This window comes from Phyllostomus hastatus, unplaced genomic scaffold (assembly GCF_019186645.2).
Source record: "Phyllostomus hastatus isolate PE091 unplaced genomic scaffold, TTU_PhHast_1.1 phas_contig_16, whole genome shotgun sequence".
In the NCBI taxonomy this organism is placed as follows: Eukaryota; Metazoa; Chordata; class Mammalia; order Chiroptera; family Phyllostomidae; genus Phyllostomus; species Phyllostomus hastatus.
This window is the reverse complement of record NW_025333643.1, coordinates 21,230,476-21,518,833: the sequence shown is the minus strand read 5'-3', so window position 1 is coordinate 21,518,833 and position 288,358 is coordinate 21,230,476. Positions and strand designations below refer to the sequence as shown.

At 39.3% G+C, this 288,358-nt stretch overlaps 1 protein-coding gene and 2 pseudogenes across 1 annotated transcript; 2 read left to right on the top strand and 1 right to left on the bottom strand.

The window, feature by feature from the left end:
• The first annotated feature begins 122,259 nt into the window (after window positions 1–122,259).
• ADAMTS9 (ADAM metallopeptidase with thrombospondin type 1 motif 9) lies at window positions 122,260–288,123 on the top strand. Its single transcript, XM_045832055.1, has 40 exons — window positions 122,260–122,391; window positions 122,909–123,312; window positions 128,297–128,459; window positions 152,274–152,542; window positions 155,213–155,296; window positions 155,391–155,506; window positions 156,425–156,465; window positions 156,560–156,665; window positions 161,885–162,031; window positions 163,314–163,455; window positions 165,403–165,516; window positions 171,348–171,493; window positions 179,497–179,678; window positions 179,767–179,903; window positions 181,436–181,553; window positions 181,802–181,897; window positions 189,984–190,150; window positions 190,243–190,372; window positions 191,433–191,559; window positions 197,475–197,685; window positions 198,157–198,321; window positions 200,080–200,244; window positions 203,304–203,423; window positions 205,133–205,237; window positions 205,366–205,533; window positions 207,365–207,634; window positions 212,185–212,346; window positions 214,477–214,653; window positions 241,167–241,334; window positions 248,551–248,724; window positions 262,408–262,581; window positions 266,174–266,368; window positions 267,376–267,508; window positions 267,947–268,041; window positions 268,156–268,250; window positions 268,342–268,475; window positions 270,410–270,501; window positions 274,964–275,068; window positions 284,219–284,313; window positions 286,659–288,123. The coding sequence occupies exons 1-39, from the start codon at window positions 122,277–122,279 to the stop codon at window positions 284,306–284,308; spliced, it is 5,802 nt and encodes a 1,933-aa protein (XP_045688011.1). The 5' UTR covers window positions 122,260–122,276; the 3' UTR covers window positions 284,309–284,313; window positions 286,659–288,123.
• On the bottom strand, window positions 148,176–149,735 carry LOC123814310 (annotated as a pseudogene).
• On the top strand, window positions 225,743–226,806 carry LOC123814309 (annotated as a pseudogene).
• Window positions 288,124–288,358: the final 235 nt, after the last annotated feature.

Sequence of the window (288,358 nt, the reverse complement as noted above, 5' to 3'; positions counted from 1 at the left end):
ATAAAGAAGCTGTAGAATCTATAGAATTAATCTCTAGAGTGGGTCTGCTGCTATCGTTATGGTATCCCCTCCCCTAATTTTTCATTTGGGTTCACCGAGGGTCACAGGCATGGGCTTGTGTAGAGAAGGGGGTGACTGGAGTTAGGGTACAAGATAGAGATCCAAGCTGAAATAACAGCATGCCTGATGGGCTAGTCTAACCAGAAGAGCCAGGGAGCCCAAATAGGGCCATTTTCCCCATCTGTAGACACAACTGCTGAGCATAACAGCTGAGTTCTGGAAATAGTGGGTACAGGAATTCTCTCTTCAATGTAAAGTCTACCATAGGTTTGCTTACTGTTTGATTTTTTCCCATTAGCTATTTTAGCATTATTTACCTTTTAAAATTCATCAGCACCTCTTCTACACATTTACTATTGAAATAAATGCTATCTACCATCCACATACTTCAATCCTGGTCCTAACCAGAGCTTGGGAAGATGATTAATGTGGCTCTCAGTCAAAACTTGGAGGCTTGCTCTGGTGACACTGGGATCCTGTCCCAAGAAGCCAGCCCCTTGTCATCATATTTGGGCACTTTATCAGAAAAGCAATGTTGAGGAGAGGCAAATATTTGGAGATTGATGGGGAGTCAGGAAAAGGAATCTTAATCCACAGAGCTCTTAGCACTAGGCACAAGACAATCTCTAAATTGTACTGGAGAGAATAGCTGTTGCGCGTGGGTCACCAGCCAGCAGTGACCACGGAACACTGTGGATGGCTCGACGATAAACACGCGAGAAAAAACATGCACAGAGACAAACTAGTTTCTGTGGGGAAGTAGGGACAGAATGGCCACCCCCCTAGTGGGGAGCGCGCTGATTTACCGTCCATACCTGCTTTTATTAGGCTCATTTTGCATAATAATTCAGGTAAAGTACAGTACTCATTAGGGGAAGTAAGGAACTATAGAAAACAAAGAACTCTGCCGGTCTATTGAGTTGGGGTCAAAGAGCTGTAAGACTGAGGAACTAACTAACTTCCTCCTAAGACCCTTCTCATTCAACTGAGAGCATTCTAAACAAAGAAGGTTTCACAGTAATTTACATATTCTTTCTTTGGCCTGATCACCCCGGGAAATCCGCACTTCTCAGTACCGAGCTGTACCACCCTGTCATTGTTTCAGGCTTAGGTGGAGCAAGGGAACTAGGTAACCAAGAGATAAGGAGATTTTCTCCCAGACACTGAGAACTCAGACTTTGTCAAAGCCGAGGAGTGAGGGTCCATCACCCCCTTTTGCTGCAGCCCCCCCCAAGTCCTTCTTTTGGGGGGGGCCTCCCAAAGTGATCGTGCCAGGCTTAGGTCGTTCCCCCTGTGGGGAATCTTACCCGTCTTTGGCTAACCGACCAAGCTTTTTGGGGTTCAGCAGCAGAAGCAGCATTCCTGCCAGGAAGATAAGCTTTTATCTCCTTGCTGGCCTACGGTTCCAAGGGCATTCCCTTAGCCTTAGCTAGGCAGGGGTTTCAGCTTCTGATACCAGTCAGGGCGGTTTCCAACAAATAGCAGTCTCAAAATGTCTGTTGGGAGTTTCAGCAGCTGAGTATAGGCTGACATGAAGGCAATCCTTCTACAGTCCATTGGGGCATTCTAGATGGATGAAGTTGGTTTGCCCAAACTGAGGGCACAAGTGGAGAGCTGTGTAGACCAAGAGACTAAATTGAAAATTAAGGGCAGTTCAACTGCTATAAACATCATCTTAATTTAGGCATCATTCTTTTCCAGAAGTTCCTACCCACATTGAATGTTATATTACTGAGCATATTTCTCTAGCCCCTTCATTTGTTTTACTACGCTCACACCACCGCCGGTAGTTTCAGCATACTTTAATTTTATGAAAAAATGGCAAGACCTTTATACTTACTTAACTATTCAGCATGAGCCACAGTAGATAGAAATTATGGCTCTACATTGGAATCACCTGGGAGTCCCAAAGCCCAGTTCATGCATCATATCAATCAATTTAGGAGTTAGACACAGGCATCAGAGTTTTTAAAAGCTTCCCAGGTGATTTTAATGAGAAATCAAGCTTCTAAACCAACCACAGTATAAAGCGGAGAGTAGATGGGGGTTGAATTGACTTTGTTATAACTGAACACAACTTTGTTATAACTCCATCAGGAGTCTCAGTATTGATCAGTCCCTGCACTGGACAACTCAAGGAAGCAGTACAAAATTTCTCTGCTCCTTTTTGCATATCTTATGAAACATTTTCTGTAAAGTCATATTTGCTCATGTGAGTGTCAAGTACCCCAGGAGGTATAGTAAATAAGCCTAGAACATTGATCTTTTAAAATTCTTAGCAAGCATGTATGGTCAAATTCTCTGTACCAGGCACAGTGTAAGTTGTTAGTGATAGGATAATGATGATACTAATATTATTTTAATTAGCAATAACAACTAGTATTCACTGAGTGCCTATTCTGAGCAGGTGGTATGCTAAGTGCTATAAACATATTTCTAATTTAATCATCTCATAAACACTGAGGTGCATACTATTAGCATTTCCTTACTATGAATGAGATTCAAAGAAGTTAAAATAACTTACCCAAAGTTACACAGCTAGCACATGTCATAGATGAGACTTGAAGCCAGAGATTTAAAATCTCATTTGACATGAAAAGATGAGGTAGGTAAATGAGGCAGTATCCCACTTTTTAACTACAATTTATATTATTTTATTTAGGTATTACCAGAGCTAACATAATGATAGGCTAATTGTATTTTGTACAAAATATTTGTTGAATTAGACATTTTCCTGCCCTTTTAGCCTGGTGTGGAAAATGCATATGTGATGAGTGTAATATAATACATTAGTGGCTGCTGGAAGTGGTGTCAGAACACACATAAAGGGCAATTAATTCTACCTAAGTGGAGAAGATGGTGTCAGGGAGGCTTACAAATAAGAGAGGGTATTTTTTGAGGACTTTCAAGCCTACCAGGCAGAAAAGAAAGAAGTGTGCCAAATGAAGGGACCAGAAGGACCAAACACACAGGCATAAAAATGTGACTAACTCTGGAGAAATGGTTAGAACCACTATCAGTGGTTCTCAAAATTAAGTGTTCATTGGAATCACCTGGAGGCTCATTAAAACACATTGCTGGGCCCAAGTCCCAGAGCTTCTGATTCAGTAAGACTGTGAAAGACCAAGAATTTATAGTTATAATAAGTTCTCAGGTGATTCTGATCCTTCTTATCCAGGGACCACACTTGGTTGAGAGCCCTAGTCTACATAGAGGGACCATCTGGAAACCCCCACAGCTTGCGTGTGCATGAGAAGCATGCCAAACTCAGCAAGACTTGAGGATTTCCCCAAGAGATGATGATTTCTTCTTTTCCTGTAAGGAATAGTGGTTAAATTTTACTGTTGGTTTTGGGAGCAATTCATACTGAAGCTGCCCAATGGGAGGAAGTAGAGAAACCACAACTCAGGACTGAAAGAGGGAGCCTGAGGTTTTATTGCATTTCTGCCCCATCAGTGCCCCTATTCACATATTTGTGAGGGCCTGCGGCTAGAGAGTTGAAGTACACTAGCTCTTTTGTTGTTCCAGCCAATGTTTGTGCCCAATTTACAGGGAGGATAGCATTTTTCACGGCTCTTCCTGCAGCTTTGGCCCTGTGTCCACTGACCACAGGTAAATTCTTGTTTTACCACGAAGATGATCCATTGACTACCAATGGCCACAAAAGGTGAGAGATGTTTGGGAAATGCACTCACATCCAAGGGATAGAGAGGGTGCTGGAATGCCAGGCTAAGTTGGGTGAGGGGAACAGATGACATCCCTTTCCTCAACTTCCAATTAAATTACCATGCTTTGCTTCTCTCATTTTCCAATATGAAAAAGTCTAGGTTGTTCTCGAACCCTTCACAGAAAGTTCTGCCTTCAACACTGGAATCAATCTCTCTCTTTCTCTCTCAACACCTGACTTACCAAGGACAGATATAAGCTAGATCTGGAGACCATATTTGTCTCGTAATTCGGGAATATGAGGCATTAAGCTCCAATTCCTTCTTTATTCACTAGGTAGCTTGGCCAGCCGATGGCCAATTCCTGGTGGGGGCCCTTCCAAATCCCACCTTTACTGCCAGGATTAACAAAGCATGTGAATTACCTACCAGAGAAAGAGAAAGGAAACCAACTCATATTATGTGGATTCTGTGTTCCATCTTGGTTTTCATTTCCAATGTTACTCCCCATTACACTCTTGCAATCTTTTGGAAAACATCTAGAAGCCTCCCTTAGTAGTCCACTTGGTTGCTGGTCAATATGGTATTGGAAACACTTGGTTTTCATTTTGGGAATTTTTTTCTTTTTATCCACTTGAGAGAGAAAGAGAAGCATCCATTTGTTGTTTCACTAATTTATGCATTCATTGATTAACTCTTGTATGTGCCCTGACTGGGAATGAAACTTGCAACTTTGGTGTATTGGGACAACACTCTAACCAACTGAGGTACTTAGGCAAGGCCAGGATTTTCATTTTCTTGGTGTTGGCCAGGAAGGAGAAGAAAGAGAATGGTGGAGTAAAAGACAAACATTACCTGCAATGTGAGAGCCTGGTGCCTGAGTTGCCCTAGAGGTCCCTGCTTCATTTCTTTGGGGGATAAGAACTTTATTATCACTATTTCTGATGGGACTCTGGCTTCCTTTACAAGGATGAAGTATTTTTGCCATCCTGACTATCATTCCTCACAAGAACCCAATTAGGGGAGACTACCTCAATAGAGGAGGTTTCACTGCTGAGCTTCCTTGTTTAAAAAAAAAAAGAGAGAGAAGAAGAAAGCAAGCAAGTCAAGCTGCAAGTCTGTACCTTGCATTATCCATTTCTAACTGATCATAAAACATCCATTCCCCGCATGCAGTTTATTCTTCTCCAGAAAAGCCCAACATGCTTCTTCCAGGTTCCTAGTGCCTCTCCAAGGGATAGGCCATGGCTTCTGTGTTCATGGGACACAAGAAAAATTCTGATCCATATGCTGACAGGGTAAAATGAGGTCTTCTGTCAGGATACAGGTAAAAAGAGAAGGCTTTCCTTTATACATCCTGCAACAAATTTGGGCAGGCAGTCCTTGTTTTCGCTGGGGTCCCAGCAAAACTGTTATGTGAGTAGGTGTGATGTAAATTAAACTTGATTTTTTTCCCCCAGAGAAATGAGAATGGCACTGGGGACTCCTTCCTGACCCAAAACTCAATGCCCAAAATGTTATAGCAATAACCACAAGCATTACTTTAAAACTAACTTTCTAATGAGGATGTTCAAGATAGACATTCTGCACTCTAGAGTCTTAGATTTTATTTATTTAAGGTAGCATGTCTCAACTTGTTTTTGCAGAACATTAACCTTACAGGTTACCCTGGAATAAAGAATTTTATGTGGCAAAATTGGGGCAGCACTGCTTGCTGTGTGCTTTTGATCCACAGTCCTTGTTAACATAAGAAAAGTAGCAGCTCTAGAATGTCTAACTGAGCCAAGCATTATAAGCACTTATATTTTTTATCTCATCAAGCTTTCAAAAAATAGTCCTCTGAGGCAAATACTAATTTATCCCATGTTACACACAAGGAAAGTGAGCTTTGGAGTAGTTAAATGAGTTGTCTTCCATGTAGAGCTAAAAAGGGGGAGCCAGGTTTCAGTCCCACTCTTATTCCCACTCCCAACTCAATGTTCCTAACCACCAAGGTTTAGCTTTCCCTGACTTTATAGACTTTCTCACATGGTCATTTCTCTATTTTTTTTTCACTGTGCTTTTTTGTACAGTTGAGTCCATTCCTTACTGTGACAGTTGGTCATCTGTTGGTATCTTTAATTTTTATATATGTCATCACAACATAGAGCCATCTTGGTATCATTTTAGGCACTATCTCCTTTGGCCTTTGTATAACTGCTTGAGCATGGTTTGGTGGATTTTCATCTGTAGTTCATGGATAAACAAAGATGTAAGGGACACAGGATATGTCTGAGTTTATTTACCTTGATTTGGCAAGGGAGTTTTCCTTTGCAAAATAATGAAAGTAAGTAAACAGTAAAAGTAAGATTTTAAAAAATGGTGCCTGCAATATAGTTAGCTCTTGTATTGTGTGAGATTGAAATTTCTTGTTCCTTTGGATCTCAGTAACTATTAGTAGATAATTTGTTTTACTTGAGAGATATAGGAGGGGAGGAGAGAGGGAGAGACATAATGGTAATGTCCCCTTCAGTTTCACCCTAAAATTGTTTATTAACCTTGAAACCAGGTTGTCCACTAATCATCTTACCAAAACTAGTGTTACAGAACAGAAAGAGTTCATCCACCTGGTGCTGGCAGAACCAAACAGTAGACACCAAGAATTGCAATGGAGGGAGGCTGGTTATTTTATCATGAATGGCACCACCCAGAAGAACAGGAAGCTAATGCTTGAAAGCTGGAACTCCCTGATGGCATGTAGGATACAGGTTAGGGAAAAATCACAGGACACCATGGGTTAGGGGGTTCGGGGTTGTGTTGGAAGCTGATTGGTTGGAGGTGAAGTAAAGGTAATGAAGCAGTTCTTCAGGTCTTGAGGACAGCTCTGGAGTCTATTCTGGTGCTCTTCTGTCTGGTTTCATGGGAAAGTAGTCAGGGTGTTGTTCCACCTTGGGCTCAGGAGCTGAAACATAACCTAGGTCAAGATGTTATCTTTATTGGGCCAGAGGTCCAGACCTTGTGACCATTGGTCAGGGCTGGGCTCCTGTCTTCGGCTGCCTCAGTGGTTGCTGATTATGGGAGTGGAGAGGGAAGCTGAATCTCTGCAGTGTACAGACACAAAGAGAGATGATTTCTAGAGCTAGGATTTAAAACTAAATTTAATCAAAGTCTTAAGACCCTTCAGTTTTGATTGTACTTTCTCAGGAAATTAACTTTCTGAGGGTGGAAAAGAGGAGAACCTGAGTTATTATCAGGGGCCCTATCTCAGCAGAGGCAGAGACAAAAGCTACTGGAAGTGGTGTCCTTGCTTCCATAAGATTGCACAGCGCACCTAATCTTCTTCTATCATGCTTGACCCCAATTAAGTCGGCTTCCTGGACTGTGTTCTCTCAAAGCACCTACATGATAGGATTTGCCCTTCCTTGGCATCCTTTATCAGTCAGGACTAATTTAATGAGCATCTACACTGTATTCATCATTTCCTTTGTACACAGGCCAGTTGCCTGGTGTGGCTGGGATGATGTTTGAGGAAGTTTTTGTTTTCAAAACTGTGCTTAATACTCTTTATGGATTATCTCCTCCCATGCCCCTGGCAGTCTTACAAGGGAGAGTTTACCGACTGCTTTACTGAAGAGAAAACTGAGGCCAAGAGAAGAGAAATTACTTGTTAAAAGACACACAAGTAGTAAGGGGCAGAGTTAGGACACTAACCTCACTCCCTGGGATTCTAAAGCTTGTAGCCTGTGTGACTACCAAATACCAGAGAAGTTACTGGGAACTCCTCTTCTGTCATTCTCATTGTGGACTAAGTGGACTCTGTTTAGAAAATGTAAATAAAGAAAATAATGTTTGATCATGTATTAAAAACAAATGTTGTTACTAATCAAGTAAGACCTCAAATACTTCTAGAAGAAAAAAAAATTAGGAAATCACTTATTTTAGGGAAAACACTAATTATATAGATATAAATTATTCTGGGCAAAAATGCTAAATATGAGTACCAATGTTGCCGGAAACCTGAAAAGACCTTCTCTAGTTTGTCTGTGATTGAAATGTTAGAGTTTGCTCTTTATTTCTCCAGTCTTACAGACAGTACTTGAAATTGTTCTGTATTTGATTATTTCAAATAACATACAGTAAGCCCACTTTCTAAAATTTAGGCAATGACTAGTAATCTCTCATGATTATGAAAATGACAGTGAAGGGGAAAGTGAGAGGCTTGGGTAACCGTACTGCTTTCATGCAATGAAAGCTTTAATTATTAACCAGAAGCTATTCAGCACTAAAAAGAAATGAACTATCAAGCCATGAAAAGACAAGAAAGAACCTCAAATGTACATTGTTAAGTGAAAGACACCAATCTGAAAAGACAACATACTGTATAAATCCCACTATTTGACATTCTGGAAAAGGTAAAACTAAGGAGATAGTAAAACCATCAGGGATTGGCAGGAGGGGAGGGATGAATAAGTAGAACAGGAGAATGTTAGGGTAGTGAAACTACGCTGTATGATACTACAATGGTGAATTCATGTCATTATACATTTGTCAAAATCCAAAGACATGTAAAATGTAAAAAGTAAACCCTAATGTAGACAATGAATTTTGCTTAATATAATGTATTAATATTGGCTCAACAGTTATAACAAATGTCCCACATTAACACACCAATGTAAGATGTGAATAATAGGGGAACCTGGGGCCAGGGAGCAGGGTGAGGGAGGAAATGGGAATTTTACTTTCTGCTCAATTTCTCTATAAACTTAAAACTCCTAAAAATAGCTATTTTAAGCAGGAGAGACTCACACTGGTTTTCAGCATCATAGCATCTCTTTAGATGAGTGTCCTTGTGGGGGAAAAAATGATAATCCTCTCAGTGCATAATACCAACTCAGTGCTCAGATTGTGATGACCAAGAGATACATGAAAGGTCAATTAAAACATCTCACTAAGTTGGAAAGACAAAGCAGACTTTGTGTCACAATAGAACTCATCCCATGGAACCATGGAGATGGCAAGAGATAAAACAATACTCTTTATCATCAGCAGATTAACCAGAAAGGACATGTTTTTTCTATTTATCCTATGGGCTCCTAAGGACAATGGGCCTTTTGTTCTTACACCTGTTGAAGGGAAAGGCACCCTTGACAGAGACCTGGTGGGGTTTATATGAGGCCATGCAGTTCAGATTTCATACCCGTGTTTCTGACAGTACATCCCGTTTCATAATATGCCTTCCAGCAAAGGCACTTGGAGGCTGAGCCATCCGCTTTCAAAGGGAAAGAAGCAGATCCATGGTTTATTTGATGAGAATGATACAATAGAGAAATCCCTGGTGGAGAGCAATATAATAAAGTTGTGGCATGTTTCGGCTCTCAGTCAGACAAGACACTGGCCAGGAGTTTCAGGAGTGTCCTGCTCTTTCCTTGTGCTTAGCTTCTAGCTCAACACCAGGCTTAGAGTAAAATTCAATAGAGGTAAGTCTTATTGGATGAATGAATCTTCAGGACTTTGTTAAAGAAAAGGGCACATTAAAAAGATTCATCAAGATTAATGCCTCATTTTTCCCAGCTGCTTCACATTCCACATAAACCTTTGTAGGCACATGTGTGTTGATGGTTTTCTTCATTCTAAATCCTTGTTTGGAGTGGGATCTGCTGGATTTTACTGCCTTCTCTTGGGAACCACATTCCAGTTTTCTTTGGGTCAACCAACCTTCCCCCTATTGTTAATGTGTGAAGTTTGAATTTAATACTTCCTTTTGTCTCAAGGGGATGGTCTGTGTCCCTTGGCCTCAGTGTAATTCAGAGAAAGACTCATAACTCAAGCTGGACACATGACACCTGGGATTTGTCTGGCATGATTTGAAGTGTTTATCTGTAGGGGTTGAGAAATTGATAAAAGGCAAGCCCAGTTACTAGTGGACTTCTTAACCACAACTTAGGAAAAATCTCCTTGAAAATAAAGCCAGAATAGAACATAAGAGCTGAAAGATGGAGAGAGAACAAGTCCTCATGAAAATATTTAAGCAACTTAAACTAGCCAAGCCTGAAGTCAACACATTTCCTGGACCTTTCAATGAAATGCGCCACAAAATTCCCAGGATTTCAACCACCTTATAATCAAATGTAATTTCCCAATGTATCCATTTTTCCCCTTATGTTGAAATTTTGTATGTTAAGAACAAAAATATTGCCTGGATTATAGCTTTAGAACTATGAAAATGAATGTTATGACTGAAAGGAAGCTTCAACATCATTTAACCTAATGGGGAAACTGATATTGAGGTAAATAACAGATTTCTCCAAGTCACACAGTGAGTTAAAGGACCAGCACTGAAAGCCAGCTCTGAAGCACTAACTCCTTTCAGCACATGGTCATTGTGCACATTTCCATCCACACACCACATCACACACCAAGTCATTCAATGGGTACCACCTTCACAGATACACTGCTGTTAAAAATCTAAAGTATGTCCAGATAAGTTAGCAAATTGTACCATGCTGAGACTATCTCCCTCTTCCCTCAGAGCTCTTAGACCTCTCCACAATTTAATTCAGAAATTAAAGGGCTACTGTGTCTGCAACCAGCTTCAATTCTGATTGGACAACCCCTACCCTCAGTTAAGTAGCCCTATTTCAGTGGTAGCCACAGTTTTCTTGTATAATGTTTGAAGCAAGAGATAAACAGTGGTTGAAAGCAAATATAGAAAAGGTCAGAAAACTCCCCACCTACCTCCCCTTTATCTAGCGATCTCCTTCTCATTCTCTGGATGTTAGCTTACATGTCATTCTTCTCTGTTCCACCTTCCCAGACTAAGTTAGCAAATCCACAGAACCTTATGATTTCTTTTTTGTAGCATTTATTACATTCATAATAATTTTCTTAATGCCTGCCTTCCCCACTAGACCCAAAATAGACCTGAGGACTGAGACTGCATTACTCTCACTCACATACTCCCAATACATAAAAGAGTGTTTTGTTTAACAGTGAATAGTATTTCCTGAGTAATGAAGGAACACTGCAAGATGCGGATATCAAGTCCAAGTCCTAGCTATTTACAGAGTGGGCCTCTTAACCATCATTACAATATGTGGGAAAGGCATAAAGTCATAAAGACATAAAGTCATCAGGCATACAAGTTCTTCAGCTTCACCATTTAACAAAATGTTCTTGGACAAAACACTAAAGGACAAAACACTCAGTTTGTCCTTTCTCCTCATCTTATTTCTTTAAGTCTATTATCTCTTACACCATGACTTAAGGAAAATTCCATTCCAAGTCATTGAATTGGTGTATAACTGAGTTTTCCCCAAATTGGGGTCCACAAGCCAGTGGGGGTTGGCTTACCTTTCATTAGGGTTCTGTGAATTCCCTGTGAGATTTATAAAGAGATAAAAGCATATATTGAATCATGCAGATGAAGCTTTTAAAATTGAATACAGCCACATGATTTCAATACCTGGAGGTTTTTTAATATATTGCAAATTCTCTCACACTCTTCCCTTCAAAAAGTGAAGTCTAATTTCCCTTCCTTTGAATGCAGGCCAGACATAGTAACTTGCTTCTAATGAATGAATGAGTCAAGTGACCTTGCATGATCTCCAAGATGAGGTTAGAAAAGGAGATATGACTTCCACCCAGCTCTCTCTCATGAAGCATGCCCCGGGGAATCCACGATGTAAGAATCTGGCTTAAGCCATCATGCTGTAGAGAACAAATGGAAAGACTGCATAGAAATTGCTAGAGGAACCCCAACTACTTAGGCCTTTCTAGACCAGCTATCAGTCATGGAAGTGATAAAGACTTTGAGATGAACTCAGTCTCAGCCACCATCTGACTACAATTACGTGAAAGACCCCAAGCCAGAACTACCCGGCTAAGCCTCTTCTGACCCATAGAAACCATGATTATTAGTGTCTTATGCCCCTGAGTTTTGTGGGTTTTGTTACTAAGCAACAGATAACTATTATGGTATGCTTACCTGCAGTTGGATTTCTGAAGGCATTGAAATCATATATTTATTAGAGGTGACAGAGAAGAGAAGACAGACTTAATAAATCATGAAATTGAGAGGTAAAATTTTACTGTAGTTCAAATAGAGAAAAGTGACAGGAAATGACTCATCACACCCCACTTGGTATTTCAGGCAGGCTGAATGCAAAGGAATCTGTTTAGTCAGTACCATACTCACATTGAAAGCTGTCACTGGGTCACAGCTAAACAACCTTAGCAATTACATTTAACAAATTCAGTCCAGTTTCATTATACTGGTTTTACTTTCCTTTTATTTTTTCTCTGATTCTGTTTAGTTTTAAAATTGCTTATATGTTTTATATGTGTACATTTAAGTAACATTATAATAAAATAATTTAAGTCAACACCAGAGAACCAAAATTATTTTTTTATTTAAAAAGATTCCTAAATTTGAGAATCAATGAGGGATATCTTCAGAAGAGCATATGTATTGTTAATATACTATCATTTCATTAAATGTTGTTAAATGAAGTAATGCCTGCTAGTAGTATTCACCCTGGAGCATTCTGCAGAATTGTTCATAGATGTAAACAGTTCAGTTATACGTAGTGTATCTGTCTTTGAATCTCCCAGTTTAAGCCTTATGTTTGAAGTCCCTGTTGATGACAATGATGTTTTTGGTCCATATAGTCTTAGTATGCATCGCCTGCTATTTTTTTTATCAAGAATCACTTATTCCTCCTGTTTATCAGTTTCAGCCAGGAGATAGCCACCTGTCTTTGCATACCCTTTATGTGACTTAAATTTTGAGTAGAGCACTTAAATTACACTTTAAACCACACTATTATAAATATACCTGCCAAATCTGGTGAATATCCATATATTAATTTTTATATTATACTTAAACAAAAATACTTCACTTATAACTTAATATTTTTAAATGTATAATTTTATGTGAATAAGTGATACAGCACATAACTTTCCATTATGTGATGTGACAAATATATGGAAATAGTTTAATTTTTAAATTAAACAATGGATTATCATAACAATAATATCAATAATTTATTGCAGTCTTGAAGCACTAGCATAGTATGATATTAAATATTTCACCTATATTATTTCATTTATCAAATGATTTAGGTAAAATTGTCATTTTACAGAGGCTTGGAGGAATGCATATTTGACCAAAGATAACATAGCTGGAAATGGAAGAGCTAAGATTTGAACCCTGGTAGATCTGACTTTATCAATTCAGTTTTCCAAACTCTAAATTATCTTGACCACCCATACATTTATATTTATTATATTTCTATAAAGCTAAGTTGTCATCAGTTATGAGATATGTGCCATTATGTATGTGCCAATATGAAAAAGACTGGCAAACTATGACACAACTCTTTATCACTAAAATTTTTATTTTATATTCATCTGAAAGTGTTCTATTTAATACATGTATCTAGTTAGACATATTTTATCTAATATTATTGTTGTACAAATATAAAATGGAAAGCATAAACAACATAAATGGAAAGAAGCATTTTCTAGAACTTCCCAATTAGAATCTAGTTCCTCTGCATCATTTTGCAGATAAGGATCATCATTGTCTGTCTTTTCACAATGTCTTCCTCCACGTCAATGAGAATGTTGTTGATGTAGCATTTCTTAAAAGAATGCTCCATTATTGGATCTGGATTTTTCTTTTAGGTTGCTGTTATCTGTTTCACAAGTTTTGACAAGTTATGCTGACGGTGTCACTGCCTCTCATCTAAATATTAAAAATGCACATCTTAATTTGCATCTCTCTGATGGCTAGTGATGTTGAGCATCCTTTCATATGTCTCTGGTCCCTCTGTATGTCCTCCTTGGAGAAGTGTCTATTCAGGCCCTTTGTCCATTTTTTTAAATAGATTGTTTGTCTTCCTGGTGTTGAGGTATATGAGTTCTTTATATATTCTGGAGATCAAACCCTTGTCCAAGGTATCATTTGCAAATATGTTTTCCCATACAGTTTCCCTTTTCATTTTGCTGATGTTTTCTTTAGCCACGAAGAAGCTTTTTAACTTGATGTAGTCCCATTTGTTTATTTTTTCCTTTACTTTCCTTGCCCTAGGAGATATATCAGCAAAAATATTGCTGTATGGGATATCTGAAATTTTACTTCCTATATTTTCCTCTAGGACTTTTATGGTGTCATAACACATATTTAAGTCTTTTGTCCAACTTGAGTTTATTCTGATTTAAGTTGGTGGTCTAGTTTCATTTTTTTGCATGTACCCATCCAGATCTCCCAACACCATCTGTTGAAGAAGCTGTTTTTTACTCCATTTTATGCAAATTTAAAAGCATAGTAAAATACCACCTCACATCAGTCAGAATGGCCATCATTAATAAATCAACAAACAATGGTGCTGGTGAGATTGTAGAGAAAAGGGAACCCTAGTGCACTGTTGGTGGGAATGCAGACTGGAGCAGCCACTGTGGAAAACAGTATGGGGTTTCCTCAAAAAACTAAAAATAGAGCTGCCTTTTAACCCAGCCATTCTACTGTTGAGATTATACCCTAAGAATCCTGAAACACCAGTTCAAGAGAACCTATCACCCCTATGTTTCTAGCAGCATTATTTACAATACCCAAGTCCTAGAAACAGCTGAAGTGCCAACAGTAAATGAGTGGATCAAAAAACTGTGCTACATTTACACAATTGAATACTACATAGTAGAAAGAAAGAAGGAACTCCTACCCTTCAGGACAGCATGAGTGGAACTGGAGAATATTATGCTAAGTGAAATAAGGCAGGAGGTGAAAGACAAGTACCATATGATTTCACCTATAAGAGGACCCTAATGAACAAAATAAACAAATGAGCAAAACAGAAGCATAGGCATGGAAAAGGAACAGACTGACAGTGACCAGAAGGGAGTGGGGAGGGAGTCAGGGTGGGAAGAAGGGGAAGGAACTAGTCAAGGAACATGTATCAATGACCCATAAATGTGGACAACAGTGTGGGGATTGTCTGTGGGAGTGGGGCTGGGCTGGGCAGAGGAGAGTGGAAGGAAGGAAGAATTGGGACAACTGTAATAGAACAACAATAAAATAGTTAATAAGGAAATGAACATCTAGAGTCAGTTGAATATATTATGTTTTCTGTAGACAATGATAAGAAACAAACCATCTACAAATTTAAGGAGTATCTTAACAATGTTTTAGTTCTACTAGGTATTCAAGTCTAATATCATACTATAGATAGCCTGCTACAAGTCATTAGTATACATTCAGGTTACTTTATTTATATTATCTCCATTTGTTGAATACTTATGATACATCAGGTACTGGTCTACATTCTTTGTATCTGTTAACTCATTGAGCCCATTGAAATCAAGGAAGAGACACATTGTCCCACTGATCAATGAAGACACTAAAATTTAGAGAGTTTTAATAATTTGGTCAGTCACATTGCTTCTTAAGTGGCAAAGTCAGGATTTGATTTCACTCTTCCTGACACAAAATTCCATTCTACTACCTATTACAATCTTTGTAATATTACCATCCACATTAAACACACACGTTGGCTACATGACAATTGGTAACTAATATTTGTTTTTACATTTAATTCAATGAGTTTGGGCTTTTTAAAATTTATTTTTCAGCCTGGCTGGTATAGCTCAGTGGATTGAGTGTAGGCTGTGAACCAAAGGATCGCTGGTTTGATTCCCAGTTAGGGCACATGCCTGGGTTGCAGGCCAGGTCCCCAGTGGGGGACATGTGAGAGGCAACCACACATTGATGTTTCTCTACCTCTCTTTCTCCTTCCCTTTTCCTCTCTCTAAAAATATAAATAAATAAAATCTTAAAAGAAAAAAGAAAATTTATTTTTCAATTACAGTTGACATATAATGTTGTATTAGTTTCAGGTGTACAATATACTGATTAGACATTTACATGCCTTATAAAGTCATCACCCCAATAAGTCTAATACCATTTGATACCATAATTAGTGACTAATATTAATGTGCTGTTGTAAATGATGTAAACTATTTCTATTTCTCTTAGTGTTCCTTCTGCCTGCATGCGAGTACCATAATCATGGATCTTTATTAACTCCTCTCCCCAAGGCCAAATATTAATAGTAACCTTTCAGAGACTGCTCTGGATGTAATGAGCCAACATTTCTTACAGCCCGGAAATGCGTCACTCCCATGGCCATCTTGTTTTAAAAGTTTCTGGGAGAATTAGCTATAAAAATGACCACAGTGCTGGCTATGTCACAAAACTCTTACAAGATATAGTCCCATGCATTCCTATTTTACCACTGATCAAAAATTTCATCTAGGCAATAATTCTGTAGGAAATTAATGTTGCTTCCTTCCTGTGTTTATGGCCCACTCTCTGCAAAAAAGGAATGTGTACAATTGGTTTGTGTTGTACCTGACGCACAAAGATTTTATCATCTAGTTGTTGTCCAATAGACCCATTTAGGTAATTATTTTCCTTTTAAAACAAAGGAAAATAATCTCAGAGGAACTGTGACCCCAGTTCATAATGTCAAGATCAGTGTCACAAATAGCATTACTCCTAAACTGTATGCTGTGCCAGTAACTAATCCAAGACTTACTTACAAGGTGACTCACTTACAAAGACTCACTTACAAAGTGAAACCGCTTTTATAATGTCATGGATTCTGAAAATTTCCACTTAAAGATTATTCCCATGGTACCCTGTGATAGTGTCTTTAACAACTCAGTCCAGGTGTTTGGAAATAGGATTTCTCTTGTTTCTAGAGCTTTTGAGCTATGCTTTTTTTTTTTTTTTGAGAAATGTCAGGTTCATCTGAAAAACTGTGAGACACTGAACTAATGCCAGGCCATATGGGATACATTGTATAAGATACTTATGTTCTTTCTTCTATTTTCTCAACTCTCAGCATCTGGCACCACCATTTCTCAGCTACCCAAGGTAGAAATGGTTCTTGACTTACCCCTTTTATTTTGGTCTCCATATCCAACCACTCTCTGAGTCCACTTCAATACCACCTCAATAACTTCCTAATCTGCCTACTTCTATCCATCCTAACTGCTGCCATTCCTTTCAGTCACCACTATGATCCATCTGTACAACAATATTAGCCTCTGCCTAATCTAACAGATACTTTCTGCCTCTAGCACGGCTCTTTGTCAAGCAAAAGTCTATAATCATGTCAGTCCCAGTTTAAACTATTGGATGGCTTCCTGTGGCTCTTGAGATAAGCCCCAAGTCCACTGCATGGCTTACAAACCCCTCATGATGAAGCCCCTCTCTAATTCCCAAGCCATATCCCTCTCTCTCCAGCCCTCCCCAACTTCTCTGCTTCAGCCAAATGGGACAACTTACAGCAATTCAATAGTCCCACCTTTATTTATACATGGAATTTTTCTGCCAAATATCCTTTCCTTTTAATCCCAGTTAGATTTTACTCCTTCTTACTTTCTCCATGACCAGGATAGTTCCATGCTACATGCCTTTGTACACAGTGGTGCTCTGACCATTCAAGCACATGTGTCATGTTGGACATGTGCAAGGATTTCACTTGGTCCTAGAATATGGACATATTGGAGATAACACCAAGCTGGAATACAACAAGATGGCACCAATTTATATTCCTAACAGTAATGTTTGTGAATTCCTCTGGATCCATATCCTCTTCTGTACTTGATAATACTTAGTATTATCAGCCTACTTCATCTGGCCATTTAATTATCAGTAAAATGGCATCTCATGTGGTCTTGATTTGTATTTCCCTGATCACTAATGGTAATTCATGCATCTATTGTACATTCATGTTTTCTCTTCTGTGAAATGTTTATTCTTGATTTCTGCCCATATTTGTCTTAGATTATTTGTGGTATTCTTATTGACTTGTAGGCATTTTAGTATATTTTGGTACCAATTCTTTGTAGATTGTATATTATTGCAGAGTATCTTACTGAAGTTGGCAACTTATCTTTGTAATTAATACCTTTAGGGTCTCTAATGAATAGAAGTTCTTAAGGTAACATATGTATGATATTCCACAATACTAAAGTAGACTTCTAGATAACATGGTAGGGAGTGAAAATAACCATTTCTTAACTCATGAAGTGGGTTGTAGTAGAGGTTTAGCTCTGTATTTGAGCTGTTTTTGAACTAGAACCTACTGCTATGCCCACTTCCATAAGGTGCTAGGAACATCATAGGCACTTAGCCAGAACTTGTTGGGATGAATTAAAATATGCTCTGTGGAAACATACACAAAAATAAAAGCATTCATCCTCCACGTTGTTTAAACAGATGACTTATGTCTGAAAGACAAAAATAATTGTAAAAGAAACTAAAGAATAGGATTGCTCTCTAGTTGATCCTCATAGTGCTAGAAAAACTGTTTTGGGCAGACTATCTCATGGGTTACATTGGGTAATTTTCTCCTTTTCGAAGACTATATTTTTGGGATGCCTTGGTATAGATATTTTTTACTAACACATCTAAAAGAGACTTTTGCACATATTATGAAAAGTCTCTTTGTAGCTACAGAAGGAAAAGAAATAATAATTAAATGCTACTCCTACATAAATGCCCCCCATGACCTCAAATTGCCTCCTATGGGCTTACCTATTTCTTTTTTTCCTTCATTCATTAATTTTCACACAGGCACAAAGTCAGACATATCAATATGCTATTTTCATTTGAAATAATTATGGAAAAATGCTGATTTTTAACCTGCTTTTCACCTCGTATGGGGTCAATAACCTCTCTGAGGTTGGTCCTATGACTCCCATGAGGGCCAAGGCAGAGGCAGAAATAAGGTAGGTCTGAGGGGTAGGGTGAAGATGTCTGTTTTATATCTTACGTGGTGATGTTTCTTGATGTAAAAGTTCCATAGTGTATTTTTAAACTTTAAAGAAAATTATGTCATAATACAAACAACTATATAGTCACCTATATGTAGCATAAGGACTAATGTTAGACATGCCCTGTGTCCCCACTGTCCTACTTAAGGAACAACTTTACTAGTCCTGCTGCAATCTTCCATGTCAATCCCTGTCTCCCCATTTATTGATCTTTTCAAAAATATTTATTTGCATGACTATGTGTCAAGTACTGTTCTAAGTACTGCAAAACAGCTAAAAAAAAAAACAAACCCAGACAAAAAACCTAACTCATGGAGCTTACAAGAAAGTACAGGAGTCCCCCCCTTTATCCACTGGTTTCTTTATGTGGTTTCAGTTACTTGTAGTCAACCATGGATGAAAAGTATTAACAAGAAAATTCCAGAAATAAGCAAGTCATACATTTTAAATCACACACTGTTCTAAATAGCATGATGAAATCTTCTTCTGTCCTGTCCTGTCCTGTTCCATTTTGCCAGAGACATGAACCATCCCTTTGTCCATTGTCTCCACACTGTATATGTTCCCTGCCTGTTAGTCACCTAATAGCAGTCTCGGTTCAGATCAACTGTCATAGTATCACAGTGTTTGTGTTCAAGTGACCCTTCTCTTACTTAATAATGTCCCCAAAGTGTAAAAGTGGTGGTGCTGGTAATTCAGATATGTTGAAGAGAAACCCTAAAGTGCTTCCTTTAAGTGAAAAGGTATGTATGTATAGAAAAAAAAACAGTATATATAGAATTTGATACTACCTATGATTTCAGGCATCCACTGAGGGTGTTGAAACATTCTCCTCTTCAATAAGGGGGGAGTATTTTTCATTTTGGGTTCATCATCCCCTCCCCCAGCCATAGTTTTAGTATATATGTCCAAAGAATATATTATTTACTATTATACAATCTAATGCTGTTTTTTCTGTTTTTCCGTTTTTTTTTTAAGATTTCATTTATTTATTTTTAGAGGGGACAGAGACAGAAAGAGAGGAAACAAAACATCAATGTGTGGTTGCCTCTTGCACACCCCCTACTGGGGACCTGTTCCACAACCCAGGCATGTGCCCTGACTGTGAATCAAACCAGAGACTCCTTGCTTCACAGGCTGGCACTCAATCCACTAAGCCACACCAGCCAGGGACATTAATGTTCTTCTAAGTCTTGCTTTTTTACTTGCTGTCTTTGTACATAAAATGCTAGTTCATTTATTTACAACATTTTTAGACTTTTTAATGTGAATACTGTACAGTGTATCCATTTTCCTGCTTACTAGGATTATCTTTAGATTTTATCTATTACAAACAATGCTAGTATGAAATGGTACCATATATTATTTCTGTTGTGTGTAGGAATAATTCATTACTGTTCATTGTTGTATACTTTTCCATTGTGTGTATGTATATATGCCAAATTTATTTAGTTTCAACATTGAGTTATTTCTAGTATTTGTTTAATGCCATGTTTATACAAATTTCTTTTGAGTTTGAAGTATATGTTTATGTTGTGCATTGCTGGGTCCTAAGATATATGTAAGCTCAATTGTAGTAGATACTGTCAAACAATCATTCTAAGTGGTAATACAATGTGTACTCCCACAGCAGTGTATGAGAGCAACCATTCTAGAGACTGTGTTATTATCCCACTGTCCTTTCAGTTTCCATTTGCTTGATGATTAATAAAGGTAAGCGCTTATATAGAAGTTTATTGGCTGTTTAATATTATATTTTGTGAAGTACCAGTTGAAAACTTTTACCTAGTTTTTTCTGTTGTCTATTTCTTATTGGTATATATACATATACACACACAAGTGTTTCCAAACACATAAAAGATAGAACCAGTTTTATGCCATTTAATAGAAGTGGTAGTAACAGGCACATTTTTCTCATTTCCAGTCTCAGAGATAAAAATGAAATATTTCACTTAAATAGGAAGTTATTACATGTTTCAAAAATTGATTTATCAGATTAAGGAAGTTTCCTCTCATTTCTACTTTACTAAATTTTATCATGAAAGCATGTTGAATTTATTAAATGCTTTTTCTGCAACTATTTAGATAATCATACACATTTTCTCCTTTTTTACTATTGCTATAGTTGAGTCACAATGATTTTTAACTGTAAACACAATCATGTATTCTTAAAATAAATTTACCTTTACTTTATGGTAGTATTTTTTAATATTACTGGATTCAATATGCTAATACATTACTTGAAATTTTAAATCTATTTTTGTGGGAAAAGTTCCCATTCTTGTAACATCCAGGTCAGTTTTTTGTATTAAGGTTATGTGGTCTCAAAATCACATTGAAAAATGAGACCTCTTAATTCTGGATATTTTCTTCTGACCTATCTCCCCCTTTACTAATTCTCTCTACACTTGTATCTAGTTTCTATTAAGCTCATTGATTGGGTTCTTAAATTCAGTTATTTTATTTTTTAATTCTTATGTTACCAGTTGATAACACGGTCTAATACCCATTTTTCTACCAAAATTTTCCATCTCATTATGAAATATTTAACATATTTATCTTGTTTATTTTAATATCTATGTCTAATAACAAAAATATCTGGGTGTCCCATGGTTTTTTTCTATTATTTATCTTTGGTTTATTTATCTTCTACTATTTTCCTTTGGTTATTAGTCAATTCTTGTCTTTATGTAGGTCTCATTATTTTTGTTTGAATAGTAAACATTGACTTAGAAAAACTATAGAAGTAGTTTGAGGCTCTCAATTGTTCCTTTCATTTTGGCAAATCCCTTGAGGAAAAAAGAAGTTGAAATTATAGGCCCACCACTTTGGAACTCCACTTTTCCTCCTATCCTAAAATAATAAGTTCTTACTTTATTGATATTATGTTGTCAATGCTTTTGAAGAGATTTTTAAAAATATATTTTGTGTAGCTTGTTTTGTTATTCTTTAAGGGACAGTTTGTGTGATCTAAGCTGGTATACTATTGTGAGAAGACTGAATTTCAATGGATTTTAATCTTCATTTTCTATATTTCAAATGAATTGTGAATTTTTATAAGCTGATTAGCCACTAGTGCTTTTACTTATGCAAATATTTCTATTCAATTACTAGTTTCTTCCTACTGATCTGTAGAAATTATTTATATCACATAGATTTTCATTCATGTTACATATATTTTAAATTCTAGTTTGTATTCTTTATTTTAATAAACTCATGCATTATTTTTATTTATTTTTAAAAGATTTTATTTATTCACTTTTAGAGAGAGGAAGGGAGGGAGAAAGAGAAAGAGAGAAACTTCAGTGGGCGGTTGCCTCTCTGGCCCCTACTGGGGACCTACCCCACAAACCAGGCATGTGCCCTGACTGGGAATCAAACCAGTGACCCTTTGGTTCACAGGCCGGCACTCAATCCAGTGAGCCACACCAGCCAGGGTTGTATTATTTTTAATATAGTTATACTCACTAGTCTTTTCCTTTTGTTTTGTGCATCTTACCTTATTTAAGAACTCCTTCCCTATCTTAATGTCATAAAAATATTTTCCTATATTTTTCTGTAATCATTTTGAACTTTTTTTTAACTTTTGTCTTTAATCCAAGTATGATTTATGTTTGTAAGTGAAGTGGAGATTCAAATTCATTTTTTTACATGTGGGTGAAAAATATCCCAGAACCATTTATTGAAATGTGGAAATGACTATAAAAAAAAAACATATTTTCAGAACACTGTTTGTTCCAAGAATGATCCTTCAAGTATTGGAGGTTCCCATTATCTTAGTATTTATTATTAATATCCCCCAAATAAGTTACCTCAAGTGACCTTCTGCTTTAATTTTAGCTTCTCTCCCCTCACTGCATCAACAGTACATGCCAGTCAATATCTTGTAGGTTGTTAGCTGATTTAAAATCCCCAAAATGCAGTGCGAAAGAAATACAAATGGATGGCAAAGTAAAATGACAAATCTTGCAAAAGATATGGGAACTTACCAAGAGAGAAGAATTTGTCTAATATTTCCCAAAGGCAATGACAGACAGAGATATGGCAAAATTAGTCTAGTTACTAACAAAAGAAAGGAGAATAAGCAAGTAAGATGGCCCTATAGATGCCTCAGAAGGGAATCACTTTAACATTCAACTTACAAAGAGTCCTTGAGAGAAAATGTATAAAGGCCTTGTATATTTTTGCAAACTGATCTTTATGATCATGATTCAGAAGCAAAATTAAAGATGTCATAGTTCAATTTTTAAAGAAAAATTAGATACAACTAACATCACTTGATTCTTGCTTTGATTGTTCTAATAATATTTCACAATTGTAATTATGACTTAAATTTTCTTAAACATAAAATAAGACTTTTCACAAGTTATGTTGTGTTTTCAAGATAAATCTGCAATAAAATACTTTTCACTGCTATTTATTATAAAACTTTGATGATTCACTATTATGAACAATACCTTGGAAGGGGAGAATAAGGGAGCTACAAACCACATATTTAACATAAACCCACTTCTCAATGCACTTATTTCACAAGACAAGTTTAGATGATTATTAGGGCCAGGACTAGAATGAGGCAACTGAGGTGCTTAGGGTACAAAACTAGGAAAGTACTAACTCTCAGGATTGTAGAAATGAAAAGACTGATCTAATTTCTATTATTACACATTAGCTTTGCCTGTTCTGGGACTTGGAAGGAAATCACACAATATGTTTTCTTTTGTTTCTGGCTTCTTTCACTTGTCTGCTGTTGAGATTAATCCATGTTGGTATGTGTATTTATAGTTCATTTCCCTTTATTGCTCAGTATTCTATTTTATAAATTTTCATTCTATATCACATTTTATAGATATATCATTTTATATTTTATAATATACCTCTTTATATAGCATTTTATAAATAAACCACAGTGTGTTTATCCATTCATCTACTGATGGGCATTTGAATTGTTTCCAATTGTTGCCTATTATGAATAAAGCTGCTGTGACACTTGTGTTTAATTCACTTGTGGGCATATATTTCCATTTCTCTTGGGTAAATGCCTAGAAGAGAAATTGCTTGGTCATATAGTGTTTAACTTCATTAAAAATTGCCAAAAATGTTTTCCTAAAAAGCTGTAATATTTTACACAGCTTTCTGCAATAGAGTTCCCATTGTTCCATATCTTCACCAACACCTGCTATTATTTTTCATTTTAATTTTAGCCAGTCTGTTGCAATAACATGGTATCTCATTGTGTTTTAATGTGCATTGCCCCAAAGTCTAATTGATATTGAATATATTTTCATGTGTTTATTAGCTATATATTTTCTTTGATAAAGTACCTTTTCAAGTCTTTATCCTGTTTTTAAATCACTTTGGCATTTTATTATGGAGTTGAAGTGTCCTTTATGTACTCTGGATTACATATTCTGAACATAAGACCTTTGTCAGAATCATGTATTGATAACATTTTCCCCCAAGTGGCTTACTTACGACTTGCTTTTCCTAATGGTGTCTTTTGAAGCACAAAAATTTTGACAAAGTACAATTTTCATTTTTCCTTTGTGTTTAATATAAGAAATGTTTGCCAACCCCAAAGTTACAAATAATTTCTTCTATATTTTATTCTAGAAATATTATAGTTTTGGCTTTTGTATTTAGACCTAGGATCTATTTTGAATTAATTTTGGTTTATAGCATGAGGTAGACATCAAAATTCATTTTATAGTATGAATGCCCAGTTGTTCCCACAACAGATATTGAAAACAACTTTACTTTCCCATGTATTACTTTGGAACTTTTCCCTAAATCCAGTTGACTATAGACATGTTGGTTTATTTCTAGACTTTCTTCTCATCCACTGATCTATATGACAATACTTTTGTCAATACCACATTGTTATGATTACTGGGGTGTTATAATAAGCCTTGAAATGAGGTATTGTAACTCTTCCAACTTTGTTTCTTTTAAAAAATGTTTTGGCTATTCTTGGTCATTTGAATTTCCATATAAATTCTAAAATCAACTTATCAACTTCCACAAAAACACTGTTGGGATTTTGACTAGGATGCATTTGTAACTATAAACAAATTTGATAGAACAGACATTTTAACAACAGTGAGTCTACTAATTCATGAACATGATATATATCACCAAGACTTTTTAATTTCTCTCAGTAACATTTAATAGTTTTCAGTTTAGAGATCTTGCATATCTTGTATTAAGGTTTATTCCTAGATATTGCAATTGTTTTTGATATTATCAATGTACCTGTTTTTTAAATAACTTATTTTTATTTAAGAAGTTTTAGATTAAAAGCAAAATTATGAAGCTAGGACAGAGTTTCTATATACCCCACACCCAGTTTTCCCAATTATTAGCATCTTATTTTAGTATGGTACACTTGGCACAAGATTGAACCAAGTAATACAGTACTCATATCAATAATAATGATAATAAACTAAGATCAATACATTATTACTAACTATAATACATACTTTATGCAGATTTCCTTAGTTTTTACTTGGTGTCTGTTTCCTGTTCCAGGATCTCATCCAGAAGCCCACATTACATTTAGTTGTCATGTCTCCTTAGGTTCATCTTGGTTCTTATGGTATCAATTCACTTTTTTTTAACATTTTTTTATGTTGTTCAAGTACAGTTTTCTGCTTTTCCCCCTACCCCCTCCCTACCACTCCCACCCTCCCCACCTCCTTCCCCTGTTTCCACCATCCCCTGTTGTTGTCCATGTGTCCTTTATAATTTTTCCTGAAAACCATTCACCCTTTTCCCTCATTATCCCCTCCCCTTTTCCCCTCTGGTCACTGTTACCCTGTTCTTAATTTCAATGCTTGGTTATATTTTGCTTGCTTGTCTGTTTTGTTGATTAGGTTCCACTTAAAGGGGAGATCATATGGTATTTGTCCCTCACTGCCTGGCTTATTTCACTTAGCATAATGCTCTCCTGTTCCATCTATGCTGTCAAAAAGGGTAGGAGCTCCTTCTTTCTTTCTGCTGTTTAGTATTCCATTGTGTAAATGTACCATAGTTTTTGATACATTCATTTACTGATGGGCACTCAGTTTGTTTCTAGTACTTGGCTATTGTAAAAGGTAAAAGATTTACACAATCCGAAGAGAAACCAAGAGTATGCACTTGGCTACATTGGGGGGCATAGGTTCTTTTGGATTGGTGTTTCAGGGCTCTTAGAATATAATCCTAGCAGTGGAATTGCTCGGTCAAAAGACAGTTCCATTTTTATTTTTCTGAGGAAATTCCATACTGTTTTCCACAGTGGCTGCACCAGTCTGCATTTCCACCTGTAGTGTACTAGGGTTCCCTTTTCTCCACAGCCTCTCCAACACTTGCTGTTTGTTGCTTTTTTTTATGATGGCCATTCTCAACAGTGTGAAGTGGTATCTCATTGTGGTTTTAATTTGCATCTCTCTGATGGCTAATGATGCTGAACACCTTTTCATAAGTCTCTGGGCCCTTTGCATGTCTTCCTTGGAGAAGTGCCTGTTCAAGTCCTTTGCCCGTTTTTTAATTGCAAATAATGAAAAAGACTGTGATGGAATTCATCTCCATAGAATCCAATGTTTACCACTGTCTTCTCTTTCTGGATCCACCCCTGGTAATGTCAGATGGTGTCCTAGTCTGGCCTAGGCTGTACAAGACTACAAATGATCCACAGTCTGTGGCTGTTTCCTTTAGATTTGTTTGGTCACCATTGTCCTATCCTGCCAGCTTTCCATCAACCCAGGACCCAGGAGTGGTTCACTTAGTGACCGAAGAAGACTGCCTTTACCTTTTTCACTTGTCTCTGGAGGGGGCCTCTGGTACAATTGGGAGATGGGAATCCTGGGTCATCCCTATGGGGTGCTGTTCAGTTTTCAGGGAAGATGATGAGAGTGTTTCCCTGCCTCCTCACTACACGATTCTTGGTTTATCCCAGAGTCTTTCCAATATGTATGGTTTCTTGTGAATTAGTTGACTGTTTCCTGTGAGGGGCCAATCTGTGTAAAAGGGGCAGCTCTTTCCTGCTTGGATCAGACAGCAGCTCTGTCTAGGTGCTGAGTCTGAGTGGGGCCCTGAGCACCCCTTGTTGTACCTTTCTCTAATCTCTCTGCTCTGCTAGTTTCAGTGGATCAGGGCCTGAGGATCAATGTAGCTGGTTGTGTCTGGTAGAAAGGGTCCTTTCAGAGCTTTTAGCTTTCTCCTGTGGATATGTGCCCATCAGGGCACTTCTGAGCCTGACTTCTCTGATCTGCAGGGCCTGTAGTACTGCAGGTTGAAGTTGGGCATGACTACCTATGAGGGGACCTGTGGCTACAGTGAATTTCAGGCATTCAGCTCCTGGCTGTCCCATCCCCAGCCTACCAAGGAGACTTGGACCTAATCTCTCCACTCTGTACAGTCACCTGTTTGACAAACATACTGGGTCAGGTCCCACAGTCCCTTTAGCATGACTCTATCCCTCCGAGGTCCTTGTTGGCAGAGCTGCTGCATGTGCAAGCACACACAAGCACAGGGTCCCTACTGAGTCCCAAGTCTTGCATCAGCTCCTCTTTTACAGGAGTTTCTGTGTGGCCCACACACTGTAGCATCAAACCCTGGGGGACCTGTTTTCTGTGTGTACCCCCTCCCCAAAGAGCACAAAGTCTCTCTCATTCAGGGCTGGACACAGCCTGCCAGAGCCTCTGACAGTTTTAGATGAAGTTTTTCTCTGGATCTCTCCCTGATTGCACTGGGAAGAGTACTGCAGCAATACTATCACATGGGGTGGTAGTGGGTGCTGTCACCATTCCCTCCAGTGATTCTCAGCCTCAGACAAGCCTGCTCCCATCATGCTGTTTCTGCACTGAGCACTGCCCCAGCCGTCTATCTCTGCCCCCAGAGCTTGTGGCTCCTGAGCCAAACTGCAGCCTCCTCACTCAGATTCTGTCCCTCACAGTTCTTATGGTGCCCAAGGTCAGGGAGGTAATAGGCCCTTCCCCAGTAACTACTGCAGTCCCTGGATCCTGGCTCCTGTCAGCAGCTGGGTGCGTGTGTGGCCCTGCCAGGGCAGAAGACACAGAAACATGTCTGGTTGCCCTGGAGGCTTCTTCCTGAGGAAGATATTTTAAATTCCTCAAAATGGCTCCTACCCCAAACCTATGCAGCCAAAAGTACCAGGTTGGGCAGTAAGGGTAGCAGCTGCTCCACTAGGAGAGCTCAGACCACCTGCTCTTGAGTGCCCTGCAGGTGGGCAGGCTCTTGCCTACTCATGCACATGACCCACATACCATCTGTGTACATACTCCCTCACACATGCTTTCACTCTCAGCTGGACTTTTGAGTTGATTGCTCTGTGGTTTAGCTGCAAGACTGGTCCAGGTCTGGGAACAAGTGGACAGAGCTTCCAGCTACTCTGCAGCCATCTTAGGTCTGTCTTTAGTCATTTTCATCTTTATGGTTTAGGACATCTTTTTGGAGTACTAATCCATCTTCCATCAACCCTCACCAACTCCATTCTTGTCTATGCAAAGGCCTAGCCTGGGTTCCTGAGCATGGCCATCCTGGAAACTTGAGTACTTGTTTTTAATTTTGAGGGGTATATACTTAGGAGTGGAATTGCTGGATCGTATAGTAATTCTGTTTAACTTTTTTGAGGAACTGCCAAACTATTTCCCAAACTGGCTGAACCACTTTACATTCCCACCAACAATGTATGAGGGTTTCAGTTTCTCTACATCCTTGTCAACACTTGTTATTTTCTATATTTTGCATTATAATCATCACAGTGGGTATGAAGTGGTGCCTCACTTGGATTTGGTTTGCATTTCCCTTATGAATAATGATGTGGAATATTTTTGTATATGCTTGTTGACCATGTCTACTTTTTTGGTTATATCTTCTTTGGAGAAATGTCTATTCAAATTATGGCTCATTTTAACATTGGTTTGTGTTTTTGTTGTTGATTTGTAAGACTTCTTTATTTATTCTGGGTATAAATGAGATACATTATCTGTGAGTATTTTATCCCATTCTGTAATTTTTTGTCTCTCTTGGTAATGTCTTTTGATGCACAAAAGGTTTTAATTTTAAGAAAGCCCAGTTTATCCACTTTTTCTTTTGTTTCTATGTCATATCTAAGAATCCATGTCCACATTTTAGGTCATAAAGATTTATCCCTTTATTTTCTTCTATGAATTTTATCATTTTAGCTCTTATATTTAGGTAAATGATGTACTTTTGAGTTAATTTTTGTACATGGTATGAGGTAGGGGCCCAATATTACTCTTTTGCATGTGAATATATGATATGCCTACTATTTTAGAGAAAGGAAACATATGTCTGTGTGTTTTCATAAAAAGTGAACTGAGCCAGGAGAAGATGGTGGCAAGGTAGGTGGGAGGAGAGCCCAGTTCTCCTTGTGCCCAGCTGGAACACCTAGCCGATCATCTGAAGAACAGAGTGAACAGCCAATGGAATCCCAGCTTATATGAAGTTTGGAGGCTGAAAATTGCAGAGGACATTGAAAAACAGATGGTGAGGAGATTGCGCTGGGACAGTAAGGTCCCTGGGATCTGCTCGGGGACCAGGACTGATGTAGGCCCCAGACCAGCACCTCCCACAGGATATGGGGAGGAGAGTTAGAGTACCAGCTCCTTCCCCTACCAGAGAAGGGAGGGCAGCCTGGCACCAGGAGGGACCTGGATGCTGGAAGTCATGGGGGGAATAGAGAAAGCGGAAGACACACAGAGGTGGTAAACATCCACTGGGACTGTGGATGCCTGCACCAGGGAAACTGAGGTACCAGGCGACACCTAGAGAAGGGAGGAGTTGAGCCATGTTGGACCCTGACTCAAGATAGTCTCCAGACTGCTTGGAAAGTTGGGCTGTGCAAAAAACCTTGCACTTGTTAAGAAAGGTGGGCAGCTGCTTTATAACAAACTCTCCAGCAAGGGCTGGTTCATCCCAAGGGTGATTTCACCTGCATGCACCCAGAGACTGAGTGGCTGAGTGGAATTGTGCTGCTCACCTTATCTTGTGCTACATGCCCAGAGGCTGAGTGGCCCAATGGAACCACATGCCCAGCTTGTCTAACACTTCACAAGTGGCTGATTTGAGCCTGGCAGCTCATGAAAGACCGGGGCCAGAGGCCAGAAAACTGTGAATATTGCAGCCCAGACATAGTCCCCAACCTTCTCAAAATGATAGGAAGGGAGAAAATCAAAGCCCAGCCCCCCTCTTCCTGTGGCATCTAGGAAGACCAGCAAAATTCACTGAACAGGTTTAAAGTCAGCAGGAGGATTATTATTACTATTATTATTTTGGTTCCTCTGTCTTTTTTTTCCCTTTTTTTCTTCCCCCAACTAAGACAATAAGACATGGAGTTACAAAGTGTCCAGAGACAGATCAAAAGGGGGAACACAAGGCTCACCCCCAAAACTGAGAAATTGGGACACATGTCACTTTGCTCTCCCATAGAGCTGGAACTTTATTGTTTATGTGTATTATTATTTTTTTCATTGTTTTCACCACTTTTACTTATTAGTATTTTTTTATTTCTCTTTCTTATGTTTAGTTTTCCTCATTTTATTTCTCTGTTTAATTGCATTGGTTGACTGGTTTTCCTTATTTTCTATTTTTTTTTAATTTTCCTTCTTTCACTTCACCATCTTCCAATAACACACAACTCTTGATTGGGTACTTTCTAATCTGGTTATCCAAATCATATATTTCTTGTCATATTGTTGTTGCTCCAGTAATATTGTATAATTCTTGTTCCATACAATTGTACATACTACACAGCAACCCTCCATGATCTTAGCCCACTTCACTTTAATCCTGAGCATTATCATTGTTGTGGTTATCTCTATTCTCTCTCATACTACCCCTACTTTCTATCCTTTAATCTGACTATATCTCATCATCTAACTTTGCATAAGCACTCTGTTTTCTGGATTCAGCTCACAATCATCCTCCCTTCTAACAAGAGTCTTCTCTTTCTCACCTATTATAAAAAGTGGCTGGTTGGGTGAAATATCAGTTAATGCTATATTTATCCAAAAAATCTCCTATCTCTTCTCTACTTGCTGGTACATAAAATACTCTCCTGCTGTCTTAATCCAGTTTGCCTAACCCCTGTCACTGATCACATACAAGAATAGGTGGGAAGTGCAAACATCAGTATACCTGATGGAGGAGAGAAACCACCAACAAACGAACCACCAAAAGGTAAAAACCCAAGTACGACAAGAGAGCCCACACAATCAGAAGAAAGAGCAAACCTAGGGTGTCCACACAAGGAGATCAAATAGACCACACCACTGAACCCCACAGAATCTCTACCACAGAAGTTCACCCTACAAAGACAGATACCAAAGTGAAATATCAAGAAGCTCAGAAACAAACAAAAAGAGTCACCTAAAATGGGGAGACAAAAAAAGAACATGCAATCAAAAGGAATGGGAGACTCCCCACTAAAAGAGCTAAATGAAATGGAGGTGACCAATCTATCAGATATAGAATTCAAAATAATGGTTATGAAGATGCTCAAGGAACTCATAGACATCCACAAGGAACTGAGTAAGAACTATATCAGCATGAAAAAGGAAATAGAAACTATCAACAACAACAAAAAAAACAAACAGGAAAAAATGAACAATAAAATCTCAAAAATAAAAAAAAAACACATTAGAAGGAATTATAAGCAGGCTGGGTGAAGCAAAGGATCCAATCGGCAAGTTGGAGGACAAGGTAAAAAAAAACACCCAGATAGAGCAAGAAAAGGAAAAGAGACTCAGAAAGAATAAACAGGTGGTAAGGGAACTGCAAGAAAACATGAACTGTAAAAATATCCATATAATAGGGATACCAGAAGGAGAAGAAGAGCAAGGGGTAGAAAACCTGTTTGACGGTGGTTCAAAGATGGCGGCTTTGCCTGAGGGAGCATGATTCTCTGCTTCTGTGCAGGGGAGAGAAACTCGCAGATCGGCGGAGGAACAGAGCAAGTGGCCTAGGTTACTGAAACATTTTTGAAAACAGGACATCAAAAATTATAGCAGACATTGAAAAACCAGACGGTAAGGAGACTGCTTCAGGACAACAGGGACCCAGGGATTAGCACGGGGACCAGGGGGGTTGCAGCCCCCAGGCACGGTGCTCCTGGGTCTGCCTCAGGGCACCCAGGAGAGCGCAGTCTCTGCTCCCTCCCCAGACAACAGGGGTTGAGCAACACCAGGGGAGACCTTGTGGCTTGAAGGCACAGAGAGGCGAGTTGGACTGGGAGACAATCTGCAGGGGCTGCGAGCACCCACCCATTGCCCTGGGAGAAGTGAGGGCCTCCAACCGGCACCACCAGGGGCGGCATGGACATGCGCCCGCACCCCCAGCCCAGTGGGAGTGTGGATTGGTGGAAAACCCAGACCTTGCAGCCCTGAACAAGGAAAGGGCGCGGGTGTTCTTGGGTTTCTGGAGCCAGCGGTGGTGAACTTTGGAAGCATGCGGCCCTTCAGGAATCCTGACTCTCATGCTGTGAACCGGGAAGGGATGTGGCACTTAGAGGGTTCCTAGAGCCCGAAACTGAAAAATTGGTGGATGTGTGTGCCCCTTCACGATCCCCAGAGCTTGCACTGTGAATCCAGTAAAGATGTGGATGCCTCCCGAGAACATAGCACCCGCTGCGGTGAAATTTGGGGGAAGGGTGCATCTCCTTGCAATCCCCAGAGCTTGCATCATGAACCCGGAAAAGACGCAGGAGCTCTGTGGGGCCCTGGAGCCTGGGAGACCTTGGCAGTGAGCTCTGGAGAGCCTGCTCAGGAGCGTCCAGGGTCCTGTAGGGGAAAGTCAGATTGGCTCTGGGGAGAGTGCCCTGCTGGCCCTGGGGACAGTACCTGAGAGACTTACTGAGTTTTGACTGGGAAGAGTGATGAGCATTTCAAATGCCCCTCAGCCTGCTGAAGCCAGCAAGACCGGAAAAACTCGTCTGGCCAGTTAGAAACCAACAAGAGATTTGGGGTTTTTTTGTTGTTTTTTTGTTTTTGTTTTTGTTTTCTTTTGTTTTTGGCTGTTGTTGGTTGATTGATTTTATCCTGTATTTTAAGTGACTTTTCATTTTTCAATTCTTACTATTTTTATATTTCTCAATCCCTTATGTTTCTCTTCCATTCATCCTAGTATTATTTCTTCCACTCCAAATTTATTTCTCCTGGAATCCATCTTCTGCTCCGCCCCCCTTTTTTTGAGCTTGCAAGTTACTGCAAATTTGTATTATCTTTTTCTCACTTTTCTGACATTTTTTATTTTAACAGTATTTTGGTATTCTTTTTCTTTCTGTATAATCTTCTTTGCTTGGCTGGTTACACTGTCATTTGATAAGTTCTCCCTGTTATCTCAGTCACAGTGTGTTGATAATTTACTATCCTTCATTTGTGTTCCATTAGTACACCTCTCAAGGTTCTATACTCCTTATTCTTGTTATCTAGATCTCATAGATTCTGCCACATGATTATTGCTTTAATATTACTGTAAATAAGACCTAGTTCATACAATTGTAAATACTACTCAACACCCCTCCCAGATCTCAGCCCACTTTGCAATCACCTGAACTCTATTATTGTGGGGGTTGTCTCTATTCTTTTACACACTACTCCTATTTACTAATCTTTATTCCCACCCTACATCAAAATCTGACCTCCCACAGCCTCACAGCTTTCTAGATCCAACTAACAATCCTCTCCTCCCCAATAAGAGTCTTATCTTCTTTCCATCCTTTCTAAAATGTGGCTAGTGGAGTGGGAGATCACGGTTAACACTATATGTAGCCAAAGGATCTCCCATCTCTTCTCTACTGGCTGCTACTATGAGTATCATAGAATACTGTCTTGCTGTCTTAAACCATTTTGCCTTACTCCTCCAACTGATCACAGAAAAGAGTAGGGGGAAGCTGTGAACACCAGGATACATGAAGGAGACTGCACCACTGAATCTCACAGGTATTCTACCACAGAAGTTCACACCATAAACACAGGGAACCAGAACACATCAATTTAAGAAACAGAGGCTAACAAGAAGAGTCTCATGAACAATGAGAAGACAAAGAAACAATCCCCAAATAAAGGGAGAGGAGGAAGCCTCAGAAAAAAATGCTAAATGAAATACAGGCAATTCAACTATCAGATATTGAGTTCAAAACAATGATTATCAGGAAGCTCAATGAACTCACAATGAGCTACCAAAAACTAGAGGGAAACTACAACGATCTCACTGCAAACTATATAAACATGATAAAGGAAATAGAAACTATCAACAAGGGCCAAGAGGAAATGAAGAATGCCATTTCTGAACTGAGGAACACAGTAGAAGGAATGAAAAGCAGGATTGATGAAGCAGAAGATTAGATTAGCGAGCTAGAAGACAAAGTAGAAAAGAACACCCAGAAAGAGCAAGAAAAGGAAAAGAGGCTCAGAAAAAATGAAGAGGGATTAAGAGAAATGCAAGACAATATAAAACATAATAATATCCTTATAACAGGGATACCAGAAGGAGAAGTAGAAGAGCAAGGGATAGAAAACCTATTTGAAAAAGTAATGATGGAAAACTTCCCTAATTTGATGAGAGAAAAAGTCACACAAATCCAGGACACACAGAGTGTCATAATCAAGAGGAACCCAAAGAGGCCCACCTCAAGACACATAATAAAAATGGCAAAATTTCAAGACAAAGAGAGAATATTAAAGGCAGCAAGGGAAAAACAGGAAGTAACATACAAGGGAGCCCCAATAAGGCTAACAGCTGACTTCTCAATGGAAACACTCCAAGCCAGAAGAGAATGGCAAGAAATATCCCAAGTAATGAGAACCAGAGGTCTACAACCAAGGCTACTTTACCCAGCAAGGCTCTCAATCAAGATAGAAGGCCAAATAAGAAGCTTCCCAGACAAAAGAGGTCTAAAGAATACACCTCCACCAAACCAGCTCTGCAAGAGATTCTAAAGGGACTGCTTTAAGGAAAGGAAAGGAAAGAAAAGAGAGAGAGAAAGAGGAACACACGTACATAAAAGACAATGAGTAAGTACCTATCAATAATAACCTTAACTGTAAATGGATTAAATGCTCCAATCAAAAGACACAGAATAGCTGAATGGATAAGAAAGCATGATGCACACATATACTGCCTACAAGAGATCCACCTCAGAACAAAAGACTTACACAGATTGAAAGTGAAGGGCTTAACACAAATATTCCAAGCAAACAGACAGGGGAAAAAAAAGCTGTGGTAGCAATACTCTTATCAGACAAAATAGACTTCAAAAAAAGGGTTGTACAAAGAGACCCAGAAGGTCAATTCATAATACTCAAGGGAAGAATCCATCAAGAAGACATAAATATCGTAAATATATATGCACCCAACATAGGAGCTCTCAAATACATATAGAAAATCTTGGAGGATTTCAAGAAAGATATTGACAGCAACACAATTATAGTAAGGGATTTCAACACCCCACTGTCAAAAACAGATAGATCTTCCAAACAAAGTATCAACAAAGATATTGCACCGTTAAACAATGTCCTAGATCAAATGAACTTAACTGATATATAGAGAGAGCCTTTCATCCCAAAGAAGCAAAATACACATTCTTTTCAAATGCACATGGAACATTTTCAAAGACAGCCCACATGATAGGACACAAAACAAGCCTCAAGAAATTCAAGAAAATTGAAATCATATCAAGCATTTTCTCTGACCACAAGGGACTGAAACTAGAAACCAACCTCAAGGAAAAAACTCAAAAACATTCAAACTCACAGAGATTGAATAGCATGCTATTAAACAATGAATGGGTCAAGAATGAAATTAGGGTAGAAATCAAAAAGTTTCTGGAGACAAATGACAATGAACTCACAAAAACACAAAACTTATGGGATACAGTGAAGACAGTCCTGAGAGGGAAGTTCATAGCGATATAGGCCTACCAAAAAAAAAAAATAGAAACATTTCAAATAAACAACCTTACCCTACACCTACAAGAATTCAAAGAACAACAACAAAGACAGCACAGAGCAAGTAGAAGGAAGGAAATAACCAAGATCAGAACAAAATTTAAGGACATAGAGACTAAAAGCACAATTCTAAGGATCTATGAATCCAGGAGCTCGTTCTCTGAAAAGATAAACAAAATCAACAAGCCTTTAAGCAGACCCATCAAGACAAAAAGAAAGGACCCAAATAAATGCTATCAGAAATGAAAGAGGAGAAATTATAACTGGTACCACAGAAATACAAAGGATTGTAAGAAATTAATACAAAAAACTATATGCCACAAATTTAAAAACCTAGGTGAAATGGATAAATTTCTAGAAAAATATAATCTTCCAAAACTCAATGAAAAAGAAGTAGAAAGCCTGAACAAACCAATCACAGCTGACAAAATTGAAACAGTAATCGAAAAACTCCTGAGACACAAAAGCCCTGGACTGGACAGTTTCAAAGGAGAATTCTACAACGTTTTTAAGGAGGAGCTAATCCCTATCCTTCAGAGACTATTCCAAAAAATCCAAGAAAATGGAAGACTCCCAAACTCTCTTTATGAAGCCAACATCATCCTAATCCCCCAAAAAGATAAAGACACAACAAAGAAAGAAAACTTCAGGTCAATATCACTGATGAACATAGACTCTAAAATCCTCAACAATATATTGGCAAACTGCATCCAATAATATATTTAAAAAATCATACACCATGACCGAGTGGGATTCATTCCAGTGATCCAAGGATGGCACAATATTGACAAATCAATAGACTTAGTACATCACATAAACAAAAGCAAAGACAAAAATCACATGATCATATCAATAGATGCAGAAAAAGCATTTGATAAGGTACAGCATCCATTTATGATAAACACTGTCAGCAAAGTGGGAATAGAGGGAGCATTCCTCAACATAATAAAGGCCATATATGAGAAACCTACAGCCAAAATCATATTCAATGGGCAAAAACTAAAATCTTTCCCACTAAGATTAAGAACAAGACAAGCTTTTCCAGTTTCACCACTTCTATTTAACTTAGTATTGGAAGTCCTAGCCACAACAATCAGATAAGAAAAGAAAATAAAAGGCATCCAAAGTGGAAATGAGGAAACAAAACTGTCATTGTTTGCAGATGACATGATAGTGCACATAGAAAATCCTATGGTCTCCACCAAAACACTGGTTGACTTATTAAATGAATTTGGCAAAACGTGGGATACAAAGTCAATATTCAAAAATCAAAAGCATTTTTGTATATCAACAATGAAATATCAGAAACAGAAATAAGGAAAAAAAGTCCCATTTGATATAACAAAAAATAAAATAAAATACCTCAGAATCAACCTAACCAAGGAGGTAAAAGACCTGTATGCAGAAAACTACACAACACTGAAGAAACAAATTAAGGAAGACACAAACAAATGGAAACATGTACTGTGTTCTTGGATCGGAAGAATTAACGTCATCAAAATGTCCATACTACCCAAAGCAATTTACACATTCAATGCAATAGCTATTAAAGTACCAATGGTGTATTTCACAGACATAGAGCAAACATTTCAAAAATGTATATGGAACCATAAACGACTCCAAAGAGCTGCAGCAATTTTTTGAGAAAAAAGAGCAAATTGGGAGGGATCACAATACCTGACATCAAACTCTATTATAAGGCCACTGTAACCAGAACAGCCTGGTACTGGCAATAGGAACAGACACATGGACCAATGGAACAGACTAGAGAGCCCAGAATAAACCCAAGTCTCTATGGTCAATTAAAATTAGACAAAGGGGAAAGAAACATGAAGTGGAGTAAAAATAGCCTTTTCAACAAATGGTATTGGGAGAGCTGTACAGCTACATGCAAAAAAATGAAACTAGACCACCAACTTACACCATTCACCACAATAAACTCAAAATAGATAAAAGATTTAAATGTAAGTTGTGACACCATAAAAGTCCTACAGAAAAACACAGGCATTAAATTTTCAGATATCCTATGAAGTATTATTTTTGCCAATACATATCTCCTAAGGCAATGGAAGTAAAAGAAAAAATAAACAAATGTGATTACATCAAATTGAAATGCTTCTGCATGACTAATGAAACTGTCATCAAAATGAAAAGGGAACTGGCTATATTGGTAAACATATTTGCCAATGATACCTTGGACAAGTGTTTGATCTCCAAAATACATAAAGAAGTTATATGACTCAATACCAAGAAGACAAATAATCTAATTAAAAAATGGGCTAAAGACCCACATAGACACTTCTCCAAGGAGGACATACAGATGGCCCATATATGTATGGAATAATGCTCAACAGATGCAAATGAAAAACACAATGAGGTATCATCTCACTTCTGTCAGAATGACTATCATAACCAAATCAACAAACAACAAGTGTTGGCAAGGTTGTGGAGAAAGGAGAAACCTAGTGCACTGTTGGTGGGAATACAGAGTGGTGCAGCCACTGTGGAAAACAGTATGGAATTTACTCAAAAAACTAAAAATAGAGCTGCCTTTTAACCCAGCCATTCTACTGTTGAGATTATACCCTAAGAATCCTGAAACACCAATTCAAAAGAACCTAGGCACCCCTACATTCCTAGCAGCATTATTTACAATACCCAAGTCCTAGAAACAGCTGAAGTGCCCAACAGTAAATGAGTGGATCAAAAAACTGTGCTACATTTACACAATTGAATACTACATAGCAGAAAGAAATAAGGAACTCCTACCCTTTGGGACAGCATGAATGGAACTGGAGAATATTATGCTAAGTGAAATAAGGCAGGAGGTGAAAGACAAGTACCATATGATTTCACCTATAAGAGGAACCTAATGAACAAAATAAACAAATGAGCAAAATAGAAGCATAGGCATGGAAAAGGAACAGACTGACAGTGACCAGAAGGGAGTGGGGAGGGAGTCAGGGTGGGAAGAAGGGAAGAAACTAGTCAAGGAACACGTATGAATGACCCATAGATGTGGACAACAGTGTGGGGATTGTCTGTGGGAGTCGGGGTGGGCTGGGCAGCGGAGAACAAAAGGAGGGAAAAATTGGGATAGCTGTAATAGAACAACAATAACATATTTAATAAAAAAAGAAAAGTACTCAAATACATGTAATGCATCTTCACAGTAGCAATATTCACAATAGCCAAAAAGTAGAAACAGCCCAAATTTCTATTAACAGATGAATGGATTACCAAATATGGTGTATATATACAATAAAATATTATTCAGCCTTAGAAAACAATGAAGCACTCACACATACTATAATATAGATGAATCTTAAAAACATTATATTAAGTGAAAAAGTCTAGGCAGAAAAGATCACATACTGTATGAATCCACCGAAACAGAAAATAGGTTGTCAGTTATCAGAGACAGGGTTTGGAAAGGCGGGGAACAACTGCTTAACAGGTACAAGTTTTTCTTTCAGGTGATGAAAATGTTTTGGAACTAGCCAGAGGTGGTAGTTGCACAGCACTGTAAACGTGCTAAATAACTCTGAATTGTTCACTTTCAGACAATTAATTTTATGTCATGTGAATTTCATCTTAATAAAAAAGGGAGACTTAAAAATGGTAGAGATATTTATTTTGTCACTACTATATCTCCAGCTACTTTAAGCATACCTGGCATGCAGTAGGTAATCAATAAGTATCACCGAATAAATGAAAAACAGCACCTGCCTTTTAAGCCCAGGAATTGTCTTTCATAGCCATAATTAGAAAAATGTCTAAATTTGCCTCCAAAAAGAATTTCTGAACTCAGACATGATTAAAGTAGAAATTGACCAGCTACAATTTCCCTAAAAGACAGAAATGGGCCCAGATCTTAGAAATATCCTTCTGTATCCTCTGTCATCCTTACTTTTTCTATAAAGCTGAAACTGCTGACTAGGGCTAACCAAGACAGCTGACATCCCATCTTACTACCCAGTACACCCCAACAAGGGTAAACTTTATTCACTATGTTTACCTATTTACTATAAAGAACACTATGTGCAGCGAAACTGAGCTGTTATGTAAACCACTATGAGCATTGTGGATTAACTTTGTCAAGAGTTACATGAGTAAAATAAGGCAGAATGTAGCAAGAGAGTTATTCAAAATACGTAGAGATAAACAGCAGGAGCCTTGATTAGCTTCCATTCTTTTGTTTTGTTCAGCATTTATGATGTATCAGGCATTCTAATTGGTATTTTGAACATATTACGTAATTGAACATTCACCCTGGTATTCCTGTTTTTAGATGGGAAACCTAAGGCTCATAGAAGTGATGTTGTTACTCTAGGGTCACACAAGAAGAGGCAGAGCAGGCACTTGAATTAGACACTTGAAAAATGAGTGTTGACCTAATTCTGTTTTTGCCAGTGTCCTTCTTTACAAAGTGGACTTCACAGTAACCAGTAGCCCTGTTGTTCTTATATTATAGATTCCTTAATCAGAGTTGCTAAGACTTCAAGTTTAAACAAATCTCAGGGAAGGTCTCTGATCACATTAGCATGGGTCATGTGCCAACTTCCAGGCCAGGGGTCAGAGCACTGTGATTGGATACTTTCATTCCCAAAAGAAAGGGAAGGACTGTTTTGTCATTAAAACAAAAACATTCTGCCCTCTCACATATATTTTAGGCTATCATTTAAAAGACATCTCTGAAATAATATCATCTACTAAAACCATCACTCAAGAAAAAGAGAGAGACCGTCTGTGGTTCAGTACTAGTATAATGAGGGGTCACTAGTCCACTGGCAGGCAACATGCTGGAACAGACTAACAGTCAGAGTGCACTGGTTCCAAGTCCCAGCTTAGTCTCTTTCTGTATTCTCAGGTCAGCTCAATCAAGCCTTTGATTTTCTAACTATAAATGCAGCAATTGTCATAAATACTTCCCAAAGGCCCTTCCAAATCTAGGTAGCTATGGTTTTCTTGGTCTAATCTTGAATTTTGGAGGAAAAATCTGAGATAGCCATGTATGGGGAAAAAAGAAGCAATTTACTGTTTTTTTCAACCCACATACCTCTTTTCTAATCTTTGTTTGGCCTTGCAGTGCTGGTTTTGTTTCTGGAGTCATAAATCCTCAGTTTTAAGATCTGATGTTACAGTGTTCACAGGGAATGTGTGTGTTGGGTGTAATGCCCAGCTTAACCCAGACAGAACTTCAGAGTTGGAAAGTGAAAGACCAAGTCATTGTTCAGGGAAATCACTTTGTATAATGGAAATCAGGATAAAAATACAGCTTTTAGCTTTTTCTGGGTCAACATAATATTAAAGTAGTAGAAATTTGGTAATGATCAGTTTCATTGGATTGGTGTAGATGAGAGTTTCTTAACTTTTTACAACCTATGCTTTCCCTTTTGATAAAGCTAGTAAATATGCCATACTAGGCCCCAGAGCTTCTGAAACACACCCTTGTTTAGGGGTGGTGAGGTGGGCGGTTCACCTCTTCCTCCCTCTCACTACTAAGAGTCTCTGAATATAGACTCAGTCTTCTGTATCTGACTATATGGCAACCTTTGTCAAACATTCCCTCAATTATATTATAAAAGTTGTAAGTTTTTTTAAATTTCTGACAGTTAACCTACAATATTGACTCTGCTTTTACAATCTCCCTCCCCATTTACTTCATCATCCGACCCATGGAGGAGAGGGTCTGATTTGCCCTGCCACCCTGTCCCCCAGGAAGAACTGTCCTGTAGTTGAGGACCACAGGTATAGCACATTTGCTAATAATTCTCAATTACTGCAGATTTTTTTTGATATGTCATCATTGTGTAACTTCCTCAAGGTCATTTCTAAACCTCAGTTCCCTCATTTGTAAAAGACACACAGTGAAACTTCATGATGTTGTGAAAATTCCTGAGATCATTTATGGAAAGCACTTGGCACAATGCCTAGCATATAGTAAGTGTTCAATGAATGTTCGATAATGGCAGTCAGAGCTTCTGTAGGATGTCCTATAAAATGTACACTTCACAATGACATAGGTTACAAATCAAACTATGATGTAAACAACAGGCTCTGGAATTGTGATATATAGGAAATTTATATATAGGTCTCTATCTATTCCTAGTGAACACTGTAATTGCCCAAGCACAGGGTGTCTGATTTACCAAGACTCCTTCTCTGCTCCTGCTGTATAATATCATCGGCAGAGACAGGAAGTCCTGACCAGCCAAGTATGCAGAATCGGGCCAGCAGGATCAAATCCAAATGATCTCCCAAGCCAGCTCTTGCAAAGGAACAGCATTTATGACCCAAATGAAGAGAGTATGGAACTGAAACACTCAAGAAGGGGTATGCAAGGTCTTCTGCAAACTTTCCAGACACCTAGGAAACAGTTTATGTCATTTTAAATATTAGATGTTTAGATTAGAATTACCCTGAAAACAACATGCTGCTATTATTGTAAAGACCAATGCCCAGAGGAGAGAAGCCCTATCTCTGTTTGTTTGGACTTGAAGCAAATGCCTGCCCTGCAGCCTGTAGGCTGTTAAGTGTTTCATAACTGGAGGGATGCCTCAGTTCATGCAGGAGACATGGACCATAAAAACAATATGAAATGATGGAACAATTTGAGGAATCAGAATCTGGGAAACTTATACTCCGTCACAGGCTCCCTAACCATGTGTTTTATGACATGAAACACCCAAGGCAGAAAGTGACATTAAAGAAAATTAAAGGGATCTATGACCAAATACTAATAGTGTGGAGGATTCTAATTGGGCTACCTAGTCAGAGAAGATCAAATATCTCCAAATAGTGGGAAGTGCATTTCCCAGATGCATCCCTCTATGCCTAAATTAACACGTGATACCACAATGGTACCACTCAATTCTCTTTTGTACTTAACCAATTTATTGCTACCCAGTGATTGGCAAGGTTGGCCTTTCTCAGCAGGAAATACCTAAGCCACTCAATGCATTTCAAAGGACATTTATTGCTTACCTGGTATGTGCTAACCAAAGGGTAGGAATAGATCAAAAATAAAAAGTATATGTCCTCAAGGAACACACTGTTCAGTCAGAAAACTAGAATAAAAGGAAGTGAATGGAAAATGTACTCTCATAATGATGCTAACAGTGCTGCCTCAGTGATGGGCAATAAGAAAGAGAAAATAAAACACAAATGATCAATTTATAGTTATATTAAATTAAGACTGAAGAACTTTATGACATAAAGAAGTTTGGATTAAAGCAAAATTTTTTGTTTAGAGAAAAGATATTGCAGGCATTTTCAAAGGAGATATTCATCTGTTGTTTTACAAGAAATTGTATTTTTCATTTGCAAAGTAGCAATTTACATCTATGGAGTAAAATCACTTTGCTTCAGTCATTACATCCATGAGGAATTAGTTGATGACTTAGAAAATCATACTTTACTGGAAGCTAATTTATTTAGTGAACTCAATTTATTTGGGAGGAAACATATCCAGATAAAGCATAAAAAAAATCTTTCCCACCATGGCCAGTGTGACTCAGTTGTTTAGAGTGTTGTCTCATAATCAAAAGGTTGCATGTTAGATTCCCGGTCAGGGCACATGTCTAGGTTGCAGGTTCAGTCCTCAGTTCGGGAGCCTACAGGAAGCAACCAATCAATGCTTTTCTCCTACATCAATGTTTCTCTCTCTCCCTTTCTTTTTCTCTAAAAAGCAGTGCAAAAAATTTCCTCGGGTAAGAATAAAAATTTTTAAAAATATATCTTTCCCTCTCATCTCATTCCCTAACCACCCAATTTCATCCTCCAAAAATTATCACCAGTTTCAAATGCAAATAGCAAAAATGGTTGAATTCGTACCTGAGTAAAGAAAAGTTTATCCTCTTAGTATAATATGTTCAGCATATTTTAAATAATAATCTAGTTGAAAAGACAAGATTAGAAAATTAAAAATAAATGTATCAGTTCCAGGTTTGGATAAGGAACTGAAAACATTGCTTCTTTGTGCCCTTAGGATATTCATTGATTTGGCTTGTTTTACAGACTCTCTGTTGTTCTTAGCTGTGGACCCCAAATGATTTTAAGACTGTGTGCACAGTTTATCCACAGACTCACAGAGCCTGCCTCCTTGTGCTGTGATAGAGGAGCAGCACCTAGTTCTTGATCTGTAAACTAAATATTGTACTTTGTGATCTGAAGAGATCCAAGAGCAACAGTCAGGAAATCAAACCATCAGCTGACCACCTTAAATACAAATGATTACCATTAACCAAGTACCTACTTGGCCAGGTAGTTTCACTTATTTAGTCCTCAAAGTAAAGCTGTGTGGACATATCCATTTTACAGATAAAGGACACCAACTTGTACAAAGTCAATGGCCAATAAATGGCAGAGTAGGATTGGAAACTGTTTGCTAACTCCATGGAAACATATTTAAGTAGGTGGAAGCAAGGGGACTTACATCCAGGTTTATTTCACTCCAAAGTCTGGCCCTTGAAGGAAATAAACCTCAACTGCACTGAGTCCCTTCAAGATACTTAATATTTGTTTAGAGCAAGTCTTCTGTTACAGGACAGCAAAGATACCACTAACATCTATCGGGTACCCATTATGTTCAAGGTCTCATGCTGGGAAGTATGGGACACAGAGATAGGGGCTGTAAGGATTGTAATCTAGTCAAAGAATGAAATAATCATAGATCAATGACCAGCTAGCTACATACATGTACATCAGGGATGAAATGAATACATTTATTTATTCATTCAACAAATGTTCTTTGAATGCTGCATTTTGACCATGTGGGCTTGTATTTACTCATCTGAAAGATAAGAACAATAATTCCCTTGCCTGCTTCCCCACTCAATTGCAAGGACTCAAAGAATGTGTGAAATCACTTGGATGACTATAAACTGCCCTCCACCACAACATACTTATTACTGTGAGGCAATTCTCCACAGGGGTTCAGAACTTTCAGAGTTTGAATTCCACTGCTGGTGACCCAGGGCATGTGTGCCCTTGCTATAAACTCCCATCTCTTAAGGTAACCTGTGTGAATGCTTGGATACACACTCTTCACGGGGTGTATGGGCTCAGTCCTCTCTGCCACTCACTGTTGTGAGTGTATCATTGGAACTCTCTGAATTTTGGTTTCTTCATCTATAAAATGGCGGTATTAATATAAATGTCATAAAGTCATAATAATTAAATGAGAACATGCATATAGAGCCCTCATGTATTGCAATACCTTGACAAATTGTGTAAGTGGTATGTTGGGAATGCACAGATCCTGACATTAAGAATGCACAGCTCTATTTCTGTTCTCTACCATCTCTTTAAACTTGAGTTAACAAAGGTAATCTTGGGAAGCTGGAAAGAATGCATAGAGCATAGCTACCTTTCATCACCTCTCATCTTCCCAATCACCATCTCTCTGATAACTGCTGTCTCATAGCAAGATAGAAAGGCATGTATTTGGCTGGTTAGAAAGGCAAAATGTTGGTTATTCCAATTGGTCCCTGTGACCCCTTTCTCAGTCAAGTCCAAAGACTCCAGTGGAGCACATCTAACCACTTACTCCTGAGGTCCCCTTGAAGAAGAGTCCATGCCAACTCTCTCATATGTCCCATTACTGATCCTTGGGAAATGCTCATGCATCCCTTCCCCAGCATATTCTGGGAATACAGGCCCATGCCAGTGTAGGAGACCATTCTGCATGGCATGGGCCCAGCTCCAACTTGGAGATGCACAAGACCCACACCCACGGATAGGTTCTCCCATAGGGGATCAGGCCTGCAATGTACCTAGGCCGCTATGAGTCTTGCTTTTTGCTAAAACTCCCTCACTCTGAATTGAGGACATTTACTGCAAAGTAACTTCCTAAAATCCATGCTAAACTAACTGGTTTAACCACTTTTGCCTTTTAATTTGCAAATATCCCTCTTCTGTGATATGATTAGTAGCATTGGCTCCTTTGTTTTCTGTAAAAGGCAACTACCTAAAACGAACCTGTGTATAGTAAATGAGGACCATCATGTAATGTGCAGAGATAGAAATAAAGGTCTGTCATGACGGAGGCCTTGGCTTTTGCTCCCTTTGAGAGAAAAACCATACTGTCCCCTTTTCCTCCACAGGACTCTGTAGTTTGTGTGAATGTCTCATTTCATCCATAATGACGCGGACACTGTGGACTGGTGTCTGCATCATGCCAGTATAGAGTAGATGGTTGACTCTTCTCTGGCCTTTGGATTTCCTGGAAAGATGTCCCTGTGTCCCCTTAGGATTTTCTAGGCCTAAAAACACTAGTCACCTAAATCTCCCAGATACAGAGACACATTTCAAAGTTCTCTAAGTACCCCCTTGAAACCTCTTTTCACCAGGCTTGTCATCAGAGCAGGGATAGGCACACTTCTTCTGTAAAGACCAACATGATAAAATAGTTCAGACTTTGCAGGCCAGTCTCTTTTGGAACCACTCAGTTCTCCTTTGTAGTGCCCAAGCAGTGACAGACAGCATGTAAACAGAGGGGCATGGCTATATTCAGTAGTACTTTGTTTATAAACACTGAAATTGAAATTAAAGTTAACTTTTATATGATACAAGATATTTTTATCCTCCCAACACATTTTATATTTTATAAATGTAAAAACCATCCTGAGTTCATGACTGTACAAAAACAGCCAGTGGGCCAGATATGACCTGCAGACCATAGTTTCCTGACCCCTGGTTGGTACAATTCTACCTGACAAAGGAAAAAAAAAAAGAGCAAAGTGAGGAGTCACACAGGATGCATCAATTCTCACCCTAAAAAATCTCTTCAATCTATTCTCACAATCCATTTGCCACACTCTGGCCTCTTCTGAATCCTCAAAGACAGGGCACAAGACAGGGTGAAGGGCAGTCTGTCAACAGTGTTATATCAGTTTATTGGACATTTTCTTCAAAAAAATCTGTGTACGTGGATTTGTCTTACCTTGCTAGTTTGAACCTGTCATATTGATACCTCTGTTGAAACTGAGACAGAAATAGTTATGTTCTGAAGTCTCCTAGCAAGAGCCATTAATGTTATTGTCATCATTACCACCTAGAATCTCTGGTTACAAGGCAAAAAAGAAATATATTCAGAGTAAATGCTGGCAAATTCTGTTTTCTTCTATTTCCTTGCTAACACTGTTGATTGAAAGTGATCAGGAAGAAGCAAATTTACTCTACCTATCTTGCCTTATCTTCTCTGTCCTAGAAGGGGAACTTTCTTTCCCCCGTTGTTGACTCAGTCATTCTTTGGAACATTGGCTTTGTGATATCTTTCTGTGACATTTTGTCCACAGAAACAGCATCTGGCACTAGACTCAGTTGTCATAATTATTTATGGGACCAAGATATTTCAACTTAATGTGGACTCATTTTTGCACATTTCCAACAGCAAATTGGTTTTAAGTGTACAGGGTGGGCCAAAACTTGATTTACCATTATGCGCACATGAAACAGAGTTTATTGTTGTATTATTCATTATTATTTTCCATATGAACAACTGTTTCTTAACCACAAAAGTGTGGTATGAACCCTCATCACAGGGTGTATGGGCTTGGTCCTCTCTGCCACTCACCGTATACACATATATACACTCCTGTGGAGGCCATTTTTGCCAAGTGGACACAGCAAAATCAAGCCTCTTTCAGCTTTGGTCATGTTTTTAACTCTGGAGACTAGGATTTACACTAAGGGAATGGAAAGCTTAACTTCAAGTGAAAATTACTGGTAAAGACTGGGTTTCTTAAGCAACCTCTTTTTCCTTCTGGAAGCATTACTCTGTTGTAATAAATCTGTAGTATATAACATTGATATTAATGTGCATCATATCAAGGGAGCAATTTCTGGGCCATATTTTTATACAAATACTCATACTTTAGAGCCATACAAGATCTGCCTTCTGACAAGTTTAAAGCACTGAGGACCCATGACCTCAGTAATTTGCTTCACATTTCAGAGAGTCAGAAGAGAACAGAAATACTTTTTCTTCCATTGTGCAGGTGATGAAACTGATACCCAGAGAGCACTGAAAAAGGAGCACATAGCAGATAAAAGGAGGTCACAAACATTACTTCATTTACTGACCCACACACCCTTTCACTTAAGTGATTGTGACTGCTCCTCTAAATAGGGCCATCGAACGATTTCTCATGTGTGAATGGACTTAATGCAAAACATTTTCTAAAACTTTATTAACATTCCAAACCTTTGAAGCAGTAACAATAGTTTTCAAATTAGAAACAGTTTCTAAGGCTCAAAGAGACCCCAGGGATCATAAAATTCTGCTCATTTATTTTACATTGGGGAAATGGGAATAAAAGACATTCTCAGGTTATCTACCTAATTGGAGAAGAAAGACCAGGTCTCCTGACATTCTGTGACCTTTTCACTGGATTCAGGCTGACAAATACACTTCCATTTTGGTACCAGTAGCAGGCATCAATAACAGATCCCACAACACTCAGCTGTCGAGCGTAGTCACAGTCTCACAGTCACTCTACACACAGAACCCCAAGCAGCCATAACTAATTACTTAGAATTGACACTAGAAATAAAATTTTTACCATCTATAATATATTAAATATAATTTTAAAGAAGTGGATTATTTATAGGAATATAGTACATGCCAGGCATAGTACACATAATATCCAACAGCAAATCACACCAATTTTATGAGGTTGGCACTGAAGTTCAGAGAGATTACATAACTTATTCAAGGTCACACAACCAGTAGGTGGCAGATCAAAGATTTGAATCTAGGTCTTTAAAAAATGCGTATGTACAAATGTGCATATATATATATAAATAAATATATTTACACACACATACACACACACAAATATGTGTGTGTGTATGTGTGTATTTTAAAATCCTCACCCAAGGATATGCTTATTGATTTTAGAGAGAGTGGAAGGGAGAAAGAGAGAGAGGGAGAGAAATGTCAATTGGTTGTCTCTTGCACATGCCCTGACTGGGACCAAACATGCAACCCAGGCATGTGCCCTGACCAGGAATCAAACATGCAACCTTTCAGTTTGCGGGACAATGCCTAACCAACTGAATTACGCCAGCCAGAGCCCTTGTCCATTTTTAATCAGGTTATTTGTTTACTTGCTATTGAATTATTTGAGTTCCTTATATATTTTGGATATTAACCCCTTATGATACACATGGTTTACAGATATGTTCTCCCAATCCATAGTTTGTCTCTTCTTTTTGTTGTTTCCTTTGCTGTTCAGAAGCTTTTTAGTTTGATACAATTGGTTTGTTATTTCTTTTGTTGCCTGTGCTTTTGGGGTCACATCCAAAAAATAATTGCCAATTTTCAGGAGCTTTTTTCCTATGTTTTATTCTAATATTTCATGGTTTACAATCTTAAATTTAAGTCTTTAATTCATCTGCGTTGATTTTTGTATATGGAATGTAATAAGGGTTCGATTTCATGCTTTTGTATCATATTACTCCCTTTTGAATGCAGTCTTTACATCATTTTCATCCTATTTGTTCCTCTTCAATTAACTTTGGATGATAGGTGGGGTTCTTTTTCCTTGCTGAATTTAACAGTAAGATCAGATGTTCCAACTTCACTGAGTTAGAAATGCAAAGCATCTCTATCTTTGCAATCTTCCCTCAGTTGTAACTTGCTGCAGGTTAGAAATGGCCTTTCTCTGAAAGACATATTTGGTAAAACAATAAACTACCTTTTGTTAGGGATTTGTTGTGGCCCTGCCTGACCCTGTGTCCCATACCTCACCTTATCCATTTTCAAACCCCTTACACAAACTCCTCTGCTTCCCTGTCCTTACATGAACATGTACAAATTCAGCCCTGCTATGTCTGGCATTTTAAATGCAGCTGGGGCCAACCCAAAATAAAGCATTCCAGCATTTTCTAGCAATTCACCAGCAAAAAGATTGAGAATGATTTATAGCAATTTTCACTAATATATAAATGCCACCAGAATAGCTTAAGAAACTAAGCATAAATTCTAGAACCCTATAGCTTTATCTTCCTAAATCAAAAAATATGTAATAAAGGCCCAGTGAAGTAGAAGTTGCCTTGCTTATGTGTTTTTTTTTTTAGCTGTCTCTAAATTAATGGTCCACCCAAGTCCACAAGGGTAACATTCAAGGAATATCACAACAAAAAGCCCTTTCCTGGGCAGAGAAATAAATCCTTTGAGATGATCTTTCCTCATCAAACATGGCCAGCCTCTGGTGACCTAGCCTGGCCTCTAGATTAGAACTGGAGAATTCCCATTAATGCCTCACAACATCAGCACATAGCGTTAACCTACTCATTAACAAAAAGGACCCAGTTTTTAAATACTACCAGCCTATCTTGGTAGCTTCTATTTGAAGACAAGTCAAATAAATGGCCTCCAAAGATGCTCTTAAAAGAGTAAACTGAATTTACTTTCCTGGTAGAGAAGATGACAACAAACATCCTTGTTTTTGCATATTGAAAGCTAAGATTCTAGTCTTTCTAGCAAAAGCCAAACCATTAGCTTATTTCTAGACTGTATTTGAAGCTTCAGATGCCTGGTTATACCTGGTTTCTTAGCGAGAGAAATGGACTCCAGGCCCCCAGGGGTACTGACTATGACTCATTGCTTTGCCAATGTAAAATGGAAGCTCCTGAGAAGAGTTCATCCTATATGAAGGTGCAGATTCATCAGTAAACAGTTAACTCTGCACCTTGTTAATACAGAGAGGTGTTTAATGTAAAGTCTAAATTATTCAAACTCTGTGTGGTATTTAGAAACACAGCTGTACCTCCAGGTGTCATGTTGAAGTTTCCTTGTTTGGTCTCCATCAAAACCATGTAGCAGTAATGTGTTGGGAAGAAAAGGTAAATAGTTCTTGATTTCATAATTTTTATACAGCTGTGTTTGTAAGCACATGGTTATTTGGGTATGCAAATGTCATTTGAAATTCTTTGGTTCATTTGTGTGGCTGCCATCACTTAAGAAGCATGGTGTCCACGCAAACTGCAAGTGAAATCTGAACAGTATAGACAGCAGATCTAAATAGTCTAAGTTCATACCAAGAGCCATAAAAACTCTATGCAGACACTGTGTTGACACTTAGGAGAGAGACAGAGAGAGAAGAGGAGGATCTCCCTACTGTTTGCCTTCAATGATGCTGAAAGACTTCTCAGAACACATGGCAGTGCAGGAGGATCTCTACTGGTATTTCACCAGGCATAGGTGGCAGAGGGGACATTCTAGCAAGGACATTTTAAAAGCAAATGTTTGAAGTCTAACTGTATGGAACTGATAGGACTGCATCTTCTGCCATTTCCTAGCTTTTTTTTTTCTGGCTTTTCTTTCGATAACCTAATGTCCTTCCTACAACACCCTATCCATATTTTTCCTATCTACCCTAAATCCTGATTATGAGAGTTCTGACCTTGTGGGTAGGGATCATGTTTGTGTTCTTTATGACTTTTTACTCACTATCATTGTGCTAGAGAGTATGGCATGAGTTTAGAAAATATTTATTGAATTAAAATTTTGTCCTCAATCTACTTCTCTTCCCTTCTTTTCCTTTCCATCCCCAATGTATAAACTATTCATGTTTGCCTCTTATCCACTGTCATTCACCATAGTTCATACTTAAGAAGTGGTTCACAAACCTTCAATAGAGGGATGGAGGGAGCAACTTTGTTACACTGGGGGCAGGAACAATGCTCACAGTTCTGTAAATACACTCACTTTGTTATATCAAATATTGTTCTATGTAAGACATTTGATTTGGCGAACAGAATTACAATACCCATGCACAAAGCTGAACTTTGCCTGGGTATTATCTGATTTAATCATCCCAACAACACTATGAAGTCAGGACCACCACCCTCATCATGCTGCAGATGATATAAGTAAGGTTCAGACAGGGGAAATCATTTGCCCACAGTTCACCAAGATTGTATTCTGGGATTTGGGAAATGCATTTTGCACACCTCACTTCAGATCATGAGTCCTTAAATTTGTTCAACAGTGAAGCCATTATTTCGAGATTCTATTTCATTCCTTAAAAAAGAAGGTCCTAGATAGAACTCCCCTTAGAGCTACCTCCCACCTTCATGTAAAACAGAGAAAGAAGAGTAGAAGAAAGAAGGTGGAAGGAAAGGGAGAACAGAGGACAAACCTCAGTAAAGGGCTGAAACTGGTTCATGTATGCATCCATTTTCTTTGGACTGTTTTGTTCCTACTTGAATTGCTTCTCTATACATTTAGCTTCTTAGTGAACAAAATACCTTAGGAAATGCAAGTTCATTAAGTGAAGTGCAAATGAGAAGGCAAAAGTTGCTGGGGAATTATTATAGAGTCATCCCTGAAGGACTTCGGCTGATCCAGTGTGTGTGGTTATTCCCACCACTGCTTGCCAATTTCTGAGCAAATAATGAAGAACTGCCTACAAATACTTTCCCTCTCTCAGCTTCTGATAGGGCAGTGGTACTTCCAACAGTGCTGAGAAAACAGCCTTAGTGAATAGGAAGTTTTGGCCTCAAGTGTCAGCCAGGTATGCAGCCAACTATGATCCCATTCCCTCTGAATATCCATATTGGCTAATACCTTGGTTATCATTGAACACTTGACAGGGAATTTTAGGACCAGATAACTAGATGGGAGGTCTGGCTCGCAGCTAAGGGAGAGATGGAGAGACAGGAAGGTGTTCCACACTTGTCTGCACTAGGCATTTCTATAAAGGCTTGCCTGGACTTAGAAGCTCAGGTTTTGAGGTTTCTGTCTGGGGAGATGAGGATTTTAGGAGTCTCAAACAAGGAACTTCTGTGAATTTAAGTTTAGAAATATTTTAGTACATTATAAATTTAGTAACTTTGTAAATGAGGGAACCAAAAATATGTCTCTAGCAAGAATGTTTTGTTCTTTTAAAGAAGAGAAAATAAAGCCCAAAATATATTAAGAAATTTTTAAGTTCCAACTTGAAAGTAGGAGATAGCTGTTAATTATTTTGTAAAAAGCTTATCTCATTTTCAGAAATAAATAGAAAACAGATCTTTGTTCTCCTTCTGACTTCCCCCACCCCAGGTCTTATCTATCTCTATTCTTTTCCATGTCTTCCATGGCATGACTATTAAAATGCTTTCTTACAGTCTGACCTTCTTGCTAGGCAAATCAATGCCTTGTATTTCTCTGCATTCCCAATGGCCTTGCTGCAAAGAAAGGAAAGTCACTTTGAGAAAAGGGCAATGAGATTCCTTGCACTCGGCCCAGAATTCTATTACTATTAAGTTAAACTGTTTATCCAATTACTGTCACTCAGATTTCTGTCTGGAGGTTGCACGTGCAACATGGTGAAATGGCCTCTTAAGCCTCCCACATCCCCTGCTCCTGCCTACATTATTCCACAGAAGGCAGCCCTGAGTGGAAAAGGATGAAGTCATCACAGAATGGAGGGGCCATAAAGTTGAGTGGGTATCCCAAGGCCATCATGGGACAATCGAGATGGAGTTGGACATTTATACTGGTTTGCCTCTAAGAGTTTAAATATTTTGAGAGGTGGAGGAGGGGAAACTGGAAGGGAAAGTCCTATTTCAAACCACCCACCATGCTACTACAGAGTGAACTTCCACAAAAGCAAACCTGATCAGCCCCTCCACCACTTAAAACTCTCAAGGCTTCTCTTGACTTCTGAATAATCAATGTGGCTAAAGCCTGCATCTCTAGTATGGCCATTCCTACAGTGCTGCACACCCCAGCTGGGCCAAAACACACACTCTCTCTTAACTTCCTGTCTGGGCTCAAGGAGTCCTCCTGCCTTGGCTTCCCCCGACTTCCCAGCTTTATTTGGTTAACTCCTCCCTACACCTCATGTCTCAACTCTGGCATTGTCTCCCTGGTGCTAACTCCCCAAATCCCACCACCACCCTCTTATCTGGGATGCGTACTATGGTCTATGTCAGGAATTGGAAAGCTTTCTCTAAAGATCCAGGCAGTAAATATTGTAGGCTACTCAATTGTCCTTAAAGCATGAAAGACTACACAAATGAACAAGGCTGTGCTCCAGTAAAATTTCATTGATCAAAACAGATGGTAGGCTAGATTTGGCCCATGGACTGTAGTTTGCTAACCCCTAATCTACATTCCCATAGTTTAAGCTTTAGTCTACCAGGACCTTAATCAGAGACCATGAGCACCTTGGGACAAGGACTAAGTCTTCATTTCTGTGTGACCAGTGCCTGACCCAAGTCCCAAGGCAAGCACGGTACATGGTGGACAGCAGCTGAGCACATGAATTCATGTTCTATGACCATTTCACTCTTCCACGACCAGTCCTTTCTCTGTAAAACATAATTTTTTTCTAAAACAGTAAAGCTGTCTTTGGATTATGGCAGCAGGGGGTAGATTAGTCAGAAACTTGTCTTTGTGTCCTCTCAAGGGGAAACAAGGACACAGGAAATTTCTTCCTTTCAGATCTTCACACTCCGAATAGTTGGCTCTTCTGAAGATTCCAAATTACACTTGGTAAGCTGTCCAGCCCCCAGAGTACTGGCAATGTCTGTGGAGCATCATTCTTGGGCCTGCACACTAGGACCATCAGCAGTCTGACCCCTCCAGTTTCCTGCTGAGACACATTCTGTCCATTGCATCTTGCTATGTTTGCATCTTGCTATGCATCTTGCTATGCAACAAGCCATGGCAGTTCCTAGACAAGGGTTACTGGCTGTTTCCTGCTGAGACACATTCTGTCCATTGCATCTTGCTATGTTTGCATCTTGCTATTGCATCTTGCTATGCAACAAGCCATGGCAGTTCCTAGACAAGGGTTACTGGCTGTTTCCTGCTGAGACACATTCTGTCCATTGCATCTTGCTATGTTTGCATCTTGCTATTGCATCTTGCTATGCAACAAGCCATGGCAGTTCCTAGACAAGGGTTACTGGCTGTTTCTCTAAAGTAGTGACAGCTAGCCATGGGGTTTAGACATCCCTGGATATCTCCAGGGGCCTTACGAATAGCAAGAAAATTATCTTTCTTCCCCCAGTGGTTCACAACCAGATAAATTTTTAAATGCTCCAACTCTGCAACAACTGTTACCATCACCAGGAGGACTAAAGCCACATTCCGCAGCTGTTTGAAAAAGCAGAGGAAGGAGAAAGGGACTGGCAAAACAAAACACAATGAACTTTTGTTTTTTTTCCTGACCAGTCCACACTCACTTTCCTCTGGTTTAAATACCTTTGTCTTCATACAGAGAACCTCCCGTTTCTCTCAGTTCACGTGGTCTGGATGAGACAAGACCAAGTGCTATGATCCAAAGGTGGATGTATAATTCAGGCCTTGCCAATCTGTGTACTCCATCTTCTTGGCCATAGAGACTATCTCAGAGGGATAGGACTCTGACTCAGGTCAGGACAATCCAAACCACTGCTGGCACTTGTGATGGAAATCCTGGGAAGACTTAGGTGAGCTGATAGGAAAATACGTGTCAGAAACAACTGTCACCCACTTTGTTAACAGAGAGGGATGCAGAGCTGACAGACAGGTTCTTATGACTTTGCTTGAGCCCTTGATCCAGCCTTAACTAGAGCTTAACATCCCCCTGAAATATTCAAGATTGTGATCCAAAAAGCCTCCCATTTTTGTAAGTCAGTTAAAGTCTGGTTTACAGCTGTTGTGACTAACAGAATTTTAATAGAAGTGTTTACACACTCAAAGCACCTAGGACAGACTGTTATAATTTACAAAAGCCTAGGGTTCCTCATCCCAGGAATGGAATTTTCCGCCCTGAGTTTAGCTAGTACTTTATCCTGACACCTCTTGTGATGAGTCAACATGACGATGATGACTCACATTCTTGCATTGTGTCATTTTTTAGAGCCAAAGAGGAACTGGATACAATTTGGGTTCATGAATTTAAATGTGGTAGGTTGGCCTCCACTGATGGATGGCACCTGTTTATCAATGGTGGCTATCTCCCTTTAGAATCATTGAGCAGTAAACCTGGAAGTGACCTCAGCCCATCTGATCTGGCCTCCTCATTTGATAAAGAAAAAAACTAAGGCCCACAGAGAGAATGTTTACTGAAGCTGCAGACATGATTTAGTGGCCAATCCAGCATTAGAATCTAGGTCTCCAGATTCTTACCCCTTTACTTTACTCCACTGAGTCTGTGGCCCCACTTTTATCACCTGTACTATTACTCCACTGATGAGGGAATATGACAATTTCCTTGAAGAAAGATAGCACCTGCAACTGTATGCTTACAGAAATGCCTAGTGAGGTGGAAAGAAAGCTGAACTTAGAGACAGAAAAGGTATGCATGACCTTGGGCAACTCACTTGGTCCTCTGAAGACTCAGTTCCCTTATTTGGAAGATGAGGGACAAAACCAGCCCTTTTTATCTCACATAAATGTTGTGATAATCAAGTGATAATGTGTGTATAAATGTGCTTTATATACTGTGAAGCATGATTCATTCATTCAACAAATTACTGGAGGCCTATTCTGTGCTCAGTTCACATATAACCATTAATAAAACATTATGCCATGCTCATATGAAGCTTATGTTAGTATGGGGACACAGGATAAATAAAACAAAAATAATTGTTAAGTAAGAGGGGATATGGGCAATGAAGGAAAATAAAGCAAGAGCTTCAAGGGATACAGATATAACCTGGCTGGGTAGGGGAGCCTCACTAAGGAGGTGACAGCTGAGGAACATCCATGTCAGGGAGAAGAAAGGACCAGTCGTGCAAACTGGGGACATGAACTTCAAGTACAGGTAACAATTTTCTGAGCACAGAGGTAGAAGTCATACAACCCTGCTTTGTAAAACAAATCATCATTCTGGGAAATCAGTTTCTTCAAATGTATTCCAAACTCCCATATCTCTTTGATCAACTAGTAAGCTGTACTTAAATAAGTATCTAGTTGCACTTACCAAGGAGGCAAAAAATAATAGGTAGAAGTGAACAAAAAGAGTTGAAGGATCAGGGAGTATAAATTGGCATACTCTCTAGAGGGAAATTTAGCAGTATATTATTTATATCCTTCTACCCAGATTTTCTACTTCTACATACTTATACTAAGAAAATACTGTAACTAAGGATATGAACAATAGCTATACAAATGTTTGTTTATCTCAGCATTATTCAGAATAGTTTAAAATTTAAAACATCCAACTTTGTGGAATTGGCAATGAAGTATGGTATTTCCACCAAAAATTTCAGAAATGGCTTAATTTGGGCTGACTTGGCTCATTGACCAATCCCTGAACTAGTCTTTATGACCAGGAAGATAGAGGTTGCTGTTTAGTAAGAAGCAGTTCTATGCAACCATTAAAAATGATGTTGTACTTATTTGTCAAAACCTATGTACTTAAAATGGGTGGATTTTATTGTCATTGAATGTTTTTGTCAATGAAGTTTACTAAAACAGAATAAAAGATAAAGTGTTTTTGTTAACATGAGAAATTTTTATTTGGTCAAAAAAATGAATCATGTCATGGCTATACTGTGTTATCTAACAAAAGGAAGTACAGAAGAATCTACTCCAAAATATTAAAACATTTTCTAAGTAGTGGGCTTATTGATGATTTTTATTGTCTTTTTATTAACTAATTTTTACTGGGAAAATTAAAATGTACTGATGGTTTTTTAAAAAGTCACAGTACAAATAGAATACCAAATAAAACAAATCTATTTCCTCTAAATAACCACTTTTTTATAGTTTATTGGATATTCTTCCAAAATGTTTTTTTGCATATACAAGCACATATATGAGTATCTGAGGTTTTCTTGGTATAAATAAGCCTTTTGAGATTACAAATAGAAGCAAACTAAATACGTTCTTCTGCACCTTGCTTCTTCCCACTTTTAATTCACTTGAAATAGCTATCATTCAGTTCAACACTTATACATAAATCTATCATCTTGTCAAATGACTGAAAATTAGTAGAGATGCCATATAATTAATTTAATCAGTCCCCTACAAATGAACATTTATATGATCTTCACTCTTGAAAATCTCAAATGCTGGCATTCTCTTTCTTTAATGTGCCACTTTGGGCACATATGTGGATATTTTTCCATGATCAATGCCTTAAAATGGAATTTCTAGATCATAAGATATATACATAATTATTTTTTGCACATTCCTATATTTAATACTTTCTAAAATTACCTATTACATGAGTATTTTTTAAAGTAAATTATTTAAAAATGGCATTGGAGAGCTGTTGGCTCAAAAAGCCTCATTAAGTGCAACTATTGTTCATTTGACCCTGAGAGAGAAGGGGCACTGTTCTGGACTTGAGGTGCCATGGCCAAAGGGCACATTCTTATGAGTTGCTGAATTAGTGAGGACAATGGCTGGAATCTGAAACAACTGCCTTAATATACAGTCTATCTTATTGTGCAAAAAAATCTCAAGGCTCCTTCTCAGAGATGTGCACCCATTTAATAAAATATCCACCAATGACAAGCCATGGGCTGAAGGAAATTGGAATGTATCTCTGATATTTTTTGTCATGAAAATGACCTGAGAGAGGGCATTATGGTCAAGAACACCTAAAACTTTCCTAGCCTGTTAGGAATGGCATGGCAGTCTTGGTGGAGACTAAGAACAGAAGTCAATTTACCTAAACAAGAAAAAAAAAACATGGTTGGACTGAAATTCCATAGATTTTATTGTTCAGACAGAACAGCTTAAAGTCATTATAGAATCTGATTGCCAAGCAGTACAAATAAGCCAGGGTTGAAGCAACATATAAGTGATAGACAATTATCATTGTAGGTGGCATCTCAGTAGCAATCTGTTAATGATGTGTTCAAGAGTAATATCAGGAAATGGCATTAGAACAACTGTCTAAACAGCATGAAATGAAAGTATATTTGGCATGTTTACTTAATGGACAACAGGGCAAATGTTGGCAACTTTCTTCAAATGGGAGAAGATGAGTTTCCTTAGAACAATAAGACTTTCGAGGAATGGCCCCAGGAAGGAGGTGCAGTAGTGTGAGGTTCACGTGAATGCTGCAGGCCAAGAAAGTTCTGAGTTCTGGCCAAGATGGAGGCATAGGTAGAAATGCTTTGCTTCCTCACACAACCAAAAGCAGGATAACAACCAATCTAAAATCAATAAACGACCAAAAGTGCCAGAAAATCAAACTGCATAGAACTCTGACAACCAAGGAATTAAAGAAAAAATCGATTAGACAACCAGACCGCTCAGGCCAACTCAGAAAAATCTCCTTGACTCTGTGGACCATGAGGGCAGGGCTAGCTGCCCAGCTTGGTGGGCTGCACCAGAAGGGATGACTTGGGAGAAAACTGAGACTCAGAGCTGACTGTGGGCTATGGCTGGGGTTGCTGCAGTGGGAGAAAATTTCCCACTGCAGCAACCCCAGCCATCACACAAGAGTTCGTTGAAAAGTGTGCTAGAGACAAGCAGGTGAGCCATACTGTTTCCTTCCTGGCCCCTCCCCCACAGATAGCACTGAAGCACAGCAAGGAGGGTTGCCCTGCTCCAGTAAATACCTAAGGCCCCACCCCCTTACAGCATATCAGCTGCACGAAGACAAAAAAATATGGCCCAAATGAAAGAACAGACCAAAACTCCAGAAACAGAGCTAAGCAATGAGGAGCTAGCCAACCTATCTGATGGAGAATTTAAAGCCCTGGTAAGCAAAATGCTCATAGATCTGATTGACCTTGGTTGAAAAATGAAAAACAAATGGAGGATACCCAAAGTGAAATAAAGCAAAATATTCAGGGAACCAACAGTGACAGGAAGGAAACCAGAACTCAAAGCAATGATTTGGAACAAAAGGAAGAAATAAACATCCAAACAGAACAGAATGAAGAAACAAGAATTCAAAAAGAAAATGAAGAAAAGCTTAGAAACCCCTGGGACAACTTTAAACATTCCAATATTCGAATTATAGGGGTGCCAGAAGGAGAACAACAACAGCAAGATATTGAAAACTTATTTAAATATATAATGAAGGAAAACTCCCCCAATCTAGCAAAGAAAATAGACTTTTAGGAAGTCCAGGAAACCCAGAGTCCCAAAGAAGTTGGACTCAAAGAGGAACACACCAAGACACATCATCATGAAGTTACCCAAGATCAAAGACAAAGAGAATCTTGAAAGCAGCAAGAGGAAAGAAAAGAGTTACCTACAAAAGAGTGCCCATAAGGCTATCAGCTGATTTCTCAAAAGAAACCTTGCAGGCAAGAAGAGGCGGAAAGAAGTATTTGAAGTCATGAAAGGCAAGGACCTACATCCAAGATTACTCTATCCAGCAAAGCTATCATTGAGAATGGAAGGGCAGATAAATTGCTTCTCAGATAAGATCAAGTTAAAGGAGTTCATCATCACCCAGCCCTTATTATATGAAATGTTAAAGGGACTTATCTAAGAAATTGAAGAAGATAAAAAACTATGAACAGTAAAATGACAACTCACAACTATCAACAAATAAACCTAAAAGAAAAAAGAAAAACAATGAAAACAAAAACTAAGCAAACAACTAGAGTAGGAACAGAATCAGAGAAATGGATATCACATGGAGCGTTTTCAGTGGGGAGGGAGTGGGGAGGAATTTGAGGGAAAAGGTTCAGGGAATAAGAAGCATAATTGGTAGGCATAAAATAAATGGAGAGAGGTCAAAAATGATATAGGAAACAGAATTTAAAGAACTTATAAGTATGATCCATGAACGTGAACTAAAGAGGGGAATGCTGGAGTGTTGGGGCGTGTAGGGCAGAGGGGGGATAAAGGAGGAAAGTTAGGAAAAGTGTAATATCATAATCTATAAAATATACTTTAAAAAAAAAGAAGCTCTCAGATTTTTAAAAGAAAGTCAACCCATTAATTCTGTGAACTGGCTGTATATTCACTCTCCCTCCAACTCTAAACCCAGTGCATGAATTTGGGAGGATTCTAAACCTCTGAGATCAGAAGAATCAAGACATAGCTGAACAGTAAAAATGGGGGAGAAACTAAACTGTACTGATGACTGACTGTACATCAGGTACTTTACTTCCACTCACCTCTACTGCTCAAAATTATTCCAGGCAAAGTTTGTGTAAGAAAAACCAAGTCAAAAAGCAAAAGACAAGGGAGAAAACTTCAACCCCCTCAACAGTGGTATTATGAGGATTTTCTGTTAGGTATTTGTAACTTATATCTCAGCATGGTGGAACCACCTACATCAAAATGACACTGAAAAATGTTTTTTAAACATCCATACATGAGTATAAAAGCTATGAACCACCTGAATATATAATAATACCATTTATGGCTTTGCAGTTTGAGAAAATGTTTAAAGGCAAATCCTAAGCAGACACATAAATAAAAGCAGAATAACCATTGGAGATCAAGGTTCGATTTAGAGCTAGAGGGCTGAAATTTGCCTTGAACCTTTCTAACGACTGCTGATCAGAAAAGTGATCTGTGCTTTAGTTATAGACTTGAAGGTACTTTGGACCCCCTAAAGGATAATTTGGGAAACAATTGTGATGATGCTAATGCTAATGAAATAATAATAGCACCCCACTCTGACCTTGGCTGCGTTATGGTTCCACCCAGCTTCCTCTAAGCCCAACCATTTAGCTTGCACTATTTTTCAACTGCTGATCATTATAGCATCTGTATTCATTCCCACAGCTGTCAGACAACCTCCTACCTTTGAACCAAGTAAATAAACATGACAGGGAACTCTTCAATGAATGCCCACCCATGGTTATTATGAAGGCTTTGGGCCAGTTTTTTCTAAAAGTATAGGCAGATTTAAGGGGCCTTTGCCATTTACTGGAAACCCATGTTAAATGGGAAGACTTATTGGGGCCAGTGATTCTAAAATAATAAACACAAAAGACATGAGAATCAGTTCCAAACCCACAGAAAACTGCCTGGCAGGTTGCAGAGCAAATCTAAACACACAACCTTCCACAGGAGCGAACATAGCAAAAACCAACCAAGCTCTAGTCATCCCAGCCCAACTATTTATAAATATTCTTCTAGCCAACATTCAGTTTTAGCTTACTCTCATGCCAATGTCTACAGTTATCTGGAAGTAAAAACAAAAAATCCCCTTTTATCAATTCATACAGACAAACCTAGTCTGTATTCCTAGTCTGTATTCCTAGTTTCCGACAGTCATTTTTTTTACTGTCAGAAACAAACCTGAGGTCAGAAGTTAAGAAATAATTTGAATAGCAGTCATTTCATGAACAAGAAATATGACACAATATTGGCTACGTCTGAGTAGGAGAGAGATACAGCACTCACCCTTCCTTATCTTCTTTCTCTATTCCTGATTGTCTTCATTTTTCCCATTGTAAGACATTTCATTTTGGGTTGCATATTCAAACAGATAATTGCTTACTGTCATATGCTATTTATCCTCAGTGAAATTTGAAGAAAGTACAAAACACACCTACCACAGCTGTATTTGCCAATAATTTCTGGATCCACTTGGGGCTGATCTCATCCTTATCCTCCCTCCAGCATCCATCAAAATAATGGATGATGTAACTTCTCTCCAGCAATGCCAGCATGAATAGCAACGTGCTGCGTGAGGGATTTTTGCTTCTGTCTGATTAATAGGCATTTAGGAATCACAGCCCTTTCTTTCACTGTTTTCTTTAGATTGGGGTGGGGGATGGGGATCTTGGTACACTGGGTTGCAATCAGAAGGGGAAAGACAGAGTTTTTCAGATCATTGTGCGGAGTCACCATAGTTTACTTTTCTCTTGGGTTTTCACCTAACAGACGATACAACCGATACAACCGGGCTGCTGAGAGCTTGGGCTTGGGGCCAGGTTGGCCTGTACTGAATTCTTGCTCAGTGAAGAGGGAAAGCCATTTAGTCTCTTCTCAGGCTCCATCATTACCAGAGGATAGGAGTAATCACGCACAGGAATGGCGGGAGGTTTAAATGCCACAAGACTGGAAGAGCCATTCGCAAGTGTCAGCCACCTATAAACCGCTCTGCTCATCAGGTGCTCCAGACCATTATTATGCTCCCTGGGCGCTTGGCCAGTTCCCAAAGTGAGCCCTTCAGTCTGTGGACACTAAGAGAAGGGCAGAGAAGTTTCCAATGGCTCAAATAAGGAGGGACATTTTTAGCCTTTTCATACAGGCAAAATTAAGAAAAAAACTTGGGTACAGAGACACAGAAATAATCAGGGACTTGCTCTTATGGATTGAACTGATAATGCTGTTCATACAGTTAGGGTCAGACTGTCAAAAAAAAAAACATGGTAAGTTTTGAAAAAATCCTATTTCAACCCCAAATTATCAATCAGGATCATTTGAGTCCAGTGGTTCTCAAAGCCCAATTAGTCCTAGGAACTTGTCAGAAATGCAAATTCCTAAGTCTCAGTCCTGATCTAACAAAACAGAAATTGTAGAGATGGAGCCCAGGAATTTGTGTTTTAACAAGTCTTCCTTACAGGTAAATGTGATGCATGTTAGAGAATACTCACCTTCTCCTCCTCATATCTGGGTCTCCTTTCACTGATATTCTTAACTTAAACAAAACAAAGCAAACAAAATATTTCACTTTCCTAGTCCTATAGTTGGTGGGATGAGATTGAGACATCCCTGGAAGGAAATTTTTACAGGAGGTAAGGGAAAGTGTAGGTAAGCAGAGTCTCATATGTCTGTATGCTAGAAGTGATGGGTTGTTAAATAAGTTGATAGATCTAACTGATCAGTCATCTTATTGTGAAAGGCTTTCCAATACAGGTGCTAAATGGAGTTCACCAAGCTTAATGGTGTGGTTATTCACTCTGTAATATCCTCACTTTATTAGATAATTGTACTAGAAATTAGTAGAGTGTGAGCTTTTAGTCCCTGCAAACACTGTAGCTAAGAATTAAAAATCCTGAACTGAAAGGTGCTAATCTGCTGGCTCTCAAAGTCTGAGATAAGAACTGATGGCAAAGCCATTCAGTGTCATGAGCAAGCTTGATTAAAGGGACACCTAAATGAGTGCAATGAACATGGTTTCTATGTCCTTATCATCAATCCTACCCTTCTCCCATTAGGTAGCAGCAAAAGAGTCAAGTATGCTCCATTCCTAGCTCCAAGGATGGGCTCCAACTGAATGAAATGCAGGGTTATCCTCTCTCCTTTACCACAGTGATTGTCTAGGAAACCCAGACTGGCCAGTTAGAACAGGAATTTCTCTGGCCACAAGGATTGGGATAGTCCAAACATGGGTGTGTCTGGGATGGGGAGCCATTTGCTCCCCTGCAGGATAGTCACCTGCAGACAAGACTGACAAATAGAGCCATAAATGTCAGCTGCTATTATTATCATCCTATTCCTCACTTACCCAATTCTTGAAGACAAGAAGATATCTACAACAGCTGCTAAACGGGGTCTCCTAGAAGGAAGAAATAGCTTAAAACAGAAACCACAGATAAAAAATATTCAAGAATTTCCAAGAAAAATAGTAAAAATCAGTAGGAAAGTACTATGTATATGTCTCATAGTAAAAAACATGACAAAACCTTGAGATGTTAACTTGAAAGTAAGTTCCCCCAATTTCCCCTGGAAGGAGAGGATTAGGTAAGGCTTCAGAAGGACAGGAAACTCTTGAATTAAGATCCAAATAATCTAGATAAAAAGTAGAAAGAAAGAACCTTCTACTGTAAGTTCTACTGACATGTAGAAGATCCCACAGAGTGACTGCAACAGAGAGCGAGCAGGAAGAAACATGGTCTAAGACCCTCAGGTACATAGACACTAGACATGATCACGGATTTGGTCTCCTGGATCGAAGTAATGATGGCTCTGGAGGTAGCTGAGGACTAGATTATACAAGCCTTTTAGGCAATGCTAAAAGTTTTGGTACTTACCCCAAGAGCAATTGGAAGCTACAAGTTGAAGAGTATGTATATATCCTGGTAAGTTTTGCAGGAAGACACGTCAAATGCCTAGTTTTTAGACTATTAGAAAAGAAATGAAGACTTTACAACATGCCATCCTCTTAGCAGAGTCCAAGGGTTCCTGCCAAGGCTTTTGTGATTCTGAAGGCCAATTAAGGAAGATAAGAGACAGGCTAGCATATAAGCAGGGGAGCCTCACACTCCAAAATCAGATGCTAGCTCTCCTTGGCACCATACCCTGCCAGGGAATATAATGTTCCCAATATGATAGAAAAGACTTTCCCAACTGAAATTACCCCTTTGGGGCTATAATCCACAGGCCTGCAGCTGGCTCACCAACTCAGTGTTATGTCATCAATAAATACCTAAGTAATTTACTACGTCCCATGACTACTTTCCTCAACTGCCAGATAAGCTTTCACTTATCTTCACACATTCATGTTTCTGAAACAAAGATAGGTCTTAGAATCATTATCTAGCAGGTACTCAAATAGCACAGTTTAATTTTAATGTTGAGGAGAGAAAAATATTTTTGTTTTGTTATCTTTGTGGATTTTCTCCAGGGACTCCAGTTTCCTCCCACATCCAGAAGGTGTGCACATGAGGTGAATTAGTGTGTCTGAACTGTCCCAGTTTTTGTGAGTATGGGTGTGTGTGCCCAGCGATAGAAGGGTGTCCTATTCAGGGTGGGTCCTGCCTTGCCCCCTGACTGGCAGGAGAGGCTTCAACCACCTGAGATCCTGAACTGGAATCAGTGTGCTAGAAAATAATTCTCTCACTGGTTTTTATTAACATTTCTTAAATGTAAAAATAGCTCACATTTATTTCAATCTTTGATATGAGAAGTGTTTTGTGTCTTTATTTAGAAATTTGGTGACGTTTTTGCTAGCTTATCCCTTATCTTCCTCAATTGGCCTGCAGAATCATCACAGCCATGGCAGGAACCCTTGGACTCTGAGAAGTGGATGGAATGCTGTAAAATCTTCACACCTTTCCTAATTGTCTGAGAACTACACATTTGACTTGTCTCTCTACAAAACTTACCATGATTGTAACTTGCCTCATTTTAATGATGCTTTATACTTTATTTTTCTTTCTGGAGCATATTTACTTTGTTTAGTTCTTTTCTCTTCCACTAAGCAGTGAGCTCCTTTTAGCATAGGAACTGTTTTATTCTTCTTGGTACATTTCCTGCCCCTCCAGCAAATAGTACCTGCTAGGGCCTGGTACAAAGTAAGAAGTCAAATAAATTGTTGAAATACTGGGTGGACCAATAAGTGAATAAACAAGTATCATAAATATCATGCAAGAACATCTGTAAAAATTCCTGTGAAAAAATATACATTTCCTTGTTATGTGTAATCTGGGATGAATGTGTAATACCCAGTGTTTTTGAATATTTACAATGAAAGAAGCTCTGTGCTAAGAGTTTTATATGCAATATCTCATTTAATTTTCAAATGAACCCTTCATCTTCTCCAGTTAACTAGCATATATACTGAGGTCAGCAATTATTTGCCCAAAAGTAGCCAGCTTGCCATTTCTCAGCTTTGACCTAGCTGATTCCACAGCCTGTCCTCTCAGCCAAGGCATGGAAACATTTTAAGCATATCCTTCCCAGACATAAATTTTGAAACTAAGGAATAGGGTCCTCTGAAAGTCCCACGTTTGCACCATTTTACATGCCTTTGGTAGTAGCAATGGCACCTGGAGTTGCTGAGTGAGGAACACTCGAGGGTAAGGGATGGATGACCTCCAAATCCTCTGTGCATAAAGATCAAGCTCAGAAAAGACACATGTGGTAATAGAACTTTACCTATTTTCTTCTATTGGGGTATTTTCTTTTATCCTTTTTCAAGTGGGTCGGGTTTATATTCACATTTCAACTTTGAATGCATTCTTGCTAAATCAGACACCTCTTATTCTTTGGAGAGAAGAGTGGAAACAATTACAAAATACTGTAATGAGATGATGGGCAAAATATTCAGCCTAGATTAATGTTAGTGGGGAGGTACCACTATATATTTAGATATGTCAAATTACATTCCTGAAACATGCTGTGTTAGGAACTGCTAGTTATTCCCTAATACTTGCTTTCCCATTTCTCTGTAGTAACAGACTGCTGGGTATCTGGTCACCCAAAACAAACACTATACTTGTCAGAGTTGGGGCCATTTGTCTAAACTCTGGCCAATACTGTGTAAAGGGAATCTTCCTGAAAAACCTGCTGCCATGATTCCTTTGCACCATCTTTTTCATTCCTTCTTTCCTGATGGCTGGAATTTTAATGTGTTAGCTAAAGATAAAGCAGCCATGTTAGACCATGAGGTGACCTTGGCAATAGGAGCCAAACACAGTGGAATAATATGATAGAGCAAGCCTGTGTTCCTAAGGTCTTCATGAAAGAGAACTTTCAGAATAACCCCATACTGCCTACCTCTAAATTTTGACATGAGGGAGAATAAATTTCTATCTGTAAGTCATTGTTACAAGTTTACTCATTTAAGGCAAATCTAACCCTAACTTATATAAATGCCAGCAGCATTAGACCCCAAAAGAAATAATAGCTAGACTATAAATATGTCGACCTTATACCAACCTTGTAACAGGATCCAGTTATCTTTCTATTAAAATATGCATATTTTATGCAACTGACACTTGATTTTGATGAAAATGGTGGTCATTTCTTAAGGGATGAATCAATAGATAAGTGAAATAGTAAATAAGAAAAAAGTTCAATTTCTGAGTAAAAGGCAAGAAAGAGAGTTACCTAAGTACCAGAAAAATCAGTGGACAAATAAAAAGTTATGTTAAATGGTTCACTCAAAAGTGGAATATGAAATTTTGGTTGGCTTTTCAAGATCTAAGACTTACCTTCTATACCTGAGAAGACAGTGATTTTGGGGAGTTTGTAAAATGATCCTTTCTTGCTCTACTCCATCTATTCTCCACAAAAGCACTTCTCAAACTACAGATTTTGTTAAAAGTGCAGATGCTGCTTCAAAAAACTTGGGCGGGGCTCAGGACTCTTCTTTTCTTTTTGTTAAAAAAATTTATTGTATTTTTCCATTACCATTCAACCACCATATACTCCCTCCCTTCTGCAATCACCACAGTCTTGTCCATGAATCCTTTTTCCCTTTCCCAGATCATGCTGCTAGTCCACTAATGGGCCATGCTTTGAGTAGAAAGGCTCTACACAACTGTCAAAGGGAGCTCTTTAAAACTTAGATCATGTCAGTCCCTGCTTAAAACCATCCCAGAGCTTCCCACTGCAGCTAGAGTAAAATCCAATTTCTTATTGTGCCAGTAACACTCACCATGATCTGGCCCACATCTCTGCCCTCATCTCTGCCCACATCTCTGGCTGCATTTTAACCTACTCCTTGCTTTTCCCATTCTCCTCCAGCCACCCTAGACTTACCTCTGCCTCTCAAATATGCCATCCTTATCATAGCACCTTCATTTTTTAATGGCACTAATCAACATTGGGAACTCTATTCTAAATCTATAGTATGTACTACTGTATTCTCAACACCTAGCACAGTGCCTGCTACAACATAGATGCTCAATACAAATGAATGCCAAATGCAGTTGATCCTAGGGCACAACATTCTGGTAGACAAGAGGAGCTGGATGACTGAGTGATAATGCCATTCTCTGCAATACACACACATAGCCTAGTGTCCTAGAGGAATTGACTTCAATTTAAGTCAAATCCCTACAGCAAATACCACTAGAAATGAACTCCTAGAGTCCCAGCAAATGGTTGATCCCCAGCAATGTCTGACACAACAAAAGCCCATGACAACAAGTACACTTGGGCACTGCCTTGGTGCTTGTTGTAAGAGCCAGTGCCTTCAGGTTCCAGGGAACTGCATTTGTAACAGTGATGATTTCTGTAGCAAAGGAGATTGAGCCCAGGCTCATCCAAACTGAGACAAATCTCTGACTATGATACCATTTCCCAGCAATGGCTTCAGAAAAGTGAAGGCACCCATCTCTTTCTTCTAGTCTGTTTGCAATGCCATGAAATCCAAGCAAACGTGGAAGCTCAGGAAAGTTGAGCCAGCTTATGCCATGGAAAATGGCCATCATGTGTTTCCTTTCAACTCACCCCTGATTCCTCCCCAAGGGTGGAAATAAAACATTTTGAAAGTCTGAGAACATTCAAAATGAGCCATCATTTAGAAGTAACGGCTGATCGTGCTATGCACATAAATAAAAATCCATACTAAACTTAAACACATTAATAAGGTCTTTGTAAAGACTTTGCCTTTTCTCTATAAATATCCGAAAAGATTAATTAAGAACAGGATGACTCATCCATCTAGATTGATTAAACATATATTTAAGGGTCAGACTAGAAACAATGCCTAGATACATTAACATACAAATTGCTCACAGTGATTAGTCTATTTATTTTATTTGCAGGCAATATTTTTGGAATTAAGTCATTGTTAATCGACGATGAAGGAGAGACAGGACCACCCTATTCCCCACCCAAGAAAACATCTTTGCTCACTTCCCAGTACTAGCATTCTCCTCCCCACCCCAACCCCACCCCTGCCAAGTTTTTTGGCTCCTTTAAAGCTTAGGAAGGGACACAGGTACCATAATATACAGGGAGTGCTACAAAAAGCTGCATCCAAAACTCAGCCCACTGCTTCCCCCATTAGCCCTCTAAACAATGTCTTTGCCCTCTTGGAAATTATCTTTTTTCACACCTTTCTTTTGCATCAGAGGACATTGTCCAAGAACCTTTTTGGAAGTAATGTACTCCTTCCAAAAACAAAGCACTAAGTATGTTGCTGTCTAGGCCTGAAGAGTAATAGCTAACATTGGATGCTAACCAATTGTAGTGTATGGTATTATAGGTGTTGTGTTCTTTATTTCAATTAACATTAAGAAAAAGTCTGCAGAGAGTTGGGGATGTAAGTATTCATATTCCCATCTCACAGTAAGTGAAACTGGGATTCAGAGAAACGAAAACATTTGGCTCTGTTCACCTAGCTAGCAGTGACGAAAGCAGGCATCACAACCTGGTAAGTCAGAGCAGAGAGCCTCTGTGCACTTAGCTCTGTGGTCTTTTGTTTCACAGGGGTTGTGAGTGCTGTCATTTTTGCTTCTCAGAAGCAGGACTGCTGAGACCCAGTGTAAGCAGTTGAAGACTGAGGATAAACATTCTTCCTCAGTTCTATCACCATCTATGTCCCTGGTCGCCAGTCACACTCATTGTGTGCCCCAGACCCACTTGTTGATAGTTAGAACACAAATTATTTGGGTAATTTTCCTCTGACTGTTCTTTGGTTATGGTGGCCAATTTTCTGGCACTTATCTAAGCCATGTTTATTAATATAACTGCAAGGAGGTTTTTAAAGAGCTGATCATACTTCTACTCTGAACACACAGTTCTAAAAGTGGTCTACCAACACAGCAGTAAAGAAAACAAGGCACTTTGAATAGAAAGTACAAGGAACCAGGATCCAGTCTTCTTCATCAGAGTTGTGCAAGATTGGGTTTGGTGCACTGGCTACATGACCTCTCTTGTTGTGCAGGTTAATTACTCTCACTGAGCCTCAGCCCTTTTGTCTATAACAGGAGGTACTTGAGAATATTGAGATAATAAAGGCAAAGCACAATGACAACTGAAGAATAAACACTCAATGAGAACTATTATTATTATTGATCCCTGCCTTAAATTCTATATAATGTAAATAATAATGACAATCATTGCTAGCCATTTACTTAAGGTTACCTACATACCAGGCCCTGTCCTAAGCACCTTCTACACCTTAACTTATCTAATGTTCACAACAAGTCTATGAGAAAGTGTTGTATTTCTATTGTACAGATGGGCATACTGAGGTCCAGAGGGTCACACTTACTTGTCCAAGTTCACACTGCCAGTCATTTGCCATTGGAAGCAAGCACTTTAGCTTCAGAGCACATGCTCTTGACCATAATGCTATGTGGATGTCTTATGAACTACTGAAATAGGAGGGGCAGATTCATCTAGCCTCCAGGCCTCTGCTTGTCTCTCCTTCATTCTTCCTCCCTGCCCTACTCTACTCTTTGATTTTTTTCCTTTTTGTGTCTCTATATGGTGGTACACTCTTTGATTTTTAAGCCAACATTCAGCTAAGGAGAACACAGAGGAAAGGTTTGTTCTACCAGAGCCCTTTCTCAAGTAGAGCCTCTCAACAATTTTTAAGATAAAATGATGATGTCAGTTATTAAGACGATAGGGAAAAATAATAGAGAAGCAGTAAAAGTATTACAAGGAACTGCGGCTCAGGCCCTTCATTTCTCCATTTGAGCCCATCCGCCAGACTAACTCTCCCCAAAGAATCTGTTTTCCTCTGTCCTTAACCTCTCTCTCCCACCTCTAATCATCAGCTTCCTACAGGCATCCAGTTTCACCCAACTGATTCCTCCTCATCCATCAGATTTCAACCTAGATGCACTTCCTCCAGAAGGCCTTCCTGGACCGCCATGGCCAGCCCATTCCATCTGGATTAAGTGGCCTATCTTGACCTCTTGCATCACCCATCATAGTACTGTAAATGCAATACCTGTAGGTTCCATGAGGACAGAATCTAGTCCAGCAGGCATTCTTCTACATCCCCAGAGTCTAGCATTGTGCCTGATATGTATATATAATTAGATCTCTCAGTAAAAACATGTTGAATAGTACCTATGAGAACTATAAGGCATGCCACTCCTTTTAAGGTTCAGAATTTTGTAACAAAAATTTTAAAGTCCAAGTATTTCATGACCTGAAAGGGCATAAAATAATGGCAGAAAAGTAACTCCCAGTCTATTTTCTCAGGTCACTCAATAATTTGGAAACCTGGAGAAGGTTTAACAGTGCTTATTACTGGAACAATCTTCCCTAAAGTGACCTCAAATCCATGCTTCTGTTGTTTAAAATCATTCCACTTCATCTCATTCTCTCTAAAGGTAATGCTCAGGGACTGAATGATAATTATGACATTTTCCTTTAGCTTTCTCTTCTCTGAATTTAATAACTTCAGCTTCTTTTCCCCTATAAAAATCTATTAATAAAAGGCAGAAAACTGTACTTAAACAACAACTAAAATAAAAAATTATGGAATGCGGAAAAATAAACCTATTAATAATATTTATTGCTTTCCCACTTCTTCATATTACTCATATTTTAACACTTATTGTTAAATATCACAAAGGAAAAATAAGTTTCAGATTCACATTCTTACCTTTGTTTTCCAGGGCATTAAAAACAAAAAAAGAAAAATTCAATGATTATATGTACAAATTGAAGAGTAAAATATGGGGCTAGTATTGGTCATTTGGTCTCAGCTAGTCTACCTAATTGTATTTTATTTTGTTCTTTGAGATTAATAGTTTGAAACATGCTATACTTTCTAAACAAGCATTTTCTAGAAGATAGAGATGATGTGAAGCCCATTGTTTAAGCATATACATTAAATCATTAGAAATCATTTAATATTTTTCAGAATGGTCTCATTTTAAATATTTGAACCTATTTTTTCACGAGTGGAACTCATGGAAAATTCCTAATTTGGGGCTCAAAAAATATGATCAACCTACATGTAGCATATAATTTCTAGGTAATAATCTTAAAATCAATAGGAAACTTTGCAACTTCCCTCTGTAGTTGGTGCTATGCTAGCCATTCATAGATATTTTTCCTTCTAATCATTAGAACATCTTTATCAAATAGATGCTACCTTTATGGTCCTTTTACAGATGAGAAAATTGAGGCCCAGAAAAACTGAAATAGAATCACTAGCCTGTAGGTGGCAGAAAAGGGAATCCAACAGGCCTATCTGACAGTATACTCTAAGCTCCAGTCACAGTGCTTAAAGCTCTAGAAGTACTGACAATTGGCTTTTGTCTATTTATTTTTCTGTAAATGACTTGATCCAGCATTGTGTACACAGTAGCTTCACAACATGGGGAAGCAGGACCTTTCATACTTTTTTGATTTTTGATATGGGGAAGCAGGACCTTTCATACTTTTTTGGCAATACTATGAATTGGTTCAACCACTTTGCATATCACTTTGGCAACATTTAAGAGTATTGAAGATGTGCATATCCTAGGGCCCAGCCATGACTCCCTGGTTAGGATGGCAGATGCAACTTATCAACTGACCTAACCCCTTTCACATCCCTATGCCATCTAGAAATTTTCTTTTAATTGGCTGAGGGGTGAATGACATAATCCTATTTTGGCCAATGGGGTAAAAGTGAAAATCACTAAGTGGGGCTCCTAGGAAACCTGTTTACAGGGACAACATGACTAGACTGCTTTATTGGACTTTTGTTCCTTTCCCTTATTTCTAATTGTAACATGACATGATGCCTGGAATTGCTGTAACTATTCCATAGCCATGAAACAACAAACCTGAGGATAAAAGTACATCTTCTAAGGATGGTAGAGCAGAGATGGAATAAGCCCAGATCCACTTGGCATCACTTACCCACCATGGTGGTCCTGGAATGCCTGCCTCCAGGCTCTTATTACATTATGAAAAATAACCTCCTGTGCCACTAACTCACAGTTAGTTGGATTTCTTTTCAGAGCTCTCTAGAGAAACTCTCACATATATATAGAAGATGACATACACAAAAAGTTTGTAATGTGAAAAATTACAAAAATCTTTGTGCCCATCGAAAGAGAAATGGGTAAATTGTAGCATATTCATGCAATGAAATACCACATAGCAATGAAAAAGTAGTGAACTATATGTATCCATAGCAACACAGATAAATCTTAACACCAAAGTGTAAAATGAAAAAGAAATATTGCTGAATGGCATGGGTTCAGTACAATATTGCTAAATATGTTTTTAAAATGCATACAACAATTCCATATATTTTATGAATATGTACATATATACTGAAAGTATAAAGACATGAATATGAAGGAAACATACCAACTTCAAGGAGGGAGAAAGGGGTGGAGTGGGGAAGTAATAGAAGGCACTTAAACCGAACCTGTAATGTTTAGTTCATAAAATTAATCTGATTCAAATACAGCAAAAAATCTTAACATTTGTTAAACTAGAATGGTGAATCCACGGGTATTTGCTAAATAACTCTGTATTTTTCTATAAGTTTAAAATGCTTTATACTTTTTTCAAATGGATGAAAAAGGAAAAGAGACTGTTTCAAAACACAGTTGGATATTTACATAAAGTAGTCTGCCAAATGTAAGGTGACAGATAAAGCAGTGTATTTTATTATTACCATTACCATTACCCAGGAGTGGCTGTGTTGAGGAGTGAACTTCCCATAAGCCCTGACAAAGAGAAGGATGAGAAGACTGAGCTAGGCAGTGGAAGGGAAGGAGTGTTATAAACTGAATTGTGTCTCCCCCAGATTCCTACGTTGACTACTGTGGCACCTAACAACCTACAGTGGCATCTTGACAACCTAACCCCTACTGTGACTACATTTGGAAATAGGTCCTTTAAGGAAATAATCAAGGCTAAATGAGGTCACAAGAGTAGGAATCTAATCTAATAGATCTGATGTCCTTATAAGAAGAGGAAGAGACACCAGAAGCACAACCACACAAAGGAAAAGCCAATGAGACACATCAAGATGGTGGCTGCCTGCAAGCCAAGGAGAGAGGCCTCCGAAGAAATTACACCTGTTGATACTTGATCTTGGACTTACAGCCTCCAGACCAGAAAGGAAATAATTTTTTTCTGTTTAAGTCATCTAGTCTGCAATACTCTGTCATGGAAGCCTGAGCACTGCCAGCACTGTGGCTGTCAGTAGTGAATGGGACTACACAACAGGGCACATTGAAGAAATTGCTGGTAGGAGGATGGAGGTGTGAACCTCTGGTGGTTGTAGAGCCTGAGGACCATAGGAACCATTAGTAGGCAGTGACCAAGGAGACCAAACCTTTTTTCAGTGCCCAGTTCAATCCTCACAACAAAAAAGAATTCTGTCTTTAAAATATCCCACAAGACATTCATGTAGAAATGAAACCTGTGTATAATTACCTAAAGTTACCAAAAAAAGTGGGGGGTCAAGTATTATTATACACTGAGTTTCCTAAGAAAGTAACAACTATGTAGATTAAGGGAGAATTGTGCTTTGTGTTCTTTAGAATTTTGACAAACAGTACTCATCACCATTTTGAAAAAATCCTATCAGTGACAGTAATGCTCCTAAAGATGTTTGAATTGTCCACACAATGTATCCTTAGCAGTATTCATTCACAGCTGCTGTATATACTGAGTAAGCACACTATGGTGAGCTGCCCAAGTCCAGCCTGCTGCCTGTTTTTGTAAAGGTAGCAGTTTTGAAAGTTTTAGTGGAATACAGCCATGCTTGTTATTTATATTTTGTCCATGGCTGCTTTTGCAGAACAATAGCAGAGCTGGGAATGGCCCACAAAACCTAAAATATTTACTATCTGATTCTTTACAGAAATGTTGGTTTAGCAATCCATGGGATAAACCTGATTCTGTGTCTACTACTAATATCCAGTTACTTGAGTACTTACTTTAGTTCAATCCTTGAATATCTATCTATTAAAATATGCATGATTTTATTATGTTAATTCCATTTTAAGTTTTATTAATTACAATTAATGTATTATATTGATTATTTTGAAATTGTATCGATGTCTACATATCTGTGAAACTCATTTTAGGAAAGAAATAAAACTCATTTCAGTAAGGAGGGGAAAGTATTTCTACATATTCTCAGAGTTAAGAATAACTATTCTAGACATAAGAGAACAAAGACCATAAAGAACAAAGAAAGAGTTATGTGACCAAGAAGAAAATTGAAGACAGGTACCATGCTGAAGATGAATTGATCATAAGCTCCATTAGAGAAGCTACTAGGTTTATTGGTACATCACTTAACTTGTGACCTGGTACACAGGAGGCATTCAATAAACGCTTGGCTGAATGATTTGATGAATGGAGGAATGGATGAGACACACAAATGGCTGAAGCAAAAAAGGTTGAAGTAGTGAGCTTCCTGTCTCAAGGGGCCATCCAACAGAAATTCAATGGTTATTTGCTGGGAAGTTTGTAGAAGCAATTCCTTTATGCAAGGGGTAACTGAGTGGACTAGAAATCCCTCTAGGACTCCAAAACTCCATTTCTAAGGTGGAGATCTAGTATGCCAAAGACACAAAGCTCATACTCTGCGGCAGCAAAGACCTTGTTTCAGTTTTGGACTGAATATGCTACAAAGCTGTCAGGATCTGCCTAGCCTCCTGACCTTCTTCCCCAACCAGTCACATGAGGCAGTATAGAGAGGAAGGAGAATGTGGTCAAGTACAGAAGACTCTGGAATTAGAGGGTAAACTACTGGCAAAGATGGACACAAAAATTCCTCCCATCTTTGAATACACATCACTTTGTGGTATGATGCTGAAGAACCTTCCATCAAAAGGTGAAGTCTATTGCCCTACCTTTGATCTGGGCTGGACTGGTGACTTGCTTTGAGCAATAGAATGCAACAGAAGGGACACTGTGTGACTTTCAGAATTAGGTCTCAAGAGGCTTTACAGTTTCTGCTTTAACTCTTTCAAAACATGCAGCCCCATATGATGGAATTTGGTCAAGCTCAGGGAATGGCAGAGTATGGCTTATGAGCCAAATCCATCCCACCACCTGCTTTCGTAAATCAAGGTTTATTGGTAAACAGCCACGTCCATTTATTTGTTCATGCATTATCTGTATTGCCTTCATTTTATAACAGCAGAGTTAAATAGTTGTGTAAGGAACTGAATGCCCCACAAAGCCAAAAATACTTATTATCTGTTGCTTTACACAAAAGTTTGCTGAATCCTGGTCTTGCTGCTGGTGGGTAAGTTCTCCCTAGAACAAGCAGCTCCCAGTTAAACTACTAGACCAGTAAAACCACATGAGTGACCCCAGGTGAGATGAGTAGAACTGTCCAGCTAAACTCAGTCCAGATGGCAGAGACATAGACTGCTAACTTTTGGGGTAGTTTATTCTTCAGCAAGAGGTAATTAAAAGTGGCAGCCCTGGCTCTACCATTAAATGTATGTGGCAGACACTTTATTCCCAGCTCATATTATTTGGGGCTCACCACTTCAGTGAAGGCTGGCTGGCTTCCAACTGCTGGTATCTGGATCTCTCTGTCTGGAGCTTTCTCCAAAGCCTTGGCAAGGGCTCTGCACAAGCTAGGAAATTAACACACCATCTGCGCCCCACCCACCCTTAATCAATGATCAGCAAAAGTTGGTATATAAAAAAAAAGTCCAGTTCCCTCAACCTCTGGAAGAGATAACTCAGAGGCATACATTGTACACTGTTTTCAGGGGTTTCCCTGCAGAGTAATGCTCTGGTCTCCTGCTGGCTTGATATTACACACTTTAAGGGCAGCCATCCTTTCTGTGTCTATTTTTCCCATGACTTTACTGGTATTTCCTGAACATTCCAAATAAGCCACTTTCACTCAAATCCTTATCACACATTCTGCTTTAACTCAGAATACAAACTAAGAAGACACTGAGTAACCTTAGACAAATGTCTTTCTCTCTCTAAACCCTAGTTTCCTTACCTGTCAAATGGGAATAATAGGAGCTTTTATATCCTGGGAGGTGGTTGTGAGAAGTTACTTGAGATTAAAGTCTGGGGAGCACCAGGAACTGCTCTCAGTGATGACAATGCACCTTAGCTAACACCACTTCCTCTGTGCATGGGCTCTAGTGCTTGGCCAAGCCATGTACAGAGCTCTAGTGATTGGAAAAGCCATGCACAGAGCTCCAGTGTTGGCCAAGGTGCTTCTAATGATTCAGACTACGACTGTAGAAGGACTATCAAATAACAGTATAGAGAGGCAGAGAACACCCAAGTTCAGCCACAGTGTGTGGACGCTTGTTCTGGCTTTCCAGTCATGCCCTGGTTTGGAAATCTGAGCACCATGCCACATGTCTGGAGGGCAAGGTGGCTTCTGACTTCTGAGTTGACACAGTGGGCTAGAGCCTGCTGCATGCCTGACCCCAGGAACCTATCCCTGACAGGAAGGAGGATTGTTGTCAAGGAAGTGTGCAGATACAAGTTCAGACAATTGAAAAAAAAACATCAATTGGTATTGGAAGGTGAGCATAACTTCAACTGTGGCCTTAAAAAGAAGTGGGTTTGGGGAGGATGTTTTTCTTTTCTCTTTCAAGAGAGAAATCTGTCTATGTAAAACCCTCCACTTCTAATAGCCTATAAATACACACCCAAACCTAGAGAAAAAAATAAGAGCATAACTTCTGCCTCATGCACTACAAAACATTCCATTTGCTCTATCTAATACCTTCTGTTCTCTTTTAAAGGTTAACTCCTTAATTCTCCTTCCTCATGGCTTACTCCAGGTCATTCAGGGATGTTGAGGGTGCCTTGGACTGAGCATATGCTCAGAACACTCAACAAGTCCCCACTGTAATACAAAAGGACTCTGTCAGACCCAAGGTGAGGCAGTATGAGGTCATGAGCACACAGTTGTGTATCCCAGCCAGCCCAGGAATAATGGCAAAGCTACAATTACCCCGCAAGTGACTGTTTCAGAACCTGAAAACATCTCAACAGCATCTTGGAATCACTTTTAGGAAAATCCCTTTTTACCACTGTTGTCTTCTTTCATGCAGTAGGATGTCAACATTGAGGATGTTTCCTACCTGAAAACCATCAAGGGAACCATGTAGACTTTGGAGAAGTTTAAAAGGATGCCATGATTTACAAGACTGGCCTCTGGCTGAAAATGCTATTTTTCTTTTAGAAGAAAATATTTTCATTCTGGGGTTTGTTGAATCAACACAATGAAAATGGCTTGTGGCTATATGTTCCCTAGTCAGAGAGCATCAAATCTCTGTGGTATGTCGTTGCACAGTCCACATATCTTTTCAAGGCCTTGTAGTGATTAGATGCCTGGGGATATCTGTGGTTGTAAACAGAATGTGTTTTGGTGTGGAACTAGAGACCTTCTCGTAGCTATCTGACTTTAAGTTGTCCAGCCTCCCAGAGACTCTCAGGGCCTCTTGTTCCCTCACCTGTTACACCATAAGCTTCCTTTCTCCCATCCCAGAACTTTTAGAAATGTAAATAGAGAAGAAGTACAACGAAAACAGCGACAAAAATCCCAGTATGTAGTATGTGCTAAGGAATGTGAGGTCCTATCATTAGATTATCTTTTGAGGTTCTCCAACTTGCAAGAAAAAAATATGAAAAAAAAAAGAATGAGAAGCCAGACATATGCTATTGGTTGAGCATATAGACAACTTGGTTTTAAACATGTGCTTTGCTTTATCCTGGGAGTATGACCATGGGTAATTTCCTTCATCTTTCATTGCCCTGGTTTCCCCAACTATAATACAATATAAGGACCCATCTCAGTAGCTTCTATACAATCAAATGAAACAATTCACATGAATCCAGCACAAGGTCTAGTATTCAGTAGCCACCAGTAAAGCATAGTTGTATCATAATAATTATTTTTAAACTATCATTATTGGAGACCAGTCTTTTTTCATGACTAGAAATGTAGGCTGTCAATCATGAAGCAGGTACTTTATGGCCATTCAGAAGGATGCAAGGCACTGGGTAGCAATTAGGGTGACTGCAGGAAGACACAATGTTCCAGACCAGGACACCTATATGAACTTGGTGTCCTAACACCTTGATGTGTTCCAATCAGATGAGTGAAGATTGACCAATATTTTACAACTTTTAGTTAATGTATCAATTTATATGAAGTTTCTATTAAAAATAATAAATTGGTTGGGAAACAAAGCTGTCTAGACCAACCACACTCTTTTTTCTTATTTGTATCTTAAATCAATTTTTTTAGTACAAGGGAAGTGGTTGATTTGAAGCTCACCACACCTAAAATTGCCCAACACCATGTGCATTGCATTTAAGTACCTACTTTTTATTTGATATTCATCATCTTTCCCTATGTTACCTCATTTGATACAAAGGAGGGTGGGAAGGATACTCTTAATATCCCCACATTACAAATAACACCAAAGTGCATGGAGGCTGAGTAACATGCTCCTCACCACCTATTGATGTGTAACATCTGGGGATTTGAATCCAACCCTGCAGGAAACAAGAGTCTTGAGTTTCATCTATGCTGATGCCCATTCTTTTGGTTTGCCCTGAACTAACAAGGCATGCAGTGAGGAGACAGGGTTTTTAGAGAGCAGACTTTATTCATGGATTCCTTCCTGTCCCAGGAAAATTGTAAAGAAGCTAGGAAGTGCTGAGCAGTGAATAGACTGGTAAGAAGTCAACTCCTTAGTTCTATGACAACTAGAAGCAGCTCAACAGGCAGAAGAATAAAGCACAGCCAGTGATAATAGTGATTAGGAGGCCTCCTGTGTGTACAGGGGTTTTTACTTCCCAAAGGGCTTTCCCATGTCCTGTCATCAGTCCCTTTAAACTATCCTGGAAGGACAGAATGAACATAAACCCTACTGGAAGTATAAGCTATGGAAGCACTGGCTAGAAAGAAAAGAATTTAGAAACTCTAATATACAGAAGTCAATTATGAAAGAATATCCAACCCAGGGTTTTACATGTTTGATAAATAAACATTGGCTCATTGAATAGTATAGTTATATTTCCTAAATTCTATTTGTAAGTAAAGATAATTTTACTTATATGCCTGTAACATACTTTAGGGAGTTACCCAGAGGAAACACTTCATTTCAAGAAGTCACTACATGGCTCATGCAGAGGTAAGCAATTCTTGGTATGTGCTGGGGACATCCAAACAAATATTAGCAATAACCTAAAAAAACTCAATCTGAGGTATTTGCTGGGCCTGAGAAATTAAGATGTTTAATACAATCCAAATTCTTATAGCAGTAATGTTTTAAAAACATCGCTTTTAAAAATAATATTGCTACCAAAACAGACATTTGTTCAGCAGGAATTACTCTGTTCATCAGCATCAATGGTCTGGAGTTCTCAGGATCAGTAGGATTGAGGTAACCCGGAGGCAGAAACATGGAGTTAGTGAGGCCGTCTTGTGTATCGGTTCAGTACTTTTCAGAGTATTGACTAAGTGGGCAACAGCAGTCCAGTAAAAGAACTGAGCTATGCAAGGCCTATATTTGTTCATTAATCATGACTGGATTGTGCATGGTAGGGAGAGGCAAGAAACAGCAAAAACAGCAAGAGGCCTTTCAGCCATATTAAAGAGAACTTGGATTTTGTCCTTTGAGCCCTGGAGAGTCAATGAAGAGATTTCAGAATAGAAGTTTCAGGATTAAGATTTGTTTTTGAAAGATTGCTCTGGCAGTGGTGTGGAAGTCAAAGAAAAAGAAGGCTATCTTGCTGCAGTGTTTGAAGACCATGGTTCCAGTACCTCAAGGAGTTGCAAAGAGATTTTTCGAACTGGGGACTTCTTCCACTAAATGCACATCAGAAATAACTATATGCAGCATTTCCATAGGTTCTTTTCACTTATAAAACTCACTCTTTCTCAGTTCATCAAACAACAATCTTGGGAGGTGCACCAAGTAGAAATACCTGCCTTCACAGATGGAGAAGCATCTCTGAGTAACTACAGAACTGCAGAACAGTTTCCAGTTAGAGTAACTGCATTCTGGCTCTGCCTCTTTTAAGATTGAAATTTGATTAATGTGATTAGAAAATGAAGCATGTTTAAAATTCTGGGGAAAAAGTAACAACTTAATGCCCCTAAGTAGAAATTAATGCTATATAATAATCTAAAAAAATCTTGGTTTCAAAAACAAAACAATAAGTACCTATCAGAAAGCTATATAGAGCATACCTGAAAGTCAGAAGGTGACTAGCTAGGAATCTGCTTTGCCAAATTAAAAATCATTTAATGGAAAGTATTATAATTTCATGCATTTAATATGCATAGCACCTAAATATGTTTGGATACAGAATTTAAACTTGCCTAATTGTGCACATTACAACCCTTATCAAACTGTTCTTGTATTTAACTTAAAAACAATTCCAAAATGACTATTATAATGCCTGTGCTCTGAATTACAAGAGAATGTTCTTCATTCTCAGCCTCCCCTTCTTTTTGTGTTTCCTTGAAAGCATACATGTAGAGTAACAATTTTAGGGAGATAATAAAATGTCATTAACATACAACATAATTAACATTTGAACTTCAGTTTTCAGCAGGAAAAGCAAAGAAGAAGAAGAAGGAGGGGGAGGGGGAGGAGGGAGGAAGGAGAGGAAGAAGGAGGAGGAGAAGGAAGGAGAGGAAGGAGAGGAGGAGGAGGAGGAAGATGTGCATATTCTAGGGCCCAGCCATGACTCCCTGGTTAGGATGGCAGATGCAACTTATCAACTGACCTAACCCCTTTCACATCCCTATGCCATCTAGAAATTTTCTTTTAATTGGCTGAGAGGAGGAGGAGGAGGGGGGAGGAGGGGGGGGAGGAGGAGGAGGAGGAGGAGCATACCTGGAGGAGGGGGGAGGAGGAGGGGGGAGGAGGAGGAGGAGGAGGAGGAGGAGGAGGAGGGAGGGAAGGGAAGGGGAGGGGGAGGGGAGGGGAGGGGAGGGGAGGAGAGGGGAGGGGGAGGGGAGGGGGAGGGGAGGGGGAGGGGGAGGAGGAGATAGGGTCACGTTTGTAACATGGCTTCACTTATTTTCCCTGAGCCTCAGTCACTTCATTATAAAATGGCCTGAAAGGCCCTAACTAATTCTGACTCCTGGCTGTACCTCCAGCCCTATCTCTGACTATTTTTTCCCTCACTCATCATCCTCTGCTACAAGGACTGCCTACAGTCCTCCTGGACAAGCTGAGCACATTCCTGCCTCAGGGCCTTTTGCTCTTGTTATCTTCTTTACCTAGAACCAGCTCTTTATTTCTTTCAAGTCCCTACTCAAATGGCCCTTCTCCAGGAAGGCTTCCTTTAGTCCCTAAGAAATACCCATCCACCCCTGCTCTGTGTAATCATTTCTGATTATTTTTCTTCATAGCATTTATCTTCACCTTTGTTTTCCTGTTTATTGTCCCAACCTCATTGGGATATAAGATCCATGAGCCCTGAAACTTTGTACTCTTCCTATTTTCCAACTCTTTGAAATGAGTGTCAGCAGTAAGTGGATGAATGATAACTATTTGTAGAAGGAAAGGAAATCACAATGCTCCATTTTTTTTTATCTAAAATTTCAAATTGGCACCACAGATTTTAGTTATTTCATTGACTGGCTTATATTGGGCAATTAATTGATTAAAATGAGAAATAATAATCTCCTTTTAAATTTTTAAGTGTTTTTAATTATGCTAAAATATAACATAACAAAATTGATACCTTCTTAACCATTTTTAAATGTAGAGTACAGTTTTTTGGACTGGGGCAGCTACAAAGGAAATATCTTGGCCAAGCCTTCCTACTGTACTGCTTCTAAATCAGTGAAAGACTGTCTCAGTCCAAAAAGTTATGCTACATTCTTAAACATCTACATTAACCAGATTAATGCCTTTAGGGTAGAAGATACAACACAGTATACTTGTGCTAAACCAAGATCATTACAAAATTACAAAAAATATATTAATTTATAATATGCCATAAGTGGTATGGTCTAGTATTGGAACACAGGTTTAAAGCAATATAATTAACTTATTTCCATCTTGTCAGTGTATCTAAGGACCACTGAATGAAACCTCATTTGATAATTATGTCAAAGATCTACATTTTAAACTTTTCATGAATTTGATACTTGGTCCAAAAAACTGTGACCCCATTGTGTTAAGCTATGAAATTAATCCTTAATTTACAGATGAAGAAACTGATCTTCAGAAAAGTTATCATTTCTTCAAAGCCAACACAAGGAATAGCTGAGCTTGTATTCACATCAAGATCTTCCAAGGGCCAGTTCTGAGTCATTCCACTGTACCAGGTTGCTAAATGATATTAATTGTAACAGGTTCATTTTTTCCATCTTCTTTTATTATCTACTTTGTTATTCAAAATCATTTTATCCTAAAACTTCTTTCTTCAAGGTTGTATAAAAGGGTGCATTTTTGTTGTGTTTTGAGCTTGGCCCATGAATTTTCTAGACTACTAGCTTTGTAGCAATAAAAACACTTTTCTTTGCAAAGTGGCCCTACATGCCACCTGGTAGCTCAGACTTCACTTTAGAAAATACAACTTAATTTAATGGGGTGCTAGGAAGCAATCTTGGGATGCATCCAACATTGTAATACAGAGTTTCTGACCAGATAGTATTCACTTGTTCCTAACTCACTCTTCCGTTTTTATGAGATTGCTTTTTTTTATTATTGTAGCAATAGCTAAAGAAGTGAAGGTCATGGTTTTGATCCATATAGGGGTCAGTTATTTTTATTCAAGCTCTAAGATGTTATTGCTGTGATCAGCCCTGTTCCATGGACAGCCCCATTTCAAGTTACAGAGTGGAACTGCAGGGATGGGTCAGTGAAAATCCATTACTAGGGAGCTAAGCAACAGTAGTCAAATCTCCACTTCTTCAGCCAAAAGCCACTGTAAAATTTCTAAAATATATTTGAGTACATGCTAGGTGTCCATCATAATGAAAAAAGTGAGCCTCAGTTCTAATTCAGTGTTGCTCAACTATCATAATGAGTCCCTATTACATTCTTGGCACTGTGCTGGGTGCTCTAAATACAGCAATAATCAAGGCAGACATTGTCCGTGGAGCTCACAAACTAGAAAATACAGTAAGTCTGTTTCTCTAGTAATACGTCAATATCACCTCGTAATTAGTTATTATGTATAAAGAACTGTAGTGGCTACAAGGATAAAATACCATTATTGTTCTTAGGATCCCATACATAAAATTAAAAAATAATAGGTAAACTCACACACATTAATATATATGCAAATATTTTATATATATATAAATATTTTATGTATAAAATACTTAAAATAACTGATTGATGGTATCTGGAGAGAGTGGAGAAATGCTCAATGATGTTAGCTACTGTCTTTATTAGGCACATCTCTTCTCAGTGTCTTTTCGGTGTTCCTTATAGAAAGGCAGGACTTATCTCCACTGCATTTCTGGGTGTCAGATGTCTAAGAGGCAGCTTTCATTTGTACATGGGCATATACTGAGTAGGGTGTACTCTTCATAGGAACTGAACAGAAGTTTGTTTCATAATGTGATTTTTAAAGGGTATCAGTTGTAAGAGAACAGGGAGATGTTAGGTCACAAGAAATTGGGGCACTGTGAAGTTTTCCCTCAAAAGAGTTTTATATTTTCCCATACTAATATTTTTGTTAGAAAAAGATAGTCCCAACTTTGGACATATGGTTAGCATAGAACAGAACCTGGCAGCCTCATTGCTCTGAGGTTTGCATGAGCATGCTCTTGGTGAGCTCAGTGATTCTTTCTCTCTCTCTCTCTCCTAATTCCTACCTTTACCCATGATACTATTGTAAGGACAATTTTATGTATATACCAGCATGAAAAATAATAGAACTCTATCATTACAAGACAAAGCCCTTTGAATTGTGTTCTACTTTTATAGACAAACTTAAAATTATTCTTCCAGAATCCCTAGACCAAACTACCCTGTGAACAAGAAGATAGGGACCCAATTTGGATATCATGGCCTCACTAGAACTGCACTCATAACCAACTGAGCTAACTAGACTGACATGTAGTTAGAATGAAATCCCACACTAATCCCTGAGTTATTTTCTTTGGCTCCAAAATAAAACTGTCTGCAGGAAATATTTTTGTTATTTGGATTCTCTCTTTTTTTTTATCCTCAGTGACTTTTCTTTTGGGATATTTAATCACAATGGCTCCTTGGGTGAAGGCTTGGGAAGGAGGTGACATGCCTTTCTGGGACTTAAGAACAACTACTCCATTTCATTATAATGATTTAACAGGCACAAATTTACAAATGGCATAAAAAACACACACAATGAAATCAGGGCAATCTGAAAATCTAAAGAGAGAGCACAAAACAGTGAAGTTACAACCCCACTTTGTAACTACATATTCTTTGCAGTGTGAAAAAGACACTATACTTTGTAATATACTCTCTCTATCTAAAAGTTTTAATGCCCTTAGATGGTAGAAATTTCAGCATGAAATGAAGACTGTGACTAGCATGCAACTCTAAATATACTGAGAAGAATCAGAGTTAGCATTTGACACTACTCTCTCAGACCTGGCTTCTGTTTTGGCAGAGGAATACACTTAACCTGCAGCTATTCTAATTTAGTGAAATGTGTCATAAAATCCTCACTCAGCAATAGTGTTTTCAAAAACCCTAATAAATTTCAAATGAAGTCAAGATTGAGTTATCAGACATGTATTTCATCATAGGACATTTTTATTTAGAAATTAGAACATCAATGATTGGCTTAAAATGAAATCAATCGTTTTATTGAACACCTCATTCTTCAAATTTTAGCTATTTTGGATTTTAGACATGATCAAATTTTGTTAAGGGTTAGAAGTTATATGTGCAATGCAAATCATGAAAACCCTCAGCATGTGGAAATGGAGTCATTTAAGGGAAATATAAGTTACTAATTAATGGTTCTCTGCTTTAAACTACTTCCCCTCATCATTTTGGTGGGAAGGCTGATAAAAATTGAATTTTTATATAATAGATTAAAGTAATAATTAGCACTTACTGAGAACATCTGGTGCTAATTGTCTGGTACTGTTGTGCTAATCATGTTACAGGCATATTTCATTTAATTAGCCCAAGATTTTGAGAGCAAAGAACTCCAACAAAGATGGAGGCATAGGCAGACACACTGTGCCTCCTCATACAACCAAAAGGACAACAACAAATTTAAAAACAAAAAGCAACCAATTGACAGAAAATCAAACAATATGGAAGCCTGACAACCAAGGAGTTAAAGAAGTACGTCCATCTACACTGGTAGAAGGGATGGAGATGGGCAGCTGGGCAGAGAGGACTCATGGTAAGATGGCAGCTGGTAGACCTGGTGAAATGGCAGCTGGTAAGCTGATAGTCCCACATTTGCGTGTGGATAAACTGGAAGGAAAAATTGGGGAGTGAGACAGATCACTCAACCCAGGGTTCCAGTGTGGGGAAATAAAGCCTCAAAACCTCTGACTGAAAAAACCTGTAGGGGTTGAGGTGGCGAGAGAAACTTCCAGCCTCACAGGAAAGTTTGTTGGAGAGACCCATTGGGTCCTAGAACATACACAAAACCACCCACCTGGGAATCAGCACCAGAAAGGCTCAATTTGCTTGTGGTGAGCAGCGGAAGTGACTGAAAGCTGGCAGAGAGCTGAACAAGCAGCATTATTCCCTCTCGGACCCCTCCCACACACACAGCACAGCAACACAGTGACTTGAGTTGCCCCGCCCTTGCAAATACCTAAGTCTCCACCTCTTACTACGTAACAGGTACACTGAGACAAAAAAAAAAGTGGCCCAAATAAAAGAACAGATCAAAGCTCCCCCCCAAATACAACTAAGTGATGAAGAGAGAGCCAACCTATCAGCTACAGAGTTCAAAAACACTGCTAATCAGGATGCTCACAGAAATGGTTGAGTGTGGTCACAAAATAGAGGAAGAAGTGAAGGCTGTGCAAAATGAAATAAAGGAAAATGTACAGGGAACCAACAGTGACAAGAAAGAAACCAGGACTCCAATCAATGATTTGAAGCAGAAGGAAGAAATAAACATTCAACCAGAACAGAATGAAGAAACAAGAATTCAAAAAAGTGAGGAGAGGCTTAGGAACCTCTGGGACAACCTTAAATGTTCCAACATTCAAATCATAGGGGTGCCAGAAGAAAAGGAGGAGCAAGAAGTTGAAAACTTATTTTAACAAATAATGAAGGAGAATTTCCCCAATCTGGCAAAGAAAATAGACTTCCAGGAAGTCCAGGAAGCTCAGAGAGTCCCAAAGAACACACCAAGGCACATCAAAATTACATTACCCAAGATTAAAGATAAGGAGAGAATCTTAAAAGTAGCAAGAGAAAAGAAGAAAGTTATCTACAAAGGAGTTCCCATGAGACTGTCAGCTAATTTCTCAAAAGAAACCTTGCAGCGAAGAAGGGGCTGGAAAGAAGGATTCCAAGTCATGAAAGGTAAGGCCCTACATCCAAGATTACTCTATCCAGCAAAGCTTTCATTTAGAATGAAAGGGCACAAAAAGTGCTTCCCAGATAAGGTCAAGTTAAAGGAGTTCATCATCACCCAGCCCTTATTATATGAAATGTTAAAGGGACTTATCTAAGAAAAAGAAGATCAAAACTATGAACAGTAAAATGTCAACAAACTCACAGCTATTAACAACTGAACCTAAAAAAAAATAAAAAAAAAACAAATTAAGCAAACAATTAGAACAGGAAGAGAATCACAGAAATGGAAATCACATGGAGGGCTATCAATGGGCAGGGGGAGGGTGCAGAGTAGGAGAAAAGGAACAGGGAATAAGAATCATAAATGGTAGGTAGAAAATAGACAGGGGGAGAATAGTATAGACAGGTTCAGAATAGTATAGGAAATGTAGAAGCCAAATAACTTATATGTATGACCCATGAACATGAACTAAGGGGGAGGTGAAATGTTGGGAGGTGGTATGCAGGGTTGAGGAGACTAAAGGGGGGAAAATGGAACAGCTGTAATAACATAATCAATAAAGTGTATTTTTAAAAATACAGAAAAAAAGAGTTCATCCCCAGCAAATCAATATTATGTAAAATGTTAAAGGGTCTTCTTTAAGAAGAAGAAAATAAAAAATATGAAAAATGAAATGGCAATACATATCTATAATAATTGAATCTAAAAAACAAAATCAATGAACAAGCAGAACAGAAACAATCATAGATACAGAGAATATTTTGACAGTTTCCAAATGGGAAGTGGGGTCAGGGGGCTGGGTAAAAAGGTGAATGGATTAAGAAGTACAAATAGTTGTTACAGAATAGTCATGGATATATAAAGTACAGCATAGGGAATGCAGTAACCAAAGAATATATATGTATGGCCCATGAACACAGATAATGGTGTGAGGACTGCCTGAGGGTGTGGGGGGCCTGGTGCAAGGGGGCAAAGGGGGAAATACTGGGACAACTGTAATAGCACAAACAATAAAAACATAATTTAAATGATAAAAACAATAATTAGCACAAGACTTTGAACTTAAAAACTACTCTGAAGTGAGAAGAACAATTTTTGAGCAAGAAAGTTTAAATGGGATCATGGGAAAGACACATCCAAACTTCTGAATACTTTGAAAATTGTATTTACTTTATTTGGCACCCCCTAGTGTGAAGAATGGGAAAAGCAACTTCCAACCTATTATGTACAAGACACTGTGATGGCTGCTGGTATTGCTATGGAATAAAACAGAACTGCTCCTGCCTTCAAGAAAATTATAGTCTAGTATGATGCAAAAATAAGATAGAAAATGTGCAATTACAAATTGTGATGAAGGCACTGATACAGAAAACCTGTGATGGGGGCTACTATGTGTATTGAGTACTATGTGTATTTAATAATCAGCTGCAGGGCTCTCCAAGGAGGGAACAGCTCGTGTGAAGGTGTGAGGTGCTAGGATGCATGGCATTTGGAGGAAGAATCCACTGAGGCTGGAGCATAGAGAGATGCTCAAGATTAGGTTGGAGGGGAAGACCAGGACATGTGTGGAGTACTGTTCTAAGTGTGAATGAAAGTGGGTAGAGGGGTTAGGCCGGGATGTAAACTGATGAGGTTCATAGGTTGTAAAGACCTCTCTGAATGCTCTGTGGAGAAAGGCTTTAATGGTACTGAGGAAGGATCTTATTCTCATGGGCAGAGACCACTAAAGAAGCTTTGTAGGAATTAAAGTAGGAGTTGACAGTCATTTGGTCTGAATCAGTGGTTCTCAACTGGGGGAGATCCCTGGCCAGGGGGCATTTGACAATGTCTAGAGACATTTTTGGTTGTCACAAATGAGGGGTCCTGCTGTCATCCACTGGGTAGAAAATGGGGGTACTGCTAATAATCCTACAGTGCACAGGACAGCTCCCCACATCAAAGAATTATTTGGCCCAAAGTGTCAACAGTACAGGGGTTGAAAACTCTAGAATAGAAGTTTGGCAATAGTGTGTAATGAATGGGACATAGTGACAGATGAATATAGAGTGTTGGGAGAAAGGGAGGTATCAAATGTTAAGTCCCAGATTTCTGGGTTAAAAAATTTGGAGTGACATTATTAAGATGAGGGAAACTGTGGGAGGAGCCAGATTCAACAAGGAAGAAATAACTCATCTTTGAATTTGTCAAGTTTGAGGTACCTGGGAGTAGCCAAGAGATATCAAATAAGGTGACTTCCTGATGATTGAAGGTAACTTCAATCATCATTAAAATAACAATTAAATTTATTCAGCAGTTATAATGTTATAGACAGCATTCTAAGTTTTGTACATATTTTATTATCTTACTGACAGTAAAGATCAACATTCATTCTTCAAATCTTCCATATTCTGAACAAAGGATATCATTCTAGTCTTCAACATTTTTCCTTTACCATAGGAAACACATTGCTGAATGCTAACAGTAAATATTATGCCTTCCCCAATAAAACAGAATGTGTCAGCAAAATAAACCACCATGCCATCAAAGAAATTCAAAATTATATTTATCATTTTTCAAAAAGCTTTCATCTTTGTTTCAGAAAATATCCTGAAAGTATTCATCTTCTTTATTTTCTCTGGTTTGAATAAAATAACAAAATCTTACCCAAAAGAGGACACTATCAAGGAAATAGAAGCATGATGCCTAAAAACAATGAAGAATTCTAAGGGAACTTTCTGCCACTTAATATTCTTTCAGAGCCACCTGGCCCTCCATTTTCCTGGGCAAATGATACAATGTCTTCAAAACATACTTCCAACATTAGCAGATGCAGCTAACTAAAGTCAGGAAGCCTGCAGGGATTCAACCACCCCATTCTAAGTTACATGATACGTAAGTCATTCTGTGATACTCATGATGGATGTCTGGGAGCAGTTTTGCTTATTTAGTCTGAGAGAAAGAATCTTAAATAGCAAAGCTATGAAAGCTCACATTGTTCCAATGTGCCCTACTGCAGTTGTAACTTTCAGCTAGACCTCAGTAAAAATGGGACCACAGTTAGGAATTTGTTAACAAGGCCAATTCCTGGTGGGGTATATTTGTAACTGGGCCCAGTCCTAAAGTTTCAGGTTGACACACACTAAACTAGAAAATAAAATACTTTATTCAGTTGCAAAGGAACTACTTACCTCAGAACCTACAGATACAAGTGATTCCTGATCCCTTCATGTCTCGGAGAGTCTTTCAGAGGTTTCTCTCCAGTTTCTTATATCTCTACTCCACTGAGAACCCAATAGCATTGTATCAGGTGAGGAACAGTGCTAAGCCTGAATGTTCCTGTCATTATTGAAGGTCCTCATCCACCTGCAGAGACAATTAAGATTTCAGATTGCACAGTCAGCTATTTTCAGTGTTGTTGGGTTCTAGGTCTCCAGAAAAGTCTAGAATTTCTAAATTTGTACTTAGCTAGACCATATTAAAAATCCCTTTCTTTGAGTTAACAGTGTTTCCTGTGCCTTATTACGTAAGTTCCTTAGCTGTTCTAAAAGTGGCTTAGGGGCTTTTTCCCTAGGGAAGGAAGAGGGTCAGGAAGCTGAGTAGCTAGATTACAAACACAGTTCTGGGAGTTCTGGTCCCAATTTCAGTCCCTCTACTGAAATTAGCAACATGTGCTGAACAATTAATTCATGGCACCTGGATATGCTCACCTGATGTGTTCCTGTAGCAACACGCAAGGGTGGCCTGATCAAAGAAACAAACTTCACTTATTTCAAAATTTCTAAACAGTATTTTACATGAAGACTATATGGTGCCTACAGAATGTTTTTTAATGGAAACTTCAAGGCAGTGTACTTTTCTAACTTGCAACATGCTCTTTATCTTCCCCCCATCTTTCTGGAAGACAATGCCCTTTGTGGGAATGGAGGCATCATGGTATTTGCAATTCCTCAAAAATATATAACTAATACATTCTTAATAAACAATATGTAACTCTACCACAGAAAAGTATACACTACTAATTCACTAAGAATAAATTCTGCTAAGTCTGAGACCTATGTTCCCTCTCCTTTCACCTCCTAGCCACGTTTTTATATTGTATGGACTCTTGGTTTTGTGTCTCTGGTAGTTACAAGGATATCATTAGCTATCCCTGGGACACCTGCATCCTGTTGTGTGGCTGGAAACTAGTCTGACGTGTAAAGAAAGAGAACTACCTTGACTGAGCTCATAGTCTGGACCAGGCACTATGCCAGTTGTTTACACCTGGCAGTTAGCTCATTTAATTATTAATATATAATGAACTCATAAACATTTTCACACTGGTGGCAGGTAATCTTTTAATCATAAAAGTAATAGTGCTTATTAAAGAAATGCAGGCAAAAACAAAAACAAACAGGGGCTGTGGGTGGGGGAAGAGCGGTCATAACCCCATTCCCCAAAAGTAATCACTCTTCAGTGCAGTTCCTCACAGTAAATTTTCTATGGTTAGGCTTTTTAAAAAACCTAACTGCAATGACTATATGTATAATTATAACATACATACTCTACATATAATTATGCATAATTGCAGTAATAATATACATACAATGATTTAAAATTATTTTTTCAGTTAACACTAAAAATGCTTTGTGATATGGTGTGGTTACAATCTCGTTAAATAGCTGCATTTCCTTCTTTCTACTGCTGTACCATATTTATCTTAATTACTCTGAGGTTGAGCATTGATATTTCAAGCAACTTACAAAGGTCAGGAAAAGAAAACTTGCCATGTCATTTTAAGTTAAAACGAAGAAGCCCAAGTTAGGCCATGTAAAGAAATAAAACCCTTTAAAAATATGTTAATATTCTTTCATTTAAAAATTATCTTATAGGCCATGCCTGATTGAGAATTTTATCAAGCATATTAAAATGAACTCAAATTAACAAATGTGACTGAAATACTTCTCACATCCCTTCCTTTACTCTCCAGTAACTTTACTAAATTCACTGAGTCCTGTATGCGGTTTTAAAAGATAACTAAAAACCTCAATCAAGCCTCTATTTCTCTCCTCAGACAGGAGTTACCATGCCCCACTGGCAACATCCTTTGGCAGAAATGCTCATTTGACTTAGCGTATTAGATTCCTCTGGCTGCCAGAACATGGTATCACAGACTGGGTGGCTTAAACGACAGCAATTTATCATCTATCTCACAGTTTTGGAGGCTGGAGGTCCAAGGTCAAGGTGTTTTCAGGGTTAATTTCTTCTGAGGCCTCTTTCTTCAGCCTGCTGATTGTTGCCTCCTTGTTGTGTCCTCATGTGGCCTTCCCTCCATGGACACATGCCTGAGTCCAATTTCCCCCCTTTTAAGGACATCAGCCATATTGGATTAGAGCCTCCACATAGGACCTCACTTTACCTTAATACCTCTTTAAACACCAGATCTCAAAATACAGCCACATTCTAAGGTAATGGGGGTTAGGACTTCAACATGGGAATTTGAGGAGAGTACAACTCAATCCACGTCACTTAGCAAGGTTAGCAATGACAAGATCTCTGTTTTTTCGTTCTTGCTATAATATCTGATTAACAAAGAACCTTCCTTTTAAAAAATAAAAGAAAAAGGAAAGTAAGAGAAACAGATGTAGCTCCTCTCTAACATTCCTCCACCCTACACCTCCATCAAGAAAAGAAATATTTTTGAACTTACGTTTTTCACTTGAAGTCTCTGAACACATACAAACATATTAGGCATGTTTTCAAATCTCGGGCAAGATCTCAGAATAGCAAGGGGCACAACTTTTGCACTAAATTTCTTTAAGAAACACCCACAGACTTGCTGCAATTTCAAAAGAAAAAGAAAAAAGAAATTGCTAATAAAAATACTGTTGCCATATACATTTATTTTTGGCTTTAAACAACAGAAATTTATTCCCTTAAAGTTCTGGAGGCCAGAAATCTAAAATCAAGGTGTTGGAAGGACTGAGCTCCCTTTATAGGTGCCAGGGAAGAATCCTGGCCTCTTCCAGCTTCTGGTGGCTTCAGCTGTTCTTGGCTTGTAGCTGCATCACTCCAGTTTCTGCCTTCACTTTCATATAGCCATCTCCATCTCCTCTGTATATGTGGGTGTTTTCCTCTTGTCTGTTTTTTATAAGGACACTTGTTGGATTTAGAGCCAACTCACTTGCAAAGACCCCTTTTCCAAATAAGATCAAATTCACAGGTTCCAGAGGACACAGATATATCTTTTTGGTGGCAACAATTCAACCCACTTCACCCCCAAGAACCCTTTTCTTCAGCTAATCTGGCCTGGTAACCATCTCTTGGTTGTCCAGCATGCTTTTTTTCCATTCTCTATGCATACAGTTGTCATACCTCTCTTCCTCCTTTTTTCATTAACATTGAGATTCCCTCATTCTCTCCTGCCTTCTCTGTGGGTCCCTGCCCACTCCAGGAGAAAGGAACTTCCTTCCCCTTGGAAACCCACCTGCTGCTCATGATGTGCTTCATTTGCCCCGTGAGGAGTTCCTTTCTTCTGTCTATGGTGGGATTATCTCTCCCCTGATACCATGTGGGACTGGAGGCTGGAGCTAGTATTCTTCCTTCCTCATATTCCCTATAGTGCCAAGAATGCTGGTAGAGACTCAGGAAATATTTGTGAATGATAATAATTATCTGGAAAATGAGGTCAGATTTAGTATGATCAAAATAAAGGCAAACAATGATCAGGTAGCCATAGGCACCTTTCAGTTGTAAGAATACATATTATGCATATAGTCACGGAGATTGTTTGTCTGTTTGTTTACAGCAGGGAGCAGATGTTAACTTCAATGACCTTTTGTAATATATGGAGGTTTAAAGAACAAAAGACAGCCCCAGGACACGCAGAGCCTAGAAGTGACTCACCCACTAGAAGGTTGGAATCAAGGTTCTGACCTTCATTCCTTCTGGGGCCACACCATCTGTTATTTGAACACTGGAGTAGTTTAAATGTCATGGGAATGGACTATTCCTTGAAAGGTTGGGTTTCTGATAAAAGCTTCAGGGCTTTTCTCAGTGGTGGATCTCTCTGGACAGCTATCTTCTCTCTTCTCTCCATCTCACTGCCAGCCAGCATCCCCGCAGCCCCTCAGGCCCCCTCTGCTCCTTCACATCCCCAGCCTAGCCTCCGCTGAGTCACCGAGGCCACAACTGCCTGGCCTTCTAGTTTGAGGGCCTGTCATCATCTAGCTGCCTTGGATTTGCCATGTCCCAAACTTCTCACCCCCAGTGTGGACCAATGTCCATCTTGTTCCGTCAGCAGGGGACATGTGGGTGGGCAGGCTCCCTCGGTGGGATTTGGGTGCAAGGCCATGAGAGATTTATCTGTTCCAGGTTCCACATCACTGAGTGCTGGTATCTTATTTTTCAGATTGATCATGTCTTGTGCTGAAGATGTTTCCAGAACAACAGAAAGAGATAAGCCATCACAAATCCAAAAGTAAATAATCCATGCATTTTGACTCACTGTAGGTTAGTTCTTTATTCACTAACCATAAATCTGTGCTGGAAAGTAAAGAAACTCTAGGGCATCCTTGAGGAGGGCTAATGAATGAACAAAACACCCACCACCTTATTGCCCAGCATTGGTGCATTTTTGGCCCTCATTCTTTGGTTCCAATGACTGAGCGGTTTCTCAGCTCACTTTCTCCCCCAATTCCCACTTAGAAAACGTATGTTTTTCCATGACTTAGAATTCTCCCAGACTCTGCCCCTTACTCTTTGCTTAAAACAGTCACGTCTGCCTGCTTTCTTAGTTTTCTACTCTGTGGCCTCATCCCCGACTCCCCTGCACCTCTGGTAACAACTGAAGGTAACTGTCTGCCATTACTTTCAGTTCTGCCCTGCTTGTTGGCTCTTGGATCTCTTGGCTTGGTGTCACATCAGCAAGGGAGGCTGTCCCCTCCCAAACTTGCCTGACCTCTCAGGCCTCCAATCGCAGCTTCCTGAGCTTCCATCTGACTGAGAGAAGGGTAGGATCATTGCCACACCAACCCTTTGCTCACTGGTGAGGTCATACTTTTAAAGCAGCCTCCTGGTACTTGATGCCACAGAACCACTGTTCTTTGACAATATCCTAACTGCCTGTCCCAATGGTTCCCAGAACAAGAATAAACACTATTTTGTTCTCGGGACCTAATTATAGAATTTCCTACCAAATGAAAACATCTAAAAGTACTTACTGAAAGGTATCCAAAATAAAAAATAAAATAAAATAAAATAAACATGTAACTTTGTAAAGATTTTGTTAAATACCATCCACCTAAACCTAAATATATGAGAGAAGTAGATTTTTTTAATCCTTACCCAAGGACATGCTTATAGAGGGGGTGTAAGGGAGAGAGAGAGGGAGAAACACATTGATGCAAGAGAGAAACATAGATTGGCTGGGGACAAAACCCACAACCCAGGCATGTGCCCTGACCAGGGATCAAACCTGCAACCTTTCAGTTTGTGCTGCGCCACTCCAACAAAGTAAGTTACACAGGCCAGGGCAAGAAGTAGATTTTAAGTGGAAACAGTCTGGGTAAGGTTCTTCTTTGAACAAATGGCCACTGGCTCTTTTGTTCTTTTAATTTTGCAGGAGACACAGTGAAGGATTTTGTATCCCTTTCCACATCTTTTTGTGAAATCTAATCCTATTTTGCTATAGGCTGCCTTCCTAGTTGAGTTTGCCATGTGGCCATGGTGGGTCAGGGGGGTGCAAATAGTTGCATTTTAACCCAGCATAGGGCTTTCTCAAGTTTAACACAGTACTGCTCTGGAAAGTCAGGCCCTCAGTGACTGCCCTGGCTCCCAGATGAAATCCCCTTTCCCTGTGAGACATTATCATAAATATAATACCAAAAGATTATGATATTTCGGACTTAGTGACTAGTTCTGTATTTTTTGGTTCTACCAAAATGAAAATAAAAGACTATGTAATACTGTAACGGGAACACATTTGGAAAGTCTACTTTTCCTTTCTTGTGGATGGTGAGAACATGGGTTGAAATATAAGGCTCTCAGGTCTTTTTGCATTTTGTGACCTTGGGCTAGCAAAACCAGCCCTGGTTCATCTGCAAGGGTGAGGGAGGACCTCCCCTTTAATTAGGAGCCTGCCAACTATGGGTTAATCCATGTGACTGAGACGAGGACACTGTACCCCTTAAGTCTGCTAATCTATGAAAATGTAAAAAGAGGAACCCCAAAGGCCAGACCAAATGTGGTCATTTCAGGCTGATTATCTTTCTCCTCCTCCATGACCAAAGGCTATACTGAAACCCCTGGGAGTCCACTCTACAAGAAAATACAGATGGAAACAGTTCAGAGTGGGCGGATTCTGGAAAATGCCTAGAAAACCACTCACAACCAATTGCTAGCCAATACACTTAGCTCAATGATAATTTAAATCATTAGTAACATGTCTATTAAAGGTCTGTGTCCTCTCCTATTCTGTAAGTTCTATGAGGTCAGGGACTGATTGAATGAATGAAGAATTGAATGAAAGAATGAATAAAAACATCAGAGAAAAAGAATAGGATTTAGATTGAGAAGACTTACATATGAATCAGAAGATGTTTAATTCTATAAACATAATGAATAATTTTTAACAAGATGTTTGGGTTCCCTATACCATGTTGAGTATTTCAATCTTCACTCTTCTCCTCTGAAATAAATAGCCAGTATTTTCTAAGAAAGTTCTCTGAGTTCCTGATTCTTGGCTGACCAACCATGCCAGTTTGCCTGGGACTGACAAAGTTCTCAGGCTATGGGATTTATGGAGCTAAAACAAGGAAAATTCTGGGAAAAGTGGAATGAGTTGGTCATGTGCACTGAAATAATCTTTTTAATTCATTTTTATTTCATCTAATTCTCACCAAAGCACTATTATATACAGAAATATTTTTTATCCTGCTTTACAAATAAGGCAATGAAGGCTCACGTGCATTAATGAAGAACAACTTAGAACTTATTCAGGAGCCCAAGACCAAGCCATGATGAAGCTACAGTGCCTCACATCAGAAAAATGGGAACCATAGTAACCCCACCTCATGAGTCTTACCTGGTTATTGAGATAATAATAGTTAATTCATATGTAGCATTTCACTACCTGCAAAGCCCTTTCTCATTTAACTTTCAGTGAAGTAAGGCCATTAAAAGTAAGTTATTGTTAAATCAGGTTGACCCTTCATCAGGAACTTCATGGCCCATTACTCTGGGCTCTGGTCATTCATTTTCTCATTTCTGTTTTTAGAGAAGACAGAAAATAGGAGAGGATGGAAGAGAGAAATTAATCTTCATCAGCAAGTTATTTCCTCCAAATGTTTTTTAATCATTATTATAATAAAAAACCTCTTTTTTTCCAAAGTGTTTGCTAGGGTTGAGAGGACTTTATCTGAAAAATAAGTACATGCCTTCGAGTGGTGGGTTGTAAATCACCCATCAGGTCTAAGGAATCATGGTTGGTTGAATTCTTTTTATGTATCTCTGAGAGTTCCCTAGTCCTTCACCTGGGATTGCCCATACTAATATGTATTTTTCATTTTAGCCAAATCCCAAAGTTATAGGCAACAGGAAATTTAATAAGCACGGGGAGATGGATGCATTCAATGAACATAATGAAATTCTTCCCAATAGTAGGTCAAGCAAGCTTATATAATTTAATTGAAAATAAATGCCTTATAAATGAAGCATGCAACTACATACCAGACTCTTGAAGAAAATGCAGGAAATTAACTGATTTTCAATTACAGTTGATGATATATTATATTTGTAATATATGACAGTTTTTGGTACTTCTTTGGCTCCCTACTGCCTTTGACACTGGGCATAAACACCTGACCTTGACAACTGACTTTCTACCACACATTTCCAGCTTTTCTGTCTTCCTTGTTTTGCCTCTAACTTGTCTTTCCTATACTATCTTGCCTCCATGCCTTATTCAGGCTGTAGCTTCCACCCAAAACTCCCTCCCCATTCTCATTCCCACCTGTGAAACCTGTAATAGACATCTGTTTTTTGACTACCCAGGATCCATTTCTCCTCTTTCTTCAGTTTAAAACATCCTTTTTCCCTTTAGGGAACCACTCCTGTTCAAACTCAGTCCACCCACCAAGCTCGGTTTGGTGAGACTGAGCCTATCTTTGAGCTCAGAAGTGGGTTTATGATACAGGCCTGGCCACGCAGAGCCCCATTTGTACATTTTGCTGAATTTAGCAGGAGACAAACACTCTCTTTTTGTTGTGGTAAGGGAGCTGGTAACAAGGGGAGCCTGGAAAAGCTGGTGTTTATCCTTACCTGCAAGAGGAAGAAGCCTATCTTAAAACAAAGACAGCAAAAGATTAAACAACCAAGATATGGCATCATTTAGATATGCTAGATCCAACTGTGCCCGAAGTACATACTTCTGGATTTGTTCAGTTAGCCAAGCCAATGTATTTTTTCATTTTTGCTTAAACTAGTTTGATTTGGGTTTCTATTACCCCCCAAAATGCTCTCAATTATACAAAACCCTACCCACAATTATGGTTCCTTTCAAAGGTCATCACATTCCTAAAGACTTCCTGGCCTCAAAAGATTTAGTAGCACCAAAATAATTTTAAAAACTTACAATCATCTCAAAATAGCTTTTACACCTATTTTGTTCAGAGGTCAGAAAAAGTTGAATCAGCCCTGACCAATATGGTTGAGTGGATTGGACATTATCCTGCAAACCTAAAGATTCCCTGGTTTGATATCCAGTCAGGGCACATGGCTAACTTGTGGGCCAGGTCTCCAGCTGAGGCGTGAGAGAAGGAACCAATCAAACTTTCTCTCTCACATTAATGTTTCTCTCCCTCTCCTTCTCTCAACTATTTCCCTCCCTTTAAAACTAAATAAATAAAATATTATAAAACAAAAGAAAAAAGTTGAATCAGGAAAGGTAAAAAAGACAAATGTGGAGAAAAAGGCATACCTATGCTTATTTCTACATTGTTAGCAATGTGATTACTGTGGTTTATAATCTGTAAAAAAATCTTATCAAATAGCAAGGTAGAGATTTGAAAATTAGGTGCCTGTAAAAACTATAAATTCTTCAGGAAAAGAACAGTGGCTGAATATGGGCTTTCCAATCAGATACCTGAATTTGTTTTGGACTTCCCTGTTATGTGATTCTGGGATGAATTCCTTAATATTTGCAATCTTCCATTTCTTAATATCTAAAACAACACAGATAACTATTGCCAAAGGATTGCTGTAAGGCTGGAGTGAGAAGAAAAATGTTGTGTATCAGTTAGCATACATATCCAGATGTTGACACAGAGATTCATGATATCATTGGTTTAAACAAGAAAAAATTTTATTTTTCTCCCATGTAATAAACAACATACAAGGAATATGGGGTTGGTATTGTGGCTCCACAATACCACTGACCCAAGCTCCTTCTGTCTTGTGACTCTTCTGTCCTGTGTTGTTTTCGTGCTTAATTGTCCAGTATAGCTTACCACCATCATCTCATTCCAGCCAAAAGGAAAAAGAAGTGAATAGTGTGCCCCTTCTTTAAATACACAAAAGTTTTCTACATTGATTACTCACACACCCCAGTGGACAGAACCTAGTCACATGTCTAATACGGGAGAAGTTATTAAATACACTGTTCACTCTCAGCAGTAATGGCTCAAATAAGTAAAGATTTTTAATAAATTATTTCTAATATTAGAGATAACAGAGAAAACCAGGGGACCTGATAGGATATTAGGGGATCTGATAGGATTTACTTAAGCTCCCTGGCAGATTTCCTGGCACATCCGATATTGTCTTTATCCATCTACTTTTTGGTTACAGGTATATTAAGAATTCAGACTTGCATTCACTCCTTGCTGGTAGCTTTGTTAATTGGCAAAATTCTTCTGGAAATCAGCATAAAAACACATAGGAATAATGATAATCTAACTCTTAGGGATTTATTTAAATGCAATAATATAAGTAGAAGCTGTTACTCTTATGCTACTGGAAGAATCGTCTCAATAGTCTACAGGAGTAGACCATAGCCTTACTTTCCAGCTTTGAAATCCTCAGGTGTTGGTCTTAGATACCCTGATGTTGGCCCAATTCCTGAGCCAGTGGTGACTGCATTGAAGATTTTAATTGCCTGGGTTCCTTGAAGGTAGGTCTCAGTCAGATAGTAGTGTGCAGGAGGTATCTGGTGGATCAATACCTGTGGGGAAGTGAGGTAAACAGGTTGGGGAAGAGGGAAAAGTGAAGTATGATGTAGTTATAACAAGGCTTAAGCCCATCCCACAAGGAGTTCTGGAGCTAGAATGACTTTTCAGAGTTCTCCTGCATCAGCCATCATTACATGTGAGCTGTCCTTGGGAAGGAGACAAGACTTTGGGTGAAAGGTTATCTTCAGGCAAAGACAAGTCCCACATTGCCGACATCTGGGAGGAAGAGCACCTCAGCTCTAAAGAGGGATCCGGGCCATGTAGTTGGGCATCCCCTAAAAGGGTCAACACTGACCCAGGCTGAGCCAGCAAGATACAGTTGTATAAGAGTTTGAAATGGGAAACAAAGAAACCAGAAGTGGGGAGGAAATTTTACTGCAGTGTTTCAGGAAAGGTCCATAAACTCATGTGATCCTCAGAGCCACCTGGTTCCTGCCTTTTTTAATGCCTATTTGTTGAATGGTTCATTGTATTTAATTTGTTTCTGTTACCAAGAGAACCTTAACTATTTGCCAACAATCCCTGAATTATTACCAATATGACAGAATATCATGCAGGCAGCAAAATGATAATGCATTTTGATAATAATGTCAAACATAAAAACACATCCAAGATATAATTTTAGGCGAAACTGGCAGAACAGAAAATAATATTTCTCTATGTAAACACTAGTAAGTAAAAGTAACACATGCATCCAAGGACATTATCAAAACAGGTAAAAGACAACCAACAGAATGGGAGAAAATATTTGAGTCAAATACCTGGTAAGAATCTATAGATATAATTAGTATCTATAATAACGTCAAGAACTTACAACTCAAGAACAAAAAAATAAGCTAATTAAAATGAGAAAATAACCTAAACATGCCCTGGCTGGTGTTACTCAGTGGACTGAGTGATGGCCTGAAAAACAAGGGGTCATTGGTTCAATTCCCAGTCAGGGCACATGCCTGGGTGGTAGGCCAGGTCTTCAGTAGAGGACACACAAGAAGCAACCACACATTGATATTTCTGTCCCTCTCTTTCTCTCTCCCTCACCTTCTAAAAATAAATAAATAAAATATTTTTTAAAAAAGAGCCTAAAAAGATCATTTTCCAAAGAAGATATACAAATGGCCATCAAACACAGAGAGAGATATTCAACATCATTAGTCACATGGGAAATGCATATTGATACCACAATGGTACCACTTCATGTATATTAGGATTGCTATTATTTTTTAATGAAAATAATAAAAGCTTTTAAGGTTGTGGAAAAATTGGAACCCCTGGACATTTCTGGTGGGCATTTAAAATGGTTCAGCCACTGTGGAAAACAGTTTCATAGTTCCTTAAAATGTTAAACTTAGAATTGAAATATGATCCAGAAATTTACCCTTAGGTAGGAGAATTGAAATCAAGGACTCAAATAGATGTCATAGTAGCAGTCTTCACAGTAGCCAAAAAGTAGAAATAGCCCAAATGCCCACTACAGATAAAGGAATAAATAAGTTGTGGTATGTCCTTAAAATAAATATTGTTTGGCCATAAAAAGGAATGAAGTACTAATACATACTATAACATGGGTGAAAGAAGCCAGCCACAACAGGCCACATATTGTACAGTTCCATTTCTATAAAATGCCTGCAATAGGTACATCCATTGAGACGGAATGCAGATTCATGGTTGCCAGGGGCTGAAGGGAGAGAATGGGGAGCAACTTGCTTAATGTCTATGGGGGTGCCTTTTGGGGTGATGAAAATATTTTGGAACTACATAGACATAGTGGTTGCACAACATTACAAGTGCATTAAATACTACTGAATTGTTCACTTTATAATGATTAATATCATGTTATGTGAATCTCAGCTCAACTTAAATAGGATAATAAAGAATAAAAGATATTCTGGGGGTAATTGAACCAGACGTAGTAGTTTTTTTTTAATAACTTGCTCTTGTCCTTACAGCAGACTCAGTTCTGTCATTTACCTGAAGTTACTACAGTGCTACAGCATGTGCACTTGAATATTTTGGACAACACCTGTTGATTTGAAAAGGTTTTTTTTTGTAGTACCTTTAAAAAATTCTCATTAATTTTTAATTGTAAATTTTCTAGTATAAGACATATGCATAATATAATTCCTTCTGAAAATCCACATAAGAATGAAAATAGAAAATAAAAATACCCATTATTCTATCACCTAGAATAACAGTGTTAAATTTTGGTTTTATATACACATGTGCACACCCACACATCTATACAGTTGTAATGGTGAATTTTTGGCAAAAAAAAATAATATTATGCTGTATTTTTTCACTTAACAATGTTATTCACAGTTTTCCCTGTCTTCTGAAATAGAATTTTAATGTATAGCTGTACCATAACTTGTGAAACTGATCCTCTTTCATACATCTAGTTTTTTCCCAATGTTCTGCAATCTGGTCCTTTGCTATGCTCCATTATAGTCATTCCTTCATTCGCAACTACATTATTTTAAAAAATTCCTAGGACCAGAAATATATAATCAAAAGGAAAATTTGGAAGTTTCTGATACATTTTGGCAAACTGCATTCCTGTGAATTTATCTAAATTTCCCTTCCAACAGCAGCGTATAGGACTGTGCCACGATCCCACATCCTTGCAAAAACAGGGGCTTTCTCTAACAACTATTGCCAAATGTTTTATTTAGTATGTTTTTACATTTTGTTTTTCATTAGATAATACCTAACATGGTTTAAATAACAAAGGAGCCACAGGATGTGCCAAGGAAAGTCTCTCTCCTACCAGGTACACCTTCCCTGCTCTGCAGGCAACCAATATTAGTTTCTTGTGCATCCTCCAAAAACACATGCATTCATACACGGCCACAGTCTAAACATACTGTCTGTACCTTGCATTTACGTAGATATCTTGAACATACCTTCTTCAACCTCTTCACTCTTTTTTAAGGCCACACACTTTCCTATTGTTGAATGTTATATACTTAAGCCCCCTCTTGCTGGACCAGGTTGCCTTTAACCTTTTGCTGTTACAAATAATGTATCTGTGAATTACATTGTAAATCTATTACTGGGTGTGTGCACAAGTGTGTGTGTAAGTTAAATTTCTGCATTACTGGGTTCAAGGATTTTTTAACTTTTTTGTTAATATTATTATCAAGGAGGAAAAATAGAAAGGAATGAGAAGGAGAAAGCAAAGAAAATAATTAGAAATTTTAGTTAATCTGGTGGTTATTAAATGGTGGGAAATGTCACATGTTTTCCCCAGATTGCACATCTCTGAAGTTTCTGGTTTTCTTTCAGGATCTGTCTTGTCTATTTGAGGGGTTAGAAATTTCAAAAGAGCAGGGGCAGGAAAAAGAATGGGTGCTAAAAACCCACTAGCAGAGCTGCTTCCTATCCTACAACAGCTGCTCTTCCATAAGTTGAATTCCAATAAGGAAGAGCAAATACCTTAGAATAGGGAGCGCTAAGCTTTTAAGCCCTGCAGTTGATGTGATGCATTGTCTCTTCAGAAATAGAAAAGGACAATATGTTTAGGGTTGGAAAATACTTTTTCAGACATTTGATCACCTACAGTATAAAGGATTAAAACTTCAAAACCTTAGTTGACATGACTTTAACAGTGATTTTTTTATGGCAAAGTTGATTTCTTTTAAGTGAACATTAAAAAATAGCATGCAGCCCTGGCTGGTGTGGTTCAGTGGATTGAGTGCCACCCTGCGAACCCGAGGGTTACCAGTTCGATTCCCAGTTGGGACACGTGCCTGGGTTGCGGGCCGGGTCTTCTCCCTCCATTCTCCTCTCTCTAAATATAAATTTAAAAAATTTAAAAATAACATGCAAAACAGCAAAGTGCACAAATCATAATTGCATAGCTTAATACATCTTCACAAAGTGCACACATCCCAGCAACCACCACCAAGATCAAATGACAGAACATGACCAGCATCCCAGATGCTTCTTGTGTCCTTTCAAATCACTTCTCCCGAAAAGTAACCATTTTCTACCACCATCAATTAATTCTGTCTATTTTTAACATTATATAAATGGAAAAATGTAGGATGTACTTTTCTGGTTTCTTTCACTCAACATTATATAAAATACATCCATGATTTTATCTTTATCTTAATTTTGTGTGTTTCATTCCACTATGTTTGTATTGAGCATCTGCTATAAGCCAGGTATTATGCTGGACACTGAACACACAATGGCAATGAATCAGACAAGGTTCTCACTCTCCTAGAATGTTTGTACGGAGATTGTCTTCCTACTCTGAAAATAAACATCTGAGGATTTAAAAGTCATTAGAATAGAGAGTTGCCTATTCTCCCTGGAAAGCAGGGAGACAACTGAGGTTTGTGACTACAGGTAGCTCCAAAAGTATCCACTAGTCTAGAAAGTCACAGGTATGGTCAGAGTAAAGAGTATTTCAGTGGGTTTCTATATCTTTGCCTACACAGTCTCCCGGCATCATTTACTTGCTCTGTAAGAGGCAGGGGTCAGCAAAGTAAACCCTATGTTGCCTTTTCAGAGGTGCATTCCAGCCAGGCAAGGCTCTGGGGAAGGAAGTTGTCAGTATCTTTGAAATGCTATTTCAAACATGCTTGTTTTGCAGCATAATTCATAGGAGAGTAATGGCCAAGCAGTGTTTTTTTTTTTCTTTGAAGTCATAGTTTCTGCCCTTTTTTCAGTTTAGGAAATGGGTCAGAGATATAATTCATGCAGTCAGTGAAGTTCTGAATTAACCCTGAAGTCAGGAGGGAATGTAGAGAGAATTATTTCAAGACCCCACACAAAGTCAAAAGGTCTAGTGCATGCATACATGAACTTCAGATTTGACAGTAATCATCGACATTTGTAAATGACTTTTCAAAATTTAAATTAGTACAACACTGTACATTGATCAAAGGCCTTAAAAACTTTAAGAACGTTACAAGTAAATCTAAAGCCATTCATGTGCATCGCCCTCAAACTTATCCCCTCTCCTTTTCTCCAGGTATGAATTTGGAGTGTGCCCTTCTAGATGACCTTTTATATCTTTCTGTATAAAAAACATGTATGTGTGAGTTGTTTTTCACATAAATGATATACACATCATACTGCAACTTTTTTTCCTTCAATAGTATTTTTTGAGGTCTTGCCAATTGATGTCTGCTTAGTTTGCTCCTTTAAACTGCTATACAGTGTTTCACCATATACGTGTACCATTTTCTAGAAAGTAGACATTTTTTGGCTGAGGACAGGGAGTCTCCAGCTTTTCGCTATTGCAAGCAATGAATCCATGAACATCCTTAATATGGCTTCTTGTTCACATGAGCAAGTATTTCTCTGGGACACACATCAAGAAGTGGATAAATTATGCCATTGCTTCTTTAAAAGAGCAGCTTGGTCCTTAACAACAAGGAAGCTCTTTGAAGGCTGTATAGGGCTTATTAGTATCTGTGTCACCAGAAGCCTGCACAGAGCCTGCCAGCTAATAACTGCCTTCCATGACACAAGTGGAGGGCCTGGTTTTCCTTTCATCTTTTCATTTCTCAATCTCTTGGTTGGTTCTTCCTTGCCTACCAGTCATTTAAGAGGCTGATGTCCTCAGGTCCTTGGTCTTGCCTTTTCTTGTTTCTTTGTAGTTTTTTGTTTTTGTTTTTTTACCTTGGTCAGAAGCTCTTATCCCTACCTGCATATTAGAAACAATTGGGAAGCTTTTAAATTTACCAGTGCCCAGGCCCACTTCCCAGAGGTTCTGACTTCCTTGGTGTGCAATGGGGAGAGTTGCAGGTATTTATTCTCATGGCTTTCCATGTGATACTAATGCAAGGCTAGAATGGAGCAGCATTGCCCTAGGCTAATGGTTCAAGTGAGGTCCCCAACCAGGAGTATCAATATCCCCTGGGATTTCTTAGATGTGCAAACTCTTGGGCCCAACCCTAGGACTGCTTACAGAATCAAACACTTGAGGACAGGGCCCTGTAATACATGTTTTAGCAAGCCCTTCAGATGACTCTGAAGCATGCTAAATGAAGTTTGAAAACCACTGACCTGGGTGACCTCATTAATCTGCCTGATTGTAAACATGTAGAAGACTTCCTTTTTCTCATCTCCATCCTACACTCCTCTCCTAGACACCAAATGCCTCACTGATACTCCACTAGGGTGCCTGTCCCACATCTCCACTGCTCCCCACCCCACTACGACCTTACCCAACTATTTTTCCCTCAACCTTTTTCATTCGAGTGGCACCAAGTCCTCCAAGCTGCTACAGGCAGAAAAGTAGAACTTTAAAAATGTTTTAAAATAGATATATCTTAAACACCAGCAGTTGTAAAAAGAAGCAAACAATGAAAGTCTCCCTCCTGCCCTTATGAAACTCATGTTTTAACCCAACCCCCTGATGTGACAATATGTGAATATACGGCCTTTAAGGTGGTAATTAAGGTTAAATGAGATAATTGTGGGGCTCTGGTATTGTATAATAGGACTGGGGCCTTTATAAGAAGAGGAAGAGAGACCAGGAGTGTGGTGTGCAGAAGAAAAGTTAAATAAAGACCCAGTGAGAAGGCAGCCATCTGTAAACCAAGGAAAGAGACCTCCAGAGAAACCAGTCCTGCAGACACCTTGACCTTGGACTTCTAGCCTCCAGAACTGTGACTTCCAGCCACCTAGTTTGTGAGATTTTGTTATAGCAGCCTGTGATGGTTAATTTTATGTGTCAACTTGTCTGGGACACAGGGTCCTCAGATAGTTGGTCAAACATTATTCTGGGTATTTGTTTGAGGGTATTTTTGCATGTATTAACATTTAAATTGGTAGACTGAGTAAAGTAGATTGCCCTTCATAATGTGGGAAGGCCTCATTCAATCAGTTGAAGCCCAGAATAGAACAAAAAACTGACCCTTTCCTGAGTCAGAGATAATTCCTCCTGCCTGATGGCCTTCAGATTGGGACATTGTCTTTTTCCTGTCTTCAACTTGAACTGAAAGAGCTTTATGGTATTCTGCCTGCCTCTGGACAAAACTCAACTATCATCTCTTCCGGCTCTTAAACTAGAATTAAACCATCAGTTCTCTGGATCTCCAACTTGTTGACTCACTCTGCAGATTTTAGCAAACAGCAAGTGTTGCTGAGGATGTGGAGGAAAGGGAATGTTTGTTCACTGTTGGATGGATTGCAAATTGGTGCAACCACTGTGGAAAACAGTATGGAGGATCCTCAAAAAATTAAAAATAGAACTACCATATGACCCAGAAATCCCAATTCTGGGTATCTATCTGAACAAATCCAAAACACCAATTTGAAAAGAGATATGAATCTTTGAGTTCATTGCAACATTATATACAATAGCCAACCTAAGTGTCCATCTATAGATGGTTGGATAAAGGAGATGTGGTACATATATACAATGGAATATTAGTCAGTCATAAATAAGAGTGAAATCTTACTATTTGAAACAACAAGAATGGACCTAGAGGGTATTATGCTTAATGAAATAAATCAGTCAGAGAAAGACATATACCACATGATTTCATTTCTATGTAGAATCTAAAGAACAAAATAAATTAACAAACAAAAGAGAAACAAACTCATAGACAAACTGAAAGGTGCCAGGCTGGAGGTTGGGTGAAAAGGTAAAGGGATTAAAAAGTACAAATTGGCACATACAAAATAGTCATGGGGATGTAAAATATAGCACAGGAAATATAGTCAATAACATTGTAATAAATATATATGGTGTCAGGGGTATCATTTCATAAGTTATAGAATTGTCTATCCACTATCCTGTATACCTGAAAATAATACAATATTGAACGTCCATTGTCACTGACATAAAAAATTTATAAATAAATAAATAAATAAATAAATCACACACACACACACACATCCTCTTGGTTCTGTTTCTCTGGAGAATGATGAGTAATTGCTGCTGTCGCTGACTAACTCATCCCCTACTGCCCAGTTCCCAATCTTTCTTCCTGTATAACCACTGTGTTTAGTTTCTTATGTACCTGTTCAGAGTTTCTTTAAAAGATATAAGCAAATAAAAATATGTAATATTATCTTCCCCCATTTTTTACACAAACATGAGCACACACTAAAGCACTGTTCCTTTTACAGATGCATTGTGTTTCACTGTATGCATGTATCTTTATTTTATCATACCTCTGTAGTTTATATTTTCAGTCTGTGATTTTTTTGCCATTGTAAATGGTACTGCAATCAATGAAGAATCTTGTGCATTTCATTTTCCACATATGGAAAAATATCTGATGTATAAAATGCAGGATGCTAGGTCAAACAGTGTATGATTTTGCAGTTTTGACAAATGTGAAATTACCCTCTTAGGGGTTGTTCTAATATACACACTCAACAACAACAACAACTATATAAGTATATATATCATCCTCAAAGTCTTAGTAACTAACTATATTCATTAGGGTTTTGCCTAATGAATATAGGCAAATGCCTACCTGATAGCTGAAAACCTAGTATTGGTATATATTGGAACCATATATATATTGGAATATATAGTTTTATTCATTTATTCATTTATATTTTTATCTTCATCCAAGGATATTTTTTCATAGCTTTTAGAGAGAGAGAGGCATCAATGCAAGAGAGAAAGATTAATTGGTTGCCTTCTTGTACATACCCTGACCAGGGATCAAACCCACAACCATGTGCCCTCATGGGGACTTGAACCTGAAACCCTTGGGTACATGGGACAATGCTCCAATCAACAGAGCCACAGTGGCCAGAGCCTGGTATTTGTATAGTTTCAATTTGAATATTCCTTATTATGAGCAAAAGCAAGTATTTTGTCACAAGTTTGCACCATTCCTATTTTATTTATTGTGAGCAGTTTGTCAACTGACACCTTTTGCAGATTTTTCTTTCAGACTTTGTGTTATGAGCTGAAAATATTTTTTCTCAGTTTGTCATTTGACCTTTGATTTTGATTAGGATGTTTCTCGTCCTGCAGAACTTATTTTTATTTGCTTTTTAATAAAGTTAAATATTTCAACTTTTTCTCTTGTATGGCTTATGGATTTTTGAGTCGTAATTAGACCTTCCTTATACAACAGATATAATTACTTACTCTTTTTTATTGTTGTTCAAGTACAGTTGTCTCCATTTCTCCCCCCACCTCTCACACCCTTGATCCTACCCCCCCTTGGTTTTGTCCATGTACTCACTCTTGTGTCCTTCTACATCTGTCTTGGTTTATTTTACATTTAACTCTTGACCCAATTTGTATGGATCAAGTACATATTTGAAGTAAAGTATAAGACATAGCTTCAACTTTATTATTATTATGTGATTTTGTTGCTATTGTACTTAGGGTCTTTATTATTTTTTATTCTCTATCTGGTTATTTGCATATATAAAAAACAGCAATTTTTGCATAATAATTTTGGAACTCATTCTTGATGCCCACTCCACATACACACAACATCCTTCACCATGTCTTGCTAATTCTTGTTAAAATACACTTTGTATGTGTCCAAATCCTGCCACCTCTACTACCACCACCCTACTTCAAGCCACCTTGACCCTCATTTGAAGGACACAATAGCTCTTTGACTGCATCCTGCACAGAGCAGCCAGAGGGATCTTTTCAAAACAAAAAGTGCATATTGGAATCCCCTTACTTAAAATAGTTCTATGGCTTTCTTTGCACTCAGAATAAAATGAAAACTCCTCACCTGAAAAAATGTATACCCACCTGCTCCTGGCTCATTCCCAGCCCCATTCTAAATCAACTTCTCATTCACAGAACTCTAGCCACAGTGCTTCTCTGGGTTGTGAAACACTACCACTTCTTTCCTATCTCAGACCCTGCCCTGCTGCTCTCTTCACCAGGAATATTTTTCTTCCCATTCCTTAAGGATCTGCCTCTATTCTCTAAGTTTCAGTTTGCCTTTCATTTCTCAAAGAGACCTTCTCTGTTCATCTAATTTAAACTATTGGGTTGGCCAAAAAGTCTGTTACATTTTTTCCATGTAATGGTTCTAGTAGTGCTTAGTAGTCTTTAACTTCTATCAAAACAGTATTTTTAGATTGCATTGCAACAGCTGTCATATCAGCATGCATTTTAAAAAACATCAAAATTGGTGAATTTTTCTGCAGCCAGTTTAATACTGAAGATGAAAGAAAATATGCAATATGTTCAGTGTATTATGCTTTTTATCTCAACAAAAGCAAAAATGCAACTGAAATGCAAAAAAAAAAATCTGCAGTATATGGAGAAAGTGCTGTGACTGACCAAATGTGTCAAAAGTGGTTTGCGAAATTTCTTGGTACTATTGACATTTTGGCCAAATAATTCTTTGCTATGGGGCTGTCTTACACATTGGAAGATATATAAGATTATTTTCAAATTGTGAAACACATATTGAATGCTATAGGAAAAGCTTAAGTTATACATAATTTATGAGAAAAATGTCCCACAGATAGTAAATATATATATATATATATATATATATTCTCTTAAAAACAAATTTTCTCATTAGGAAGTTACTTATTCTGTTGTAAAAAGAATCAAACAATATGAAAATGGATGTCACAGAAAGTATAAAGTATCTCATAATTCCCAGTTCCAGAGATCATAGTCATCTGATCATAGTTGAATTTATGCCCATCTTTCTAGACTTTTTCTATGCATAGTTTTTTCTAGCACAGACTGAGATTCTGTGGCTACTTTATTTTACTTTTTTACTACTTCAGGATCCAGTTAGACAAATAACACTGCAACTTGCTTGCTGATAATACATCTTGGACATGGTTATGTGCTAAAAAAAAGAAGAAAGAGAAGAAAAGAAAGACAGTTCTTCCTTACTCTTTAATAATTGCCTAAAATTTCATTGCACTTACTGTTTCTGATGTTTTGTTTCCTTTTGTTTTCACCTGATCAGTGAAGTGGAGAGGAGAGAGTCTTGAGTTGTATGTTTTTATTTTTTAGGACCTCTGCCACTCCTGGACACAAGGACCAAAGTCACTGCTCAGGGAGCCATTTCTCCAGTGAGACCTCGGTTTTGTTGGAAAATATATCTTAGAGCACATAGTTCTGTGAGGTCCAGATTTGTGTTAAGAACTAATGAACTGAATAATCAGCTGTCAGAGTTGTTGATTTAAAAAAAAAGCTGACATGGATGAAACTGCATTACTTACTGTAACCAGAATTCAGATGCCACCATCACTATGATGAGAGTACCTGAAAGAAAGTGATAACTCCAAACACTTGCTTTTTGTAACTACACCTTTTGCACAGAGTCCAGCAGTAGCTAGAGTTTATTCCAGTAATGCTTGCCATGAATATCACTGATATATATGGTCAGACCTGTTTGTAAGTGAAAGAAAAAAAAAGCAAAACCAATTATTTTATTTTGCCAACATCTGATAGGAACTTACAAGGCACTAATTAATAGGCTTACATTTCAGGAAGCATCCAATTTTGTGTTATTGGTGCCAATTAATACAAAGGCAGTGCATGGTAAATAAGCCATTTATAACTGGGATTGATTTGATGTCACATAATCTCATTTCCATGTCAAGCTGGTACATGTGACACATCTACATTTTGCACATTAATTTGGAAAATGAAGGTATTCCTCTCTGTCCCCAGATCCTCTCCATTGTCTTTGGTAGTTACAGTAACTGAGATATTTTGAACAGTTCTTTGAAAAACTTCATTGTAGCTGGCTCCCACATAAGCTCATCATGAAGAGTTGAAATCCTGCACCTTTTTACAACTCCAAGGCAGAGCTCTTGGCTGTACGCTATTTTTATAGCAAGGACCACGACACAGACTAAACAACACAAAGACACTGGGCTGACCTAAGGGCCCAGACAGTTTAAAAGAATGGTTATAGCAATAAGGCCACTGAAGACCAGTGTTCCCAAGGGCCCGTCTTATTCCTTTTAATAAGTGAATGAGTGGTTTGGGGTCCTGAAAAAGCATTGTCTTCAGCCCCACTTGACTTGATGTCCTGAATCCAACCATATGTGACTGACACCCTAAACCAGACCTCCGATTGGCCTCCCCCCCATTTGACCTGATAACTGAATTTCTACTTGTCTTAATTTCCACTCTTTATGACTGCATCCCCAAACATCACAACTTATCCCATATTAAGCTTAATAAAGCATAAATACATATGATGGTCCATATAATGTCATGGTTTAAGAGTATAGGCCTTGAAATCAGAAAGCCTGTCCTTGAATACCCACTCAGCTATTCACTAGCTGTGCAACCTTGGGCACATAGCTTATCCTTTCGGTGCCTTCATTTCCTTTTCTGAAAAGTGGGGCTAATGACATTCCTATATTATTACTAAATACAGTATTATCAGGATGCAATCACTAAGGTTTACCATGATTATAATAAGTACCATCAGGACAAACTACTGATTAAGCATTACCTGGCAGAGGAAATTACTTTTTGCACATGTAAAAATTGTTTATCATATAAAACAGGGTTTTTTTTAAATGGTTTAGCTATGTTTTAAAATTCTTCCAGAAAAAAAGTTTAATGGTGGAAAAACTACTAAATTAGACTTACATGAATTGCTACTTTATGTTGAGTGTGAGGGTGAGTAAAGCTATTTTAAAAAATGAAAAACGTTTTTTAAAAGACAAGGGGCTAACCGCAAAGTTGAGTGTGACAAAATACACAAGGAAATATAAGCCCATACATGGCTTGTTCTCTTTCCCGGTGGGACAAAGGCTCATAGGTGGGTGGTGGAGGTGCAGGGAGGGAGCTGGGAAAGGAGCATGAGGAGCATGAGGTATATCCTTCTCTGTCCCCCTGAGTCAAGATCCACTCTTCCTCACTGGCAGGTGAGTCAGAGTGAGACCACTGATGTGAACATGCAGAGGCCACTCGCTCTGTGCCAGCCACTAAGCCAGGGCTTTCATTGGTCAATCGGTCAATTCACTCTCACAGCATCCCTGTGAGGCAGGTAACTATGGTTACCCTGTTTTCAGGATACAGAAAGGATATAGAACCTGCCTACAGTATTGGTCTTTAACTTAACATGCTCACAGTCCTGAGGAAAGCCTAGTGCTGGAAATTTCTACTCTAAAAAAGAGGAATCTTGATAAGGTTCTGATTAAAGTAGGACTTGGGTTCCGTGAGTAACGATACCATGAGAAACAGATTACCTCAGTCATTCCTGTGGTTTCAAGTGCGTGGGTGTATGTCCCTGTGTGTATGCCCCATGTATTTTAAAGTCTAACATAGGAACTAAGCAACAATAACAGAAAGTGTGAAATAAACCAGAACAGAAGTTCATGGCTCAATGGGCACACAGTATCCTGATGCATCTCAAAATACTCTGAATTATCAGATTCCACACTAGCTTTATCTGTAACACCTACCTATGTTGAATGTCCACTTTTAGAAAATGGTGAAAATATATTCACACACATTGGATTTCTAATTTGGCTTCAGTTTAAGAGTGGTTTGGATGTGAGCTAGAGGTCCAGCACGCTTGAATCATTCGTAGTTGTGATGTTGAACCCTAGATCTGAAGATCTCCTTCCACAGGATACTAGAGGGAGTGAAATTGGGTGAGGACTTAAGAGTCTCAAGAGAGCCCTGGCTGGGGGCTCATTTGGTTGGAGCATCATCCCAGACACCAAAAGGTTGCAGGTTCAATCCCTCCTAAGTCAAGGCATGTATGGGAAGCAACTGATTTTTTTTTCTCTCTCTCAAAATCAATAAAAACATATCCTTGGGTAATGATTAAAAAAAATAATAATAATAATTTTTAAAAGGGTCTCAAGGGAATAGTAGTTGGATTCATTTGGAGCTCCAAAGCCTGGGAAATAGGAAAAGTGTGGTCTTATGGAATGACAAGAAAGCAAAGAGCACCTGGGAAACAAACATCGTGGAACTGCCATAGCTCATCATGAGCTACAGAACCACTTTAAAAACTGGAACTTAAAAATAGGCTCAATAGCAGTTATTTAAAACTTTAGATTTAGTATTAGAAGAAAAAATAAAAGTCTTACAAATTATATTCATCAGGTTATGTATAAAGGCTGAATGTTCAAGAACGACTGGATAAATGTCTAAACTACTTTGATTAATGGACTGATGTGTACCAGCTTTGGCAGTAAACTACCCTGGTTCAAATCCCAGCTCACCACATTCTAGTTCTGTATTCTGGGCAAGTCCTTTAACTTTGCTGAATCTTATTTTCATCAAATATAAAATGTGGAGAATAAAACCCAGATGGCAGGACTTCTAGGAGGATTAAATAGCACAAAGTACGAATTCAATAAAAGAATCTTACATTACTATCACTAACAGTATAACTTCAGTATAATTTTCAGTACACTCACAGTACACTAACATTAAAACTTTCTGTACATCATGCTTTACTTGAAGTCAGTATTTGGAAGACTTTAAAAAATACACCAGGAGGTACTATTTGCAAATACTTTCCCCCATTTGGTTGGCTGCCTTTTTGCTTTGTTGATGGTTTCCTTTGCTGTGCAGTAGCTTTTTAGTTTGATGTAGTCTCATTCATTTATTTTTGTTTTACTCTCCTTGTGTTTGGGGTCAAGCTCACAAAAAAAAAACCCTCTGAGACCAAGGTCCATAAGTTTAGTGCCTATGTAAGTTTTCTTCTATGAATTTTATTGTTTCAGGTCTTATATTCAAGTCTTTAATGCACTTTGAGTTAATTTTTTATGTATGATGACAGCAGTCTACAGGGGGCTAATATCCAAAATATGTAAAGAATTCATACATCTCAAAAACAATAACAAAAACCTCCAAACAAACCAATTTAAAAAGGACCTGAACCTGGCTGGCGTAGCTCAGTGGATTGGGCACGGGCTGTGAACCAAAGTGTCGCAGGTTCGATTCCCAGTCAGGGTACATGCCTGGGTTGCAGGCCATGACCCCCAGCAACCGCTGTTGCTGTTGATGTTTCTCTCTCTCTTTCTCCCTCCCTCCCTTCCCTCTCTAAAAAAATAAATAAATAAATAAAAATCTTTAAAAATAAATAAATAAATAAAAAGGACCTGAACAGACGATTTCCCAAGAAGACATACAGATGGCCAACAGGTACATGAAAACATGCTCTACTTCACTAGCTTTAAGGAAAATACAAATCAAAACCACAAGATACCACCACACACCTCTTGGAATGGCTATTATCAATAAAACAAGGAATAAGTGTTAGAGAGAATGTAGAGAAAAGGGAACCCTTATACACTGCTGGTGGGAATGTAAATTGGTGCAGCCTCTACAGAAAACAATATGGAGGTTTCTAAAAAAATTAAGAATAGAACTACCATGTGACTCAGCAATCCCTCTTCTGGGTATCCACCTGAAAAACTTGAAAAACATTTATTCTTAAAGATATATGTACTGCTATGTTCACTGCAGCATTATTCACAATAATCAAGACATGGAAACAATCTAAGTGTCTTTAACTGATGACTGGTTAAAGATAAGTACATATATACAATGGAATACTACTCAGCCATAAAAAGATAAAATATTGCCATTTGCAACAGCATGGATCTTGAGAGTATCATACTAAGTAAAATAAGTCAGATGGAAAAGTATAAGACATGATTCCATTCATATGTGGGATATAAAACAAAAAGTAACAAATGAACAAACAAAACAAACTCACAGATACAGACAGCCGTATGGTGGCTTTTAAAGGGGAAAAGGTTGGGGAGGATGAGGAGAGTAAAGGGGTCAAATATGTGGTGACAGAGGAGACTGGACTTTGGGTGGTGAGCACACAATGGAATACACAGATAACATATTGTAGAATTTTATACCTCAAATATATATGCAATTAACCAATGTCACCCCAATAAATTTAGTTTTAAAAATACACTAGGGTCATTCACCCACATGGCAAGAAAAGATAACAGTTTCTCCCCACATCTAGTCTGCAAACATGAAACCAGATCAGAAATGACGCTGCTCAAGGTCACAGAGTTCTGCCACAGCCAATTCCCTGTTGGTGTTTCACTTACCAGAATCCTGTGGGACCCATGAGCTTATCTACCCTAAAAACCGCCCACTGCTGACCAATCAGGAAACTATTCACTTTAATGCTGGCCCAGGGTCTGCCCTTTGCCGTGGTGTGTGTTTTCCCTTTCTGTGAAAATAAATGACTTTGCTTCAAATCTCCTTCCTGCTGTTTTCAGTGGTGTTCTGCAAACAAGTCACTTGTGATGTTATCTCTCATATATCCATTGACCAGATTATCTCTCCCTAGTGACTAATGTCAATCATCATTCCCCTGGGATCCAATTTTCATGAAAATTCAGCCAAAAAAGTTTTCTACTTAACCTTCAGTATTATTCAATTCCATTAAAACCTGGGAGAAGAAAATGAACTACAAACCATCCCTCTGTTAATTCCAGGTGACCTCAGAAAACTCTGTTTCTTTCAGGGCAAACTTTTGTGATGGGCTAACGTATAATAGAAACCACTTTCCCCCTGAACTCAGGTATTTCTACGTTCCTATTTCCAAGACCAACCTCCAGACTGCATGTGTGTGTATAATAAAGAAGTCATTTTATCACAGTTGAACCAACGTAAAAAGGTTATATTTATTCAACAAATATTTCCTGAGCACCTACTGTGTGCCAACCTGTTCCAGGTGCCAAGGAGAAAATATGAAATATCAGTGAAACAGCTAAGATGTTATCATGAAATACTATGCATTAGAAAAAGGAGTTAGAGAGCCAAAAAGAATTATACATAGAAGACAATTGCAGCAATTCTCTAGGTAATTTTAGCTACCCTCTCCCAAACCAAACCTGCAACACTTCTGCTCATTTATTCATTATATGTGGTAATAATTAAGAACTTGACCTAAGTTGCTGAAACAGAAGTTAAATTATGTCCCTCACTTACTTGTTGGGGGACACTTGTCAAATTATTTCACATAGCTAGACAATGATATCTTTATCTGTAAAATGAATTACTAATATCACCTGCTCACAGAACTGCTGCAAGAATTAAATTTAATGCTTATGTTAGCACATAGTTTGGAATATGGAAAGTACTAGATAAAAATTGATTATTATAATCTTTATTATTCAAACACAATACCTTAACCTTGAATTATTTAGACAGTTATCTCAATTATTATATTCATTTCTTATTATTTCAAACATCTTTCTAAGACTCTTTGAGACTTGTGTATAGAGGCAGGATAATACACTTAAGAAAGGATTAATAGACTGACAGAAGATGAGAACTTCAGAATCCCAGCCTCGTGGTCACCTCTGGAGGTCACCAAGAGCTGCTTTGTATTTTCTTTCTTAGCAGCTCTTGTGGAATGATTAGGTTGTATCAGGAGCAATTTTAAACAACAGTAAACAAAAGTTCATCCTTTAAAACCAAATCCTAGAAAGTAAGCTAAAGGGAGAATAAACAAAGGAAGCTTCTGTCCCTATATATAATTAGCTTCTCTTTATCAGGAGTGGTTTAAATTAAAATATAGGAAAATTATTTAATGAGAAATATTGAAAAGTGGTATTTTTAATCCTCTATAAACTTTATTTTTTAGTTGAAGTGCAATTGACATGTAACATTATATTAGTTTCAATGATATAAATACAATGATTGGATATTTGTATATATTGTGAAATGGTCACCACAGTAAGTCTAGCTAACATTCACTGATTTCACTCATATGTGGAATCTAATGAACAAACTGAACTAACAAGAAAAATTGGACAGACTCATAGATGGAGAGCAGGATGGCAGCTAGTGCAGGGGAGGGAGGGTTTTGGGGGTGCAGAAATTGAGCAAAAAAGAAAAAGGATTCATGGACATGGACAACAATGTGGTGAGTGCTGAGGGTTGTGGGGCATAACAGTACTAAAAGCTAACAAAAAATACAATAAAGGTAAAAATCATATGACATCATTTATATGTGGAACCTAAAGATCAAAATAAACAAAATTTTAAAAATAACAGAGTTATAAATTTTTATTTCTTGTGATGAGAACTTTTAAGATTTACTCTCTTAGTAACTTTCAAAACTACACTACAGTATTATCAACTATAGCAAGGGTGTCCAACCCATGGCAGGCCTCATGCAGAACTTTTTTGCTTATCTGTGGTGGTGGATATCACAAAAATTATGCACAGATCTTTTTTTTTCTCCTCAGTTTTCATTAGTGCTTGTGTATTTAATGTGTCACCCAAGAAAACTCTTCTTCTGGTGTAGCCCAGAGACACCAAAAAGTTGGACATAGTGACCAAGCTATACTTTACATCCCCAGGACTTACCTTATAACTGGAACTTTGTACCCTTTGACCATCTTCACCCAGTCCCCTCACCTCCCACACACACCTCAGGCAACCACCTATCATTCTCTGTATCTATGAGTTCGTATTTTTATTTTTTAGATTCCATATAAGTAAGATCACATGGTATCTACTTGTGTATGACTTATGTCAGTTGGCATAATGCCCTCAAGGGTCCATCCATGTTGTCACAGATGGCAAATTTCCTTGTTTTGGATGGTGGAATAATATTTAATTACAGATTCATATTCCACATTTCGTTATCCACTTATGCACTGAAGAACACTTAGATTAATCCATGTCTTTGCTATTTTAAATAATGCTGCAATGAACACAGGGGTGCAGGTATCTTTTCAAGTTAGTGTTTCCATTTCCTTTGGGTAAATACCTAGAAGTGGAATTACTTGATTGTATGGTAGTTCTACCTTTAATTTTTTGCAAAACTTCACAGTTAACATATCCTTGCTAACACTTATTTCTCATCTTTTTTGATAAAAGCTATTCTAACAGGTGTGAGGTGATATCTCATTGTGGTTTTGATTTGCATTTCCCTGGAGTTCGCTATCTCTATGTCTTTGGAGGGGAAAACATTTATTCAGAACTTTTCATTTTTTAAATCAGATTGTTTGTTTTTTACTATTGAGTTATATGAGTTCTTTATATATTTTGGATATTAACCCCTTATATGATATATGTGATGGGCAAATATTTTCTCCCATTCCATAGGTTGTCTTTTCATTTTGTTGCTGGTTTCTTTTGCTGTACAAAAGCTTGCCAGTTTGATGTAGTCCCACTTGTTTATTTTTGCTTTTGTTGCCTTTGCTTTTGGTGTCAAATTCAAAGTATTATCACCAAGAACACTGTCAAGGAAATCACCACCTATTTTTCTTCTAAGAGTTTTATTTTAGGTCTTGTGTTCAACTCATTAAACCATTTTGAGCCAATTTTGTATATGATGTAAGGAAGTGATTCAGTTTCATTCTTTTGCATGTGTGTGGCTGTTCAGTTTTTCCAACACCAATTTTTAAAGAGACTGTCCCTTCCCCATTATATATTCTTGGCTCCTTTGTCATAAATAAATTGGCCATGTATGCATAGGTTTATTTCTGGGCTCTTTATTCTGTTTCATTCACCTATGTGTCTCTAAAATTGCTAAATATCTTAGTAATTTTATAGTGCTAGTTCTAGAATACTTTCCATAAGAATCAACTAATGGTTTGATTTCTTGATATTTTTCTGTTCCTTGCTAAACTTTGAGCAATTCCCACATGCTGTGACTGTGAGGAATTTTATTACATACTGACAAGAAAGGTCATGTATTACATGAAGTGTATTTTGGTGAATTATTTTGAAAGTTTAAGAAAAAGACTTAACTGTCATCCCTTAAAGATTCTCTTACGGTGTACTATGCAGATGTTACTATTTTACCATCTTCATACACCATTGTACATATCCACTATAAATTCCAGGAATACAGGTGAACAATGTCGATAGCAGTCCATCTGGATTAGCAACTTCTTTAACATATTTCGGTCTTACCAAGTTATTTTTCCTCCTACCAGGAAAAATATATTCATTAATATTTACAGAATAGTGGACACCTCTAGCATACTGCTATTTGGTTCCTGGTATTGGCAAACTTAAGTATTTTCAACCTTCAGTGTCAACTGTAATCAACAGTAAGCTCTGGCTCTGGAAAACCTGGGAAAATATACACTAGTCATATCTTTTATAAAGATGGTAATTTCTTTTCTGTTGAAATTAGCATAACCTATCTTCCTGAGGACTGGTAAAAGGAAAAGTACTTTTGAACCATCCTGGATTAAACAATTTACACTCGTGCGCACACTCAGATACTGGTATCCTGCCTCCCTGAATTAATTTCTGACTTGAAATTTGCATCCAAGGACAGAGGTAAATGTACGCTGAAGAGTCAGCTTTTTGCAGCCCCAAACATATCTGGCAGAAAGCAAGCGGAAGTGACCGAGAAATCCCTCTTAGAACTGGTGCTTTCCCCTCTGGGGCCAAGACTGTCCTTTCGCACTCGCCTCCCCCTCTCCTCCCAGTATCTCTAAACCCCTGGGAGGTCAGAGGCGCCAAAGTCCCCGCCCCCTCTCGGTGGCAAAAGTGGTTCTTAACCTTTTTTGGGTCGAGACCTACAGAAAACTGTGGGCCCTCTCAGAATGGGGACAGAGCCTAGGGGACAAAGCACAGTTTGAAAGCTTTGCGAAACTTTAAGGAGACCAACGACGTGAAACACACCTTAAACTACAAGATTAGGAACGCCATGCATGAAACTTCCGACTTGGGGAAATTAGATGACAAATCTCGTCCTTAGTGAGACAAAGTGGAAAGGCAGGCGCTCCTGCACTTGGTCACTTTCACTTGTAAGAAACCAAAAGAAGGGATTAGACGGGGCGGGGGGCGCGGGGTGGGGGGTTAGAGAAGAGGAAGAAGACTTGCAAAAAGATGGGAACAGAGAGAAATAAAGAGAAAGGGAAAGATAAATATGGGAAATTAAAGGGGACCAGTGGGAGGAGGAGTAGATACCACGGAGGGGGTGGGGTTGAGGGAGGCCGACTCAGAGAAGCCTACTGACGGAGCGAGGAGGAGAAAGAGGAGATTCCTCCAGCACAGAGGAGACGAGAGACAGAGAGACCCCGAAAGCTAGACTGTGAGCCCCAGGAAAGAGAGACCGTACTGTGCTCTCCCTCTTCAGGACAGGGAGTCTCAGAAAAGCTCTTCTCCCCGAGGTGGCGAGGACCGCAACCCGCTGCCCCCGGCGCTCCCGGTGCTTCGGGCCCCCGCTTCTTGAAGCTGGAGGCTGGCCCGGAGTCCCGCTCGGACCGGACAAGCAGGGGGACGCGGTCTGGAAGGAGGCGGTCCGCACTCACTTCGCTTTCTCCTCCCCTCTTCTCCTAGAGGCGGGCACCCGGGGTATTTGAGCGGCTGAGGACCCGCGGCCCCCCCGCCTCCGCCCCCCATTCAAGAAGCAGCTCCGCTATCCCCGCCAGCACAGGGCGCCCGCCGCGCCTCGGAGCGCACGATCCGCGCTTTCTCCTACACGTTCCCCGGACATTATGCGGCCGAGCAGCCGAGCCCCAGTCCTCCTTCTACTGCTACTCCTCCGGCTCCTCCTGCGGCCTGAGCGGCTCAGCTCTCGGCAGGCGGCGGCGTTGCTCAGCCGAGCGCAGACAGGACCCTCCCGGCGAGACCTCGGCGATTCCTAAAGTTCAAACTTGGCAGCGAGCGCCAGTCTCCGCGCGCTCTACGGGGCTGCTGCCTCGCGTCGCAGCCGCAGCCAAAGAGGGCAGGAGGGAGGAGGGGGGTGGGAGCAGCGGGGGAGGGGTGAGGAGCACCATGCAGTTTGTATCCTGGGCCACACTGCTAACGCTCCTGGTGCGGGACCTGGTCGAGATGGCTAGCCCTGACGCCGCGGCGGCCGTGCGCAAGGACAGGCTACACCCGAGGCAAGGTAACGAGGCTCCAGACCCCGGGACCCCTGTACCCCTGTCGCCACCTTCTAGCCTCCACTCCCGGGAGCGGGCACCCCGCAGCGGAAGCCCCTTTCCTTTTCCTAGAAAGAATTATTTTCCGTTTTGCAGCCTCTTCCTTCTTTAGGTCATTCCCAGCCAATTTCTAGAGAGTGACACTGTGAAAGTAACTTATCCCCCACACCCTTTGCTTTTAGCCTGATTGTTCCCCTTCCCAACTCCCGTGCCCCTAACTAGCGTAACTTAGTAATTGGAGGCAACGTCTAGCGGCCGGCGTGTTTTATTTTATTCAGGATATTTGCCAGAACCTGAAATTACCATGTATATTTTGACTTGTTCATTTTCTGGCTCCTACCAAATATTTATCTACTAAAGATAAAGGGATTGATTAAAATGGAATGAAGACCCCTCTGGAAAATAGGAAGAAGCCCTCACCTTTATTTTAAAACTTGTGGAAAACTGAATTACTGGCTTATATGTTTCTGCTTCTCTTTGCAGTGAAATTATTAGAGACGCTGAACGAATACGAAATTGCGTCTCCCATCCGAGTGAACGCTCTCGGAGAACCCTTTCCCACGAACGTGCACTTCAAAAGAAGGCGACGGAGCATTAACTCTGCCTCTGACCCCTGGCCTGCCTTCGCCTCCTCCTCTTCCTCCTCCTCTACCTCCTCCCAGGCGCATTACCGCCTCTCTGCCTTCGGCCAGCAGTTTCTATTTAACCTCACAGCCCATGCCGGATTTATCGCTCCACTGTTCACTGTCACCCTCCTCGGGACGCCCGAGGAGAACCAGACCAAGTTTTATTCCGAGGAAGAAGCAGAACTCAAACATTGTTTCTACAAAGGCCATGTCAATACCAAGTCCGAGCACACGGCGGTCATCAGCCTCTGCTCAGGAATGGTGAGTGGGCGCGCGCCCCTCCCCTCCCCTTACCCGCTTTTGAAGACTTAATTGCTTTTTAGCCTAAGACTCTCACTCACTGCGGCGAGTCTCTCCTCTGGCATTAAGTAGGAGCTGGAAGCTGGTTTGCGTCCAGCGCTTTGGATGGCTATCCCAAAGCTTGCGCTTATACTGGAGGCTCAGGAGCGCTCGAGGGGATTCTGGATTTGGGGAGCTTTCTAGGGTCCTAAACGGGCTGAGCTGCGCTTTGCGTAACACCGGGTGGCGGCTTGGAATTGGTATACAAACTTGGAGAGTTTGAAGCAAACTCGGCGCCCAGGAGCTGCTGAGTGCAGGGAGGACACGAGTCCTCATTGTGCGTCTTGAATTGGGAGTGTGGGCTGAGGATCCCCACGCTTGGGTCTGGGGAGTTCCTTCTGTGTGTCGTGGAGGGCGGTGCGTAATCTAGAGTCCTCGAGTACTCTTCTGGCCTTTTTTCACGAGCCAGGAACCCTGAAACTGAACAGGATTGGCAGGGAACAGTACCAGTCCCGGGAAGGGAAGGGTGGGCCCAGCGCACCAGGGGCGGGGAAGAGGGCGGAGCCTTCTCCGGCCGGGGAATTCGGGTGGAAACTTGGGTGTGGCGCAGTCTGATTCTGCACCCTGCTGGCGGTGTGACTCGGAGAAGTAGATATGGTGGGAGAGAGTCTGGAGAGGCTGACCCAACGGTATTTTGGGGCTTTTATCACCCATTGGGGTTTCCTGAGAATCGGAAGAGGGAGCCTGAGGGACACTTTTCTCTTGAAAGGGAGGGCGAGAGGGCGGGGCGGCCACCTCCCAACGCTACAAATACAGACTAAGCAGCGGATCCAAGCTGGTACCCTGATCCCCTTCTTACCGCCGCCCCGACTTGCCCTCCAGGAGTTCCTACTCGGCATCTGCCCTTCCCCCCCCCCCCCCGTGACATCCGAGAACCCGCAGTAAGATTCTGGTCCCAGTGATTGTAGCGTTGACTTTCTCAAGCGACGTGCGTTGCTGCGACGCGCGTGTGACGCAGAAACTTTCCCGCTTACGCTCTCCTAGCGCAAGGCGCCTAGGTGATGCGTTAGTCTCTCCCAAAGCACCCACACTACCCACTGCCACCTTTTAAAGTGGGAGCATGGATACTTACCCAGGGTGCTCGGCTGGCCCCTCCGCGCGCTGCTGTTCCTGGGGCCAGAGATCCCCGACTGGATGTCGCATCCATCCCCATCACTCCAAGGAGTGGTCGGGTGGGGAGCTAGGAAAGCCAAAAGACTGGAAGCGGGAAGGTTTAGCTTGCCGGGACGCGGGCAGTGGGATGAGCCCGTTTAACCCCAGCAGAGAGCCTGGCGCCGTAGCACGTAGTCTCGATTGTTTGGGGGTGGACGATACAGCAGTTCGGAGGAGGCGGTGGGGGGTGTTGCGGTGAGTCATCGCTGCCTCAAGACCTAGGTAGGACCGGAACCCAGGAATCCTCTTGTTCTTCAAAAGGTAACGGCCAGCCGGGTTGGACGTAAGTCAGGCGCCAGTACCAAAAGCATCACAGTGACTGTAGATCCCACGTCTGTAACAATTTCAGAACCTAACGGTTAGAGCTGCGTCTGTAAGTCAAGTTTGTAAACAGCCTTTACTCCTCCCCCGCCCCGCCTCCACACCCCGCTGAGTGGCCCCGGCAGTTGAATGAATATTTTACTGCGTAGGAACTCAATTTCTATTGGCAATTTTAGGCAGTAATTCGCACGTGGAATGGCGAGTGGTAACTCTGAGGGAATGAGGCCCAGGCATCAGAAACGATGGCTAGTGTCTGCAACCCTATTTATACCGTATTTAATTTGCAATCTGCCTCTTTGGGGGTGGGCCGTTTAACATACACTTAAATATATGCACGCTTCAGTAATTAATCTAGCCCCAAACCCTTGCCCCTTTGTCTTCCTTCCGGAATTTATCCCCCGCCCCCCGGCCCAAGACTTCCCCTTACCATTTTTTGTATCAGTAGAATTGTTAAGCTCGTGTTGTTCCCTCCCAGGAAATGTGCTAGAAAATCTTTCACTCTCCAGACTAAGCCGTGCTGTATCCCCTCCCCCACCATACACACACACCTCACCGGTAAAGTATGTTTCCCTGAATTCCATCTCAGAAGTGTCTCACGTTTTCCGAGCTACCCTAACCCAGTTTTAGCCTTCTTTACTTCTCTCCTGCTGTCTCATTAAGACTTATGTCTAAAAAATATTTCCATCTGGTTTTCTTCCAGTCTTTTTTCTCTTATTTCTGCCAGTAACAGATTAATGATGACGGGGTGCAAAATCACATCACTACCCTGTTCACTGTCTCTGCATAGCTCCTCACTGCCCAGTGAACAGCTATAAACTCCATCTGGTACATCAAACCTTTTACAATATACCTCCTCACCCCTCTCACATCCAGATGTCCAGGGGAATCTCTCAAGCTTCCTCCACAAGTCCTGTATTTCAGGCAGTCTGCTTTTGCTTCTTTTTCTGAATTAACTCCCATCCTAATCCTACCTCATTGCCGTTGGGCCTTTGGATTTCTTTGCTCATCTCACCCAGCATCGCATGCTCTAATTATGTCTTTCTTTTGAAGTGGAACTTACATATCTTCTTTTCCAGAAAATCTCTTCCTGGTCTTGTAGACTGCTATTATGTCTTCCTCTCCAACTTCATAGACACTTATCTGTATTTCTCCTATGGTTCTTAGTATGCTTGCCTTTGTATTATGGTTCTTGGTACTGTGTGTTCTGTCCCTTTCACCTTGGCAGCAGGATCAACATCAATTCATTTCTTTCCTGTATTGGAGCTTTATATATTGTAGGTACACAGTCTCTATGCTTGAATAAATGTTTGCCATGACCAAGAAAGGATTATTCTTTGATCAAGCAGCTATTTGTGGATCAGCAAGAAAATTAATTTGGCACCATATGGATACCATGTATTGAACTCTTATGTGCTTTGCCCTATGATGAGTACTTTACATCTGTATTATCTCATACAAAATCCTTACAACAACCCAATCCTCAAATAACTCATTTTACAGATTGGGACACTGAGGCTCTGAGAGTTAGAGACTTGCTCAAAGCCTCACAGCTCCTAAGCAGCAGAACTGGGGCTGCCACTCAGCCTCTCTGACCCATGCTCTTAATCATTCAGAGCGTGAATCTATATTCCTAAAGAGAATTTCAGGGGCTTGTTTGTTTGTTTGTTTGTTTAGTGTTTTGTTTCGTTTTGTTCAGGCACCAGAGTAAAGTCAGGATACCTGAGTTCTAGACTCAGCACTGGCACTATTCAGATGCTTCTGTACCACCAAAAAGGAACTTTGGACAAGTCACTTCCTCCCTCTGGGCCTCAGTTTCATTTTTTAGCAGAGGTGCCAGATCCATACCAGATGGACTCCCAGCTTCTTTCCCAGTATTTATAGCCTGTCTCTAGTAGGTTTTACATATGGTAGTATGTATCCTGTACTGTGTTCAGAGTATACCAGAGTTGTGTATTGAAACAGAGAGAGCTGCCTGGATGATGTTAAATTTGTTAAATCATTTTTCTATTCTGCTGCTCTGTTGCTTAGTCTCACCACACCACAGTTGTCCCCTCATTGAGTCAGCGGCTCATATATCATGTGGGGAACCTTCTTTAAAATAAGATTCTAGACCTTACCCCTAAAAGTTACTAATTTGCAGATGAAAGACAATGCCCCAAATCTGAATTTTTAGAAAACATCCCAGGCAATTTTGCCACTTAACTGGGTTTGGGAACCAGTGTCTTAACTTAGTGCTTCATAAACTTTATCATAAGAAGACCATGGAGTCCTCATTAAAATTCTCACTCCTGGGTGCTATTCTGAGATTTTTGATTCAGTAGGTCAGATTTGGGGTGGAGCGTGATTATTTGAATTTCAAACAAATTTCCAGATGATGCTAATGACCTTTAAGGACAGTCATTCCTCTTGTATCCAGGGGAAGGTTAAAGGCCTCTGCTTTGCTCTTCTTTTTTTCCCCCCTCTTCTTCTTCATCTTTTTTCAGTGCAGGAAAAGGAACAATGAAGGATAAGAGAAGGGCTTGGTTTCTCCCTTTAAACATTGCATGACATGGGGAACTTCTGTGCTCTTGTAATGTTTGGTTTGGGTGGTTCAACCTTGAGACCTCATGCATCATTTGCAAAACTTGCTGGTATGTAGGAAGGAAAGGAGAAAGGATTACCTCTTTCAAGGTGCTTAGAATGATTGGCAAACACAAATTGTATGCTAGTGGTCAGAAGCTAACACCACAACAGCAAAAGCCACTAATGTGTTCTAAGCCCTTACAAGTTGTCACTTTGCTAAGCACTTTAAGTGCATTATCTCACTTAATCTGCAGGATAACCCATTGTAGTGAGTATTTTTATCCCTAATTGATGAACAAGGAAGCATTTAAAGAAGTTGCCCAAAGTGGGTGGGTGAGTGGCAGTGCTGGGACCAGAAACTAGGGAAGCCCAACTCCAAAGGCTTTTGCTGAATCACTCCTTATTGCAAAGGGAAGGGCTGGTGAGAGACTCATGTGCTAGAGTCACAGGTGGCACAACCATGAGTGCCTTGTGGTCAACATGTACTTCCTGAACCTGAATTCATGATATGGCTTCCAAGGGTCAAGTTTTCCCTTGGAGCTCAAACCTGTCTTTAAGTTTCCAGGCTGTCTTCACACAAAGAAACACTCTCTTTCAAAAAGTTTATAGAAGGGAATATGTGATTAGAATTTCAGCACCAAGGAAGTGTGTCTCCGAGATAGATTTGGATAGCAGGTGCAATAGTGTAGAATTAAATCAAGGATAAGGTACCAGTGTGGCAGAGAATAAAAATAAACTGCTTCTCCAAATGTGTCACAGCATTTTAGGTTTAAGCAGCCCTCATGACAAAGGGATTGGGTAAAATGGCACCATCTCCACTTTGAAATGTTTCATTGTTTATTAAATCAACCTCTCCTCTCCTCTTTTGCAGATGGGCACATTCCGGTCCCATGATGGGGATTATTTTATTGAACCACTACTGTCCACTGATGAACAAGAAAATGAAGAGGAACAAAACAAACCCCATGTGATCTATAGGAGCAGCACCCCACACATGGAATCCTCGACAGGAGGGCATGTGTGTGCCACCTCAGGTATTTGCTTCTTGCTTCAGCAGAGATCCCACCTCTGTGAGATGGATTAATTGTCATGCTACAAAGCACTACCATTTACATTGTCTTTTATTTGATATTCAAGTGAGGTAGGTATATCTCCATTGTACTGATGTGAAAGCTAAAGAGAGTGTTAGCAACACTCTCTTGTGGTTGCACAGCTAATAAGTGTCAAGACCAGGATTCAAACTCAGATAGCAGTGACTCCCAGCCCACTATGGACAGAGTTGTCTCTTTTGTTGAAGTTGCTAATTTTTATGATTAAGCTTTAATAATGTTCTAGGCTATTATAGCCATATATGCAGTTAACGATTGTTTATGTTTCTTTTTTATTTACTTATGTTTTTACCATGTAAAGTTACAAAACAGTCTTACAAATGGAACTCATAAAACTTCTATGTGTTTCTTGGAATTTTTCCTGTCCGCTTCAGGTTAGCTCATGTTCTGTGGCTTCAGGAAATATGGGGTGGAAGTCTGTGTTGCACAGTCAGGTTTCTATCAGATGTGTCTATGCCTACAGCTAGATTTCCTTCCATCCTAGCCAGATTTGTTGAGGCTTTATGCTGACAATATTTGGCCATTGCCAAGGATGTGTCTGTCATTCTGGGCACCCACTAAAGCTTATGCTTATCCGTGTTACCCAGTCTGTAGTTTTGAAAAAAACCCTTCACTGTCCTTTAAGCCTGGTTACTTTCTCTGTGATGATAGCTTATGATTAGAAATCAACCCTCAATTTATTGTCTATATATATATGTGTGTGTGTGTGTGTGTGTGTGTGTGTGTATTTAATTCTTGGACTTTCCATTTCTACAAATTTATCTTTACCCCATTTTCTATTTTTAAAACTTGCTTTTCTGAATTAAATAACTTCTCAGGGTCTTTCTGGCCTCTCTAAATAAGATAAAAATTTAAGACCAATAGCTAGTTTCCTAAAATGCTTCCCAAACAGTCACTTGTTTCATCTCATCTCTGTGTCACATTCTTCCACTATGACAGTGGAGTGTCCTAATCCCTCCTGGATTTATTATTTCTAAAGTGAATGATTGAACAAAAGAACATTGGTTGTCTATAACCTGGAGTAGTCAAGTCATAGGGAGTAGCATCGTAGGACATAGCACTGTGGGACTTTTGGCTTTATCCCATCCAATGCCCTATTCTTACTACCAGGGCTGGGTGGACTCTAACTGAAATACTCTGTCTGTTAGACTGTTTAAAGAGCCAAGGGGTGGGAAAGGGAGGATGAATGAGGAGGGTACTTAGAAACAATAGTCACAGCAGCTTGCATGGTGCCAAGACTGCCAGCTGCTAGCAAGTTCAACGGGAAAATATTTATCATACTTTTTTGACCTTGCTGATAAGAATGTTGACATTTGCTTCTTGACTTCCCAAATCTGAATTATCAAGTGCATATTTTATGCATGTGTATAAATATATATATGTGTGTGTGTGCATATATATATACACACATATACACATATATAACATGTGATAGAAAGGAAATATATGATTCCTTCCTTTCTGGCTTACTGATATATGTTCCAAAGATACTTAAATAATATTTTCATTGATCAGTTTGTTGACCAGTGGTACTTTGTGACATTCTTCTGTCCTGAAGTGGCAGAAAACCAACATTTTTTAAAAACTACCATTTATTACTATTTTCTACTGGTTTTGGGCAAAGCACTCTACCCACACAACTTCACTTAATCCTTACCAAAGCCTGTAGGGTGGGTAGCATTCTTAACCTCCATCGGACCTGGTAAAGGAGCTGAGGCTTTCAGATATGAACAACTTACAATCTCACAGCTAGACCATAACGAACACCCATGTTTGCCTGCCTTGTTCCATGATTCGTTTTCTCTGTGCAGGTGTGGTGTGTGTGCATGTGTGTACATGTGTGTGTGAAAGAGAGAGAGAAGAGAGAGAGAGAATAATATTCAAAATATCCTCAAGGTTTTTAAAAAAATTAATTACTCAAGTCAATGGACATTTGGTTGATTTTTTGGGGCTAGAAGACAAGTCATTCTCAAAACTTGTTAAAACACAAAGGAAAGAGAATCTGAAAAGGTGAAGATTGAGGACAGCAGAAGATACCTTGCTTTTTCAAAAAAGCTTATTTGGGCTCTGGTCATTATTGGTATTGGGGCCTTTAAGTGCCACATTCCAAATCACCACTACCAATTTTTCCTTTTCATTCTGATTTTGGCTTATTAGTGACTAGTGTTGTATGCCCTTCCTCCATCCAGTGGCTTTGATTGGCTCTTGCAAAGGTTGCTGCTGGAGTCTGCTACTTTGGTTTGTCTCCTCCGGCTGCTCCTGCATCCCTTCTCTCAGCTCAGATGCAGGAGGCTCACAATACCTGGAAAGAACTTTGAAACATGACACAGTTCACCAGTAGCCATTAGAGGGATGAAGCAGCAGGTCATAGAAACCTCTGAAACCAGGTAGCCTTTGCACAGGGAGTGAAATAGGTGAGGGTGAAGGGGGTGTGGAGAAAACACTCAGTCCAGAGAGGAAAGCATCTTCTCTGTAAATATCAATCCATTTATCCATTCAGCTTTAGATCTTCCCACCCTGCACTCCAAGAGCAGTGAGTGACTGGTAACCCAGGGTAAATTTTAGAAGTACCCTCTGAGCCTCATACAGATGCAGATTTTTTTTATTGTTGTTCTTTACAGTTGTCCCAGTTTCCCCTCACTGCTTTCTCCTGCCCTGCCTGTCCCCACATCCCCACCACAGTCAATCCCCACCTGATGTCCATGTTCTTTAAACAAACAAAACCTCTCTACTAGACTAGAGAGATGGAGAAAGAATCATTGGGTTTAGTAAGTGCTCCAAGTGATTCAGAAGTTCAGCTAAAGAAGAGTCCCTGCTGAAGCTGGTTTTAGGATACTAACCACTGTCCATAGCTTGTTGTTTGCTTTGCCCTGGACTTGGCTTTCTCCATTATTGTTTTCTGTGTCATCTCTTCTCACAGGATGATAGACTATTTGAGCTGGAGGAAACCTTAGCAGTCAGCTCTAGGCCACCATGCTAACTGAATGAACAAACCATGCTATAAATGAACAAACTGTAGTCCTAGGATGTTAGGTTATATATTTCCAGGAGTGATAATCTATATATTCAATATCAACCCATTAGAACTTAAGATAACTCAATCCTTGGAACAGACCCTGGGGGACCCTGCTGAGCTGTGTGTAACCCTTTAGTTGCTGGATCCGGGGAGTCTACCCAGGACAGGGCAGTGTGGCTCTTACCTCCTGCCTACAGATGGGACATAAGTCATGCTCATTTCTGATTCTTCACATATATCTAATTTTCAAAGCAAGATTCTGAGATAACATGTTAAAATGACATGTATAGAAAAAATCTTATAAAGTGAAAAAACTTCATGGGCTTAGAAAGACATCTACAACTTAATTTACTCATTCCTGTGTGCATTTACTCATTTAGCCGTAAAGTATTTATGGAGTAACTCCTCTGTGCCATGAGGATAAAACCGTAAAACCTGGAATTATCTTTATGCAAGTTATTTATTATGTGACCTCAAGCACATTTAGAGCATAAAGGAAGAATAACATATACCTTTTAAGGGACTAGTCAGGACTAAGTGAGTATGAAATAATGAAGGCTCCCAGAACAGTGTTTAGAGACAGTAAACAATCACTGAATGGCAGATTTTTAAAAAATGATTATGAAAGTAGAAATTAAAACACTATTGCAAGGGAAGAAAAACTCAAAATATCAAAACCCAAAGATAACCAGGTGATTAAGCTTAGACTTTCTTGGTAACATGGTCACAAAGGGCTTATGGGACTTGGCCAAGGTCACCCTGCTAGCCAGTGGTGAGGCTGAGAGCCCCTTCTGTCTGCTTGCTTTCTCTACACATAATACTGCATTTAAAGATTTTATTTCTTGAAAGTTTCTCTTGGCCCAGTGGCTGCCCTTCTGTGCTGTCTCTGTTTTGCCATCATTGGATGTGTGTGTGTGTGTGTGTGTGTGTGCATTTGGGCCACTTGAATGTATCTGCATTTATTTGCGATTTTCATCCTGTTTGTAAGTTTCTCAGGATTCAGGATGGCATGTGGGGAGTTTTTTTTCTTTTCCATGGTGTCCCCTGTGACTACAGGGTCCCATAAACAATGGGTCCCCAGTAGAGTTCATTGAGCCCTCTTCTTGCCCTGCACACTAGGGTGGCCAAGTGTCAGGCCCATGGGATCCATTCAGGAGAGTTTGTTGTTTTTGTAAGCCACTTTCGCCCATCCCTGTCACATTGCATTTCCAGATGAAACCCCAAGTTCTATCACACAGACACTCTCTATTTGACCCTGAGTTTTGCACAAGGGAATTTAGTTGTTCTTATCAGTGAGATAGATGTGCTCAGTAGGTAAGGGAGAGAAAAGCAGAGGAGTAGGCCAACAGAAAAAAAAGTTATTTTGTTTGCCTGGGCATAAAAGACAGTGTTTTTCTGTTACTAAAATACCTCTCTCACCCTCCCATCTCAGCAAGGTCTGCTGTTTATTGTTTCTTAAGGCATTTAGGAATTATATACTGATTGACCCATTAATGCCACTTCTTTTTTTAAAGATTTTAGTTATTTATTTTTAGAGAAAGAGGAAGGGAAGGAGAAAAAGAGGGGCAGAAACATCTATGTGTAGTTCCCCTTGTGCACCTCCTACTGGGGACCTGGCCTGCAACCCAGGTATGTGCCTGACTGAGAATCGAACCAGTGATTTTTTGGTTTGCAGGCCCACTTTCAATCCACTGAGCTACACCAGCCAGGGCACATTAATGCCACTTCTAAGGAAATAACTGGACAATTGTGTAAAAATATTTATGGGAGAATACTCAATACAGTATTGTTTATTATAAAAAATGCTGGAAACAACATAATGCCCATCAGTATGGGGATATATCAATAATTTATAGGTGTGCATTGGGTGGATTCCTATGCAGTCATTAAAAACGATGACATAGATGTATGTTAACAGAGAAATATGTGTATTTAGTGAATGGGCAGTGATGATTTAATGTATATGGTATGATCTCATTTTTAAAAAAATAAGTGTGTGTAGATGGATGTGTGTAAAGAAAAACATCTGAAGCAATATGCATGAAAATGTTAATAGGATTATTTTTGGTTGGCAGGAACATAGGCAACCTTTACCTCTATATTTTATATTCTTATATTCTTGCCATGGTTCTGTAATATTTTCATAATTACCAAACGTAGTTTAAAGAGGAATGGGGGTAGTGGCATATAGTTATTTTGTAGCCCCGTGGCACTTGTCACCAGGGACCAGTAGCCAGGCCAAGATCCCATGGTTTGCTTCTTTCTTTTTTCAGGGGGAAAGGGGGATGAGATAGTTTCAATACCACACAGATAAAAATCCTGCTTTTAGCTACTTCTTTGGAATCCTGGGCCTGATCAAAGCTGAGGGTTCCCCTAAACCCATTTAAATTAGGCCTGTGCCTATTCAACTGACCTTGGGGATCAATGGTTGAGTCTCCATTAGGGACTGGGGACTCTGTCCATCACCTCCATTAAAATGCACTGTCACTTCTTGGTTGGGATCCCAAGGATATGATCATAAAACCTGAAAAATATAAGGTGATAATTAAAGTCATCATTTGTTGGACTCATATTATGTGCATATAGGATCTCTGTGCTATACACATTCTATACATTATCATATGTAATCTGCTCATCAACACTATAGGGTAGGTATTATTATTCTTATTTTACAGTTGAAAAAAATTACAACTCAGGAAGGTGCTAATAGGAAGTCCTAGGAGCAATTTGTCCTAGTAGGAAGTAGGGCTGACTTGAGCCCAAATCTGATTCCAATACGTGACACTGGATGACAAATTACCTAGAAAACACAAATGGAAGAAGCTGCCATCTAAAAAATCCTTTTTTACTTAAGATTTCGGAACATCTTTTTTGACCTTCATCTAATCTAATTTCTAAATGATACAATGGCTAACATTTGTTGAGCTTGAATTATGTGGCAGACACTATCCTACATGCTTTAATGGATTAGGTGTTTTAATCCTTACCTCATCCTCGGCTTTGCACTTGAGAAAACAGAGATACAGAGAAGTCCCTGAAGTTGACTTACCCAAGGTCACAAAACTCATAAACACACCCTTTTGTCCTGATCCCATTAGAGGGTTTTTCTCCTGCTGCTTTGTTGATTTGATTGTATTCACATATGAAATACTTTTTCCAGTGGGATTCTTTACAAGTCTTCCTAGAATTTGATTTGATTTGTGGAGGGCTTCCTGGTGCCCGGAATTCCCACCAAAGGCTAATGACTCACTGCAGCCTTGTGTCTCCAGCATGCCTCTGTTGGCGTGAATACTTGTTACACATTAACCTCTGGGATCCATTAATAATTTAGCATAGATTAGATGATTAGATTAGCTGCCTGGAGAGTGGAGCCCAAATGGAGTGAGAGACAGAGCGAAGGAGCAGACAGACCTCTGAGGGGGCTTTAAGTAAACAATTCTGAAACAGCTCGAGGCTTCCAGGCAGTAACAGAAGCTTTGGCCCACCTCACGGTCCTTCTGGGCTCATTCAGGTCAGTGGTTGTTGGCTAATTAGTGATTTCGGTGAGAAGCCTGTCTGCCTCCACTTTCCCACACACTTTCTTTCCCTCAGACCTTTCCCCTCAGACTTTCAGCCTGTGAACACAAGGACAGGCAACATGTGAGGAGCTGTGTGCTAGGCAACGTGCAAGCACACTGTGGGTTATTTCACTTACTCCTGGAAGAGCTCACTGGGAGGAAGATGCTCCAGGCACTCCCATTTTACAAGTGAGAAGACTAAACTTGGAGAAGTCAGTGAACCAGGACTGATTTGACCTTTAAAGATAGTTCCTGGTATTTGGGGTTTATCGTTTTGACTTAATTTCCTTTCACTTACTCCTTTTTGTTCCTCATCAGTCTCTGTACCTTTTTGTTTGTTTTATATTTCTCAAGGAGCTTATGATTAATAAAGTCAAGTATAAGCAATGATCTCTAAAATTCTTTGTAAATTATTAGAAAATTACTGTTTTAAGTAACTGAATTCTTGAGCTTATTTCTTCAGCTTTATCTTCTTTGTGGCATGTATGTAAAAACATTGCTCTTTTTGACATTGAAATCTATGGTACAACATTCCAGCAAAATGATTAAAGGACAGTAAAAAGGAAACTGCTACGACAGGAATAGTTCCTTCTCTCATTTGTTCTTATTTCTTCTTTGAGGTTTTCTTTTTTTTGTTTTACTTTTCATCTTGTTTTTAAAAAGGTATTTTAGAGCCAATGGTAAAATAAACATGCCACCTACATTTAATAATGACAAAGATTTTGCACATTTGCTGTTTAATTTTCCTGTATCTAGAGAACTTTAAACTAAACTCAGGTATCATGACATTTCCTTTAAATACTCTAAAAACTGTAACATTATGCTGGTTATCAAAATCAACAATAACTTCTCCTTAATCACATAAAGAGTACCTAATTAAAAATTTTCTAACTGTGCCTAAAATGCCTTTTTATAGTCCTTTTGCTTAGACTGTGATCTAAACAAGGCCCACACATTGCGATTGGTTATGTCTTTGAAGTAACTTCACTTGTCGTTGTTGTTAAAACTACTGTTGTTTCAGTTTTAGTTTTGCTCCTATGGCCCCTTTTCCCTTTCTACTTCTTTCACCCTTTGATTCACCTTTATCATAAGGTCAGGCTGCATCTACAATTTGGAAGAGCAGAGCCAGCCCCCAAGCCCAGAGCAGGTACCAAGAATGCAGCCATGTAGCCATGGAACAAGCCACTTATCAGAGTAATTTCACTGAGCACAAAAGGTAGTGTGGTTAGGTGATCTTCTTGACACATTGTCTGGAGAACCTTGATAGGCCTATTAAAAAAAACACATTTTAAACACACACACACCAGTGTGTGTGATCCTCACTTTATAGTAGAAAGATCCTCACTTTATAGTATTTGCTGAGATGACCTTATCTACCATTCAAGGATTTCACTCTTGTGTGTTTTGAAGCCCAGAAGAGATAGCGTGCAGTTGGGGCTGTTTAGGTTTGGACCTAAAATCAGGGCTTCTTATGTGTGAGAGGTGCTTTCCTGCCCCCTCCACCAGCCCTTTGGTTACTTCTGGATCCAGAGACAACCTGAAGGCTACCTGCTTCACCTGTAGTCCCAAATCAGGGCCTTTCTCTGTCACCTATCATCAGAGCTTGGTTGTTCATGTCACTTTGCTTCAGAAACCCACTGTCTGCTAAGGCAAAAGGGTCACACAGGTACTTGCTAATTTGTTCAACCCCTGAAATAGGTTAAGATGCACACCCCCTCAAAAGAAGGGATGTAAGAAATGGCAGAAGGCTGGGGCAGAGGGATGAGCAGTCAGAGGATGTTTGGAATAAATTTGAGGGCCCTCAGACCCTTCACCTAAGAGAGCTGTCTTTTTGAAGTAAGATATTGTAGAATTTCTTGGTGCTCTTCATCTCAGGGAATAAACCCACTTGTTTAATAAAGTGCTCTTTAACCATGCAGTTGAGGTTTAAATAATTAAACTTTGTATCCACCAAAGGTAGGTATTTTAAAATAATCAGATTGTTACAGAATCATTATTGTAGCCATTTATGGGTAACCAAAGTCTGCTTATGTATGGGCCAGACTCCTGCATGGACATTCTGTACAACTGAAAATCATTAATAATAGGAAGCATTCTGAGTCTCACAAAAGGAGCAGGAGGAAATACAAGATGTGATGGTTTTTGTACATGTGGGCAGTGGGCTTTAAGAAACGAAATCAAACGGACAGCAAGTGTTGGCAGAACGCTTCCTTTTTTATTGATTCCCATCTCTCATATGACATTAGAATTAGACTGGGATGTTGAAATGCAGTTGGCCTGTGGCATACGGAAAAACTTGAAGTTGATGTGATTGGCCTCAGCATTTTTCTGTTAGGGGTTTGTTTGTTTGTTTATAAATCTTTTCATTTCCTAGTGTTTTCTTTCCATTTTTCTATTAAGTTATGATTTACGTGTAATGACAGTCATCCTTTCTAGTGTAGAGTTCTGCACATTTTAGCAAATGCATATAGTCATGTAACCATCCTCACAATCAAAATGTAGAGTAATTCCTTTGACGATTACAAATAAAGCCATTATAAATGTCTGCATACAGGTTTTGGGAGAACATACATTTTCATTTCATTTGGGTAAATACTTAGGCAGGAGATTGCTGGGTTATACGGTAAGAATATGTTTAACTTTCTAAGACTGCCATCTGTTTTTCAAAGTGGCTATACCATTTTGCAGCCCCACCAGCAGGGTGTAGAAGTTCCATATTTACTGCATCCTTGCTAACATTTGTTATTGCCAATATTTTGTGTGTTTTTTTAAATTTTAGCTATTCTAATAGTGGTATCAGGTCATAGTTTTATTTTGCATTTCCCTAATGACGAGGCATCTCTTCATGTGCTTATTTGCCATCCACATATTTCTTTGGTTAAGTGTCAGTTTCAAATATTTTGCCCATTTAAAAAAAAACTGGAATGTTTTCTTATCATTGAAGCTTGAGCTTTCCTTATATATTTTGGATATATGCCCTTTATCAGATATGTAGTTGCATATCTGTGGCTTGTCTTTTTCATTGTCTTCATTTGCAGACACTTACTGCCTATATGGCCTCTTTATTTTATTGCAAACATTTCATGCACCACAGATGTCGTGCTGTCACAGGACTACACCTACATTACAGGAAAGCATGGTGCAGGATTCAGTATAGAGTTTACTTAAGACACTGGTGAAGAGAGATGGACAAGGAAAGGCTTATCTATGACTTGCTCTTTAAAACCAGTGTCTATGCCAACAGAAAAGGCATGCTATTGTTGTTTTTATTTCTAATTAGTATATACAGGCAACTTACATTTTTAAGCCAGTGTACTTTATGATGGGAATGTGTTCTCTTGATTCATAAGTGAAACGGTTACAAAGGAGTCTTTGGATACCTGTGAATGCAACTATGTTCTTTTCAACATAGCACACATGGGAAAGAAAGAGAAAGCCAGAGGGCAGTGAGACATAGAGGGCTTGGTGGTGTGAAATGAGCCCTCTCTGACCACACGCTCTGGGAGGAAGAGGAATGGGAGACAGGGCTCCATTATTTCCCACAGTTCCTATCCTGTGCTTTGTAGGCAATACAAGAGTTTCTCCAAAGTTTTCCAAATCCTCACATTTGATACTACTCCATTGTAACAAGTCAGATTAGAGAGAATGGAAGTGGTTTTTAGAAATGATCTGTTTTAGCTGGTCTAAAATAAAAACTTCACAGTAAGTAGTGGAGATGTGTACATTGTACCTCCCTTGATACTATTTAATGTCAGCTACAGCTCACTTCTTTTGTGTTGGTCTCTCTGTTGGGGCTGTTCTGTCTCCTACCTGCCCACCCTGTCTACTGTTGCGTCATTTCTTCTGGACCCATTCTAAGAGAGACAGTGGCCAAGAGAATGGACTCTTGGGTTTTGCTTTTTTTTTTTTTTGAATCTTAGGACTTCATTTTTCATCATTATTCACTTTTATCTTATAAAATATGAGAATTCCTACATTTTTAATACTGGAAGAACTTGAGAGAGAACTTCTATTCCAGTTCTTTTCTTCATTGGTAGGAGGATCCAGGCTCAGAATTTCACAGGGATTCATAATCTTGGAGCTGCAGTGTATGGCAAGGGGGGCCTTGAACACAGGCCCCTCACTTCTCAGAAAAGCTGCCTGTGGAGGGTGCCTAGAAAGAGGACGTTCAAAAGTGCGACTCAGGTGAGGTGTTGGAAGCACCACTGGGTTTAAGTGTAAGAACAGTTAAGAAAAAAACAATGGATTCATTTAAGTTATCTTAAGGCTATGGAAAAAGATATTAGGCTTTTAATTCTTTTAAGAAGTTAAATTGTCACAGCAAGAGCTGAATTTACAGCACCCACATATCTGAGCTAGGCCAGATGCTGCGAGAAGATAGCCTGTGGTTGGGAGGGTTCCTGTGAGTGAGTTTCCACTGTGATCAGAGTGCAGTGTGCCCCTGCGACTACTCATTGCCATGGTCGCTGGAACATGGACATCAGACAAGAAAGGATTTGTACTGCAGGCTGCAGTATACAAACTTGTCCTCAGTCCTGTGTGATCTGGGAGACTTGTGTATCAAAAGAATGTGGGAGATATGCTCTCCAGGAGTTGCTCAGAAGCCTTTTTAAACAGATCCTGCCCAACTGCTTTTTAATCTCTGATAAGGGAGTGATACCTAGACCCACCACACAACTTGGGGCCACCCAGGAGCTGCAGTCAGATAGCAGTAGGAAGCCCTGGATCCAGTCCATTCCAACAGCCCTAAAAGGGTGCTCACCCTCAGGAATGAGTCACCATGGCCAACACCCTGGAGTGTCTACTATGCCCCAGGCCCTGTTTCTGCACTTTTTATGTGTATTAAGACATTTAACTCCCCTGTTAGGGAGGGACCATTAGTATTTCCATTTCACAGTTGAGGACGTGGAGATAGAGAGGGCTTAAGTGACTTGCCAAGGTCATACAGGCTGTTGTGAAGCAGCTGGGATTTGAACATAGTTCTCTCTGACTTCCAGGCCAAAATTCTTATCTAGCATATCACACTGCCTCAGTATTCACTCTGCAAACACTTAATGCCTGAAACACACTGTCTTATAGGTAGCCAGTACCCTCAAGTGTTGCCTGAGGCCTTGAAATGTGTCTAGTGCCACATGTTGGAATGACAGTGTGTTGGATATAGTGGGTTAAATAAAATAGTATATTATTAAAATTCATTTCACTTTTTTTTTTTACTCTTTTTAAAATGTGGCTGCTATAGACATCCTTAACTTTCATGTGTGGCTGACATTTTATTTCTGCTGGAGAATGCTGGCCTGGAGGATTCCAAGCCTTGTCACAAAGAGGCCACTAACACTGCAGGGTAGCTGTGGGCAGCTGGCACCCCACCCGCCAGAATGGCCTATCTCCCCTTATTGCTAAGAGATGGAACAAGTCAAAACCAACATTCCCCAAAGAGTTTTTTGCAGGATATTAATAGCAAAACCAGTTTCCTAGTAAAATATAGGCTTGGTTATGTTCAGGATTTTATATTACTTGAAACAGATATTGTTTAACTATATTCTTAAGTTGTTTCAAGTGTGCCTCGATTTCCTCATGGATGAAATGAGGAAATTTGCTTACTTATTGATCAAATGTTTTAAGTGAGCTTTGCTTTCTCGTTGCCACACAACTAACTGGAATCATTTAGAACATAACATCCCTACCATATCTAATTGCTATGAAGAATAAGCAGATTAATCCATACAAAGTGCTTAGAAGAGTGTCTGACGTGGAGGAAAGCTCTCAACAACAATTCCAGGGCTGTGAAACTCATTTTCACCGGAGGCCACTTTAGCCTCCTGGTTGCCTTCAAAGGGCCAAATGTAATTTTAGGACTGTATAAATGTAACTACTCCTTAACAGTTAAGCGAGAGCTCGGCACTGCCTCCGGGTAGAAACAAGGTGCCAGGCCAGATAAAACAAGGTGGAGGGCTGGATTCAGCCTGCGGGCCTTGTGTTTGCCACCAGTGTTAGCCAGTATTACTGCAGCAGTCTTCGTAGTCATCACTGCATTGAGTTGAAGGAGCAGCAGGATTTTGAATGAGGAGATGCAGCAAGGCCTTTGGGGGTCGTGCCCCAGCTTGCAGACCTGAGTCAGCGAACTCAATTCCCTAGGTAGCTGGAGGCACCCACCCCTTAGAAGATAGTGTGATGACCCTTGGACATGCCTCCCACCCACCACAGCCCTTTGAACTATAATATAAGAAGTTTCTCAGTTGGCTTCTCCCCTTCCCTGAGAAGAAGTCCGTCGATACTCTCCTCTCCATCCAGTTCTATTTCCTGGGATGGCTCTGTCCCCATCACCTGCCCCACAAACTCACCAAGATCCTCTGTTTTCTAGTTGCTTGATTAAACCAGTGTAAACTGGCTTCTTCGGTACAAGACTTCTCAGAGCTCTTAAATTGCTAATGTGCCTGGAAGAGGTCCCAGATGTGAATGCTGTTGAAGTGTTTTTGCAAACCTACATGATTTGTTTTTGGAAATATCTTCTGGGACTAATGTTCTGTAAACCACTTGCAGGGAAACATTGTTCATAAAGGTTCTGGCCAGCTAAAAAGAAAGCTTAGCAATATAATCTCTTCCTCCACTTCCTTTTGAACAGATTTCAAAAGTACTGAGCATGGAGCACCACCAGACATGGGCCTGTCTTACACACCCTCCTACCCCTTCTCCTGAGTTCAAAGAGAGTGATGGATTTGGGGACTAGATCCATTGAGTATCCAGGGATTTGCTCTTGTTTTTAAAGCTAGCAAATTGAGGACCCTTTCTAAAAAAATTAAACCTTGGTAGTTTTCTTTCATGCTCTTTAAGAATTATAAACACAGAACAGTTTCCCACCCCAACTCAGCACCTTCCCTGCCGAGTTTCTGGGAACACATTATTCTGTATTATTAGAACATTCATTGGTTTATGGCTGGTTTTGTTTTTCTGTTTTACCTTTCCCCCCAGATTTTACTTGTTTATTCACCTTCCACTGATGTTTGTTTCTCCTGTCCTTCTCTGAAGGCTTCCTTGAGTAACTCTCTGGACAGTTAAACAAAGCGTAGATCTTAGATCTAACTAGGACAAAAGGACAGGGAACTGCCTTGGCTTCCACCCTTGTTTCTGTGTATTAGCCCTTGAAGCTAGTTGAGAGGTGCAAGGGATTGCATTTCTTTACATCTGGTTACATCTCAGTCTATGTCTTCTCACTATCAGTCCCTTTGAGTTGTTACCTAGATTGAAAGTTCTGTGGGGACAGAAACTGGCCTTTTCTACCTTTAGTTCCTTCCTTCCCTTCCTCCCTCTCTCCTTCCCTCCCACCCACCCTACCTTCCTTCCTCCCCACTAACTCTCCTTTCCTTTACAGGTTCCGTCTAAAATAAAATTGTTTTGTTTGAGAAACCCTAATGTCAACATACTAACTTATGTAGAGAGGATATTTTGCATGCTACTAGGAAAGCTGTAACAGCTATGAAATGTTATCTTGTGAAATATTTCATGGCCCCTCCCCTGTGTGTCACACACTGCTCTAGGAGTGTTTTATGTGCTATCTCTTTTCATGGTCACAGTTAGCCTTTAGGGTATTTGCTGTTATTATCTTCCTTTCACAGATGAAGAAACCGAGGCGCAGAGGCAGAGGCAGAAAAGGCAAGTAGAGGCAGAAAAGGCAGGACGATGAGCCAGGGCCGGTCAGCTCCAGTACCAAGGGCAAAACTGCTAATGCTTTCTCTCCACCTTCCTCCTGGCTGTCAACCCTGGGTGGAATAGAAAGGGGCTAGTTCCTGTCCTCCGTGTGTTCCTGGGCTGGGATTGCCCTGCCCACTTAGACCATGAGGTCCCAGGTGGCTCAGCGTCTTAGGAAGTTAAGTTTTGATAAACCTTATAAAAATAGAGGCCAATAATTAACTTCTCAGCTGTTAATGTTAGCACTCAATTTTTCTCAGACCAGCTGCAGCTGGTGGGAAACACTCAATGAGTAACTGTCAAATGAGCTAGGCCTGCATGTTATTTTCTAAATGATTCCAGTTATTTAGTAATGTAACATTCATTTTGTTTCCTGCTTGGTATAGCTCAGTGGATTGAGCACCGGCCTGCAAACCAAAAAGCTGCAGGTTTGATTCCCAGTTAGGGCACATGCCTGGGTTGCAGGCCAGGTCCCCAGTGGGGGCTCTTGAGAGGCAACCACGCATTGATGTTTCTCTCCCTCTCTTTCTCCTTCCCTTCCCTTCTCTCTAAATAAATAATTCTTTTAAAAAGATATGTAAAAAATATTCATTTTGTTGCATGGCAGTGTGAAAGTGGAGCTCATTTAAAACATCACCAGTAGGTAAGCAAATGTTAAAATTTTTGGCTGTGAGATATTTAAATATCATCTTAAATTTTTATAATAGTTTTTAAAGGATTTCCCCAAGTTTTATTCTTGTTTCATTGTTGCTTATTTTGTTCAATTTATCTAGTCCAGTGCCTTTCACAAAACAGGTACTCAAGAAGAAATCTTTAAGTCAATTTATAATTTAGCAAGGGATTTTCCCATATTCTTTCTCATTTAATTCTCAAAACAGTGTTAAGATGGAAGCAGGTATTTCTATTCCCAGTTAAGAGGTCAGAAAAGTGGCTCAGGAAAGATCATTTTAGGATACAAACAGCTTCTAGCTTGGAAATTGTTACTGTAAGCCAGAAAATTGTTTTTAATGGTTAGTCACACCCCATAAGTGGTTCCTTTTAGTTCTAACTTACTTTATGACTTTATGACTGCTAAAAATAGGAAAAATTACAATATTTATTGGTTTCTTCCTATTTGGTAGACACTTTAAATGCATGATCTCCAATTGTTTCTCAAGGCAACTCTATGAAATGAGTAATGTTCTTACTCATCTAAATGGGGGAGAAAGGAGGGTGAGCGAGAGTCCCTTACTTGCCCAAGGTCAAATAGAACTTGAAGCCTGCTCCAATTAGAACAGGAGATCCTAGAACACTGGCTGTGGTGGTATAAGCATCACTACTTCCCCTTCATAGTCATCAAGGCCAAACAGTTGTGAAAGCCAGCATCAACTCACGTTCTTGGAATAAAATGTAACAACTGTAGGGCCAGTGACTTGTCATTAGGAAGCACATGACTGCCAGCTGGAGCTTTTTAACATGCCTTAATTTTGTTTACATGTGCATGCCAGGGTTCAGATTGCAAAATAATGCAAATGTGCATTTGATTTTTGGAGGTCCCTCATGCTATTTTTTTATTGTTTCATATTTTTAGAGCAGTTTTAGGTTCACAGAAAAACTGAGATGAAGGAACAAAAGTTTTCCATGTATCTCCTATCCCCAAATGTGCACAGCCTCCCCTACTATCAAGATAAACCTACAAGGATGCATGCTAACCGCCCAAAGTCCATCATTTACTTACCATTCCCTCTTGGTTTTGTACATTCTGTGGGCTTGGGCAAGTGTTTAATGACATGCATCCATCATTGTGGTATTGCACAGAGTATTTTCAGTGCCCTAAAAACCTCTGGATGCTCTGCTCATATATCCCTCCCTAGCCCCAATCCCTGGCAATCACAACTATTTTACCATCTTTTTAGTTCTGCCTTTTCCAGAATGTCACCTGTTTGGAATCATACAATAGTATATAGCTTTTTCAGATTGGCTTCTTTTGCTTAGTAATGTGCATTTAAGTTTCCTCCAGATCTTTTCATGGCTTGATAGCTCATTTCTTTTTAGTGCCAAATAATATTCCATTGTCAGGGTATATCACAGTTTATTTATCCATTCACCTACTGAAGGACATTTTGGTTGCTTCCAATTTTTAGCAATTATGAATAAAGTTGCCATAAACACCCATGTATAAGTTGTTAGTGAACATAAATTTTCAGCTTCTTTGAGTAAATACCAAGGAGCATAATTGCCGGATTATACATTAAGAGTACGCTTAGTTTTATAAGAAACACGTAACCTGTCTTCCAAAGTGGAACCATTTTCCATTCCCACCAGCAATGAATGAAAGTTCCTCTTGCTCCATATCTTCTTCAGCATTTGTTCTGGATTTTGGGTATTCTAATCAGTGTGTAGTGATATCTCATTGTTTTAATTTGTATTTCCTTGATGACATATGATATGGAGCACATTTTTATGTGCTTATTTGCCATCTGTAGATCTTCACTTGTTCAACTTGCTATTTTAAGATATGAACTAGGCCAGATTGCTCATAAGCTATTTAGTTAAGTAAACAAAATTAATTATTGAGGAATTCTTTAAGAAAAGAACCATGAAAAATGATTTCCTATTTCTGAGTGGCATATTTAAACTTCAAGAAGAGGCTAAACATGATGCAGCCACTGTGGGAAACAATTTGGCAGCTTCTCAAAACATTAAATATAGAGTTATCATATGACCCACAAGCTCTACTTTTAGGCAGAACTACCCAAGAGAAATGTAAACATGGCGGCACTAAAGCTTGCACACACATGTTCATAAGAGCATTACTCAATTGAGTTGTTGAACCCAAGTGTCCACCCATTGATGAATGGATGAACAAAATGTGATAAAGCTATACAGTGGAATATTATTTGGAAGTAGAAAGTAATGGAGTGCTGATACATGCTACAACATGGATGAACCTTGAAAATATGCCAACTGAGAGAAGCCAGACACAGAAAGTCACATATTATGTGACTCCATTTGTATGAAATGCCAGAATTGGAAATTCATAGACACAAAACTAGCTTAGAGATTGCCAGATTCTGGTGGGTAGAGGGGAGCAGGTAGGGAATGGCGGGATGGGGAGTGACTGCTAATGGGTACAAGGCTTCTTTTTGGGACAATGAAAATATTCTAAAATGAAATAACTGATTATTTCATAACTCCATGAAAGCACTAAAAAACAATGAATTGTATACTTTGAAAATGTAGATTTTTTAGTATGTAAATTATATCAATAAAAAGTAATACATGTGTAGAAAAGGAAAATCCAAAAAAATATACAGCTTCTCATAAGGATGAAAGTTCATAATGTAGCCCATCCTGGGTCATATGGTAACTCCATGTTTAATGTTTTGAGAAACTGCGAAACTGTTTTCCACAGTGGCTGCATCATGTTTATGCCTCTTGAAGTTCAAATGTGCCACTCAGAAGTAGGAAATCATTTTTTATGGTTCTTTTCTTTAAGAATTTCATTATGTAGCCCACTGCAAATTTGGAACATTAGTCCCAATTTCATTATGCTAAAATGGTCATTAAAGAAAAATGTGATGACTTTCTTTTTATCCTAACAGTGTGTGTCACTTGGTAGAAATCATATTCTGTTCAGAGGCAAGAGAGTTGACTAGGTAGATCACAAGTTACAATGTCAGTTCTCAGCAAAAACTGTGTTTGTAGTCCTAATGAATATATGAATCTTTAAATCCCATGCAATTTTTAATGGTAAATTCAAAACTGCTTGCTAAAATGATTGATGTGGCAGAAAATTAGTGGGGCTAATTGGGCCAATAAATATGATTCTAACTCACTAGGATAAAAGGGCAGATGGGTAAAGATAAGGAAACGTTATGTGTTAGAAGATGTTTCCTGTTCTGATGAAGTAATCTAATTTCTGAATTTTCATGTCACTGGTTACTTATAAATGTCTTCCAAGTATGTTAGAATTTACATGGGTCTGAAAGTGAAGCATTTTCTAACTTTGAGCTATAGAAATTGTGGCCTTTTTAGGGGTTAATGCCTTAATTTTTTTTTTTGCTATTGAAATAAGTGTTCCTTGTTTCCAGTTAGGGCCTTAAATCATCCTCTCATTTTCCCATGTTCAAATCCCTCCTAAAGATTCTTGGAGATTACATTTTTCCCCTTTAATGGTCAAAAAGAGTAAATTCTGCACAGCATTTCTTGAGTATTTTCCTCATTGTGGTATACTTTCCTCTAAGTAACTGATAAGTCAGAATATTTACAGGAGACATAAATGACATATTGTCTTTTTAAAACAGCTTTATTGAAATATAATTCACATACCTTAACTATTCATTCAGTTAAAGTGTCCAATTCAGTGGTTTTTAGTGTATTCACAGATTTGTGCAACCAACATCAGAGTCAATTTTAGGAAACTTTTTATCACTTTTAAAAGAAACCCTGTGCCTTTTATCAACCACTGTATCCCTACCAACTCCATCCCCATCCCTAAACAACTAATCTACTTTTTGTCTCTATAGATTTCCCTATTCTGGATGTTTCATATGAATGCGATCATATAGTAGGTGGTCTTTTTGACTGGCTTCTTTCACTTTACTGATAGGGTAAAGTTTATCAAAGAGTTTTATACTAAAAAGTATCAATTCATCATGAACATTCAACAATTATAAACAGAGATGCACCTCAGAATAGAGCACAAAAATACATGAAACAAAAACTGACAGAAAGGGAGAAATTGATGATTTAATAATATAGTGTTCGGAAACTTCAATACTCCATATTCAATAATGGATAGAACAGCTATGCAGAAGATCAACAAGGAAATAGAAAACTTGAAGAACACTATAATCTAAGTACACTAGCAGATATCTGTCGAACACTGTGCCTAGCAGCAGCAGAATACACATTCTTCTGAAGGGCACGTGCATATTCTCTAGGATAGATTATATGCTAGGCCATAAAAACCCTCAATAAATAAAAAAGGACAGAAGTAATACATGGTATCTTCTCTGACCAAAGTGAAATGAAATTAGAAATCAGTAAAAAACCAGGAAACTAAAAATATGTGGAAAGTAAACATGACACTTCTAAATAACCAATAGGTCAAAGAAATCATAAGGTACTTCGAGATGAATGAAAATGAATTTATGAGATGCAGGAAAAGTGGTACTTAGAGGAAAATGTATAGTATAGATGCCTCTCTTAGGAAAGAACAAATATTTCAAATCAATAATCTAACCTTCTACCTGAAGACACTGGGAAAAGAAAACTAAACCTAAAGCAAGCAGAACGAAGAAAATAATAAATATTAGAGCAGAAATTAGTGAAATAGAGAATAGAAAAGTGAAAGATTTTAAACATTTGATGAAACTTTACTGATTATAATAAATTATATTAAACTTTTTTTAGTTCATGTCTTTTATTAACCCCTATATGATTACTTGTCTTATGGTTTCTGAAGCAATGGGTCAGGCAACATTTGCCACAATAATGTCTGTCGAAGTGGCTGGCCATAAAAACTCTTGCACCATATTTGTCTGAAGGGTACTTCCTATGAAAACAACTGATGTTGCCACTCTCATTCACTTTAAAAAATTTTTTATTGTATTTTTCCATAACCATTTAGCCCACTTAAACCTTCTGCCCCCCAACAATCACCACACTGTTGTCCATGTTCATGAGTCCTTTTCCCCTTTTATTCGATCCTTCCACCCCCTAACCTCTCTGCCCCATAGCTGTCTTCCTGCTCTCTCTGTCTCTACCTTGCTTGTTAGTTCAGTTTATTCATTAGCTTCTACATGTGAGTGAAATCATGGTATTTGTCTTTCTATGACTGGCTTATTTCACTTAGCGTAATGTTTTCTAGGTCAATCCATGCTATCACAAAGGGTAAGATTTTCTTCTTATTAATGGCTGACTAGTATTCCATTTGTAAATGTCCCTTAGTTGTTTTTTCTACTCCTCTACTAATGGACATGTGTGTTGCTTCCATACCTTGGCAATTGTAAGTAACATTGCAATGAACATGCAGGTGCCTATATTCTTTCAAAATAGTGTTTTGGCTACCAAGTTCATTTTACAAGGCCAAAATTATCCTAATTCCAAAACCAGGTAAAGACACTACAAAAGAAGAAAATTATAGGCCAATATTCATGGTAAACATAGATGCTAAAACCCTCAACCAAATATTAGCAAACCAAATATAGCAATCCATCAAAAATATCATATCATATACCATGATCAAGTGGGATTTATTTTGGAAATGCAAGGTTGGTACATTTGCAAATTAGTAAGTGTGATTCACCACATAACCAAAATGAAGGATAAAAACCATATGATCCTATCAATAGATGCTGAAAAACATTTGATAAAATCCAGCATCCATTCATGATAAACATTGTCAGTGAAGTGAAAATAAAAGGGACATACCTAAACATAATAGGCTATATATGACAAATCCACTGCCAGCATCATATCAACAGGCAAAAACTACAAGTGTTCCCCTTAAGACTGGGTTAGAAGACAGGGATGTTCACTTTCACCTCTCCTATTCAACATAGCACTGGAAGTCCTAGCCATAGCAATCAAACAAGAAGAAGAAATTAAAGGCATCTAAATTGGAAAGGAAGAACTCACCCACTTTGTAAGTACTTCAGGACAGCCAGCCTAACTTTCTTTCTCTTATGCTTATTCTTCTTGGAAGTGGTGTAAGACTTCTTCCTTTTCTTAGAACCACCACAAAGTCCCAATACAAGATGAATAGTCGACTCCTTTTGAATGTTGTAGTCAGACAAAGTATATCCATCTTCCAGTTGCTTGCCAGCAAATATCAGTCTTTGCTGATCAGGAGGAATTTCCTTCCTTATCTGGGATCTTGGCCTTCACATGTTCTGTTGAGGGTTCTACCTCATAAGCGATGGTCTTCTACATAAGGTTTTTCACAAAAATCTGCATCTTGGTGGTAATACCACCATAGATGGTGGGTTAGAAAGGCTAAACATGTCTGATTATAATAAATTGTATTAAAATATTTATAGGAAACATTAAACAAGGATTATTTATTTTTCACAAAATAAGTGACATATTTTCTTACATATTTAAAAACACCTCTTATATACCTGTTGTCAGAAGCTACATTTTGTGAAAGTGTCTACCAGGCACTCTATTTTTCCTAATTCAAGTTCTATTTGGAAACTGTTAATCAACCACAAGTCCATTTCAATTCCCAGATTTTCAGAAATCTGGCCTAATAGGGCCCTGGTTAGGGTATGTATGTAGCAAACCCATGCCTGGTTACTTGTGCCACCACTTCCTGCTATGTGGCTTTGAATAAGTTGCTTGGTCTCTTTGAGACTTATTTCCCTCCTCTGTAAAATAGCAGTTAATTTTCTCAATCTGAGAGGAATTGTGAGAGAATATACACAAAAGAACCTAGTTCAATGTCTGACACATATCAAGTGCTTGATTAGTATCTATTCTATAATCATTTCATAATTTAAAATGGAATGACAGCCTAATTAGCCATAGGGCATGAATATACATATATAGATATGCCTGAAAGAAAAGAGTTGGTGAAGGAAGTAATTAATGTTCAATCCTATGTACCAGGCTTTGGTCTAGTCACATTATGTGTAGCTGGACCACATACAGCTTGTTTGACAGTTTGGACTGATTTTACTCTTTTAACAACAGCTAAAATACTCAATTTGGACAAAATATACATCCTGGCCTAAATTGATTATTTTAGCAATAGGTTTTAAAGGTCAAATATTTGCACCCTTAAAAGACAAAACCACTTATAGTTTAACTTTTTGTTGTCATTGTGTATGTTTAGTGGTGTAATAAATTTTACCCCCTGTGTCTTAGGTAAGCACACTTCTTAGATGTACAATTCTGTTGACTATTTTAGACTACTAGCTAGTGGCATTTGAAGGGATTCAGAACAGGCACCCCCAGGATGTGCCCATTTGACACTTGAATGATTTTGAGCTGAATGCAGTCAACAACATGGAGGCTCACAAGGAACTTTTACATCTCCCTTAAAGAATCTAAATTAAGGTCCTTGAATATCTTAGAGTTATCACCAGAAATGACTTTTGTGATCTATGTATATGGCAGAGCAAACACCTAATTAATACCTGCTCTTCTTATTGTCTTATGTCTTATGAATGACTTTTCTCCCCTCTGAAGCCCTAAGGCTCTTTACCTCATTTTTAGCTCAGAATGTCATGTATATCTCACTTTATCTTTCTGTATCTGAACCCCTCACATATGTGTGTGTCTCTATCTCAGGTATGTGTTCCCATATATATGTTTGTAAGTGAATTTGCCTATTTTCTCTTCTTAATATTTTTCATGTTGATTCAATTATTAGACCAGGCAAAGAACCTAGAAGGGTAAAAGGAAATTTTTTCCTCCCCCACACATTAAAACTTTAAAGCACATTTATAAAATGATAGGCAAGATTAAATTATATTATTACTCAAAGCATATTTTGGCAGGCACTTTATGCTTACTCTGTTTATTGTGGGACTGGTGGCTTTGAAATTGAATATGCTCACTAGTAATACAAGCTTCAAGCCAAGTTTGAGGTTAGCACTTCTCAAAACATTAACTTGAATATGAATTACCTGGAGATCTCATTAAACTGTAGATTCTGATTCATCAGGTCTGGAGTGGCACCAAAAGTCTTCATTTCTAACAAGTTTCCAAGGGTTGCCAATGCTCTTGTTCAAGGACCACACTTTGAGCAGCAAGATTGTGCAGAACTCTGGAGGGCTAGGCAAGAGTTGGAAATAAGTAGAGCTAGCCTGCTATTGTATAACATGGTCCCAGCTATCAGTTCATACTCTCTGAGTTTGATCTACTACCTTAACTGAGTGCTAAAATAAGTTAATGACAAAATCAAAGGCATTGAATGGCAGTAATTCTGTTCTTAAGTTTTGCATATTTTAGTGATTAAGTATAGTAATTAAATAATACCATCCCTACCTTGTCATGCATTTTCTGTAGTTCCTTTGTATTGTCCATTAGCCTGTCCACCTCTCCAACCTCTTTATACTGTGTCTCATTGAATATCCAAAGTGGTGTACGTGAAGCTTCTCCATTTCCATTCTCTAGAGCTCTTAGCTGCCATTGACCCTGACTATATCTATGGCAAAGAACAATGAATAGAAGCTGCTTAAGTCTCAGCAAGACTTTTGTTATTACATGAAAATAATCATTTGTGATTATTTTCCTTAAACTCAGGCCTGATTTTTTTAATACCTTAAGTGAGCATTTACAGAAACTTCCAGGGAAGCTAATTTGAAGTCCTTAGTCATTTAATTAGGAGTGCAGATTGAAGTTAACCTGTAGAGTCCATAGTATGTAGAGCTTGATTTTGTATGTAAGTTGACTTTACAGACATCATTTTAAGATGTGTCTAATTCAGTTTTTAATATAAAATAGATATGGCCTGAAGTGTAATGCATGCCATCTGATTTGTTACAGAACACAAAAATAGTTACAGTGAAGACAAGAGGAAAAAGAGAACCAGGACATGGGGAGGAAGAACTAGCCTGGCTGATGATGTGGCAATATTCAAAAGCAGCTTATCCCAAGCTAACAGGACAGACAGCACAAGAGAAAGAACACACAGAAGAACAAAACGTTTTTTATCCCAGCCACGGTTTGTAGAAGTGATGGTGGTAGCAGACCGACAAATGGTTTCATACCATGGAGCAAACCTTCAACATTATGTTTTAACTTTAATGTCAATTGTAAGTACATTCAAAAGAAGGTGCTTTATGAGAGTCCTAAATATGCCATTGGGGAATGGGTTTCCATGCAGTGCTTTGGAGGATCATTCAGGGCTGGCATTTCAACAATTCAGGCAAGTGACTGAGACTGAAAAAACATAAGATTATTCATTGGTTGCCATTTTATGATGACAATAATGGTTAGCAATATTGAGTCTTTATTCTGTGTTAGACAATGTGCTTCTTATTTAAAAGGAATCATTTTTAATCCTCTAGGCAACTCTACTAGGTAGGATTGTCATACCCATTTTATAGACAAGAAAACTGAGTCTTAGAGGACTTGGGTCACTTGCCAATGGTGTGTGAAAGCTTGGAGACTAATGTGAGCTTTAGGTTGTCCAGCCACCAAAACCAGTGCTCTTTGTCTAACATGTGAACCTGTACAGCCAGGTATGCATCTCCATTAAGACTTTTGGATGCTGGTTGTGAGTCAGAGTCACCTGTGGAGCTTTTTAAGTGAAGCTGCCTGCCTCCAGCCTCTTCCCTAGGATTCTATTTAGCCCTGGGGTGAGGTCTAGAAATCTCTCACCGTATTTTTTCTAGTCCCATTTTGAATTGAAAAAGCAATATATTTGAATTATTTTAAAAAAATCAAACACAACAAAAGACCATCAATGAAAAATAAGTGTCTTTCCCTACCCATGCTCTCAGGCCCCTTCCCAGAGGCAACCACTATTAAGTTTTTTTGTAAATGTTTCTAAACAGCTCTGCCCAATACAGATATAATGTAAACAACATATGTAATTTTAAATTTTCTAATAGTCACATGAAATAAAACACATAGATGAAATTAATTTTAATAATGCATTTTGTTCATTCTAAGCCTTCAAAATCCAGGATGTTTTATACCCACAGCCCATCTCAGTTTGGACTAGTCACATTTCGAGTGCTCAGTGACCATATATGGCAAGTAGACAACACAGCTCTGGACATTTCTTAAGCATATATGTGTGCACATACAACTTTTTTTTTTTCAAACAGAAATGGAGCATTGTCAGAGACTCTTTTATACATTGCTTTTTTCTTGAAATATTGAAGATTGTTTTCTATAACAGTCTGTATGATCTTGCCCTCATTCATTTTAAGCTTCAGCTTAAGATTCCTTTTAATCCATTGACTCTAATTTATTTGAACAGGAATCTACTATTAATACATTCCACCTATGTATATGAAAAGCAGCCATGTTTGGGAACATTGCTTTAGAGTTTCCGAAGTCTGTGGTTTTCCTTGTCTTTCCTGGCTCACTGCTATGAACCAGTCCCTCATCCCATTCCACACCCCAACCTGCCTCCCCTCTATGGTCCAGTTACCCACCTTCTCCACACTTAGGCCCATGTACCCTAGCCCTCTCCTGTCCTGGATCAGAGAAAGAAAAACCTAATTAGACCTTGCACGGACTCAACTCCATTTTCTTTTCTTAAGATTTATTTTTAGAGAGAAGGGAAGGGAGTGAGAAAGAGAGGAAAAGAAATATCAACGCGAGAGGGAAACATTGATTGGTTGCCTCTCACACCCAACCAGGAATCAAACCTGCAAACCAGGCATGTGCCCTGACTGGGAATGGGACTGGCAACTTTTCACTTTGCAGGATGACACCCAACCAGCTAAGCCAGACCCATCAGGGCTCAACTCCATTTTCAACCCATAAATCCAGACCTACCCTAAGAATTTCAATTGCAAGCATATTACTTTGGGTCAGACTGATGAAAGTTGAGAGTTCCAGCTCTGCTACTCATCACTGTATATAGTCTTGAATGAGTTACTTAATTTCTTTGAGCCTTAGTTTCCTCATTTCTTGAGCAGAGTTTAGAGTAATACCTAGCCCAGGGTTTTGCTATGAGACTAACTGCAAATGTATATTCAGTTTTCAGCAAGATTTAGTCCACAGTAAGTATTCAATGAATGTTAGCTCTCATAATCAACAATAATGACGAAAAATAGGTTACCAAGTCATGGAGAACAGAAATGGGTGATAAACATGAAGAACAGCAATATTAGCAAAGATGTGGTCAAAGTGAGATTTTATAATTCGATAATCCAGGACATCAACTGGGATGAAGGAGCTTGATAACCATGTGACCTCCCCTTTGTTAACATTTTTTAAAAAATGCTAATATTTGGTATTCAGGAATAAAGACTTCTATATTGGGTTGGAGCTTAGATGGAATAACAAAATTGTCATCAAACTCTTTGACTCTTTGCACTATTTAACACCTGCTGTGTGCACAATGGCACCACTCTAGATGTTAAACCTTATTGTTTGTATGTGTATTGGGATAGTTCTGAGAGAGATGTACCATATACCAAGTGAATCGATCCAATAAAATTTATATTTAAAAAAAATAATATGTGTATTTGGCATAGAGAACTGTTGAGTTGCATAACCATGCAATTTCCAAAGAAATGGCCTTCAAATTTAAATTTGTTAGAATTTATTGTTATTTAAAATTTCCATCTGCGAACAATTTTACAAAGAGACTTTAATGTTTATTGAATGAAAATTCAAGACTCAAAAATGCATATGTTTGTTGCATGAATTGTAAAAAGAGGTGGAGCCCCACATAAGAAGTAAATTGCTTATTGCTTACACAGAGTTCACAATTAACTTTGAAAAATTTATCTCGGTTGCAGGTAGCCTCTATCTATAAAGACCCCAGTATTGGAAATTTAATTAATATTGTTGTTGTGAACTTAGTTATGATTCATAATGAACAGGTAATAAAGTTTTTTTCTTCTTTCTTCTATCTGTATCCAAAATGGCACATCTAATTGGTACAATGAACCAACCATAATTTTTTTCTGTATTTAGGAAGGACCTTCCATATCTTTTAATGCCCAGACAACATTAAGAAAGTTTTGCGAGTGGCAGCATTCGAAGAACAATCTAGGTGGAATCCACCATGATACTGCTGTTCTTATAACGAGGTATGAATTTCTTTTTCTTCACATCTCTCAGTTTCCAGTCAAGTTGATGGGATGAGGTTGTATATTGCTGGTAGCCAGCTCCCGTTACAAGGTCTTTCAACCTCAGGACTATTGACATTTGGGAGCAGATAATTCTCTGTTGTGCAGCTATCTTGTGCTTTACAGGATGTCTAGCAGCATCCAGGGTCTCTCCCCATCACTTAACAGTAACAGTGTGACACTGTTCCCTCCCCTCAGTTGTGACAACCAACAGTGTGGTCAGACCACACAGGTTGTCAAATGCCCTCTGACAGTGGAAGTGTCAGGCAGGCCTGAAGGAAAATGACCTTACCGAGGGGCAGTGGTTCTTCAGACTGAACTAGTTGTTACCAGTCAGGACACAGTCCCAGTAATGCCAACCTCTGTGATTTTGTAAGAATTCGGATATGTGGATTTTTCTTAAAAGTGAACTTTCCCAATTTTGAAGTGGTAGCTCCTACTTCAAAGATATTTAAAAAGCTGTGCAGGGCACCAAAGAGGTCTGCTGGCCTAGTACTCTGCCCACCACTCACCTCGGACATGGTCACAGGCACACACTTATAAACATGAAGGAAAACATGTCTGTCAGGAATCTTTGTTAAGAAAACACAATCACTTCCTTCAATGTATGAGGAAAACTCCTGGTCAGAGAGGTTTCTGCTTGTTCTGTGGCCACTGCTGAGGCAGAAGACCTTTCAATGTAGTTTTTTGTCTTTAAATCAGTGATTTCCAAACTGTTTTTGAGTTGAGTTGCATAACCCTGACCTTGTTAGTTTGTTTTTTGTTACCCCCTCCCTAACATGGGTGCTGTTGTGAATTCCTAGAAGACCCTAAAGTGTTTACTTGTATTGACGTCTCCTCTTTGGTGTCATCAAGGCCCTAAGTCTGCTTTGCTTTCAGACAGGATATCTGCAGAGCTCATGACAAATGTGATACCTTAGGTGAGTGTGCTGTGTGTCTCCTCTCTGGCTACATGTTTTTATTCTAACCACAACTGCTTTTTCAAGTAAATCTTTGTTCTTTTCCTCCCAATAGGCCTTGCTGAACTGGGATCCCTGTGTGATCCACCTAGAAGCTGTTCTATTAACGAAGATAATGGATTGAGCACTGCTTTTACAATAGCCCATGAACTGGGCCATCTGTATGTTTCCTTTCCATATTGTCATTGAATTCAGAGTGACCTAAAACTTTTCTTCCTTCACAACAGTAAACCTTCCCTTGACTTTAGAGGGTGGGAGACACTTCTTGAGTGTTTTGAATTATAGAATTTGTAGGATTGAAGACCTTGGAACCTAGCTGGGAGAAATAACCTTGATTTCAGAAGGCTGAGTAAACACAGTGCACCCTCTTTGGCCATACCTCATGAGGCTCTTTGGTTAAACTACACACATTTTCTAGGAAAAGTCTAATATTCTCCTTTCCTACTGGAAGTTGGAGGAAGTGGGCCTCTCCAAACCATCCACTGAAGCCAAAGGCATGTCAGCCAGGAGAATTTTACGACTTGGCATCTTTGCCTAGGAGGGTTCCCATTATTGCCCAGGCTCACAAGATTTTCACAATCCAGATCATTCCTGGTTCTAGTTATATAAGTTTATATAATTTAGACAGTTAGCCTTAGGAACACTGAAATCTCTCATGGAAGAGAATGAACAAAGATGGAGCAGAGAAAACATTTACTAATTGTGGTCACTAAGTGGTCATTATGAAACTGGCTTTCCCTTTTTGTTCTTTTAGGGACATCAGGGCTAGAACATGTGGCAAAAGAGTGTAAATTTGCTAGAAATTATTCTGATATTTGAGCTGTATTATTTTCTTTCTAGAATAATTAAATTACTTATATCTTTATGAAATAATTTTCTCAGGTATCACTAATATAGTCATATATCAATTTTCAGGTCATATGTTAACTTTATAACTATAATCATCTACTGAGCACACTTTTTCATTCACCAGTCTTATGAGGGCACCTATGTGCAGTGTGCCGTGCTGGGCATAAAACAAGGTGCACATACAGAGGTATCACCAATTCAGTCCAACAAATAATGAATATATTTAAAAACTAGTACCTTTCAAGCATATGTTAAGTGTAACCCCTCTTCTTTTCTCTAAAGGAAGTGTTATCAAACACACAATATTTATGGCACAAAAACGGCTTGGCTTTCCATCAAATAATAGTGGCAGGCCAGGATCCTATTAGTCAGCTTTCTGTCTTTTTGGTTTCTGAAATGCTATCATGATACTCAAGGTTTTTTTGGAACTGAGTTTGAAAACTACTGATCCCACCATTGTTGCCCAAAGTACAACAGCTTTAGCACTACTTCTGAAAGAATGGTCTGTGAAAACAAGAAAAGGAGTTTCATAGTCATGATTTTTTAAATTTTTCAACTATAGTTTACATTCAATATTATTCTGTATTAGCTTTAGGTATATAGCAAAGTGGTTAAAAAATCATGCAGTTTACAGAGTGGGCCCCTGCTGCTTTCGAGCACCCACCTGGCCCTATACATGTGTATCACAATATTATTGAAGATACTTTCTGTGCCATAACCTACATCTCTGTGACTGTTCTGTAACTACCAATTTGTACTTCTTAATCCCTTCACCTTTTCTCCCCAGCCCTCCAACTCCCCTCCCCTCTGATAGCTGTCAGTCTGTTCTCTGAACCTATGAGTCCTTTTCTATTTTGTTAATTAGTGTATTTTGTTCATTAGATTCCACACGTAAGTGAAATCATGTCGTATTTGTCCTTCTCTGTCTGACTTATTACTTATTTCACTGAGCATAATACCCTGTAGATCCATCTGTGCTATCGTGCAAAAAATAAAAGTTTTGTAGTCAAGTGATTTTTAAATTTTTAAAAATTTATTGGAGTGACATTAGTTAAAAAATTACATAGGTTTCAAGTGTACAATTCTGTAATACATCATCTATATATTGTATTATGGTACTGTGTGTTCACTACTCAAAGTCAAGTCTCTACCCATCACCATTTATCTCCCCTTTACCCTCTTATACCTGCCCCACTCCCCTTTCCTTCTGGTAATCACCACACTGTTATCTGTGTCTATGAGGTTTTTTCTTAATTCCTTCCCTTTTTTTTCATCCAGCCCCCCAACCTTTCTTCCCTCTGACAGTTGTCAGTCTATTCTTTGCATCTGTGAGTCAGTTTCTATTTTGTTTATTTTGTTCATTAGATTCCATATATAAATGAAATCATGTGGTATTTGTCTTTCTCTGACTGGCTTATTTCACTTAGCATGATGCTGTCCAAGTTGCTTCTCAGCCTTTTGGCTAATATCAAGTGTAGGATCCATTTTTATCAGTTTAACAGTAAATTGATTTTTAAAAATGTATCGTAGTGTACCCCTGGTTGGAGTCACAAGGCTAAATGGTATAAAGTGAAGGCTTTGACAACTTCTGTATTAAATTGTTGGTTTTGTGTAACTCTCTTTTCCCAAACTTATTTTAACAGAATCTTTTAGGGATTTTTGTTTGTTTTGTATAAAATTTAGTAAATTCCTTTAGAACTTTAAATAGGATAGATTTGATCATGAAAAATAGGTTGCATTTCAACAGGGCAGCTATTCCTTTCCTAGGAAATAGAATTGGAAAAGTTGCAGAGACAGGAATGTATTCAAAGGGCACATAATTTTTATTAACATTTCTTCCTAACATATGGCTAAGAAAAATACACCATTTAAATAAATATAATTAATTTTCTATTAATTTACTTCTAATAAGAGCTTATAAACTTCTTTAGGCAGCCAGCTTATAAAGTTGACACTTTGAAGAAAGTGAGAATATTAAGTAGCAAAAACTAAATATTTTCAGCTGTAGAGAAACCTAAATTCATAGTTAACAAACATCTTCCTGACACAAAAACCATGTTGTTGGCATTGTTTTAGGAGCTTTCACTTATATTATCTCCCTTAATCTTCATTATCCCCACAGGTAAGTATTGTTTCTCTGTGTTTGACTTAGCGAGATTAGACCGGGCTCCCAGCTCCGGGACAGGCATCAACTGAGGGCCAGACACCCAAGTTCTGGACTGAATTTTTCCACATTCTGCTTGACTTGAGGAAAATGTATGCTGCTTCCCCTATCTTTAAACTAGGATAATACATATATTATCTCAGTTGTGTCAGGAAGTGGAGTATGAAATAGTTAATGAATGATGTGTGTTGTTATTTAAGCAAAAAATGTATTCCTAACATATTAAGAATTACCTTTGTTTTAGTGCTTAGTCTCATATAGTTAGTTTTGCTCACATTTAAGGAAGTGAAAATCCACAGATTTTCTAATGAATCTTTTAAAAATTACATGCTAAGTTTTTCCAGTCATGACTTTCTGATAATAAAAAACCCAACAGTTATTGAAAGAAAAAAGCAGTTGTTCTTGTATCTGTTGAGCATTATTGGCTGCTTCAAAAACAACTCCTACCTTCTCATACAGCTTCATAGACACAGAGTTTAAGAGGAAGAATTTCAGAGGTTAGGCACCTCTACTGGATGTCGAAACCTTTTCACAGTATTCCTGACAATTCCACAACTGTCTAACAGCAAGGAATATAGTTTATATATATTCCAAAGCAAGAGGTTTTAGAATCAGACTGAAGTAGATTCCAATCCCAGCTCCCCCATCTTAGTGCTGATGACCTCAATCAGTAATTACATCTCAGTTTCCTTATGTGTAAAATGTAGATAGTAATCATATTAGTCATTAGGTCAAACAGCTAATTAAATGAAATAAAGCATCTGACACATTTAACACACTACCCAGTGTGTTGTGAATACAATAAAAGTTTTATTGTTGTTTCATAAGTGCTTAATGTATATTATCAAGCTTCTGCTATAAGCAAATGTACCTGACATTTGAATGAAAGGAATTTTTTTTTACGTGATGAAATAAACTGGATTTGTCAAGTCCTCGTGAGGATGGGGGTTAAGCATCAGCCCCCTTGCACTACAGAGAAACAGCTAAACTAAGATTTGGATGCTGTGCTTGTTGGGTTTGTTGATATAGGCAGGGTACTAACTCAGCAGCTGGGAACTAGAAACCTGGGCAGTCATTGTTTTAAGCAAATGCTGTCTCATAAGCAATAAGAACTGCTTTTAAGTTCAACTGAGACAGTTTGAGTTTTTCCACCTCACAATTTCCATCAGGTAATTATTCCATCTGTCCATTATTGTGGGGCCCAAAATTTTAAAAGAAAAAGAAATCAAACACAAGAGAAATCAATGGACTGGACTTCACAGGTTTTTATCCCAGCTTTACTTTCATATGAAACAAGTCTACACACTTCTGACTCACTGATTTCCATATTTCAAGATGAACTGGTGAAGGAAATTTTTCCCTACATGTTCAGTTAATCAATCATATGTATCAAATTTGTGTTTGGGGAAAGTCATCCAAAGAGGACAGCCCCTCTGAGCTTCTTAGCCAGTGGATAAACACTAAAGCTGATAATGACATGTAAATCATACAGTTGATGTTTCTGGACTGACAAATGCTTCCTATCATTTTTCCCTACTTCATCTGGCAAGTATGTGTTAATCCTGTGGCCAAGTTCTTTCCTAGGCCCAAGAGGAGGACATTGGTACTTCATCACAGCCATCTGGGGTTTTGGGGAGGGACAGGGGCAGAGGAGAGAAACCTGGGTTAATTTTAAACTCATTTTATGCCCAATTTTTCAGGAAGCCAGTATCAATCAATTGATATTGTATGAAGCAAGAAACTATTTGCCATCTTTGAGTTAAGCCAATTGAAGAGGCATGTCTCTGGTTTCCATGCTTGCAGCCTTCCTTAATTGTTTTATTGTGCATGAACTTCACATACCTTTATAATGATGTACCTACAGGGTTATGACCTTTGTCAACCTGATCTGAAGTGGAGGAGATGCCAACACCCACAGTGAGCCTCTTATTAGAAAGCTTTGGCTGCAAATTTTGACATTTGAGTGACTCTTTATATTCACAATGTTATCATAACCTGCCAAATCTTGCCTCTATAAATTGGCCTTTAACCGCTTATTAGGAACTACGACTACTGTATTCCAGCACCAACTACAGAACATTCAAAGCTTCTGCAATTCCAGAAAGTACACTTAAGCCACATAATGGCTCAATCCACATTTTTTATACATTATAGGCACTGCATATTAAATTGAGTGAGAATTATATTTTATCACCACTGCATTTCTAATTGTCTAGTTTTGTTCTGCTTACCAGGATTCGGGTTTTTATCCACAATGCAGTAGTCAGTTTAAAAATTTTTTTAGACATGTACATTCTTGAAAGCAATTATAACAGCTCAATCTCTTTGTGTTTATTGACAGTCTCATCCTTGTCTCGTTGGCCTTAGGTTTAATATGCCTCATGACGACAGCAATAAGTGCAAAGAAGAAGGAGTAAAGAGTCCCCAGCAAGTTATGGCTCCAACATTGAACTTCCACACCAAACCCTGGATATGGTCAAAGTGTAGTCGAAAATATGTCACTGAATTTTTAGAGTAAGACTTGAACTTCGTTTTAGCACAGACTTCTCGTGTGTTCCTCCATGTAGTAACTTAATTGTGGGAAAGAAAATGTAGAGTCAGGCATTCTTTTTGCATTGTTATTTTTGTTGACTGACATTCCTTGAAGGAGGGGAAAAATACTCTCTGCCATCTGTGCAGCTTATGTCCTTGCCGCAGTTTAGAAGATTACAGACTGAGCTAAAAAGAAGGTTGGGATCTTACAGAGAATGTGTAAATGTTGCTTTATTTCTGGTAAAGATAGGAAATCTAGATGTTCAGGTGTTGGGAGAGGGACCATGAATGTGATTACATGATGAGGGAAAGCCACAATATTTATGAGCTTTAACTTAGTCATTTTGGCTTGGAAAGGGGTAGGATAGTGAGACAATCCCCCAAAAGATTATCTGGGTGGATGAAAATTGCAGCAACCCTCCCTGTTGTTGAATGGAGGACATTCTCTCTCTCTCTCTTTCTCTCTCCCCCTCTCCCCACCCCCCACTTTTCTTTCTGTCTTCCTCTCCCTCTCTCCCTCCCTCCCACCCTCTCTGTCTTACACACACATACATACCTTCTCTCTTGTTTTGTTTTTTAAGCTTCCTGCCAGGCTGCTCAAAGATCCCATTACATTATACAATATTCCTGTGTCACAGATTTATTGCTTTTCTCTCCCAGAAGTACAAAAGGTTAAGTGATTGTCCTAAGGTCACTGGGTGTATATTTTTACAACCACAGGGAAGAGGGGGTTTTATTAATCAGAACTCACTGGGTGTGAATTTCATCCAGAAGTGTTTGTAGAAATATCAGAAGAACAGGAAGGCTGTTGTTTTTCCGCTTTAATCAGATGATAGGTGGTTCTTGATTAATTCACTCATGTATTCAGCAAACATTTACTAAATATGTGCTGTTACAGAAGATGAAAAGACACTATCTTTGCCCCTAAGAATCTTACAGCCTATTAGAGAAGATGGTAAAAAAGAAATAAATATATAAAAAATATAATTGCCTTGAAATATGATAAAAGCTGTCAGAGGTACACATTTCCTACTGTGTTGTATACATAGCCAAAGAGTATACAAACATATACTTAACGTAACATAACTATATAAAACATAACTTCAGCTCCTACACTTAACCTTGGATGAAAAGAGTAAAACAAATATAAATAACTGTCCTCTCTACCATTACAATGCCGGATGACCTTCCATTTCATCTGGAGGTGTCAACAAGTCATGTGTCACCCATTGCTCTCATCATCTGTACTTTTTGTTTTCCATAGCATTGGTTACGGCGAGTGTTTGCTTAACAAACCTGAATCCAGATACTACCATTTGCCTTCCCAACTGCCAGGCCTCCTTTACAACGTGAATAAACAATGTGAATTGATTTTTGGACCAGGTTCTCAGGTGTGCCCATTTATGGTAAGTGTTTGGAGGTTGATTCTGGACCTCTTTATTCATAGTTTTCCATTAGATTTTCACTCTAACATAAACCACTCATGGAAAAGTTGGGAATGGTCATTGACTCTTAAGGATAATACTAACAATGATGGTGATAAGCAGTCACAGTACTCAGTGATGGCAGGTGCTTTGCTGGCACTTTCTCATTTCACTCTCAGGACAGCCCAACAGGGAGATGCTGTTATTGTTTTCTTCACATTGTGGGGAAAGTGAGGCTCAAAGAGGGCATGTTGCAGAGCTGTAATGGCAGAGTTCAGCCCTTTTTTCTCCTCGTCTCCTTTCATGACCATTGACCTGTCTAGGTGACTTTTATTATAGGGACTCTTCTAGATGCAATAAAAGTAATTCATGGGACAAACCTGTTTCCCTGGTTTAGCTCGTCAAACCTGTGTCCTGTGACTACCTGGGGCTTCAAGTCGTTTCTGGTGGTAGCTCAGCTGATGGGTGTGTGATACTTTGATGTATGTGTTGTGGACATTTCGACGAATGATATGATCTGGTGGTTATCAGATTTCAAATGTGCAGAACTGTGCTTCTTTGGGGTGCCTCATTCTACCTCTTTGGGTGTATGTGTTTGTTTTGCTGAAAGAAATTTCAGAGATTGCATGGTGAATTGAGAAGTACAGTGATTCCATGAAAATAACAAAATATTTTGACTAAAATTTATTCATGATTATACTTATTTCTGTATTATTCATTACAGTGAACATTAGGAGTAATCCAAGTGCCGTACAATAAAATGGGTCAGCAAATTATGGTGTCTCCATTTAGTAGAATACTATACAATAATTAAAAATTAACTGCACATAGGAACATGTTCCTGATGTTTTAAATTAATAGGGTAAATAATTATTTTGTAGAGTATGTTCTCAACTGTAAAAGGCAAGAAAACCTGGGTAGTTTGAGGCTTTTCTATTTAAAAAATAAATTATTAGAACTTTCTGATTTTTTCTATTATGAGCATGGTTTAGTTTAATAATCAGGAAGAAGTGTCTAAAATGTATGCTCTGAAATAGAGCTAAATATATCAACTTGGGTAATACTAAAAAATGCTGTGTGTGTATGTGTGTGACTAGTGAGTGTAAGCAAGTTACAAGGCCTATCAGTATATTCTGAAATGCTGAATAATATTGTTTGCTTAACGTTGAAATGTATGTTATTGTTTGATACTTACATATTTGTCATAGAGCAATGGGAATGATAGGATGGCCACCCTGCGTGACAATGTCATCTCTGGGAGAAGGGAAAGGGGTTTGGGATTAAGGAGGAATATACTGGGCCTTCACCTGGGCCTGGGGAGTTTCCTTTCTTTAGTTGGGTGGTAGGTTCATGCTTATCCATTATATTGCTATTTGTGCTTGTATGCCTGAAATGTTTCACAATATTTTGTCCCTTCTTTCTACTGATAACCCCTAAGACCCTAGTAAACAGTTACTTTATGACCATGGTAGTATACGGACTACTAAAAGAAAACACTAGTTTTGCCGTCAAGCCAAACCAAAACTCAAATCACAGCTAATCACAGCGTAACTCTGAACCTAATCTCCCGTCACACCTCCTCACAAACCTCAGCTCTCATCACACAGCTCCAGTGTGCGAGTGCGCATGCTCCTTCATCTCTGCCCCAGTGTCCTCATCAGCAGCCGGGGGAGGGGTTGCTGGGCAAGATGCCACTCTGTGATGCATAGAAGCCCCTTTTTTTACACCATTTCAAGTCCTACCAGGCATACAAGTGTGCCTCATTTACTGCTCTCTCTATCTCTTAGAATACTTTATCACTTATCATACCAGGAAATAAAATTCCTTTCCGCACATCACTGGCAAAACATTCATTGAAAGGAATCCTTGCCTTGTTTGATATCATCTAACCATGTTGTCACTGAATTGTCGTCTCACTGAAATGAGCAGATGCAGTGTCGACGACTCTGGTGCAATAACGGGGACGGAGGGGATGGAGCGAGCAAAGGCTGCCGGACACAGCACACACCCTGGGCCGATGGGACCGAGTGTGAGTCTGGAAAGGCAAGTAACGACCTAACCTTTCCTTCTCTTTTGGACCGGAAATGGGCAACATTTTAGCTGCGGGCTCAGTCACCACTGTTTAGAATGTAAATAAATGCAGTGTTTTAGCATATATAATACTTTTTTGAGGCAAGAGGTTCAGCTTTGCTATTGAAAATTGTGAAAACATTATTGTATACTATTGATGTGATAGACATGGCTATCACTATTGCCTCCATTTTAAGACATACTTTTTCTCATTTTCGAATTTCCAAAATTCCAATGTGCATTTTGATTTATGGCTACATTTAATGTGAGGTAGCATTTTTCTTCTTTCTGTCTCTTTTGGGGGTGGCAGTGGAAGTCTATTATTAAATGATGAAGCATCTTAAAATCAAAGAAATCCAGAAATACATTAAACTTACTGTGTTCACTACTAGCTTTTCCCAACCTTTGTCCCTTTAAGAAGTGATGATGTCACCTGGGATGTATCCAAGTCCAAATTCTCATTCAGTTATCTTGGTTTCCACTTACTTGTTACTAACCAAACAAAATCCACTACTTGCATAGCCCAGTGATAAATAACAATGTCCCAGGCACCTGGGTATGATCAATGTAACATGCTTCATCTCATGTCCATCTTAAAAGAAACAACAACAACAACAAGGTACTATGTGATAGCATCATTATCACTCAAAAATTTGGTGAGAACATGTTTTAGACATAAACCCTGATTTTTTAAAAATCCACATGAAAAATGGCATTCTGTCACTGAACAACAATGCAATCCTTAGACTCTATTCTGAGCCTCTTGTCTTTCTTCTATATATTTTTCCTCTCTTCTATCTTCTTCCCATTGTCTACTTTGCTGACTTTTAATATTTTATTCTCATCTCACTTTTTCCCTCCACTTTGCCTTGTAGAATCAATGGCACCAGAACATTTCCATGGAAGGAGTACTAAAGAGATGGCAGAACTTAATTCTTTTTCACTCAATTTTACACATAAGGAACAGAAAAAATAAGTGACTTGCCCAAGATCATACAGTTTGTTCAGGGCAGAGCCCCCAACCCTGGGCCCCTGCTCTCCCTAACTCCCTCTTTTGTTTGTTCTGAAGAGGCTGAAGTGTACTGTCATGGCTATAACTGAGCTCCTTCAGTTTCCAGTGGTCACATAGGGGGACTAGTGGTTTCTTCATTCATCTTTCATCTCTTATGGAATAAAGTTACATGAACTGGAGGTCATAAAAGGTGTTTGAAAAACACAAAGTTCAATACAAAAATAAAAAGTTACAATGAAGATGATTTTATACTTGATTTGGTGACTAAGCCACCTCAAGTTATTATTTCTTAATGGCTGGGACCTCAGCAATTATGTATACCCCTTTCCCCAATAACAACCTCACCAAAACTATATACAGACATAGGTATAACAACCTTTGTACCTTTCATTAGCTTAAAAAGAAATACATCTCCTTGGTCATAGCAAATCTTTAACTTTTGGGTGGACATTTAACTCAACATGTTGATGGCTGAAGATCATAGCTTTGAGTGGAAATATATTTCTTAGATTTCCATGGCAGCTGCTAAGAATTCACTCATTGTTATGAGATGAAGTGGCCTCAGAGTCCTTCTAAACACAGTGACCCAGACAGCTGCTACCAGTTGATGGGAGATGACAGTAAACGTGATACTCATTTGATGATTTGGTTAGTTGGCTTGATATAGAGCCAGCCAACTCTATTACTTGTGTTGAAACTGTTTAATGTTGGAAAAAGTCACTGGTATTGTGTTGTGGTTTTTAGTGAATCCGAGGTACCCACATAATATGTCTATTTCTGACACATGCTATTGCTTTAAAAACCATAACAAAGAAGGATTCTCAATAATATGATGAAGTGAATTATATTTAGTAATATTGTCATGAACAGGCTGCCAAATGCCATGTAGTGATATGGTATCCCAATCAGTTGGGGAACACAGAAGAACTTGGGAGGATGTCTGTTGTGTCTTTTCTAATCTTCTGTTTTTGTAACAGAAGCAGAAAACAAGGGATTGCAGGCTAATCTTACACCTGAGGGATGGGCTATTTGGGACATCTTTCAGAAGACTTTTTTGATGTGTGTTTGTGTTCAGCAAGAGTCAGGGACTTCGAGGCATTCCAAAGGGCAGGTTCAGAACACTTGCAGAGAAGCAACCCTGAAGAGAAAATGATAGGTGCATTTTTAGTTGTGTTTTAAAAAATTGAAAAAAATGCAAAGTGGCCAAGTCTAGTAGCTTTTATTAAAGATGTGGGTAAATGTGTTTATTCCCCTGAAGAATATTTATGCATTTTACAAATGCCAGAGATGGTAGATATGTTGGCATAGAAATTCTTTGGTTCTTTCATTTTGTTTTCGTAGAATTGGCAGTAAAACCATATGCCTTTCTCTAGCAAATTCTGACTCCCTTTACTGAAGGGTTAATTTTTTTTCTTTCTCTTCTTTCTGCCTTCTCCCTCAGCAGTGATCTGTCTTGGGCTGCTGACACCTTGTTATTTTGATGAATGACTCTAATGTCTCTTTCTTTTCTTCATTCTCTTGTTAAGTCCATTAACATTTTTATTTTAACCCTGTTTGTGAGTCTCAGGTTTGAAACTTTTGCTTTAAACCTCATTTGTATGCAATTGATCACCAAATTCCTTCTCCAACCTTTTTTAAGGGGGTTTGGGAGCTACTTAGGTAGAATATCTTTTAAATGGCTCTGGACACTTTTAGGAAAGGCTGACTTTCCTAAAAGGAAACTGTATTTTGGCTGGGGCCCCACTATCTGCTTAATGCTTTGGTATGACATAATGGCTATTCCAGCACGTCATTATTGTTTGTCAAATTTGCCTGGAAAAATAGATGATCTTGGTACATTTTTGCCAACCAGCCCTAATTTCCAGGCTCTGTCATCTCAGGTACTTCCTCTGTTTTTCTGAGGTTCTTCTTTTCCTTTGGATACCCATCAATGGTCATATCAGTAAGATAGATTTCATCTGAAGATCAGTTTTCAGTTTGAAGTTTTATTTTTAAAAGGGACCATGTGAGGACATTTGAGTGCAGAGCTGAATGATAACACTATAGTAATGCCAGCACCTATGTCCTTATTTTGCTCTGAAGTTTATTGTTCTTGTGCAAGTAGAGTCTATGGGATAAAGAGGTCAACAGACTGAAGACTTAAGTGTCAAAAGGAGAAAAATGTATTCCCAGGTCATATCTCATTATGAAACCCCATGAATAGGATTTTTTCCTTACCTTATAGAATTTATAAAATGTGTATGTGGCACCAAGCCTGGAAGGCTGAATTTGGGTGTCAGCTATGACCTTAGTTATATATTAATTAGAAATTTTGTTAAGGTCAGACCCAGTTATCATAGTGTAAGAAAATTGGCCTTCTTCTGACAAAAAAAAAAAAAAAGCTAGCCCAGAATTAAACAAGTTATGGAGCTGTTGTGGTAGTTCCACAAAATCTTCAGAGACCCAGACTTCTAATTTTTTTCTGCTCCACTGTCATATGCAAATGGTCTTTTCCCTCAAAATAACAAAATGGCTTGTGGCAGCTCCAGCCATCAAGTCTGAGTCTTAGGCAGAATGAAGCCAAAGAGCAAGGAACAAATGGGCAAAAGAACCTTCCCAGAATCTCACCCAATGAATGCTGCTGACATCTCTTTGGCCACTCTTATCTGTACAAGAATCTGGGGAAATACAGATTCTATACCTAGGATGAAAGGGACAATGGATATCAGGTGCACAACTTAGTCTTAGCCTTGCCTAACCATTTTATTTATTTGATTTTGTTTTAAATTTCAATCTTTATTTAGATGTCAAAAATTGTTCACATTTGCTCACAATTGAGAGAGACACAGCATCTGTCACAGTTAAGAGGACACTCTGGAGTCAGATTGTCTAATGATTAGGCTCTGTCTGTTACTGAGGTTTGGCCTCAACCCCTTTTTACCACCATTTTCTTTTCTGTAGAAATGGGGGTAATAATAGTACCTACTTCATAGCATGCTGTGAGAGTTAAGAAAGTTGATATATGCTTAGAACAGTGCCTGAAAAATATCAAGTATAAATGTTTGCCATTATTATTACTAACTTTATTGAAGTGTGGTCCCTTTTGTGCTCAGCTGTGTATTAGGTGCTGTAGATATACTATCTCATGGTATACTCAAGACAACTTTGGCAGGTAAGTCTTCATTTTTCATCTGTGGAAACAGAGTTCAGTGACTTGCCCAAGGTCACAGTTTGTGGAAGCTAGACTTTTGCTCACTAAGCTTTGTCCCTGCACTGTCCAGTATGGTAGCCATTAGGCACATGAGGCTGGTGAGCGCTTGAAATGTCAGCCTGAACTGAGATGTGCTTAAGTGAAAAAACATACCAGGTGTTGAAGACTTAGTACGAAAAAAGTATTTAAAAACTCATTTCTAATTTTGTATTGACTACTTGTAGAAATAATGTTTTGGATGTGTTGAGCTAAATAAGAGATTAAAATTAATTTCAGGGATTTTTTTACTTATTTTAATGTGGCTTTTAGAAATTTTTTAATTTGTTTAAATACATGACTCAAGTTACATTCTTATTAGGTAGTGGTGCTCTGGACAAAGCCACTTCTCCCATTTATCTTTATGTGCATATGTTTCAAGAATGCTAGAGAGACAAGCATACAGGGATTTGGGGGAGTGATGTGATCACTTCTGCCTCTGCCCACATTTCTCAGATATGGAGTTGCCCAGAATTTTTTGGACTCAGCAGAACCTTTTAAGCCTCAACCAAACAGCCCAGGGAGATGTGTCCTCAGATACTCTAAGAGAATAATTCCAAGGAAGAAGGTACAGAAGAATAGGGAAAGTTAATTATACTCTGAATAATTTTTCACCAAGCCTTTCTGGGACCAGCCATGAAGACTGAGACCTTCACTTGCTTCTTATTTGTCCACTTTCCCCGCATATACCCTCCTCCCCAGCCTTTGTGGCTCCACACCTGTGTCTTCCCTGTGGATAAATCACGGCAGAGCCACTAGCTCTGCTTAGAGATCTGAGTGAGCCGCAGGGCGTCACCCTCCTGCCTCCATGGCTGCTGCTCTTCCTTTGTCCCCTGCTCAGTGACCTCAGCTTTGTGTAAAGGCCTCACACCCAACAATGGCAAAGGGCTGAAATGGGCTTCTTGACCCCTTTGTCCTGCTGAGGACTTTTATTTTTTGTTTCATTGTAAATATCATGGCCTTTTTCCTGCTCCAGGCTGGAGGTTGTGAAACCATTGGTATCAAAAAGGAATAAAGTTTAGGGCTCTCTATAATGTGTCCATTTTGCCTTAGTGTTCTCTGTGTGCCTTGGTGGAATGAGTATATAGGAGTCCTATAACTAGCTTTTTTTCCTATTTCCATTCAATTGAAATTGAGTTTTCAAATCCATGGGAAGCAATAAAGCATTATCTTTTTAACAGGTTCACAACATCTGTGAGTCTAGTTAGTGGAGATTTGCTGTGCAAATCTACTAACTCATTTTGGCCCTATCTGTAGCCAGTCTATTTCCACTCCTCTTTTATTCAACTAAACTAATTGAGCACTTCAAAGCCAGCCACTGGAGTTACCCTGACAGCCTCTCATTGGCCAGTTTTATTTAAGCAAATTGTAAATGAAGACAGCCTAAAATCAAAAGTATGAGAATAAAATCCCTCCAGTTTCCATTATTCATATGGATGATGAAATTGTGCCATGTCACACCAGCACACAGGAAACATTCAGAATTGGGTGTATTTGAAAGGACAGTGGGTCTTACAATGTTTCAAGCACCAAGCTATCCTTCATTGTTCCCCTTATAAAATACAGCACTGCAAGTTTGGATTTTGTGTTCCCAAAGAAATGGAGGGCCCTGTGACTGATGGATCCTGGGGAAGTTGGACTCACTTTGGAACCTGCTCAAGAACATGTGGAGGGGGCATCAAAGTTGCTATTCGGGAGTGCAACAGACCAGAGTAAGTCCTAGAACTCATCACTATTATTAATGACATAGCAGAAAAGAAAAATGCCCAAAGGGAAAATTTAACTGAAGGCAGATAAAGAGCTCTTTCCAGATTAAGAGAGTGGGTAATCTTGACGTTTGCTAAAACGAATGGTGTCCAAGCTCTATCTCTGGGTAATTCCCTTCTGTATTATTCTTTTTTTCCCATGATCCTTTATTATTAAAAGTTTTGTCTAATGAACAGTAGGTGCTTTTATATTGATTGGCCTGTTTAACAATTTTGATAGTCAGACATACCTCAGTGCTCTCCCACTTCTAGAGTTTGGGATAGATAGCATGCTAATAAAGTGAACAGATAAATTTTTCACGAGGAAACAAAAAGAATGGTCATTTCTATCCAGATTGTAGATAAATATGCCCTTTCCAGTTAGCTCCTGAAATGCTAAAAAGGGTGCACAGACCCCCAAGGCAGCATTAGCAGATCCCAAGGGACCTGGGACAGCAAGCCAGGAACTACTTTTTGTATCAATCTAGTTGTTTTACAGTTGAGATACCTGAGGTCCCTACTGCACAACCTGACAGTTTATAGTTTGGGAGTGTCCTGCTTGTCAGGATAATTCTCATTATGTGACCAGCCTAACCTTGTTAAGACCTGCATGTTCACATAAAGCCAGTGGGTTTTTTTCCCAGCATCTATTAATGGTAGACCTGTGTTTGCTGGGGAGGCTGTTTACAAGTAGGTTTTAAAAATTGCTATCTTTGTTTTGAGGAATGACATCCAATTTTGTGTGACTATAAGATGTATCAAATTTAAAGGAGTATAATATAATACATGACATTATTGCTGCTGAACCTATATAGACTGGGGGCCCCCAAGAAATCTTCACAGATTAGGAGTAGTTTTTAGATGTATAAAGCAGCAACAACCATTTTTAAAGAACCTGCTTCTTTGGGATGATGTAAAATGATTTTGCCCAGCAATATTCATTTTTAACAGCCTGCAGTAGGGGTCGCAGACTGGATTGTAGAGAGAAACATGCATGTAAAGCAGCAAAGTGGGCTGGTTCAGTATTGTATTATATACAGGATTATATACAGGATTGTACTGCAGAGTGATGGAGAACAAGTGCTGGGTGCTCCTTGGATCCAGCTGATAGTTCGCAGATAGGAAAAGGGCCTGCTATTGAAAAAGCTTCCAAAATGTGTATAAGAAATATCTGAGTTGTACAGGCCATTGTTGCAAGCCCTGGTCTAAATAAATAGTCTGTAGTACAAATCACAGATGATGATCAATTTATTTTAATATATTTTTTGTTTATACCCCAACATTTAGTTCACATCCACATATTATTCGTCTCTATAGAAGATACCTAAAGAGCTATAAGATACAGACTCTGGTTTATATCTATGCATATAAGCTAATAAACATTAGATTTGCCTATATTTAGTATTAATTTGTAAATAATAGTATAAAATAGTACATGTTTTTAAAAATTCAAATATATATTATATAAAAAATGCCTATCATTGTATTTCTAACCCCCAATCATCCCCGCAAGAAATAACTGCCAAAAAAAAACAATTGTATGTGTATTCTTTTGTACTTTCCAACAAGATTGTGGATGTAATGTGTATTATATGAAATAAGTATCACACAAAATAAGGATCACACTACATATAGTGTTCTATAAATTGCTTTTTAAAATCAAGTATATGTCATTGTTGAAACTTTAAAATAAAATATATTAAGCCAATAGCAAATATGAATTTTAAATAAGTTAAAACTATGAGGTGGCTACATTGAGCCAAATTGGTATTATCATAAGCTATATTATTATGAAGGTGTGGATACTGTGAATAGTAGGCACTTTTGAAATTTTGACTCAAGAATATTGTATTCGAAAGAAGTGTTTGGTTTTTCTTTTCATCCTCTTCTCTTCTCTTCTTTTTCAAGTATTAGAACAATTGTAGAAATGCTGTGGAAAGTGGAGAGAGATAAAGCATTCCATAACAGGAATGGCCAGACAAAGAAAATCACCCCATGTAAAGATTTCAGCAGGAAAGGATCTTGAGCTTCAAAGTATAGTGAAGATCCTCACATTCAGAAGTTAGGAACCAATCATTAAAGACTTCAGTTAGAGGTCCTTGTACTTGCTGTTTGCTATGGGAGGTTTTAAAATGATACAATCCACCTAGTCGAGTGTCTGTACAGACATAACTTCTTTAAAACACCTCCAAGTTATTTGCACTGTGGGATGTTCCTGTGCATTGAGCAAGGAGTGTGCCTCTGAAAGGGAGGTTACAGTGGCACCAGGAAAGTCAATTTGATGAGAGAAAGGGACACGGAAAGGGAAAATCAGATCCAAATCTCAGTTTAAAAGCTTTTTCAGAGAAACTCGCAGAGTAGTTTCTACATGGCTCACTATGTAGAATACAGAAGTGGTTGCTGTCCTGATTCTCAGTTTGAGGGGAATGGTTGCCTCACCTGGCAATCTGCCTTTTCTCAGTTTGAGGAGCCCCAAGATTTTAATGTAGAGCTCCACTTTTAGAATCCAAGGTTGTCTCTATTAAGAACACTGGATTGTTTTTATTTTTTCACAGTATTCATGTGATTCAAGAATGTATTTATTTAGCATTGAGACATATTATACTGCATTTTTAGTTTTTTCTCCTTGAAAATATAGACACTAAAAGAGAAAAATAGCATTGCCATGCATGTGGATTTTGCTGTACCTATGAGCCAGCTGCGTAAACCACAGGCTTTCTAATTTTACTCAAAAAACTTTTGTTCTCAGTCTGTGTACAGTGCTATAGGTATGCCATCATGACAGTGGGGCTCTAATATTTTCTTTAAATGCTTTATTTTTCTTAATCCCATTTTTGACACATGTCCTACAGGTAATGAGCATTTTTCTGGTTTGTAAGAACAGTTTAGTTTACATCTGTCTTCCTGGAGAAGTTTAAAGCTCCCTTTTTAATTCTCAAGGTGTCCTGGATTGGGCAATTAATTATATGCTCACCAAATCTATGAGAAATATGTAATAGGGTAAAAACTTAAAGTAGAACCACTAAATCATAAGACATAGAACAAGACCAGCATTGGAACTAGAAGGTGCATTCTCAGGCCAGTGGGTCTGTGCTTGTTATTTTGTGCTCTGAATTTGTCTCTGAGTGTCCTGGTGACTGGAAACAAGTAGTTTATGGAATTGTTACATAAAAAATCATCGAAATAAAAAATCAAACCAATTTTTTATGGAAGTCAAAGTGTTTCCCTCTTCTAGTGTTTCTGTCTTGTTTTTCAATTAGGAAGTAGGTTACATTTTAAAGTAATAAATTCATAGACTTGAGAAGAGACATGACTGTGAACTGAATATTTCTCATTTAGGTTTTCACTGTAGCAACTACTGATGCAATCTTAAATAAAGAGAGTAGGCATATGTCTATTTCATCTAAGAAAGAAAATCTCTCATTTGGCTCTAAAGAATTGAAGCAAAGTTTTTTTGAGGCACGGAACTGGATGAACTTACTTGAAAATGACACAAAATGGCTACAGTAGGACCACCGTTAACTAATGAATTTAATATCCAGTTCCATACACTGCCGCATCTGGCAGGATCATCAGTGATGACTAGCACAGCTTCCTGGCTCATCCCATCTAATCCATGAGTAGCTTTTCAGCATACTCAGTAGTTAGCCATTTGACTCCTCGAAATTTTCCAAGCTTAGGAAATACATTACCTTATGGGGCTGCCTGTTGCATCATTGAAATTTCTTCCTTGTGCTGACCCTAAACAACCTGCCCTAACCCATTGTAAGTAAATGTAGAAGTTGAGATTTCTGTTCAAACCCATTTGCAAACTAAAGGTTAACTTTCCTTGAGGGTAGAATGCACCTGTGATGATCTTTGCAAAAATTCCTTCATCTTTGGCAATGAAACATTGCAAATTTTCTTTGTATGAATAGGCATGGTTGTGCTTGAAAGAAAGATTCAGCTTGGCTATGCTAAATATAATTACTTTCATAGTAATTAATCTAGCAATTTCCTAAGCTCTTTTCATCCCTATTTGACATGCAATATTTTTTAAAGATTTTAGTAGTTGGAAAATGTGGTTAATATTTTTTCCAGTTGCATTTCCTATAATTTTCAGTATTTCCCTACATGGAAAAAAATACCCCTAACCAGCTAAATTATTAAAATATAAAATGAATTTTTTCCATACTGAAAGGTAAATTAAATTGCCTGAAGTCTTCCCCATTACACAGTACATGCCATTCAGGCAAAGATCATATTGGCTAGGACAAAGGTGGCAAACACAGGCCTGAGGGTCAAATTTGGTACTCTACCTTGTTTTATCTGGCCTGGCACCTTGTTTCTACCCAGCAGCAGCACTGAGCTCTCACTTAACTGTTAAGGAGTAGTTGCATTTATACAGTCCTAAAATTACATTCGGCCCTTTGAAGGCAACCTCGAAGGTGATGTGGCCCCTAGTGAAAATGAGTTTGACACCCCTAGTCTAGGTAGGATATAAGATAAGCCATATGTTTCAAAAGGACAAATTTATATTTATTAATCAAATATAATCTGCCTTTTATAAAAAAGAAATAAGATCAGAGAAGGAGTTTTGATATGGGAAGAGTCCTATTCCAAGAGAGGCAGCATAGCAGAGAGGCCAGATCATGAGTGAAAGGTCTGGGTTGGCCTTAGCCAGTGCATCTCACTGAATTGGCACATGTCCCTACCAGAATACTTAACATTTCTGAGCCCAGTTCCAACAAAGTATCAGAAACAAGAATGCCACTACCTACCTCACAACATGTCCATGCATAGTCATAAGAATAGCTCAGGGGCCAGCAAACTTTTTTCATAAACAAATACTTTTTCTGTAAAAGATTTAAGTATTTTAGACTTTGAGAATCATAGGCTCTCTGTCCCAACTATTCAACCTTGCTGGTGTAGTAAGAAACATACATAGATAATATGTAAGAGTGGGTGTGGCTGTGTTCTATAAATAAAACTTTATTTATAAAGTTTTCAAACACTGAAATTTGAATTTGATGTAATTACGATGTATCCCAATTTTTAAAACATTTTTTCTTTTTTTAAATGTAAACAATATTATTTCCTCACCAGTTATGTAAGAAACATGCTGTAGGCCAAATTTTGGCCCACACACTGTAGTTTGTGAACTCTTGTAATAGCTGAACATTTACTGTAAGGCAGGCCTTGTTCAAGTGCTTTGAGTGTATTAACCCAGTGAACCCCCTCACTCAGCCCTGTGAAGTAGACATTATTAGTATCATCTCCCTTTTACAGACAGGGGACAAGCCTAGAGAGATGAAAACAGCCTGCCTAAGATTGCACTGTTATTAACAGGCAGGACTGAGATTCAAACCCTCTGTTTTTAGGGTTCATCTTCATAATCCTCAAAAATATGGCCCCTTACATAGAGGATTTTCCATGCGCTTTTTTTTTCATTTTTTAAAAAATCTTTGTTCAAGTGCAGTTGTTTCCATTTCAACCCCCCACTCCCTCCCCGCACCTATCCCTGCCTCCCACCCTTGAATCTACCCCCTTTGGCTTTGTCCATGTGTCTTTTATAAATGTTCCTAGATGGCCCTCCCCCTATTTTCCCCTATTATCCGTCTCTCCCCTTCTCTCTTTAAAAAGTTATTTGTAAAAATAAATCACTAAATGCTATTTGCCATTTGATAGTAGTCAAAGCAAGCAAAGATGGAAAGTGCTGTTATCTGCAGGAAAGCCACCTACAAGCATTAACTATTCACAACCCAGAGCACTGCTGCATTTGGTCAATTGCAAAAGTCAGCTAAGATTCATTATGTAACAAAACCAAAAGAAAAAAATCGACTTCTAAAAAATTTTATTTTCAAAGAGAAAGAAATGTGAATTATTTTCAGGCAATAAATAAATGATCAATGCACTATAGTTAGTTGGGCCATTTAAAAAGATTCACAAAGATAATTTCTGTCTGAGGAAAAGTTGAAGGGGTAGGTAGTCCTTGCAGCACATGTAAAGCCAGTTTTACCTGCACAGCTGTGTGAGCCTGATCTATTATTCACATGTAGCCTGATATTTTATGCATGCGACTGGGTGCCTCTGTACTGAGAGAAGAGCTTGGTATCCAAGAAACCAAGGTTGTATGTATCTCTAAATGGCATCAAAAGAGAAATATAAAAGATTCTGGACTACAGCACCTGGATGATGTAGCAGAAAGAGCATAGAGAAAGAACCTGGGAAACTTGACTTCCAGTCCTGTCTCTGCTTTTTTATCGGTGGGACCTTGGGCAAAGTATTTAACTTCTCTTAACCTCCTCTTGCTTGGTGTAAAATTACTTCTGCCTTTCTCTTGAGCAAAACATGAGTGAGTTTTGGCTTTTCAAATGCACAATGCAAATATAAAGCTTATGGCCTTAATTGTGTTTAATGGGAAAACAATCGGAGAGGTACTGCTGGGTTATGTGCCATTTTGCATCACTGGGTACAGTCTTCTTCATAATAAATATTTATCAGACTCAGATACATAACAAGCCTTTCATGGGCACAGTATCATCTCTGTTTTACATGTGCAGGATGGAGCTCAGAGAGGCTAGGGACCTTACACAGAAGTGCCCAGTTTGTAACTACAAAGCCTATGCTCTTACCTTACTCTACAAATCTTTGATCGAGGGAACGTGTTTATGACAGTGTCATGGCCAGGTGGCCCTTCCTAAGACTTGGGCACTCTGTAGAAGCACTGAGTCCCACCTCACAATGCAAACCCTGTTACAGCTCAGGTTTGGTGCTCTGAACAAGCAAACTGCTGAATTGGATCAGATTAGATTGGGAATACTCATATAATATCATAGTAGTTAACATTTCAAGCATGTACTATGTGCACTTATTTTAGGGAAGGAGAAAAATGAAGTGCAGGGACTTAAGAACTTTGTCTAAGGTCACACAGTGAGGACAGAGCAAGAGTAGAAGCCAGATCCAACTCTTACCTATTCTGCTAGTCTGTGTCTTGTTTTGTACTGTATGGGCTTGGATATATTTCCCATTCCCCCAAGGCCTGGTTTAATAAAACAAAACAAAAAACATTTCTTTGAGGTCCAAATCACTCTAAAGGAGTCATTTCCAAGAAGAAAGGTGGGTAGGTTTGAGAGGTGTCCTAGGGTACCAGTGAAATCTGAGCTGCTCCAGCCCTGGGTGGGTGAGCCAGACATCGTCTGATTCTGTGATCTTCCAGTTTCCATGATGAATTTGGCAAGATGTTGACTGCTGGGATATGTGTTGTATAATTTACTCTCTGGGTCACATCTGGAAAATACATGTACGGGTTGCATGTAGAAATTAAACTTGCACTGTGATACTTTGTAAGACATACTCCATTCTCTTGTCACACAAAAGGTAATGAAGCCAATATGCTCTCTCCTGCTTCTCCTATTAACTTAGTCAAAATACAGGCAAACCCATTCCCTTCATTCCACCTTATTTCTAAAACAAACAAAAACTGTGGTTATTGGTGGGGAAAGAGGAGGAACAGAATGCATGGAAGTGGGATGCAAAGGTTTGGGATGGTTTACCATGAGAATGTCAGTAGGAAAGTAGACAGGGGACATTTATTCATCTGTACCTTTCACCTACATTTTTAAAATCGAAGGACTTTGGATGTTTGAGAGAAAGAGGAGACAAAATGACACAATAGATTCCAGGCTTTTTATTTCATACTTTAAGTTACACACTCTAGTACTTTATCTTTACAACAGCCTTACCGAACAGTACCTTGCCATTTTACAGATGGGAAGGACTGAGCTTCCAGGTTAAGTGACTTCCCCAAGGTTAGACACTAAATGGTGTTGAAGGCAAAATGCAAACCCAGATTTTAGAGCCCTGGTCCTGTTCTCTGTCTCCAGCTACTTCAAATTTACTTCCCTGCAAGACAGGATGCCACAGATGAGAGAGTGATGCTTGAGAAATACATTATAAGAGAGTTAAGTGTGTTCTTTACCTTTTCTCAGGCCAAAAAATGGTGGAAAGTACTGTATAGGGAATAGAATGAAATTTAAGTCTTGCAACACAGAGCCATGTCTCAAGCAGATACGAGACTTCCGAGAGGAGCAGTGTTCTCAGTTTGATGGGAAGCATTTTAATATCAACGGTCTACCTCCAAATGTGCGCTGGGTGCCTAAGTACAGTGGAAGTAAGTGTCTCGGGGCAGTGTGCATGGTTGGCAGGCTGGTATGGGTCCAGGCATGAAAGTCACACTGCATTATGTCTCTCCTCTCTAGTTTTGTTGAAGGACCGATGCAGGTTGTTCTGCAGGGTTGTAGGGAGCACAGTCTATTATCAGCTCCGAGACAAAGTGATAGATGGGACCCCATGTGGTGAGAACACCAGTGATATCTGTGTCCAAGGCCTTTGCCGGGTAAGTACCAAATGGTGTTTTCATCACTGTGTTGTTGTACTGCCAAGCTGTGGTTTGTGTCATTCTTAACAGGGTAGCAGCTGCTAATTCTTGTGCACTATCTCTGGGGCAGTGGTGCTCAAAGTGAGGCCCCCAACACAACATCAACATCCCCTGATTCTGATGCATGCCAAAGTTTGAGAACCACTGCCCTGGATTTTTCTTGACATTATCAGCCTCTCTGGAGGTCTGTACAAAACCTCCCTGTGAAGATTTATTGCAATCATTTACACACACACTTCTTTACTGTAACCTCAGTGCTTAAGGTTAGAGCCAAATGCTTCCTGACGGCAATTTCTAAGTTAAATAGCTCTGCTTCAGAATAATCACATGAGGAAGAGCTGGCCTCACTGAGATTTGTCTTTCTGATTTTAAGCAAGCTAGCTTCTGCCTGAGACATGCCTGTTATTTACCCTTCAAAGAGAAATCTAGAAACATCTGGCCAATGGTAAAGCTCCAAAGCAATGATTTCTCAAGGACTTGATGCCATTTCACTATGCTCACAGTCAGAAATCATTCCTAACACAGCAGACCTATGAGATGCTATGTTTGTTTCTTTCACGTGGTCCATGGCAGATCAGAGCTCCTGATCGGGAAGATCTGATTGAAAGAGCATCTGAGAGTATTGCTGACATGACTGACGGTGCACACTGCCTCCTTGTCAGTCCACCTTATATAAGCACTTGAGTTTCTCCTTGGAGACTAGTTTTTACAAAGGAATCAAATGGATGAGAATATGAACTCTGTCTTCCTAGTCTTCTGGTTATTGCTGTTGTCCTCAGACCTCTGTCTACACTTGTGCTTTGCATTGAGATGGGAAGAAATTCAGGAGGCCATTTGGAGCCTCAGGCCTCAAAGTGGTGGTCTGCAGCCATCTTTGTCCCCATTTATGGTCAATATTTAACCATAGGCAACTTCACATAAAATAAAATTTCCTGCTTGTCTTGAAAAATTGGGAAATGTCAACACTGGGCTCCTGTTTCTACATGGTGGAAGTAGCCTGGAGTGCACAGCAGCTGCTCCCTTAAGATAGAATGTGAGCTCTTTAATTGGGTATAGTCCTCACTGCTCCTTTTTTCCAATCCCAAATTATTATTTTCATTTACTCCACTTATCTGTAGACTAGTGCTTCTCAAACTTTAATCTGTAGATGCAGCTCCTAAGGAGCTTGTTAATCTGCCAGAAAATCTACCGTGATTCAATAGATCTGAGTGGGACTCAAGAATCTGCCTTTCTGACAGCACCCGGGATGCTCAGGGCTGCTGGTCCAAGGACCATATTTTCCATAGCCAGTTTGAGTTCTCAACCCTTGCAAGCTTAAAGAGACTTAACTTGGTTGTCATTTTGAGGGTACATCATGCAAAGAAACACATAGCTTATTGTTTTATAATCTTTATTATACTTACTATAATGTTTAATTATAATTATAATAAACATTATATGGAGGTAGACTATTGAAACAATACTTACTTGAAGTGTTTTCTTTTTAAAAGCAAGCTGGATGTGATCATGTTTTAAACTCAAAAGCCCGGAAAGATAAATGCGGGGTGTGCGGTGGTGACAATTCTTCATGCAAAACGGTGGCAGGAACGTTTAATACAGCAAAATATGGTAAGATTCTGTTCCTAACAACCATGAGAAAGAAAGTGTTCTAAGTGTGACATTGTTCACCATATGTAATATGTAACAAGTAATGTCAAGCAGTAAGATCAATCTTGTTGAGGTGCATTACCCATCTGTTTATAAGGCACCCAATAGTGAGAGTTATATTATATTCTTTTGTTTCCCACACTTTTTTTCATGCTTAGAGAAAGTGACCCATGCTATGGAATACTGAATTTCTGCTTAATTCTTTTCAGGTTATAATACAGTGGTCCGAATTCCAGCTGGTGCTACCAGTATCGATGTGCGGCAGCACAGCTTCTCAGGGAGACCAGAGGATGATAACTACTTAGGTGAGATGGGTGCCCCTACTATTTGCAGGAATTCTCCTTTTCTGGAGCAGTTGGCAGATAGTAACTACTTCCTTTTCCCTGTTGCACATGGAGAACTTTCAGGTGTCATGTATTTTCATAAAAGAAAGTGATCTTCAAAATCACCATTTTATTTCTCCCTCATATGTACACACTCAGAGCATTGATTTAAGAGTCATGTAGTTATATTAGTCAATATCAAGGACTTTACTCTGGATCTTAAAAAAATAGAAAGGTCCTAAATCAAATTTTGAAGTACTTGCCTTATAAATTAGCATAAAATCATTATTCTCTGAGTCTTTTTCAAATAATCTATCCTGGGGTAACTGACTTGCAAATGTTTTATTAGAGGTATTACCTGACAATTTTTACATTATCAGCTCTAACCAGTAGCAGACCACTGGTGGACTTATTCAGTATTTCATTATGCCTAATCATTCCAAAAGATTCTATAGTGGCAATATCTTTCTCATGTCATTACTAGAATGGCCTACCTTGTTACTTTACAGACTCTTCATCCTTCTCTCACCATGCTCAGGCACATGATTAATTCATATCTATTCCTTATATTTAAACCACAAGACACCAACAACCCTGTGTTCGTTTTTCAACAGTTTGCTTAGCCCCGTCTCACTTCAGTTTATCATTCCATAAACTGCAATTAGTGATTATGAAATTTGCCAGCCATTTAATTAAGAAGAGTACATGGGCATGGGGTCATGACAGAAAGGGGTTCAACTGGTCACAACCAACTTGCACAATGAGAGTCCTCCTAGCCATGAAAAGCAGTATGGCTTGCACTCCGATCTAGATGAAATCAGGGCAGTCTTGCTGGGCAGTCAGTTTTTAAAAGAAATGAGTGTGCTAATATACATTCTCTCCTATAATGACCAGGCAGGACCTCTTTTTACCCACCTGAATACAATCTCTGTTGAGGCTTCTCCAAACATTTGAGCATATTGAGATAGTAAATGAGTATTAGTTAAATTAAAACCTCTATCTAAGCCCTGGCTGGTGTAGCTCAGTGGATTGAGTGTGGGCTGTGAACCAAAGTGTCCCAGGTTTGATTCCCAGCCAGAGCACATGCCTGGGTTGCAGGCCATGACCCCCAGCAACCGCACATTGATGTTTCTCTCTCTCTCTCTTTCTCCCTCCCTTCCCTCTCTAAAAATGGATAAATAAAATCTTAAAAAAAACTCTATATTTTGGAATGTCTGTATAAAATCTTTCATCAGATAGACAGTGATCCTTGAGTCAAGCATGCTAATTAAATATAATATTTAGACATAACTCCATTATAGTGTCTTCTCCAGTGTGTTATTATTCATTCAATCAGTCACTTATTTAATATGTGCTAGGCACAATAAAAAATGGAAAAAATTAAAAAATAAATAAAAATCTCTATTTTCTTGGAACTTATTTTTTGGTAGGAGTAGAGCAGTGATTTTCAACTTTGCTCATTTCATGGCACACATACACTAATTACTAAAATTCTGCAGCATACCAAAAAATATATTTTATGCTGATCTGACAAAATAGGTATAATTTTTATTCATTCATACAGGATTGCTATTGTTGTATTGGTCATTTTTATTTGACCATCTAAGGGAAAAGAGGTCAATGCCCCTGATTAAATAGTTAAGTATTGCATGTTTTAAAATTCTTGGGGCACACTGGTTGAAAATCACTGCAGTAAATAGACATTAATGTAATAGATGAGCTAACTACATGCTGTTAGAAGATGATACGTGGTATTAGAAAATAGAACAGCATAATGGAAATTGGGATATTGAGGATGGCCTGGGAACAGTGGTGTTGAAATATTTGAAATGTAGTAAGAGGTAAAAAGACACCTGAAGGAAGAATATTCCAAGCAAAGGGAACAGCCAGTCCAAGATCCTTGAAGGAGGAGCATGTCTGGACTGTTCCAAGAGTAGAGGGAGGTTAGTGTGGCTGGAGCAGAGTGAGCACAGAGAATCCTAGATGAGTTTAAACAGGTATCAGGGCTAGATCAGAAAGGGCCATGTAACCATTGAAAGGATTATACTGAAAGACATGGGGAACTACCTGGGGTTTTGAGTGAGGAATGGCATGATATAATTGTTTTATTTTTCAAAGAAGGACTCTGGCTGTTATGTTGAGAATAGATGGTCAGGGAGGGTATAGGGCAGAAGCAGGAAGACTGGTTAGGAAGTTACTGCAATAATACATGGGATGCGTTTTGGTCCCAAGTGGTGTCAGCAGAGCTATAGTACATGGTAAACTTCTGGATATGTTTTGAAAACAGAGGCATTATGATTTGTTGATGGGTGCTTATGGTATGTAAGAGAAAGAGAGTGTGACTTCAAGGTTTGGACCTGAGCAACTGAGAGGATGAAGTGGCCATCAACAGACACGAGACAACTTGTGTTTTATCTATCATATGACCACTAGGTTTTAAGGTCAGAGGCTGTGTCTTTATATCCTTAGCTCTTGATATAAAGCCTACACATGATGCTAAGTACATGATTGCTGAATTGTTGAACAACCATTTCTCATTATGGAGTACCTACTGTGTGCTTAATGGAGGATGGGATTACTGTAGAAATAGACAAAGTCACCCCTTCTTTTGAAGAACATAAAGTCTTAACTTGGAATTAATTATTTAGTGGCTGAATCAGCTTTCCACATCCTATGTATCTAAATAAGTGGTGACTTTTAAGACAGTTAACAAAGATCTTGGCGATTCTTTTCAAATTATTTTTTTGACAATCCCACATTTGTCATTCCATCACTGCGAAAATGGGTTAAACATTTTTCTTCATACATTGGGTTATTAATTTGAGCATGTAGCCTTACTACTTTCTAATTAAATCCAGCAGCATTGCATACAGCCTCCTTTATAAATTAATTTCCTGAGAACTGAAAGCCATGTTGACCTCCTTTCTTTTCCCTGAAAGGGAGAAGGATTCTCCCTTATTCTTCTCCTTCTTGGAAAAGTAATCTCTTCAAGTAGGAGCCTCAATTCAATTCAACTTCATTAATCAGGTCAGGTGCCTGAAGTGAGGAAGGCCTTCTGATAACCTTTTATTCCTCACTGAAGGTTTCTTAATCTTTTGGTAAAGAATGAAACTAGAATTACAGATTTGTCCTCTGGGACAGGCAGTCTGAGGCAGTCATGGCTCTTTAATGGAATGGAATGGTTAACTCATCTGTTAGCAAAAGAACATCTCTCTGGATACACATGACAAGTGTGCAAGCAGAGATGGCAGGTCACAGTTCACTGAGTGTGAAGGTTGAGACTTCAGAGCCTTTGAGCCTTGCAGTGGTTTCTTAACAAGTTAGGAAGAATATGATGTCATCAGATCTGGTGTGTGTAAAAGTTTGCTCTTGACTTCAAGAAAGGTGCAGTAAATGCTCTAAGAAGGTCTAAAAACCCACTGTTGGATCTTGCTCAAGTCCATTCACAGCTGTTTCATTGCTAAGCAATCTTCATCCTTACCCCCATAATCTTTTATAGGTCAGCCCAGCCATATTCTTTCTGAATGTTTTGGGGAGGGAACCATTTCTAGGAGACAGAGGGTCTTTGTAGCAACCCAGCTCTGCTGGGTAAAATGTGGGGGAAACAAAGCCAGGAAATTAGCTCCTCTAATCGCATTAGCAGGATGTTGGGCAATAGACTGTTATTTTCAGGAAACTATTTGTTTCACAAGGTACTGAAGCAGAAAATCTCCCTGTCGAAGGTCACTCTTTCACACAGATGCCTCCCTCCCATTGAGTTAAAGCCAGGCTGCACCCAGTACCACCATGTTTGTATTTCTTGAGGAGAAAAAGGAGTCATTTCTGTGATACTTATTTGCCTCCAGTACATGTAGCCTTTGATTAGTTGTGGCAATGGGAAGACAGGAATCAATTCAGTTCAAGGTAAAGCGGAAGATCACTTCACACGGTGACTCCCATCTCATTCCCTACTCACCATCTTTGGGATAAGGAGATGCAGTGAAGGGTGAAATATTCAAGTCAGCATGAGTACAAGAAGAAGCCTGGAGGCTTTGGAAAGGAGCCCCAGAGTTCACCTAAAATAAATGGTGCTCTTTGAATATGAACGGAACTGAATTATAGCTTATTTACAGACTGGCCTTGTGACATCTCATTTCCCCATTTTAGGGAAGCATCAACTGGGTAGTTAGTAGGCCACTTCACTTGAAAGAACTGGGTGATTTTGCTAGCAGCATGTCCTGCCATCACCACATAAGGGAGCCACATTAGGAGGCAGCTGCAGGAGGCCCCAGGTGCCATGGAAACGACTTCATCTCCAATCAGTGACCCATTGAAATTTGTGCATTTGCCTGGCCGGTGGGTCTCATATGGTGGAAGCTGCAGGAGAGGTGAGGTTGTCAGAGGTTCACACTGACAGAAAAAAAAAAAAAAAACAGTTACTTGGCAGGAAGCAGTCTATTCTCCTTGTCATGAATGCCAGGTTCAGTTAATCACTCCTGGTTTCCACATTATGGATTGAGCACCTACTATGGACTAGGATCTTTCTTGGCCTTGTAAAAGTACATTTTTAAATGATTGTTTTACTAAAGGGGATTATGCAGTCTAGCAAAACAAAGTATTTACGTTTTTAAAAAATTCATAGCTAAACATATTTAGTTTCTATTTTACATAGGAAAAATAATGCATGAATTCATTTACTCATTTAACAAACATTTGTTGACATCCTTCTTAGAAAACTTCCGTAGTTAACAGGTTTTGGGGACAGACTTCCATGATGGAAAGTCATCTGGCCTTGGGAAAATGTTTTACTATTATTTAAGTCATGCTTTTCTCATCCATACGTTAGGCATCGATAAAGATATGGTAAGGAGACAGTGCATATAAAGGCATGATGATCTCTCAGGAACAGAAGCCTATGTGTCCTATTGTGTTTAATGTTCTTAACAATCTTGTGAGAAATCCATTTTACAGAGGAAGAAACTGATGCTTAGAGAGGTTAAGTAACTTACTCAAGATCACACAAAGAGAAAGGAAGAATTGGAATCCTTATCAGTCTGACTCTAGATCCTACACCCTTAACCACTTCAGTTTCTGCCTCCCTGTAGAAAACTATATGACTAACCAGGCTTGGGGATACATGTGACTGGAAATTGAGGTTTATCAGTGGAACTGAATGGTGGGACTGGAAAAATAGGTCAGAATAAGATTTGTAAAGATATAGAAAAGCTATTTTAATGACTTTGAACTAAAATTCTGTAGGTATTAGGGACTGCCAAAGAATTTTGAGCTAAGAAAAAGCAGCCACAATTTTGGAGGGTTTTTAAACGCTTTTTTAAAGTTTTTTTCCTGTGTTACTATGTTCTTCCCCACCATTTCATGTGAAGCATCTTATTCTTCCCTTAGGGCCCAGATGGGGCTTACTTGGGTGGGAATTACGATAGTGAAGTGCTGGATTAGGGTCAGAATTCAATGCTTAATTCCTGATCCTGCAAAGAGTAGTCTTTGCATCAGGGCAGTGTCCAGTTTAGTGAGCTCTATGAGGTTTCTCTGTGCAAGAGAGCAAGGACCTTACTGCTACTGAGCCACGAAGAATATTCAGAGCTTGTCTCAGCCCTCTTTGATCACCACGTAAGGGTAAAATACCTACTTCCCCCTAAATCCTCTAAACCTCTTCTATGTACACATTGCTTCTGCCTGCACAGTAAGAGACATTGCACTATCTGTGTGGATGAAAGACAGATGATGATGATCTGGCAAACACTTAGGATTAGGACATTTGGCCCACTCCCCATCCCACAACTAAGACAGATTTCCATTAAAATGATGCCAAGACATGAAGCTGCCAATGACTCCTATCCAGTGTAGTTTCTTGGCCAGCTAGTGTCCACTGGTGGGCATCAATGCTCAGGACAAAACCTATTTGCTATCCATCAGTTAAATTTCCATGTTCCCCTTATTCACCTAAACACATACCCTGGATATTTCAAGGGTTCCTTTCCTGCTGTCATTTGCTAATTATGCACAATTTGTAAAGGATAAGGGGGCTTTTCTCTAATATTTTGTTCAGAGCCTGATGTTTAGTAGCTCTGATCTGTTGAGTGTCTATTTCATGTCTAGCCCAATACTTAGGAGGATTCATTATTCAAAGAGCAGGGATACTGTGAGGTGGGGGCACTAGTATTTAAAATGAAAATTTTAATAATAAATACTAAGGGGAAAGAAACTGATCAAAAAGTATGAGAATAAATTTATTTTTTTCTTATTCTTAGGTTCAATAAAATTACATTTTAATTTCTGTCATGTCCAGGTTTTGAGAATGGAGAATAAAGCAGTTGATAATTTTTTTTTTTTTGCTAAGCTTTCTAGTCAAGTCATATATCAGAGTAGTATATTCTTCATTTAACATTTGAATTTAACAGTAAACTCTGAAAGGGAATCATTTTTTTAAAGACTTCTAGGGCTTTATTCACTTTCACAATAGTCTCTCTTGACACTTTGATAAATCATTCATCTGAAAGCAAAGGTCACCTCATTCTCCTTGTCTGTTTTCTTTCCTATGTTTTCCACTAGTCTGTCAGGTTATTTGTTGGCCAATATTTTGGCATTTGTTGCAGGCAGTTCTCCAACATTACTTTTTCATTTACCGTTTGTTTTATCTTTTGGAAGGTCTGCAGTAGCTTCATTTATTCTTCCAAACAAAGTATTTATTGATCATCAATTGTACCAAGTTCTCTTTCAGAAGCTGGGATATGCATAGAAGTGAATAGGACAGTCCCTACATCCTTGTCCTCTTGGGGAAGATACTCTTGTTTGGGGAGTGAGCACATCAACAAAGTGCTGTGGAGAGAAATGAAGGCAGGAAAGGGTATAGGAAGTAGAGATCTGTGCTGGCAGGGGCAGGGGGTTGCAGTTTTAAAGATAATGATCTGGGTAAGCCTGTTGCACAGCTTTTATGGTTTAACAAATGATCTCAAAACACAATGGCTTAGGAGAACAAATATAAGCTGTCTCCTAGTTTGTGTAAGACAGGAATTTGGGAGCAGCATAGCAGGGTGTTTCTGGCTTGAGATGTCTCATGAGGTGGCAGTCAAGACCAGTCAAGACTGTGATGGGATCTGAAACTTGACAGGTTGGCAGAAGGTTTGAGTTTTTCACTGCTGTTTCCAACAAGCCCCTCAATGGGGCCATTTTGGTTTCTTTGCAATATGATGGCTGGCTTTTCCTAAGACCAGAGATTGAAAGAAGAGCAAGGTGGAGCCACAATGCCTTTGACTTGGCTTTGGAAGTCACGCTGTCATTTCTTCAATGTCCTAGTGATGACACAGTCAGTGCTATTCAGTGTGGGAGAGAATGACACATGAGGGGACTTGCAGGAGGCAAAGGTCATTGGGCCTGTATCGGAGGCTGGTCACCACTGTGGGCCTCACTGAAAAAGTGACATTATAGCATCATATTGGCCATGGATTTTCAGATTTCCACATCTGTCAAAGAACACTAACATAGATTTAATAATGGCAACTAAATCTAATGTAAAGTAGAGAGGGATATTTGTGTGGCAGCCAATTTTGTATGTGTTCAGTTCATTGTAAATATTTTCAAATCCTAACACTTCTGTTTCCCTCTATAATCCTGCAACTATGAGGCTTGTGTAACAAACCTTAGGCTAATTTAGGATGCTTATATTGTCTCTTAATTTTGAGAGTCACCTTGAAGGGTAGTGCTTTTATCTGTTTTAGAAGTAAGGAAATGGAGACTGTGTAAGAGAAAGTGATTCCCCAAGGACACATAGCCAGCAAGTAGCAAAATTGGGATTCGAGTCCATGCCTATTTGCCTGAAAGTCCATATTCTTTGCACTCTGACTCTCTATCAAAGTGTTATTTATTTTTTATTTTTACTGTTATTCAATTACAGTTGTCCTGATTTTTCCGCCATTGCTCTCCCCTGCCTTGCCCACCCCTACCCTGCCCCGCTTCCTCAGTCATTCCCCACCCTATTGTCTATTACTATAGGTCCTTTAACAAAGTGTTATTTTCTATTTCATACATTGAGTTGGCAGCAAATCGGTGTATTCTGCTTTCCTATCTACAGCTTTATCAAACAGTACAGGTGAATTCTTGCTAAATGGAGACTTCGTTGTCACAATGGCCAAAAAGGAAATCTATATTGGGAATACTCTGCTAGAGTACAGTGGGTCTTACAATGCAGTGGAGAGAATTAACTGCACAGATCGCATTGAAGAAGACCTTTTGCTTCAGGTAAAATCTTGACCATGAGCCCACAACCCTTTTCTTCCTCTTGGGATCACCAGACCTGCAGACATCGTCTCCCTTTTGTCTGCACATCCCAGGTGCTGTCGGTGGGGAAGCTGCACAACCCCGATGTGCGCTATTCTTTCAACATTCCAATAGAAGACAAGCCCCAGCAATTCTACTGGAACAGTCATGGGCCCTGGCAAGCCTGCAGCAAACCCTGCCAAGGTATCAGTTTTTAGGTTGAGTTTGGGGGACTTGAGGTATTCCTTTGGTTTGTTTGTTTTTCCAGTTTTATTGGCATAGGATGGATATTATAACACTGTATAAGTTTAAGGTATACAATGTAATGATTTGATATATTGCAAAATACCACAGTAAGTTTGTTATCATTCGTTACACACAGTTACAATTTTTTCTTGCCATGAGAACTTTTAAGATCTACTCTCTTAGCAACTTTCAAGTAGACAACACAGTATTGTTAACTACAGTCATCATGCTGTACATTACAGCGCCAGGACTTACTTGTCTTGTAACTGAACGTTTGTAGCTGTGATCACTTTCAAGCCATTTTGTCCCCTCCCTACCTTTAGCTCACACCTCTGGCAACCACTTGTCTGAAATCTTTTTCTGTGAGTTTGGTATTCTTTTTTGATTTCACATATAAGTGAGATCATGCAGTTCTTTCTTTATTTGATTTGTTTCACTTTGAGATATTTTGAATTAAAAAAGAATGGAGGTGTTTTTAACTTTTTTAAGGAACAGTCAAATATGCATGCTCTTCATACAACTATCTGCATGCATTCTCTAACCTCTGTACTGAGTCTGTCTCATCACTTTTGGCTGGCATGTTAAGCTTTTTTAGGGCTTCAGGATCTGTTAGGGTTTCTCATCCTGAGAGGTCTGCACACATGTGTGAAGCTAAACGAATCAGCTGTCACTTTGACTTTCCAGAGACATAGATTTAGTAGTTGTATGATATGTTATTTATTTTGTTTCCTTTTGTCTGAATTAGGGGTTGGCAAACCACAGCCAGTGGGCCAGTTCCAGCCCACAGCCTGCTTTTATAAATAAAAGTTTTATTGAAACACAGGCACACCAAGTTTTTACATGCTGCCTGTGAGCAGCTGCTTTTGCCCTATAGTGGCAGAGTTGAGTAGTTTCAACAAAGGTCATATGGCCTACAAAAATATTTACTATCTAAACCTTTACAGGAAATGTTTACCAATTCCTGGTCTAAATAGTAAGTGGAATAGGATACTCTTCTCTAATTTTTCCTGCTGCTTAGGGGAGCGGAAACGAAAACCCATTTGCACCAGGGAATCTGATCAGCTTGCAGTTTCTGATCAAAGGTGTTATCAGCTGCCCCAGCCAGGACCCATCACTGAACCCTGTGGCACAGATTGTGATCTGAGGTAAGGCCAGTGTTTCCCCATGGTCTTTACAAATGAGTTGTGAGGGTCTTGCAGGAGGTCTCTGCATTTGAGAAACAGGAGCAGGTGCAGGGGATGATGGGCTTTAATCCCCTTCCTTGTGTTTCTGTGAAATGAAGCATTAACCAATTTCCCATCCCTCTGAAACTGATGATCCAACCCATACACCTACAAACATCTTATCTCTTTCTTAAGGATTAAAACTAACTAGTAAAACATGGCACTTGCCAAAAACACTTTTCATTTGACACTGACAACTCACTGTGTGGGTATTATTATGGTTGAGTTGCATCTTATGCAAAAGTTTAGTTTGAAAGTCATCAGATAAGGGGGAAACTTTATTATTCAAAATACCTATAATGTTCTATAGTCACCCAGAGTATATAAGCCCCAGTAGAACTCTTATGCACATGAAAGTTATAGTGTACTAAGGTAGAGTCATAGAAGGAATTAGAAGAAATTCTGTATACAAATGTCTAAATATTCACTCACTTTTGTATTTAAGAGAAATCTGAAATCTGAGCTGAGAAATAGTTGATGCGTGCAAAATTCTTTAGTTTTCCCATTTGCCTGCAAAGTTGGCTGTGTCATGTTTGAATATTAAGTAGTCTGGGTATTGCATTGGATAGTCTATATATCAGCTAAATACTGGTAACATGAGTTGGTGCTTTATCCTCCTTTTACAGAAAAAATGTATATAAATGTAGAATAGTTTGGAAATCTGTTAAGGTCTCACCATTCATTAGAAGCAAGATGGATACTTAAGCATTTTCAAGTTCCACATCATCATGCTAAATCCTCTTAAGTGGTATTGGCAGCCTGTAGAACTGGAGTGAAGATAGGAAGGCATTCTCAAGGTTATAAGAGAGAAGAGCAGTGCTGTTGTCAATTAGTCATGTCTGTCATGGGAACAGGATGGAGAGACATGGTGTGAGTGTTACATCTTTGCCAGTCCTAATCTGAAGTCTCTGCCTTTGAAGCCCTGGCTCTTTCCACCCCACAACACTTCCTCTCCACTCAGGGTCACAAGCTCACAGCTTGTCAAAAAGCATTGATGGAGGCCATTATAGAAGGAAAATCCCAAAGCATTAAAAGGCAGACATTTATACTAGGCAGTATTATTCTTGTTATAGGTAACATCCATATGAACCCATTGCTTCAGCCAATTGAGTTAAGTTAGAATTAAAAGTCTTTTCAGAAAAATAATTAGGTAGTTAATACTAACCTGAATTAATTGCTCAAGTTTAGGGAGGAAACATTGAATTGATGGGTAGAGTCCTTGAAGCACACCCTCAATAAACTGGAAAAGGTGACATTTTACAATTAGCTTTATATCAGTTATCACTGAAAACACCATTATAACACTAATATTAATTACATTATTCAGAGTGATAACTACTCTGCAAGTAATAATAGAGTCAACCATTTACTAAGGACTATTTTTAACAATTATAATTATCTTATTAATGGTCTTATGTTAATAAGATAGTTCTTTTCTTATATATAAATCTTATTAATTAATTAATATCATATTATATTAATGCCCTTTAGTTATCTTATTAATAACCTACTAAACAAAACACTGACATAAGTATTTTTATTATTATTCTAAATTAACAGATAAGGAAAACAGAAGCTGAGAGAAGTTAAGCAAACTGCCCAAGGTCACCCAACTAGTTAGTGAAAGAGCAGGGCTTAAATGTGCCCTGTTTGACCCTTGAGCCTGAATTCTTAAAACCTTAGAGGAAGCTGTTTTCATTCTTAATTCGGGCATAATTAGTGATACTCATTGATTTCATTTTGTGTAGCTTTTCTTCCTTTGTGAAAAGAAATAACTCCCAGGAGTTTTCCGCTCCATCCCTGTTCTCTATCTTACTTAGACCCCTTCTCTGTCATTTCTGCACTGAATCAGACCAGGAGAGTCGGATAATGGGGCAGTTTCGAATGGTAAATGCAGATACTGTGGGACTCCTGCCTGTAGCACCAAGCATGCTCTTAGAATTGTAGGGACGGCAAGTTTGTGCAAAGCATTTCGAGTACTAGAACATGACCATAAAAAAGAAAAGATTCTTTAAGAACCCTGCTTTAAGTTTACCCATGGAGCAACAATTTCATGATGGAGATAATGTTCTAACTGTTACTTCAAGAAACTAAAAATTTTCACTTCAGATTCCACAATGAGCCACAATGTAGTTTGTAATGGTGCTGGCTAATCCAATGTTCTCCAAAGTCCCTCTAGCATTGGAAGCTTTCAGATATAAAACAAATTTTAGAAAACGAATGCATTGAAAGGTAGCCTTGAATCTGTGAGACTTTTCTGTAGAATTGTGTAGAAGATCTCAACTGGATATCTCCTCAAACTGTTTTATTGATTTATGTCAGGGTTGTCAAACTCATTTTCACCGGGTGCCATATCAGCCTCATGGTTGCCTTCAAAGGGCTAAATGTAATTTCAACTCCTTAACAGTTAAGTAGTAGTTACATTTATACAGTCCTAAAATTATTTTGGCCCTTTGAAGGCAACTACAAGGCTGATATGGCCCCCAGTGAAAATGAGTTTGACACCCTTGATTTATGTGGAGTTATGATACTTGAACTTGGCTGGTGAATAAAACACCAAGTAGTAGTAGTAGTAATTGTAATAGTAGCAGTAGTAGTAGCTACTTCTTTGAGTGGGTGCCACATACTGGCATGTTAAATGCTATGCTTGCCTTGCTTCATAATCTTCGTAGTAGCCCTGTGAAATGGATACTATTTTTCCCCATTTCACAGATGAAGACACTGAAGCTTGGTGAAGTTAAGTTGCCTACCTAAGGTAAATAGCTAAAAAGTGTCAGAGCTTGCATTCACACCTAGTTCTTTCTGATTCCATAACTCATTCTCTAACTTTTATTAAAAATCATTTCAGAGTGTCGCAGGTTCGATTCCCAGTCAGGCCACATACCTGGGTTGCAGGCCATGACTCCCAGCAACCGCACATTGATGTTTCTCTCTCTCTATCTCCCTCCCTTCCCTCTCTAAAAATAAATAAATAAAATCTTTAAAAAAATCATTTCATAATACCTAGGTAAAACCAGGGCTTAAAATCTTATTTCATCATATAGTAGGAGCATCAAAGTTGCTATTCTAAATTTCCCATTCAGAGAAAGTCAACTTTTTTTATACTTAACTTAAAAAAGAAATACTTAGACTCTACTGAGACCAAAGGAAAACAGCAACTCAGGGAACAGGCTTTGATGATGGTAGCACCTCTAGCTGATTAAAGAAAAGAAGGTAAAGGAATTGTAGCCATTTTTTTGGTAGAAATGTCTGGTACAAGTAACAGCTTATGAGTAAGAATTTAAAAATGAAAGGAAGAAAAGGGAAGTTTAGGATTAGCTTATAAAGCCTAATAATAACTAGATAGGTGTATACTTATATCTAAAATTAAGTAGAAGATCGTTTTCATTTGTCATCATTCAAACTCATATTTTTATGCCTTTTATGGATTGTTGGAAAAATAAAGTTGTTCACAGAAAAGTATACAAAGATACAAACCGAGCCCAAAGAAGGTGTTTTGTCTTTCGTCTGTTTACCTGACAGTTGCTATAATTGTGATTTGTACTAATTATTGCCAAGTGGCTATGTATAAAACTGAAAGATTGAAGAGAGAATTATTACTAATTGGTCACAGTCTAAAATAGTTTTTCCCAAAGTGTGTCTATGGAACCTTAATCCCACAAGATGATCTGTGGTGGACCAGCATGTCGGAGAAGCCTTACTGACCATCTCCCCTGTGTGGACATTCACAGTACTGATTAACATTGTGAAGGCTCTGAGAAGCTCTGCAATACAGAACCCTGCTTAAATCAGTAGCTCCCAAAATTATTTAATGCCATAGTGCAGCATACACTCACAGAGACATCACGTTTTTTTCTGTCTCCACTTATTAACAAACACTTTGTTTTTCTGAAATATGGTAATAAAATACCATCGTTACATGAAGCGAACTGAATGAATTCAGAACATTGAAGTTGAGACAACCTTCCAGGGAGAGACTATGAACCAAATAATAACTTTTGAGAAGTTTCCCAAGGCAGTCTTATGGACCTTTCAAACTTTTCAGGTTCTCTGCTCAAATTCCAGGGATTGTGTGAATCTCATGGAGATTCTATTATACTTTTCCAGCATGAGCTGCTGGGATGTTTTCTTGTGGGGGCAGGAATCTTGCCTCCCTTACCCAAGATGGAAAACAACCATTCAAGAAGGAAATGGTGAGGAAGGCAGAAAGAAGGTAATCAAGAATTAAATAACAGATTGAAGTTCCAGATGCCTCTGCTGAATTGGTCCATATTTTTGCCTTACTTCCTTAGGGAAGTGGGGCTTCACCCAGATTAAAGTTTGACAGGATGAGATAAAGCATTGATTTACTGTCCCTCGTTTAACATGTTCCAGTTAGAGCAAAAACCCCAATATACTCTATCACTGGAACAGAAAATCTCAGTAGCCCACTTCACATGCCAAATGCAAAAGTAGGTAAACTCTGGCCTACTTTTGAGCATTTGTGAGGGTTTGCAAAATAAGCATGTGTCCAGTACACCTGTTTTCTTCCTGAGTCCTTGTCCAGAAAAGGTGTCCATGGAAGAATTCTTAGGGCATTGGTGTTTGCCAAACAACTGAATTTCTGAACAATACAGAATTAATAGTCAAGAGTGAATCCAAATGAAGACTATAAAGACAGTAATCTTCTTTGATTGTTAGATTTAATCAACACAATATTTTTCAAGTTTATTTATTTAGACTATTCTATTCAGTTTAAGCATTTTTTAAAAAAAATTATAAGCATTGATCATGTTCCTGGGCATCAAAAAACAAGTCAATTTATTATCCCATTCTAAGCACCTACTGTGTGCCAAGAAAGGCCAATTATGGGGTACTATAGATGAAAAGGTACTGTCTGACAAAGATTTGTAGATTCAAAACTAATTATAAAGATGTATAATTCAGTGATGAATGAATAGGTGGAACACAGATTTTTAAGGCAGTGGAAACACTCTATATGATATTATAGTGATGAATACATGTCATTATGCATTTGTCCAGACCCATGGAATGTACAACACTGAAAGTGAACCTTAATGCAAACTATGGACTTTGGGTGATAACAATGTGTCAGTGTAGGTTCCCCCATTATAACAAATGTGCCATTCTAGTGGGGGATGCTGGTAGTAGAGTTGATTGTGTGTACTGAGGAGACAGGGTGTTTATGGGAAATCTCTTCCTCTCAACTTTACCATGGACCCAAAACTGCTCTAAAAAAATAATCCTTCTTTTTTTAAAAAAAAAATGTGTAATTGAATTGTGTGCATATGATTCATGTCTTCAAGGAACTTAAGGCCTTTACTCACAGTTCAGCACACTGAAATTCACAATTACAGTCCAAATTATCCATTCTTTTATAAATTCACAGGATGTTCACTGAGCACTTTCTGGCATAGGCCTACATAAAGGAGATTTCCTGAGGAGAGTTTCCAACAGTGGTTCTCTCTTAAAAGCAGCCTGCTTGACAAATGAAATGCTGTAGAATATGAACCTTTTAAACATAAAATTGCTTTTTTTTCTTCTGTTGAATTCCAGTGGATTTTTTTTTCTTGCTTGAATTTTAGATTGACTGTATCATGGGAAAATCTTTACAAAAACAGAGCCTCTAGTCACCACTCCATGACTTCCATGTACATTGGTGGCCATGAAAAAATACAGGAATATGTTGGTTTAAAATTGGATTTTAGTAGCTAACTGTGGCTTTGCATTTCATGGTATTTGAGTTAAGGAAAAACAATGAACTCAAGTCTTCCACCAGTTGAGTATAGATAAGACATGTAACAGAACTCTTGGTCTGTTCCCGTTGTTATACACAGGTGGCACATTGCTAGCAGGAGTGAATGTAGTGCCCAGTGTGGTTTAGGGTACCGCACATTAGACATCTTCTGTGCCAAATATAGCCGGCTAGATGGGAAGATCGAGAAGGTTGATGACAGTTTTTGCAGCAGTCACCCCAAACCAAGCAGCCAGGAAAAATGCTCAGGAGAATGTAACACAGGAGGCTGGCGCTATTCTGCTTGGACTGAGGTAAGCTGATTTTCTCTAAAAGAGATTCTTCTTCTTGAATGGTAAGTCTGATTAGTTGATGGTGATGAATCAACTAATTCATTCATTAGGACTGTGTTGAGAAGCCCTGTTTAGCTATATGGAAAAAAGAGTACCAGAATTAATTTGTAATGCTTGACATGGCCATGGCACGTGGAAAATTGGTAATGTTAGAACAAATCATCCAATAACTTTTTCCATACCCCATAGGCCATTTCCAATTTTGTTTTTCTTTACCCATTCATTAATACCGACTTCATTATAAATCGGGCAAATAAATTGATAATATGAACAGTTTGTCCCAAAATAACAACTAGAATTGACCAAGGATGGTTGATTGATTGGTTGGCTGGTTGGTTGTTTCTAAGGTCTGGCAGAGACAAGCCAGCCTAGCCAGGATCTTGAGCATGCTTGATAAGAAACTCCATTTTATTTAGTTTTTTGTCTTTTCAGTGTTCTGAAAGCTGTGGTGGTGGAATCCAGAGGAGAAGGGCTATTTGTGTCAACACACAAAATGATGTCCTGGATGATAGCAAATGCATACATCAAGACAAAGTCACCATTCAGAGGTGCAATGACTTACCTTGTCCACAGTGGAAATCGGGAGACTGGTCAGAGGTGAGATGGGAAGGCTGTTATTTCCCCTAGGTCATCCCTGATACTCTAAGTCCAAGTCTCCCCTGGGCTGTTCAAGTTTAAACCTACTGCACCTTTCTCCCTTCTCCTGTTGAGGAAACAGAAACTCTAGTCCTCTACTCACTCCATGACTGTCATACTGGACATGACTGTTCCACTTACAACTTCAGAGGCACAGTGGTTTTAGCTGGACCGTCCACCACAGCAGCTTTTGTTGGTGACTTTGAAGTTCCAGTCCCTCATCTCTTCTCCTCTTTGAGCCCTAGCTAAGTCAATGTAAAGGGAATCGAGGCTTTAGTAATTATAAAACTGCACTGGCTTAGATCTAAAGTAAATAATGAGGTGTCCTACTTCCTGATATTAAAAATAGGAGAATTAAGACAATGGGGTGGGGAGAAAATTTAATGTAGGAGGTGGATGGGTGGGGCAGGGAAAAGTAATGGGGGAAAATGGGGAAAACTCTAATTGAACAATAAAATTTTTAAAAAATAATAAAAATAAAATAGGAGAATTAGATACCAGTGAGTGACTTATCTGACTTATCCATCCAGTTGCTAGTGGAAACTTGGAAAAGGGAAAGTACCAGGCTGAGTATTCCAGATTTATACCTTTCTTGCCCCTTACCTTATGAAGCATAAGGTGAACCCTTTATTACTGAGCACAGGTGGCCCCAGGATAGCTAGACAAAGATGCTAGAGCCTCTTTCTTGCTTTTATGCTAGTGTTGGCACTCACTATTAACATAGCCCCATGAGATTCTCACTGAGTGAGTGACTCCTTACACCTTCTTTCTGGAGAGCAATAGAAGGAAAACTGAAGTTTCTTTTTTTATGGGCAATGCCAGGAATGTGAGGAAGGAAGTGTTTCCCGTTAATGGCTTCTGTGTGCATGCCCTTATCTCATCCATGAAAATGCAGAGTAACTGTTTACTTTCAGCATCAAATAAATGTGAGTCTTAAAAGGATACTATTATAGCCCGTTTAATGGCAGACAAGTAACAGTGTCTGATACCTGGACAAATTAACACTAAACTTAGTGCTTTCATTCTTTGTTAATAAGCTGCCTTAGCTTAAACTCTAGTATTGTTTTTAAAAGATGAAAGAAGGTAGTGGGTTTATTTTTCTTAGATAGCTGAAGTATCACTTCAAATTAAGTAACAAACTTTTGCAAGAACACTTGATAAAGTCAAAGCTGGGAAAATCAAACATTTTTCAAGTTTTTTTATAATGAGCATAGACAATAATGATGATTATATTTAACACTTATTAAATGAGCTTGTGGTAAGCATTTTACTTGGAGTCATTTTCATTTTTTTTCACAACTGTTTGCAGTAGGCACTATGTTCCCATGGTATAGATGAGAAAACTGAGGTATAGAGAGGTCATGTGACCTCTGGATTAAAACCCGGGTTGGTCTGACTCATGAATTCCCAACACTTAACTCTATTCTAGAAAACTGTGACTCTTGTTCTTCAATATTTCATGGTGTTGTATAGAGTTTATTCTGTACTTGAAACTGACCCAGAGCCAGTTTTGGAAAGAAGGAAGGAAGGGAGGGAGGGAGGGAGGGAGGAGAGGGGAGGGGAGGAAGGAAAGAAGCTTTGATATATTTACAAATTGCCATGAGAGAGAGGAATTGCTGTGAGAAAAGGGCACACCTGCTCTTGTTAGTCCACAGACGACCCTGGGACCCACATTACATTGTCCTGAACTGAGTCTGACTCATTGTGCTTTCATTCCAGTGCCTGGTCACCTGCGGGAAAGGGCACAAGCATCGTCAGGTCTGGTGTCAGTTTGGTGAAGATCGATTAAACGATAGAATCTGTGACCCTGAGACCAAGCCAGCTTCCATGCAGGCCTGTCAGCAGCCAGAATGTGCGTCCTGGCAGGCAGGTCCCTGGGGACAGGTATTTCAAATGATAAAGTTCTTAACTACATTCTTTCCTTTTTATCTGGAGAGGGCTCACAGCCTGACATTCCAGCACCAGGGATTTCTCTGCTGTAGCTGTGACTTGTGCTATACCTTCATGGCTCTGTGTCAAAGCAAGAGAAACTCTACAACCATTTCATTACATTTTCTGGGATTGCCATTTGCCCTCCTGCTGCTGATTATCCCCTTTACAAACCCATGTGCACGTCTTTACTCTTAGTTAAAACTAGATTGAGACACAAACATTTGAACAATTCACAACACATCTCGAGTCCATCTGACGTTGTTTTCTAGTTTGCCCCTATGCTTCTGTTATAGAAAATGGGATCCAGCCCCAGCGTCTTTGGCAGGAGGGTCTGGACTGGAATTTGGGTGGAATGTTTTGGCCTCCAATGTTTCCAAAGCTCACCTCTCATAAATAAGTCAGACTCTTCAAACAAGTTAATTAGATCAAAGGCTGCAGAATTATCTCACTTGCAAGAATCTCTTCCGAGTCCCCTTGTCTGTAGGTTTTAAGTCTTAACTAGATCTATTCTTAAAGGACAGAATGAAAGTCTCTCTTGGGCTTGCATTAGAGAAGCCACTACTCTTGAAATTAAGTCCTCCCCAATATAGAAGCAAAAAGCATTCTGGTACTATTTAAGTAGCTCTCCAGGTTCACAGGAGAAGCAAAACAGCTGTCTGCTGTCACTTACATAGTATAGTATCTTGAAGAATGACTTCTTCCACCCTGTCCAGTCACAGCCTCAGCCACTTCAGTTGTCTAGCTCGCATCTTCATTTCCAATATGGCTGTGGTAAAGGGAGTACCTTTATTGCTACTCCCTGACACTTTCTGTCATTAGCATTAACAATTTTCCAAATCCTCCCCATTGCACAGCATCCCTAGTCAAAAGGTCTGATCACTCTGCATAAACAGGGAGAGTCTACATACACTTCAGATATTGCCTCCTTTTTGTCCCCATCTTCATAACTCTTACGGACTAGTAAGAGGAAAGATGCACAGCTCAGGGTCACTATTAAAATCTGAATATAACATCTTTTAGAACTGGTGGACCTATTTTTTACCCTTGTGCACACCAGGCCAGTCCTAACCAGAAATTTGTTCTTCCTTTGCCTGAATGTGCAGTTCAGGGCAACAAACTGTGTTTTAAAATATCATTTAAGAGTGATGTCTGTTCATAAGAAAAATCGTGCAAAATGTTATTTAGCAAAATAAGAAAACCAAACATACTTGTAACTCTATCATACAGAGATTACTATTATTAATAGGTTTGATTTCCTTTTCAAAACTAATATTAAGATTATATTTTCCGTTTTTTTTGTTTGAAGTAAAACTCATATACAAAATTAACCATTTCAAAGTGAACAAATCAGTGTCATTTAGTACATTTATAATGTTATGCAACCACCACCTTTATCTAGTTCCAAAACATTTTCATCCCCCCAGAATACTCACTAAACAGTTATTTCCCATTTGCTCTCCCTTTAGCCCCTGCAGTCCACAGTCTGCCTTCTTCCTCCATGGATTTACTTATTCTAAGTATTTCACATAAATGGTACCTTTTGTGTCTGGCTCTTTCATATAACATAATGTTTTTAAGGTTGTAGCATCCACATTGCAGAATACATCTTTTCTTTATTCCTTTATATGGCTGTGTAATAATCAATTGTATAGATACAGAATATTTGTTTATCCAGTAGTCCCCCATGGGACACTTGGATTATTCACACCTCTTGGCTGTTGTGTATAGTGCTGCTATGAATATTCATGTATGGGTGTTTTTTTTAGTACCTAATTTCAATTCTTTTTGGTATATACCCAAGCGAGCTGTTGATGGGCCATTTGAACCTTCTATGTTCAACTTTTTAACTACCAAACAGTTTTCCACAGAACATGCATCCTTTTACATTTCTACCAGCAATACACAAAGGGTCCAATTTATACACATCCTTGCCAACACTTCTTATTTTCCTGTTTTTTAATTATGACCCTTCTATGGTTTTGACTTGTATTTCCCTAAGGACTTGTTGACCATCTTTTCATGTGTTATTGGCCATTTGTATATCTCCTTTGGAGAAATGCTTATTCAAGTCCTTTGCCCATTATTTAAAAATTTGTAATTGTGGTAAAATACAGATAACATTAAAATTTACTGTCCTAACCATTTTATGTATACAGTTCAATGGTGTTAAGTATATTTATATTGCTGTACAACTAATATCCAGAACTTTTCATCTTGCAAAATGAAAACTATGTCCATTAACTAACTGCCCATTTGCCCTCCACCCAGCCTCTGGCAACCACCATTCTACTTTCTGTTTCTATGAATTTGACTATTCTGGATACCTCTAAAAGTAGAATCATACAGTATTTGTCCTATTGTGATGGGATTATTTCAATTAGCATAACACCCTCATGGTTTACACATGTTGTAGCAGATGTCAGAATTTTCTTGCTAAAATTTTTGAGGTGGAATAATAATCCACTGCATGTATCTGTCACATTTTGTTTACCCATTCATCTGCCAATGGCCACTTAGGTTGCTTTCATCTTTTGGCCATTGTTAATAATGCTGCTATGAACAAGTGAGTACATTAATATCTCTCTGAGACTCTGCTTTAGATTCTTTTGGATATATACGCAAAAGTGGAATTGTTGGGTTATATGACAATTCTATGTTTAATTTTTTGAGGAACCACCCTATTTTTCATGATTCTGATAGCTACAGTGTGAAAGATATACAAATGATTGAAGTGTACCCTCCTCCTTCTGTGGGTTCACAGTTAAGGAACTGAACTCCTACACATATACTTCCAGTGGAGGTAGAAATAATTTCAAATGTTAGAGTGATAATTGATCAGGATAATTTGTACAGAGCAGAATCGCCTAATTTTAACTGATCTCTTTAAATGCCTACCTCCTGGCCCACAATGATGGAAATAATTTTTCTCATGTAGAACATCATGTGAAAAGTAAGGGAAATAGAAATTTTGCTGAATTATGTGTGCTTTTGTTTTATTTCTTTGTCCCCAGTGCAGTGTCACTTGTGGACAGGGATACCAGCTCAGAACAGTGAAATGCATCGTTAGGACTTACATGTCAGAGGTAGATGATGATGTCTGCAATGCAGCAACTAGGCCCACTGAGGCCCAGGTAAGTCTTTTTCATTCAACTCAGTTGTTACCTTTGTGCACCGAGATGCTAAAACTTCGCAGAACTTCAGTCAAATTGAAGTCTTTTTATAGGTAAGTATGTAGGTAGAGAAAACTGTTGATTAAATTATTCTGGATTTACTTATTTGTTATATTTTGAATCTAATATTTTGATGTATGAGTTTTTTTGTTATCTGGTCATTGAAATGTATGTAGGTTTGATCCTGATTTTTATTGGATGGCAAATGTTGATTGTTTGGTCTTGTTTTCTTGAACTTAGTTTTTTAAAATAATTTTAATTAGGGTTCAGCAGAGTCATATGTATTCAGGCAGCAGTGTGCTGGTGCTGGCTTGTTCCTACATATTACTGTTATCTATGCCCTTGAGTTATTTACATGTGTGTGTCTGTATGATGGAAGTACTATGTAATGGTGAGCTACTGTACCTCTCTTCCCAATTCAATATCAAACTGGTAGCTTGAAATTGGCCATAGTGAGAGTATTTACAGCACAGAAGTCAGCAAATACTATATATTTCAGGGTTTTGTTTGTTTTATTGATTGTTTAGACACAAGAAAGTGATGGAAAATATTAATAATGAAAATTAAACTTAAAAGAGTGTCGTGTCTGCAGCTGTTACATTGTGAATAGCACAGAAATTAAGAAAATATTTTTCCAGCATTTGCAAAGAAATCATTCATGTCATTGATGAATGAGTAAAGTTCTTACATGCATCTTCATTATTTCATTTCACCCTATTCTTAAAAGTAAACTAAACATCAACTAACATTTATGTCAGAGTGACACTTGTCTAGCTCTTATAACCATAGTTTGTCAACAGATTCAAGAGTTCAGCAAAAATCAACAAAACTATTCCATGAGAATCAATTGGCTGTATGGAATTTTAAGTGAACACTTATACATTTTATTGTTATTTGCAGGTTGTGTGCTACACATTCTTTATACCAATACAATTTATAATAAACACATATGTACATATAGAAACATATATGTGTATATTCATATCTATCTACACAAACACATGCACACCTTTTTTCTCAAGAGAGCTACTTGATAATCACCAGCACACTGCATTATGTGGGCCTTGATTTTGGCATCATTTGTGTAAAGGGAAGACTTGGGTTTATATATCAGCTTTGCCAATTCCTGAAGACAGGATTTGAACCCAGACTTTCTCCAGAAGTCATGCTCCAAGGCTCCGCTGGGCAACACACTGCCTCTGCCTTGAGCACCCTTAGTCTGCTGCATGCAAACATGTGTTGTTTATGGATGAAGTGTGTCAAAAAAGTAAATGAAGATGGCAGTGTTGCCCATGTTGTTATCGCTAATCAGTTAATCAAACACGACTCATGAGTTGTGTCATCTTTATTTTTATTACTTTATTGAAACATTCCAAACCACCATATTATAAATGCCTGGGAAATATTAGCTATTACATCAGAGAAGTCATGAAGTAAGGACTCAGCAACTCCCTTAAAGATTTTAAACATGTGTTTCTCCCTAAACTGCTCTATAATATCCACTGGATTAGAGGGCAGGCCCACAGTTGCAGCATGTGAATGACTTCTTCCCTCTATGAAAAGATCCCCAAGGTCTTAGAATTTTTAGTTCTTATATTTTTATATGCCATGACCATTAAAAGTGTGCATTGACATAAAGGTAACTGGCTTTCCGCCCTTCTCCCATCTAGGACTGTGAATTACCATCCTGTAACCCTCTCCCAGCTATCCCAGAAGCAAGGAGAAATGTACACAGTGCACCTAGAACCCAGTGGCGATTTGGGTCTTGGACTCCAGTAAGAAATAGAATGGTAGAAGTTGTGGGGGTGGAGGGCAAAGAAAGTGTTCTCTGATGTGACCATAAAATGGATTGCTGTTCAGTTAGCAACTAATTCAAATAACATTCTGCATTATTTTATTCCAGTGCTCAGCCACTTGTGGAAAAGGTACCCAGATGAGATATGTCAGCTGCCGAGATGAAGATGGCTCTGTGGCTGATGAGAGAGCCTGTATAACCCTGCCTAGACCAGTGGCAGAGAAAGAATGTTTTGTGACTCCCTGTGGCCAGTGGAAGGCTTTGGACTGGAGCACTGTAAGCAAGTGCATTCTTTGGGACTGGAAGAGGATTGGGGCACAGTAAAGGGGATGACTCTAACAGGTCTCAGATGTCAATGGATAACATTTTAGAATTGGACTTAAATTTAGATTGGGATTTAAATTGTGCTTCATGTATGTGCAGCTGATATAAATCTTAGCCAGATGGATAAGAAATGCACATTTTTAAAAAACATGTAAGTCAATTTAAAATCTACTTAAGCCCCTATCCTGTTGGGCTCATTGGAAAGCCAGTCTTAATTGAATCACATGAGAATGTAGTAGGTGTGTAAGGTAACAAAGGCAGCAAAGATAAAAGGGGCAGTACAAAGATGGCCTTTCACCCTGAGTCTGGGTGTCTCCTGCATGCTATGGTCCCTTGGAGTCCAGTGGCTCTTGGCTTTTCCACCAAGAGTAAAAAGTGAGAATGTTCATTCTGTGCTTTGCACCAGGCCTCTATGCACACCAAGCACCATCTATGGGATTTTGTAGAAGTAGAAAAACCTTTGTCTCAGGGAACTCCTGATTTGTGCCTTGCCAAAACCACAGAGTCCAGGAAATACAAAGGTTAGGATAGGTGAGGAGACATCACAAGGAAAATGGAGACTAATATGTCAATAGATATCATAACATATATATATAATTTGAGAGGTAGATTCAAAGAGAGCTGTGTAAACATTCAGACATTGACATTTACTGGCTGCATGACCTTAAGCTGTCTGGTTAAAGTCTTTGAGCCTTAATTTCTCCTGTTCTTCAAAGAAGACCAAAAAATACTCACCTTCAAGGATGTTGTGTGGATTATTTGAGATTGTATATGTTAAATATTTAGTTTAGCACAAACTGGGTGCTCAATAAATGGTAGATAATCTCATTCTCATGTGTGGAGCCTCCAAACATACATACAGACAGACAGACAGACAGATATCAGGTACATCTGTTTACTCACTAAGTATTTGATAAAGCTCACTGTACAAAAATCGGTGAACAACAAATAATAAAGTCCTTACTGTCATGGAGATTAGTCCAAAGGAGATTCAGGCCCTGAGGACATAGAGAAATAGATATACAATATAGCAACAGGTACTGGCACATATTAGAGAAAACTGCAGCAGAGTACTGGCAATAGAGAAAGATGGCTGTGGTTTCAGACAGGGAGGTCAGAAAAGGGCTGGCATTGATTGAGCAGGACTAAATTAAGTGAGGGAGTAAGCCACATGGATATTCCTGTGGTACAGCAGAAGGTATAGCAGATGTGCAGACGCACAGACCTGAGATACGAGTATTCTTGGCATAGTAAAAAAATCCATAAGGCCAGTGTGGTTGGAATGCAGTGAGTGGAGGATGACAGGAGGTGAGCAAAAGAGATAGCCAGTGACCATATCATTGGGGTCTACCAGTTCAAGTAAGAACTTTAGACATCCAATAATATCCAAAGTGAGTTTTGGGAGTCACATGATTTGACTTTTGTTTGTGAGGGTCACTGTTTGTGATCATGTAGATGGCAGACTGGGGAGTGGAATCAAGGTTATGAGCAGGAGCCCAGATGAAAAGCCATTACAATAGTCTGGCAAAAGAAGATGATGGCTTGGACTGGAGGAGTGATGGTGGAGGCAGTGAGAAGTGTGTATTCTGAACACTGAGCTGATACTATTTCTCAATGAAAAGACTATGTATGGGGTGAGAAGAAAAGGGAGGAATCAAGGATAACACCAAATTTTTTGACCTGATAACCTGGTGAGTGGTGGGCAATTTACAAAAAAATGTACTTTCATGAGTTTATGACTGCTGAATGACTGACCCTTTCTTTTTCTGAACATTCAATGTAGTGTTCTGTGACATGCGGGCAAGGTAAAACAACCCGGCAAGTGGTATGTGTCAACTACAGTGACCATGTGATTGATCAAAGCAAATGTGACCCAGATTATATCCCAGAAACTAGCCAAGACTGTTTCATGTCACCATGCCCTCAACGAACCCCAGACAGTGTCCTGGCTCAAAACCCTTTCCAAAATGTGGGTTATCACCCCAGGAGCTTCAGCCCTAGCCAAACCCATGTGCTTGGTGGAAACCAGTGGAGGACCGGACCCTGGGGAGCAGTGAGTATTTACTGAGGTCTTTTCCTAACTTGCCTTCTTCTCTTTCACTGGAAGCACTGTTTAAGGAAAAACAGACTAAAAACACCTTTGAAGCATTTTTTCCACAAGAAATTGACATGCATTTTCACCTGTTTGGGGGTCATCTGCAGTGGGTAAATTGCAGTCCTTGAGAAAGTGCTACATAATGCTGTCTGCGCGCACCTATAAGCTACCTTGACTGGGTGGAGAATGGGGTGTCACTGCTGGGTGACATGATCAGACGGCCTCCTGGGAGGTGCTGGGAAGGCTGGAATGAGTGAGACTGGAGGCAGCACTGGCCATTCTTACCTGCAGGGAAATTAAAAGGGCAGAGGAACTTTGCAGAAAGGGAGCTCTTAATGAATGTCATTTTTCTTCTTGCTATTTTCCGGATGAGTGCAATGTCAAAGTGGCATGATTGCTGTGTAATTTGTAGCAGTAGATGATGGTCCTGGATGGGGTGGGGAGACACAGGAGGCTAGGTAAAAGCTGTGTGTAGAAAAGTACTATAACTTGTGGACTTTGGCAGGTCCCCTCTGCTCTTCAAGCTTCAGTTTTGTCATCTGTAAAACAAAGTTAACCATAATTCTGACTTTCCTGAGTTGTAAGAATTAAACTCAGTGATGTAAATAAAGGGCTTTGCACTCTGCCTGCCACAGAGTGAGACCTTAATAGGTGCCAACAATAATCTTTATCATTACCATTGTCCTTCAAAATAGGAAGACCTTGAAAAATATTTAATATTCAAAGGAAAAATATGCTTTTGAATGTTTTTAATTTTTTACTAAATAAATTTCCAACAAAAATAGTCACATTGTGGAATATTGGCCATGTGGAATGGAATTGCAGGCAGGAGGAGGAAGCACCAGCCCTGGTTGGTGTGAGGGTTAAGGGTTTATTCATCACTCCGGGGTCTTCTTTTAAATTATTTACTGTCTGTTTCCTTCTAGTACTGCTAATTGTGTTTAATTATTTCTGGACTAATTATTTCTGGACTAGAAAGAGACTGTTTTTCACCTGGTTGTTTCAGTAAATCAGAGTGACTTTCCTAGGAATTCTGATTAGCTGCTGCACGTTTGCGAGTGTCCGTTGTATATCTGCCAAGTTGTAGGGACCTTTGCATCCCATTCTCCTGGCTTGCTTTCCTCTTCATGTTCCTTCTCCTGGCTCAGAAGTGACTTTGGTTCTGAGAAATCAAAGCGTGACTAATCACTAGGTATCCCACAATTTTTCTGATTGAAAAATTCAGAACTTCCATATGTGTTCTAGTGATAACACTAGAAATTTTTAAAAAACATTTTAAAGCTGCTCCTATTTAGGACTGCATTTAGGAGTGATACATTCCTTTGAGACTGAATGATTCTGCCCCAGGCAGAATTCCCAATTAGGGGGAATTAGGTAACTTTTTTGCAGCAATGGGCAACACCATTCTTTTTCCCCTTTGCGCCTGTTTTTTGTTTGGTGATTTTTTTTCTAATTTAAGTAAGGCTAAAGTTGGACACTGTGATCATTCAGGCCTCATTTATAATGCCTGCCCTCCTCCCAGGAGTGTGTGGGATGTGCATGTGTCCTTGCGTGATATGGCACACAAACTGTATATGTGTGCCTTCTGTGGCAGAAAAGGCAGCAAAGAATCATAAGCACTAGAGAGTGGGAATGTCAAGTTTACATTGGGTTCTGGAGGAAGAACCTTGTTTTACAGTAGACTTCTGTAGAAACTTGAACCCTGTATGAGGCTTTCCATGTATTATCAGTTAGGGGTCTCTGGTTGCAAGCAAAAGAAAAGAAATTGACTCTTTCAATTGAAAACAAAACAAACAGCTGTTTAGCCCCAGTACAGGCAGAGACCAGTGCATCTTCAGAGATCTAGTTCAGGTCTTGCCAATTTTTTTCTGCAAAGGGACAGATAGAAAATATTTTGATCTTTGTGGACCATACAGTCTCTGTCACAACTAACCAGCTCTGCTGCTGTAGCACAAAAGCAGGCATAGACAGTAAACGAATGGGCATGGCTGTGTTCCAATAAAACTTTGTTTATAAAAACAGGCTGTGGGCCATATTTGACTCCTAGACTGTGGTTTGCCAAATCCTGATCTAGGTGGAGCAGTAACTAAAGGATAACTTCTTTAAAGAGTTTCTGTGGTAATGAATCCCCTTTACCTCTGAACCACCCTTGAGTTACCCTACTCAGGATTCAAATTCCCAGGAAAGTTTGATTGTTTGGCTTGTTCAACTTGCTCACACTTTAACCAGGGCAGGGCAGAGTATTATAATAGACAGTCCCACCAAGGTGGCATCCATTGGGAGAGGAATTGTTCTTTACAAGAGAACTGGACTGCCAGATGTAGGGTGAGTATATGAGGCAGGTAAAAAAAGCAGGTGCCCATTACCTCTTGCTTCTTTAAAGGCCATTTACCCATTTTTTTGTCCAGTGGAGATGATAGGTGCAGGGTTTGTTCAAAGAAATATCTACCTAGAAAAATATGTCATCTAAAGAGCATAGGAAAATTGTCAACAAAAGAAGTGCAGAGTGAAATTCTACAACATAGGCCTTGAACTAAGAATCCCTGTTAATCAAAAAAGACAAAAGTGAACCTGGAGAAGATCAGGTGCAACACTGAATCTGCGAGTGGGAGGATAAAGACCTATGCTGGCTGTGGGCTTGAAACTGTGCAGTGCAGTTTCAGGTGTGCAATTCCATTGCTTGGCCCCATATGATCTTTATCTCTTTGGTCAGATCCTCAGGAGGAAACATCTGATTGGTCATTGGGCAGCAGTTGATTAGTTTGTCTTGGATCAGGGATCAGTCCTTGCTCCAGTAGGCCATATTGAAGAGAAGGTAGAATGTGGCTTATAGAGCTGCTTCTTCCAGAAACTTGAATGGGACCAGGCAATAAATCCTGTGACCAGTGCTGTGGGAGTTAACAGGGATATGAGTTGTGACAGAGCCCTCCCTCAAGGAGGTTACTGTTTTGTTGGGCCATGTACTCACAGGCAACATAATAAAAAAATAACACAAGATTTCGTTATGAAGGGAATATTTGAGGGCCAAAATATGTATATTCCAAATCTATTTATAACATGGAAGTTCCTTCCAAACATTTCAAATTCTGATCCCCAGACAAGGCCAATTAAAATAATAGTTCTCTTTGTTTTTTATTATGGACTAAGCTGTTTCAAAAGTAGAATAAAATATTTTCAAGTTTAGAGTAAGTATACCAGAACCATCTGAGAATAGAGGTAGAATATTTTAAAACACTCAAAATTTACCAAAATCAAAAATTACCTAAATATTTTCTCAGACAACATTCATAAATCTATTTTCTTGCTCTATGCATATTTTTAAATTAAAATCAATATATTTTAACCTCTCATAATTTGACAAGCATAAGTAGGAAAATTGAACTGAGGTCCAATATGATAAGCAAAATATATTCACATCATTATATGAAAGAAGCTGACCAGCAAAAAACAGCATTTACAGGTACTTTGAAATAACACAGGTGTGTGCTAAGGTTTGACAGAAAGCACAAAGCAGCCGTTAGAACCTGGAACTCAAAACATTGTTGCAAATGCATTTTGATGTGATAAATTGTGGGAATTACATTGCTTTGAGAACTAGATGGTTATTTTATAGGCAAACTATTAAGCATCAGATTAAAGGATACTAGCAAACACTTTGGGTTTCAAAAGATAACAAAGTTATGGAAAAACCACTAAGATGTAGATAAATAAAAGAGCTTTGAGAAGCTTGTGTGGGAAATTAGCTGAAATGCAAGCATGATTCTGTGACAACCATGAGAGGGGTGCTAGACTGAATGTCCATTCAAAGAGAGCTTTATCCATATGAAATTCAATGAAGTTCATTGGGAAATATATAGAAAGAAAGAAAATAAATCTTGCTACCACCAGCCACTAAGGTAGACAGACCCTATTATTAAGGGAGAGATTGCATCATTACCTGTGAGAAAATTATGTCAAAGTGGTGTTCCATATAAGTGAATGAGTTAATATGAAAGTTTAATTTCAACAACTGGCTATTAGTTAAAGCATGAAATTTGATACCTATGTTGAAAGGGAAGTCAAATATTGGTTCTAAATAAGTACTTGGAGTTTTGAAAAGAAAAGAATGTCTCAATAGACTGTGGTGTCATTCAACACCTGTCAGAAATGCAGAGAAGATAAAGGAGGACCATAAATAGGGCTGCTTTGGAAATAACAACACATTATCACTCATTAGACATTTTCTGGACACCAGCATTTACCAAACACCTACACTAGAAATTTACTGAACACCTATTCAAGGCCTACCATGTGCAAAGGAAAAGCCATGTTTCTCCTCTCCAAGTATTTATTATAAGACTTCCACATCAAACGATCCCACAGGAGAGAACATCTGACAACTGCTTTCTGTCCGTTGTGGATGATTTCTGTCACTTTTGTCTCTGACCTTTCAGTCAGCTGTTTTTTGTGATCCTAAAGTGGAAATAGAGGTGGGGATTAACCTGTTAACTGATGTCTGATGTGTTCAGTGTTCTAGTACCTGTGCTGGCGGGTGGCAGCGCCGTGTCGTTGTATGTCAGGATGAGAACGGATACACCGCAAGTGACTGTGTGGAGAGAATCAAACCTGATGAGCAAAGAGCCTGCGAGTCTGGGCCATGTCCTCAGTGGGCTTTTGGTAACTGGGGAGAGGTGAGAGTAAAAGTCTGTTTATACGTCCTTTGGAAAAAACATAGAGTAATTTTGTATGACCAAACTGTGTTATTGTTTATAGTTTATTTGAAGTAAGAAGAATTAGCTCCAATGAAAGCTTCATGATTTGAGATTAACTAGGAGACCTGTCTTAATGCTAAACTACTTTAAAAGTGCATTCAAGACTAATTATATAGACAGCTTGATTACATTAGAGAGGAAAATTAAGAAAGAATGCAGATAATGCTAATTTAAATTGTTAACCTCTGCTAGTAAAAAAAAGGTGAAGGCCTGTAAAGTGATTGAAAATATGTATTAAATTAGTTAATGGAAATTTTGACATCTTCTTCAGAGTTTTGGGATGTTTGTGATACACTCTTATTCTCATAGCATGATGTCTCCTGTTATTTTAAACCCCTGATGAAACCAGAATGAATAGGTGCTATTTTTCCTATCAAAGGTGATTCCTTTTAAACATGAAGTGAATAAATTAGCTGTGTATTCTCAAATAGTGAAATTCTTTAGCTGTTACTTTTTAGACTTTCCTAAAGAGTTGCCTGTTCTTACTTTTTATACCATTTTAAAGAGTCTAACTGATGAAGGGCAGTGTGGAGTATTTGAACCAGAGACAATTGGGTACCATTCCCAACCCTGACTCATATAAGCTACGTGGCCTTGGCAAAATGTAACTTTGCCAAACATCTGCATCCTCTTCTATAAATGGGGATGATAAAGTCATCAAGTTCATAGTATTTGTGGCTATTATATGAGATGGTGCATGTCAAATACCTATCACATAGCCTTCAAACAAAGATAACTACTATGGTAAAAATGATAATTATTATTAGTAATAATTATTATCATTAGTATTACTATCATTAAATTGGCTATTGAGTCACTATTACATGTAGGGTTTATATACTTATTGTTTTGTTCTCTTGAATTTACAGGGAGATCACATATTTAAAGCTTGTTGAGTCGTTCTGTCTTGGCTGTAAAATTTATAAAATAAAACATGAGGATTAACATCTTGGAGATTCCAGTGCCAAGAGGGGGAAAAGACAAATGAGATAAACAGGCACATTAGTGCACCCTCCTGCCTAACTGAAATCATATGTTCACGTTTCATGGTTTCATACACGTAACCCAGTAGTCATAGGCAGTCATTACAGAGCTTTTTGTTGACTTGCGTTGACAGTGCGTCATTCTGGAGGGCTTGGCTCAAAGGCAGGAAGGGAGAATCAGGCTTTGCGAGTCATGTAGTATGGCTTTCCCAAAACTCCTCAAAATGTTTTGTCCTGTGGGACCCATAATTAAGCTTCTGTAATTGGACTGAAGCCAGAAGAGTACACTCATTCACTGGGATGCTTGCTTTCAGCACGGACCAGATCATTCCACATTCTGTGGGAGATCTGGCCTTGACACAGCAGGGAAACCAAATATCAGTGTTCCTGGATGTGAGCACAGCAGTTTCCTATCCAAGAAATACAGCTTGTTCCTGCCTCAGAAGTTTAGATCTGGCCAGGAGTCAGAACTTGATCCAACATTCCCATCATGCTGTTTATTCATTCTCAGGGAAAGTCATAGTTAGTCTAAGAATTGAAGATAACGTAAAATATTTTGACATCATAAAGGTCTTTGGAGATTGAAGTCACAAAATAGGCAAAAGTTGATGACAGCATCTTAGAAGTTTCCAGGAAATAAAACTGGCTAACTCATTATTTTTTTTATGTGGTACTGGGTGGGTTTTGGATATTTGATTTTTGGTTTTGTATACTATAGCCCTATCCTAAACACTTGTTATTCAATTGAACTTAATCAAGTTAATTAACCTCTTTTAAGCTTAGTTGTCCCATATATAAAATAGGCTAAATAATTATTCTTTCCTCTTGATGAGATCATAAGCATTGAGTGCAGGTAAAGAGGTAGCACTCAGTAAAATATACCTACCATTGAGGTAGAGAGCTGTTGTAGATATTACTTTGGATAATTCAGTGTGGTTCTGTCTAAAGACTTACCTTGCCCTGTGCCAAAATAGAGTTCAACTAAGAAATATTTCTTATGGGAAAAGAAAATTTGCCATTGGCTCTTCAGACAAAATAACTGTAGCCTTCCTGTTCCTTTTCACAGTGTTCTAAGCCATGTGGTGGAGGCTTACAAACAAGACTGGTGGTGTGTCAGCGTCCCAGTGGTGAACAATTTCCAGATCTGAGCTGTGAAATTCTTGATAAGCCTCCAGATCGTGAGCTGTGTAACACACATGTGTGTCCTCAAGATGCTGCATGGAGCACTGGCCCTTGGAGTTCGGTACGGCACTATTAATGTTTGTTAGCCAAACTAACTAATATACCCAGTTCCAAGGTACTCTGGGGCATTCCTCTGCAACAGATGCTCACAAGGGCATTCCTGAAACTGTGTGATAAACAGTTTATTATTTTCATTTTCTTCATATTGATATACAACAGAATTGATTATTTATGATATTGCCAATGTGACTTTACAGAATACATGTACCTCATACAGGAGTGGTGCCAATGGCCAAGCAAAAGCTTCCTTTCATAGAGGGACTAGACTATATATATTTGAATTTTTTTAAAGAAATCAAATAACTTAATGTAATTGTTAAACTCCAAAGTGATTTAAGCAGACAGCTCAATAGCAGGCATACTTTCCTTTTCAAAGCTGTGGTTGTCTTTGACTTTGGGAAGATTCCTACTTATTGAGGCCAAGGCAATGTTTTTTTATTGACTGTAATATGCCACTGTGTGACTCAGGCACAATTTCTCAACACAACCACCACAAAGGTTGTATTCATAAAATAGACTTAAATCATTTGAAATATACAAAGGACCAACAGTGCACTCAGTGACCTGATGCTTTTCACTGTGTCTGAAGTGTTTTCCATGAAGACATGAAGCCCAGATGAGACTATTTCTTGCTTTGGTCCTAGGCTTCCTCTGCTGTCTGCTTAGCTGACATTGTGAGACAGGTTTCCACTCTAAACACTATGCAAACGTCCAGGACAGCTCTGGGCAAACAGAAGGATCAGCAATATCCAAACAATACTTTGACTAAGTTGTGCCATAACCTGTGGAGCTGTTAGGGCTGTTTCATACTAAACATTCCTTTAAATACAGTAATTGCACTGAAGGTGAAATTATGTTCTATTAAGTCATATCCAAAAAAATTTTTATATGATGCTAGGAAAAGTCTTAACTATTCCTGGAACCAGCTAAAGAGCAGATTAACTGACGTGGCATGCCTAATACCAGTTGATGCTTCTCATAATCAAGGGTTTCAGTGTCTGAAGGTAGAACACTAGCTATATAACCTCTGTCCTTTGTATTAAGTAGAAATCTAGAGGAATTTAGAGAATCATCTCAACTGGTACTGTTTAGCTGGGCTGTAGGATTTTATTCAAGAGCTTAAGAAATGCCAGGATCAGATGAATGTTTACCTGAAGCATTTGTCAGTAGGATTGACACCATACCCCACCCCAAAGTGAACACTTTGAAAAAGATTGGAAATAACCTTAGATTGTCAGGAACATCCTCTGACATTCTTAACTTCTCTAATTCACCTATTACATGTTACTCTTCATGAAATTCTCCCCCTTGAGCCCCTTATATTTTCACCCTATTTCCTCAGCCAAGAACACCACCACAGCAGAATTATGTTTTAAAAAGTCTACTGGCTCTCTTAAAAGTTGTCTCTCTTTAATTTGACCAAAAAATGTCATCTAACCTTCAGGGGGAGGGGTGTGTGCATATACAATATAATGCAATATAGTAATGTAATATATATTGTATACTGTACATGATATACATGTATATATCATATACAATATAATATATATACTAGTTTCCACAGCATTCTGTTCTTTGAACACTTTCTAAATACAGCTCAAAATTTTTTACACAGGATCACCATCCTACCTCACACATATTTTAAGAGCTTAAATTTTAAAACATAACTGCTATTTAATTTAACTGAAGACTTTAAGGGTTTTATTTTTACTATAGTTGTTCTTCTTGGACCTGAACAGAGTTTTCTGAAACACAGAGAGCAAAAGAGATTTTAATCCTCTGTTATATGCAGAAAGAAATACATGGATTTCTAAAATATTTTTACTGCCCCTATGATGTTAATCACTTTATAAAGTGATCATTATTCAAATATATGTTTAAATGCCTCTGCAGCCTAGCAGCAAAGCCACTCATTCAAGACTTTTGTGATTTTTTAAAAAATTCAATCAAAACTACTTTATTTGAATAGATACATTTATATTACATAAATGTATGTGTGTGAGGGCAATCTTTCAGATTCTTACTGTAGGATTTTCATTTTACTTTTATGTTGACTTTTGTGGATGCATTGGTACAATTTCATAGTAACTCTAAACTTAAGCATACCTCAATGAATTGTGTCAACATCCATAAGCCACTTCTGTGGTGCTTCATCAGCTGACAGTGAAATTAACAACAAAAAGTATATTTGAGGTACTAACATGTTGCTTGCAACAGAAAGCAGACTAAATTTATCAGAGACCAAGGCTAACGATTAGTCCTTCAGCAGCTTGCTTTCTGTCCCCAAGGACTCCCATGCTGGAGATAACATGGAGAAACAACTGCCACTGTGAGGAGGCTTTTTCCCAAGTCAAAGTGGAGACAGCTTAGTTCAACAACTGTTACTAAGGAGCAATATTTAGGAAAGAAATTCCAAAACGATGTTAATTCTAGTCTCTAAACTGAAGCTCCTGTGAACATAGGGTTCAAGTACCTGTTTTTAGGCCCTTGGTTCTACCTCAAGTCACTGTAAATTGTGAGAAACATCCTCCAAAAATTCAGCCTTTTCTGTCTTCTTTATAATGTGTCCTTGCACTATTAGTTGACACTGTTTTATTTGTAAAATCAGGTTGTTCCACTGATAAGCTCCTGCAGCCAGCCTCAGGAGCTGACTGCAGCGAATGCACACATACCCTGTCTCGAGGGATACATTGGAAAGAGAACTCGGTACTATCAAATGCAGCCCAAAGCGGGTTAGAAATCCACACTTCTAGAGTAAACTGACTCGTCAAGATAATTAAAGTACAAAAAGTGGCTAGGTGAGAGATGTTACCATCCAAGCTGGTCCCATGGTATGCCTCTTTTGCCTTGCTCCATGTATCTGCTAGCTAAACATCTTTCAGACTAGTCCTTCATAGGAGAAATTGCTCATTTTGTTTTCCATGACAAACCTAAAAGTGTTCTCTGAGCCTTGCTTTAGGTGCTTTGGAATAATGCTTGTTGACCCAAACAATGAGAATTTATGGCTTCACAAAGGAATGGTGCTTTTGTTTCTGCCTGGCTGATTTATGAATTTTCTCTACCTCATTTTCATATTAAAGAATGCAGCTCTTGTAGGTAGAAAGAGGAAATGTTTGACATCAGCGATTTTATCACCTCACTACATTTCTCTCTAGTAAAAAATAAAGAATATAAATAGCGCTACCATATTTTCTGAATACAGCTTTAAGCAGCCAAGCCTAGTATTATCTGAATAGTTTGAGCAGTACAGATTTCTATGTGTTTATATAATAAAGTATAATTTATTTTTCTATGTTATTTAATTTTATATGCAATGTTTAAAAATCGGTGTTTATCAGCAGACTGTAAAGTCAAATAGGCTATGTGAATTAGAAATTCATTTGTATATTTCTTTTGGTTTTTAAAAGGTACACTTTAATTTTATCTGCCTCCAACCTGTGCCATCCCTCTCCAAATCTGAGTAGCCAAATGGCAAACTTTATATAACTGGATAGTTTAAAATGTATAATCTAAAGGGGAATACTCAAAAATATTTCTGAATTGGAAATGATGCTTAGTAATATAAACAAAAATATATGAAGCTTAACACTTGTTGGGTTTTTTCTTTTCTGATACTATTGTCCTGATTTATTGAACCTGAGCTATGAAGCATTAATGCTCCATTTATTGAATTTGTAGATAATAATAAAACATAGCCAGAAGACAAAATGAGTGATTAGAAGAAATGATTCTACACATGTAAGAGGACTAGGTATAGGAAAGAGCTCACCTAAAAAGTGCATAAATTTCATCATGCCTTGTTCTTTGTGTTCAGGTAACAGTAAAATACTTCAATATTTGTCAGTTCTATTATTTGTTTGCCTGCAGTACATTTCAGAAGACATTTCTTATTAAAGAAAAAGAAAGAAAATACTGGAACAATAAGGTTGTAACTTTTAAGAGAGCCACACTTTTCAAAATATTATAAATCCGAAAGGTGAGCCCAGTCTCCTATTGATTGCACATCCCCCTGCGAAGCCTCCAGTTTTCATTATCACTTATTATGGTAATTGAGGGTGAAAGGACTAAAGTAAGGGAGTTTTTATATGAGTTTGACATTTTATAAGGTGCTGAGTACAGTGAAAATAATAACTTTATAAGGTGAAACTAATAACTCTTGAAAGCAGATGATCATAGCTAATATTTACTGACTACTAACTATGTACCAAGCCAAGTGAAGCAGATACACATCACATTCAACCCCCATGTTACTCTGTGATGGAGGTGTTTTCATGAATATATTTGATAATCTACTATATGATAATCTACTATAGTGACAAGACTTCAATGTCAGTATACTAGCTGTATTAATCCTGCTTATCTTGATAGAAACAAACAACCTATGTTCATAATGAAACATTTAAACTCCTGTTCATATTCAGTAAAGGACTTGCCTAACAGTCATGCCCCATCTAACCTCAACACTACTGAGCTATTGTTGCCCATTTCACTCCAATGATAGAAAATACAAATTTAGCACTGTTATTGGTAAATTCCCATAACCAACAGTTAGGAACACTTCAGATAGCTAGTTATGTTGAGGGAATGGCAAAACACATCTCTCTTTTGTTTTAAAGATATCATGTTAGCCAGATTAGGAGCACAATGTAAAGATTTGACCACAAGGAATATCACATTAAATGCATATACATTTGTTATAAATATGAGATGTTTTTACTAACAAACACACATTTTAAACATACTATTTTAGTGCCTTTTAAAAAAGAAATAAACACATTATTTGGCTTATCAAATTGGAGTATAAAAAATAAGATAGCTTTTTAAATCAAAACATCACAACATATAAAATTATTAAATTTACCTGAATCCAGTGCAGACTAAGACTTTATAAACCACTCTTCTGAAAATGTGTTCAAAACAAACACAGCACTGGCCTGCATCTATTTCACTGGACATAAAACTTAGCTGTCCTTTCCCCACCTAGTATTTATAGTGATTGTATGCCTTCTGACAGCTGATATTTTGTGATAGCTTAACAGATTTCCGCTCTTACAGTTTTAAAAAGTCCAAAGGTGAGGACAGGGGTGGGTCAGGAGATGGAGGGTGATGAGACTCTGAGGAAGAAGGAAGGTCCTGGCGCTGATACACACCAGAGAGCTGCCCTTCTGGAATGGAAAGCAACGGGACTGGAATGCGAGCTGGGAGGTAGAGGGTGAGTCTGAGTCTAACTGGCTGGCAGGCAATCCTGATTAGTAAATGCGGTTGAGGAAGAGCTATTTTATGAGGTGGAAGTAAAAATCTCTGGGTCATTCCTTAAAAAATAAAAGTTATTCATTTTCAGCAAATACTTTTTATGTGCCTGCTGTGAACCAGGCACTGTTCTAGGTGCTAAGGATATAGCAATAAACAAGGCAGCTATTCATTATAGTGGAGAAAATTCAACATTAAAGGAATAAAATTACACATGTAATTAAAAACCCTTTTTTTCCTGGCAGCCTCACTACAACCATACAAATAAAAATATATATTGCTATTAGGATATGTAGAGAAAGATGGGCAAAATTATGTCAATAATAAATAACACAATAATTAATAAATTAATAGTACAAAGATAAATTGCTTCACAAACAACTGTAAACCTACTTTTGCGCATATATATAAATAATATGTATATTATTTATATTATATTATATATATATAATCTTTATGGCTGCTCATGAACTTTTTTTAATAAATACAAATTATTGATCCCATCTTTCCTTTTAAATGTGTAATTACCCAACCATTTTCAGGGATGAATGCTCCCTGGCTGATGGCATGGAACCTTTAAAAAAAACCTCCTAGCAGGGAATATCCTTCTACTCACTTTTACACTAAAACCCAGAAGTGAGTTCAGATCCAATAAGATCTGGAATGTGTGTGTGCCACCCACCACCTTTGCTTCTTGTTGTTTCCTCTAAAGTGGAATCATTTTCATGAATGGTTTTAATGACCACAACTTCCTTTTCCAGAAATTTATACAATAGAGCATGGGCAACCCAGAAAAGAGTATGCAGAAAGTTGCATGGAAGATAGTCAACCTCGGCTGACTCTACAAAGCCATCACTCTTGGCCAGATATGCATCCCCTTTTCTCCTCTCGGTAACTCTCTATCATGATGGAAATGTTTTCTGTCTTTGTTCTCTGATATGGAAGCCACTAGCCACATGGGCTAATACTGAGCATTTGAAATGTGGCTAAGTTCCACAGGGAAGTGTATTTTGAATTGCATTTAATTTTAATTACTCTAAATTCAAACAGCCACCTGTGACTGGTGGCTACCATACTGGCCAAGGCAACCTCAGGCAATAGTGCAACTTTAGCAATTAATAATAAACTAGCAAAGAAGTCAATAAACTTATAAAATTTATAAGTTGGGGAGAAAAACCCTGTATCAGCATATAAGAGGCCCTATGTAGGATGCCCTTCCCTGCAGTGACTGGCATTCTCTTGCCATTCTTCTGTGTTGTGCCTTTGTTCTGAAATACTTCAGTGGGTGTTCCCTGACAGCTGGGCTTTAGAAAAAAACAGGACAATAAAAAAGAGAGGCTATCAGAACCAGCTGTCTTGAGAGTAGTAACTCCAGGGCTGTGATGTAAAAACAGCTGTTAAAACAAATGCTCCTCTTGTGCATCTCAGAGTTCAAGTTCATCGTGGCAGTAAGTTCAGTTAAGGAGAAAGAATGTTTATGTGTTCAGTGGGCCAAAAGGGCAAGGCTTGATTGATGCTTTTTTAGGAGAAGGCAAAATGGAAACCACTAGGTAGCCACCTTGTAGAAGCTTTCAGGAAGGCATCTTTTCACATTTACTGAGCCCAGTAGGTGAAGGTTGAGCTGATTAGCTTTGCAGGGCTCTGTTTCAAAGACACTTCAGGAGAAGCAAAGTTGAGGTAATGTCTCTTCTATCACTGTAATTGTCATCATTTAACTTCCCAAAACTTAGCTGCTGCAATGTTAAGAAACCCTTATGGATTCATTCACATTCATATTCCATACATATGCCCCCCAAAATTAAAGTTTATGCAACAACATTGGCTGCAAATTGACTTATGATGTCATCGATTCCCTTTTCCAGTGGCCAGATAAAATTTGTTATTTTTTTTCCTTTAGGGCAATGTCCTGAATTAAACTAAACCATGCAGGTGGTTTGTTTTTTAAAAGCTCTACAAATTTATTATGCTTATTCTGAGGATGTCTGTGCACTAAAATGGGAAACAATTCAAAAAATTCTTCCTGAGCCACTGTCCTCTGAAATGTCTCAAAAAGAGGATGAATAGGTAGCTTCAGTTATCCACAAAGAGCAGTTTTCTCCTCCTTTAATTTTGCACAATGTACTTCTGTTGGTGAGGAAAATGGCACCAGGTGTTAGACAGTTGGAGTCAGACTGGACCTTGGTTCAGCAACCTCGATACTTGAGTTGTGGCTAAGAAAGAATTCAGAGTGAAGACTCAAGCCATAAGAAAAAGTTTATTAAAAGTCATAGAGGTAGAAGAAGTTGTGGGGTCAGAAAACAAGTTACAAAGGCAAAAGAAGGGCCCTTGGAACTTAGGAGAAGGAAAGGTAAAGGCAGCACACCAGTGAGGGGTAAGAGGGGGGATGGAAAAAGTGCAGGTATGCTCTCGAGAGGGAGAGTGTGCTGGGTCCTCCATCCTAAGGGCTTTTAAGGACAGCAATTTTAGGGGCAGTTCCAGGGGAGGATCTCAATAGAATATTCATCAGCTTTCCAGATGTGTCTTCTAAGGGTCATGGGCTCCACGGATTGATTGGTCAGCACCAAGGCAAGCAGTCATAAGTCAATGCAGCTGGCCCTGATGTCAGCCGTGGCACCTTTGTCTGGTTCTGCTGCTTTTCTGGGCCTGGAGCTGAAGCACAACTGAGGCCTAGATGTTATGCCTAGGGCTTAATGCTTGAGGGAGTGGTCTTGCAAGGGCCCGCATAGGAGTCAGTCACATGAGGCCATTCCTTGGCCCCTTGTTCTGACTCCAAGGGGTCTACCTCATGACTAGTGACATACCAGGGCAGGAAAGGTCAGGGGAGGGTTTGAACTGCATGACCAGTGATTTGAAAGGTCAGGAGAGGGTCCGAACCACAAGACCAGCAATATGAAAAGTCAGGAAGTCAAAACCAGATGACCAGTGATATGCTAGGTGGGGAAAGGTTACCCTGGGGGTGAGATCTGGTTTTCCCTATTTTTCCCATTGCTAGACACCCATGGCTTTCTGCCATGGTTACCTGTGCCTGGCTCAGCTTCCTCTGCTCATGTCTGTCTTAAGTATCCACCACATTTCCCTCCATAATTCTAGGGACTTTGTTTTTTTATTGTAACAACCACATTTTGAAACATTTACTTTTTGCTAGGAAATATGCCAGAGCAGTTTACTCACCTAATCTAATTTAACTTTCTCTATTTGATGAAGTTAGCACCATCAGAAAAGTTAACCAGTTGTTTTTTGGTCACAATGCTAGGAAGTAGCTAAAGCAGAATTTGAACCAGGGATCTTTGACTTTCAAACCCCTGGTATTAACCAATGTATAATCTCCTCAGAATAATGTTTCGCTGGTGAAGTGGTGAAATGCATCCTCTGTGGAGAGAGAATGTCTACAATCTAAGATTTTCTGTTCTCCTGGGTTATAACTACTTGAAACGTTCTGGAATTAATGAGCCATTTACAAATTTTGCTCAGAGCTCTAAGGGGATACATATGAGAGAACTATTTCTTTTAAAATTAAACCAAGCAGTAAAGTGCAACATTTGGGCCTTCTAGATGATTCTGAGGGGAGGGAAAGCATGTAGTACTGAGTAAGCACACATTCGTGGTATTTCTGACTTTTTAATATACAAAAAGAAACACAATAACTTGAGGTAATAAATCTAAGTGTTTTTTTAATTTGGTAGATATAGAGAAAATCGGGATGATAAGTTAGGCTTTGTTAAAGCCCGTTAGGAAATTTGCAGATGTTTGTGATAAGGCTTGTTGTAGAGCATGCATGCTATTGTGCTACAAGTAAACTCTGAAAATGATAAAATTAAAATTTATTAAAAAGTTATCTCACACTAATAACTCTCTTGTTGGGGTAAAACAAATGAAGTGCTTTGAGATATCTCCCAAACTATTTCTGGAGCTGAAGCTAAGCTACAAGAGTGGAACTCTACTTTTGTCAGGCCTTATAATGTCATTCCCACTGGTAGGACAGCCAGCCATTCTGAATTCTGGCCTTGCTTTCTCTTCCTGTCTTCACTCTCATTCCCCACTGCCGCTGTCTCCCCTGGTCCACGTGGCAGGTGAATGATAAGACTTGGTTATGGTTGGGAGCTGTGTAAGATGAAGGGAAGGAAAATATAATGGAGAAAAAAGAGTGGGTTTGGTTACTTTTTCTTAGACAGAGGAAGAAATATAGAAACAGACAATAGAAGTGAAAAATGTGTTTCCCAAAGCATTTATTTAATTCACCCAAACCATAATTTCCTTTGGGCTGAAGAAGCCCACTGTTTAAACCTGCTGCTTTTCTCAACGTGGGTATACCCATAAACAACATAGGAATGAATGAATGAGCCTAGCTACTCAGAAGCTGAACTCCTTATTACGTTAGCCTAGAAATGTGGAAATAAGGGTTAATTTGCAGGAAGGAATGATTTTAAAAAATGCATAGCATTGGACAATGGTTTTGTGTCAGTGATTTCCTAACTTGTGCAGCTGTATGGTATTTATGTAGGGGATGCCCTTGTTTTGGGGAAACTGGTGTTTTGGAGGTGATGGGACATTATGTCTAAAAATTCCTCTCAAATTGTCCAGGAAAAGGTAAAATAATACTGGCATATGTATGTGTATGTATAGGTAAGAAGGACTGTGTGGTGACATGTTGGAAGTTGGGGGATCTGGGTAATGGGATTAAGAGTTTTTGGTATGCTCTTGCCATTTCTCTTTAAATTTGAAAATTTTTTAAATTGGTCACTTTAAAATTTTTCTTAGAGAAACATAAATATGTTAAGAGTGTATTTTACTTCACAAGGAAGTGAAGAGTGGGTCTGAACTTAATTCAGGACTTTAAAATTTTTGACACATTTTACAAAACAGTTTTTTATCTCAGATCTGTGCTGTAACATCATAATAAAAATGGGTACTCTCGCCAGAGCTCAACATAAACAGAAACTTTCCCCCTTTTTTATTGGCTTTTTTCCTATGGCTTTCTCATCTTGTCTCCTTGTACCTTTCTCCCTTCACCTCCTCCCACCCAGGCAGCTGAAATGAAAAGCCTCTGGGAATGCTATTTTTCTTTTTTTTCCTTCCCTTTTCCCAGGGAAATAACACACTTTCATAGCAAGTCTTGTCACTATACTTGGACATATACAGACTCACATTTTCTATCTACTGCTCCCAGACAAAGCCCAGATTCCTTTGAAAACAAAAATGTGTGCTGTTTGTTTTCCTTGAACTTAATAAAAGCTCTCCAACCAACTCACCTATTCCTGCATTGCAGTTTGCCTTTTCTTAATGAAATCATTACTTTCTCCTCATTGGTTGTCTCTTAATTGGACATGAACCATCCAGGTCCCCTTAGCAACAACAGGTCATGGAAAATGTTGGGGAGGAAGTGCTGTGCAAAAGATCATGTTTGTTCATGGTAGTTAGCATCTTTGTAGCTATACGTGGGGATTGATTTCACATTGTACAGGTCATTTTCTCTATAGATCAGGGCTTCCCGACCTTTAGAGCATAAGATCTTGACCTTGTTGGATTGATGTTCAGCACGCCATTCACAAAGAGGCTTTGTGTGCCTTGCCCTGTCAATTAAAATCAATTCAGTTTTGAGAGCTTGTTAAAGGACTTTCTCAAAGCCTTGGGATAATTCAGTGATTCTCAACTGGAAGCTATTTTTACCCTCATTCCCACCCCAACTGGACACTGGGCAATGTCTGGAGATATTGTTAGTTGTCACAAGTGAGTTCTGGATGCTGCTGGTCTCTAGTGATTACAAACCAGGGATGTGGAGCATTCTGTGTGCCACTAGTGGGTTCTTGCTTCGTCTTTTCACACTTGCCTCCACTGCTGCCATGAGGAAGACTGTGTACCTGCAGGCCAGCCAGGGTGGCAGTGAGATCAGTGCTAAGTTCTGGGAGGTGATAAGGGATGAGTTTGGCATCCACCCTACTAGCACTTACCACGGGGACAGCAACCTGCAGCTGGAGCAGATCAATGTATATTGCAGTGAAGCCACTGGTGGCAAGTTTATGACCATGCCCCCATGCTCATGAACTTGGTTCAGGGCACACTGGACTCTGTGCACTTGGGGTCCTTTAATCTTAAGGCTGGACAACTTTGTCTTTGGTCAGAGTGGTGCCAGGAGCAACTGGGCCAAGGGGCACTACAGGAAAGATATGGAGCTTGTCTATATGGTGCTGGAGTCGTGAGGAAGGAAGCCAAGAGCTGTGACTGCCTGCAGGGCTTCCACCAAACCCACTCCTTGGGTGGAGGGCAGGGCTGGGTCTGCGATGGGCACCCTCCTCATCAACAAGGTCAGGGAGGAGCACCCAGACAAGATCATGAACACCTTCAGTGTGGTGCTCTTGCCCAAGGTGTCAGATACCATGATGCAGCCCTACAACGCCACCATACAGTGCCACCCTCTCAGTCCACCAGCTGGTGGAGAATACAGACGAGACCTACTGCATCGACAACAAGGCCCTGTATGACATTTGCTTCAGAATCCTAAAGCTGATCACACCCATAGATGCTGATCACATCTATGATGACCTGAACCACTTGGTGTCAGCCACCATGAGTGGGGTTACCACCTGTCTACACTTTCCTGGCCAGCTCAATGCTGGCTGTCAGCGTGATGCCTTTCCCTCACCTGCACTTCTTCATGCCCAGCTTTACCACCTGCTCACCAGCCAAGACAGCCAGTAGTACTGGGCCCTGATGGTCCCTGAGATCACCCAGCAGATGTTCGATGCTAAGAACATGATGGCTGACTGCAACCTGCACCCTGCTGTGCTACCTGGCCATGGCAGCTGTTTTCAGGGGCCACATGCCCACAAAGGAGGTGGACAAGCAAATGCTTAGTATCCAGAATAAAAGTAGCAGCCACCTTGTTGTACTAGGATGCCATGGCTGAGGAGGAGGGTGAGTTTGAGGAGGAAGGAGAAGAGGAGGTGTCCTAGAGCTGTCTGGTACCCAGGAAAGTGTGAAAGCTATGAAAACTCCTCATTCACTCACAACCTGTCCTCTGAGAGCTCTGTCTCACTGTGTGTACCTGCTCTCCTGCCTGTCTTGACATCACATGCTATACAGGCACCACCATTAAAGCATTTCAATAGTGCATAAAAAAGAAAAGAAACCAGGGATGTTGCTGAGCATTTTACATACAGAGCATAGCCCTCAACAACAATGAATTATCTCACCCAAAATGCTGAAATAGTGCCAAGATTGAGAAACTCTGTGGAGACATCTAGTCAAAAGTCAAAGTTGAAGGCACAGTCACAAGCCCTGTGGAATGACATTGGTTAGCTGTTAGAAAGCACTTCTCTCTGGAGAGTTAAATTTTTCCATAAAATATTATGTGTGGGATCCCAGAAAGCCATCAAGGTCAGTCAGAGATTCTCAAGGATAAGCTAAAATGTCAGAGTCTCCAACTCATCTCACCAGACTGAATTTGCAAACCAACAAGCAGTGTCACTCATTCTGTTTTTGGAGGAAGGAGGGGAGTTGTAAAGACATGCAAGTGTACCCAGGGTGACCCATAGGCACTCTGCATGGCAACATTGACAGGAGTGACCAACTTTGGAAAGAAAGACATAACATGAGAATGGACATCTCTAAGAAAACCAGGGTTACTCCAACATGTTATACATTTGGATCATTCTGATAACACGGATAGTTCACATGTACACATTTTTTTTTGATTTTATATTTCAAACAGTACCTCCCTCATCCATGATAGAATCAGCACATATTCAGTGGCCCAACTATATCTAGAAACTGGTGTCAAGAGTTGAATATTTAGATGGGGAGGGTTACTTTTTTAAAAGTAGGATTAATCCTAGTTCACCTTTTATCTAAGAAACAGCAGACTGGGTTTCTGATTGAGGACTAAGATAGTGGGTGGTACTGAAAGTATTCCATGGCTTGTAAACAGATATGAAGCAGGGTTTCTTAACCTCAGTACTATTGATATTTGGGACTAAATAATTATCAGTTGTGGGGCTGGTTTGTGCACTGTAGCATGGATGCCAATAGCATATCCTCTTCATTGTGATGACCAAAAATGTCTTCAGGCATTGCCAAATGTCCCCTTGGCAATAATATCACCCCAACTCCCATAATTTTATTTCTTCTTACAGAAGAAATTTCCTGCTCACATTCTCATGTATAGTCTGTAGCATTTCCCAAATATGTTTGATAACAATCCCTATTTTTTAAGTCAGAGGGTCTTTGAGATTGTAAACTTGTTTCCTTCTTCCTCTTGGGGAACGTAAATCATTACATCATCTTTTGTCCTTAGTTATTTCCCCACCTGTTTGTTGTTTTGTTTTGTTTTGAACCCATCAGAGGAATCCATACATAAATGGTCTGCATTTCCCTATGTGTAGCATTAATTTGGCTTTTCTGTACATGAACTTCTGAGGAATAAACTTTCTGAAGTTCTGCCTCTCCACATCTCCCTTTTCCACTTTCCAAATCATCCCATGCCACACAGACACACATATATAGACTCAATAACAGGCACAATTCTAAGATTGGTGGGTCAGGGAACATTTAGGTGATACATCTCCTGGGCCTAGAAGGAAAATCAATCTCAGCTCTTCTCCTTCAAAAACATCACTAACGATGGCCATAAAACCTGGTAGTGACTCCAAAGTATTGAGACTGAGGAAGAAATCTATCAGTAGAGGAAAAGGAAGCAAAATGAACCCAAGACACTGTCATCAACCTCAGAAATTTTATGATAGGACCTAAGCTCTAATTAAATATTGGACCTTTCTGACGATGTTTAAACTTTATTTGATAGAAGACCACAGAAATTTTTATTAAAAGAAGAGATGCACACTGGTGCCCAGTGTATAAGAGGTCTTGGTTCTTCACCAGGCAAGTAGGTGTCACCTTCCAGAATTAACTGGAACCTTAAATTACTAGTGGACTATGTAAAAAACCCTTTAAAATTAGGAATTGATCCCTGGCCTGGTGGTTCAGGTGGTACTGTACACCAAAAATGTTGCAGGTTTGATTCCCAGTCAGGGCACATACCTAGGTTGTGGGTTGAATCCCTGCCTGGGGCACATACAGGAGGCAACCCATCGATGTTTCTCTCTTTGTCTTTCTAAAATCAGTAAAAACCTATCCCCCAGGGAGGAAATAAATAAATGAATGAATGAATGAATAAATAAACAAATAAAATTAGAAATTGAGTTTTGCCTTTTACCTAATTATAAACTTACCAGTGATTTCTAGGTTATAAATTGGACATGTGCAAATCTTTAATAAATAAATAAGTGACAGCTAAATAAGACACAGCTACCACTGAAAAGCTCACTTCTCAAAATAATGAGCTTCTCCATATCACAGTCACCAAATGATAACCAGTCTTACATTTCTTGATGTAGCACACAAAGGTGCCCATCTGAAGCTGACCAGATAGATTTGACTGGATGTGGAGTAACAATAACAAAGGCCCCCGTTTACTGAGCATCTGCTATGAGCCAAGCCCTGGGTTGGTACTTTATACGCATTACTGTTAATCCTCGAGTAATCCTTGCAAAATGGATCTTATTATGCAGGTAGGAAAACTGAGCTGCAAGGAGGCCAAGCAAGTTTCCCAACATCTTTTAATAGTAATTCTTGGATTCCAGATGTGACTGACCCCCAATCCCCATGTTTTCCCACTTCCTTTCTGGTAAGGCTTTCAAAGCTTTTAGAAATACTGATTTTTAATATGTGACACATGAAAGAAACAGTCTCTTGTCCAAGTGGAAACCAGTTTAGTGCTCCTCTGCATTTTAAAAGCCATAGATGCTTAGTCCTTAGGATCTGAATATTTCCCACGGGTTTTTAGCCAGGCCCCTGGTTTTGTTTATTTTAGTTATCAAAAGTGGGAGGTAGCTAAATAGTTACAATTTTGAATAAAACAATTTTAACACTGCACTTTGTTTTGCATGATTTTTAAAGGAACTCAGAAATTGGACTTGCTTACCTAGAGTTCCCAGACCAGAGCTCTGAAAAGGGTTGCTTCTCCCTGGACATTTTGGACATTTACAGCTCCCTAGAATAGCATGACATGCTATTCCGTACATTTGCACAGAGTGGTCTGCGGGGCTAAGTAAACTAGATCTTGCCTTGGCCAGGTAGCTCTGGTGGTTAGAGCATCATCCCAGTATGCCAAGTGGGCGGGATTGATCCAAAGTCAGGGCACATACTAGAATCAACCAATGAATGCATAAGTAAGTAGATGTTTCTCTTCCCCCTCCCCCTGCTTTTCTCTCTCTCTGAAAATCTTTAGAAGTTTTTTTACAAAGAGAAAACTAGATCTTTCTAGACATGGCCTGATCCTAGTATTTAGGTAGCAATTATCCCCTTAAAAGAGAGGCTTATATATAGTGGCTAGTTTGTCGAGAGTGTACAGGTAGTAGCAATGATTCATTTCTATCAAAATCTCAGGACTCATGCTGGTTTTGTAGTCCTGGATATCATAATTTTAAGGCCTTTTTCTAAATGAAAGAAGACTTTAAAAAATCAGGTAGAACATTTTGACACAATGTTTTGGAACAAAAGTGTGAGTTTTCAGTCTTCTGCTTACAGATGTTTCCTGCTGGAATGGAAATAGATAATACCTGGCCTAGATAGAATCCATTCTTGTCTATTACATTTCTTTGTAGTCTCTTTTAAGTCTGTATATCTACATTTTCCCACCTGTCAAAGCTATCATTCTAGGGTGACATCTTTGGGGAAGAGAAATGTTATGTGACACTCAGGGTATGTGGTGGTGTCCGTGGCTCAGAGCCAAAGTTTTCGTGTCAGTCTTGGCTTTGCAGGGCAGTGTAGCATTCCGAGCTCCTGCCTGCTGCTGCTTGTCATCTGTTATCTTATATCACATTCTCAAATAAACTTTCTTTTAGATGTTCCCAGTGCAGTATTTAGTTCAGTAACCATAAATTAAGTATTAAACCATAAGAATGCTTAGCTGGTTTTGGACTGAATAGACACAGGTAATAGGAAAGAGCAATAGTTATTTATTTGTTCTGTATAGTGAGCTGAACATTGTGCAGAATGTTTACTCAATCCTTAAAAATTCTTGTGATGTAAGTGCTTCTAGATTATATTAGATACATTCATTCACTGATTCATGCATTCATTTGTGTATCCCATAAGTATTTGAGTATTTTCTATAAGCCAGCACTGCTCTAGCTGCTGAGGATATAGCAGCAAACAAAACACAAAAATCCTTGAACTCACTGAGCTTGCATTTTGTTGGGATTGGGGAGATAACCTATAAATAACAAACAAGAAAGAAAGGGTAAGCTATATATTGTGAAAGTGATTAGTGGCATAGATAGAACTAAATTAGAGAAGAGGAATAGAAATAGCAAGGAAGAGGAGGGAGAAACTGTAATTTGAAGGACATCGGGCAAGTCTCCACTTGGAAGCTGACATTTGAGCAAAGATTTGGAAAAATCTTTGAGAGAAGAGTATTCCAGGGTCAGACCTGGAGACAGGAGTACACCATGCATATCTTGGTGATATCAAGGAGGTCAGTATGACTATGAGAGAGGGGACGGGGTGGAATATGAAATAGAGATACAGTTGTGGAAGAGGAATGTGGAGGTATGCCACAGGAGATTAGAACATTAGAGGGGGTTTTGCTTATGCTCAATGAAGTAGGAAGCTATTGAGGGAAGAGGGGGATTGAGTAGGAACATGAATTTGTTTTAAAAGAATGATTCTGGCTTCTGAATTTAGAAGTAGCTAGAGGAGGAACAAATATAGGAGCAGAGAGACCATTAGGAAGCCACTGCAGTAACTCAGATGAGAATGTTCACAGTGGAAGTGGTGAAAGTGATGAGAGTCTGATGTATTTTTAAGGCACTGCTGAAGGATCAGCTGAGCACTCAGATATGGGGAACAAGAGAAGGAAGTTGGAATGACTCCAAGTGCTGTGCACTGGACAAGTGGGAGGACGCAGTTTCCATTGATGGAAATGGGGAAGGCTGTAGGAAGAACAGAGTTGCAGAGGAAGACCAGGACTTCTGTTTTGAACATGTTTAGTTTGAGATGCTTATTAACCATCATTTCATACCTCTAACTGAACAAAATTGGAAAGAAATACTTGCTTGGTTAAGCATCTTGCACAAAGTAAAAAAGAGAGTACTGGTCGAACCAGGTCTGATTGATTCCAAAACCAAGTTTATAACTACCACCTTCTTCTGCCTAAACCCTTGTATTTCCATTTGAATAAATCACAGAGTAGTATAGGAATAATTTAAATTCACATAAAACCATCAAACATAATTTTAGCCACTTCTAATGCTAAGTCTTTCATGTTGTGAGCCACTTACACTTTAGCTAGTTTCTATTATTTCTACTCATTCTTTCATAGTGGTACTTTTGAGCCATTTCTTTACCAAGAGATAAGCAGGAGGAGGAGACAAGAAAAGCCACAAAGAACTTGAATAGTGCATATTGACAGTGACTTGGTCTTATCTGAACTCTCAGTACAGCAATGCAAAGTTGGAGGATGAGCATCTAATTTAATAATGCTTAAACGGACCTTTCCCCTCCTGCTGAGATATATTTCTCTGGATACAAACTCAGATATATATGCATATCTGAGTTCTAAGGTGGGATTAATATCTACCCAAAAGCAAATTGATTACATGGACTACTTTCCAAAAAAAGCTGTAAATTTTTCTGTGTTAAGATGCTTCATGTGTTGGCATGTAAAGATGTCTTTTTCACACCAGATTAGTGGAGGAAGGGCTGGGCAGACAGAAAAAGCAAAACTGGAAAATGTAATTAAATGAACTCTGTCCTGGTATCTTTTAAATTACTAAATGAAACATAGATTAGCTCTTTTATAGGAGGAAGTGATTCAAGGGCTGAACATTGGTTAGGTACGTGAAAGTCCAGAGACCACCTACATGGATTGCTTTCCTATAGAAGCATTCCCAAAGGTGACTTAAGCTTCCTAGATGCGTGTGACAGTAGCACAAGTCACAAGTGGGTATTTCTGAGTGCAGTCATCTTCTAGCAGAATGACATCTCCAGGGAGACTTGAACCCTCCTACCTAGGCCTTCAATCACAGTCCACCTTCAGAGTACCAAGAAACTTTGGTCACCATTCTCATTGGCCACAGCTTTTCCATCTATTACTTACTCAGACACTTCTTCGGTTACCTTTGCAACAGCTGAGAATGAGGATCCTGGAACAAATATATCACCCACTACCCTCCCTGTCTTCCAAACTACCTTCAGAGATAATCCTGTGGCACGCACAGAGCATGGGTCTTTGTACCATCTTCACCTATTTCCTGAAAAATGCCAATATTATTATTTTGCTGAAGTCAGTTACAAATAATCATCATGTATGACACTGAAAGGGAAAAGAAGTTGTATAAAAAGAGTCGATGTGCTTGGAAATGGGGAATTGGAGGGCATGGCAGGGGTAACAGGGCCTGGAGATATAAGATGGCTCAAGTTGTGGTGTCACCACTGGATGTAGCCACAATCGAATCCACAAGATGCTGCTGGTGCAGATTTGCTTGGTTTCTGTTTTCTATCTTTGTAAGTAGAAAAACTATAACATTTATATTCTTGCAGAACAAAAATAACCCCAATTTGAGTTTCACAACCTGCATAGATAATTTCATATACTGCTATATTTAATGTTACAATTTATCCCCCTCCCTGTATAAATTTACTTTATTTTGAGGTTGGGAGGGGGCAGCTGTGCCTCATAATTCTTGGGGGTAATGACAGGTGGTGGGCACAAGCACACACCTCTCCCTGTCGCCCCCTATTTGCCTGGCACTGTCGTTGCCCTAAGGAGGCACATGCAGGGACACCTGGTTGTCTATAGTATTGACAGCAGCCTTCAAGTGTGTGCCAAATGCTGGCATGTGGATCTTAGTGCCTTTTCTCTTGTAGTCTTAGACCTTTGTAGCACTGCAAAGGCTGGGGGTGTCAGGGCAATGGGGATGGGACGGTGGCCTAATACCCGCTCCAGCTGGGAGACTATGACTCTGCATCTGCTTTCTACCATGGTGTTCCCTGCCAGCCTTATGCTTTCTCAGCTCCTTTTCATGGTAATAAGTGCCATGGTGGTCCTGGACATCAACAGCCATCAGGCAGGCCTATCAGCACTAGCTTTACACCCTAAAGTAATAGCCCTTGTTCCTGGCAAAGCTTTCTCTCCTTTTGCCTAAGTCATTTTGGTTCCCTGATGCCCCTATTCAGAGCCATTCTTGTGTTGTGAGAGACCATATAAAAAAAATCCCTAAATGTGTCATACCTACCAATAAGATGTTTTTTGACAAAGAACTGTGACCAGAGCAGGGAATGATGATCACTGATGTTGAGTCTGTGTTTCAGGACATTTAAGAAAAACTTAATCAAAACACATGAGAAACAGAAGTAGCTTTTGAGATAGTAAGTGTGATCAGGAAATCATGGAGCAGAAAAGAGACATGGCATTCAGAAGTGGTCTTTCTTTCCCTCACTTGTTCCTGTCTTCTGTGGTTAGAAGACTGTGTGAGTGAAGGACGGTCTGTACGAGTGGAAAGGCACAGCAACAGAGAAGGCATCTCAACATTTATGCCTGCTCTGTGTGCTTCTCTGTGACCTTGGGGAAGGGGAGCTCTCACCCATGCCCTTAGGTGAGATTTTGCCAGATTAAGCCCCTCCTTCACCCAGCAAATTTCTGAGTTAGAATGTTAATCTTAGGTTCCACTAGTTAACACATACTTTTTAAAAAATGCTCACTTTTTTAACAGCATGTTAGGAGTAGTCTAAAAGACTCCACTAAATAGAAGATTTAGTCTGGTAATAGTGAATGTGTTTTGATTTTTATAGTGTTCAGCCAAAACACACAGAGGTTTGTCTCCATGCACTGACTCACTAATTGTGCACAACTTTATTGAATATAGATAATACTGTTGTCTCCATCTTACAGAGAACAAACCTCAGCTGAGAAAGGTTAAGTCACCTGTCCCAAATGGCACCAGCATAAAATAGAAGATGGCACTCCAGCTTAGTTCTGACTCTAAAACCTATGCCTTGAGATGGTACGTCTCAGAGCAAGGTGAAGACAGTGAGCTGTCATTTCCTGTGCTCATGCATGCACACACACCCCTTGGAATTTGTTCTTACCTCAAAACAAGAGGTGGTTGTACTAACTCTTGTTCATGCTGGTGTTTACTGTATGTCAAAGCCAGAGGTACAGAAACTGTGCCTGCCTCTCTAGTCCCTGTCCATCCTGCTAGCTCTCTGTGAGCATCGCTGACTTGGAATAGGAAGAATCAGTCGTCTGGTTAGCTCTGGTTCCTGAGCAACATATGCAGGACTCTGGAACGGACCACAAATCCCTAGTGTGATGGGCAGTAAATAGTGTTGCATGCTAAGGACAGGAGCTCATAGTCCTGAGCCTCCATGTACTCCTCCCTCACTGTGAGCATGCCGTGTCTCCTTTTCTCCAGTGCTGAATTTGTAAAATAAATAGAGGCACTGAATAATATTTGAGATGCTGTATAGCTCAGACATTTGAGAGAATAGTCCTTGGTGATTCAGCAGGCCAGAATTTACAACCTGCAACCTTCCATTCATGACCACACCACGAGTCCTTCACCAGTGATAGAAAATAGTCATTTACCATGTGGTATCGGGCACACCCCAGAGGGAGGACAAACTCTAAAAAACGACCAAGAGAAAATCAGGGTGTGGCTTTGGCAAAGGGAAACGTGGCCCTTTACTGACATGATTATATATTTGCTTTTCATAGTGCCTTTCTTCCAGAGTGCTAATAATGTGGTGGAGAACATATTAAAGTCAAAATACTAATATTGCATAGCTACTCTTTTCTTGGGAGACCAAGGAATCAGAAGTCTTAAAATAGTCTTCAGAAATACTGCTCTGAGATCCTTGCTTTCTGTTGTTACCATGGGTAAGCAGAGGTGAGCAGCCTGTTTTCTTAACTAGACCCTTTCTTCAGTAGAACATGAGGAAGAAAATGGTGGCTCAGGAAGCAGAAGTGCTCGGTTTGAAGCCTAACCCTATCTGTGAGCCTAGGCAAGTGATGTCACCCCTTTAATCCTCAGTTTCCTTATCTGTGAAAAGGAGCCCTAGCAGTGCCTGAGCCACAAAGTTGACCTTCAGCCCCGTTTCCCACTCATGGTGAGTGTTCAATAGAAGGTGTCTAGTATGATTTCTAATAGTTGTGCTCCAATGGAAAGAATGCTCTTGGGGGTGCCTTTCTGCAACTAAATACATTATGCCAGATCAGTTCAGTATTAGCACTGTGGTTCAGATTCTAGATGGTTTTATCTTTGTGACCTTTAGGAAAATGTGGCATTTCACTTATAGTACACTTCTGTGATGGCTACAGGTGTCATGGATTCATTTGTTTCCATGCATATGTGCTGACTGCCTGCAGTGTGGAAGGCAGTAAGTAAACCTGTGTGAGTTGCTGCTAGCTTTTTGCTATATGACAAGGCCATGTGGTTTTCCAGGCCTTGCATTGATTAGTATTTGAAACTTTGATCCCTAAATCTGTATCCTTGTGCTCACTTTTTTTCAGTGTAGCAGTAGGTACAGGCTGGTATGTCTCTACCTTTCCCGACAGTGTGATACTCACACAGCACTCCTTCGTTCAGCCTGTAATTAGCAAAGGCGGCCTGAACTGTGGGTGCAAGAGTTGCATCATTTCTGATAGCATACTTTCCAAATGAGGCTGACTTTATGTTTTGTTAAACAAAGTTAAAATGAGAGTAGAATCAAGAGGAGCTGGTTGTTGTTATGAAAAGACACAACTGAACATTTTAAATGAAATGATTTAGAGGTTATCATCATATTTTAGAGCATCACAGAGAAAGGCCTTGAATAATAAATAGCAAGGTTCCTTGTCTCAAAACTGAACTTTGTCTACCAGTCTTGTAGTGATGGTTAGCTGTCCAATTGTCAAAAATCCTTAGATTAGGAGAGTCTTGATTTAATGGCTCTGGTGTATAACCTTTCTTTTGGCCTCTCAGTGCTTCCTGATTTCTACTTTGCTGTCAGCCAGTCCTGTGCTTGGAAATATGGACTAACTGATCATCATCCTCTGAGACACATTTCATGTATACAGAATCTCATGTATCTAGATCACCTGGAGATGAGAACCACCTAGATATACAAAACTGTGCCCAGGCACAGCAAGGGCCATCCTCCTGGACCATGACCATGTATTAACCCACATTTAGGAGGCACCTGCTGTAACCCAGCCATCCTGGTTTACACTCCACCCACCATATTTCAGCCCCTTCAAGAAGCTTCCTTCTAGCCAGATTCTGTATGCATCCCTGACCTCCACCCTCCCCTTGTTATTCCTCCTATGTAGTCCTTACCAGTTCTGTGGTAGTCCTCTATCTTCATTTGGATGTTCAGGTTCTCAGCAGCCTCAGCAACTTCAGGGGTCTCATTGTCTTTAGGTCTTCAGCCTATCTCTTCCAGGCAGACACACTGGGGTTGTTTGTTTGTTTGTTTGTTTTTGGCTTTTTGAGAACTGAGAGATTATGCCCCTCAATATAAGTGAAAGGCCAGGGACAGCACACCAGATCCACACTGGAGCTACCACTCAGAAGGCGTATGCCTTCTGTAGTGGTTACAAGCAGACTGCCCATGTCTTGAGTTGTGTTTTCCCCAGAGGAACTAAAATGCAAGGATTTCAAACTTGTAGACCTTAGATTGTAACAAGTGGTAAAGCAACACCTGAACAAAGCCCCACATTAAACATCCCCTTCGAAAGACGTCACAGAAACACAAGCTTGAGAGATCAAGCATCTGAGATGCAGACCTTGGTATTTCTAAGTAACAAGCAGAGATTACATTATTTGGGAGGGAGTCTTGCTCCAAGTTGAGGATGAGGAAATCATTCTCTTAAACAACTTGGGTTATTTTCTCAGAGGAAAAATAAAAGTCACATTTCTATTGGCAAACCAGGAAGCTATTTTAGCTGCAAAGTCAAGGAATTAAATTTTTCCAGAGCAAGAATGCTCAGATATGTAGCCAATAAATAACATGTACTAGGTGACACACTAAATGTAACTATTCTCTCAGTGACGAATGGCAATGCAAAAGTCAGTGCCCAGAAAAAGACTAGAAATGATCACATGGAAATTTCCCTCAGAATATAGAGCCAAAACTTGTGTTTATTTGATTATCAAAGTCATAGCTTTTTTATGAAGTCATAATTGGGTCATAACCCAATGAACTGTTGGATATGAAAATTTCCATGAGCAGCTGCTTTTCTTCACTGGTAAGTTAGCACAAAATGAAGAGTTTTCTATTAGATTGGATACCTGGAGAAATTTTTAATTGCTTTTAGATCCTAACAATTGTAGGCAAATAATATGTGCAGTGAGTCCTGCCAAAATATTGAGTTCTTTTTCCAAGTCAGTTACATTGAGGCCCCAAATAAGAAAAATGTAAATAGGAATGGGTGAGACCCAGCTAATCCAGCTCATATAGAGTCTTTAAATCAACATGGTTAGAAATTTCTTCACTCATCTTCATTTCATGGGCAATAAGATGTTGGTTGCACCTCAGATGAATTGTCAGTGATGTCAGTAATTTAACTGTGTTCATTGTGCTGTTACTATTCCTGACAGTTATCTCTATGGTTATTGGGGTGATTAAATGAGATAATGCATTCCAAATCTTAGAGAAGTGCCTGGCATATAAGTAATGTGAGCAAGCTGTGCCTTTTCTAATTCTGCCTCTGAAGATTGCTGACTACTTTTAGACTGTCTCTTCCAATGACCACTGATTTAGATTACTAAATCAGTATTTCTATTGACTCCCTGCTTCCTCTCGATATTAAGGGACAGTTTGTTTGTACTGTTTCTATGTTGAAATGACTATCCCTAAGCATAGACTTGCTTTAAATTTATCTATGTTCATATGATTACTCTAAGACAGCTATATCTGTGTCTTCACACTAATAAACCAAATGCTCCTATCCATGAATCTGTCTCCTTTAAGCCCATCTTATTGTCTACAAATAAATATATCTTTGACTCCCAATGTTGTTTCCCCTATCTCCATAATTGTCATTTATCTATCCAGTTGCCTATACCAGAAATTTGGAAATCATACTTGACTCTGCTTTCCTTCCTCCACCCCACAGCTGATCCATCAGGTACTATCATTTCTAGTTTTAAAAAAAATGTCTTAAATCCACCAACCCCCCACTTTAGTGCTGCACCCTAATCTAACCACTATCACTTCTTGTCTGGATAAATGCAATAGCTTCCTGAGCAGTTTTCTTGTTTTCAGTCACACTTATATTCCAGCCCATCATTCACTCAGCAGTCAAGGTAGAATTTTTTAACAAAAATGAGACCATGTCTTACCCTGACTTAAAAACTCTTCAGTGATTTCCCATTGCATGCAGAATAAAATCCAAATACATTGTTATGATCTGTGAGTTCTGCATGCTCTGGCCCCAGGGAATGTCTCAGGGAGCCTTCTTCTAACCACTTCAGACTGTTTCTTTTATAATACTCAGCTCAATTAATAAGCATTTATTTATGTCATCACTTGATTAATGCTGTTCCCCCTCACTAGTCTATAAGCTTCTATGAAGACAGGAATTATATTATCAGTTTTGTTCATCACTATATTCCCAATGCATTGTGTAATTCCTAGAATTTAGTATGTGCTTAATAAATGTTGAATAAACAGATGAACTCACCCCCAAATTCTAATAGTGCACTTGTGGTATTTTCTTATCAAAGTAACATTTTAAATATTAAACTCAGTTACTAATAACAGGGAATACCTGTGTGCAAGTCATTAGATCACTGGTTTATAGGAAGATTTCTAGGAACTTCATCCTAAGAGCCTTCTAGAATTATATCCCAAATTCCTAAAACACTTTAGAACACTGTAGGTTGAATTATGGATATTTTAGTTTTGGTATAGGTGTTCAAAGTGGGCTCTTTCCTTCCACACTGTCTACTCTATTAAGGTTTCTAGAATGACTGTGCCAAATTATAATACTCAGAAGGTGAGAGCCCAAATCAAAACAGCAATGCAACTATCTCTTAAAATAAAAAGTTATAGTCATGCCTATTAAGATACATATTTTAAATCTATCAACTACTACTAAAATTTTTATAATGGTTTGTGTTTACTGCAAAAACATGTCTGGCAAGTTTATGAATGTTATAACTTTGAGCATGCTTGGTTGGTAATGGTGGTTGAATTGATATTAGGCTACATGTTTTACATAGTGCTATTTATCTATGAGGCATAAAAGGGCACTTCAGTGATTTAAGTTGACAAAGTCACAAAGTTAGTGGAGGGAATAAGAAATATTGAATAGAAGGAAATGGCACTTGAAATATATTTTCATTGCATTTTCACATTTTCCTTCATTCTTAAACTCATTTCCCTCTGGAAAGCAAAAACATTATATTGGGAAATAATGTGTCTTGAAAACCTGAGCCAGCAAGCTTATAAGCCAAGTAGTAATGACTCCTATAATTGCTAATGAGGCAATGAAAGTTGAATATCTCGGGCACTCACTGGGGCAGCCTGTTGCCTGTTCTACAAGAAGCTGTCATATCAAATTTTTGTCTTGACTCCCTGGGCACTTTGATTCTTAAACCTTTTTGAGAAACCTAATCTGAAATCAGAGTCAAATTGCTTAGATGTGGTCAGACAAGGTCACATTTAAAACAGTTCAGTGAACCTGCAGGCAAAGTTGAAAGGTAATGCCTCACTCCCAAAATTGAGAGTTCATCCTCTGAAAAATGGTGAAGAGCTCCCTTACATCATTTAATTAGGAAACTAGACATAGTTGTATTTTGGAAATGCAACTTTATTCAAATCAGTGACTCATGAGGCATTCTGTTGAAGAGATATCTTGGTCAGAGACTGCATGAAATGAGAAATGAAAAGAAGTCCTTATTCATAGTAAGGTGAATTCTTTAAATCAGAATTGCATGGCAATTTCAGATCTGTGGGCTTCATTCCTGGCCTAAATTATCCAGATTTGCCCACTCTGACCCAAAACAGTACACAGGATTGCTGCCACAATGCTGTGGACATTTTTCCCCGATGCTACTTTCCTTCCAGGTTGTGCCTTGAGATGTTATCCAAGATGGCACTGGAAATGGGGGGGATGGTAACTCTTGTTAGGCATGATCTTAACATCTCACGACACACGTTTTTGTCAAACTCCATGTGATTTAGAAAAAACAACAACAACCTTGCCATTGCTTTATATTTCAGTGTTCTGTCTCTTGTGGTCGAGGGCATAAACAACGAAATGTTTACTGCATGGCAAAAGATGGAAGCCATTTAGAAAGTGATTACTGTAAACACCTTGCTAAGCCAAATGGGCACAGAAAGTGCCGAGGAGGAAGATGCCCCAAATGGAAGGCTGGCGCCTGGAGTCAGGTGAGCAATGCTTCTCCTCTATGACTGCTTCCTTACCTTCGGGCCTGTGACTGAGACCAGCCTGTTGGTTTGTGTTCCTGTGCCTGGTTTTGGTTTTTCAGAGGGGAGCTTGGGGACTGGGAGGGAAGGATCTTTATGTGAGGATACTTACTAGCCTCAGAATCTTGGGCAAGTGCTCTCAGTCGTGGCGCAGTGAAGAACCAACCACACAGATACTCTTTAGAATCAATTTAAAAAAAAATTAGGTTCAAGGTTGGCAGCCTCTAGATTGATTTTTCTAGAGGCCTACATCTTGATACCTAAGGCCCATAGAAGCATTGGGCATCTGTATTAACATGAGAAGGAACTGAGAATCCTTCATTTCTACATGACTCATAGAAAATTCCTCTAGAAATGGGGATTTTTCTTAGTGCTCTGAGCTGGCATCGGTGTCCCTGATACCTCCCAGCTATATTTCACTTCTCAGCATCATTCTCCTACAGAGGACTCTGATCCTCTTAAGGCTTTTATGATATTGATCACGTTTGTTTCTGTCTTTGTTTTAATTTAATCCTCAAAGCATCTGTGTCCAGCCAGACGTAGATCCTCCTTTGGTTTCCTTGAGGGATGCAATTTCAAGGCAGTGCTTCATACTAGTCACCCTTAATAGCTTTCTAAGTGACTATTATCATCTCCAACTTCTAGGCCTTTGATTTTGGGAACGATTCAATTCATGTAAATGCCCACAGTTAACCTTAGTTAAGAAACCACTAATTAGCTTGTCCTCTTGCAGATTTTCATGCTCTTACTTTTCTTTATGTTCCTTAGCTTCAGTTTATCTATTTGCATCTTGTCCTGAATATTATGTTTACAGCATGTAAAATGGTGCTTATTTTAAAGTCCAATTCTTTCAATAAAAAGACAGTCAAAAGAATCTTTCTCTCTTTATTGGTAAACACAGAGTAAGTTTTATAGTAGTATCCTGTGATCTCAATGGGAAGTCTAAAATTCCTCACAAAGCTGTGATGATTAGGTTTGAACCCTGAATGGGTTGTTGTTGTTATTGTTGTTGTTGTTGTTTGTGTGTGACAATTAACTGATTTTTTAAATATATTCCCGTGATTATGCTATTACAGTAGCCCCATTCCCCCCCTTTATTCCCTTCTGGCCTGCACATCCCCTCCTACCCACATTCCCCCCCTTTAGTTCATGTCCATGGGTTGTACATATAAGTTCTTTGGCTTCTACATTTTCTCTACTATTCTTAACCTCCCCATGTCTATCTTCTGCCTACCATTTATGCTACTTATTCCCTGTACCTTTTCACCCCCTCTCTGCCTCCCACTTCCCCACTGATAACCCTCCATGTGATCTCTATTTCTGTGATTCTGTTCCTGTTCTAGCTGTTTGCTTAGTTTGTTTTTGTTTTTGGGGTTTTCTTAGGTTCGGTTGTTAATAGCTGTGAATTTGTTGTCATTTTACCGTTCATAGTTTTGATCTTCTTTTTCTTGATGAGTCTGTTTCATATTTCATATAATAAGGGCTGGGTGATGATGAACTCCTTTAACTTGACCTAATCTGGGAAGCACTTTATCTGCCCTTCCATTCTAAATTATAGCTTTGCTGGATAGAGTAATCTTGGATGTAGCGCCTTGCCTTTCATGTCTTGGAATACTTCTTTCCAGCCCCTTCTTGCCTGCAAGGTTTCTTTTGAGGAATCAGCTGACAGTCTGATGGGAACTCCTTTGTAGGTAATACTGTCCTTTTCTCTCGCTACTTTTAAGATTCTCTCTTTAATTTTGTCTAATGTAATTATGATGTGCCTTGGTGTGTTCCTCCTTGGGTTCAACTTCTTTGGGACTCACTGAGCTTCCTGGACTTCCTGAAAGTCTATTTCCTTTGTCAGTTGAGGAAGTTCTCCTTCATTATTTTTTCAAATAAGTTTGCATTTTCTTGCTTTTCCTCTTTTCCTTCTGGCACCCCTATGATTCAGGTTTTGGAACATTTAAAGATGTACTAGAGGTTCCTAAGCCCCTCCTCATTTTTTTGAATGCTTGTTGCTTCATTCTGTTCTGGTTGAATGTTTATTTCTTCCTTCTGCTCTAAACCATTGATTTGAGTCCCATTTTCCTTCCCTCCACTGTTGGTTCCCTGTAGATTTTTCTTTATTTCACACAATGCAACCTTCATTGCTGCCTGGGTCTTTTTTATGCTGTTGAAGTGCTCAGTGAGTTCCTGGAGCATCTTGATAACCAGTGTTTTGAGCTGTGTATCTGATAGGTTGACTGTCTCTTCGTTGTTTAGTTGTTCTGAGTGAGGGTTTGTTTTTTTTTTTTAATTTAAACATAAGGTAACAGGATTTTCAGAATGCCTCCCCCCAAAAGACCATACTTATTCAAAGTAATTGCTTAGAAAAGCCTAGTTATTTTTGTAGAAGATACAAGTAAGCATAGTTATGTTGTGGTCTGTGGCCAGCTTTTAAAATTTCCTGATTTGATTTGCAGAAATGAATTATATATAAAAGCAGGCAAGGCAAGGTGCTACTTAAGTAAAATCCAATTTCTGCAATTTAGAAGTATACCCAAAAATACTCAAACCCCGTGGTTTATGGAGAAGGATGGTCTGCATGATTAAGGATCATTGGCTTACTAATGATCTGGTAGTAAATAGGAATATCCCTAAGGCAGTGATATTAAAGCAAGAGTAATGATTATCCATTTGCACCAAATTTAGATTTTACATCTGGTCCCTTTGTTTTCTGCTGGTAGCTATTTTATGGTCATCTCTTCTTCAAGGTAGGAAGAATAATTAGTGCAATTTCTCATCATGTCAAAATGTCTGATGATAATAAGACATATAGAATATTGGGATAAGAGACTAGGGTAGCTATACTAATCTTCATAGTCTCTCCCTGAAAACTGGCATTTTGAGATTTAAAGTGAAATGTTTTATTTAAGCTACATCTTTTGAAAATCTTGAAACTGTAAAGGAAATGTCTCCAAAGAAAGAAATGCTTTTCTTGAAAAACATCCTCACTATAGTTTTAAAGCATTTTTTTTCAAAAGTTCATATTCAATTTGTTTACATGATTTCTATCAAGAACTAAGGTTAGATGCCTATGAAATTTTAAGACAAACATCAGCATCAAATTCCTGGCTCAGCTCTGTCTTGTCACAATAAAAAGCATTCCAGAGTGCCATTTTTTTTTTACCTTATCCTATTCCTAACAGAAAGCCTTTTTAAAAAGTGAAGATCAGAAACAAAAACAATAAATGATTACATTAGAATTTATGAGTCATGAATTTATTCAGTGGATCATTCATCAACCCTGAGTTACCGTCTTTTTTACTCTTTATCATCTCAGTGGTCAGGATGGGACTACAACTCAATTGGAATGCCATGATTTAATTAATAGCCTTTGTTTTTCTGTCTTTCTGATACAAAACAATGCTGTGCTTGCAATCAATGGTGTCTTCGATTCAGGGAAATAATTCATTTTTTTCAAGCTCTTCAATTCAGCTTCAAAACAGAAGCTGGAGATTGCATTATGAATCAACCAGCCATTTGGGGTTAGGACTTTCACCTTTTCTTTTCAGATTTTTATTTATTTATTTTTGGAGAGAGGAGAAAGGGAGAGAAACATGTGCGACAGAAACATCAACCAGTTGCCTCTCACACACCTCCAACTGAGGACCTGGCCCCATAACCCAGGCATGTGTCCTGACTAGGAATCAAACTGGCAAACTTTCAGTCCACAGGCTGGCACTCAGTCCACTGAGCTACACCAGCCAGGGCAAAGCTTTTGTTTTCACTACAATGAGAACAGAACCTGTGGTGTCAGATTCTGAAGTATTCTGTAAGTATTTAAGGGAGAAACATGGCACATATGTAGCTTGCATCTTTTGAGAAAGCAAGGAAATCATATGCATATGGTCAGTGAGGAAAAATGGAGTTGCTTTAAAGATAGATAATGTGCTCTCATGACTGTGTTTGTGTTTGAACTATGAGCATTAGTGTTGAATTGCTTGCATACAGGCTTTTCACCTGCACTCTAGTCGACACTGCGCAGAAGGCTGCATCCTGTTAGCAGCATATTTTAAAACTGGTATCCACAGTACTATAGTCAGTACATTGCCTGGGACAGAATTTACTTTGACTTTGTTTTTCTAGTTTTGATTGAATTAGAGTCATTATCTCTGTTCTTTGCTTAATTTATTTGTGGAGTATGTGCCTAAAAGTTTACTGAAAAATACAAAAAGTATCTTATGTAAAATGCTTAGCATGGGGATAAGCTCTCAGCCAGGGTGAATTTGTAGCACTTCAGACATTTGGCTTTGTCTGGAGACAGCTTTGGTTGCCACAATTTGGCAGAGCAAGGGAAATGCAACTGACACCTAGTGGGCAGAGTCCAGTGGTGCTGCTAGACTTCCTGTAATGCACAACACAGTCTCTAACAAAAAGGTACTATTAGGTTGAGAAACCCTCTTTTAGAGACTGGTACATAGTAAATGCTAAGTAAAAGTTTGCTATTTCTGTTGTTACCAATTATATTATTATCGTTGGTTCATATAGTTATTTTTCAAGCTAGCCTCTCCTTTAAATAATGTGACCACAGTAATACTGGAAGAAAGTATCTAAACTTCTTTCCAGGGTTTCAAGTGTATATTATGATTCCCCAAGCATCAGAACTTCCGCAGAGATTCTTTTTATCTATGGAAGTAAATAAGCATCAAGTCAGTGAGTTCTGCATAGTAGCTCTGCACAGCAGGAGCTGTAGAGAGATGAAACAGCTCCCGGATCAGTAGTTCAGAACTAAAAACATCTACTTTCAAACCTGCACAAATAGACTGACGTGCAGAGTGATGGCTGGGGGGAACACATTAATAGAGACTGCTCAAATTTTTTTCTCTACAAACTAACCAAAAGATGTAGTAAGTAAAACCAGAAGAATTAAGCACGTGCAAGTGCATATACCACCACCATCACCACCTCCAGGGTTATGCAGAGGTCTTTTTGATGCTGTTTTATTCATGGGGTTTCTGCACAAATCTCTCAGAATTCACCAAGCAAGCCTGGCTGGCTGTGTATGCAAAATGTTGCATCCCCTGAGACAGCACAGGAGGAAAACTGGAACCCAGACAAGGAGCTGAGGCAGTGCATTACATTTTGAACAAAGATTACAGTGGATGCAGGGCACAGAAAGGCAGAGCTTGTGCCTATTGTGCATTTAAGTCAGGTTGAAACTTTTTTGCATTATTTCAAAGCTGGCTTTGACATAATAAAAGTCAGAAGCCACGAAGATATATTATGTAACTGAACTTTCCTGTGTCTTTGCCTTTTTGAAAAATTATCAAACATTGTAGGGAGTAATTTTTTAAATGTTGCATACTTAGGGCTCTTAATACCTTCCCTTTGTCCAACTATATGTAATTTACTCAGTAATGATAGCATTAAAAAGAGTTTTCATTGACTTACAGCCTGAATAGTATGCAGCCTAAAAGTCTTTAATGTTGTTTCTTTTTTCCTTAGGCTATTAAAGCATTGTGAGCTCTTGAATATGTATCAACACTGTGCCCAACACAAATTTGTTTATGTAACTGTTCTTTTTCTTCCTTGGTATTGCCATTTGGATACATTGTTCTGGACATGTACGGTTTTACATTTTAGACCCCAAATTCAAATAGCCAAAGGATTTGGGGGTTGTTGTTTGTTGATGATACCAGTGTTTGAATGTTTCTGTTATTGGTGTGGTAACCCTCCCGTGGTACTGTTCATTCATTTCCAGGGTAATCAATGGGAAATATTATATGTGTGGCTCCCATAACATTATATGGCCATTCTCTGTAGATAAAATAGTCACTTGTGTCCTGGCACTCCTGGTTCCACCAGCATATGATGACTTTAAAAGTCTGGTTTTTCGTGGGTCACAAACCCCTTAAATCCAATTAATACAATTAAATCCAAACAATAATAGCCATGTTGCGCCAAAATATTTCCTGTCTTTAGCGGGCTTTCATGTGAACATTTAAGCTCCTGCCTAGCTTAGACTCATCTGAAACAATGTGATTTCCCAAGTTGCCTGTGTTCTTGAAATCTGAAATGGCAATAAAATTAATATTCAGTAGAATTCAGTGGGTGTACTTGATACCACATTTCCATTAGCTCAGAGTGAGAGGAGTCCTATTGCAGGTTAATTGGACAAGAAATTTTTTCTAATTTAAACGAGCATGATTCTATTCTTTATTAAGACTTCCTCTTATGCATATGGTTTTAATGTATGTTAAACTTGTTTTCTCAATGCCAGGCAAATTAGTGGAGGCTGAGCTGTCAGAAGAACTTGGTAAAATTTTTAACTAGCTAAGTGTAATAATATACTGGGTTTTTTTTTTCAGTCAAATGGTGCCTTTCATTTCTGTCAAAGCCTTAATAAAGAGTATCATTTTTGGCTTGACCATAAGTGAAATTATAAAATCCAGCAATGAAAAAAACATTTAAAAATTAATTTAGATGAAAGTTAATTGCAGATTTAATATGATGTTTTGCAACTTGGTCTGCCAAATGCTTCAGCCTGATTAACAGTATTTTTTGAGAGCTGAAACATAATGCCTAAGGAAATGTTTTTTCCTTGCCAGCTTTTATTCTTATATAGTCAACTAAGGTTGTAGATAGACAAAAATACTGGTGAATTGCATAGTTTAGAAAAAATTCCTCTCTCTCCAGAAATAAGAGCAAGAAAAGGAAGAGGCTGGAGAAAATAATTCTACATACAAGGTCCTAAAATCTTCAGTGATTTACTCTCTTTGGGCTATACTCTTAACCTGCCAAGAAATTATTCTGGTAGAGTACTGTACTTCTAATTTCTAAGAGCCTCATATCCTCCAGGATAGAAATTATTTAGGATTTTTATTTCACATGGCAGCTCTATTTCTAGTTTGTACTAAATGTTTCCTAATGATCTCTCTCCCAATCTCTTCAATTGTCCTAAAATTTTGGTAACTTTAGAGATTCCTGAAACTTGAATACCTTCCTTAGTCACCAATACTCATAGGCAGTGAGTTTGAAGATTTAAGACCTTACTTTGGGTCTGTTCACTGAAAATTAGAAATCCTTGTGATAGCTGTGAAAGGCATTGGATTAGGGGTGCATTCCCCAGATCTGTGGCTCCCCCCACCACACATGCACACACATACACACCCAATGACCCAAAGCTCCCACTTACACACTCTTGTCTTCTTAGTGCTCTGTGTCCTGTGGCCAAGGCGTGCAGCGGAGAAATGTGGGCTGTCAGATGGGAACACGCAAGGTAGGCAGCGAGACCGAGTGCAACCCCTACATCAGACCAGAGTTGGAGCGCACCTGCCAAGCCCCGCTGTGTCCTCTATATGCTTGGAGGGCAGAGGAATGGCAAGAAGTAAGTAGAGCCATGAAGTAGGCACTTGCCAGGCATTTTGTTCAACCCCCTTGCTATCATCATATCTATCCCCTGTGAAGCCTTCAAGCACAGTGACAAACCTGGCTCTCTCCCAAAGGTTTGTGGTCAGAGGCAGGCAGCTCACTCCCACCAGGCTGGGATGGCTCCTCCTTTTTTCAAAATTCCTCTGTCTGCGTCCTTGAATGTTCCTAGTCTGGCTGCCTCCAGAGAAACTTTAACAGGCGTTAGGCCAAATGCATGCAGATAACTGTCACAGGAGGAGGGGAAATGCATGAAATATTTTAAACCTGTGTATCTAGACTTGGTTGTTCTGTGGCAGACAGCCACAGACAGACTCCAGTGGGACTGTATTCCTCCTCCTCCCAGGCCTTGGCTGTCAGGTAGGAGACAGGCCCTCACCTGAAACCCTAATTAATTAGTGAAGTATTTCACAACATTAAGAAAATGATGGAATCTGAAGAATTGCTCTGTTGATGCAGAAATAGACTTGTTTTTCTCCCATTTAATGTTTGGTTAAAGAAAATGTTAATGTTTAATATTAATGTTTTGTCAAAGAATATACTAACTGTCCCCAAGGAAAAGTCTGGCTAAAAAGGTAAGACATTAATAGGAGCTAGCCTCTGTATCCAGAACAGAAAATTCAATTGTAGAATAGGAAGAAAAGAGCTTTAGGAAGCAGAACCATGTCCATTGATATTGAAATGAAATAGAAGATGCATACTGTTATTCACAGTAGCTAAGACACGGAAACAACCCAGTGTCCTTCGACAGATGACTAGATAAAGAAGGTGTAGTAAATATAGAGTGGTGGGCAAAAGTACGTTTACAGTTGAAATACAAATAAATAACACAATAATTAATGGATAGAAATAATAAAAGAATAAACTGTTTCACATGAAATACAAATAAATAATACAATAAGTAATAAATAACAACACAAGAATAAACTCTGTATTTTACATACTCACAACTGTAAACCTCCTTTTGTCCCACCCTGTGTCTACAATGGAATACTACTTAGCCATTAAAGGGATGAAATACTGCCACTAGTGACAACATGATTGGATTGTGAGGGTATCATGCTAAGTGAAGTAAGTCAGGTGAAAAAGTGCAATTCTACTTTTTTACAGTTTTATTGAATTGATGTATAGTATTGTATTCATTTTTGGTGAAAACATGATGATTTGATATATGTCTATATCACAAAATAATTGTCACAGTAAGTTACAGTGACAACATGATTGGATCTTGAGGGTGTCATGCTAAGTAAGTCAGGTGGAAAAGTGCAAGAGCCATTTGATTTCACTCATATGTGGAATATAGAACTGAAAGCAACAAACTATTCAAATAAGCAAGAAGTAAACTCATAAGCACAGGCAACAGTATGGTGGTTAATAGAGAGAAAGGAGGTGAGGAGGTTGAAGAGGATAAAGGGGGTCAAATATGGTGATGGAAGGAGACTAGACTTCAGGTGGTAAGCATATAATACAATGTTCAGATGCCAAATTATAAAGTTGTACACCTGAAATTTATATAGTGTCATTGACCAAAGTTATCCCAATAAATTTAAATTTAAAAAAGAAAGTGCATTTTGTAAAAGGTGTGGAGATACGAATAGTAAGACAGAAATTTACTACCAGGAAGAATTTTTATAACAGGGGTAAATTGTGACCTGCATGGTGCTAAATGCTTTATGTTCACCACCTGACTTAATCTTTATAACCACTAGACAAAGTGGGCATTATTATTATGACCCCATTTTTCAGTCAAGGAAACTGAGGTTCAGAGAGCCAATGTCACTTGTCCAAATGCCACATACCTAGCAATTGGAAGAATCAAGACTCAACACCACATTTATTCTCTTAGAACATTGTGAAATACTGCACTGTATTCTTTTTTATTATTATTTTATATAAGTACTGTGGCTATTCTACTTTTTCCCAGTTTTTTTAAAGATTTTATTTATTTATTTTTAGAGAGGGAAGGGAGGGAGAAAGAGAGAGAGAGAAACATCAATGTGGGGTTGCTGGGGGCCGTGGCCTGCAACCCAGGCATGTGCCCTGACTGGGAATCAAACCTGTGACACTTTGGTTTGCAGCCTACGCTCAATCCACTGAGCTATGCCACCCAGGGCTTTTTTTTCCAGTTTTATTGAATATAATTGACATAGTATTGTATTCATTTTTGGTGAAAATATGATTATTTTATATATGTATATATTACAAAATAATTACTATAGTAAGTTATAATTAATATCCATTAACTATAGTGAAATACTATAGCTATATAGCTAAATACTAATACTATTAACTATAGTGAACCATATAAGTGAAATCATATGGTTCTTGCACTTTTCCATCTGACTTACTTCACTTGGTTACCTCACATACTTACAAATTCTTTTTCTTGTGATGAGAAGTTTTAAGATCTACTCTCTTGGCAAATTTTAAATATACAATATGGTATTGTCAACTATAGTTACCATGCTAGACATTACATCCCCAGGACTTACTTATCTTATAACGGGAAGTTTCTACATTTTGACCAGCTTCTCCATATTTGTAAGTTTCGTGTTTTAAATATTCTACGTGTAAGTAATATCATACAGTATTTGTCATTCTCTGTCTGATTTATATCACCATAATGCCCTCAAGCTTCATCCATGTTGTTGCAGATGGTAGGATTTCCTTTTTTTAATGGCTGAATTATATTCATATATGTATATGTGAATATAATATATGTATAATTGAGAGAGAGAAGACCCTATTTTCTGTATCTATTTATCCATCAGTGGACACTTAGGTTGCTTCCATATCTTGGCTATTGTAAATATTGCTGTAATGAACATTGGGTACGTACATCTTTTTGAGTTAGTGACTGTTTTCTTTGGATAAATAACCAGAAGTGTAATTGCTGCATCATATGGTTGCTCTGGTTGTAATTTTCTGAGGAACCCCCATACTGTTTTCCATAATGGCTGCACCAATTCATACTCCTACCAACGATGCACAAGGGTTCCCTTTTCTCCATATCATGGCCAGCACTTGTTATTTCTTGTCTTCTTGATGATAGCCATTCTGTCAGGTGTGAGGCATTATCTATACTGGTTTTGATTTACATTTCCTTGATGATTTGTGATGTTGAGCATCTTTTTATATATCTGTTGGCCATTTTGTATGTCTTCTTTTGAGAAATGTCTGTTCAGGTCCTTTGCCCATTTTTAGTCTGATGTGGTCCACTTACTTATTTTGCTTTTGTTGCCTTTGGTTTGGGTGTCAATCCAAAAAATCATTGCCAAGACTGATGTCAAGAAACTGACCCATATGTCTTCTCCTAGGAGTTTTATGGGTTTCAGGTGTTATGTTCAAGTCTTTCGTCCATTTTGAATTGATTTTTGTGTATGGTCTAAGATATGGGTCCCATTTGATTCTTTTTCAGGTAGCTATTATCCCAACATTGTTATTGAAGAGACTATCCTTTCCCCTTTGTATATTCTTGGCTCCTTTGTCATAAATTATCTCAGCATATGTGTGTGGGTTTATTTCTAGTAGAATAGTGACTCTATTCTATTCCATTAATATGTGTATTATTTTTATGCCAGTAACATACTGTTTTGATTACTATAGCTTTGTATTGTAGGTTGAAATCAGGGAGTGTGATGCCTCCAGCTTTGTTCTTCTTTGTCAAGATTGCTTTGGTAATTTGGGGGTCTTTTGTGGGTTAATTTCCATACAAATTTTAGGATTTTTTAAAATTTCTGTGAAAAATACCTTTTTTAATTTTGATAAGATTGCATGGAATCTGTAGTGTAGACATTTGAACAATATTAATTCTTCCAGTTCATGAGAATAGAATATCTTTTCATTTATTTGTGTTTCCTTCAGTTTCTTTTGTCAGTGTCTTACAGTTTTCAGTGTACTGATCTTTCACTTTCTTGAATAAATTTATTCTTAGTTTTATTTTTTGATGCAATTTTAAATGGGATTTTTTAAAGAACTATAGGCTTCAAATGTGTGGGGACCTAGCCTTCCAGCCCTGTCCTTCCCTTCCCCTCCCCCCGCTAATGGTTCCATTGTTGGCAGTCATCTCTTTCCTTTGGGCTTTCACCTTCTTTCTTCCTCCCACCTCCTCTCTCACCCACTCACTCTGCTACATTTAACCTGGTACCTAGTTGGGGCAGGCATTGACTTGATGTAAGTGAGCACATCAAGGCACAGCCTCAGAGCCCACCGAATGGGAGGTTTCCCCAGCCCACCCCTTTACAGGAAGTCATCTTCCTCTTAGTAGTCCTTGGCAACCATCAGAGCTCTTGTTTGCTTTTTGAGTGTACAGTCTTCTTTTCCTTTCCTTTGTCTACTATTGAAACTCGCCTATTTGTTGACAAGATGCATTTAATGCAAGGCACGTAGCAAATGGCACCCTTCTCTTTTTGAGAAATAATCCACACATCCACCTTGAGAAGTACAAGTTCTGCATATGTACAATAGCATCATCAACATATTTTATACAACCACCCTTGCTGTGTACTGCACAGCTCCAGAGGTGCTGTTTCCATAGGCTGCAATGGTAGAGGTACTCACTAGAGCTGTATAGCACAATGGCCCTACTACTGATGATGATTTTAAAAATCATACATCTTATCATTTATTAAGCTATAGACTGAGCACTATGTGGAGAACCTCATTTAGCCTTTTCCATAAGTCTCTAATATAGTAATTAAATTTCTATCCTCACTTAAAGATGAGGAAACTTGAGGATTAGATAGGTTATTTCATCCAAGTTCATGCATCTACCAGGTAATAAGGCTGGGATTCAAAGCCCAGCAGCCCGACCTGTAGAACACATGCTCTGAATCTTTATATTCCCCTACCTTTTGGTTGTCTAAGTTGAATAATTTTATTCCCCTCTTGATGGCTTTTCCAGCCTCTTACTGCAGAGTTGGCGTCGAAGTAGAATTCCCTTGACTGGGTGACCACCCCCACCTGCTTCTAAAAATAAAATTCCTGGTCCAGTTGGTTGATAATTAGACCTTAAGCCATGTGGTTGGACTGGATAGAGGGGGGTCTCGATGATGTTGGAGCACTTCAGTGGACCACTTTTGTTTATTGTGAGGCCTTTTGGCTATGTAGGCAGAAGGGACATCAGTGTGCCTTCATGGCAGCACAGTATAGCACCTGGACTTTCAGATGTAGGGCAAAATAATTGGAGAAGAGAAAAATGCTCTATCCAGACATTAGTGTCTCATTTTGTTTATGTCCTGGAAGTATCACATTGTTAACAAAAGATCATTCCATGTGCTGCTCTGAGAAATCAACTTCTTTTTTTTAAGATTGTATTTATTTATTTATTTATTTTTAGAGAGAGGGCAAGGGAGGGAGAAAGAGGGGGAGAGAAACTTCAGTGTGTGCTTGCCTCACATGCACCCCCTACTGAGAACCTGGCCTGCAACCCAGGCATGTACCCTGACTGGGAATTGAACTAGCAACCCTTTGGTTTGCAGGCTGGCACTCAATCCACTGAGCAATGCCAGCCAGGGCCAGAAATCAACTTCTTATTTCTGGTCTCCAGTTAGTTCATCTGCTAAATGGGGATTATATGGCAGACTCTGTTGAAGGGATTGAAGAGTTGTGCTGAAGATTGAGAATAAGTGAGAGGGTTCTGTACATTTTAGATCTTCCTCCAATGCTGCTTCTCTTCAGTATAGTAGCCTTGGTGGAGAGTTCACATGATGACCAGCACTTCAGCTTAGCCTCCATTATCACAATGATGGGCTTTTAATATCACCTGCCAACTTTAGGCTAGACACTTGGCCTCTGGGTGATCAGTTTTACTCACTTTAGCCTTATAATGCTCATGAGGTTGTTGGAATTTAAAAAAAGAAAAACAAATACTTTTAAAATTTCTTTATGATTATAAAATCATAAAGTATTTACTTATTAATAGTATTATAATTTGACTTAAAGTTTTTCTTATACCTGCAGAGGGCTTTCTGTCAAATTTGAACTGTGAGTATGTAGCTTATGCATCTCTTAGCACTAATAAATAAATTTCCCAGGACTTGCAAGTTTTCTTTTTTCTTTTTTAATCTTTACCTGGAATATTCTCTCTCTCCTCCCCAGGAACTCTATATCATAAGGCTGCCCTGCTCTTTCCCTTACTTCAGTCACCCATGTGCATCCTTCAAGGCTCAGCCAAGACATCACTTTTTCTCAGGAGCCCATGGTGATCACTCCTCCACACTATTGACTGAGACGGCCCTCTACTAGCTCTTACTGCCTTGAAAATACTCTGCTTTAGCAGGTCCAGTCTAAATTATTGTTGCCTGCTTTCCTTATCTGTGTTATCTGCTGTTAGGGGTCAGAAAGCCTATTGACTAGTTTTCCCCAGCATTCAGCACAGCACCAGAGCATTGAAGGCACTTGTTGAATGAATAAAATGAATGGAGGAACAAAAAGAGAGTTGAGAGGAAGGAAGGAAGGAAGGAAGGAAGGGAGGGAGGGAGGGAGGGAGGGAGGGAGGAAGGGAGACATTAAAAAACAATCTGGTAATTGATAGCCTTTCTTCTTTAAATCTTTAGAATGTCTTTTACAACAGTCAAACAAACTCTGTTTTCTTAAAAGTACAGCTGTTTTATTTCCTTGACACAGTGCCATGGACAAGCTGTGCTCGGATATATCTGGCCTTTGCAGAGCTGCCTGCCCCACAGCTGTTTGGCCTAAGGCAGGGGCTTGGGTCACTCATACATATTTGGATTCTAAGAACTTTTATTGACATCAGCTGTGGAGTGATTTCCAAGTTTATCTTCTTGACACAGAAAAGTTAGAAATGAGCAGCAAGTCCTCTGTCAGATGATATAAAGATTTTATCAAGTTTCCAATAGGAGTGATCAGGTTTTGATGTATGTACAAGGGCCAGATACTAACTCTTTTATTCATTCAACAAATCTTTTTTTAAAAGATTTTATTTATTTATTTTTAGAGTGGGAAGGGAGGGAGATAGAGAGAGAGAGAAACATCAATGTGCAGTTGCTGGGGGTCATGGCCTGCAACCCAGGCATGTACCCTGACTGGAATCAAACCTGTGACACTTCGGTTCTCAGCCTGCGCTCAATCCACTGAGCTACGCCAGCCAGGGCCTCAACAAATCTTTATCAAGTACCCACAACACCTGCTCATCGCCAGGTAGTAGGTTTGCATCAGGGATGCAGAAGAGATCATGGAATTGCCATGGCGGGGTTGACAGAGAAAACAAGCAAACAAACATGTTACATGAAATTGCTGATTGTGAAAAGTGCTGTGATGGGAAAGAAACTAGATTCTGAGAGAGAGACAGAGAAGACAGGCCAGGCCTACCTCTCTAGGGTGGTCAGGGGGCAAAGGGCAAGAGAACGTGATTCCACGTCGAAGGAAGAGGGAGAACAGAGCCCAGTGCCATTGCATAGAAAAGCAGAGCATGGGCTGAGCAGAGGGAGTGGGGACGAGATGCTGATATGAGGTGGGACTGCATGCATGGCTGGTTATGATGTCCCCTGTAGGCCAGGGCAAGGGTTTGGATTTTCTTTGGAACAGTGTAGGAGGTTTACAAGCCCCTTCAAGACCTGATCTCTGCCCACCTTCTGGAATTCCTGTCTCAGACTGAAGACTGTAACAACCCCAAACTGCCGTCATCATCCTGGCCCCACTTCCCCTTGACCTTCACCTCTAGCCTCCATGCATGCAGAGCCCCTCCTGAGCTGGCAGCCATCTCCTTCTTGCCTGATTTACTCACCAATCTCTGCACTCCTCCTCCTTGTCCCCTGCTATGCAGCATCCCTTTCAGCACTGTGGGAACTCCCACCCCTTGTCCTCTTCTGCTGTCACAGTTGCAGAAGACTTTGATGGCTCCTTCCTCTGTCACAATCACTGTTGTGAACTCATGTCTGCTCACACAGCCACATAAAACACCCTAAACATTAAAGCCAAGGGCCACCAGTTCACCTGTTATCTTGACACAGGGACCCCAAACTGGGAGAAGTAGCCACCCTGGGTATCCTAATTGAGAGAGAAAGGGAGTAAGAGGATGTCAGGGCTGTCCCCAAGCACCCAATACAGAACTTGGCCAGTTGAAAGTACTGGCTGAAAGTTTGAATGACTTTAAAGTTATGAAATGTCTCCACAGTATTGTGTCTGCCTTTTTACTATGCAAAATAAACTATTTTGTGGTAAAAGTGTGCAAAAGGTGTTCGGAAATTCACATTTCTGACTGTAACATGAGCTTTGAGAATAGAAACTATTGGTAACTTAAAGAGCACTTTTCCTTTAATGTAGAGCCATGTTAGATAAACTGACTATTAACACTGTTCCTTAGCACAGAAACCTTTGCACAGCACACAGAATATAGTGCTGTTAGGTTCTGCATTTGTCCTGCGACTTGTCTGTGCTCACACCCCCTGACAATGGTAGCTGGCCCTGGAAACGACACAATAGATTCTTTCACTGGTAGAGAAAAGCAACAACCTTAAAAGGTAGAAAACATGAATATGAAGTGATTTTCACCCCTTACCCCCACAATGGTTAGGGAATCTCACCAAAAGAGTATACAGCAGCTTGATTGCAATCTTTGACTAAAGGAAAGACCATTTCTCAAATAACTCTTTTTAGATGTTTACCCTGTGGCCAACCTACCTAGCTAAATAAAATAGTACATTAAATGTTTATTTTAGGTCTTACCCTCAAATTTGGAAAGTTATCCCCCACCCTGCTCCTGCTAATTTCAGCACATTTAAAGGCTCATGTAGCCTATAAAACTACAGGCCAGCTACCCAGTTCAGCCCAGTGCTGTGGTTATTTGTTTTTTGAATCACAGTGTGGCTGGAGTTTCAGAAGGCTGGTGGCATGACTTAGACACTTGGTATACTTTTTCCTAAAAACTGTAATAAAATTTAGAAAATCTGTTATAATTAAAATGAGGATAGTTGATCTCTCCAGCTGTTTTTCAGGGCATTTCTAGATCATTTTCTAGGAGAAAGGAAAGAGTTCATAAATCACAGGGGGAAGTGATATTACCAAAGACTGATAAAATCCAAAGCACAGGTCTAGGCTTTTTTCCTGGTCACCCAGGCTCATGCTCTAGTTCAGATGTAGGACTCCAGGAGAAAAGACTTGCTGTATGATTTTAGAGCTTCTGTTGACTAATTCAAAGCACTGAGCATTGTCAGTCACTTATTTCTATTTTTCTAAAAGTTATACTCAATTGTGGACTAAAAAGTCCACATGCTAAACCTGACAAGCTCAAGGGAGGCCAGCAGGGTGTGTCCTACAAACTCAGAGACCTAAAATAACCACATACAATGGTTTGAACATAAAAATTTCTGAGTACAAGCAGGTCATGAGGGTAGTCACGTCCTAGGCCTGTAGCTTCCCTGACAAAGGTCAGTGTTTACTTAAGTGAGCCTGTCTGCTGTCCTTTTGCATCTAAGATAACATACCTTTGAAATGTCAGGGTAATCTCCTTTTCCAGACCCCTCAGGCCACAACCTCTGCACTGAGCAGAGACCTCAAGAACCCCTCATTGTTACCTTGTTTCCCCGAATACCATCTCAATGAGCTGTAAATGTTAATTATTATCTATCCTGTACTATCTATGTAAAGGAAGTATGTGTCTCTCCATCTTACTTTTTATCCAATCTCAGAGATTTCCCCGCTTGGCTTTCTCCCACCACCTTAATTGATCACCAATGGATTTCATGTAACCCCCTTACATCTCTGATTCTAAAGTATAGAATAAGATGCAAAATTGACATTCTTCAGAGCATTTTCTCAATCCTTTGAGATATTACTTCCTGGCAATTGACATCAATTTGGCTCAAATAAACTCATAACATTTTTCTACAGGTTTGGATATTTTTTACACCAGGTAAAGTTTCCCGACTCCCTTTTCTACCATTGGCAAAAGAGTATTTATAGTAATTAAACATTCTTCAAACCCTAGAGAGAGACACTTAACAAGCAGAAAGTATTTAGTAATCCTTGCATTTCTGCTCTAACCAGTTACTCACTGACACAGATGAAAACCCTATGAGTCAGTGAAAATGACAGGACACTGGAAGGGTTAATCCAGGTTGTCTGCTCCATCATGATCTTCTGAGTCACCTAGGTTCTAAGGAATTCCTTTTTCTAAGGGGAGTTATGCATTTCTTCTGCATATATCTACACAGCACAGATTAACCATGTTTTGTTTGTTTTGTAACATTCAGTGGCTCCTTAATGTACGTGGCATTTTTAAAATGAGGAAATAAAAACGTTATTTCTTCACAGTCATTCCCAGCACCCTCCAGGGGTACAGAAAACCCAAAAACCATTGAGCTGGGATTGAGCTCGGAACCGGACCCAGCCGGTCTCCTGCACTGCTTGGGAGGGATTTGCTCCCTTGTGCTCATCTTATAGTGCTTTTGATTCATGTTTGTGCCCCAGAAAAACTGCATATAACTTCACATTTTAGATATTGAAGTTTTCTTCCAAGCAGGAAAAATAAATTTTGAGTCAAGTTTGTAAATGATAAGGGACTACCAGGATGTACTATATATCCCTTCTACTTCTTGAAAAATAAAGTGGCTCACAAAAGACAGGAATACAATGTGACCCAGCACTTCCACTCTGGGGGATGCACCCAAAAGAACTGAAATCAGGCTTTAAACCTTGTACATGAATGTCCACAGCAGCACTACTCACAGTAGTCAAAAGAAGGAAACAACTCACATGTCCATCGACATTTGAAAAAATGTGGTACATCCATACAATGGACTATTATTTAGCCATAGACAAGATACATGCTTAACATGGAAGAACCTTGAAAACATTATGTGAAATGAAACAAGCCAGTCACGAAAGGACACACACTGGATAATGCCACTCATATGAAATACCCAGAATAGGCAAATTCATAGAGACAGAAAGCAGAGAGGTGGTTGCCAGGGCCTGGGAGGATGGGGATAGAGAGTGACTGCTTAACGGGTCAAGAAAAACAAGAAGCATCTCAGGAAAGAATTTCTTTTTAAATTTTATTTTTCAATTACAGTTTATACTGATATTATTTTGTATTAGTTTCAGGTGTACACATAGTGGTTAGACAATTATATACTTTACAAAGTGTGCCTTTTGATATTTCCAGTTCCCATCTGGCACCACACATAGTTATTACAACATTATTAACTATATTCTTTATGCTGTACTTTACATTCCTCATGACTATTTTGCACCATTTAGTACTTATTAATCCCTTTGTATCTTCCACCCTGTCCCCCCACCATCCCTCCCATCTGGCAACCATCTGTCTGTTCTCTATATCTATGAGTCTGTTTCAGTTTTGTTTGTTTATTTTGTTCTCAAGATTCCACATGTAAGTGAAATATGGTTTCTTTCTCTGACTGACTTATTTCACTAAGCATAATAACCTCTAGGCCCATCCATACTGTCACAAATGGTAAGATTTTGCCCTGACTGGCGTAACTCAGTGGATTGAGCGCGGGCTGTGAACCAAAGTGTCGCAGGTTCGATTCCCAGCCAGGGTACATGACTGGGTTGCAGGCTATAACCTCCAGCAACCACACATTGATGTTTCGCTCTCTCTCTCTATCTCCCTCCCTTCCCACTCTAAAAATAAATAAATAAAATCTTAAAAAAAAGAAATGGATGTTCTATTCCACAAAACTCTTAAAAAAAAGAATTTGGACAAATGGTAAGATTTCATTCTTTTTATGGCTGAGTAATATTTTTTGTATATAAGTATCACCACTTTTTTTATCCGCTTGTCTCCTGATGGGAGCTTGGGTTTCTTCCATATTTTGACTATTGTAAATAACACTGCAATGAACATAGGGGTGCATATATCCTTTCAAATTAGTGTTTTGAGTTTCTTTGAATATATACCCAGAAATGGAATCAGTTATAAACAGTGCCATTTTTCATTTTTGAGGATCCTCCACATTGCTTTTCACAATGGCTGCACCAGTCTGTTTTCCCACCAACAGTGCAGAAGGATTCCCCTTTCTCCACATCCTCACCAACACTTGTTGTGTGTGGATTTATTAATAATAGCCATTTTGACAGGTGTGAGGTGATATCTCATTGTGGTTTTCATTTGCATCTCTCTGATGATTAGTGACATTGAGCCTCTTTTCATATAACTATTGGCCATTGTTAGAGAAGTGTCTGTTCAGGTCCTCTGCTCAATTTTTAATTGGATTGCTTGGTATTTTGTTGTTGAGTTGTATGAGTTCTTTATAAATTTCAGATATTAACCCCTTATCATATGTTTCATTGGCAAACATCTTCTCCCATTCCATAGGTTGTCTTTTTACTTTGTTGGTGGTTTCCTTTGCCATGTAAAAACATTTTAGTCTGATGTAATCCCAGTTGTTTATTTTTTTTCTTTTGTTTCTCTTGCCCAAAGAAATATATCAGAAAAAAATATTGCTAAGAGAAATGTCAGAGATTTTACTGCCTATATTTTCTCCTGGGAGCTTTATGGTTTGGGGTGTTACACTTAAGTCTTTAATCCACTCTGAGTTTATTTTTGTACATGGTGTAATAAGGTGGTCTAGTTTCATTCTTTTGTGTGCATGCATGCACCTGTTCAATTTTCTCAAAAAAAGAAATTTGAGTTAAATTGACTCTGAAACTCAAGTAGACAGCATGGAGATAGGTCATCCTAGGACAAAACTTACCAGATTCTCTGTTTTCCTCACTTGGTTCATGGGAATAAAAATATCAGTCCCTTCTACCCCATAAAGAGATGTATGACCTGGGACAAGTTACTCAGGCTCACTACAGCCCCACTTTCTTCATCTGAAAAATGGAAATCAGAGCAACTACTAACCCTCACTCCCTAACTCTCTCAGTCTTTACCGTTTGTTTTTGTTACTGAAATACACAGTCCTCTCCAAGAGCAGAGTCTGTGCCATTGTGTACACTCTTGTTCACCCAGGACCCACCCCAGGGCCTGACACTTATTAGAAACTTGGTGAAAATTGGCTGAATGACTGAGGATGAGAGCCGCTCACCTAGAGAAGAAAGGGCTGTAGGGGCCACAGGAAAAGCTCTCCTTAAGTCCCTAAAGAGGAATCATTGGTGAGAAATGAAACTTGTCCTTCATGCTGCTCTGTATTCAGCCACTAAGACAAGACACTGGAATCTGCAAAGATATATTTATTTCTGTTGTAAGATGAAATGGGCCACTTGGACAAGTAATAACTTTCTTGACTCGAGAGATGTTTAGTCATCTGTTGAGTCAGGGAAAGGAGAAAATAAGAGTTTGACTACCATTTGGCCATAATTTTAAAAAGATTCCATGTTTGAGTGGGTATTTGAAGTAAACATACCTTCAGGTCCTTTCCAGACCTGACATTCATTCCTTCCCGATTTCCTTCTGGCACTCAGACAGCTACTCACTGAATGCTTCTCACTTCGCCAGGAGCAGTATTGCAGGGAACTGGGTAAAAGTCTGAGTTCTCTGATAACTGCTGGCCTCAGAGATCTCAGGGTCTTAAGGGGCTATAGACAGGAAAACAAATAATTATAACAACAGGATATTATTTTTCTACATATCATAGATAAGTATATATAACAACAGAATATTATTCTATTATTCTTCCACATCAGCACTCATTTTGTTTGTCTTTAATAGTGCACCAAGACTTGTGGCGAAGGCTCTAGGTACCGCAGGGTGATGTGTATGGATGAGGAAAAAGGCAGCGAGGTTCATGGTATGCACTGTGACAGCAGCAAGCGGCCTGCCGACCAGGAGAGCTGTAGTTTGCAACCCTGCGAATATGTCTGGATCACAGGAGAATGGTCGGAGGTACATCCTGGGGATTCTGTAACTGTAGTTTTCAGGTCAACAACGACCTGAGGGAAGCAAAGTGACGAAGGCAGGAATGTGGGAGACTTGGCCCACCTGCCAGTTCTGCCTGTAAACACTGAGTTCTCCAACAAGTCCCTCCTCCTTCCTGGGCCAGAGCCCCACGTGTGCATATTGGGGGAGGTACACCAGGTGGTCTGAGCTCCCCTCAACTCTTCATTCTGTGATTCACCTTGATGTCTTGTTGGTGTGATTAGGAAGAAATTATTACAGAGGCTGCAAATTCATAAGAGGCATCATAAGATGCCTCTCAGTGCCTGAAGAGAATTAAGTATAAGAAAATGTCTCAGTGTCAAGAAGACAAACCAGCATACGGTGTGTAGCGGGACAGGGTCTGTCCCACTCCAGCTGAGGCCATGCAGAAATGCAGGTCCGGTCTTACCAAACTTGACTTTTCAAGAGAGGACAAAAATCTGGAATTATATGTGAGATCTCCTATTGTTAAATTGTGGACTCAGATTGGTCATTTGAAACATTGTAGGGGGCAAACCAAACACGTTCATGGGCCAGATGTGGGTTACCCATTTAACAACCTCTGATTCCAAAGAACAAAATAATTTTCCATATTACCCAAGGAATCTCAAGTATCTTTTTTTAAAGATTTTTTTAAATTTATTTTTAGACAGAGGGGAAGGGAGGGAGAAAGAGAGGGAGAGAAATATCAATGTGTGGTTGCCTCTCACATGTCCCCTACTGGGGACCTGGCCCACAACCCAGGCATGTGCCCTGACTGGGACTGAACCCATGACCCTTTGGTTCACAGGCCTACTCTCAATCCACTGAGCTACACCAGCCAGGGCCTCAAGTATCCGTTTTTCCCTATCGCCTCCAGATACAGTTGCTATCTGGACACTTTTATTATTAATCCACCAATAGTAATAATAGCATGATTGTATTATTTTCAAACTTCATGATATTTTCAAATACTGAAAGATCTATAACATCAAAACCAGTTGCCATTTGCCAAAAACATCTAGAGATGGGAAAGGGAAGCATCTGGGCCCATAGCAAAGGTACTTGCTGTCACTGGGTCTCTTCAAGTTTTAGTGTGTTCAGTATTGTATTGTTTCTGTACTAAAGGTATACTAAAGTTTTTTCTAACTGTGCCTCTCCGTCCTTCCCTCTACTCCAGTGGTTTTGTCTCCTCTCCCCTCCAGGGGGACATTTGGCAATGTCTGGAGACATTTTGGGTTGTCACAACTTGGGGAGGTGGGATGCTCCTGACATCTGGTAGACCAGGGGTGCTGCCAAACCCCTGTCATGCCTGGGACACTCTTCATCACCTTAGCCAGTCTTCAGTGTATTGTTATTATTCTGCCAAAAGAGTTTTGGTTTCTTTCTAAGATTTGAGTCATGTTACCACTATAAGCTTTAATAAAACCTTAATCTTAACCCCTAAAAGATGAGATGTAGAGGACAATTTTTAAAAAGGAAAAGAAAAAACAGCCTACCACATATCTGCAAATTCTCAGATGTATCAGAGATTTAGAAAAATCTATAAATGTACAAAGTTTCGAGGGTTGGAGACAGGGCCTCCCACAGATACCAGGAACTAGAGAAGGGACCTGTAAGGGAAATGATACCAAAGGGACAGGACCAGAATTCCCTCTAGAAGAGCACTGTCACCTGGGGTTCTTGGTACTCTTGTCTGCACACAGCCCCACCTGAATCCCAGGTGGCTGTGGCCAGACTGGAAAGTAGGGGTTCCCTCAGCCCTGGCTGGTACATTTTCCTGTTGGGCCTGAGTGTATCACTGAGACAGGGAGCCCACATTCTTACTGTTTCATTTTACATTACTGTTATTGTCCAATTAGAAAGTAAGCCACATTCATGGTGAAACAATCATGTGACCCCAAAGCAGGGAGAATCAACAGGAAGGTTTTCCTCCCCTCCCCAGAAACGAGCCCCCTGCACGTCTAACCTCTGGTCTGAAATGGATTAAGGAAACCAGAAGTAACACGTACTCTTTCCAGATTCTTTTCAGAGATGTGGAGGCCTCTGAATAAAACCTGCCCGTGTTTGGGTTCAGTTCCATCAGCAAAGGCCTGTCTGCCACTGCATCACGGCATGAATGGCCACAGGGCTGCTTCGGTTTCTGCTTTGCAGGGGTCCAGTTCCCAGGACTTGCCTTCCTTCTCTGACATACAGCCCTGTTTGAATTTGTACAGACTGAGGTCACAGCATGCCGTGCTGGGGTGGACACTCTAAAATACCTACAGCTAGAACAGAGCATTTGTTAGCCACCTGTCCACACGTGGAACACCCCGGACTAGCCTCCACTGCCCCAGCCTGACGTCAGCTGGGTCTTCGGGCATTTGAACAGTGCAGCCAAAGAAGGAAGAAATGTACCCACAGCACTGTGTATGCAGGTCTTGAGCCAGCTGGAAGGAATGCTCTGCGTGCTTCTGGCTGGGCCTGTTCCCCCCCTGCCTCGGGGGACGGCTTCAGGAAAAGGCTTCTCCCTGGAAAAGTTTCAGGAAAGGAAAGCCATGTGGCTTAAAGTAACAGCTCAGGAGATGTTAGGAAAGAGCACACTGTGGCTTTTAATGGCAAGTAAGAACTGATGAAAGCTTTGGTCCCTCGCCCCAGAAAAGCAGTACACACCACAAGATGCACGCTGCCTCTGGGGCTCCCTCTCCCTCCTCAGGGAGCCTTAGCTGGCACTGGCACTGGGGATGGCCAGTTATCTGATGACTCTGACTAAAAATATCATCAAAACTAAATTTGTTGTGATTCAGACTTGTTTTTAAATAATATATTATATAAAATACTTAGCTGGGGACGTTGAACAGGTTGTAAATAACCAATTAGATGTCCCATCACAGAAGGGAGCTGGGACACTAATAAGACATTTGTTCCTTCTCCTTTTTTGTATCTCTGAGTATTTTTAAATGCATTCTAATTATGGCAAAAAAGGCTAAATGACTGAGAGAGAGAGAGGAAGAGAGAGAAGCAGAAAGGTAACATTTTAGTCAATATACGTAGCCATGGAGAGGGAAGAGAGAAGGACATTAGCTAGAAGTCAGATGGAAAAGCAGGGGGCATTGACTAGATTGACTAGGAAAGGAAACTGTCCCAGGGTCCTCTTTTGGCTGAGTGCTTGGATTTCACACTCTTCTCAGATGGGCTCTGGCTCTCTCTCCATCCCACTTGGTCAGTTCTCTGTTGTGGTCATTGTAGGTTTAGAAAAACATGATTTGTCAGCCAATGTGTGGGCTGTAGTGGCTATAAAACCAATGACAGCTGGAGCTCACCACCCCCACCTCTGCCCTTGAACCCCAGAGAAGAGGCTTGAGGTGCCCCACCCACCGCAGAGGGGCAGTGGGAGCACTAGACCCAGGCGGCGGTGGCAGTGGTGCACCTCATGTAGGGCACCTATGTCCTGTGTGCTAGGGGCTGCTGCTCCAAGTACAACAAGCTCATATGCTGAGAGCCTCAGCAGCATTGTCAGGTTCAGCCTGCCAGGTGGGGTAGGGGTGTGCTGTGGCTGCCCCCAGTCCCTGCTCTAGCCTCTTCCCTCCTCTCTCCTCAGTGCTCAGTGACCTGTGGAAAGGGCTACAAGCAAAGGCTTGTCTCCTGCAGCGAGATTTACACCGGGAAGGAGAATTATGAGTATGGCCACCAAACTGCCACCAACTGCCCGGGCACGCAGCCCCCCAGTGTCTACCCATGCTACCTGGGAGAGTGCCCCATCTCGGCTACCTGGAGAGTGGGCAACTGGGGAAGTGTAAGTAGATGGCTGAGTTGTCAAATAGGAAAGTTTTGGGATCCAAAAACCTGTCTTAAAAGTGGCCTGCCTGACCTACCCAGAGTCATTCTCCTTCTAGAAGAGACCGTGGTGAGAAATAGCCGTTAGCACTCGAAATGGGCTTCTTTGGTGGTGTGGCCAGTCAGGTGCTTAACACATGCACTCTGAAGCCAGGCAGCCTTTGCCTGATTCCTCGTTTGGCCACTTCCCAGTCAAATGACCTTGGTCAAGTTTAGAACTTTTGAGTCTCAGTTCACTCATCTGCAAAATGGGCGGCTGTGATTCAGATGGAAGTGGTTAATACAGAAAAAGCACTTAAGTTATAATTACCCATTTTAAGTTTCATATATTCTCCATAATTTAAGATTAAAAAGCACCTAGCACTTTGTCACTTAATGAGCTTTAGTTGTTGCTTCTTTTGCTAAGAAGTCTGTGTGTTCTCGTCCTTCTGCATTGCATTGGGAATTCTTCATTGCATTAGGGGTACAGAGAGAATATTTTAAACTGGAGCTGCACTGGGAGATTTCTACAGCCCCTAGCCCCTGAGTGCTCAGTGTCATAAAGTGATCAGGCAAAAATACAGGACCAGCTGAAAATCATTAGCTTTTGAATCCTGGCTCTACCATGACCTCAAACAAATTTCTTAACATTTGAGCCCTAATCTCCCCTCTGTAAAAATAGAATAATGGAAGTACTATCTCAGGGTTACTGTAAAGCTTACATGAGAATATCAAATTATATATATCATATGTATGAATACATAGGGAACTGTGTATGTAGTAGTAGGTGGGTATACATGTGGAATGTAAAGTTCATCACAGGCATGGGTCCACAGCAAGTGCTCAGTATGTCAGCTGTTTGTTTTTGGCAACAGAGGGTCTGAAATGACACTCTGCACAGGCCGTCAGGCCCCGGGGTGCCACACCACAGAAGCCCAGGCCTCCCGGGTTCAGTGACCATATCACTGACTCTGCTCTGCCTTGTAGTGCTCAGTGTCCTGTGGCGTCGGCGTGAGACAGAGATCTGTGCAATGTTTAACCAATGAGGACCAGCCCAGCCACTTATGTCCCGATGATCTGAAGCCAGAAGAGAGAAAAACCTGCCATAATATCTATAACTGTAAGTTGGCCAAGTGGAGCCATCTTTTAGAAGCAAGAACAAGGTTTCTCTATTTGTTCGCCTGCTCGTTTTGGAAATGTAAAGTTTATTTTAAAGAATTTGTCCCCTTGCCCTGACTGGTGTGGCTCAGTTTGTGGTGCAAACTGAAAGGTCCCCAGTTCGATTCACAGGGTACATGCCTGGGTTGTGGCCAGGTCCCTGCTTCGGGGCCTGTGAGAGGCAACCGATCAATGTTCCTTTCTCTCTCTCTCTCTCTTTTCCCCATCCCTTCCTCTCCCTCTCTCTAAAAATAAATAAATAAAATCTTTTTAAAAAAGGAAAGGAAAGAAATTGCCCCCTTTGCTGAAGAGCTTTAGTGTGAACAGTTAATTCACTTCATAGGGAAACACAGCCCACTGTGGAGCATCACACATGTTTTTTGCATCTCACGTTTTCTAGGCGAGTTACCCCAGAACTGCAAGGAGGTAAAAAGACTGAATGGTGCCACCGAAGATGGTGAATATTTTCTGACCATCAAAGGAAAGCCCCTGAAGGTGAACGTCAAACATCAGGCCTTATTCCTCTAAAGTCTTCAGAGTGAGTGGCCCTGGATCTCATCTTCCCCTTTCTGAGCCACCCCCATGGGTTCTTTCTGGTCTGCCTTTCAGATATTCTGTGCAGGGATGCAGTCTGACCACCCCAAGGAGTACCTGACACTGGTCCGTGGTGACTCTGAGAACTTCTCCGAGGTTTATGGGTACAGGTAGGAGAGCTCAGGCTCAGAGGAGCCAGGCCCCTGGAGACCCCTGGAAATACCTTCCCACCCTCATCAGAACGCTCTCTCTGTGATGCAGGTTGCACAACCCCACTGAATGCCCCTACAACGGGAGCCGGCGCGATGACTGCCAATGTCGGAAGGACTACACAGCAGCTGGGTTTTCCAGCTTCCAGAAAATCAGAATAGACCTGATCACCATGCAGATAATAAGTAGGTTCAGTGGGATGTCACGTGTTGATATGTTCATTAGTCTCTCCATTCAGTCAGTGTGGAGGCTGGGGCGAGGAGCCCAAGATGCAAAGAGGGAGTAGACTTACTGTTCTAAGCCACCTGAGGTCAGGGTTGCTCCTTTCTGTTCCCTGCTGTACCTCAGCCTGGAAAGTGCCGGCACGGTGCTTCCTCAGACGTGTAATGAATAAATGAATGGAGGAGATGTAAGCATACTAAAGGGCCCCGATGCAGTGGTGGAGTCAGAGCAGCACCCCCAAAATATGACATCAAAATTGAGTACTCAAGGCCAAGTAGGAGTTAGCCAGGCAGATGGTACCTGTGTGGGCATAGCAAGGATGGTAGCTGATGTTTCTGAGCAAGAAGAAAGCAGATACAAAGTCCAGAACTGAGAGATGCACGTGGCCCATCCGCTCCCCACCCGCTCCCACCAGCACAGTGCGCACATGTGGATGGGCATAAAACTAATTTTATTTGATTGTTGATTTACACAGAAAAAATGGAGCACAGAAATTATTCTATTTTTCAGAATATAACACACTTTCTCCCCCAAATTTGGGAGGAAAACAGGGGTGTGTCTTACAGTCCAAATGTAGCTTACCTGGCTAGTAAATGTGGTTTACATTTACACTGGTGAAATATTATGTTATTTGTGTTAAGTATTTTACCACAATTTTTGCTTCAAAATTTTTTTCCCTATTTTTCTCCTCTAAAACCTAGGTACATCTTATGGTCCCGTGTATCTTATAGTCCTAAAAATACGGTATCTTTTTTTAAACCGGCCTGCTCCTGGGCTGATTTCATACTCTGGCCAGCACTGCGGGTTTTTTAGAGGAATTCATCACAGGAGTGGTTAAAGACAGCTCAGATAGCCAAACACGTTCCCCTGAACAGGGGAAAAACAGAAATAATGAATAATTAATTTTCCTCATTAACATTGCACCCATAATACTGCATCACTTTCCTCTTGAGGTACATTAAACTTGATTTGTGCCAATATAGTGTTCATTGCTTTTAGCTGGACCGATTAGGGCTAATGGCAAAGGGTCTGCAGTTTCTCACTTAGAAACGCCCCACCACCCCCCTTCCCTGCTGCCCCCCAGCTTCTTCCAGGGCCCCTTTCCTACAGGATGGGGGACTCAGATCTTCCTCCCACCAAAACATGGTTAACTGCAGAAGATTCCAGAAAGACAAGGCAGAAAGGTAAAAAAAAGTCTGCCTCTGGCTCCAGTTCTGCCAGCAACAGCTTTTGCAGGGTCCTCAGTCTGTCTCCTGGTCCCTCTTCCCCATTTGCAGAGCTGGTCTCGGGAGCTAAAAGATGGTTAAAAATATAAGCATTGTTTTTATTGGCTTAAAAAAACTAGAAGTCAACCCCAAACTTGAGAAACTGCGATTAATACTTTCAAGATGTGGGTTCTAGCTGCTCCACATTTTGGCAATAATAGTGCTTGGGCCATGGGAGGACAGAGGAGGCCTCAGGGAGTAACTCCAAAGTCCCTGGAATGCTTTTTGACTTACTTCCCAGGTCCTGAAGCCTCGGAGGCCACACCACGTGCAGGAGGCTCACAGTCTTCCCATTACACTGCATTTAAGCAAGGCAGTTCACATAATTATTTACCCAGGAACTGGTTCCAAAGCCATCCTGAACCCCCTTTTTGGCTTCCTTGCTGTAAGGATACAGGGCATAAAACCCAGGGAGAGGCTCTCAGAGCCACAATATATAATGAGGAAAAAGCCAGAGCACATTTGAATCCATTTGCTCACTAATCATACTTTGTTTTGTTTTTTCCTCTCCCACTCTTACTATTTCTCTTGCTGTTCTCCTTCCCTTCTCTCTCCTTGTTAATATCCTGTCCCTTCCCTGCTCTCCCACTGCCACCTCTCTTCTTCCTTTAACCTGTCTCCAAACCCCACAGCCACTGACTTGCAGTTTGCAAGGACAAGCGAAGGGCATCCTGTGCCTTTTGCCACTGCTGGGGACTGCTACAGTGCCAGCAAGTGCCCACAGGTAAGCTGGGAGCCTGCCCCCAGGCACCCTGGGCGGCTTCTGTTCCTGGGAATGCAGTTTAGCACAGCTGCTGTGGAAGACGGCTTGGCTCCTCCAATGCTCACAGCTCTTTAATCTAGTCTAATTCCATTTCTAGGAGTGTTTCCTAAGGAAATGATTACAGCTACCTGCCAAACCTCTACATTTAGCAAAATGTGCCTATTACAATGGTGAAAATTTAGAAACAAATTAGATGTTGGGTAGTAGATGGCTTGGTTAAGCAAATGATGGTAGCTAATAAAATGAGTATTATGAAGTCAGTGACATGCTGGTAAATGTTTAATGACTGGCTCTCCAAGAAAAAGAAAAAAACAGCCCTGCTTTGTAGCATTTGCCAATTTCCATGGCGTAAGTATCTGCCCCCCCCACCTGCTTTACTGATTTCAAGCCATCAACATTATGTCACTAAATGAGGAGCTGAGGAGAGATACAATCAGCTCTCAGCAGCTAGTACAAATGGACTCCAACACACTACTGTCAGCATTAAAAATCCTGACTATTACATGATATCGAAACGCTGTAACCCTGACTTCAGATGTATGTAAAACGTGCAGTGTTCAGCCAAGAACACTGCGTTTTCCGCTGTATTTGCGCTTCAGCAGCACAGCTGATGGCAATCTTCCTGCCCATGTTGTAGTTCCATACCTTCTTGCCTCCTTAGAGCTGTGACAGGTTTTAACTTGCCTTCTGGAACATGCTGTAACCCTCAGCCTGAGCTAACTCGGTAAGACAGTCACCAGTCTTTGCGAGAATCTTCTGCAGTGAGAAGTCAGGATGAACAATGAGTTAGGTGATTCTGGACAGGAGAACTTGGCCCCTATTTTTTCTTTAGTTTGCGTAAGTTCTTCACAAGGCTGTTGTTACACCCTGTGTGTGGAATTTCCCACTCTGCCTGTGCACCTTGGAAAGGCTGGGGATTGGGTGATGCCTTCTGAATTTCAGGATAGATTTACACCCAACCACAGGGACCATCCAAAGACAAACACATCTGAATTTTTTTTTAAGTAAGTATTTTCTCAGCCCCAACCTTTAGAAAGCATTGCTAAATGTTTTAGAGAAGTGAAAAGGAAGTTCTCAGGGGAGAAAGAAAATAAACAAAGGACATAATGGTAAAAAGGGCCTTTTCTCCATTACCCAGGAATTGAAAACTTTTGAAGTGTAGTTTCTTTAGAATAGCTAATGACTTCAAAAAACCCACAGGTAAGGGTTTTATTCTAACAGCTAACAGATTGGTCCTGTCCCGCCTTTTTCAAGTCTCAGGGTTCTCTCCTTTCCACATGCGCATCCTTTAGGAAGCTTAAGCAAATAGAGTTAATTTGCATTCATTTGCTTTAATAATTCATAAACAAATGAATGGATTGATTTGCTAAATCCTGACACTGAAGCAATTGCTAATTGAAAAACCCCAAAGCCAGTGAGAGGCTAATTTATATTTTTTTCCAGCCCATTCTTCAAACCACATTGGGTACTTAAAGAATTCTTCTCCTTAGACATTTATTGAACACCAACTATATAAATGAAAGGCATGAGTTTTTCACATCAGTTTTCCAGGAAAGGCCTGGAAAGCAGGACGACTGTTTGGGCTGCTTGGGAGCAGATGGTCTGCCCTGACCTAGTGAGCGCACAGACTCCAAAGCAGACGGATGCTCTCTGTTCGACAGTCTGCTTCTTTCTCCTCACCCATTGCTGTTGTTTTGGGGATTTATCTGTGAATAAGGGTGGATCCTCCAAAAGCCCTCACCTGAAAATATAGCCAGAATATCTTTATTAAAAATCCTCATCAGCCTTGACCAGTGTGGCTTGGTTGGTCATCATTCTGCAAAGTGAAAGGTCACTGGTTTGATTCCCCATCAGGGCATGTGCCTGAGTTGTGGGTTTGGTCCCCAGTTGAGGCGCATGCAAGAGGCAACTAACCAATGTTCCTCTCTCACATTGAGGTTTCCCTCCCTTCTTCTCTCTCTAAAAATAAATGCATAAAATACTTTAAAAATAAAGGGGAAAAAATCCTGATCATAGTGGAGACTACATTATTATTCCTTTTTTTGATGCTGGTATTAGTAGCGTTGGTTGTGTTCACTAGGCTGTAGGCCCTGTGCTCATCAGTTCTAAGTCAGCATAGCATGTAATTCCTGCAGTATCCCATGACAGTGCCCCCTGTCCACAGGTGGGGATACTGAGGTGTAGAGAGTTTGGGTGACTTTTCCAAACCCATGCTGCTGGTGCTCAGAAAAGGCTGGATTTGATCTCAGGTGACTGAGTACAAATGGCAGGCATACCTGTCTGGCTAATCCTGTTTCCAGGCAAGATTTCTGAAGAGTTCACTTTTGCCTGAGCAGAGAACAAACTCTCTGTCTAAGGCACACCTTTACAAGCTTTTCTGGGTCATCAGTGTAGGCATGACTCAATTGTGTTTTCTCTTTTAAATAAGCAACAGAAAGTAGTAGGTAAAGGTACTGCCCTTTAGGCTCTGAAGATAAGGCCTTCAGGGCAAAGATGTCCCAGACTAGAGCTAGACAGGACATGAGGCCTTTACTCCTCTGGCAGTACTCAACTTCCAGAGTGCCAATCATCAGCTAGGGCACTCACTGACAATGCAAATCCCCAAACCAGAAAAGGAAAAAGGAGAGCAAAGAGGAAGGTGTGTTCCATTCAGGTGTATCACCGGCTCTGCTCAAGAGAGGGCAAATCTCTGTATGGCGTGTACTCCGACACTGGACACCCAGGTCAGCGGGTAGAGGGATGCCCCTCTAGCCCCTCAGGCTAGAAGCCGGTTCAGGGGACTGGACCCTTTAAGCACTTCAACACCTAAGCAGATCCAGTCCACCTGGAGTGCAGATAGGACAGGCAGTGTGCCCGGGAAGCAGGCTGGGGAGGGAGAAATGAGAGGGGTCCTTGGCAACAGTGTGGTCTGGGCATCACATGGGTGTGGATGCACCCCTCGGGGCAGGGGAGACAGAGAAATAAGAACTTGGTCTGGTGGGACAATCCAGCACATAGAAGCCAGTGTCTGAGGAGGCCGGGCAGGGAGGGCTCTGTGCTTCAGTGCCCTTACAATCAGGGATACTTGGGTGTTGAGACTGCTCAAATTAACCGCCCCCAACACTGCAGAGTGCTGTCACAGAATAATTGCCAGAACACATTTTAAAGTATCAGGTCTCAGCAGATAATGACTTAGGTGGATTATACCTTCTATCTAACCCCCTCTTATTGACAGGTTAGATCTGAGAAAGTTAATTTGTATGTCAGGACCCACTGAATGGAGGCTGCCCCCTGTGGCCTGGCGGATGTCACAAATCTACACCTAATTCAGCCTGAACTTACCTCAAACCCCTGTCAGGGAAAGCTAACACGCCAATCACAACCCTCCAGCCCCACTTTAGCTCGCTTACCAGACCGTAGAAAATAGGGCTGTCACTACCTTCTATTTTACAGATGGACAAGCTGAGGTTCTCATGGGCGAAAAAATGTGCCCAGCGTTTCATTGCCAGTGTAAAGAGCTGAATTTACACAGGGCTGATTGGCTGTTGAGTCTCCAGCTCGCGGTGCCTCCTTGCTTTATTAAAAACTTTTGACAAAATACTGAGGTGCAAGGCTCAGAGAGGAAGGAAGCATTCACCCTGAGCGTGTTCGTGGGGAATATTTTTAACGTCGAAACTGTTCATGTAGAGAAACTTTAAGAAGACACTATTTCAGGGGCCTTTGCAGAGTAATTTTTGAAAGAGAGAGGGAGAGAACAGAGATGGGAAAAGCAAGAGAAAATCTCTGCTGCACCGCCTCCTTAGAAATAAATATGGAAACTGCAGAGGTCACGTTTCCAAAGGAACCCTGAAGACTCTTGGAAGCTGTGGGTTCCCTGGGCGCGGAGGGAGCGGCCAGGTCTCACGGACCTGGAGCAGGCCACGCGCACCCTCTGCTGGAGGTCCTGGAGACTGCGCCTCTCCTTTGAAGTCCGGCCCTGCTGTGCTTAGTAAGGCGGAGTGCCCAGATCTGTGGGGAGCTGAAGCCCAGGAAGCTTTGGCGGCGAGATCTTGTTAGAAAAATTACACTGTGGCATTTTGTTCCTGAAGGAATCTGATAATTATGAGCAACATCAGGATTGCCGTGTTAGGCTGAGAGTGAAGACTTTGAAGTCAGAAAAATCTGAGTTGGATTCGCACCACATCCTGAAGAAGTTAATCGCCTCTGCTAGGCCTCAGTTTCCCCATCTGTAAAGAAAACTTCTTTCATAGAGCTCTTGCCAAGATGGATGATATGATACTTGTAAAGTGTCTGACACAGACTTACCCCTCCCCCCCAAAAAATCCTCAATAATTAGTAGCTGTTGTTATTAATTACTACCCGTTTCCTTTCCAAGTTACGTTTTAGTGTGTGGCCTTTGGGCATTATGTGCACTAAAAATCTTTTGCGTTGTCCATTTTTCCAGGGTCGTTTTAGCATCAACCTTTATGGAACAGGCCTTTCTTTAACTGAATCTGCCAGATGGATATCACAAGGGAACTATGCCGTCTCTGACATTAAGAAGTCACTGGTAAGGTTACTTGTTAGCTGGGGGATGAGTTTTGTTTTCTCTCCTTAGTCTTCCCTCTCTTTCTCTACCTGTCCCCTGTGGTGGTACAAATGTGCTTCCCTACTTCCTCAAACCATTTTGCAAAATGTTAGAAATTTTAGGAAATAAATCAAAGGCAAAGGGTATACAGGTGAACGCAAGGGAGTGAGCCTTGCTTGTCTCCGGATGAGTTCTCCCTGGAGAGGGGACCCAGTGAACCTTTCAGGCCATGAGAAAGGTGCTAGCCAGGGAGCTGGAAGCAGCAAGGCAGCCACTAAGAGAGTGTATGTCGGACTCCTTGAGATTAGTCAACGTAAGATTCACTTTTATGAACCCAGGGAAAAGGATATTTAAGAAAAACTGAAATGCAGAGGGGGCTGAAAGAAAAGGATAACTTAGGTGAACTTTCTTAAAAGTCAGAGAAACACTCAGTTTCTACAATAATATTTCTCATGTTCTAAAATCTTGCTACTCAAGGTATGGTCCATGTAGAGCGGTGATTTTAAACCTTTTTCCTCTCATGGCACACATAAACTAATTATTAAAATTCTGTGTCACACCAAAAAAATATATATTTTGCTGATCTGACAAAAAAATAGGTGAGGTATAATTTTGATTCATTCACACCAGACAGCTATTGTTGTGTTGGCTGTTGTCATTTTGTTATTTAACAATCTAAGAGAAAAAAGAGGTCAGTGCCCCACACTAAATAGTCAGGTATTGCATGCTTTAAAAATTCTTGCAGCACCCTGGTTGAAAAATCACTGATGTAGAGCATCAGGATCACCTGGGAGGTTGTTGAAATGCAGCTTCTGGGGCCCCAGAAGAGCCTCTGATTCAGCTTCTGCAGTTGGACAAAGTTGCCAGGTGATTCATTACCATGGTACAGCTTAAGCCCTGACCTTAGCCTGGACGTGCATTAGAATCACCAGGCAGAGTTGAAAATGCAAGTGCCATGGCCCCACCAGAGTCACTGAATGGGAATCTCTGAAGCAGGGGCAGAATCTGCAGTTCCCCAGGCGATTCTAGTGTTCAGCAAGGGTAGAACCCACTGCCCTTCACAGCAGCCCCCAGAAGTCCTGAGAATGTGTGGCAGGAGCCTGACCTGTGGACAAGTGGGAAACTTGCCAGAGGACAGCCTGTGGCTCTAGTCCCCCCTAGCTATGACCCCTGCCTCAAGGTCCCCTCAGAAGTGTGAGAAGGGGAGGGGGAAAAAGAGAACTGGAAAGTGGGGTGTTATTCCATAGTAGAGTTGCGAGACAGAATACATGGTGCCCAGTTAAATTTGAATTTTAAATAAACAAGGAGCAGTTTTTATTGTGCCTTAAACATCGGATGGGGCATGCTTATTCTAAAAAGTGTTTGTTGCTTATCTAAAACATAGCTCTGTTGGGCATCCAGTATTTTTATTTGCTAAACCCTATCAGAATCAGACAAAGAAATAGCTCAATCTGCTTCCTCTGGGAAAGGAAGAAAGACCCAATTGTAACTTCCCAGGAAAATCTGAGTTTCCTGATGCCTCATTTTAAGCTGCCAGGGTTATATTTATGTTTATGAAAAAAAAAAAAGCTATTTCACTCCCTCTTGTCTCTAAGCTAATTGACTAGCTCTAATTGTAATTGATTGCACATAAATTAATCATTACATACTTTTCCTTGCACTGAGGAATAAAGACAGCTGAGAGCACACAAGTGCTTTAGAATGTGCCCTGAAATTGTAACGCTCTTTCCTACCCCTGCCATTCAGGGTCCATATATTATTGTGTTTCAGTGACCCACAGAAACAAAAAAAATTAACTGCCCCAAACATGGTCAGACATGAAGCATGATCATGTAAGAAGCCATCTATGTAAACTGTGTAACATAAGTTTCAACTCCATTTGGCAGCCAGAGTCAATATTGCAGTTTTACTCGGGAAACTAAAAATAATTATAGTCGGGAGCATCGCTTTATGGAAACAGTGATCACTACCAGGCCAAAATCAGCAACTCTTTCCCAGCCCTGGCGCAAAAAATAATTACAGCGGGATCGCCACCTTGTGGATACAATGATTACTACCAGGCCAAAATCAGAGGCTGTTCCCCAACTCGGGAGCAAAAAATAATTATGGCGGGAGCGCCACCTTGTGGAAACAATGATTACTACCTGGCCAAGCTCATAGAGCCTTGGGCCAAGTTCTCCATGTGCTGAAGGGAATTGGTTCTACAACTGCCTGTCAGCATTTTCTTTTTAAACCTTGGTGTTCCATGACAGCTCAGACAGCCTGAGCTCAAAATTAATATCCTGGGAATGTGGAGCATCCCTCATGCTTCCCCTGGACTGAGCAGTCTCTAGCTAAGAGCAGGCTCTAGAAATGCAGCTCTCTGGGCCTGATACGCTGTCCAGTCCACAAGGCGCATGCGCTAAGGACACTTCAAGAAAATGTCACCCCTCCCTTAGCCAAAGACACTAGGAAGGAGATTGTTATTTTATTTCCTTCTTGAAGAGTCCCAGTAAGAATTGGGATATTACAGGTTGGAATAAAGTATACAGGATGGAAATCCATGTGACTATTCAAACCAGCGTTCCCCTAAATCAGTGGTTCTCAAACCCAAACCTGCATCAGCACCAGGACTGACTGAAACACAGCCAGCCGGGGGTTGGCCCCAAAAGGACATTTCCAACAAGTTCCTAGGTGATGTGATGCCCTGGCCTGGGACCAGGTATTGAGAACCATTGATATAAGTTGAACAAAACACAACCTTCTTTTCAAAATTACCCCTTTTTATAGAACAGCCAGTGCCCCATGAAACCCTCTTCGGAAAAGTACTCCATGCCCTCCTCCCACCATGACCGACCCTGTCCCTGAGCAACTTACCCATCAGGAGTCACAACCCTCTCCAAACAGCCCTGCTTTGACTCAGCCCTCAGATGATCATTCCTCGCTGTCCTTAGTTTTTCTGCTGAGAGCTACAGAGGAAAAAACACAGGGAAGCCCTCAATTTTCCAAACCCACTTGGCAATAAAATGTTTTTTCCAAGCAAAACTAAAGAAAAATACTAGTCATTCAGGGTAAAACTGAATTTCCAGAACCACTTGGAGGGCAAGGATGGTGTCTCACCATCAGGAACAAAACTGGTAAAAGTCTCAGTGTCAGGTTCGCTGTTGCCTCCCATGACTGTAATACAAAGAATTCTCCTATTCTTAACTAATAAATATAATTTCATAACCAAAATAGCTACTACTTATTGGGCAATGCACATGCATCAAATCCCATTCCTCTGGCCTTCTCATCAAATTCTTATGCAGTAACTTGAGAAGGTGGATAGAGGGTAAGTAAGTATGTGATGGTTTTGGTGGTGGAATTTGTCCCACTGCCCCTGGCCACCACTCCCTGGCAGCAGCCCAGCCCTTGACGGCTGCAGAGCTTGGCCACTGAGCAGACTGTTAAGTTGGATCACCTGAGCATGTGCTTCCTAGCTCTGCCATGTTGGTAAAGTTATTTAACTTCTTGGGGGCCTTGATTTCTTTATCTATCAAATATAAATCTTCGTAACCCTTATCCCATGGTGTTCATAATAATAAGCTGGGGATGCAAGGCTGTTTGCATGTCACAGGGCAGTCAGCAGGCCCACTATCAGTATTAGCTGTTAAAGTTACAACATTTTCACGGCCCTGAGGCTTACCATAGGTTTTAGAAGTTGGAGGTGACAAAGGAAGCAGGCTTGCTTGAGATAAAGAGCAGAAGGTTAGGTGAGCCATGGCTGAACCTGGATCTGGCTAGAACCCATAGCACCACGTGGATTCTGTCCATGTGAGCTCCCACCCTGGAAGTGAGGCATGTGGGACGCCCCCTTGGCCCAGGGATGGACTTCCAGGCAAAGGCTTTGGCTGCACCTGTGTGGCTCAGGGACTGATGTGTTTCTATTCTGCTTGTGTGTGAGAGACAGACAGACAGAAAGGGGAGCATGGTTCAGATGTAAGATTGGGGAGAAAATGTTGAAATTCTGAGCTCCTCTGCAGTAACATTCTGTGCACGGTCAACACATGGTGGGTGTGCTCAGGGTTTGAATCAGCCCTCTGCCCATCCAGAAGTGCCCTGCAGGTCCGCACCCATTCGCAGAACTGCTCTGTCTGGGAGTCACTTCTGGAACAGCCTTCAGAACCATGCAGAAGGAAGCAGGGTTCACTTCAGGCTGGATAGGAGAGGTGCCCGCAGGTCTTTGTGCTTCTTTGTGCACCTGGGGAGTTGTGGAGCCAGAGGCCCGTGTTTCCAAGACCTGGCTGCCTGACCCCAGGGCCTCTCTGACATTTCTTGTGCTGGGGAGGAGCTGTACATTGAGGATTTGCTCTGAAATTCGGATGAGTGAAACTGTACTGCCATAGAGGAGGAGATGGTCCGGTGCCTGTATTTCAGTTCATTCACAGCCAGCAGAGTGACAGTAACAGGAGGTAAATGTGTGTGGTACGGAATCAGGTCTCCTCTATCCACCACAGACTGCCCCTGACCCACAATTCACTGAAAAGTCAACCACCCACCAAGTATAAACATCATACTACAGACCAGTAAAGTCATATCTTATATATGTACTATTTATTCTGTGCATTCCTATAGAAATTAGGCAATGTTTATACATATATTCATATGTATGTAACTGTCTGCAGTTGTATTAGAAAAGATATATAGACACATACCATGTTTTATGCGCATTTTCACCACCAGCACACTCCAAAGGAACATAAATAAGCACACTTCAATTCAAGATGTACTGCCTTTCCTAAGTCACATGGAAACCTTCCTTTTTATACTGACTAAAAAAAATAGAGAACTTAGGAAAACATATGAAATATAAACTATCCTTAATGGAACAGAGAGTCATTCATCTTAATTATATGTAAGAGCTCAAACCAGGCTAGCTAACAAAATATTCATTGGAAGATTCGTAAGCTTTATTTTTAGAAAGCTTCATTTGTTTTAATGAAGAAATAAAAATGATTTACAACTACTCTTCTATGGAGGGGAAGAGGGTGCTTCTAAAGTACTGGAAAACAGAACTTTTTCTCTGAAATAGACTCTGTTTCCACGACAGTCATGTTTATGCTATGCATTTTTTCAGGGGTTTTTTGTTGTTGTTGTTCTATAATAAAAATAAGTTTTGGGTCAGCTTTTATCTCAATCAAATTAACAGTCTCAATGATATAACATGAAAACTGCAGAGTCATTACCAGCAATTTTATAATTACCCAGACTTCTCATCTCCATAAAAATAGGCAATGATGGACATCCATACATAAAGTGTACCTTTATAATAAACAGCCAATATTTGTTGAGCGTGAATATTAGGCTAAGTAGCAGGCTAAGCACTTTACATGCATTCATTGATTTATAGCAAATCTGTCAGGGGAGACTGATGTTATCTCCACTTACAGATGCCACAGGAAACTGAGGCTTAATGGTTATTTAAAGATGTAGCACAATCTGTCTGAGTTATCTCAGTGCTGGGTCAGGAGAGAGTTTAGGTAAAATGTAAGCTCTGATACGACAGAAGTCATGCGTAACATACTGGCATCCTTAGGACCACTAGCCCAATACTTCAGCCTGGGGAGAAGGTTGGCCTGGAGTCAGGTCCGGTTGGTGGTGTCACCTAGACTAGCTGCAGTGCTCACAGGGGCCCTTACGGTCAGGACCATGAGGGTGATAGAAATCTCCAACTCAACCTCATTCATAATCCAAGGTGTGCAAATCAAAGAGAGAGAGAGAAACTATTTCGTTCTTTTTATTTGTTAAATTGGCAATTTTTAAAATAAGATCATCCAATATTTGCAAGAGATTTTCCTAGTCTATCGAAAAGAACCAAATCTTCATGCCTTTTGACCCAGTTCTGTGCATGTAGCCCAAAGACATCCTGAAGTGCAGGCACAAGCACGGCCCATCACAGTGTTATCCCTGCGAGTGGACTACTGGAAACATCTGAGAACCAGATACTGTGCGGAGTGAAGGGGTGGGGTTGGGGCCCTAGGAGGGCGTGGTGAGTTTACACAGCTCAATGTGATGCCACAACTAAAAAAGAAGTTCTTCCTGTCATGGTACAGTGTTACAAGAACTAATTAGCAGAGCAATCTGAATTGCAGGTCAAAAGAAGAGGGTACTTCATCTTGAGCTTCAGCCTCTTTCATTCATTCATCTAACAAACATGCATTTAGTATTACTCTGACCCATAAAGGATAGGGCAAAAGGGCATTTACAGTTGCGAGTATGTGAAACACAGAATTTATTCTTGTATTATTATTTATTAATTTTTGTATTATCTTCCATATGAACAACTGTAAGCCTACTTTTGCCCCACCCTGTATATTGTGCTAGGTTCTGGAGACTCTTGGATTTTAACAAGACATTGCCTTGCCATCGTGGGGCTTCCACTCTAGCAGGAAGACAGATATAAAGAAAGAATTACCTAGTTTTACAGGGTGCCATGTAGCAGGTAACTGGGTCAGGAAGGTATCTCAGAGGATGTGGCCTCTAGCTTGGGTTTTGAAGAATTTACCAGTCAAAAGGTGGGATGATCCAGTGCACGCAGAAAGGGAGAGGAAGAGAAAGAGAATTCCAGGTACAGAAATGCCATGTGCACAGGCCCTGTATGGTGAGGGGCATGTCAGAAAAACAACCCAAAGACATTCAGAGATGAGGGGGCAGAGGGAGACGGTGATATCTGGAGACTCCACAAAATACTTTAAATCAAAGGGTGGAAAACTTTTCCGTGAAGGACCAGAGAGTAAATGTTTCAGACTTTGCCGGCCAATAGACAAAAATTAGTGATATTATATATGTATTTGTATGACAAAAGTTAAATTTGCACAAAATTTTTATTGGTTGAATTTAAAATAATAATAATTGAGCATATTTTTAATATAGATCTACCAATGAGAAGAATAGAATATTGAGATGATAACATTTTGCTTAATTAATTTATCTATTATCAAAACTGATTATAAATGTTTACCTGTAAATGCTGATTGGAAGTGTGATTTTTATCTTTATATGCCAACAATTATATGATTTTAATTGATCATATTTATGCTTAGCAAGCACAGAATTCTATTACGTTTTTCTGTTCACATTTGTTAACACATTAACGTTGTGGGTTAATCACTTGCAATTGAAGATTAGAGAAAGCTCCTCAATTACCTCATTAAACTGATTTTTGACGTTTGAAAATCTTCACTGCACTTACATCAAAGTACAGAAAAGTACTGCTGGAACGGCAGTTCATGCTTGGAAAACACCTCTACCATGAATTTGTGTGGGATGGAGATGTAGCTTCTCATTTTACCTTTGAATAGAACATGAAGTTCATAAAACAGCTCACTATTACTTATGATTCAAGAATGTTAGCTGTTGTTGAAATGACTTTATCACAGTATGAGTTTGGCAGGTAAGTGGCAGTTTTGCCTTGTAATTTTAGAGTCAATTCATTAAGAAATGCTATTAAGTCCATAGCAAAAGTTAATGTCCAAAGCCATTAAGTGTTCAGCCACAGTGATTGAGTGCAGTTCTCATTCAGAAAAATTATAATCCCAGCACTGAGCTCAAAAATTCACAATAAAATGTATTCACTGCTAAGTCATCAAACTGCTTACAAGTCAGGGTGTTCTGCTTTTAGATCTAATGAAAAGTTTACAAAACCAATGATGGTTAATTAAGTTCATGAGAGCAAAGGAATTCACCCTGGGTGCTGCTGGTTCTGCATCCCCTCAGAGACTGGAACATTTTCCACAGAGCACCAACTGCTGGATGACACAATGAATAAGCTTTGAACCTGTGACATTTCACAAGCTTTGTAGATTTGACAGACTAAAGCTGTTTCTGCTCCCAGAGGTTTTCCCCCCACTATCATTGTCAACCCATCTTACAGATTCCACTTAGTGGTTCTACACCCGTGTTTCTCAGCCCCTTTGAAATTTTCTCGCCTGAATTTGTTCCACATGGACTCTTCATAGACACATATTCTTTATCACATCCTATGTGGCACCATCTGCTCCAATGAACAACAACTGAAAAGTATCAGTAACACGTGCCAGTTCATGAAGAGCCAAAGAAAAATCACTCAAAATTATTTGCCTCCTTTTTTAATTGGTTAATTAATGTTGCTGCCAATGCCAGTGTTAGCTTTTTGAGTAACTGTCCTTGCCAAAAGGATGATAGTCTTAAATGGGTGTGTTTTCTCTGGACACATTTCTTCAGCTGCTGCGATAAAACAAGGCTTCATTACCTCGCCATGAGTAAACTGTTTCCATTGCTTGGCTAACAATGAGCCACTTGGAAACTTACTCATTTCATTTTTTATTTTTACTCATTTTTATTTTTGTGAAGAAATTATCCTATGCTGAGATACTCCTTTTTTCAATTTTCTGAACTTCTGGCCATAACTTGCCTGTGAGTTGGGAATATTGTGGCAAAGCGTGCATGGTAATGTTGGTGTAGAGTCTGTTCTTCTAGCACAGCTGGGATGTCATTGCACGATAAATGCAATGCTTTGCTCTCTCAATGTATAACAGAATCACACATCACTGTACCTTAAAAGTCTGACATTCAGAGTTCACTTTTCTTGTTTGGCATGATGGTATACACTGGTAATAAAAAATTAAACAAAATGCTCTGATATAGCAATACACATGGCACTCAAAACATGGTCACCTTGAAAGAGTGTCACTGTGACATTCTGTGTGCCATGTAGTGTGTGAAGCAAGAGAACCATCGCAGGCACTCAGGCCTGCTGTCATGGCATGCTAGCAGCTGCAGATATTAGGCAAATGGATGAACATGGCTATGTTCCAATATCACTTAATGGACAGTGAAATTTGAATTTCATAAAATTTTCACATGTCAAGAAGTATTATTTTTGGTTTGCTTCCTCTCAACCATTTAAAAATGTAAACATTATTCTTGACATGTGGGCCATACAAAAGTGAGTGGCTGACTGGATTGAGCCCAGTGGCCACCAACCCTGCTTTACACCATGGTGAGCATACTGGGCTTTGCTTTCATTCAAAAAGTCTACCTCTGGTGTGCTCAAAAATGAATTTCTGAAAAGCCAGTGCAAATCCTGGAAACACTAGCCAAGCAGGAAGTCTAAGATCATGCATCTCCTTGCAGGATGGTACCCGAGTTGTAGGGACATGTGGTGGTTACTGTGGAAAATGTACTCCATCCTCAGGCACTGGCCTGGAGGTTCGAGTTTTATAGTTAAGGTAAGTCAATTTTTCCTTCCTTCTTTCTTTCTTTCTTTCTCTCCTCCCTCCCATCCTCCCTCCCTCCCTCCCTCCCTTTCTCCCTCCCTCCCTTCCTTTCTTCCTTCCTTCCTTCCTTCCTTCCTTCCTTCCTTCCTTCCTTCCTTCCTTCCTTCGTCTTTAAGATTTTTTAAATTTATTCTTAGAGAGAGGGGAAGGGAGGGAGAAAGACAGGGAGAGGAACATCAATGTAAGAGAGAAACTGATCAGTTGCCTTTCGCACACACCCCGACCTGGACTGAACCCACAACCCAGGCATGTGCCCTGACCAGGAATTGAACTGGTGACCTTTCGCTTTGCAAGATGATGCCCAACCCACTAAGCCACACCAATCAGGGCCCATTCTCTCTCTCTCTCTCTCTCTCTCTCTCTCTCTCCTCCCCCTTCCTTCCTTCCTTCCTTCCTTCCTTCCTTCCTTCCTTCCTTCCTTCCTTCCTTCCTTCCTTCCTTCCTTCCTTCCTTCTCTCTTTCTGTCCTTCTTTCTTTCTCTCTACATTTCTACCTTTCCATCTTATTCTTTCTGTGGCCTAATAATTAACAAATGTGGTCAGGTCTGTCGCCCCCAGACAGGCGACTATTAAGCATCTCAGCACTATTCTGCCTTTTTCTCTCCTGCTCATCTGCCCTCCACCCTTGAGGTCCCTAGGCTTCCTACATCAGATTTCTCTACAGCATTTATTAAAAATGCTGCTTACTGGGATCCATCTCTAGAGGTCCTGTTTCATTAGGTCTCCTGTAGATCCAGGCAGTATTTGTAATGCAAGGAATTCTGATGCAGATGACTCAGATCAACCTTTGTGAAATACTGCCTAGGAATATAGTAATAATAATATGAAGGGTGTTCACTGCACCCTATGTGTCAGGCACTGTGCTAAATAATTCCTTTGTGTCTAAACACTAGGCATTATTTCATTGAATCTTCACAAGAAAGCCACAATAATGGGGCTGTGATCCTCATGTTACAGATGGAAGCTGGGCCCCACAGCAGTTAAGTAGCCTGCCTGTGGGCACAATGAGGTCCTTTGACAGAACCCAGGCATGTTCTATACGAAAGCCACTGCTCTCATTACTTCACTGCTGCACACACTTTCAATGCACAGTGGGAACTTGTTATAAATGCAGAATCTTAGGAGTCACCCAAGACCTATTAAATGAGAATTTGCATTTTAACAAATCCCCAGGAGAGTCATGCATGTTAAAATTTGACAATTCCTGGTCTGACTACATTGTGCCAGCAAATGCTTCCTCTGCTGGTCAGAGGACTGAATCAGTCACTCTGTTTTCTCATCCCAGTGCCTTTAGCTACAAGAGATGAACTCAGCCTACTCATATGACCGCCCACTACAACTGTCCTCAGGCTTCTAGCAGCCCATTACCCTATAAAGCTCTTCAAGATCCTGACACAGGAATTCCTAGTTGACATTTATAAATCAATATTTCAATGTTTAATTAAACATCTTATTCAAAGTTATGGTCTTAAGTTAGGATTATTTCCATTGTGAGAGGCAAAAGATAAAAGGAAAATTATTATCTAACCAAGCTATCCAAGCAGTGGTCTAGCTTCAGGCATGGCTGGATCCAGAGGCTCAAACAAAGTCACCAGACTCTTTCTCCATCAGTCAGCAATGCTTGTCTCTTAAGTGGCTTCATTCTCAAGCAGCTCATCTCCCCCCACCATGGCCTCTGGCAGCTCTACGCTTACATCATCCTTACAGCTCTTGGTCCCAAGTAAATGCTCACCCCCGGCATCCATTTTGCACAAGACCTCTGGCTCTGATTGAGTCATATGGCCACTTCTGAACCAATCACAATGTCCAGGAAATGGAGATCATGTACCCACCTAGAGTTGAGTGACTGGCAGCTTCATTTGAAAGAGACATATTTGCAAAGCACAAAAAGGTGTTTGTTATCAGAAATGGGGAGATAGGATGAAGGCAGGCAAAGTCAGAAAGTATCCACTAGAGATCCCCGTTATATGTGTATTTTATATATTTTATATCTAGTAAATAAAGTTTTGTATGTTTTTTATATAATATTTGTATGTATAGAAAAAAGGCTAGAAGAAAATATACTGATATTTAAAGAGGCTTATCTTAGGTGGGACTGTCAAGCTAGTGATTTTCCCATTCTTTATGCTGTCCTGAAATGTACATGTTTCTGATGTACAGACATACATTAGTTCTAAAATCTAAAGAAAATAATGAATATTTTTTAATTCTATATGTAAAAATGTATGGATCACCTACTTTTGACATGGCATTTGAGAAAGAAGATTTACCTTTCTTGGTTGGTTCATTTGTTTTCAGGTGCTCCGAAGAGGAAACCACGATGGGATGGATGAAGGATCGTAATGCAATACCTCCACCTTAAGTTTGGGTGTGTGTGTGCATGTGTGTGTGGCCATGTATGCTTGTGTGTGTGTGTATATACAAATGCATATATACACATATACACACACATATATATATCTGTGTATGTGTGTGTATATCTGTGGAATATCCTAATGATGTAAAGTTTAATATTTATGTTTGAATTATTTATTGTGATGTATGTAATATTTTTGTACGTAAAATGATTCTATTACGACTGCCTTTTGCATTATTTTGTTTCTTGCAGTCAGACCACTGCATTTTACGTACTCTACATTATATGTAGTATTATGACAAAAGTGATCCTTCATTATCACGGTACACTATTGTTTACTTTCTATCTGTAAATGTTTTATTGTTAATTTTTTAAATTTTAATTCATTATTTTAAAACAATCTAGTCATCATCAAGGTGCTACAAGGGTATTTTTGACATTTCTGTGGAAGCATCATTAGCCAAGAAAGAATTTAGTGATGTCACAGATTATACCAGCTATTAATTACACTAGGTATCTATTCAGATTCATGTGACCTCTGGGAATAAAATTTCTGCCTTGGTGCTAATATTTAAGTGATCATCAGACTCAGAAATGTAAACACATTCAATAAAAGGGAGGAACAAAGCACATTTTCCAATGGACATAATCATTTGGATCAAGTAAGACCAGCTGTTTACCCTTATTTTGGGACATGCCTTTTTTGGGAAAGAGTTGTACTCTGTTCTTTTTATTGTTATTGTTATTAATATGCTCTGCTTCAGTTCATGGTGCCTTGGTCCTCCTGTGGGTAAATGGAGGGTTCCACAAGCAACCTCATTATACAGTGACCTTGAGAAAGTGAGGTCCTCTCAACATTTTGCCAAGATATTCTGAAATGATGTACAAGTTTACCAGTTGCAAGACAGAGGATGCATAGGATGGGGACAACCTTCAGCCACCCCAGAATACCCAGAGAAGTTCAGAACCAGGTGCTTAATCATTGCCTCTTGCATGCCTCTGCTAGTGATGTGACTTGTCTTCAGGCCATGAGCCTAAGACCCTGCCAGTGTTCATGGCTGCTGCAGGAACTGTCATTTGTCACAAGAAATGAACTCTGGAGTACAGGATACCTGAGTCTTTCTGATCGTCCATTACACCACTGTTACTTCTTTCCAGAATGGAAGTGCCAAAGCCACAGTCTTTCTGCCCTTCCAGCCTGATTGGAGGGAAGTCATTGCCAATGCCCCCTGGGAGACACTTGCTTGGAGGAATCCTGCTCACTTCTAAACACCAAAGAGATTAGAAAAAACAGGCAGTAGTCTCCAAGTCCCAAAACTCCGGAGTGCTCCAGGAGAAGTTATACTCAGCGTATGAATATGTGCTATTCTCCACTATTAACACATTGTGAAAATATTCTAATGAATAAATACCATGACCACATTCAAACATTTCTGTTTCACATGGTTTCTGGATTCTTGATGGAGTAAAAATGTCTCTAGTTTTCAAGATTGCCACACTGAGAAGAAATGCAGGTTTTTCTTAACCCCATCAATTATAGTTGCTGTTTTAGAGACAGATAAGGGATGGGGGCTGTCCCCAAGTCTGTCTTTTTATCACTGAAATCAGTTGAAGTGTTTTTTCTGAAAATCAGGGATATAAA

Excerpts from the sequence above, each read along its gene's own strand:
- ADAMTS9 (XM_045832055.1), top strand. The coding sequence starts at position 122,277 with ATGCAGTTTGTATCCTGGGCCACACTGCTAACGCTCCTGGTGCGGGAC. Across the intron at positions 197,686-198,156 it reads GCTATTCTGCTTGGACTGAG|TGTTCTGAAAGCTGTGGTGG; the intron begins GTAAGCTGATTT and ends TTGTCTTTTCAG. Across the intron at positions 268,476-270,409 it reads GATCACCATGCAGATAATAA|CCACTGACTTGCAGTTTGCA; the intron begins GTAGGTTCAGTG and ends CAAACCCCACAG.